General features: G+C 40.5%; 5 protein-coding genes and 1 long non-coding RNA gene across 15 annotated transcripts; 3 read left to right on the forward strand and 3 right to left on the reverse strand.

The window, feature by feature from the left end:
- The first annotated feature begins 37,462 nt into the window (after positions 1-37,462).
- LOC125326126 (complement C1q tumor necrosis factor-related protein 7) lies at positions 37,463-155,504 on the forward strand. 7 transcript variants are annotated; one of them, XM_048303980.1, is made up of 37 exons: positions 37,591-37,807; positions 87,715-87,913; positions 88,778-89,023; positions 106,438-106,526; positions 107,036-107,137; positions 108,914-109,015; positions 109,821-109,997; positions 110,171-110,321; positions 111,682-111,818; positions 113,046-113,177; positions 115,025-115,234; positions 117,291-117,391; positions 120,233-120,373; positions 120,794-120,950; positions 122,973-123,205; positions 124,123-124,300; positions 125,498-125,654; positions 126,761-126,908; positions 128,927-129,065; positions 129,905-130,108; positions 133,470-133,562; positions 135,366-135,457; positions 137,184-137,351; positions 138,710-138,815; positions 140,182-140,291; positions 140,411-140,507; positions 141,760-141,858; positions 144,423-144,599; positions 145,383-145,403; positions 146,490-146,693; positions 148,146-148,235; positions 149,028-149,141; positions 150,585-150,719; positions 152,510-152,632; positions 153,244-153,302; positions 153,754-153,931; positions 154,925-155,504. In XM_048303980.1, the coding sequence occupies exons 3-37, from the start codon at positions 88,786-88,788 to the stop codon at positions 155,111-155,113; spliced, it is 4,851 nt and encodes a 1,616-aa protein (XP_048159937.1). In that variant the 5' UTR covers positions 37,591-37,807; positions 87,715-87,913; positions 88,778-88,785; the 3' UTR covers positions 155,114-155,504. The 7 variants fall into 7 exon arrangements, with proteins under 7 accessions (XP_048159943.1, XP_048159937.1, XP_048159938.1 ...); XM_048303981.1 differs by lacking the exon at positions 145,383-145,403 and having other exon boundaries at positions 37,592-37,807; XM_048303982.1 differs by lacking the exons at positions 37,591-37,807; positions 87,715-87,913; positions 88,778-89,023 and adding exons at positions 100,813-100,973; positions 136,730-136,744.
- Positions 39,817-55,664, reverse strand: LOC125326128. The gene is made up of 3 exons (XR_007203701.1): positions 55,506-55,664; positions 45,647-45,716; positions 39,817-40,524 (listed from the first exon to the last, which is right to left on the reverse strand). It is a non-coding gene; the product is annotated as an uncharacterized LOC125326128 (long non-coding RNA).
- A 2,396-nt stretch (positions 155,505-157,900) lies between the features above and the next one.
- On the reverse strand, positions 157,901-191,857 carry FBXL5 (F-box and leucine rich repeat protein 5). 3 transcript variants are annotated; one of them, XM_048303988.1, is made up of 11 exons: positions 191,695-191,857; positions 180,203-180,418; positions 178,306-178,401; positions 177,329-177,512; positions 174,898-175,080; positions 172,394-172,519; positions 171,767-171,915; positions 171,500-171,582; positions 169,080-169,802; positions 166,149-166,297; positions 157,901-158,550 (listed from the first exon to the last, which is right to left on the reverse strand). In XM_048303988.1, the coding sequence occupies exons 1-11, from the start codon at positions 191,830-191,832 to the stop codon at positions 158,474-158,476; spliced, it is 2,124 nt and encodes a 707-aa protein (XP_048159945.1). In that variant the 5' UTR covers positions 191,833-191,857; the 3' UTR covers positions 157,901-158,473. The 3 variants fall into 3 exon arrangements, with proteins under 3 accessions (XP_048159945.1, XP_048159947.1, XP_048159946.1); XM_048303990.1 differs by lacking the exon at positions 191,695-191,857 and adding an exon at positions 191,215-191,237; XM_048303989.1 differs by lacking the exon at positions 174,898-175,080.
- A 3-nt stretch (positions 191,858-191,860) lies between these two features.
- Positions 191,861-213,817, forward strand: BST1 (bone marrow stromal cell antigen 1; the record flags this gene model as incomplete). The annotated part of the gene is made up of 11 exons (XM_048303952.1): positions 191,861-192,067; positions 192,692-192,744; positions 196,469-196,582; positions 200,206-200,335; positions 201,347-201,482; positions 201,967-202,049; positions 202,648-202,724; positions 205,206-205,298; positions 206,736-206,822; positions 207,310-207,369; positions 210,454-213,817. Coding segments are annotated over 11 exons (1,155 nt in total), but the record flags the coding sequence as incomplete, so codon positions are not given.
- A 12,995-nt stretch (positions 213,818-226,812) lies between these two features.
- LOC125326418 (ADP-ribosyl cyclase/cyclic ADP-ribose hydrolase 1-like) lies at positions 226,813-250,845 on the forward strand. Its single transcript, XM_048304637.1, has 8 exons — positions 226,813-227,112; positions 240,993-241,122; positions 241,761-241,896; positions 242,597-242,679; positions 244,280-244,356; positions 245,008-245,100; positions 247,314-247,400; positions 249,250-250,845. The coding sequence occupies exons 1-8, from the start codon at positions 226,880-226,882 to the stop codon at positions 249,329-249,331; spliced, it is 921 nt and encodes a 306-aa protein (XP_048160594.1). The 5' UTR covers positions 226,813-226,879; the 3' UTR covers positions 249,332-250,845.
- A 16,985-nt stretch (positions 250,846-267,830) lies between these two features.
- FGFBP1 (fibroblast growth factor binding protein 1) lies at positions 267,831-270,381 on the reverse strand. 2 transcript variants are annotated; one of them, XM_048304639.1, is made up of 2 exons: positions 270,275-270,381; positions 267,831-268,996 (listed from the first exon to the last, which is right to left on the reverse strand). In XM_048304639.1, exon 2 carries the CDS (start codon positions 268,969-268,971, stop codon positions 268,255-268,257), a length of 717 nt encoding a protein of 238 aa, XP_048160596.1. In that variant the 5' UTR covers positions 268,972-268,996; positions 270,275-270,381; the 3' UTR covers positions 267,831-268,254. The 2 variants fall into 2 exon arrangements, with proteins under 2 accessions (XP_048160596.1, XP_048160595.1); XM_048304638.1 differs by having other exon boundaries at positions 267,831-268,992; positions 270,275-270,353.
- Positions 270,382-276,516: the final 6,135 nt, after the last annotated feature.

Below are 276,516 nucleotides of genomic sequence, written 5' to 3' on the forward strand. Positions count from 1 at the left end.
ATATCAAAGGCACTGTGGGCAGCTTGGTGCCTGAAGCTGAGTAGCCGCTTTGCTTGCCTGTCTTTTATCCTAGGGAGGAGAATGTAAACTTTAAAACCCCAACCAACCAAACAAGCAAAACAAAACACAGTTGTGTGATATGGCTTCACATGCACATAGCAATTTAGACATTTCTGGAACTTGCCAGCTCTTGAAATTATTTCATGCACAAAATTGCTGCCCTCATATAAAATACAAGGCAGAGGAAGAAGCAAATAGGCTCTCCTAAAATCATGATTGCCTCTGGACTGTGTGAAATCCATTTCGTAGCAGAGGAACAAATGCTTGTTTGAAATCAGAGCAAAATCGTGGGAAGAAAAGCAAAGCCTGAGCCAGCAGAGCAAGTAGGTCGCTGCACGCCCAGGACTATGCAGCTCCCACAGTCCTAGGCAAGGGCAGAAAATTGTCTTTCCACCCTTCAGAGAAAACAAATCTGACCGACTTTCCTTCGGCATTCTCCTTCTGCCTCCAAAGACAGAGGCTTGTCAACAAGGCTGTGCTTCTGGTGAATAGGGTTCATTAAGCCCGCAGAAAGCCAGAGGGTGTGCATTCATTTGTTTGAATGACTCTCGGAGACTCCTTTATTTGAATGACTTTTTCCTTAGAGAGACAGAAGGCAAGTGTGTCCTTTGTCACCTCCTCTGATTGCTCTGTCCACTGAACCGCTAGCAATAGCTATCAGAAAGTCTCCAGAGACTCGAAGCGTCACAATCCATGACAAAGGACATAAATTGCTCTTTTCACAGATGACATCCCGCTTTATCTCAGTAAAACACAAATCTATGTTCAATGCCTGAAGAAGTCCTGGAGCATTACTCCACTGGAGCAAGGCTTCATGGAAATATGACTAAATCAGAGGTGATCCTTACACAATCATCCAGGGAGATTTTTTTACATTTTCTATCCTATTGACCTCCAGCATAATTCAACTATATATTGGTACCACCCCCACCCTACTTAAGCAAACTGCCATAGTCCTTTTTCAGCCCATCAATTCAGGAAGGAAGGACTTCATTTGTCACTGAATGTACTGGCACAGGTTTAACTTGGCTGTAACAAAAATGAGTTACGTATGGTCCCAAATGTAAGTAACATGCAAAAGAGACCAAGAGTAAACTTTTTAAGGCACAGTAAAACCGTAAGAAAAATGAAGGCTTTCCCTGGTGGGCACATGGGATTAGCAGTCAATGTTACCTGCTCTCTGGGGAGGGGCATGCAGAGGTCCCAGCACCAGCCCCTCTGCACGAGGAGCTGTGGGGCACTTGACAACTCTTTATTCCTTCATGTGCATTTTGTGACCGAGGCTTAGGGACTTCTTGAGGAGGCAGGCAGATCTAGAGATCATCCCATCACTTCTGGGAGAAGGACAATCACATTACCTTTGGGCAGCCACACTCACCTCCAGGCTGCCACAGATTTCCACAGCACTGGGACACAATGCTTAAAAGGTGGGAAGGAGAGGATTGAGGAGCAGAACATGGCTTTTGTTCAAGCGGACAGTGAAATCAACTTTGGAGAGTTCAAAATTAATTTTATTTGGTTTCCATTCAAACATACTATGAGTTAATTGCTTCCCAGCAATTGCTGCTGTAGAGAAATGGACAGCCAGCCAGGTGGAGGAGACAATGCCCTAAGTCACAGGAGCTGTCACTGCTGCAAGGGGCATCTCTGCCCTTAGGCATGTTAATACCCCAAGTTTCAGAGTGGCAGCTTTTAAGCTGCTGTGATTTTCTGTCACTCCGTGAATACCAAAGCACATCAATATCCACAGCCTAACAGTTTCTCCCCTTTCATTAAGCATCATTAACAGGGTTTCCTATGACAGTAAATAATGAAACACTATAAAACAGTTTAAAATATTGATTGGACATTGATGAATATTGATTGGAAATTGGTATTGATTGGATATTGATGCTTTTGTTCAGATAGGTAAATATTACAGGTCAGTCTGAGATGCTGATGCATTTCAAGGCAAAATGACCAGCCTAGGCCGACTCAGGAGGTCAAAGTCAGGCCCAGAAACAAACTCTTGTCTCCTAACTGCCAAGTCAGTGCTTTATCAACAAAGTGCATTGCTCTTTAGTATATTCATTTATAATGCAGATTAGGTAGATGAGAGGAAAATTTAATCATTTAGAATGACTAATAACTATGCTAATGTGTTCAGATAAAATAAGCATTCACATATGCTGAAAGCCTTTACGGTGTAATAAACTTCTGTTATCTTTTGAGGCGTGCAGTACTTTGATTTTCATATACCAACTCCTTTTTATTTCAAGTGCTATAAAAAAATGGTTTTTTAAAAAGATTGCAAAGCTTGAGACTCCTGAACGCCATTTCAGTAGTGCTTGTGTGAAGTGCTGACAAACTACTCCGAACAGTGGGCTCAGGGGGCTGGGGTTTCTTTGGCTGGCCGGGGCTTTTCCTCCCTGAAAATGTGTGTCAAACTAATTTGAAGACTTGCACTTCAGAGATGGCAAAGAGCTTAGAGGGTATTGATTTCAATGAGTTTGAAACTTTGTGTGTACAGAAATACTAATCCCCTTTGGAAGTTACTTTTATTTTCCTGCATATGACCAAACACATGTTTTGGTCCCCTAAGTTTCTGTTGTTCTTCCTCGTAACACAGACGCATTTATAAAACATCTTAACAGACCTGGTTGCTAATCACATGCCAGTCTCTGGCACCATGTGTGACATTCACAGTCATTCCTCTGGCTGCAGTTTCTTGGCTACATTCTTCCCACTGCACTCACAGACTCCACAGTTTCAGCTGTCAAGGTGCAGGTCAGGCTGGATGTTTTAGGAAGCAGATCACTTTTGCCTGAAAACATCTCCAGGTGATGCTGCAGCCAGTACAGGAGGTCAGCCCTGGCGCCTAGCAGGCTGCTCCACCATGGCATGGTCTTGCCAGCCTTGGGGAAAAACATGATGCTGTTCTTTACTCCTGCACTGCACCATTTTAAGTTCTCCTGTATGGAGCACTTCAAAAGCAGAAAAGTAAGTGAGAAGTCATGGGAGAAAATAGTGTCTGAGTGATACAAAACCCAAAAGAAGTGAGCATTCACTATTAATTTTAACCTGCACTGATAATAATTTAAGTCAGTTTGGAAAAAATCAACTGTCTTTCAAGAAAAAGAAAATATAGCAAACACAGTAATATTATTTGTTTAATCTTCTTCCTTTGAGAAGAATGAAATATCAAAATACCTTGTCTATCAAAGGAAATAATTACCTGGCAGAAGGCAATAAATGACCACATATTAAAAACATCATCAAGAACAATAGAAAATCTTGGGGCCTGGTTTTCCCTTACAATAGGACAACAAAGAATAAAATTAAAAAGCATAAAGCAATGGTGTCTCATTCTGGATGAAAGCACAAGCCTCACCAAATGCATTAAAACAAGGAATGTGCCCTAAAATAGGAAATGGGGCCTCTCTACCCAGCTGACTTTTGTGAATGAGTGCAGAGCGCTCTATAAAGGGATGGTTGCCAGCATGAGGAAGGCAAACGCTGTGGAGGGCATCATCAGGGAAAAATTAGCAGATGTGTCTACTGAAGCTGGGGTAGAAAATAGAAGGAAGGCTGACTAGGAAAGTGCAGATCTTAGTTTGTCAGGCAAAATTGCCTACCTGTTCCCATCTCCGTGGAGATGCACGGGTTATATTTGGTACTTGAGATTCTGTCATTCGCACTCCACTGAGTATTGCCTGTGAGAACCTGTATTTATATCACAAGGTTAATTAGTCATGTTGGAAAGCAGTGCTGCAAATGGACAGGAAGGGACAGACATGCCCAAGTCTTTCCTTAAATACTCACTGCCGGTGTTTTCTAAGCTCTAAAATTCAGCTTCCAATGGCTGTATTCTTTATGCAGAAGAACTATGGAAAACAAAGGGCGATGGGAGGATTTTCAGTATTTAACATTTCCCTGCAATCATGAAAATAGCCAGGAGGACTAACAGCACTGGCAGGCAGAGGCGAAGCTGCTGCAGGAGCTGGGTGTGCAGGAGCAGTCCCAGCACGCCATGCTGGGTGCCTCAGGTGGTGAGGAGCTTTACACAGACAACTGGGTTACATTCCTCATCCTGGCACAGGCTGAACCACTGTAGATAACAGTCCTCATCTGCTTTTTTCAGCTCCTTAGCAGAAATGTCACAGATAAGTGCAAGGTGTGAGTATTTAGGAGGAATATTTCCTTATCTTTTAATTAAGAATGTACAGAGGTGGGTTGATTTTTTTTTTTCTTTTTGCAAGGTAGGTAGAGTAGTAGATTTTTCCAGTCTAACCTTTTATAGGCCAGGCATGTGATATGTGGTAAGAGCCATGAGAGGCATTTAAATTATCTCTTTTGAGACCTTTTCATGCTTATTTTAGTTTCAATAGAATTGGGTCTGTTCCATATGTCCTGATTCACTACAGGATGCTTTTCTTGTCGGAGGAGTGGCTCTGTTTGATCAAGATGGTACTGACCTCATTTGTGAAATCAAGTATCAACTCAGTGTATGGGGAAGTGTTTCCCTAGCACAACTTTTAACAAAAAAATTTTTAAAAGAGCAGCTTAATACAGGTTCTATTAAGAGTAAGCCAAGGGGGAAAAAGAACAAACCTTACGTAATGTCCTATCACACAGACATTTGATTTTCCATTCACCTGATAAAAATCTTAATCAGAAAAAGCTCTCGTCTGAAATAAGAGCACCATGGTATTTTTAACAGTCTTAGTCTTCCATTGACGTGAGAATATAAGATGCTAAAATCATAATAGTAAGATTGGATAGCTCTTGTTTTTATTTCTGTGAGTGAGAAAAATTGTTATTATCATCTGCATGTTATTATGCCTTATTCACGGACAAGGAAGCCAAGGGAGAGTTTTTGCTTCATCACCACTGACCAGACATTATCAAGGTGTATACACTATGTGAACAACTCAGGCCTCCTTTATTTTAACAACTGGAATGTTCACAAATGACCTGAATGATTTAAAAAAAAAAAAAAAAAAAGAGTGAAAGATTTATCTGAGGTGTCCTTAATAAAGAGCTGTAAAAATATTGGCTGACTGCAGTCTATGACTATATTTAGATATACATTTCCCTAAAGAATGCAATCACCAAGGTAAAATATTAACAGTTGGTTTATGGTGTTGACATTTCGAATTTATTTCCTCATTCATGTGCATGTGGAATAGGACAAATAAGTACCTGGAAGAAGAGAGTTGGGGATAGGCTGGGGAGGGGGCTGTGTGTCCACTCAGCAAGAGGGTATAAGACACTCTGCCCACCCAGGGAAACTTTGGGAGAAGTGAGCTACCCCCTGTGGCCCAAGGTTGTCCTGCTCAGGCAGTACAGACACACAGAGATAAAGTGAATCTTTACCCTGGGCTTTTTCACCTGGAAAAATTCCAGCAGCAGTCATCCGGCACTTGCCTGAGAAAGCGCTTCTGAGGGGCACACAGACCTGTGCCCCCCACGCCCAGGCCTGCTGTTGGGGGGACAGCACACGCACCTCCCGTGCCTGAAAGGAAATGAGCCCCTGGAAAAAAGACAGCACAACTTCAGCCAGTGTGCAGCCATCAGCAAAACGTGCCAGGATGGGCACATTTGAGCAGCACAGCAGTGTTGGCAGCCGTGGGCTGGGGGCTTCTGCTGCCGCCCCTGCCAGCGCCAGGCCCCGGCGCGGCCCAGCACACACGGGCCCAGGTGGCACGGCCTCGCGGCAGCTGCCATCCAGAAAAAAGTCCCAGGGAACGGCTTTCTGGCACGGATGGGTAGACTCTGTCTAGCCTGCAGCAATGAACATGGATGGGAGTTAGCTGGTAGGAAAAAGTGAGCAGCAGCGTTTTTTGGATCAGCAGCTGGAAACAGAGAGGCCACGTGGGCTGTTTCTCAGCTTAAGCATCCTATCCGAACTCTGCTTTTAAAAAGGGAAAGTACAAAACATGCCTAAAATCTGACAAATGGTGCAGAAGACTTTCCAGAAAAAGTACCTTGAGGACATCTTTGTAGAGTCATCCACTCATGCTTTGGGAGGCTATGAGTGGGGCTAGGGTGTATTTCACATGGTGCAGCACTGCATAGACAGTAAAGATAAAGGGCATTTACATTCTTGTGCAAAGCATCCAGGTTTGACCATTGTTAGAGGCAATATAATATTCCCCACTACAGATGTATCCATGGCACACTCTGCTATGGCAATTTCTGTTGCAGTGAATTTCCAGAAATATGGGGAGTTGCATTAATACTGGAGCTATGGCAGCAATAGCCATGGCAATAGCTCCTCAGAGTTGCTTGTCCCAACTGTTAGAGGGATTCTTTCTGCCTTGTTTTCTGTTGCTGTTTATAAATTTAGGAGATGCACATGATTAAAGTGTCTAGATCTGGAAATCATATTTTAATCTCAGGGTGTGTGTCAGAAAGAGACAGGCAGAACAGATTAGTTTCTGAATTAGTGCTGGTAAGAGTTCTACAGACACAAATTTGCAGTCAAAAGGATAGTATCAACATTTAATTTAAAAGCCTCTTTAAGGAGTTTCATTGCCATATGTTGAAAATCTAATCTTTAAAAGAGACAATATCTAAAAGTTTGGCTTACTTCTCAAGAGTGTCAATTGGTATTTTCCTTAATTTGACCTATTTATCTTAAAACATTTATAATCTGTTAGGGGGACGTTCATAGCTAAATGTCCAATTTGGTTTGTTTGTTTTTTAAATCTGTCACTCTGTTGCCAAGAAATTAAAGAAACAGATGCCGCTCTTTTTTGAAGGGCTCCATTAAATACAATGTCTTACCCACCATCTGCTGGATCTGCAGCAGCAATTAACAGCTACACACTATTCCCAGAGCAGAGCTGACAGCAATTGATGGTGCTGGGATCCTGGCAATTTCTCCTTCCTGCTCCTCACCCTCTCTCTTCCAAATACCTATAATACAGTATTTCTGCATAAAGGAATGGGTCTGCCCAGAATAAAAAGGAATGAGTGATTCCTTTTTCTTCAAACTGTTGTGGATGAAAGTCCTCCCCAGGCATTACACTTTTTAAACAAAGAGCATATTCAACAATAACAACTGAGCCAATAGATGTCTGCAAAGGCTGCATGAGCAAAGTTTGTCTGACATCTTTTGGAACAAGTCTCCTCTGCAACAGTGTGCAGCTGTTCTAAGGAGCCAGGGGCTACGGCTGCACACACGCAGGCTCTTCCCATCTGCACCACTGGTTCAATCCCACCTGACTGGGAAGCTGTTGAAAATTCCTCCCTCTGTGTGATATGGGAATAGCTGGGGAGGCTCTGCCTAGTGAGCAGCCATGAATCATGAGCACTGGGTGTGATTCATGTTCATTGTATGACAGCCAGGTAACTGGCTTTGTACCATTAAACCCTCTTAGAGATTGAGTCTTTTATTGGCAAGTGGCACTCTTAGTCACACAACATGAAGTGTTTGGATGCCCTTTACTGACTGGGGTGTCAGCCTTCAGCCTACAATCCAGTCCTTTCAGCTGAGCATATTGATTAGTAGCCAAGTCCAGTTGTGCCAGGGAAAGTTTAAATTGGTCATTAGGAAAATTTTCTACACCAGAATGGTTGTCAAACACTGGAACAGGCTGCCCAGGGAAGTGATAGAGTCCACTTCCACTCCCTGGAAGTATTTAAAAGACCTGTAAATGTGGCACATAGGGACAAGGTTTAGTGGTGGACTTGGCTGTACTGGGATAAGGGTTGGACTTGATGTTAAAGGTCTTTTCCAACCTAAACAATTCTATGATTCTGTGATTACTTACCTTGGAACAGAAGAGCTTCCCTGGCCTTTTCTTCAATGTTTGCAGTGATGGCACTGTGGCTTTCCTTGGACTACTGGGCCTGGACATTAGTTTTGCCCTCCCTGGCTTCAGGGGGATTCTCAGGGCACCAGAGAATGCACTAGAACACATTTTTAAAAATCTGTGTGTTTGATGCTCCAGGTTTTTAATCGATGCAGAAGTCCACATGCAAATAGATTAGCCAGCCTACTCCCTTAGCTACTGGCACGCATTCTCATAACTCTCCAGTGTCAAGGTCTTCCTTAAAAGACAATGAACTTCCTCCAAAAGGTATATTTGTACAATCTGAGAGAAATTCTAGATGCTGCAACAGTGTATAGCTTTATTTTCAACAAGTTGTTTGCACTGCTGTAATGGCAGAAGGATTTCTGTGCCTCTGTCTGTCAGGCTCGTAGCCTGTCCTCAGCACAACTGCTTTCTTCAATGAGGCATGAAGAAAATAAAGGAACGTCAAGGTTTAACATTTCAGATGCTCAGCTTTGCCACAGTGTCAGGACAGACAGGTGTGCATTATTTTGGAAATTAAAATTTCCATCCTGATAATAAATCTGTGTAGTAATTATCCTTATTGCCCTGTATGGTGACTGTCTGTAGAGGCAATCTGAACTTAGAAAAGGCATCTCATAAATCAGGTGAGATTTAAAATCTTCCAAGAGTTTGTAAATCTTCCCAGGATTTAGGGATTAATTGAAGAACAGACAGCTTAATACATTAACCTTTCACCTCTGCAGTCCTGAGCTCAAAAGCTGACTTAGGTCAAGAAGTAAAACAATAGATTGGTGATTTTGTCCTAGTCCTTATGAGTGCTGGTTAGCACTGCCTGCAGTGCCCTGTTCAGTCAGCAAGGATTTGCTTTGGGGGGTTGCATGTGTCTTGTCTGCTGCTGGCACTCCATTATGAGATTACTAACTTAAGTGTTAAAGGCACGTGCCAGAGGAGAACTGTTAGTAGGCTATGGTGGCTGTAAAAAAGGTCAGGAAGCATCAAGGACAGCCCTAAGTAGTTTGTTTCCTAAAATTGAGCCAGGTCATTGAAGGGATTGCAGGGATGCTGCAACAGGCGAGGATGGGAGGGAAGATCCCCATCAGCCCTTCTGCGGCTCTGCCCAGGCTGGTGAACGCTCACACTCATTGTCACTCCCCACACTCCCACCCCAGTGCTGACTGTGCCCTTCTCACAGGGCTTGCCAAGAAAGCAATTTTACAGGGACACAGTAAGAGAAGCTGGGGTGAGCAGGCCTTCCTTAATTTCTTTGTCTGTGTCTGAACACAATAAAATTCAGCAGCATGCAGCAACACAGACCATCCTTCTCCCAGTTTCCTTTGTCTTGTGGAAGATGGGGACACTGCAGAGGTTCTGGATGTACCCTCAGCTATGTGATAACAGGGTGTTCCATCACTTGGCAGTGACCCTCAGCAGCCTGTCCTTGCTGCCTGGGAGCCAAAGTCTGCTTTACAGAGATGGTCCAATGCTGAAGGTGAAAGTGTAGACAGCATCCATAAAGGTGGTGGCTTCTGTGAGTGGCCAGTGGTGGTTGAACCTTGCCGATGGCCCCAGCTTGTCAGCAGTACATTCCCTGTGGCTTAGCACTGACCACTGGTGGAAGAATACAGTGTGATCTGCACCTGTGTCAAGTCTGGGGAGAGGGACTGAGCAAAGCCAGTGTCAGCAGCAGACATCTCTTCTGGGGAAGTAGCACTCTCTGAGTCCCAATCAAATAGCACCGGATTGGGAAGTCACTTGGTGTGACCATCCCTCTCTGTCGGTGTACAAGTATACCCTCAGATTTATGTTCCTCACAACCTTCAGATCACCCTTGAGAAATATCCATGCAAAAATAAAAATTGCCCAAGATCCCTGTCTTTGACTTTTTGACCTCTCCCTTTCTCCACAAATATCCTGTCTGCTTGGGATTTGCCAGCTGACTGATTAGATTGGATCTGATCTCTGCTCTGAAAGGACATTTGAAAATAACGTCATTTTCTGGAACTCACAAACACACACACATAATCTACATTTCCAGTGTGGGGTTGAGTTTTTCGGTCTGCTTGGAACAAATGTCATCCTGGGGGTTTTTAACCTTACAAAAATGCATTCATTACTGATGCAGGTCAGAGGTGAGATTAAAAACGCACTGTGAAATCCAGTGGTAGAAACCTTAACCATTTATTTTCTTCCCTGGGATCTTCTCACTTGTTCAAGCTGGTTCAAAAGCACTTGGAACATATCGACAAGGGTTACATGAATGAAAATAAACCTTTGCCAGCAGCAGAACCAGACTGGCAGAAACAGGACAATAGTTTTTTCATGCCACAAAAATGTTAAGCAGCATACAGTTTCATGTGTGTTTCCACTTTGCCCCTTTGCCCCTCCTGACTGAATTATGAAATATTATTTACTAAAAAACATTACAGTTCACTTTTTAAGAGAATTAATATGATCAAAGGGTTGGTTGAGAACTGATGATTGAAGTTCCAACTATTAAAATGCACATCAGTGTGCAGGGAAAATAAAAAGGCACTGAAATTATTTTCAAACCCAAGCACCAGGTGCATTAATTACATTTCATTGCATGTTGGTTTATTACTGTGGTCACTTGTGCCTTATGATCTGCATTCACACCTGCGTTCCATGGATATCTTGGTATTTCACTAAACAAGATGAATATTGGCCAGATGGTGACTCCAGTAGAAAGCATTTCACATAGATTTTCCTGCTCTGCACAGTTGCCTGTAAAGGAATCCTGAATGTCATGCTACACCAAAGCAAACCCATATCATATCTGTATCATTTTGAGATCAACAGCCTTGACAGCATATTTAGAAAGGATCAAATAACAGACAAATCAAGGCCTTCTAACATGGATCTTGCTAATAAATCTCGTGTGTAGCACAACGGCATTGCTTGTAGCAGCATTGCACCCTATGGGGTGACCCTGCCCTGTGTAGAAACATAATTCCACAGAAAACTGGGTCAGCTCAGGTCTGAAACACTTAGCACAGATGACTCAGTGTTTTTTTTGGTGTTTTGTTTTTTCTGCAGGTTGCACACATGACCTTTCTTCCATAGTACAGGTTAGTTAATGTACAACAGGCATCCAGCCCCCAGGAAGTGCCACAATGAGGAGTCAGGACAAGAATCCCACCACGCCTGGCACCTTGGCCTTTGACCAAAGTCAGGAGCAGTTCAGGAGAGGTGGGAGGGACAGAGACCTCACTGTGCCTCTTACTGGCACTGTCTGGCTCTTGTCCAACACATCAAAAGTTACTTGCTGACCTGCAACAGAAATAAACAACAGATCTCACATTTCATGCTGGCATAGGATCACACTGTTAAAAACTTGGACAAACCTTCTAAATTTGCAATTAACACCTACCTCAAACCCACCTCACCTAAAACACACAGCATCATTCCAGGGCATTATCCAGTACTGTCTGTGAGCTTTGCTGTTGCTGCAGGACATGTAGAAGGTTTTGTCTGTGAGAGCAAGATTTTTTATTGGGGACATCCATGTTCATGGCTTCTTTTAGTTGTCCTTCACTTGCAGATGTCAGTCAAGGACTGTGACCGTAGCAACTGAAGTGTCAATACAAATTGTCACACAATCAGAAGCATTGAGTTTTCATGGTCTCTGTGGTCTTGTAATGCAATTTTCTCCCCCCTGGGTATGCTAGGAGGAGCTCAGGGGGTACACCCCGTTTTTGCCAGCTCCCTCCTCTGCCCACTCTGCCAGGACCAAGCTGTGCCACTGGCCTGCGCCAGAAGCTTTTCTTGTGCTGGGGGTCTGGAAGAAACCTTTTCCTACCTTAGAGCAGGTAAAGGTGGGATGCTCTGAGTGTGCTCCTTGCAGAGTGTGGTCCCTTTTCTGTTTCTGACAGAGGGTGAGCAGACATGAAGGAACTAAGGGGAGAAAATGCAGCCAAATAGGTGGCAGACTGGGGCACAAAGAGGGCACATAGTGTTGGGAATGGGAGCTTGCCCTGAGAGCAGAACATAGCAATTCCCAATAGCTGGCTTTCTGAGCACTGTCCTTGATGAAGTGGGTACAGGCACAAAAAAGCCCCCCAAAATGAACACAGTCACCAAGTCAACACTGTGATGTGTACAAAGGAAGGCAGAACGTGAAGCACAGGGCTGGCCAGCTGCTGAGCTCAGCCCTGTGCTCAGCACAGGTGCAGAGCACCCACCGACCCAGATGGGAGCTGAGCCCAACCAGCCCCACAGCAGCTGCAGGCGGTCAGCTCCTCACCCTGCTGATGTGCAGGGATGACCCTAGAGGGGGCAGATACTGTCCCCTCTTACAGATGAGTTCCTTGGGCTGATGACTTTGTTGTTCCTCACAGAGGCACACAGCACTGGATCCAATCCATGAAAACAAGAAGCCAAAAAAGCGTGAATTAACACTCCCAGCTTTCCCCCAGGCATGCTTCCCCCAAGCTGCTGTTTAAAGAAGACCAATATCTCACTCTCAAGAAGTGTAGGCAAATCCTATTACAATTTGAGATTAACCATCAGTCAGATAACTCACCAGTGCAGAGATCAAATATGAAAGATGCATGTGCTATGTCACCTGTTTAGCAACCTTAAATTAGCTCACACGGGCGGATGGTGCTGGCCAAATGGCAGAACATGTGCTGCAAATGGAAATCAGAGTCAAAGCAGAATCCTGTGGGATACCCCCAGCAATTTTAGAGCAGCTATCTTATTACCCAAGCAATTTTCAGGGACAAGCAGAATTCAGACACAGCCAACAACGCTCTGTGGTCCAACCTTGGTGAAACTACTTCATTATTATTTCAGTAATGCCTGGAGAGCTCTATCTGCTGCTCCAGTTTCTCTGCAAAACCTCTTCCAACAACCCACAATAAAAGGCATCCCTGTGAGGACGGGCTTACAGTTTAATTTAAACAAGGAACAGCAAGTGAAAGTAACAAACAACCAGAGAGACTAGAAGGGAGATGGTTGATGGAAATGGTGGAAAGCACTTGTCCCTGGAGTCCCTGTATGTGTACACACACATACTAGATACAGATTAATGTGTGCACAGATATTTCAGAAGCCCCTTAACCTGAATATAAGACATCCAGAAATAATTTATAGAAGAAATTCACTCATAGGGTGGAAGGCTGGAGGATGGCAGATATCTGCCTTGCTCTTTGCTGAGGATGCAGTGTACACAGGTGGGTTTCACTTGGCTTTTTTCATCCCACAAGCAGCTTTGGAGTCCATAGGCAGCAGTGACATACCTGACTGGACTCAATAATCTTAAAGGTCTTGTCCAACCTAGACAATTCTATGATTGTATGATTGAAATCTCTCTTGTTTCTAAGTGTAAGGAGCACATACATTTGAGCCTTGGCCTGGGAAGCAGGAGAAATAAGAGTACTGTGCGAAGTGGCATTGACATAGTTTGTGGTATTGTCTTACAGCCATGAGCTCTTTGCTGCCTGGGACATGACTGCAGTCAAGCTGGGAAGCAGACAAATTCAGCAAAATTCACCTCAAAGGGATCTGTTTGATTCTATATTGTTTAAATATTTCACATTTCTTTTAAGACTTGCTGAACAACTACTGCATGGCCTTACTTCTTGTAGAGCCCCCAACCAGTTGCCAGCTTCAGCAAGCCCTACCCGTGTGTGTAGCTGAGGAGGTTCAGCCTGGCAAAGCCACAGGGAAATCAGCATGTCTTGAACTTCTCCTAGGGGGTTTGGATTTAAGCCAGTTTTTCCTTTTTCCTAGGGCAAACTAGGTGTGCTTAGTCCATCTTTCATCATCCTAGCACCTGGCATCACATTACAATAGGAAACAGATTGTTCAGGTACACATAATGCAAGAAGGATTCTCTAAAAGTGAAAAACAGTTTGCAGAGATACTGATGGCAACAGAATGCTTTGAACATTTCCAGGATTGTATTTGCTCAGGGCTCAGGGAATATCAGAGGAGGCACAGTAATACCATTGAAGTGCAAACAGTTGTGAATGTGACTGTTGTAATCAAAACCCAGTGCCTGTTTGGAAGTGGCACCTTAAGAAGCAAAACCACAGTTTTGAAGAGGCCACTTCCAGAAAGAATAATAAAAATTCCCGTGTCAGCAGCATATGCATCACTCTCATATGAGGAGATTCCTCCTTTTCCCCCAGCCCCTAGGAGCACAACGTGCAGGAGTGTCTCCTGAAACCCTGACAACGTGCAATAAAAATTCACTTTGAAAAAAGAGCATCTCTGGTGATGTCTACAGGCTTTTGACTTTGCTCTTTCCTTCAAACACCCCTCGTGATGCTGAGCACACATTCTCTTGGCCTATTTGTTCCTGGCAAACAAAGAGCAAATTCCCCTGGGTACAGCAATCCATTTTTAACATTCTGTAATTATTTAGAAAAATGTTTTGATAGGAGAAATGAAAAACTGGGGCACTTCAGGTTCAGGAGAAAATTCTTGGAGCATTATGTGAAACAGGGACTTGGAGTCTCTTTATGTATGGCACTACCTCCAAAAAAAGGTCCACCTTTTCTGCTGTGGCATTTGAATCTATTTGCAATTCATAGAACAGCCCTGTCTGCCTTTCATCACCAAGTGCAGAAGGCACAAAATTCCGAAGGGTCTGCTCCGAAATGGTGAGGGAAGGGAGAACACAAGGACTTTGCTACAGGAGCACTGCTGGCAGGACAGGTGCGAAAAACTGTCCCTTTCTGAGCTACTGTCTCATTCTGTCCTCCCGAAATCTATGGGACTTCGTATGTTAATGTATCCTTTTTGGAAGCCCTCTGATGGAAGACATTGCAGCAGAAAATATCAGAGTCCTTAGCAGGAGACTTGAGTGCTGTGAGTTATATGGCCCAAAGGCACACAGACTTGACACAGGCAAGGAACTCTGTCTCCTGCCGTCCTCTGCCCAGCTGAGAATGTCAGGGATGAAATATAGAAGCTAAGTGTCAATTCAATTTTCCTACAAGGGTATATTTTTCTTTAAAGAAAGCATGGGCAGAAAACCACTGGGATCAAGGCTGTGCATTGGGTGCACAGCAGCCTGGGCACACACTGTCTGCCAGCTTCAAAACGGGTCACCCCCTCTTCTTTTTCATCCTCCAGTATTAGTGTTCATCGTCTGTGACACTGCTTTGTTCCCGTCTGTAGGGCTGAGCCACTGGGACTGGGAAGGTGACTGGTAGGTGTGGGGGTGGGGGGCTTTGTACTGCAGAGGGAGGTGTGGGAAGGATGTAAATGCAAGGAATAAAAAAAAAAAAAAAAACCAAACCAGAAATGAAAGTGTTACAGCTCTGTTGTCCTCAAAAGACCCATTTTCTTTCAGGGAGACTGTAAAAGAGAAGTAAAGGGGAAAACATCCCAAACTCAGTATATGCACTGCCATCTCCTGGTGGACAGAGAGCCCCGTCCCGCCCTGCCCCACTGGCTGCCCTTGTGTTACAGCGTCTTCAGTCACTGCAGAACAAATAGCGTTGTCAGGAAAAGGCCCTACATGTATTTTGCTAGTGCCCTCATGCTAAAAGTGGAAGAGCATCAGGCCAGATGGGGTTTGCTGAAACCAAGGACAAAGTCCCGCATCCTGTGGTGGGAGCTGGGTCCATCCCAATGTCGGTCATCAACATCTATGACACCTCTGCTGCAGCTCCTCTGTGGCAGGAATGATGTATCAAGTAGAATTACAGAGCTTTCAGCAAGCACTTCAGCCTTTAAATATAATTTGTTACTTAGAAAAATCCTCAAGTGCAATCAAAGCCACAGAAAATATTAAAACAGAAAATTAAATCTGTTTTAAGATGGATAAATTGTGGTACCAGCAGATAGACATACTGCCATTGCCAGCCAAACAGCCAAAATTCTGTGGGTTCATGCTAACCAAAAGAAATCATTCTTTTTAACAATACTTTTCATGCAAGAGTAAAAAGATTTTATGGATACACAGAAAGCAGAAAATGCATTACAGGGCTGTAGGGCACATGACTGGGAGAAAATACAGACTGCTCCAGCTCCCCACTGCAGGGACAGCATCTCCCCCTACCTTTGCTCATGTTTCTGAGCCAACACTCCAGAAAAGCAGCTGAGATCAAAGCCATGGAGGGAAGATTTCACTTTGCCTCCAAGAAAGGGATTAAAGTATTTGAAAATAAAGTTTAGCTAAGATACCTGTGATTTGACACAGTTTTTGGAGGAGGAGTTTCAGCCCCTTTCCCTGCCCTGCAGATGCAGGTTTCAGGCAGCATTCCCTGCCTGGCTTCTAAAAACATCACTCAGCAGTTTTAAGTACATCACCACCAGGATCAGTCTCTCTTTTTAAAGTGAACCTTTCAAAAGACACCTGTCCCCAGTGACGCAGCATGGCCAAGTGAGCCTGTGGCCCATGGAGCCATTTTAAAGTTTCCATGTTTGCTTGCATCTGATGGAGCTGGTATTGCATACACCTGTCAGGAGTTGAAACCTAACACACAGTGGCACATGGAGAGGAAATATTGCGACAGCTTTTATTTCTGAAATACACTGAAGAGAGACAGAGTCCGGCAACCGGGTGCAGAACCAAAAGGGCAGGGGAAAAAAGCAGGCTTGCCCTGAGGAAAAGCTCTTGTAGCATTTTTCCAGAATTGCCATTTTTCTCTCTTGCTGTTTTCAGTGTTTTCATTCTGCCTACTTCAGCCCCTGGGTAGAAAAAAAGAGAACCTTTTAAAAGAGAAAATAAATCCTTTCTTTAGTGAGATGTAGGTTACTGATATCTGCCTGGTTATAAAACCAAACTGAGATCTCTAGCTCAGGAAAATTCCAGTGCATAGAAAAGCAGATTTCTTTTGGTTTGCTGCCATAGGTTGGGTGCATCTCCATTCCTGGACAAGACAGTAGCATTCCTCAGGATCCTCAATATTTCAGCCTCTCCTTTTTGCATCAGCACTGGCACCTCATCAGACCAACACCACCACGAAGAGGTTTGTACAGTCAAGTGTCCCACACCAAGCCCTTTCACTGAGCTGTGCTGGGGAATGGGTGGTGCCCACCTCCACCTGCGCACACACACACAATACACACACGCAATACACACACACACACACATATAACCTTACACCTGATGCTCAGCTCTTCCCTCCACACACTCTCCTGAGACAGCTGAACACCACTTATGCACCAGTCATGGCTGCAAGAGCCCTGCTAGTGAGCAGACTATTTGGGAAATTTCAATTTTTGCCTGCATTGGTTTCCCTGGAGAACAAATGCAATTTGGTGTGTTGCTGTGATTCTAGAACTCCTGATCCTCCCTGTCCACCAGATGATGTCTCCAGCCCAGACCAACGTGGGTTTGCTACCCAGCCACACCCAGCCACCTCCCAGGCATATGGCTGTGCCTGCACCAGACACGCGCACTCCCAGAGACACAGGCTGGTCCCAGCACCACTGCTTCTGAGGGACCTGTGCTAGGCCCTGCACCACGCAGAGCAGCTGAGGAGCGCCTGGGGCTCCCAAAGGCGAGGGATGGTGCCCAGGCTGGAGCCGAGGCCAGCTGCAGGTTGACTCATCATCCTCAAATCTCCCAACAAGAGGATGTGGCTGGGTGACTTTTAGCACTAAAATCATAGGTTCATAGAATGTGTTGAGTAGGAAGGAAGGCATCAGGATTGAGTCCAACTCCTGGCCCTGTGCAGGACACCACAACAATCACACCATGAGCTTTACTAATGCATGTCATTTTGAGAACTAGCTCATACATGCAGTTGTGCTGGCAGCCCTGAGAAGTTATAGAAATGAAGAAGTTATAGTTACTCTGATGAGTTATAGAAAGGAGGAAAGAGAAAAGGAGAAGAACCTCTCAGCTCTTTAAACCAAAATCTGTTGAGAGTCAAGTGATGCCATCACAGTTCAGGTCTGAATAGTATTATCCGTCCCTTTTGCTTATTTTGCACAATTACAATTGCTTTTGTAAGCACTGACAGAGATTAAGATACCACAGATCTTAGAAGAACAAATGATGTACTGCTAATTCCTGAGCATTAGAGAGAGAGGTCACATCTGAATGATTAGGTTAATTCCTGAGACCCCTGCTCATATCATACAGCTACCTCAATTAATTTAGCTATAATGGAAGTACATATACTACAAACATAATAACTGTCGTAGTTCATCATTTAATTCATCTTACAGTTATTGGATTACTTGCCCTCCCTCAGAGATCTGGTTTATCCCCAGATAAAGCTGCCTCCAGAGTGACAGGAGGGGCTCTGCAGAGCCACTGTATCCCTTGCAGTGCAGACAGTCTCAATCACTCTCCCTGCCATGACCCCCTTGCCGCACTAAGCCCAGTCCTTGGTCCCGCAGCAATGTTGACCTTCCTTACTGTTTGTCCCCTTTTCTCTCTCAAACATGCTTGTATTTTCCCCTGGCAGCTTCTTCTGATCAGGAAGAAAAGGAGGAAGAGCCCCCCCCCATCATAGCTGCATGTCTGATCCTTTGCCTGCCCCACAAAACCTTGATGCTGCTGCGATGCTCGCTGAGAAGTGCCAGCTGTCCAACCAGCCAGTTACAAGCCAACAGTCTTGCTCCATATTTTGCAGAGCCCTCATTTTAGTGCTATTCTGTGCTGTACATAGGTACCCACTTTTTTACCATAGACTTTTTTATCTACAGATTATGTATAGGCACTACAACTTGCTGGTGAGTGTGCTGTTTGTTGCCTGATCCTTCCCTAGCTCTAGAGCTGCAGATAGACCAGTATTGTTTTGGTGTAATGGGGGCTTCAGTCATACCTGCAGCTCTGCGTGGTGCCTGTTGAAGCAGGCACATGGCACATGAACTTTCCACTCCAGAGGATTTTACTCTTTATTTTTTTTGCAGGGCAGCTACCTCAAAGATAACTCAATCACTGCTCTGAACTCATAGACATTGCGACAATACCGCTGCCGAACAAAAGCAGGCTTTGATTTATGCAGTGGAAACAGAGTGGGTGGAAATGTCTCAGGATTCAACAGCCTGACAGTTTTAAAGCTTATCCTCAGTCCCCATAAATTATGTTTGAATTAAAAGACAGCTTGGAGCAGCAAAAAATAAATTGGGGTATTTAATGTGTGTGTGTGTCCCCATCCGTGTGCCACACTCTAACCTAACACTGCACTCACATCTTTCAGATGGATGCAGCATTTCCAAGCTTTCATGTGAGAACACATTGTACTCCCATTTTGGGTTTCTGAGACAATATTTTTCGTGCTCCCATTTTGGGTTTGTGAGGCAGAAACAGAAACCACTGCAGTTCCTGTTTTTGCAGAATGAATTTGCTTTAACCCAACAGTTTGTTTAATTTACCAAAGCTTTAGATGCTACACCTGCAAAGCACATCCTCATATAATTTTCCGACAAGCAGGAAAGAATCCAATAGGGAAATTAGCTTCCTTTTTCTCTCTTTCTTTTTTTGGTGTAGCAAAGCTGCTCTTCAGTAACGATGCCAAAAATTTCTCTGCCCAAACAGTGAGTTTACTGTGTTTGGCTTTGAGATGTGAATATTTTTACACAGTTTCTAATCTGCTGTTATTTAGTAACAGTTTTTATAGTGTTATTTTCCTGCACTACTTGGAGATTGCAGACAGTTCACAGAGATTTTTAGCAACTTTTTGAGTGGCCTATTCTTTACTGCGTGCATTTGTGCTTGAAAAACTGAGAACAAATTGGGCTGGAGGATAGAAAGCCTTTAGCACTCTCGGCTGTACAGAAAAGCTTGAAAATATGGGCTGATTTCATCTGAAAGATTCAAAAGCTAGAAGGAAATGAAGACTCTCACATATATTGTATTTAACATTTTATCATTTGGGGTCGGGAATAGCTGAATTCATGAATTTTGCATGTTTGGAAGTGCTCTTGTTATAATCATAGCCTAAATCAAATGTAAGTAGCAATAATCAGATCTAGTTTGGGGAGATCACAGACAAGGAAAAAAAACCTTAAACTACTTGTAAATGTGCAAATGAAAGCTTTCCAAATGACCAGATGAGTGAGAGAGACAAAAGAATGACGCAAACCACTTTTAAATTGGGTCTGCTAACAATTTGATCATATATTCCAGGCATGTCCTATCAAAGCAGTTACTATAAACCCTCAACACAAAAATGAAATGCACAGCACAGGTCTGCACATCTACTGCTGAAAATCAGACACCTCTTTTGATAAATACCTGCCTTTTTCTGGAGTAACATTCACTTCAAAGGCTAAACAAAAGAATGATTCAAAATAAAAACAACATCCTTAAATTTTCTGCAGTTCTGAGCTGTGTTTAGCTCTGAAGATGCAGGTTGTCTGCAATCATGCCACACACCTCAGGCTGTTGCTGTAAAACCTGAGCTTTCGCCTCTGCACAACACTTCTCTAGTTTTGATTTATTTATTTTGAACATAAAATAGCCTGTCAGTTGCAAAAATTAAAGATATTGGAACACTGCCTTCACTACATTAATAAAAGATCCTTCTAGGATCTATAGATGATGTGTTTAGGGTGTACTTCTTTATATGTTTTAACTGAATGGCTTTTACATGTGCTGATTAATTCCATCACTATTTTAAGCTAAATGCTAAGATAGCTCACAAATGCTACATTTTTCACCATTGTCTCAGACAAATATCATACAATAGATCCACTATTGTGGAGCTTCAGAAAACCCCATCAAGAGACCAAAACAAAGAAAGGAAGAAACTGGTATAAATCTGAACATAATCACAGTTTAGGCTGAGAGCTGTGAGACTCATGTCACCCACTTGGTGATCCTACAGATCTCCCAGCAGTGCAGGATGGCTCAACTCTAAGAAGAACTGTAGTCCTACTATTGCAAACTGTTTTCTGGATGCTCTAGGCTGTTAGATGACTGCTGTGCCCATCAGGTCTTGTGCTCAGCCCCCCTCACTTCCCTGTCCTCTTCCCAGGGGTGGTAGGACACCACACCAGCCTTCCCCCAGCAGACCAGCACCAATGTGGCCATGGTGGGAGTGATGGGGAACAGATTGACCCTACAGGTCAAACTTCTTCCCCCTGTTGCTCATTTGTAAAATAAGGATAAGCAGCTCTGTGCTCCCACAGGAGATGTCCTGAGGAAAAATAGATTAATGGCTGTTAAGTATTCAGGTACTGTGATGGGTACATTAGCACCCAACTCCCCAGCCTGCAGATGGCTGCTTTAATCTCACACACCAGTAAAAACGAGTCTTTTCTGCATCCATTTCCTGTCTTCTTCTTCTGCAGCCCAATCCCAGCTTCTCTGCCCAAGCCTTTGTGTCCCCACTCCCTGTACCTGCCCATGAGCTAGGTGTAAATGGAAATAACCTCAGCAGCACCCAATTCACCCCATTTATAGTGTGAGAAAAGTACTGTTCAGCTTTACAACAGTAGCATTTTGTAGTTTAAAAATGGCATTTCAAATGGTTATTGCAAATGGGCAGTAAACTGATAACCATATTGCTTCTTCCATCTTACTGCTTTTGTCCCAAAAGGCAGATAGCATTCTTGTTCTGCATTTAGAGATTTGATTTTTTAAATTATGTATCTTGAGGTCAAATTGTTGGGGTTTTTTTCAGTAATTAGCTATAACAGCAACCTGAAATTCCACTTACAAAAATAAGCTGATTATTGAATTTTCTATATTATGTTACTAATTGAAATTTTTGTAAGTAGAAACTGCAACAGAGTTCTGGGAGCTTGATATTGGTGAAGTAAAATGTGTATTTGATTCCACTCAGGAGATTTTTCAGGTGCTGGCAGGTGATTGAACAGGTACTGGATTCCCATAACTTTATATCCAAAAATAAATAGTGAAACATTCAAAAGCTCAAAGTGAAACATTTAAAAATAAATGTGAAACGTTAAGACCATTCTTAGAGGGAAACAACAAGCCAAATTACATCTTAGCCTTCAGCAGCAGGACAGACGTGTGCCATGCAGCTGCTATTGCAAATACCATGGGAAATTAGCATCACAGATCTCAAAAAAAAAATGGAGATGCTAACAAAATGAGAGATGAATGTATTCCTTTGAGTGCAAGGGCTTTGAAAAACAAAAACAAAATCAAAAACAAAAATGAAAATGAAAAAAAAAACCCACAAAAAACCCCCAAAACCAACAACAAAAAAAACCCCAAAGACCCTTTCTTCTTACCTTGTTTTTTTTAAAAGAGGTATCTTCTAGATGATGCTGTACAAAATTTCCCAGTTCCACATTTCAAACCTGGCCCTGTGGTTCATCAGATAAAACCACAATCAAATCCCCAGGCAGATGCCCAAATGATAAAGTTCTTGTCCTTTTACCTGCATGCAAGGTACTGTGATGTGGCCAGCCAGTGCCTGAGCATCCAAGGGCATGCTCAGAACCATCCTTCAGCCACTTCAGCAATGTTGCTAAGACTAGTTCTTTATCTTTCTTTTATTAGTCATTCTGCTGTCATATCCATTTCCATAATGAGGAATTCATTTACCAGACTAGTTTGCAATGGTAAAGACTATGGATGGATGTACTTTCATGTTTCTTATTGCATCAGGCAATTCAGTGCCTGGGTTTAGCTCTGCTGCCTTCCCTGCGCATTAAATCCCTTTTAAGATGCCTCTTTTCCTTCCTCTGCAACTTTGACTTGCTTCCTTCTCCCAGCCCAGCAGATGCCTCTTGATCCTTGCAGGCATTTGTGAGCTCCCTGGTCCTGTCTTTCGCCTTCGCACAGCCCCAGGGGCTGAAGGCTTCCCACCAGAAGGGCATGTTAGTGTACTTTTCTCACTCTGACCTGAGGCAGTCCCTGAGGCCTGTAAGTGTAGAAGATATTGCCAACAGCAGGAGACTCTGAAATGCCAGTTTGGCTTTGCTCGTCTCAGTTCTGTCCAGGCACAAAGCAGGGTTCAGATCTGAGCTCTGCTTTTCTTTTGGGTTTGTCAGTTTGTTTGTCTGTTTGTTGTTAGCTCTGAATTCTTATTCAGAGGTTGCAACAATTCTCAGCTTCTCTGAGTTTAGGAACAGCTGGGTTCAATGGTTCAGACTGGAAACCCAGGCATAAATCATCCTTTTTATGGTCTCTTATCTTGTGTTATTTACAGACCAAGTCTGCTATTCAGCCATGAAAGCAGAAGATAGTGCTGGTGCATCAAGGTAGTTTGGCTGCCAGCTGCAGAAAAGAAAGGACCCCATGCCAGCTGGTTTACACTGCTTTTCATGACCTTTAGTGCAGTTAGCACTGAAGTTTCCTCTGCTGTAGAATCGAAGTCTCATCAAAATGACTTGCTGGAGGGTCTGCACCCTCTCCAGCAGGGGCAATACCATGTGCAGAGGGAGAGAAGGCAGCACTGCAGTCAGAGTTCAGCTGGCCAAGACATGGCCTCAGGGGACAACTGGTGAGATAAATGTTTGACAGCCAAGATACCTTTTGTAACAGGAGGCAGAACAACTCATGCTCTGTGTGCCATGAAGGGGGACTACAGGATTGGGAAGCTCTGGGTCTCCTCTTTCACAGCCAGCCATCGCTGTCCCCACACAATGCAGCCTCATCCTGACATCCTGCATCCTTCCCTCCTACAGCAAACCTTCATACCAGCTGTGTGGACAGTCTGGTTTTGGAGGGGTATTTCCTATATTCAGTCAAGTTTACTAAAAAAGTGGATGCTTTCCAAAATTAGATGAACTGTAGGCGAGGAGGGTTCATTCTTTTACTTTAATATGAAAGATCTCTATGCTTTAATAAAAGACACTTGCCTCTTTTTTTGGTGGCACTGACTCCAAGTCTTGGTCCTTTCAAATGCACAAAAGTTATGCCAAGAAACTGTAATGCTAAGCTTGTTTTAGGGCAGATCAGCTGACCCATTTTCACTGATGTCCTGGAGAAAACAGTTCACTATTGTCCTGGCTTCAGAAAAAAACCCCAAACCTTTCTTGGACAGAAACATGTAATTGGAATATTGGGGGGACATTGAAGCCTGCCCACCGGGATATGATGCTCAAAGCGTGCCTTGAAGGATGTGTTAAACCAAGGAGGGCACGTTCTGACCTGATGCAATTCAGTGTCTTTGCAGGTGTGTCCACCCTGAGCAGGTTAGGTGGGTGAAACATCAGTACCAAAATCCCCGCCGATGAAGGAGAAGCTTTCAGAAGAGCTCGGTAACCAAGCAATTCTGTTTTAGCGTCACCAGTCTGAGCCTGCTCAAGCTGGCGACGCCGTGAAACACATTGGAGGTAAACTGTGAAAGGAGGACGCAAAGAACTGAAGCAATGGGGGACTGAACGGCGGTCCCAGGAACAACCAACCATGACGGCATTTTCACAAGTGCCACCAGAGGGCAATAAGAGGCAGAAAACGAGAGAACCTTGGGCTCTCTGGGGATGGGCAGCTCTCGCCTCCGGGCATGGAAGGTCCTTTGACTTGTCTTAGAGAAAAAATGTTCCCTGTGATTTGCCTTGCTCACCCTGCATGGGAATTTGGGAGGACTTTACATTTCAACCCTTCATAAAGACTTCTCTGCGCCTGGGCAGTGAACGGAGCGCACAGGTACCACAGAGCCCCTGCAGCCCCGCGCAGGGACCGGGGTTGTGCCCGCAGCTGACTTGGGAAATTCACCTTCCTTAAGGACAGAGCACAAGCATGTTCCTAAATCCTGCTCGTCTGGGGCAACACACAAGCTGCAACAAGCACAACCAGCTTTCTGCTGGGTTTGTTTGTTTGTTTGTTTTGTTCTGTTTTCTTTTCTAATGGGGTTGGGTTTAATTCATTCACAGGGAAAGTTGGTTGGATGGCTGTTGTGGGGACTGCGGCTGCAGAGGGAACCACACAACCTTAGGCACACAGGGCAGATGTGTCTGTGGACCTCTGGAGCTGTGAGGATTTTCCATGTCAGGAAGAAGGCTATCACCTCCTCACATCCGTGCATCCCCCACATCTTCCCGTCTTCGCACTCCCCTGCCCTGAGCACAGCAGCCCAGATCTTCCCTTCCCTGATGCAGCACATCTGCTGCAGAGAGGCTTTCCCCCATTGCTCAGCAGCAGACACTCCCCTCAGTGAGTGACTTGGGAGCAGTGTTTCGATCATTTCTCACCATGGATTCCAACTGTGACAATAGCAAATGTTGCTTTTACATCACCTTTTTTTCTCTTTTCCTAGAAGTTTGAAAGCAGCAAATAAAGTAAGAGATAGATTTTCTGGAGTACAGCTAAGTGGACTCTTCTATTTCCTATGCTTTTTCTTTGAGGAAGGGGAAGAGGAACAAATAATTTACTCTTGAAATAAAATAATTTAGAAGCAGCAGATGTGAATTTGTGAACTCCTACTGAGATTTTGCTTTGAATCACAAGGAGAGACGCTGGGATTTGGAGCCTCCCCCCTCACTGGGGAGTGTCCTCACCCTCTCAATGATAAAATAATCTTCTCTTTACCTAGTCTGTAAAGCTGAACTTATGTCAGCAAGACTCAGAGGATCCACCCAAGAATATTCTCACAGCTGAACATCAGGGTATTTTCCTGGAGGGAGGGACAGATTCAGATATTCTGAAGCAGAACGAGTTCTCTCCCATGCTTCATGACAGTCACATTTTTTTGTTTCATTGCCTTTTAATACCAGTATTCAAAAAATTAGTATTTTGCTCCAACTCAAAGCAGCTCTTCCAATTTCCTCCATTTAATTTTGGTTTTGCTTAAAAAAGAAAAGCAAATGAAGTATTTGAAAGCAGCTGAGCCAAATTTTTCTCCCAATTGGCAGCTAAATGAAAAAAATCCATGAGCTGCAAAACTATTATCTAGACTTTTTAACCCCATACGGAAAGGTGTCAAATAAGGATGTTTTAAAATAGCAGATTACTTGTTTGTGGGTAAAAACCATACACACACAAATTCTACCACAGAGATGGAAAGAGTAGTTTAGCTTATGTGGAAAATAGAGGGAAGTGGTCAGTAAGAGAGTTACCTCTTTTTGTGTGTGCTGGTATACAAGCAGAAAGGTCAAGCCACACTCCCTTTGTATAGAATTCCTTGGTGCACTGAGGCCTTGTGTTATGTTGGAGGGGGAAAAAATGCTAATTTTAACCAAGAAGTTATGGGAAAAAATTTGCCTCTTTCTTTCAAGTGTTGTTCAAACCCATTTGATACCTCAACCCATCTAAAAGTTACTGTTTCTCCTTGAACTCCACACTGGCATCAGGAGGGGACCTGGGGATGGGAGCAGCCTGTCCCTCTGGCTTTGGTACCACATGCTGTGGTGCTGACTCTGGATGGCTGAGCAAGTCCAGGGAAGTACACACCTGTGCACAGTGGGATTCCCTTCTCCCTCCCTCCCAGCTCACATGCCCCTGATGCCAGAGGGATTCCCCCCGCTGGCTTCATCAGCAGCTGGACATGGCCAGGGTAACATCCCGTCCAGGTGGAGGTTGCTGTTTAAAATGCCTGCTAAAAGTAGCTAAAATACCCTATAAAAGTCGTTCCAGTTTTCAGGTTTTCCATTCTCACTGAAGGACAGGCTTTTAGTGGCAGAGAGGGTATCAAAGAATGATCATTAAAGCCATGGTCGTTCTCTCCGCATTTGGGGCCATTTAGGAGCCAAAGTAATTGTGTCTCTCACAGATGAGCCTGTTATGTGTGAGTCCACTCAGGCACTTCTGGGCTAGCAGAGCAACCCTTAATGAGCCCTTTTAAATGCCACAAAGAGGCACAAAGACACATTACTGCAAAAAGAGATTGAGTCCATGATTTCTTAGCAATTCCTAATGATGTAATTCTTTTCCTTTGCAGCACTAATACTCCTGGGTTGTTTGGCTGGAGTCACTTAGGAAACTTCAACAAACTTTGGAAAACAGAACTGCAGAAATTAGAGGTTTCTCTCATATCTGTGAGGTTAATATATTCACAGCACAAGTAATTGCTGTGGAGTTAAAATGATGTCCAGAAAATATAAGGGGTGGAGAATGGGGACATTTTGGAACAAGAAAAGAAGGATATTTGGAAACTTTTAAAATAGAAACCCTATAGAAAACAGGTGACCTGAGACACAGAAAGGATATCCTCATTTTTCATCATTAGAAACAAACAAGAGCGTAATTAAAAACACATTCCAGAATACTGATCTGTTTATTCACTATAGATGGTCTGAATTAGCAATGGGTTAGGAAACATAGACACACAAGGATAAAAAAATAAGGGTACTTAAGACTGGATTTTTCCTTTTAGACTTCCATATCCAAACACAGACAAGTTTTTTAACCTAATGCTGTATGTTCTTCTCCTTGCTGGGGTGAGGTAGTTAAACAGCCCTCAGCCTTAGCTGGGAACAGTGATGATCTTTGCAGCTTTCCAGGCTTGTTACCACTCCAGCTTCTGCTGTGTTCCATGATTTTCCAAATTCCTTGCTGCTTTTCATATTATATTTGTACCTTCATTTCCAAGTGGTCAAGGCTGAGCAGCGGGGCTGGCTAAGGAGAGAGGGGAGAGGACCCAGCTTCTGGCAGTGTCCCATCCCTGGACAGTGAAGCTGCAGAGTCCCTTGTTCCTGGCAGCAGCAAGGAAAGCGTTAGCACTCCTCTCTTCCCCTTCCTGCCGCTTTTTCCATAAACACCATTTGACCACACCTATGGACTGTTGTTGCCTTGGCCTGGCTGAAACCACATCACCCCACCAGCCAGTTTTGGGTTGCTCCCCACTGCTGCTTCAGCACCTGCTCTCCATCTGCACCATGCTTTGCTTTACCCAAGCACCAAGCTTTGCTCTGAGAGCAGTGGGGTAGGAAGGAGCAGAGTTTCCAAGACCCTTCTCCCAGTTCAGTGCTCCAGCAGCCAGGCTGGGCAGCCTCCATCTCTCCCACAGAGAGGGATGCTGAGCCACAGAACCATGAGAGGTGGCTGAAGATTGAAGTATCTTCTGCTTGAGGCCAATAAAAACCTAGAATGAGGACTAGTAGATTCTAGCCTCTGTTTCTTTAATTCAATGAAATGTATCCTGCAAACCTAAATCAAACTCCACTACCTGGGAAAGTTTGTGCACTCCCTGTCTCAGCAAGTGGTTGCAGTATCACTGCCTCCAGCCACATTCCTGAAAACTGGACCTGAACTGGACTGAAACATGAACTGCAGTATCTTGTACAACCCAGCATAGGCCACTATCATTTGCTCTGGGCTAGGCAGCTTGCAGAGAAGCAGGTAGTGATGCCAGGGGGTGGCAACATATTCGGCCACCCAGGTCTAACATGCTGCCTGACATGGGTGGGCACCTCCCTACAGCATCCCGCTGCAGGCAGTCCCTCCATCCCTACTCTGTCACAGCCCTTTTCATTACCTTTGATGCATTCTGAGTCCTCCAGTGACACTTTCAGCTTGTTAACTAGGCAAATGAAAGATCTAACCTCATGCTGGGAGTGCCAGGCTAATGGGCTGAATCTGCCCAGGAAGATGTCCAGCAAGCAGGAGGACCAGCAGGAGCATGCAGCTGAGCAGGACAGGGTGCTGAGGGGCCGACACCCTATTTTAGCAGCAGGGAACTGCCAGATAAGGTCAGTCTGTCTTTTGGATTGTACCCTGTGATAGCTGGCTCCCCAATGCCTGTGTATTTGAAAACCATTTTGTGCATGGGCCATCATGACCTGATCCCCAGTCTTCTCTTAGTAACTATACTCAGCTGCACGAAGGCAGCAGTAAGTCTCCACCATAGCAGCACACCTTGAGGATTTAGGATAAGCATTAAAACCTTCAGCTGTTCCTGTTGAAGTTAATAACTTAAATTTCTGATTCTTCTGGTATATCTCTGAATGCATGACAGACAAATTTTTCTGCTAACCAAAAATAAATGTTCCAGCCTTTCAAGACAAATTGCTCATTCTGGTCACTGCTGTTATGCTTCCTCAGCAGGTTTAAGTAGTCAAACTAATTGTGACAGTACTGATTTGTTTGTTCTGAACCAAAAGTTTCATTACAGAAAGTTACCAGCTATATTTTGTTACCCTTAGTGTCAGAGAACTTGTATAGGTCAGGAAATGCATAGAGCCAGCAGCCTACTCACTTGGAAAGGTATGTGTAGACAATAAAGTTTTATGAACAGAAATTTAATGGCATGGATCTTTCCAGACTTTCCAAAGAGGCTGAGCATAAATGATTTTTTTAATGCAGAATCCTTTTAGTTAAGTATCTGCTGGTAGCACAGGCTGCATCCTGCTCCACTGCTGTACAATGGGGCCATCTGTAATTAATGAAGCTTCAACCTTTCTGCATTAGTTTTGTCTAAGCTTTGGGGGAAGGTGTCAATTAAAAATTAAAAGAATCCACTTTCCATTAAATTAAAGAGCATTTAAAAAAAGAAATGCCACCCTCTGATAGCAGTTTAGCAGACGGAAGGATAGTCTAGCAGCCAGCCAGAGAAGGAAGAGCAGAAATGAATATACATGTGTATCCATATGTATTGCTCGGTTTTCTTGAGCAATTGCCATTTTATCCTGGAGTAACCCCCACATCATTTGCAGGGGGGTGTCAGATAATGCTTTCTTCAAACTCAAGCCAGCTGTACCACAGTCAGGGAGAACCATATGGTGCCTCATGTGCAAGGCTGATATTTGCTGGGTTCTGAAGATAGTTCTAAAGTCTGTCTCATGGCATGAGCCCCAAGCTGCACTTGGCAGCTGCCCTTTCTGTCTGGGAAATTCATGGATCAAGGGACACATTGGATGGGTTGGAAGGCAGGACATTTTCTGAATTATGTAGAAAAGCTGTCCCTCTTCAGGTTAGAAACTTTTTCAGTTTTGCCACTCATACAAACCACTCTCAGCAGATAAAGTAATTGTGTATTTTTTTTAATGCTTTTGTCTTCCTGGTTATACATTTCATTAATTCAGTACAATTCCTGTCCTTCTTGGAGTTATATACTCTTTTCTTATCCAATTCTTTTTTTCTGTATTGACTAACTGCTAGAACTTCATCATGAGTTTTGAGACTGGGTAACTGTGCTGAGACTCATCCAAATGCTGTATTTCTGTCTGGACAGGTCTGCCAACATTACAGCATAAATTGTTTTGCGTGTACACTTAAAAACTCACTTTTTTGGTGTTTGAATTTCTTTTACATGAGTTTTTTCACATATACTCAAGGCCAATAGAGCTTGAAACACTTCCATAAACCTCATCTTTTAGAGGTTTGTGATGTTCTCTGCACTTCCTTTACTTTTGAAGGACTCTCTCCTTGTAAAATATGATTGGAATAGATGCACCCCTTCACATCCATGGACTTGGTGTCTTTTTTAAATAGCATTTGTCCAGGGGAGTTTTAGATGCAGATTAAGAGCTACCCTGAGCATGAGAGAGTTCAAGTCTACATCTCTTACTGCTCAGGAGGGTGCCTGACCATCAGGCTGTGCCCAAAGGACATCTTCTACCCCTCTGTGTCATGCTGCAGTGGAGAAGTTGTGGATCCAAGGGTCACAGAGTGAATACAAGACTTGTTTCCTCTTTAGCCCTGTCCTCAGTGTCCTTGTTTGGAAAGGGCATGTCTTCATTCCCACTTGTGCTTCTGGGGCTGCTTTGGTACCCATTCCTAGCACTAGCAATGTTAGTGTTAAAATAAACATAGCACTGACCCCTGCATTTGTTTAGTAGTTTGGAGCTGGAAATGTGGCAAATCTGAACATGTACATGGGCACAGCAGAGTGGGCATATTCTGGAGAACCTTGCCTGATGGCTGTGATTAAATTCCTAACTCTGTATCAGCTCGTTTATCTCTTTTTTTCCCTATTCATATTTCTGGGAAAAAAATGATAGGTTAGAGGAGATTAGACAAGGAAAATATGGAGTTTGGGTTTAGATGTGTTAAATTAAAGGAATTGGCAAGGTAGTTAGAAAGAAACTGGAGAGACCAACAGTAGAAGTTAGATCATTGTAAGAAACAGGAATATTAACTGCTTTGTACAGGGGTGATGGGATCACATAAGATTATTATTTTCCAAAAAAAGATTTATCAAAATATTGTAATATCATCATAATTTGTCAGCAATTGTGAAGCCCAGGTACCTCAGGCAACTTTTTGAATTTTACATAATCTTCAATGTCTATGGGAAATACAATGAAATATGCCCTGTTCTTAATTGCTTCCTTTTGCACCACATTTTTCACACAGACTTGGCTGTTGGCCTTTCTTTGCTAAGTGAGGGTTTCAACAAGTGGAGAAGATGGATGGCCAAACCAATCAACCCCAGAATATGAAAAGGTCAAAGCACTCAGTGAGCACACTGCGGACTGCTTCCAGATAACCCAAGCATAATGAGTCAGATAACTTGCTCTTAGAACAAACAAAATAAGGAAACTAGAAAGTAGTTCAAGATGGTAATGTTTTCTTTATGACTTGAAGACCACCATGCATATCACTGTGGAGTACAAAACAGGATAAAAGTCCTTTCCTGGTCTATCCTGTTGATACAGAAGAGAACAAAACTAAATAGTTTGAATTTGCAATGATGAATAGATTTGTGTCAACATTTAAAGTAAATTAAGACTGATGTGTGCAAGCAGAGAAATGTTGTTAACTTTTTGTATGGTTATAGCTTTCTTCATCATAAGGGTTTTAGATGAGAGGCTTGCAGAAACATGACCTCTGTATGTACCCGTAAGTCCTGGGCAATGGGCACAGCCGAGCAGAAGGAGCACAGGGTGCTGCCATGGTCTCTCTTTGTGGTTTCTAACACCAACAGATCTTCATTGCAATAACTGAGTTAAAGCCTAAGATTTAATGTTTTGGTGGGTAGTGCTGGGGAATTCCTGCCTGCAGCTTGCCAGCAGCAGCAGGGCTGTGGGAACTCCGCTGGTGCCAGGAGGGCACAGATGAGAACCCCTGTAATGGCAGAGGGGCCCAGCCACTGGTACCCCAGGGCCAGCAGAACCTGCCTTCTCACCTGGACAAACTCAGTGCATCTAGGAAGGGAAAACTGTTCAGAATGATCAGAGGAGGTATTTGGTTGCCAAATCCTCCCAAATCAGTATGTGTGCTAATTTTTAATGGGTTTCTGTTGCTTTCAGGCTTATCTTTAGTTGCTGCTCTACTGCACTTGGCAGGAGAGAAATAAATACAAGCCATTTGCTTGTATTATATATCTGCACTATCTTGAATACCAAGCATGTTTACATTCCATCTAGCTAACATGAGTAGGAGATAAACTGGCAGCTTATTCCCTCTTTATTTACCAAAATAAAGGAGAGTGATAAGTGGAGACCTCATTCAGAGGAGCCTGTGGTGGCTCTGGAGGGTACATCTGTACAATCACATATGAGATAAAGACAATAATACTGCTCTGAAAAGGACATGAACTGACAGATGTGTATTTTATTTCTCTTTCCATAATAAACAGTTTGTGGGGATTTGGGAGAAATAAAACCCTGGGTATTTAGTGAAACATCTCTAATCTTGTGAAGGAGCTTCACCTCAGTCCATGTAAGATCCTAACTCCCACTCAAGTAAAGTGGAGGTAGACCTTGTTGTAACTTTGAGGAAGAACTTGTGCCCAGTGATATTACCCTGGCACTTTCTGAGAAACACAGGTGTCCAGCTTTGGGAGAAGAAATACTTTGATCTGCATTTGATACAAAGGCCACTCTCTCTGCTTTGGGAAAACAGACTAAGGGGTAGAAAACTAACTAGAAGTTCTATACAGAGCATTGCTTTTTGCAGGTATTGTCAGCTTACAATAGCCCCCACTCCTTTCAGGAGCCTTATAAATCTCACTGGCTTTCAGTGATAGACTGAGGTGTCAAAGCACCTTTGCAAGTCTGGGCTCTGGTATTTAAGACTCCAGCTGGAAAAATGTGGTTGAAGGCAAAGGGAAGGAGAGGCGGGGTAGAAAAACTCTCATCATGTGGAGGTGTAGGCATGTGAAGTGAAACTCCAACTACAATTTTAATTGCAAATGTGTAGTGGAGGCAATGGAGCTGCAATGCTCTGCCCCATTAAGACTCCAAGCCCTAACACTGGGGTGATCTGACTCACTGGAGGGTGAGAAATTTAATGTGCTGTACTGCTTGCTACAAACAACATTTGATTTCAAAACAGCAAGTATACCAGAGTTGTTCCAAGCTGTTCCAAGAAGATAAGATTTAAACCCAGCATGCTAGCTTTACATTGGTGGCTAATGATTGAATGGAGGTGCAGAGCAGAAGTATCTTTAGGTAGGTAATCTCACTGGGTAAATGAGATTTGGACTGTGTTTTCTAACAAATTTAGACTTAGAATAAATTATATTTTTTTTTAAATTACAGGCGCTGTTGGAATTTCACTTTGCATCTCACATAGGTAAAAAATGCATGTGTAGTTAATCCACTAGTACAGAGCTGCCTCCCTGAGGTGTGCAGCCCCAGCACCTGCACAGTCATGTGGACATGAGCTGTTCCCATGGATCCGTCCCCACCCTTCAGCCATTCACTGGATAGGCATCTCAAGATGGATGCACCAACTAGGAATCATAGAATTATAGAATGGTCTGGCTTGGAAAGGACCTTAAAGGTCATCTAATTCAAATCCCCTGCCATGGGCAGGGATGCCACCCACTAGACCAGGCTGCTCAGAACTTTATCCAGTCTGATCTTGAACATCTCCAGGGATGGGGCATCCACAGCTTCTCTGGGCAACCTGTGCCAGTGCCTCACCACCCTCACAGTGAAGAATTTCTTCCTAATATCCTATCTAAACCTACTCTCTGTCAATTTAAAGCCATTCTCCCTTGTCTTATCACTACATGTCTTGTATAAAGTCCCTGCCCAGCTCTCTTGTAGGCCTCTTTAGGAACTGGAAGGTGCTATAAGGTTTCCCTGCACTCCTCTCTTCTACAGGCTGAACAACCTCAATGCTCTCAGCCTGCCTTCATAGTAAAGATGCTCCATCCCTCTGATCAGCTTTATAGCCGTCCTCTGGACTCACTCCAGCAGGTCCCTCTCCTTCATATGTTGTGGGCCCTGGAGGTGGATACAGAGCTCCAAAGAGGGGTTTCACGAGAACAGACACAATCGCCTGCCTTGACTTGCTGGTCACGCTGATTTCTGGGCTATAGAGGCACATTGCCAGCCCATATTGAGCTTCTCATCAATCCAAAAGCAACACCCCTTAAAATGGGTCCGGAGTCATCATGAAAGCAGTACCCCCTAAAAGCAGCTCTCCTATCCCTTCCTTTTCCATTGAGCTGTAAATGCCAGGAGCTAGTGATCAAAAAAACCTCAAACCAAACTGAAAGAAACAAACAATAAAAAAATCCCCCAATGCTCACCCATCACACTAAGCAAAAACTTCCATGTGTTTTGACATCTTACTTCTATGTAATAACTGATTCTTCTCATTTAGGGCCACTGGACAATTACATATTTTTGTTTACCTGGATGAAGCCAGTTTCTTGTATGAGGGGACAATTAGGCTTCTGGGTTTTAGCACTTTGTGACCTCCAAGAGTGCACCGTGCCATTTAAACCTGCTCATTCTCTCAGTATTGGGGAAAGATGAATCCTGAGCCTTTACATCCACATCTTGGCAGTCAAACGGAGCACTACATGGATGTGAATCCATTCAGCCATAGCACAGAAAGAACCCAAATCCCAGCATCAAAGGATGCTTCTCTTTTTAATGACACAACATAATAATTCCTTCCTGCCAACAAAACAGCTTCTTAGGTTCACAGATGATCGCTTTTGTTTGATTGTTCATTCAGATATTTGTGTTGGAAACATCGTTTATACTTATCAAAACCTGCTGCATCTTAAAATGTCTTGTTCAGAGAAGGGACTTAAAGAAGTAACCAGGAAAATTTATCAGCTGCTTGCCACATGAGAGGATTAAGGACCACAATTTTTCAAGGGTGTGACAACTATATTCCTTACAGCACATGCAATCTCATGCAACTCTTACAAACAGTCATGTGTTTTGTCTTCAAGATGCAACAATCTGTTATGCAACAAATGTCCACACACACAGAACCATATGAAGACTTGCACTCACAGGTGAGCCAAGATACATTTTCTTTCCCTTTGAAATTTCCCTGAGATAAATGATTCCTTTTTTCCTAACCCCTCTGTTGGCTGTTCTGTTGTACCTGTTCCTGGTTACAGTTCCTGGTTCAGCTGTTGCAGCAGGCAGCTCAATCCTACCTCAGCTGAGTCTAGACAAAGCCAAAAGCAAGAACATCAGTGTCCTGGTGAAGTGCTAAAATGTGCAATAGTTGCCTAGAATTGTAACTTTAAAGGGATTAAAAATGAGCCTATCACAGCGACCAGTGAACAACCCTATGAAAATAAAATCTTCCTTCCAAAAAAATTCAACCCGTGTTTTCTGTTAAACACTTAATCCTCCAGGGCTTGCAGAAAACTTTGCAATTTCTCCTTCACTTTCACCCTTGTTTCCTGCCTCCGGCCTGGAAAGTCTGGTAAGAAAATGAAATGGATTCAACTTCTCCCTTTTAAGATTTTTGCTGTGTTGGAGCTCACATCCCTGTCCCTGTGACAAAGCTTTAACTGCATCTTCCCCCTTAAGCCTCCTTCTGTATAACCTAAGAGTGGAAATTCCAGCTGGTTCTTTAACTTGGTGCTGTGGACCACAGAAAACTATTCAGGTGGTCTTAGTGGGCATAAAATGTTAACATCTTAGAAGAAATATTTTATTTTAATTATTGCTGCTATAAAATTAGTGTGATTAATCTTATTTACTACTTCACCAATGGCTATTTAGCTTGAGTCACACTCCTATGAGGCAATAAGTGAGGAAGCAGTGAGGAAGATTTCCAACCCAGAGCTAGGTATGAATCAGTGACAAATCCCAAGTTCATAATTACCACCAGTCTTCTCCACAGACTGTTAGAAAACACAGGGTTTTTTATGTGATGGGCAACATTCCTTACTTCCCCCAGAAAGACTCATCAGGAAGAGGAAGCACCATCTTATGATTCCCTAAACAGAATCTGAAAGAGATCAACTGAAGGAATGAGGACAGTAATCTTTGGGTAATCTTTAAAACTTCTGTTTAATTCCCACAAGGATGCAGGGGCAAGTTTCCAGAGGTGCCAGTACCTAAAAAGATATGCTTAATGCCACTAAGTGAAAACTAAGATACAAAATAGGAATATTGAAGTGACAGGATAGGACATTATTTCTACTTTCGCTGTTGCTCACCAGTAACTAAGTTCACCAGCAGATCCACAGAGCAAAACAAAAACACTCTGATAGAAATACTTCAGGGAAGAATTGAGATTTGTAAAATCATATATTGAAGTTTTCACAGTGCCATATGATTCTGTAACAGAGTTTTCTATATCCTGGTTATACCATTTAGCACTGGAATTAAACTCCATTAGAAGAAAGGGAAAAAAAGTTTGCTTTTCCTTAAACCCTTTATCCCAGAATTAGGCAGTATTTTGTCTACATTTTTGAATGCACAGGACTCTGTTTTTTAATTGTCAATTTAAAATATGAAATACTTAATATTTCAGTGTCATGGAAATTAGAATATCCAAACAAATGACCTTTCTTGGCTATGTCACAAGTGGCATTCCATCAGTGACTTGCTTTTTCACAGAAGATTCATTTCCTCTTTTAGGGGCATAAAACACCTTTGAAAATTTCAGCCTAATATTTCCATCTTCACTTTTATTAGTTTTACAAGAAAATATGGCTCAAAAAACAAAGTCACTTACTAACAACCACATGTTCCCTTAGCATCAGCAGGTCAGTTGGATGCATTTCCAAAGGTGCTGGAAGATTTGGAGCACAGCCTAGGGTAGGCTTTTCAGGACCCTCATGTCTTAAACAGAAGTTTGTTATGGTACCCATGGAGAAACTCAGAGACTGAAATTTCCCAAATCACAATATTTTATAATTTTTCTGTTTGCTTGCTTGCTTTTAGCTACTCTGCAGAGCAAAAGGGGAGTTCATAAATGTAAGTTCATAAATGCACACCATGTGTGTCAGGCATAACTGGCTGAAATAAATTCCTTGCAAAAAAGAGGAAGTCAATATGGGCATAGGCAACTCTCCTATAGGAGCAACACTACACATGCTTTACTATCTTAATTTGAGCAAAGCAGAATAGAGCCATGCCCAGTAAGTGGATGCCTTTGAAAACCATGCCTCTATTATTCATGTCTCTATTATTCAAGTCTCTGCCTCTATTATTGACCGTGTCTCAGAAGGTAGGATCATTGCCAGGAATGTATTTTGAAGCTATCCAAAGCACCAAGTTTGAAACTCTTCAAAATCAAGCAGTTTGTGGTTGTGCTTAGCCATGACCCTCAGCTTGGGTGTCCCAGCCACCCTGTGATAGGGGCACCCTGGATCACAGCATAGAGGAAGCCCTGGAGGAAGCCCCTGGACCTGTGCCCAAAGCCTCAAAACCAAGGACTGGTGACTTGTGGCCAATGCGGGGACCAGGTTCCTTTGGGAGCTGTGAGCACTTCATGTATTTGAGGCTGTCACTTCTTCCTGCATTTTGAGGCAGATGCTGCTCCTCCCAAATCCCATGCTGAGGAGACCACATGCCAAAAGCAGCATGATTTTTTCCTCTTCCCTGTGCTTTTACCAAGAAGGAGACAGCTTAGCCCATGATGTTTTCCAAAGATGATATAAACATTACCTCAGGGAGGCTATGCCCCCAGTCCTGTTAAGACTCTGTCACACCACATTAGTCTGGGGCACAGGCTTGCTCCTTGCTCCATGGTATAAAACAAGCTCCTTCCAGAAAGAGTTTTACAGCAACCTCGCAGTTGCTTCAAATTAGAAAAATTGGCAGGTGGCCAAGGAAAGGAGTGGGAGCTTGTTCAACTGAGACAGACAGTTACAAAACTCTGTGCAAGAGCATCCAGCCTCAGATAGGTTTTCACAAAGTACCTTTTTTGCCATCCCGGTATTTAAATTTGTTTTAAAGGATTTTGAATCACCAAAAATTACCTGCTGGCTTGAATCTACAACTCTTATACTACCCAAACGGAGCATGCTGCTTTCCCTGAAAAATCAGATGTCATCTACTCAGCTGTGAAGGTAAGTTGTAACTGATTCTGCTTTCCTGAACTGACTTCTCTGAAATGCATTTGGAGAAGGGAATGCAATAGAAAGTTCTTTCAGAAAAATGCATATTTTTGCTGAGATACATATGATTCTGTTAGAAGTCAACTGTTGTGGTGTCTCAGTGAAATCTGCTTATGAATCTTCTCTTGTAATAGATGAGTAATAAACTTGGACATTTATGCACACAACATCCCCATCATAAAGTTAGCAGACAGATTGTTTAGAAATCAAGGATGTAATTTTCTGGGAAAGAAAAATTAAATGTCTACCTTTCACAGAGTTCAGGGTGATTAAATTACCTAAAACATTTTAAAATTATTTCTCTATCTAGCGTTAATCTTACATTCCACCAACCCAGACCAGAGACTGTTTGGGTTTTTTTGCTCATGAATGATTCCATCATCATTCCAAATCTTCACTTTAACCATAGTTGCTATGGTTTCATTGAAACATGTTTTGCAAAAAAAAAAAAAAACCTATAAATACCAAATAAACCGTTTTGCTTCAGGCTTGTGCTTTTGCAAAGTTAAACTCCTGCATTTAACTTATTAAACTCTCACAAACATATCCATTGGTTATTTTGCTGGTGTGTTTCTTCTGCTTGGTTGGTTTCTTTTCAAGGTCATTTTACTTTTTGTGTTCCCACTGCTACCAGCAGTGTGCTTTGTGCCTATGAGTAGGCTGGCGAGAGAATGTGTGCTGTTAAATACAAATGAAATGCCGAGTGTAAGTGATTAATCACAATCTTGGTCTGGGTAGCTGAGAGTATAAGTGGATTAGCAGTTTCAAGCTCCCTTTTTTCCGCTGGGTCTCTGGTTACCATTACCCAGGAAAGGCTGAGGCAAGCATCGCCTGCTGTCCAAAACCTGATATTCACAGTGGGGGCTAATTTCTCTCACCCACTCATTTTCAAGGAAATGATGAAGGTTTTCAGGCTGGAGTTTTAGGAAAATATGGATGTGAGCACAACATTACCCATAGCCCTTGGAGCTGTACAAGCTATGGAAATTCAATAACAGGAACCTGCTTCAGAAACCACACAACTATTGTATTCTATAGCATGCTGTGTTTAAGAAGCAGAAAATCCCTTCTTCCTGTCGTGCCTGCTCCCTGTTTTCCCTGACTTGGTACAACTTCAGCTGTGCTACTGGAGCAGATTTACCCTGGTGAGAATGGAGGGTTGTCAATGCCCCTAATGCTGTCTTCCCATGGATCCCACTGTAAGAAATGTATTTAAGAGTAGAGAAACACAGAGCCGGGAGGGCAGGGAAAAGAGTGCAGAAAATCAAAACTGGAAGTGGAAGGGCTGATATGCCTGCTCACTGTCATGGAGGAAATCCTAAAATCCTGTTCACTTTGAAGCCGCTGTGTTAAGTTTGTGCCGAATGGGAAGCCCACCATCACCATCCTTGCTGAACTCTGGAAAGGTGGAGCTAGGATCACCTCCATCAGGTGGGTGAGGACTACATGGTTTAGAGATTGGAAAGTGTATTCCCTCTCTCAGTGGTTGCCTATTCCTTGTCATTCCTCTACAATACTCCGCCAGTCTCATGAGTGGGAGTAAAGGTGGTAAGGGCTGGTCCTGCTCCATGTTGCTTAATGATACAGGAGACAGGAGGGTTTCTGAAACTGAGTATCTCAGCCAAAGGGACTACTTCTGGCTCAGCAGCAATGACAGGGAATGATGCAAACAAAGAAGGTAGTGTTTTGTTATTTCATCCCCTTCATCTTCTCCACACTTCCCTGTTGCACTTATCCATGTTTCAGTCACTGTGACAAGGTGAGGAGGTGTTGTAATCGCTGGACTCTGCCTAGCAGGCTGCTGTGGCCAGAAAGCTCAGCGAGGGTTTCCTAGGGCCATGTGATCAATCGCATCCCGGAGTCCATTTCGGACAGCCCTGCGATGTGGCTCCGGCAGCCAGCAGCATTACAACGCAGTGGTGGTAAAGAAGGTAGAGAAGGGTCTCTCATGAGGGCTTGAGATGGCTTTAATCACATCTTGTCCCCTCAATGTTCAGAGGTAGAGAGAACACGTGGTCTGAGTGTGGGGTGCTTTTGTCAGGGGCCCAAGGGTGGTCCCTGGGCAGGGTTGGGGTACAGGAGCAAATAGGGAGAAACCGAGGGAGCGGTCAGGACTAGGGAAGGGAACAGGGGGATCACAGAATCGGGGTTAACAGGCTACCACAAGGAGGTAGATGGAAACCCACACTTCAGAGGGCTGGGTTTGAGTGCCTGCAGGAGAAGTTCTTCAGTCCCATTCACAGAGCTAACATATATACTTAGTTCTCTGTGACATGTCCATTCAGAAGTCTCTCCCATGCACTGGTAAGCCTGATTTTCAGAGTCCTTAAACAGATGCTGTATGAACATTACATAAACTGTCATTGCATGATCAAAGAACATCCATGTTACCAAAGGGACACACTACAAATGACAAAAATAGAATTTAGATTCACCAGCAAAAGCTCACAGGGAAGCGAAAATCCTAAGGCTGCCTTCTACCCAAATACTGGTAATTTAAAACGTGTTTCTGGTTCAGAGAGGTTGCTTGTCACAGATACAAGACAGGTCAAACTCCATTTTCACTGCTGAAGTGGATTCTCTGTTAACCAAAAGGACAGCAGAGTGATTATGTGACTGCCTTGGCAGAGAAATCTAGAGATTTTGCAGGCTCATCTTCATGGTCCTACCTGGAAAACAAAGGCTGCAAATGAGATAACCACTGGGCAGATTTACATTTTAGTTACAGACATTGGGCTTCAACTGTCAGCAAAGGGTATTTATTTCTGCTCCCAGACTCTCTAAATTAAAAGGTGCACATCAGTAGTAGTTTCTCTGTTGGGCTGAAGAAGGAGTCTAGATTACTCTGATTTCCCAATGCTGAAATAAACAGTTCATGTTCTTCATAAATTAGGATTCACCTTGCACTTCTGGAAAAGCAGTGTGAAACTGTTCTTGGTTGTCTACCCTCAAGCCTCACCTGATGTTGGATGCAGAAGGGAAAGCCCAAAGTGATGAAAGCAGAACAGCAAAGCGCCTGATTCAAGTCTTCAAAGATACTTTACAGTTTCACTAAACCTTAGAGTGGGAATAGGGCAATATGTCCAAAGAGTCTACACATTTCTGTGAGGTTTAGGTGTTGGGAAGAACAGAATTGTTTAGTATAAAACTAATCACAGAGGATAATGAGGACCACTTTTAAGGAAGAATAGGCTATGAATAATGGGAAACTTCAGACTTCAGAACTTCAACAACAACATCGACCGGATAAGTTTAACCCATTGTGGTGCCTCCTTAAGTCTTTCCCAAATTGCCTTCATTATTGCAATCCCTACCCCCTTCATCTTCCTGTTGCTTTCCCACCAGCTAATATTCCCTACCTCCACCCCTCTGCTTTGCCCTTCCCGTGGCCACACTCCCCAATACCCCTGTTGGGATGCTTTCTGTTGCATTGCATTCCCCTTTTATTTACTCCTCGTTACCCCTTCCTCAGCCACATAACCCCATACCCCTGTCATCTAACTACCACCCCCTTTTTCCCAAGCTTTTAATTAATAAAGAAAGGGAAATTCAATGAGGGAGGGAAAGGAAGGTCCCCCTCTTGAAATTTCTCAATTTTTTTTTTAACAATCTTGTTTGAAAACCTCTGCAGAAGCAGCTACCCGAGCCCATACCCACACCCAACACCATGATGCCCAGCACCTGCCTCACCACTTTCTTCTGGATGCTCTTGACAACATTGGCCGTAGATGCTTGGTTGGCAGTGCAGCCCAAAGAGAATGCATAGCGAAAGCATCCATGCCAGCATCCAAAAGATGAAAGACTTAATCATAGAATTGAAGAAAGAAAAACCACCTGAGTGGTTTGAGGACTTGCTGGGACACTGGGGATTCACAAAGTGTTTAGCTTCACTGTTGAAAGTTGTGTTATAGATTCTTTTAATTGTTTTTTGTTGTTTGTGTGTATTCAGTTGCTTAAAACCTTTGCTTTTGAGATCCCTAGGAAAAGCCCTTTTAATTAATATAGAAGGGGGAGTTGTGGAGGGCGATGGGCCTGATGGACAAGGAATGAAAGGAGTCCTACAGTGGGATAAGTCCTAGGTTCCTTTCCAGCTTATGGTGACTGAAAGGCTTCCCCCAGAATGCTTTGTTCTGTTATGTTAATGCACCACAGTTCTGCTCCCCTGGTTGGCTCCGTTGGCCGCCACAACCCTTGTTACCTGATACGTCCTCAGAGTTTCTCTATTAGCTCCCTTACCCTGGACCCCCCATTGCTCTGCCCCGGGACTTCTCTGGAACCTTGCACGAGTGCGGATGCATTAAATCTCTCCTGTAGAACCCTGTGCAAAAACTCTTCTTGCTCATTGTCAGACTGTTTTAGCTGGCTATCCGGTGTGTGTGTGCCAGCATGCTGGCTGCACCAAGAGGCTTCCTTGGAGGCGCTTTTGGGAAGGTCGCAGCATGTTACCAACTAACAGAACCGCAACAGGAAACATATCCTGGCAGTGAGAGATATACAGTTAAAAAAATAATCCAGAGGGAAAGAAGGGAAAAGTCTCACTGGCTGGGATGCTTCACTCACTCTAGGCAAAGCTAGCAGAAATCTGTGGGGAGCAATTTTTCCTAGGCTGAGAGATGTGATAGTCCATATGTTGTGCTGGCTTTAAATGTATTGGCTCATCTTCAGTCTATCTACTGGATTTGTCTTCCTCATCCATGTATCACATCTTTCAGACCCAAATGGGGTGCAGCCTACAGAAATGGAAGCCAAATCTCAAAAACTTAATGGAGATAGTTGATTATGTTTGGACACCATCAGGCCACCCATCCTATTTTCAGCTGACATTCTCCCCCTCTCTTCTGGAGAGACCTCAAACCTGAAAAAAGACATCCTGCAACAAACAGGAATATCTCCTTGGCAAGAGTTCAAGGTTAAGTTAAGGGAAGGGATAAGGAAGGTTTAAGGAAGGGAACTGTTCAGTTAAGGGGTTGGGTTTTTTGGATGTATTGTAATCCACGGACTTTGTTTTATTTCTCTCTCTTTTTTTTTTTTTTTTCTTCAATAAAGATATTTTTCTTTCAGGAAAAAATGAGAGTGGGGAGAGCATTAATAGCTGAGGTGGGACCTGAAATGTTGTTTAAAAAATGTGCAATAAAAACAGGGAGTGACATTGCTATAAAACCAAGGAGAGCTGGAAGGGCAGAGCTGAAGAGATGAGTGTCCGGCCTGCTCACCCCACCTCTCTCCATTGGTCTGATGGGCCTCGTGACTGGATTCAGGCCAGCGTAGGAGTCCCATCACTGCAGCACAGAGGAAAGTGATTTGTGAGCTGATGAGAGAGAACCTCTCTTGTGTTTTTTACCCCTTGGAAAAAACAGAGAAACTTGAACTTTTTCTGGATTTGTCCAGGAAAACTCTCCCTTTTCTTGGAGGGGGACTCTCCTGGTGCTGGAACATACATCTGCTATTCTCACTAGCAGTTACGACTCAAGAATAAAAGTCTTTTTCCTTTTCAGGAGTCTATAAAAACTTGATGTTATGCCAGCCTTGCTAGCCCTGCACTGATGTTCCTGCACAGAGCCACTCTGCTGCCTTTCAATGCACCTGGGGATTGAACCTACTTCCCCAACACATCCCAGACTGCTGTTTCCAATCCTTTTTCACTATCACTAAATAGCAGAAATACAGAGAAGCATGTAGATTGCTCTTTGCATCCGTTCCCTATTCTAGACACCATGTTAGTATTTATTTAACAGAGCAATTGGCTCCTTTGAGTCTCTGTGAGTTCCAGCTCTGCAGAGATGTGCTCTGAAAGTTATCTTCCAGAGACTGTCCTTTTTTGGCCCCTAAACCTGAGATCATAGCCCTGCATTAGCAACCCTCCCCATCCCACACATCTTTGCTTGTCTCCTCTTGTGAATTACCAACCTGGTAGCCTCCTTCTCACAGACATTCAATTTTCTCAGTGTGTCTGTGTGTGTTTACCCAGGGTAAACCACTTTACCACTTCCTCACAGGAGGTTCCTGAGGAGGGCCTGCTGGCAGCCGCTCCTCCCCAAAGTTACAGTGGCTGATGGGCCATCCTGTAGCGCCACAATGCTGGCCAGGTGGCTAGCTCAGGGGCCGGGCACCAGGCAATAGCCCTGTCTGCCGCAGTAGCAGAGGACGGGTGCCGAGGGAGAGCGGGAGGCTAAGCGAGGTCCAGGCAAGGCTCACTTTAGCCACTGATGGAGAAGGTGCGGGGAGAGATGAAGCAATGAGGGACTCTTCTCGGGGGGGACAGGAATAGGTTTATTGCAGCTGGAGAGAGACAGGCCAAGAAGAGCAAAGAAAAGTCTCAGACAGGTGGTTTTCTACCCCACTGCTCAGGGTGGAGCAATCATAGAACATCCAATAACAGAACAGACAAGGGGTGTTACATAGGCAGGGATACATACAACTTAACCCATGGGGAGAGAGGTAGGCAGAGAGGGTGAGCACGGGCCAGTGGCAGAGTGATGTGGTGACCAAGGGATGGGAGAGCGGTGGCCATCGCAGACGTGCAGGGTGTCACGTCTTTCCCGCCTTGGCCAACAAACTTTCTTGCCAGACAGCCTGAGGGTGTCTATGTTGTGGCGGGCAGCTATCTTAGCGTTCCTGGGCCTCATGAGAATTAAACCACTGCACCTTTTGTCCAACAGGGTCCAGGACACCCTGGCAAGAGCCATGGCTCACCGCAACACTGTAGCCTGCTCACATGATCTGGGAAGGCACTCTCCAGCTTCTGGACACTGATTTCCCAGTGGAAAGGCCAAGGCTGCTTTGGCCTCTCTTAAGTTACTGTTTGTGTCATTCAGTGCAGACATTCCTGCTAGAAAGTGGTGATACATATCTGCAGATGACCTCTGAGCACCAGCTTTGCAGTGAGGCAGCAAGAAACTATTCCAGGGAGAGGCAGCAATTTTGTCGGGAATAAGATGGTCTATGCTCCAGCAAAACAGCTAGCATAAAGGCCTGGTGTCTGGATCACAGCTCCTGCTCTTTTCCTGGAAGAAAGGAATTTTCGTTTCTTTCCCTATCTTGGGTAAAGGGAAAAGAAAATAAAGAAAAAATGTTCCATTTACTGACTCAACTTCATCGTCATCAACTTTACCATGTGTTCAAGTGTCCCACATGGGAATGCAAAGATCAAGTAATGTCAATAGTCAGACACATGGAAGCAGTTTAGGCAGGATGAGCAGGACCAGTGGTCCTGGCTAACTGTGAAACAGGTTTTCCTATTCCCTCTCCCCTCCTCCCTGCACCCCCAGAGAGAGTGAGTACTCTCGGTCCAGGGTTGGCCCTTGGTGTCTCAGAGGGGCTGTGCTGCATAGCCTCCATGGACCTCCATGCTGTGCAGTGAATATTATTTGATTCTCTAGAGAAGGGGCTTCATTTCTCTGTATTTTAAGCTTTACGGATGGATTGTGCTGCTTTACATTGGACCAGGGTTTTGGAAGCTGCATTGGAGACTGCCTCCAGCTTTTTAAGGAGAATTGAGAGTTTCCTCTGCAGAACTGCCTAGGATGGCTATGTTCATGCTGACAGGCCACTTACCTCAGTCCTAATTCAAAATTTCTGTTCATGGAGTTTCTCAGACAGAAATACATGACCTTGCACTGTGTCACACCTGAACAGTGCAGCCTGCACTACCAGGAGCTGCCTAACTTGTAGGACCTGATCTGTGCAGCTGGTCTGAGAGCTTGCTCTGAACCTTCCTGGAGTGTCTTTCTCTGACAGATCTAACAGAATATGCAAAAATTTTTATTAAATACAGATAATCCTTAAACTCACCTGGAGAAAAGATCCAAGAAAAAATATAAGGGCACCTTGGGAACAGGAGTTCTTAGAAACCACCAATTATCTGTAGGTACAAAAATGCTGTTAGTGAGGATTTTCTTGTTATTCTCTAAGTCCGTGAGAGACTTTTCTCTCTCACAGAAGAGGTAGCAGGGAATGTAAACAACCAAGCCACCTGCAACATTGGAAAGTCTTGTTTATGGTATAGTAGAAAATATTTTGATAATGGATGTTTTAGGATTTTGGCCAATCACCCCCAAGGGGTGGCTGGTCCTTTGTCCAATTAGACTATGAAGAAAAAAGTCTATAAAAGGTTTGTAAAATAATTAAATAAATCAATCTTGCTGCACAATTCCTGCCTGCTGGATCTTCTCCTCCTCCTCCTCCCTATGGCTGCGGGACATGGTGATATACCCTAGGGCCCAGGCCTGCGGTAATAATTATCTTGTATTCTCCCTCTCTGCAGTCATGCTCTATCCTTGAGAGTCAGGGCTTCTATCTGAGACTTTTGATTGCCAAAGGCTCAGAAAAAAATGTCTGAATGGTGTGTGTAAAACATCTGCTTCTGCAACCCAACAGGGCATATATTAAATCCCTGCAGTGAAAGTCAGGTCACAGCTGAGGTCAAATCAGTCCTCACAGTTCCTTTGGTGTGTGTGATATAAGGACATGCACAGATCGGGTCTGCTGTGGGTGCAGCTCCAGGGATGCCCAGGGCATATTTGGATTGCTGTATCTGGCAGGTTTTAGCCCCAGATTTCCCCTCCTGCAGATAAGGGCTTGAAGCCAGCAGGGTTGTTTTTATACCTCCTGAACAAGTTAAACACCCATGAGAAGTACTTTGATGTGATGTGTCTCTTGGCCATTTCTAACCTGACTCAGCAATCAGGAAGTTGTATCACCTCTGCAAGGATAGGCCAGGGTTGTAAAACATCTCTGTTCCCTTAGTTAGGACCATTTTCTTCATCAGAAGGGATGGCCAGGACACTCATTGCCATCAGTGCTCGTGCTTGAGCAGCCTCTGCATCGACTCTGGCACAAGCTTTGGATTCCTTGACATTAAGACTTGATGATCCCATAGCAGAAACAATTTCTCTTGCATGGAAGAACTGCCAAGACACCCTTAAAAGGAAGGCTCTGCCAAGAGAACACTGCTGGAGATGCTCACCACTGCTCCATCCTCCCCAGGAACCATCCTGAGCAAGCCCAGGAGCAGACGTGTGTCTCCCCTGCCCCACCGAGCCCCAGTGCAGAGGGGAGACAGCCTGATCCCTTCAGACCCCATGGCCAGAGCTGGGCAGGACCATGCCCTGGCACAGAATCCCCCCATCAGAGCAGCCCGGCCAGCCATGTTCCTGTACACGCCTCCATTCCAGGCTGTCAGCGGAAGCAGATGTTTCTAATTTATCACTAAAACCAAACAACTTAATCCACCAAATATGCAGCAGTGGGGGGTGAGGAGGGGCCCCTTCACTTAAAGCTGATTTATAAATTGGACGATTAAGCTTAATTTGTCTATGAATAAGGCAAATCTGTGTCAGATACTGTTACTAATGCTTCCTCCCCCTAATTTTTGCAAGTCCTAAACATCCAAACCCTTTCAACCTGAGGCGGTAGGACACATTCCCGTTCTGCTGGCCAAAAGCATCTGGCACTGTTTCCTTTCGTCAACAACTCCAATATTTATCTATTTAGCCCTTCAGAACATTATTTGGGTGTAACAGATGTTGCAGCCCTCTGTGGCACAGGTGCCAGAGGCAGGCCTCAGCAGCAACCCTAGTGTACCCCTTCTTGCTTTTGGGAGTGTTATTTCCCCTTGGCTCGCTGGTAGTGATGCCTGGAGGGCAGCCTGGCACCAGAGAAGCCTGTGCTGGAGGCTCCTGGCAGTGGGGACTGTGCTCAGGGCTTGCACAGAAACAGCATCTTCCTCACTCCACAACATGGCTGAAGGCCCTGATGGGAAGGGTCCTGAGTCCAAGCCCATTTCAGATTAGACTGAGAAAATTACTGGGTTTGCCTATTTTGTATCAATCCTGGAGGTCATGGCTAACCTCAGATCATCTGTATTTCAGCACATGCACAGCTATCAATCCATCCAGCTACAAACCCTTCTCCTACAACCAATACAGATGTCCTGCTTCTGCTGACAGCCCTTCGAACCACCAGTTCCTACTGCTCATAGCTTGTGTCGTTGTTCATGAAAAAGGGTTCTTCTCCAAGCAGCTGGCACTCAGCCACAGCATGTCTGCCATGCACAGCAACAGTGAAGCAATAGCAATGCAGTAGCCTTAAAAAGATCTTAACAGCATAAGCCTTGTGTGTCTGTGAAAGGTAAGGGGAAAAGGCAACCCCAACCAGCAGTAGGATTGTCAAAACACCTGGGCATCCACAAAACAGAAAACACCCGGTGCAGGAATGGGAGGGCGTCCTTGTGTATGGCCTCAGCAGCCCACAGACCCCCACCCTGTGGTGCCAGGCTGGGAACACCAGGACAGCAAATTGCCCTGCTAAACCTAGCCTGGTGACAAGGGGAAAGAACAGCTGTACTGATTTCTTCAGCTACATCTCTAAAAACAAGGATTTCATTAAGTGTCCTTGCCTGGTAGACATTGCAGTGCTCCTTATTCCTCATAAGCCACTGCCCCTGCTGCAGAGAGGGACCCAATGGCACAGACTGACTCCCGGATGTCACACACAAGAATAAGTCCCTTCAACCCAGGCATGTGGGTATCTGTACTGCAGCCATGGCATAGCACACTGCTTTTGGACATTTGAGCTTTCAGGTTTAATTGCAGAAGTGGGTTGTAAGAAAATGCAAAATAGCCTTGTATACAGCTCTCTGCTGGGGTCACTGCAATGGTGATAAGGCTGTGGGATGCTGTTGCAATGACCAGTGCCCCTCTCCTGAGCAGTCTCTTCGGCTGTAAGCAGGATCTCCTGGGGTTGTAGCAGTCAGGAAATGCTTCTCCTCCATTATTTCTATTAAATGGTAGCATTAGACAATGTACCAGAATGTCAATGAACTTCTCTTCAAGTCCAAATATCAGGTAGGCTAAAGGGAGGAGTGAAAAGGAGAACAGAAGAAAACCAGAAGGAAAGCAGCAGCAGCAGCAGCAGTGGGAGCAGGAATCAGAGCCCTTAGTGCTCTGCTACAGCTGCTACATTCCCATCCCTCCCATACACAATATGTATAGAGAAGCTGGAAAACAGCGGGTTTGAGAAGAAAACTGAGGACACCTGGAACAACACTGAGCTTGAAAAGAGCTGAAGCAATTCTAGTTTTTGTCTAACAAAAGAAAACACTTTTTGTAACACAGTCCAGACAAGCCTGTATCACTTTAACAATTTTAAGCTACATGCAATGGAAGCACCAGAAGCAATTTATTCTGCAACACTGCAGTCTGCTTTTCAGTCATGAAGCCTTTTCCCAAATGAAGAGATGTCATTCAATTAATTTTTACCAGTGATACAGCCCTTTACTTCTTGAGAACTGGGCTGGGCTTCAAATGGTGATACACCCTGTAAGTGGCTTCTCCTCTACCTAGTTATAGAGGTGCCTTCCCTCATTCTGTACCTGTAAGGGATGATCAGAGATATCCTCATGTCTGAAAGCTTTGTACTTGCAGGAAGGAAACTAGTTGCAGCTCATTGCAAGAAAAGAACATTTTACTTTGATGTTTTAGATTGCTTGGTCTGAAATAGCCTCAACCTCACTCCAGACCTGCTGAAAACTGATGCATTTGAACAAACAAAGTTGTTTCAGATTTCCAGATATACCTTGTATGTGATATTCTGAGGCCCTGGATTTTATTTCTGCTTATTTTTTCCAAGGTTATAGAGAAGAAAGGGCTATAGATTTAACTTATGGGAGATTTGATTTGTGCATAAAGGACTATTTTCTTAAACTGTCAAAAGATTAAACATAATGTTTTTCAATCATGTTCAAGGTACATGAGCAGCAGATTTTTGATGGGAAAGTGGCACAAGATTCTGATAGAAAGCCTGCTCTCTAATTCCTGGGGAGTTTATTTTGCCTTCCTACCTCTGATGAAGTAGCAGTACTTGAAATAGGTTTTGCTTTTGGCTGAAAATACATCCCACAATGGAAGAGAATGGATGTCCTTGCCTTAAAGCATCTCCCGGCTTCATCCGTGTTGTCTGACCTCTGAGACAAACAGCAATTTAATAAAAAATCCTTTCTGACCCTCAGATGGAAGATCGCACAGCTCCTCAAGTAAAGGCTCAGGACATTTATATCTGAGCATGAAACTTTCTTTTGATGGGTTTTAATGTTATGTGGTTTTGCTATTCCTAAATTATACAGCTCAGTGAAGCATTCAAAAACAAGTGTTCAGCCCCCCTGGGGTATGGTACAAGGCTTAAGGATAAGCTTTGATGTGGATATAAAGCCATGGTGGCTGTCAGACTCTGAGTCATTTTCCAGTGGCACCAATGTGACCAGAAAGGGAATATATATGCTTCCACATAGTTTTGAGCCAGAACTTCAACTTCTGCTGCTGTAAACTAACTATGCTGCCTTTGCAATCAGTGCAGCAGTACTGGTGTGTATCAGCTCAAGAATTAGCCATTCAGATTTCAAGACTGAGAAGTAATATGGGCAAGATATTACACATTACAGATTTTAAAAGATTTGCCTTTTACATTTTAATGACAAATTATAAAGTCAGAATTCTTCCTTTTTTTAATGTGCAGTTTGAAACATCAACAGGAATTTGCAGGTCCTGAGTCATTGCCCATTTTTCCCTAGTCCCTACACTAGCTGAGACAACATGAGTTAGTATCATTAGCATCTTGCCTCAAGTGCGAAATTGCTGCAATCCTAACTTGGCTGGCTTGGCAGGCCTAAGCAGGTATGCAGCAGAGTGTCTAGAATGGGGGCTGGCAATATGGGACACCCACCATAAGGGTTGCAAAGGAGCTTAATTGGATCCCTCCAGGAAAGATAACTAGTCTAGCATACATCTGTGGCCCATGCCATATTTTTTTTGGTTTTCACTGAAGTGATCCATCATTTCCTAGCTATATGCCACATATATATATATACATATATATACATATATATATAAAACACCATGGTGGGACCATGTATAAAATAGCATTACTCACCAAAAGCTAGATGTAAGATCAAAGTGTAAGGGCCATGCTTATGAGCCACTCGTTTAAATATAAACATTCTTGTCTTTCAAGAATATACTGTCTCGCCTTTCAATTCTTCCCAAGCCCTCCTTATGTATGAACTGAATTTCAAAATGAAAATTGATTGCAGGTGTCTAAAGTGTATTTTTCCAGGCCTTCAATTTAAACAAGTTACAGCAATACTCACCTTCATACAGTTTTTGATCATTATGATATGAACTCTCACTGACAGCAGTAAAGACCATGGGGACCTTTCCTCATTTCCAGAACCAGCTTTTATTAATTTGGATCCCATTTTAGACTGTCAGAAGGGCTGTTTTTTAAGGAGAATCATTAATTTGATGATCCCTAGTACAGCTGCCTACCACATGTACAGCAGCAGTGTTAGCACTTCTTCATTTTCCCCCTCTTTCAGCCTCAGCACTGGAACCTATTACATGGCTGGCATCTCATAAGTGCTGCGTTACATCAAAAAATTACCTGTAATAGCAAGGTAGCTATTAATAACTAATAGTGCAGAGAGCTGACAGCAGGTAGGATGCCAGCCCTGAGAGATGACCACTCAATTTCTTACTCTGCACAGACTGTGATCTCTGGCAAATGTCATCCTTGTGCCCTAGGTCCACATCTGTAAAATAAGATACAATGTTTTGGCTTCCATGCCAAGTAAGTATAATCAAATGATTGGGTGATCAGCTACGGCAATAACCATGAGTTTGTAATTACTTGGGATAAAAGATGCAAAAGTCCCTCTGGATCGTAATCACTGATGCATCTCCTTGCTCTTGGAGGTAATGGAGGTCAGGTGTGTTGTATGGAATGGAAACCTCTGAATAATAGTCATAATTGAAGACACAGCTGCCAGCTGATTCGACCTGCTTAGAGCAGATGCTGGATGAGATGAACTCCAAACGTCTCTTCCATCCCAAATTGCCCCTGTGACTCTGTTCTAATGCCGCACCTCTACAAATACATTCTCTCAGAGAACTGGGGACTGTGGTGCACACACCCAAAGCAGTGCTGCAGGACACAGCCTGCCTCCATCAGGGACAGATCAAGCCGTGATGGTCTGAACCGATTCAGGGCAGTTTGATGCCTCCACCAAAAGCACTTTGGTACTTGTGGCCCCAGACTCATCCAAGAAACAGTGTAGGTGTCTTCAGGTGGAACTGTGCCTCCATGGAGCCAAGCAATGGCAGGTTTATCTTCAGATTAACCACCTAAAGGTAATGAAAGTTTACCATGTTGGGGAACATGCTCTCTAGTTCACATTTACCTGCCATTTGATCTTACATCACCACTGCATCAGTATTTCAGTCCTTCTTGCCCAGCCTTTATGTGAAATAGCAAAATTAAGCCTTGTGGTTCCTATGGACTCTCTGTGTAGCATCTCTCATGAAGTAATAAAGTGTGGGCTTTGCAAAAGCCTTGTGCACTGACATTGGAAATAATAGCTTCTGGGATATGTATTTGGGGTTTTTTTAAAAGCAGTGAGTAAATTAGACAATTTCCAGACAGAGTCTGACCAAAGTAGTTTAATGGACTGTCACATCACACCTGAGGACCTACTTTCTCAGGGTCTCAGAGATAACCATAGTGCCACAGCAGCAGAGCAGCACTCCCAGCCTGCAGACAGCACAGCACAACCAATCTCTTGGGTGGAAATATAAGTAAGAAACATAAGACTTTAATTTAAGTATAAGGATCTACACTTCCTCTGGGGGGGAAAAAAAAGAAAGAAAAAATATTTTTACATTTTTGATGTGGTTGATCATGACACAGACTTCACCCTACAAGTCTAGTGTTTTTCTATCTGTGTTACAGCTCATGGGGTCCTGACCAAGCTTCCATGTTCACATTCACAATTGCAGCTGTAACTGCAACCCTTATGTTTGAAACTGTTTTCTTAGCTCTGCATAAACATCCGTGAATGTGTATACAATAACATGCAGTAAGGCAAATGACATTTGCAGTTACCAGCTGCCTTCCAGTTGTGAGGCAACATTACACATGGCTACAGCAGAGTGGAGCACCCAGAGGCTTGCAGTGCTTACACAGTTGTGGTGTGGCTGAATTGGGCTGGGGATAAATGACATCATCCATGCCTGGGGGCTGCGAGTGCACTGCCCAATGGCTTGTTGCTTCCTTAGTCAAAAGCCACATCCCTGGGGCAGAAACCGAGTCATGCCTGGGAGTAATTAATTTGCGCTCAAATTAGTACTGTGGTTTAGATGTCCCTACCAAAATCAACTCAGATCGGCCCTCAGAAGTTAGGTATATATTCTGCTTGCCTCAAAACACTTCACAGAGCAGCAGATCACAGGTCCCAGGCAGTTTTTGAAGTTTAGCCTCGTGTAGTTACGGACAGAAAGCTGGACAGCATCCCGACACGCCCCACTCGCAGGACTGCGGCCTGCAACCTGGGCGTGTGCGAGCAGTCTCTGTGCCAAGCCGTGCTCCTACACACCAGGTCACAAGGTCTCCAACATCATAAAACAAGGTTAAAAGTCAAAAATGCCAGTTATTTTCTAAAAATAGGAAAGATGAGCTGGGAGAGAGGGAGAAAACGCTTCCTTGCCGATGGTTTAGCAGCGGGGAAGAGGTCCAGCACAACAGGCCCACCTCAGCATGGCCCAGCAGGGGAGTGCTGCACCCACCTACGGAAATGAGTCCTCGGGATGAGACTTGAGCCCACTGAAGAAAAAAGGTGTTCTGGTATCTTAAGAACAACACTTGCTCTCACACTAGTTTAAAGCAATAGCTTTCAAACATGTATTTTAATTAAAAAAAGAAAAGGTAAAAAGTTTGAAATTCAAGATATATGATTTGATAGTGCCTCATACTTTGAAACTGTTAGTGGAGAAAGGAAAAGTGAAAAGAGCAGGAAGAGCTGAAGGAGCCAAAATTAATTTATTGTGGATTTAGGGTTTCAGTATTCAACAAAGGAAATGGATATAAATGGAAACTAAATTGAAACTGAGGTCTCTCTCATTCAACAAAATATATTACTGCTACTAGCCAGCTACAATATGGAAAGACAATTTAACTACTAATAAACAACTTTGAAGTTGTACTTGTGTTTTTGTGTCTTAATAAAGCTGGAAAAAAAAGAAGCAACAATAAAAGCAAAACCCAAATCTTAAGGTTCAAGAAAAACATTGATAACAAGTATATAAAATGTGTAGGGAATTTTTTCAAGTCCATTGTTCACACAAGGGAATAACGAAAGAGATCATTTGATCATTGTTCATTAAAAACCATTATTTCCTTAATCTAGAAATGCTTGCTAAAAGTTTTGAGGGCTTTTCTATTTGTTTCTTTTATGTTTACATTTCATAAAGCCAAAAAAATCACATTTACAATATTTTAAAGTTTGATTCTAGACTGTAAGCTTGTTTCTCTTTTTCCCTCTTTTGCTACTGAATACAATGGAATGAATGAGGACTTTGATTTCCCTTCTTATCTTCTGCTCCTTTAATGTGGTTTTTTTTCATCTTCTCTGTAAAACCTTCGTCCTTATCGCCTGAGAATTATATGACTATGTTTAAACTATTGTCTTTATTCTGGTAGATGTAATTTTTAAATGAAGCAGGATTTTTTTTTCCTGAAACCTTACATTTACCTATTTTAAGCTACAAAATCTTTTTGCTTTTCTTCTTTGTCTCACTAGTTGTTCTACTGAGGACTTGTTCCAAAAGCTATGCTTGTTTTTATGAAGTTTAGTAAGTTTAAGTAGCCAAAAGCAAAGAAAGAGAGGAAAAAGTAGTAAACAGATCTTTTGCGGAGAAAAAAAGTCTGAAAACCACTCATTTTGCTTACAGGGGATTCATTGCATTTATAATGTTCAAAATGCTAAACTTCAGTATGTGTTACATTTCCTGGCTGGGATACAGAGATGTTCCCAGAATATCGAGGTCTGAAATAGAAAACCAGCAGTAAGCTCATCTGGAACACAAGGAACCTCAGCAGAAGGGACAGAGCTTGAGAGCGCTGCCACTTGGGAGCCATGAACTGAAATAGAGAAGCCTGTCATCTTTGTTTTCTTTTTAAAACATGTGAACAAATTAAAAGCTAAAAGCAAGCATTGTGTTTTGATTTTGCTGTGCCTGTGCTAGCAGCATTGCTCTCGTGCCCTCTCGGTGCAGAGCACACATGCCACAGCTCCTGCGCTCCCGTCGCCTGCTCTTATGTTACTGCTCAAGTATGCATTCAGAAAAGAGCCAGCAGATATAGTAGATTTATTCTAGTTGTTGAGGTCAAGGACTCCTTTTTTTTTTTTTTTTTTGATTCTGCAGAGAGGGAACTCTTTCCTCATAGCACCAGACAGGCTTTCTGCTTTGCAGTCTACTGTCAGTGCACACCACAGATAAAAAAACATCTGAGAGCATTTTTAAAGGATTTATCAATCCAAAGCACCGGTGAGCTATGTGCTGTCTCCAGTGTCAGAGTTAGGAGGCTTTCAACAAGGGACAATACCTGCACAAAGTGCAAGCCAGAGGCTCCAGCTGCTGCAACCTTTTGCAAGCCATGTAAGTAAAGGGCTTTATTGTGCTGAAGCAAACTGTATATTCTCTTGCCTCATAAAAACTCTGAGATAATCTAAACTTGAGATGAATTTCCTAATACTAGTAACATTGCTATCCTGCTGTCCTTTTGAATAATGCATGTATGTCAGCACAATAAATAAGTATCCTACCTTGTTTTGCTTGTGAGTCTTGTAAGGAGCAGAATCTGTAGCACCTCAGGCAGGCTCTGTTTGTTTTTCTGATCACTGACTGTTTCTGTTCTCTGTTTGTGATCAGCACAGAGACCTTTCTGATTTCTCTGATTTCTTTGATTTCAAGGACAATGAGAAGCAGGCAGGGAAATGCAAAGGCTGTTCAAAGGAAAACAAAGAGCATAAAAGTAGTTTATAAAGTGTTGTCAGTGAACCCAAAAGTGGTATGTAACCCCCAGGTTGAACTTGTGGTCTTGTAGGATTTTATGTGCTTTATAGTGAGGTTTAAGGGGTCACAGATTATGTGACTAAGAGGAACGTTAAATAACAGAAGAAATATTTTGATTGCTTTATAAAGTGTAACTTTATGTTTGATAAAATGTAACTTTATGTTCATGCTCACATTTAAATCTGTCACTTTCTGTATAGTTATCTGCAGCTTATGGCAGGGGACAGATCAACTTTCTGTGAGCTTCACAATATAATTTAAAGTCATGAAATATTTCCTTGTTCTTTATGTAGTTCATATACTTATTGGCATCAATAGGCCTGGCAGAGAGAGGTTGAAATGCCAAATTTCTCTTCCTGTCTTTGAAGTGCTCCCTGCCATTTTGATTGCTGCCAATATATATGGTGATAAATAAATGGAAGCTGTATTAGGTTCACTTACCAGGTACAGGTGGTACTACCCTGAGACAGAAATTTCATGCACTCAGAATTCTCAGTGTCTTCCTGTTCAGAGAGTCTCTAGTTCCCTTGCATTCCATATTTAAAAAGCATCTGATCCCTATGACTTTGCACATTCTATTTGGCTCACACTTTTTCCCAGTTCCCAATAACTTTTAATAGGTCCTTTCCCCAGACCCACATGTCTGAAAGGTGCAAACCTGCCCTCCAACCCTCACAGTGCAACTCTCCAACCCTGACACATACCCACAGGTACCCAACCCAACTTTATTATTGCAGATACTCCACTTCAGTCACCTCTTGCATCAGGTGCTCAGAGGAACATGGATGCTGCCCTAAATATCTTACCACCTCTCCCAGCCCTCCTCTTTCCCTTCATTTCCATGGCAATGCAAGATCAGCATGCGGAGAGAGGCACTGTCCATTAAGGGAGATGCCCACGATTCTTTGAAGGCCATGGGAAGGCCGTCCTTGACGTCAGCCAGGCAGTCAGACCTAGGTGCCAAAAGAGCAAGGAAATTAATAGACCTGCAGGGCTGGGAGATGCAGTGTGCTGCTTCCAGGGATGTTGGGGAGTCACCTCCCTGAGCGAGGATGGGGAAGGGCTCTGTTGAAAGAAGTTTTCAGGGTGATAAGGATCACACCTTGAAGGTGCACTGGCAGGAGCAAGTCAGAGGTGAACAGGGCTGGTATGAAAGTCAAACTCCTCTGATGATGGAGGAAGAGGATATTGCTTTTCAAGAGTGTTTGGAGAATGAGAAAAAGTTTAATTTTCAGCACAGAGATGGGTAGGAGGTGTTTTCTTTGCAATACAAAACTGTCCCATACCTAGCTGGTGCAACCACACTCCAGGGAGAAAACAGCAGTTTATTATACTTTTTGAATTTATGTATATTTATGTGTTCTCTTGGCAAATGCATCTCTTGAGTTCTAAAGCTTTCTTCATATAGTCCTTTGCTTTGAAGCAACAGATGTCAGTGATAAGCAGACGGTTATGGCTTTGAATTTGAACATCTTTAAATACTTTGTTGCATATATTTTATGGTGAGGAATGCACTCTGTCTTACTATGCAGAACTTATGTACTAAATGAAAAGTATCCATGTCTGGACGTTTGATGTCACTTCCTAGCTCACAAACCAATAAACCACATGTTTTTCAGGATTATTTGCTATGAGATATTTTAATCTCATTATTCAGCTCGTGTTTTCAAGTTTGCAACCAACTGTGAAATGCTCTAATCTGATGTGAGCTCAAAGAGAACAAGCAACAAAAAAAGCCAAAGGAGCTGCCCCAGTTGTGAATTGCATTTTCGCTCTGATGTATCCTGTGAGCAGGCTGAAATCTTCCTCTTGCACAATTTCCCAGAGGAAATAATGCAGTGCCTATGAAAACCAGTGAACAAAATCTTTTGATCTTTCTTACTCTAAACCTTCATTTTCAGGAGGTACAGCTATGAAATTTGATGAGTGGAGTATCTAAGAACGTAAGATCTTAAGAATAAATCTGGGAACACAAATGGAAAGAAGAGATCTGAAATAAGAAAATAACTCTCATTTTCTTTCAAGGAAAAGAAATCATACAAACAGATTTCATCCAAATGTTTTGCTATTGGATATTAATTTACTGCTCTAAAAAAGTTCTTTTCTCCCTCTCTGCCTGATTTTCATTCCTGAAGAGTTTGTTTTATAAAGAAATCACTTGACATGACCTGTGATGTGTGAACTATTTAAACTTTATGTAGTTGATCTTAAGAATGGATTATTGCACATATTTTTGAAGGCTTTATTAATTATAATGACACAAGAGATGTTATTGCATGGACTCAGTGCTTATACAAGGCACCAGCTTGCCTTGAAAGAGGAGAAATGCCTCATTTCAACCAAACTTTGGAGTTTTGCCTCCGTCTTTAAGAAGGAATGGGGCTGTTGAAGGATTCATGGTGCTGAAGGGGTGCTAGAAGATCTCAATGGTGATGCAGGACCTGCTCTTTCCCTCTCTTTTTCCATCTGCGTCTGATTCTTCTTGTAACATTCTCCTTTCTCACTTCTTCAGGATACAGAATCTCCTAATGCCAGGCTTTTCCAGAACACAGGTTTTCCTCAAATCAGCCTCTCCTTACTCCACAGCACCATGATTGCTGTTCAGCCTTTCTGGAGTAGAGAAGGCTTGGGTTGGAGAAGGGGCCTAATGAGGGCAGAACGCCCCAGCACAGCTGGTGAACCAAACTGTCCACCTGTTTGGATTTCAGTTGCTAATCCCCATCCCTGCAGGTACAAATGAAGTAGCCCACATGTAAGCAAAACATGAAGGCTTATGACCCTTGAAATCTGATGCCCAAGGCTAAGGGATGTTTTCATTACTGCCTTGCACTTAATTACTGTCTATGCATTTCCTGGTGTTTTCCACACCCAGATGTCTTCTGGGACTGATCATTACCCAAAACAGCAGTAGACTGACAAATCCAGTAGTTTGAAAAAGAGACCATTTCCTCCAGTTCCACTTTGAAAGTTTTAAGATCTCTTCTGTATCCAATACTGTAGAGTTAAAAAAAAAAAAAAAAATTATTGAGGTGTTCTATTTTAGTCTATTATTTGACAATATCAGGTTTTCAGGTTTAGAAATCTACATACAAATGAGAAGGAGTTGTGAAAACTTCTGATTGATGGGCTTCTGACAATTCTAATTATTTAAGGACTGCAAACATTCAAATACTTCAAAGGCAGTATTTTGCTACCTGACAGCAGTGTAACTCAGAGAGTGGCTCTCCCTCTTGCAATATGAAGAGGTTACGATCTGATGTATGATACACTTAGACTTCTCTGGTGTCTATCTCAAGACCATTTTCTCTTTGTGAAGCCCTACTATCCATTAGTGCTCTGGTACATATGCACATATACATTTAGTTTGCCAAATATCACCTCTCAGGCTTACAGACAAGAGGACTGAGGCAAGACTCAATGACTGTAGAACTAAAAGTCTGCAAAGATGCAGAAAACTGAAGGTAGTTTTCCTGAATTCTGGAAATATGTGTCCATCTGTGGCCACTCATAGATAAACAGGTTTATTGTAAAGAGGGAAAGAAAACAGCTTTTAATCCTTTCCATGGTGCTGTGTGCCTCAGCTTTCCCATAGGGTCAGAGGCAGAAAAAACCCATCCAAACCTGCTGGAAAGCTCTCAATCTAAGTGTTGTACAAGATAATCAGCAAAACTGACCACAAAGGACCATAAGTAGCAGAACATCCCCAGATGAGCAGTGTGGAGAGCTGAGAGCAGTTACCAGTATTGTGATGCTTGTAGGGGAAAAGCTCTTGGCGGGCAAGGAAGCAGTGCAGTGACATATCAGTCTGCAGATGCTGTCTGGAAGACAGCAGAGCAAGTCTGGAAGCCGATCTAAGTGAGCTGCTGTGGTGGAGGGCTGCAATGGGAGCATGGACTTTTTGCTGGGAATCTGCTAGAACAAATACCATCATCCTTAGTTATCAACTGATGTTTGTTAATGCAGCTTATCTTTGAATGACTGCCCATTTCTGAACTTCAGTGAGGTGACTTACAAACTTGATATCTTAAATATAGCTGGAGAAAAGAGTGAAGGAGAAAGAAGGAAGGGGAGGGAAATCTGCTAGCATTCATATTCCAGAGGGAATTAATTCTGTTGAATTTTTAAGGTTTCCTCTGTGGCTTTTAAGTTATTTGCTGAAATCTGCACTTACATTCATGCAAGATCTGCATCCAGCTTTTTCTAAAATAAATGTTGAAGCAGACTATGTGGTAACTAAAACGATTTTTTTCTTTGAATGTCATCTCTGTTTTTGTTTATCAGCTGGTGCTCTAGCAAGTAGTTCCTGCCTTGAGGGGCTGTTGATAGATAGTTCCCTGAGATAGCTCAGTATCTGAGCTACCTTGTCGCTGTGAAGTCCTTTTAAAACACTGAGGAAAATTTCAGTGTTCACCACAAATTGATTTTGGAAGTTATTGGTAGTTCAGATCCTTGACAGCACTGAAGGTGCGTGGTGGAGCACGTAGGGAAAGTGACAGTGCAGAGAGTCAAAAGAAAGCATTGGGACTGAGATTTTTTGGTGACAATCAGGAACCAGATTCAGACTCACATGCTTGCAACAACAAGGGCACTTCCAGGATGCCCTGATCACTGCCTCAGTGCATGAACAATTTCCCACCCACGTGCACAGTCATCAGCATGTCCCCTGAATCTCCTCCCCGAGAGGAAAAAGGGAATCCTGGAGGATTACAAAAATTCTTCAGGGTACAAGAGAGCAACAAAATGAATGTCTGAGCATCCCAGGTGGGCAGAATAATCCCCACTTACAGAGCTGAACATTTGGACACTTATATGACTGTTGTGTTGACCATACCATGGCTGCTGCATTCTGCTCCTTAAAGAAAATGCTCTGTATTCATGGCCATTCCTTATTCAGGAAGGAAAATGTTCAGATTCTCTGGTCAGACTGGCCACCAGTGGTAATAGAACAAGAGCATATTAACTGGTAATTGAGATATTTTATCATTATAATGATGCCTTATGAGCCAGGAGCTCATGTCAATAATTATTGACATTCACCACATACACCTAGAATTTTGTGAACTTCAAATGTGGAGTCATCCTTCTTTTATTTATACCCACTTTTGAATATTAGTTAGATTTGTATAACTTAAGTGGAAATCCGAGGAAAACAAAACTACAGCTTCTGGGGATTTCTGCTTAAATGGAAATAGTTAGAAGATGAGAGAGAGATATGAACAAAATACCTGTGGGGTTTGACAGGTGACTCAAATACAATATTTTTTAAGAATACACATGAACTCAGCACATGAAGGAAAGAGTCATCCTCACAATTACCTTCCTAGTTGAAGAAAATTACAATTTCAGGTCAACAGCATGCAGAGATGCCTGGAAGGTGTTGCCAAAGACCATCCCAACAGTGCATCTATGCTGTATATATCACATTTGAAATTAGTCAGCAACAACTATGTCATCTTGATTTGCATGCTAATAAGATGGTGTAATGATGCTCTGGAGAGATGGATGAGTTAGCTGGCAATAAAATTTTTGGCTTTCCTGAAGTACTGAAATTTCAAAATTCTGAGGGCTATATTTCTCTGACTTTGCACCCTGTCTCTTAAATAAAGAAACATCCCACTGTGGCCATATCTATGATACCTCTTCAAGGAGAAAGGGACATCACACATTTCTTTCTGAAAACAGCAGGTGCAGAAACTAAGATATGGACATTTTTTCATAGATATGAGCTATGACAGAAGTTTGCACATTATCAGCCTTCTCGTTGAGAATAAGTCTACATTATGGTTGAGAACAAGCTATGTTTCAGGGCCTACTGGACTCTGAAACAGAGCACTAGACCCTATTCCAGAAAAGTATCAGTTCAGGGAGAAATATGAAATGCCTTCTCATTGATAAATGTTGTTTCCAAGACAATCTCTCTTTGAGCTACAGGGCCATTTCCAAAATATGAAAGGATCCTGGCTCCTTGCAGACAAGGGAGGGATGTGAAAGACCAGAGAGGCACCTCTGCACATGGGAAAGTGATGACTGGTGATCTGTCTCTTTATGGCAGATAAAGCAACATGTGAGTCTTTTGACATCTTTTCCCCTCAGTGTAGCCCTTCCTCACTTTTTTTTTCCCCTCACGAAAAGACTGACAGAAACCTTCAGCATCTCATCACTGAGAGAATTTTTCAGTGCAGTATTTTATAAATCGTATCTTGCTACATTTATGGAGTTCTGACCACACTTCTGCAGTCAGGGCTATGGGCATATTTGCTCATACTGATTTCACTGTAATGCTAGATGGCTGCCCCTTGTTTTAATGAGGTCTTAAACTTCTTCCCTGTTGGTCTGAGCTGGTATTTTCCAGATTATGGGAGTACTTTCCCTAAACTAACAGCGTGTTACATATTGTAGCACTGTTATGTCTTTGAGGGCTGAGTTTTCATGCAGGTGCCTAATGCCGTTCTTGAAGATGATGCTCCAATGCAGACAGGATGTTTGGCTGATTTCTGCTTCAGATGGCTTTTACCATCTTTTCTTTATTGCTGCCAGGGTTTTCTCTTGCTTCCCTGGGGACGCCAGATGCATCTAATGAGTCAGTCCAGCTTCGAAGCTGAAATAGGTCATGGACAGCAGCCATGTGTTGTTCAGATTCTTGCATGGAAGGGAATTTCCTTTTTCTCTTGCTGGACCAATTCACTCAGTAAGAACTTGTTTTAGATCAAATTGGCATTGCTTTTAGCTAACTGGAACCTTTTCTAACCTTATCCTTAATTCCAAGTTTTTATTATATGCTAAAAGAGGAGAGTTGCCTTAAAAGAAAACTGGTTCTTCAGACAGTGTACCTTGCTCCCAGCTTAAGTGATAGGAAAAGGACTGTTTAAACACAAAAGTCACAGGCTGTATCTGGTGAAAAATTAGACAACAATCAGAGGCATGCTTCTCCCCAGTGTTGCGTAAGTAGATATATAACTTATAGTGTACTGCAACATCACAGCAGGTCTCCCAAATTGAAAAAAAAAAGAAGAAGAAAAGACTGGCATACCTTGGCTCATAAATCCCTGAATGTGTTGCCTATGTTGATTAGTTACTTTGATTTGTGCTTCCCTGAACAGCTCATTTTTCCCTTTAATAAGAGTTTGGCTTGTAAATTGTCACTTGCATTTGCACCAAACAGTGCAATTAGGCTGGAGTGACAGAATATATTACATTGTTTGTTTTCCATTATGTTTATTCCAGATGGTTTTTGTCACTGACTCTTTTTCTGAGCTGGGCTGTTAATAAACATAGGATAAATCTAATGAATAAATTTGCCTGCTTAGTACAGATCTGTGGTGGTGGCTGAGATGGGGTTATGCTGCTGAGTAATGGGTTCTCAGTAGAACTACAGAAATGTCAATTCTTGCTCACTTATGAGAGGCAGACTGTGCCCATGGTTAGTGAGGGGTTAAAGAAGATGCTTATGTGTGATTTTTTTTCCTTTAAAAGACATAAATTTAAAATTTAAACTGAGGTTAGGATGAGTTCACAGTTGTGATGCTTTATTGCTTCTCTGAACAAAGGAAATGTTTTATGGTACATCTACAGAGTGAGTACCTGTTCTCAAGCTTTTCATTGCCAGGAAGCTCCTCTGTGCCCTTGAGTCAGCAGTTTCAGTTTTTGTCTTGGTTCCTGAACAAATACTTCTTTTCTTCTTCAACCATCTTGTCTCTTCAAATAGAAGTTGTTCAAAGTCCCTGACTAGGCTGGAGATGCAAAATTGATTTTAGAAAAATAACTGGAACATTTTGGAGAAAACATATGGTATAAAGAAGAAATGTGGATGTCTACAGGGCAGCAGGACTTGTCTTAATCTGGTCACTTGCCAAAGTGGTGTTGACTGGAAAAAAAAGGAAAGCTGTGACAGCAGGTCTTGAAAAAGTCATAACACTTAAGGAGTTTTCCAGTAGTGGCCTCTTAGTTTTTCCATCACAAAGGAACATAAGAAAACCCAGCATGAAATACAATATGGTCTGTCCTACCATCTTGCAAGTTTTAAAAGCTGCATGAGAAGAGGTTGCTTAGCAGTGGGATCTTGGTTAAAGTGGGTCTTAGTCAAAGAGCACATTTTTTAGAAGATCAGCTAAAAGCAGATTATAGTAAACAAATTTTGTTTCTACTAACACTTCCCACTTTCTCTGAACTCTTCCAGAGACCTTATAAGCAGGAAGCTGCCAGCAGTGCTGCCTTTTGTCAGTACAATGGCTTCTCACATGTCTGTCAGCTGCTTAGCTGCGCTCTGAGCAACAAAAACAGTGTCTCTGTCTCTGAGGGTAATGCAAGGCAATGCTTCCCCAAGTGAAAAACCAAGTGATGAACACTGGAAGAAAAAGTTGTTCATCTGGACTCACACGGACCCACTAGCAGCAGGCTGGGGGCCCAGTCAGTGCTGTGAAATGGGTGGCCGTGGGTCTCAGCCACAGTGGAGAAGGGAAAGTTTCTAGGAACAGGACTAGACAAAGAGGGGGAAGGAGAAGTAAGAGGTGTGGGAGCAATAACTCAAGAAGGCCCCAAAGGAATGGTGAGCTAAGAAAGGCTAGAAAGACATGGCTGTTTTGGTAACTGAGATATAAGGAAAATGAGGATACAGCCTGTACCCACAGCACTGGGTGCCTGGCCAGGCTGCGAGGTGTGAGTGTTAGTCCTTCTGGAATTGATTCAGGACATTCCAGTGCTTGAATTCACATAGTAAAATTAAACCTTGTGCCAGGCTAGTTTCTTATGGGGCTTAGGCTCTGCTTTTTGATTCAATCATTTAGGAATGCAAAACTCCTCTACCAGGTCTGGGCTTTAACAGCATCTTTGCTTTGCCATCACCAGACTCTTGCTGACAGTGGAGCAGATTCATGATAATGAAAGGTAATCCAAGATAGTGATAAGGTCATGAAATTCATGGCAAAAGGTCCATGTCTGCTCCACCAAGTCCTGCAGCTGCTCGGCCATGCTCTTTCTGTGGGGCCTGATTCACCTCTGGACTGTGCTTTGCTTTCTGTGTGTCTTACCCACCATACTCTTCCTAGGCACTCCTGCATGTCCACTTGCGCAGTGGGGCAATGGTGAGTCTGCTCCACAGATGCCGAATTAAGGCTGAGTGTTTACTGTGAAATAAGATAAATTAACAACTTGTATGTCAGATTCCTGAGTGTTTCACTGGTGGGGAGGAGAGTTTAGCCACCCCCCACACCCTCTTTGTATGCGGTATCACACTAAAATGCAGCAAGGTACAAGATGGAAAGGAGAACTTGGAGGCAGCAAATGGGGCTTGGCCAGGATAGGTCTTGGTTTTTGTAATTCTGAACAATAGTTCCTACTTCTGCCACTGAAATCTTCATTTACCCCAGTTCCTGGCCCTTGGAGGCCTCCAGTGAGTTTCTTCTCATTTCATGTCTTTCTCTATCACACTCCTTTCTTTCAAGCTGACCATGATCAGATACTTTCATGTCACTTCCCTCACCCCCAGGCATTCCTTTGGGTGGAAGATGCCTTCAGATTTCAGAGTTATGCTTCCTCTGCTCCCCGGACCCACCAATTTAATTTTTCTTAGGGTCCTTGAGTCTGGCAGTACTCTGTAATTCTCATACTGAGAGGTGGTCTACTAAGAAGGTACATGAGGAAAAACATTGTGGTGTTATTTTTTGTCCTATTAAAAAGTGGAGAAGATGCAGCAGACATGATGTTTTTGTTGATTTATTTATGAGTAGTTCCTATTCAAAGGAGTGTGAGAATGTCAAGGAACATGGACCAATTTCTATTTGATTACTCCCTGAAAAACTGGAAATGACCATGATGTAGTCTGATGACTTCCTCTGGATCTACAATGGACCGTTCTAGTGAGAGCATAGCTCAGTCCACTTATTATACATCATATCTCAATGGACATGGACAATATATGCAGTGTGTTAAAACCCATCTGAATGCTTATTAAGAGTTCAATAGCAATGTTTTTTACTGAGGATTATTTCAAAATGCATTTTCTTTCTTCACTACTTCCATCCGCTCTCTTTTGGTCTTCTGTGATTATTGCTGTATTATTGCTGAGCACCTTGGCCATACAAATGGGCAGCAATTGCAAAGTCTTTAGTGAAGTTTGTGAAGTATTTCACCCGTCTCATTTTATTTGTCAGAGGATTTTGCTGCCAGCTTAGACTTTCTGAGTCTTGTCTTTCTAACTCCAGAATCCATTACTGTATTTGGAAATATTTCATGCAGAGTTTTGAAAGAAAAATAATTTATTACACCCAAAAATTATGTCATGAACCCAAATTGATTTTATCCATCTCCTTTATGAAAAGGATTTTTTAGCCTGTTGTAAGAAATGTTGATAATAATTATTTGATGTCTGCATTGACCTTGTTAACACCATCCAGGATGGTATTTTAAAACTGTTAAGGAAAACTGTTTCACTTAAAGATCAGTTGCATAGCAATTTTTGTAGCAAACTCAAATAGAAAAATGTTCTAGGTCTATTATTAGGCTCTATCCAATTCTACTCATGCCATTAAAGATGATTCATAAAATACTGCACATGTGATCCAAGTCAGCTTCTGTGCTTTTAGCTTGCATAATCCTATAAACCACACCAGTGCCTATATATCACTTGATTCACATCACTACCCCCACATAGTGATGCATTGCAAAACATGCAATAATGTACTTGAAGTTGATGACCCCTTCACCTAAAAAAAAAAAGAAAAGAAAAAATATGGAAAAAGTGCCTGTGCTCTCAGTCAGAGGAGCAGAAAGCAGAAGAATGACATTACAGCATGAATCCTCCATGGAGCTGGACGTAACAGGAGCTACACCTTGCATTGAAAATTTCATGAGTCTTCTCCCATTTATTTTCATCTCTGTAATATGCTAATGTGTTAGCTTTACAGTGTAGCATGTTGCCAGAGCACTGCAACAACTGCACTCAATGCCAGATGCTAAAAAAGCTTCTTGAAATATTACTAAATAAGGTATTGTGAATGTTCTTCATGGGAAAAATAAGTCCATTCCCTGAGCAGTAAGAATAAGGGAATCTTTCAAGTCTAATAGCTGTTTTTCAAGAGCTTGTGCTTCTTTATGGTGTTTTTCTTCCCTTTCATTTAATTTCTCTAACTTTCAATCCCATCTTCATAATTTTTTTTAAACTAAAATGATCTATAATTTATTATTGCTTTATTTTTGTTTGAGATGCATCTTGATACATTCAGAGGAGTAGCAACATACCAAGATTTCATTATATGAGAAAATCCCAGTATCTGAAGGCTAGTTATTTGGAAGTAAATGGTGCTAAGGGCTAAAAGTCAGTACTGTTGCTGGGTGTGTTACTATATTTCCTACATAAAGGGTGTTTTTTCCAGGATAATAAAACACTTTCTGCAGGTTGCCATGATGGCTAACTGCCTCATGCAGTCTCTGGCCAGGAGGAGAGGACTGTACTCACTTGGTCAATGGGAGCAAGACCTGGCTATGAGGGAGGGCAAGCCATGGGTCCCAAAGGATTATGATCATAATGCTAACATTCAAAGCTGGAACGCAAGATACTTTCTTCCATGGCAGGGTATTCAGGTCTGGGGATAATTATATGGCAGCATAATTAAATACCTGCACCAGTCTGACTCAGTCCTCTCCCGAAGGGACCGTGCAATAGCCCTCGAGACAGCACCAGCCTGTTCTTGCTCCTTATCTCCCTCCTGCCACATCTCCTGTACCACAGCAGGCTCCTACAGAAGACCCAAGGGCCTTCTCAGCACTCACTTGGCGTATGGACACTGCAGAGCTGTCCTACCTTGGGCTGGCAGGTTTCACAGCACGTGCTGGGTCTGTTGACCCTGCATGTCGCTATAGGGGACAGGGGCTGCCATACAACCCCTGTTTCACAAAGGGTAATGAATCACAGCCAGGGAGACCCAGGCACAAAGGCACCACAGCAGTAGCAGAGCAAGGACACAAGCTGATGAAATATCTCTTGGTCTGCTGGTCCATGTGAAGGGCTCCTGGATCCTCCTGAGGCTGTGCAGTGCTTGCCATCACCTGGTCACAGTATTGCTTCAGAGAGAAAACAGATAAACCCCTTCCATCTGAAACATCTTCTGTCTACCACATTAGCTCTCCCACAGATTGGCCAAGATCACTTTATTTACTATTTAAAATCCTTAATGGAAATTGAGAAGTCTCCAAGATCATCACTAAAATGTGTAGGGGGGACAAGCAGAAAACCTAAATTTATCACTGGAAAAACAAAGACAATACTCTTGTGAGTAGTTGGAAACCAGTTTGGCACTGCAGTTACAGCACTTCAGTGTCTTCTTTTTTCTAAAAAAATTTTTTTTCTCAGTCTTCTTCAAGTCCAATCAGTAATCATTTGTTTTGTTGGGTTTGTATTGGTCTCACAGTTTTCATGTCTCTCTCATTCACAGCCTGACTTCTCAGTTTGCTAAAGGACAGCTGATAAAACTCAGTTTCAGATAAACCAAAAATTACATTTATGCCATAAATACCCTCTGTGATTATGGGAAGACACAGTCAGTCTCTTTTCATTGGCAGTGAAATCAGTGCATAAAGTATGCTCGAATATAATTGTTCTTTGTTTTCTCAAGGATATCATGCCAAATTCTCTTTTTTCAGTACTGTCCTTATCTGAACCTATAAACCCTTTCTTTCTAAATGATGAAAAGTAGTTCCCTGTATACCCTGTAAAATCCTCTGCCTCTCCTTAGGATATCCATATCCACTACACTCAATAAAGAGAAGAGTAAAAGGAAATATGTCATCTCATGAGCACAGCAGTCATACCAATTGCTGCAGTGAGATTTTCCCAGCTGCTAATGATTTACAATGGAATCCTTATCCTTTTAAGGACACTCAGCTTCTAAGAGTGTTCAGAAATATCTTAGTTTATGGTCTGGGCTATTGGAAGCCATTATAATCAGATTGCATATTTCACTGGTAAAATCACCAAAGATCTGGATCCTGAGGATGTACCAGAGATGTTACAGAATCACAGAATGGGTAAGGTTGGGAGGGAGGTCCTCGAGTCCAACCCCTCTGCTCAACCAGGGTTCCCTAGAGCACATTATTCAGGATTGTGTCCAGACAGCTTTGAGAAGGAGACTCCACAACCTCTCTGGGCAACCTGTTCCAGTGTTTGGTCACCTGCACAGTACGGAAATTCTTCCTCATGTTCAGGTGGAACTTTCTGTGAAGCAGTTTCTGCCCACTGCCTCTTTTCCCATTGCTTGGCAGCACTGAGCAGAGCCTGGCTCCATCCTCCTGGCACCTTCCCTTCGGATACTGACAGACATTGATGAGGTTCCCTCTCAGCCATCTCTTCTCAAGGCTGAACAGGCCCAACTCCCTCAGCCTTTACTCATAAGAGAAATGCTCCAGTCTCTTAATCACCTTTGTTTCCTTCCTCTGGACCTGCATCAGGAGCTTCATGTCTCTCTTGTACTGTGAAGTCCAGCACCAGCTCCTTTCACAGAGCTGGTTACCTTTCACAGTGGCTGCAAAGCACTCCGAGTAACTAGGAGCTTTAATTATGAATTAACGACTGAACCAGAGACTGCACCAAAGCTTCCATCCCTCAGCTGGAAGAAAGCTGGACTGCAGGTGGGGGTCAGGTCGTGCAAGTCACCATCCCCCAGTATCAGGCTGTTTCTTTGACTCTGAGAGGGTTTTGGAGAGCAGCAGCGAGGCTGTTGTCACTCAACATGAAATTTCCATTATGAATCATGTTGCAAACAGAACAAGACAACAACAAAGTCTATTTGTTTCATTATGTTTTAAATTTATCCATACTCTATCATCATATTATAACCATCACAGTGTCTCAGCAATAGCAGGATGGTGCACAATGGACAGACCAGGACATCTCTTCCTTGCAAGTAGCTTTCAAGAGTTGTAAGTGTTTTTCTTCTCTCTGTTTGTGCTTTATGAGTATTAATTAACTCCTCTGGTCCCACTGCAGGGCAGGAAATCATTGCCCTCCATATGCAAATAGAGAAATGAAGCAGATTATATGATTTGCCCAAAGCTAAAAAGAGAATTGTTATCAGCACTAGGACGAGAACTGATGATTTTTCTTAGTGCCCTGTAATGCAATTAGCAGAGCAACCTCCCTTCCCCTCATCCTCTGCTGTGTTACCCTCCACCTGCAAATGGCACTGACTCCAGCAGTGCTTGATATTTGAAGCTGCATTTTGCTGCTAAGATTAATTTCCCCTCACGATGACTCCAAACAATACATTTTTGCATCTAAGAGAAACATTAAAATGTGCATTTGAATTACAGGGACACAAGAATCCCCTTTAACCTCATCATGAGCCTGATGCTTAAGTAATTTTCCAGGAACAAGCTGATGCTACAGCAGCATTTTTTGTGCCATCTAGTGGTTGCAGAAAATCAGCTGCCAAGCTCTGTCCCAACGTGCCACCCAGCACCAGTGCCATAGCAAATCCTGCTCCTTCTCTGACAACCCCTGCCCCGCTTAGGGCTGCTTGTGCCTCTTTTTCTTTTGCTTCTCCTGTTGCCAGTGTTTCACTTGGATGGCTGTGAGCTGCTAAAACTCTGGAAAGCTGCAGTAAGAAGTGGTCTGAAAAAAGAGATAAGTAAACGGATATTCTCAGGAGCGCTCTCAGCTTACATATATGCTGTGTTTCTGTGGAACAGGGAACACTTTCTTCACTGCTTGGAGAGTGTGAAGGAAACTGTGGGGATTGAGGCAGCAATCAATATACACAGAATAGTAGTTATTATTTTCCTGAGGAGGAGGACACAACCAGGTGCCTTGGAGAAGGGAGCTGGCTGCTCCACTGGGCAGACCACCTTCAGGGAGGACAAGAAATGCTCAGAGAGGACCACAGGGATGGGGCTTAGACCTGCGGTTATTTTCAGCCATCTTTTTTATTAACTTCTCAAAAAACACAGAGAGGGACTAATTTCTGTGTACAGCCATGATCTTTAAAAGCACAATCAAAAGAAATAATTCCCTAGCAAGGGCAGTAAGGAAGGGCTGCACCTCACATATATGCTTAATTACTAAATGCCTTAGAGTTAAGGAAAGCCAGAGAGCACCATAAGCAGTAGTGACATTTTTCCTATGTTTTAGTATAAGAAGCATTTTGTAAGGGATTTAAGTTGCTTTTAATCTTAGACATTTTAACTGAGAATAGTCACGAGAATAAACATGATAGTTCCTAATGCAGATAGAGTTTAAGATACAAAAAGCATGTTTATTTGTCACAGTTGACCTTCGTGTTACATAGAAAGTCCAATACCATCTGCTGAGATAGTTTTGGCCCAGTGAAGCTAAGCAGCTCACCAGACTTCATCAACATTGCTTCATACTTTGCCTGTACACACATTAACACATTTGGTAAAAATATAACAGCTTGATGCGAAAAGCTTCCGTGTTTGGATTGGACTGCCTTTGACAATCCTTCAGCATCCCCACGGCCCTAGCTCAAGCCAATGTCAAGACCTTGGTAAATGAGCAGTCCAAAGACATTGAGTCTGTGCCATTCTCCAAAACTCCTTGCCCAGAGGCCGCACACCATGACCAGCAGTGGGACAGGTTCCTACTCCCACCCCAGCACAGGAAAGCTGCAAAGAGATGGTCTTCTCCAGATCCAGCTATGCCAACCCCAGCTTGTCTCCCATGTTCCCACACTGTCCCCTGGCTAGTTAGGGCTCCCCACTCCCTAACAGATACAATGCACCAGAGCAACAAGGGCTCTCATTCCCACTGGACTAATTTTGACTGAAAGAGGCCAGGAGATGCATTTGGAGCACTCAGCAGAGCTGACTGTGTGCCCAGGAGGCCAGAGTGGGCAGGCAGGCAGTGACCTCTCCCATCACCACCCCTAAGGTCATGTCTGCACCCTGTTTAAGCCGAAGAGGATCTGGGATGGCTGTGCCAGCAGAGCTTCAAGGGCAATAACCTCCAGCAGTGTGTCTTGTAATCTTCATCTGGCACAGCTTTCTACAAATAGAACATCTGTCCACAGCCTAAAGAGATGTTTCAAAACTGATTTAATTAGACCAGCACAAGCACCCATCTGGATACTTTTAGCTCTTTGGCTCTCATTCACCTAGCAGACAACAGCAATGGATAAAAATCATTTTCACCTGCCCCAGTTGCAAAGTGGTCAAAAGGAAAGGATGATGTATCAGCCACACCAGAATCCTAAACTTTTGACAAATACACATAGTGAATCCTGATGAGGTGCATTATGAAGTTGCCACCTGAGATCTCCTGCCCAAGGTGGCCACATCTGCAGAAGGGGCAGTGGGGGAATGTATGCCTGCAGCCATGCAAAGCCCAGAGTCTCAGCCCAAACAGCTGATTCCAGTGGGTCCAAAGAGCACAGGAAGGGCTTACATTGCACTGTGCCTTGGTCAGTCATTTACTACATGGGAAGCCTTCCCTTAACCTTCTGGCTCTTGCATTCCTCTACACAACAGTACTGGATAGCAAAGAATGCAAATGATTTAACGCAGTGTCAGATGGGTTAAACAGCCTATGGAAGTGGCTAATCTACAAAGAAAGGGAGCCCCAGCAGGACAGCAGCAACAACCTGAAGAGGGATAGTTACATTTTAAATTGGTGCACAGGTTTTTGCAGCAAGAGACTGACTATATCCTTAATTTATACAACTCCTTATTCCAGCTTGGGCCAAATTAAAATAAACCAACTGATTCTAGTCGAATTAAAATATCAACTAAGGATCTGGCATTCATCTAGTAAATTATTTGAAGACAAACAAACGCATGTTTGTGCACAAATGTTAGAAAAACATATCACAGAGTTTAAAAGAAGAAAAAAAATCACCTATGACAACTGAAAGCATCAATCCTTTTTCAGCACTCTTTGGAGGCTGCAGATAACCCAGGTCTCTACTAGATTCTTTTCTAAACTACTAATAAAAGGCTACAGTTTATATTAGTTTTAATGTACCTCATGTTTATTATCCATTGCTAAAATGCTTTTTAAGAAAAAAACATTGGAATTTTAGCTAGTTTACAGATGGTAGAGATAAAATTGGTCTTTAGAAATCTGGGTTTAAAATAGGATTTTCATGGAGAGGACTGTTTATATTTGCTAATATTATCCAGTCTGTCTATTTGTAAACAGGAGTCAAAAGTTTACAAGCTTTAGCCTGAGATAAAAGTAACTCAGAATGAGGGAAGACCATGAGCAATGGAATCGCCTGTTACATTGGAGCTGCTTTATCCAACAGGATAAAGATCAGACAAGCCACAGCAAGGGGCAAGCAGTGAGCTGAAAGGAATTGATGCCCTTCAAAATTTTTTTGTTGTTTTCATGGAGAGACTAGCATTGGTAACTCATCAAATGGTCAGGTTGGACTTCACGTGCCCTTGGCGTTTTCCTGGTATTTAGACTAGAGCAGGATGGTAAACAGGCATGTACACAGACAGAGAGACCTCAGGATTCCTGAGCTGTCTGCTGTTTCTGGGCCATGGTGCAAGTTCGTGGGCAAGAGGGATGCTGCACAAAGCCTCCATCTGGCCTCTCCCCACTGTGGTTTTAGCTGGCATTGCAGGTGAGAAGGCTGAGGAGCCCCAGCCATGTCCTTCTGCTCCTTGCATGAGTCTACTTGGAACACAGATATTCCTCCAGGCAAGAGCACAAAGTCCCCTTTTGCTTACCCCCGGGAGACTTGCACAGCCTCTTGCTACATTATCTGGCTACATTCACTTTTCCCTCTGAGATACCAAAAGCAAGCTGAGCTACTGACCATTTGTAATCAGGAAACAGCAGCAGCATTATGTCTGTGCCACCCACTATACACAGAAGCTCTTGGCTACCCCAGCGGTTTCCAGCTCTCCATGCTTTTGGGCCTCACTGCAGCACACATCAACAAAGCAGAAACATGTAAGGTTTAAAAAATTGTAGAAAAAAGAAAGTCCATGGCTTACAAATCAAACTCCAAACCAGAAAAACCTCTTTGGTTAATGGAATCCTCATTTTTGCCAAACCCACTCTTTGCTAATAGTCAAAGGTGAGTCATTGCTTCCCCTCTCCACAGCCAAGGGTCTCTGGAGAGGAGTCTATTTTGGCTGTGATTTCTTCTGTACAAGTGGTACCACCTGCACAGCAGCTCAGTTTCCAGGACTCAGAAGAGAGATCTTATCTTCAAAAGCCCACAGTTGAAGGGGAGGTAGCAACAGTGCATGAAGCTTGGGGCTATGCCCTACATCCCATGGCCTTCCCACAGGTTCTTCCTCTGTAACTGCTGGCCTACTGCATCCCTGCCAAGGTCTGAAGACAGGCTCCAAACAAGGAGAAGTGACTATGACATCTGGGCTCATCACAACTTCAACATTCTCAACAACAAACACTCTACTTCAGCCAGATTTCTGGCAGGAAAAGCAAGTTCCATGTCTGACATTTCCATTTAAGGACTTTTCCCAACCATCTTTTAACTCAGCCAGCTATAGCATCACACAGAGGAAAGAAGCCTTCACATTGCCACCTCCCTTCCACCATGCCACTTTTTGGACGGGTGGCCCTTTTTGTCCCATATGGACATGGAGAAATATAAGTTCTGGAGGAATAGAAGTGCACCAAGGTGGCCCTGGCTACTCCTGGGCTTCTTTCACATGCTGCTGTACCTCTCCTTTCCCCTCACCTTCAGCCTTGTGTCTAGCAATTAAAGCGAAAAACCCAGAGGAATCCACATCCCAATAGACCAGGAACAAAGGGGAAAAGGGTCTTTTCCCCACATGCCTGTTGGGGGAAGGACAGATCTTGACCTTTGGGCTCCTGGTGCTCGTAGGAGAGCTCAGCAGTGTCAGGAGTCCAGCAAGGAGAGGAGAGCTCTGTGCTGGTAGGCACGGTAGGAGGAGGAGAAGGAGAAGGAAAGCCACCCTGACCGGGAATGGCAGTGTCACCACACTGTAACCCAGCCAGCACTGTGGCTGTGACATGTGGTCACCAGTCACACCACTGTGTACAGCTGGCTACTCATGAGGAGCAAAACAAGAGCCTGAACAATCTGACAGTCTGAGGTTAAAACAGATAAATAAACAAACTCGGTTCTGAATAATAGTAAGACACATCTGTATTAAGAAATCATGATTGTTTTGTTAAAAGTGTGCCAATGAAAGCAGTATTTTTTACAGTATTTGAAGACTGTCCCTTGAGCTGTTCGTAGCAAGCACATAGTTTATGCAGCTTTGATGAATTTGAAAGGGTCTTCTTCTTCCTATAAGAGCCACTGATGTCACCTAGAAAAACATTCTATATACTACTTTCCTTGGCTTTTAAGTCTAGCAGAATGACAATTGCTACAGTGGGCAGAGGCCAGATAACACAATTCAGGCAACTGCATTTTTTGCAGCTGTAGTTCTGCATTTTTGTTAGAGATGATGGGTTTGCACTGACCTGAGGACATAACATGAAAGCTGTTCTTGTGTGTCCTTCAGAATCTCACTTAGTAACATTAATACACTACAGGAAAACATCTCTTACAATTTCATGGACCATATAATGACTAGAATTTTTAATTGTAAATTTATAATATTCAACAAAGAAAAACCTGTGGCTATCATAATGTTACTGCCTTTCTGAGAAAGGTAACATACTAATGAGCAGATTAATCACTGTCTCTTAAAGCAAGAAATAGAAGAAACCAAATGAAATTATCAGTCAAAAAGATTTAAGGGAGACAAAAAGGTTTAAGGGAGACAAATGCCTTCTGTGCATAATTAATTTACAAATTTACGAATTATGAGAAATGTTGTGAAAAGCCAGAGTTTAAGCTCCTTCCAAGTTTATGGATAAAGAGTCCAACAAGGCTAACAAGAAAGCAAGGACTCAGAAAGTGTCTCAGTTTGGAAGACCTCAGCTGCAGAGGAAGCAGGAAGATAACCTCCTGGGAAGCATTGCTGTGCTGCCCAAATCCCGGGGAGGACTGCAAGAGCCTGCTACAGGACACTGCCCAAGACAGAGGGTACAGGGCTAGAAGGGCTTCTGATCATATTTACCAGAGTCCTTCATAGTAACATTAATTCCGAAACAGAGACATAATGAAATGGCTGTTATGGATGATTTCACAATTGCCCCAAGAGAACAAGTTGGGACACCAATTAATTTTATTGAGAAGGAACAGCAGTGGCTGATGAACTTCTGCAAAGACCTAGTTTCCTGAATTAACAAAATAAGCAGAATAGATAAAAACCATAAAAGAGCAGCTATGCCAATAAAATTGTCTCCAAATGAAGTGTTTTGATATTCTCTCCCACGAGCTGATAAATTTATGAGACCTACTTTTTTAGCTTTACAGTGTGTGTATAAATACATATATATTTGAACAGACATACATTCAAAGTTTTCCAAAGACAGAGGAAAAACAGAAGCCTCATAAGAAATCACAGCATCTCACAGGCAGAAAAGGAGAATTCTAAGCAGGAAAGACATGACTTCTGAGCATAGGAGAGTTTTCAGTTGCAATTATCCTGTCCAAGACAGGGTAATTTAAGCAATAAACAAAATCTCAAATATCAAACTAGAACTTTCTGCAGTGCCCAATGAAGATAACTAAAACAAAGATAAAACCAACAAAACAGCTTATTACATGTCAGCTTACTGTTTATCAGCTAGAAACAAATCTAAGTACATTGTTAATTTAGGCCATCAGAGAATAGATCTGTATTAGAGAAAATTAATTCCATCAGTCAAAGTCAAGTAGAAAAAAAAATCTTTAATAATATATTTTACATAAAATGTATTCACCACACTCCAGGGCACTGAAGAAAAGCTAAGTGAAAACAGGACTCCTTTGGCTGGTAAATGTAAAGATATGTATGTGCATGCATGCATACACACATGTACACATACACTTATTTTTCTGTGATGAAAATATGCCCTGGCTGAGGGAAAAGTGACTGCCTGAACTGATCAGAAAGCTTTAAATTATAATAATTTTTTTCAGTTTTACATCTTGATCCCATGCCATAAAACTTTAATAGTTTTATCACTGAAATGAAAGGTCATTTTCACCAAGGGAAGAGAAAGCTTCTCCATGTTTTATGTATTTCAACTTTATTTGCAAGTCAATATGTTCTGAATCTCTGTAGGTTTCCATTAAAGTGGAAATTGCAAAACCCTTTACCCTGATGGAAATTTGAAGCTGATATGCTCTAAGCCCTGCATGACTCCTCTTCTTTATATATATTTTATTTGTATTAACAATTATGTAAGGAAATTTCTGGAGGACAGATCATTAGAAGTGATTCTGGCATACTGCTTGTCTCAGACTTGCCAGAATTTCTTAAGAAATAAATTAAAATGAAGGTCACTGTTTAAAATGCAAAAAGGCTCATTGCAGTCTGCTGCCATGGAGTTGCAACTGCAAAGTAACACTGAGTTTATTGTCATCGTTGTAAATTATATCTGCAGATACTTGGGAGAAGCTTGAGCAAAACTCCAGACACTACAGTAATGGAGAGTTTTATACCCTGATTATGGAATTGTAAAGAGGGTTCTCTACAATCACTTCTCTTTGTAAGAAATACGTATATTTTGGCATAACCCAGCACATACCAGTACCTTGGGGTGTGTTTGCACTGCAGGTGCACCCCAAGGCTGTGTCACCCATGGATATGACTCTGTGCTGCTACCTGTGTGTCCTGTCTTCTCCTTCCCCAAGGGAAGCCCTGTGATGCTGTGTCTGGACAAGCCAGCTGGTGCCCACCCCCTGGGCGCAGTGCATCACTCAGCTTGGGGTCACCCAAAGGGACACTTCCTGGCTGTGCGCACTAATGCTGCTCTGTGTGGTCAGACGGCTCCAGCTATGCTATTTGCTACACAGTGGCATCTCAATCAGTGTGGGGAAGGCCAGCTGAATTGGGGACATCCTAAGGTGACTCTAACACTCTGTGATTCAAGGTTAGGTGGAACTTGTTGGCAGACTAAGATCAGGGGAAATTAAAGTGAAAATGAGATTAAATTGGTTGCTAAACACTCTGTGACCTTCAGACCATCTGGGAATGCCCATTTAAGTCCCATGGAGACTGTGCTGGAATCACATCCCACCACATGCAAAGTAAAGCCCGCTCCTTACCAGACAAAGGCCAGACTTTCCTACTGAAGAGTGGCATGTTGACTGACAGCTGCAGTTTTTTTGTGCTATTCCCTGGAGGAACCCAAGGAAACAAACACTTCTCAGGCAGGATGGATTTCAAAAGAAACCAGTCCAATTATTTTTGCAAGAAGTTAAGTGAGAAAACACCTTCTGTTTTGTTTCTGTCAGAAATGATCAGTTATCAGATGCTAGACCTCATCTACACTGTAATGAAAAAATTGCAAGAATTACGCTGACTTCATCCATTCTAATCTCCCATGAGAAAATTGATTTGCAATACAAAATGGCACTTCACAATTGCTTAAGAAAAGCAAAATTTGAAAAGTGCTTTTGAAATTACCTGCTTTTACATCAACAGAGCAATATTACCCCTGATATTATTGATGTTGTTGTTTTACTGGTGAAGAAATAGAATCGTGTAAGATTAAACAATTGCCATGGAATAGACATTTCTGGTTGAGGAACAGAAATTAGATCTCCTGAAAGAAAACTCTGTGCTCTGTTTTCTTTCTTCCTCTCTGTGAATTTGATCAAATGCCACTAATAAAAGAGAGATTTGCATTTGATTTCAGTACATACAGAAGCAGACTGACAAATAATTATACGTATCAAATTGAAGTTATTATATCACAAAAAAACCTGTCATTCTTCTAAGTGAATTTGTGTCAGACAAATTTGTGTCAGACAAATTTCTGTCAAACAAGAGAAGATAAAACCCTCTCCTCTCCTCTCCTCTCCTCTCCTCTCCTCTCCTCTCCTCTCCTCTCCTCTCCTCTCCTCTCCTCTCCTCTCCTCTCCTCTCCTCTCCTCTCCTCTCCTCTCCTCTCCTCTCCTCTCCTCTCCTCTCCTCTCCTCTCCTCTCCTCTCCTCTCCTCTCCTCTCCTCTCCTCCCCTGCCGTCCCCTCCCCTCCCCTCCCCTCCCCTGAATTGTCCAAATCAGAAACACAGAGGAAAAAAGTTTGTCAGTGTTATTTCAACATGAAAGAGATCTTAAAACAGATTTTAGATTTTTATGTGTTGTAAAATTTTTTTTTACGTGTTTTAAAATATTTGTTTTCAAATAAGCAAGCTTGACACTTCACAGTACATGGCAATTCATGCATTAAACAAGCTCTAAACAAGTTGGACTGAGACTCTGCAAATACAAACAGTTTAACATAGAAATGATTCTCATCAGGAGACAGATGAAAGCAAGACAAAATTCTGAAGGACACAGGTTGTCTACATGGCTCAGTGAATGCCTCAGTGGGGAGAGGCATAAAGATCCATATGGAACTATACAAACCTTGGAATACCTTGTGCTGAAAACTCTTAATTCCATATGTGTAGAGTGAACTTATGCTGCCAGTCTGGGATCACCATGTTTTCTTGCTCTTTGAATAAGTACAACCTGCAACCTCCCAGAGGCCTGCAGGCACTGACATCCCTGAAATCGCTGCCAGCTTCTCTTGGGGTGTCCCATTACCCTGCCCATGGTCCAGGACCCCATTTCAGCCCTGCTGACCCCCATCCACAAACTGATATTCTGGTCTGGCCTCGGATGCCGGGGTTGCCTCTGGGGATGGGCTATTGTTGGTGAGATCCTGCCTTGCTACCCTGTTCCCTGTAAGTTCCATCACTCCCGGTCCTAGGGAACAGCCAGCCCTTGCCCAACACAAAAACCTCCACAAGATATGAAGTTGTAGAACATCAGCTTAATCAAGTAGAAATGCAGGTACTGAGTGAGTGCTTGCTGGGTACCAGTTGGGTGCCAGAGGTACCAAGGGTAGGCTTGGGTGGAGATAGCACTCCTGGGAAGTCTGCTGGGAGGAAGGATGCATTGTCCCTTCTGCTTTTCTATGGAAATAGCAATATTTGTTTCAGTAAGAAAATATCAAACCATACAAAATTTAAATGGAATTTTATTTTATAGCTCCTAACTGTTTAGAGCTTTCTTTCTAATGTGCATGCCCTTCTGTCTCACAAAGAGGTCAACCTCACTGAAAATAAAAGGTCTGATTTAATCAGGAAGAAGCATACTTTAAAAACCTGTTATTACCCAAAAGCAGACATTACATAAATTTTATTCTATTTTTATATCTTCCTGGCTCCAATCTCCCGAATCTGACATTAACCATAACAATCACACATGTGACTAAACTAGGCCAAATTCTCCTTTTTCTATTCCAATATAAATATGGAAGTAATACTGTTGAAGTAATAGCTTTGAGGTAGACTCCCTTCACGAGAACAGGACTTTTCTCAGAACAGCCAGAATCAGGAAAGTATGCTGATTTTGAGGCCAGGTTTTTACTGACAAGTTGGAGCACTAAACTGGAGACCACCAGGGTTGATGTGAGAGCCTGGCAGTCCCAGAGGCTGAGGACACAGGCTAATGTTGGTGGCATTTTGAAAAGCGCATGAGGTTTCAAACCTCTCATGCCATTTGAAAATGCCTTAGGCTTTCAGAATTTCAAGCCCCGCTAATTTACAGTAAAACATCAGCTTTTAAATGCATTTGTCATTTGTGCTGAGACACAGCCACTCATACCTCTGTGAGATTCAGATTCACAGTCACAACCTCTCTCGTATGTTTGACTTCCGTTTCTTGTTGAAGCTCTATCTTTGCTGCTCTTGAACATGCCAACATTACACCAAGGGTCTGAAGATGGAGACCTTGCAGCTAACTCTGGGCAGGGAATACTGCTGTGCCCCATGGATGTAGTCCTGCAAGAAAGTGGCCAGCATTGACATGGCCACAGGCTGCTCAGGCATTGAGCCCTGTCAGGTGTGCACAGCCTGGGTCTCACATTGCTGTCCTGAGCAGCTGTGTTGTCCAGGTAGGCAACACTTCCAGTTTTCCTCCTGGAAAAGCTAACAGCTTGGTGTGTTACGAGTGTACCCTCTGTACACCTAAAAGCATTGCTATCTTAACTATAACTGGTTTTGAAAAAACTTACTCATGTCAAGCCACGGACAGATTATACTCTTCCATGTGCAGCAGAACAGGGACAAGAGACTGCCACTCAGAGGAACAGGGCTGCTCCCTGACCCAGGTCACAGCCTCCACTGCTCCTCTGTCAGAGAAGTTTATGGGCACCTTCCCCAACTTGCTTCAGGAAAAATCAACCAGCTTAGTCCAATCTAAGCCTTTAAACTTCTCCTTTGGTCTTTGCCTAGTTCCGTGTAGAATGTAGTCCCTGGCTGGATGCCTACTTTTCCACACATTTCCCAGAAAGGCACAGTGCCAGGGTGATATCATTTGATGAACTTACAGAAGAAAACAATGTGCTGGGGGAGGAGTGTCGTTTTGAGGGTCTGGAAGTTTTTCTCTTCATGTTTTTCTTCTTACATGGTGAACACACTTCTTTTGTGTACCAAAGGAACAACTGGGTGAAGGAGAATCCATCTTCAGAGGTGTCCCTGATCTAATAAACAACATTTACCTTGAGGGCATGAGAATTAAGCCATGCCCAGGGACTGCAACATATTCAGCTATATATCCAGTGAAGTTCCCAAAGTAGTTCTTGTTTTGCTGGCTGTCCTCCATCAGTCCCTCCTGTGCAAAGTGATTGCTCTCATGAGGGCAGCACTCTATGGACTTCTGCTCACAAAGCCCAGGTGGGAACTCAAGCAAGCACAAGGCACAAGGCTGTCCCCATGACTTGTGGCAAGAATCTGTGACTTTTGTTCTTATTTGTCCCCATATGCCCTGCAGTTTGATATTTTATTTTTACACCCTGTTTTTCCTCTTTCCAGGCCATCCAAAATGGTTTTCCCAGCCTGTTCTCTATTTCTCCTCTATCATCACAAGGTTGGCAAGGCAGAATGATGTAAGACAGGAGATGGAAATTTTCCTGGTAAGGGCTGGAGAGGAACCAAGAGAAGGCAGCCTGCTTGAACTGAAAGGCATTCCACAGGAGATGGGCTCATTGCTCTAGGCATCTATCCACATCTTTAGATGCCTACATGCTTCCATATGCTGTATTCCAGTCCAGATTCATAACTAACCCTTCAAATTGTAGGTCATCACTGAAGACAGCTTCTAATTTATGGCTCCTGTCTCTTTATTTTATTTTTTAAAAATAGAGAAAAAATTTCAAATACCTGAGGTGTAGGGATACTCATATTCTGAGTCTTCCAGTGTTAAATCCTGGCCATTTTTCTCTACACCGCAAGCAAACATGTTATTGTCTCCCTGTTACTTGCCAGCTGTAAGCAATTGGCCTCACTTCCTGGCTTTCTGTCAAAACAAATTCTGTCATGTTATATTTATTTGTGTGTTCTGGTAGAACTGGCAGTGAAACTGCTTTGCCTGCCAGCATTCTTGTTAAAATTCCCCCCAACTGAGTCAAGCTATCTCACCAATACACACCTTGACCAAGTTCTCGGGCATTTTTCAGAAAAGCAACCTTCCAAATAATGGGAATACCTGGACAGACTGTTTCAAGTCAGACACTGAGAAATGAAATTGCTCCCACTCTTTTGGTATTTTGAAAATCGAACATATTAAACTTCTGGCCTTGATTACAAGCACTTGACTTTTCACGAAGGTTTGAGACATGGTTGAAGAAGCTGACTGCATTCAACGTAGTTATGAAGAAGATTGTTCAGATATGACTGACTACAAACTTAAGTGAGTGAAAATGTTAAATGTCAGCACTGCTAATGAGGCCTTTAAGGATTGTTTTCTCAGAAATATTTAGCTAATGGTCCTTCCCACTGGCTGATTGACTCCTTTGGGCACCATCAGCCATTCTGGTACTGAAAATCAGGAGTTCAGACTGCTCAAAAATTGTCAGGTCACTTTCCCCTTCTTACACAAGGGAAAAAGAAGAGTGTAAAGCCATGTGAAGATTGCTGGATTGTGTAGCTAACCCAAGCAGTGTGGTGATGGCCAGCTGTGGTCTTGATTCATTAGAGTAAGGCATGGTCTTACAGGTGGCACTTTGGAAGTTCAGCATAGCCCCCCTAACACAAAACAAGCTGGGAGATGCATAAAGCTGTGTCCAGCTGAAGGTGGATGATCATTGTGAAATCCATGGGAAAAAAATCCATCATTAAACTTATATTTTAAATGGCATAAAAATCATACAGAGCAAAGGAACTGCTGAGTGTGGCATGCCAAACCATATGCACCTGTTTCTGAGGCTTTGTAGAAAGGTGAGTGGTGGTGGCAGATTGAATGGCAGGTTTGAACTCTTCGGGCATGTGGACACAGCTGACTTTTCTGGATCATGTCTTGTGAGGGAAAAGACTGGCATAGCCCAGGAGATTTCAAATGAATTGTTGAGGGTGTCTCTCTCTCTGCTTCTCATCCTGACTTATTACCTCCTTATTCAACTTGTGTCTCCTCCCACAGTTCCTGGATGGGAGAGTTGGGGCAGGTCTGTGAGTCTCACGGTGAGGATTCATGGTAGCAATGTGAGGTAGTACAGGCCTTTGCTTTTGGAAAGCCAAAGGACTTACAGACTATCTTGTTCTTTACCACTAATCCATTTCCAGGGCTGCAGACAGAAAGGGCCCATAAGTATCACAACTTCTCATCTACATCTTTATGCACAAGGAAGTTAAAACACATCTTCTACTGATTAAACAGCTCTGTGTGTGTATTGGAAGTGAATTCAAAGCTAGCAAGGCAAGACAAAAGTAAGAACACAGTCAGGGTAGCTTGTGACTAATAGCTACTGGCGCTTGACCTAGCTTTTATTTTTAACAGATTCATGGGAAATCTTCTACGCTTGTTTCAAAACAATGCCAATTAGTAAATTTTAGAATTAGCCCAACATAGTTGAACAAGTGAGAAATATTAGATCATATACTGGAAAGTCTCAAAGCTGGGAATTTGTTACAATCCCTTACTTTGTAAGTTTAAAAAAATGTTAATAACATAGCCTGAGTATACCAGTAATGAAATGAGATTTCCTAATGGCTTGATGATAAAGATCCTCTGCTGAGCACCTGGCTTCAATGGGGATCTAACCCACAGAGTATGTTCTCAAGGGAGATCATAGAATCACAGAACAGTTTGTGTTGGAAGAGACCTTTAAAAGTCATCTAACCAACCCCCCTGCAATCATCAGACACATCTTCAACCAGATCACTTTGCTTAGAGCTGTGTTCAACCTGGCATTGAATGTCTTCAGGGATGGGGCATTGACCACCTCTCTGGATAATCTGTTCCAGTGTTTTGCCATCATCATAATAAAAAATTTCTTCCTTCTATCTATTTAAAATATACCCTATTTTAGTTTAAAGCCATTACCCCTTGTCCCATCGCAACGGGCCCTACTAAATAGACTGTTGCCATCTTTCTCATAATTACCACTTTTAAGTACTGACTCTCTCAGCACGTCTTCATAGGAGAGGTGCTCCAGACCTTTGATCATCTTTGTGGCCTCCTCTGAACCTGCTCCACCATGTCCATGTCTTTCCTGAGCTCAGGACCCCAAATCTAGATACAGCATTCCAGGTGGGATCTCATGAGAGTGGAGTAGAGGGGCATAAGCACCTCCCTTGAGTTGCCAGCCACGCTGCTTTGGACTCTTTAGATCTGCCACCATCACAGACTGCAACGAGGTCCAGAAAAGCTTTTTGAATGTTTTTCCAATATCAAATGAATGAGATGACTTTAAGAATAGTGATGGAACAAAGGAATCTGCCGCTCACTTGGAAAATCTGTATCAGAAACCATTCTGAGCAACCTGGTCTAGTGGAAAGCGTCTCTGCCCACAGCAGGGAGGCTGGAACTAGATGATCTTAAAGGTCTCTTCCAACACAGACTGAGCTATGATTCTATGACTAGAACTGATCAGCATGTCCATCATCTTCCAGTGAATGCCTTGATGTGCACTCTTGCTCTACCTAGTGGATTTGAAACCTATTGAAATGCCATTTGCTAAACTTGGAATAACATTATTCTAACCCTGTGTTTATACCATTTTCATTATTATTTTTGGTGATGGCTATGATGAAGATGTCTGTTATTGTTCTGAAGAAGAATACCATGTGCTTATTCTGGCTTTCAGTTTTTGGAAAAATACATTGAACTCCTCAAATGTTGTTTTTCTCTGGAGAAAAATCACTTGGCATATATAAATGACTTTGTTTCCTACCCCAGTTTATGGACAAAAGTTTTTATCTTTGAAAAGGACAACCAGAAGCCAAGAACAAAGTGTTATTTATGATTCATGTTCTGCCTCCCAGTTAACTCTCTGTGAACAAATATTTAACTGCAACGTAAGTGACTCCTGAGAAAGTGATCCGGGACGTCTATTATACCCTCTAACTTCATAACCCCTGTGGACTGAAATCTCTGATTTTGACCTCCTAAATAAACCTGAAATTTCAAAAGCCACAGTCATATGTTCTTTTTCATCTTTAACATTTCAGTGGTGCTTTTAGAGCACTCACAAACAGGGGGCATGGGTTCAACACTGTACTTCCTTCCTTGGTCTGAGGAGATTCACACTTTCCAAGAGACTGCAGTAACAGACAGCACCCTCACTCCTTTTAAAATGACTACTACTATGCACAAAGAAATGCAAGAGTCTGAATTCAAAGGGCAAGAGAAGTCCGGATTCTCTGGCTTAATGCATGGTTTCCCAAATGTCATTTTTTGGCTACCATCATTGGAAGAAGCTTTTTGTGTTCCCCCCAAGACTAAATTCAGGCCTGTAAATATCACCTGAACATTATCACCATTTTCTCCCTAGCCCAGCTCTGTTTGCCTTACTGCATTCTCATCATTCAGCTACACAGCCCCATCACTCCCTCAGACCCCCAATACATAGATGAAAGCTCCATATGTTGTCCTCTATGCCTTATCCTTCCCAAACTGGTTCTCCAAACACAACGTCCCAGCCATCTAAGGCACAACCCTATCTCAACAACCCCATTCCCTTTACCTTCCCAAATGGCATTTTTCCCATGGTCTTTTCAGAAATACATGTCCCAGACTAATTAATTTCCTGTATGCACATGAGAAAAACAGCAGGGGATGTCTAGGAGCTGGAGACGGCTTCACGCATCAATAAGTTACTGTCCAGCCATTGACAGGAGCAGCTGTGTGAAGGTTTTAACTCCAATCTGTAAAAGATCCTTGACATAGGCAAAACTAGCAATTGTTGAGATTGTTTTTGCTTGGCTTACATGCAACCCAGTGTGGGAACATCTAGCCTACTGATTCAGACTTTCATCTGGCAAAGGGCAGGATTTTTTTCCAGTCCTTGATCCTTAGGTCATGTCTCCTTCTTATCCATCAGCTTTGTGTAAAATGCAAACGCAGCCTTAAGCATGAAGTCCCTCCAAGCTGTTCCCTCCTGGCTAAATGTTTAAAGTTTTTCTTCTCTGCAGAGAGAGCTTTGTTGTGCCTGATTTAAGTCCTGTGAAAATCTGTGAGCTTTATTTGAGTACGCTCAGTAGTACATCAGAGCAAACGTCACTGTGAAGTTTGTGCTTGTAGCTAACAACTGCCTTGGAGTTATTGTTTGCTGCTCTGCTGTTCAGCATTCATATGCTAATCCATTTGTGGAGACTTCTGTGCCTGACTGTACAGCTTTATCAAATGACAGCAAAATTAATAGTTTGGTTTCTGCCAATTTGATGCAAGATGTCTAAAATGAAAAGCAGAATATATATCACCAAAGAGAACTTTGGAGTATTGTTTATTTCTCTCCAAATACAATATTTTCATGGTTTTTTCTGCATTACCACTGATACCATAGCAGTTTCTAATTTTCTACTCTGTAAAATGAAGGATTCTTCATAAAGACTGTGTATGTGTACATGCATGTGTATACACATATGCTGATCTTTTCCCTGATTAATAGATCTGACCATACCACCCATATACCATTTGAAATATCATGAACTGAAAATAAATGTAACAGCTTGGGGCTTTAAATATATCAGTTAATGCCAATCAGTATCACAGAGAGGGGAATGAAAACAACAATTTCTAGATTAAAAGGCTCTGAAGAGGGAGCTGGACAGGCTGGATCAGTGGGCTGTGGCCAGTTCTGTGAGGTTTAACAAGGTCAAATGCCAGGTCCTGCAACCCCAGGCAGCGCCACTGGCTGGGGACAGAGTGGCTGGAAAGCTGCCCAGTGGAAAAGGACCCAGTGGGGTTGCCTGTGACAGTGGCTGAATATGAGTCAGAAAGTGCTCAGGTGACCAAGAAGGCCAGTGGCATCTGGCCTGTATCAGCAATAGTGTGGCCAGCGGGACCAGGACAGTGATTGTTCCTCTGTACTGGGAACTGGTGAGGCCACACCTCAAATCCCGTGTTCAACTCTGGGCCCTACTTCAAGAAAGACATTGAGGTGCTGAAGCATGTCCAGAGAAGGGCAGGGGAGCTGATGAAGGGTCAGGAGCACAAGTCCTGTGAAGAGCAGCTGAGGGAGCTGGGGGTGTTTAGCCTGGAGGCTCAGGGGAGACCTTATCACTCTTTACAACCACCTGAAGGGAGGTGGTAGCCAGGTGGGGGTCAGTCTCTTCTCCAAGGGAACAAGTGACAGGATGAGATGAAATGATGTCAAGTTGTGTTACTGGAGGTTTAGATTGGGTAGCAGGAAATCTTTCTTCACAGAAAGGGTTGACAAGCATTGGAAGAGGCTACCCAGGAAAGCAGCAGACTCACTATGCCTGGAAGTGTTCAAGAAACGTGTGGATGTGACATGGTTTAGTGATGAACATGGTGATGCTGTTAGGTGGATGGCTGGACTTGATAACCTTACCTTAAAGGTTTTTTCCAACCTTAATGGTTCTATGAATCTATTATTCACTGTAAAAAAAAATATTGACTGCATTTCACAGATATTTTCTCAATCGCCCATTCTATTTCTTCTTTTTCTCCCCACAGAAACCAGGGGATTCTGATTTCCTTGAATGCTGTAAATTAGCTTTGAAGGAATGGACAGCTCCAACAAAAAAGCCCACACAAGTTTTCTGAGAAGACAGCAAAGGAACTAGAAAAAACAGGTTGACTTGTAGGTTCTCACCTGACCCATGACTGACTCTCTGCTAATGCAACACTAATTTAAGACACCTTTGTATATCAGGTACTGCAATTACTCAGCGTGTCACTGTTTGTACATTTACTTTTCTTAAGTATCCCAGTATGCAGCGGGAAAGAGAAATCCAATTTCCACCAATATAGTTTATGAAAACACCCAAATACTATCTTTAAAGGTTTAAACAATTTTCTTGCAAGATATTGCAACACAGTTCATTATATATGACAGCCCACGCCAGACTTAAAAAACCCAACCTGTTAGCAGCCCATTCACACTCCACCATCCCCTGCAGGGCAGGGCAGCTGCCTGGTTCCACCTGACCGATTAGGGTGAAGTGTTTATTTGTGCTGTTTCCAAGGGGCACTGAAGCTGTAGTTCTCTAACTGGCAGCCTTTCTGCAGCTTCGGCAAGTTTCTGCTGAAGTTATTTAAACTGGAGATTCATTTGCCACCATTAGGGCAAATTTCAAAATGAAATGAAGGTGTAAGCTTTATCCTCACTACAGGCACATTCCTCTAGCACAGACTAACTCCCTCCAGCAAGAGGGCTTTTATCTGTAAAGCTTATGTAGGGCCCAAAGACAAAATAATCTATGCAATCAAAGGTTTTTGCATTGAAAAAATCCAGATTATTTTTTCACGTGTCAACAAAAAGGCTGATATTCACCAGTTAGACTATGTCAGTCTACAGATCCTTACTTGAAAGACATACAGCAACATGTACAGTGCCCAGAAAAAGCTTCAACCTGACACTTTCCTCTTTCCCTCCTACATGGATTTTGGTAATGCAGAAATTCCAGGTTCAGCTCCGCACTTCTACCTATGCATAGTGCATCACAGTGTCACTTATTTGCATATTTAGAGCCATTTGCATGTGACTAGAGTGTCTTATTCATATTTCTTTTTCCAGATCTGAGAATGTTTGTGTTGCTGTACATTACAAGTTTTGCCATCTATACAAGTGAACAACCTCTTCAAAGCCAGACCAAAGGAGAAAATTACTACACCAGATATATCTGTAGCATCCCGGGTTTGCCAGGCCCTGCGGGACCCCCTGGAGCCAGTGGATCCCCGGGGCCACATGGACGCATTGGTCTTCCAGGAAGAGATGGTAGAGATGGCAGGAAGGGAGAAAAAGGTGAAAAAGGGAGTGCAGGTATTGAATATTTGTGTAACCTAACACAGTAGTACAAAAAAGCAAGACCCTTCATCATCACTGTTATATATACACATATATGATGAAAGTGTGTATGTGCCTGTGTGGGTTTAACTGCGATGCATGTGTAAACATAGTGAGAGAAAGAAAGTATGCAGATATATTTTAGATATGTCTAATATGCACATACTGATATCAGTATAAAGAAATGTAAATGCACAACCTTCCTTCACACAGATGCTAAGAAAAATCTGGGAAGAAGGAAGCATCTGTGGTGTCAAATAAATAGTCTCACCTGTGCCATTAGCCAGGCATGAAAGAATAGCAGGTACTTAGGTATGCACTAAAAATGCTCTAGTGCACAAGTATCACTGCATAGGTAGCCACGCTGCTGTCCTTCCCATCAGCAGTGCCTGTAGTTCAGGCAGCAATAGACTGATTACATATAAAATTCTTTAACGTGTAATTAAGACACATGAAGAAAAGTAGGAACATAGAAACAAAGGACCTGCATGCTGTGAAGCCTGGTAATTTGTTTCAACCTGTCATTCCTTTTGCAAACTTACTAGAAAATTTTGAAAGTTTTTCTAGAGTATTGTGAAATTCTGACCATGTTTTTCTTGTTTGTTCAGGCACACACAGTAGCCCACACAATCATTTACTGAGGTGATATGTGCAACAATTAACTAACTTAAAATGTTTTTGAAGGTTTAAGAGGAAAGACTGGGCCATTAGGACCAGCTGGAGAGAAAGGAGACCAAGGTCAGTCTGGTAAAAAAGGACCTGGAGGATTGACTGGTGCCAAAGGTGAAGTAGGTCCAGCTGGACCACCTGGACCTAAGGGAGATAAAGGAGACCGAGGAGAGCCAGGTGCACCAGGGGTCTGTAAGTGTGGAAAGATAGTGCTGAAATCTGCCTTTTCTGTTGGCATCACCACAAGCTACCCAGAGGAAAGATTACCAATTGTATTCAATAAAGTCCTCTTCAATGAGGGGGAGCATTACAATCCGTCCACAGGAAAGTTCATTTGTGCCATCCCAGGGATTTATTATTTTTCTTATGATATCACCTTAGCAAACAAGCATCTTGCGATTGGGCTGGTTCACAATGGGAAGTACCGGATCAAGACTTTTGATGCGAACACAGGCAACCATGATGTAGCATCTGGATCCACAGTGATCTACCTTCAGCCAGAAGACGAAGTATGGCTTGAGATCTTCTACACTGATCAGAATGGTCTCTTTTCTGATCCAACATGGGCAGACAGTTTGTTTTCTGGCTTTCTCTTATATGTTGATACAGATTACCTTGATGCTTTATCAGATGAAGATGAGCTCTGAAGCAGATGTCAAATGACATTCAAACTGGAGGCCCCAGCACAGGAATTTATTTATCTGTGTGGGGAACACAAAGTTGAATGAAAAAAAAATATCTGGGAGTTCATTCTCGTTTTGATTGGAACCAAATCTGAGCTCGTAAAGATGTTTCTAGAATCTAGGATGGATTTTTTAACGAACAGCAGGGATATCAAAATGAACTGTAATTAGCAAAAGACTGCATCACTCCAGGACTGACTCTTCCCTAGAATTATGTTTCTAATACTATTTAAACAAATTTAAGACACTGTACATTGGATTTTATATAAAATGTATTAAGTTGCAATTTAGAAGGGATATTTTGTATATTACATTAAAGAAAAATTGAACAATAAACTGCAATATCATCTTTGGTCATTTTAAGACAGGCTAAAACCAGATAAAATATTGAATTTTTTGAAGGAGAGGAATAAAATAGAAATGACTGCTTCAGGATGCCACTGCTCAGGTCACAAGGACAGTCCCATTTGATATTTACACCAAGAAATAGCATTCATACCTAACCAACCTCCCAATAAGTACATGAAGATTTGTACTAGCTGAGGGCAGCCATAAAAGACTAGAACAAAGCTATCAAACATATAAAGAAATTAAAAACTGGAATATCTGAAAACTTGGTGATAGTCAGCATTCAATGTGGGTATTTTCAGTGTAATTCCAAGTGTCTTTGCTATTCTTTCAAAGCCATCTACTATCTTTATGAGAAATGTGGAAAAAAAGTATAAACTTTTGCTGAAGAAAATTGTGAATGCAAAAAAATGACAGGACAGTAATCACTAATAAGAGTAAATTATATGAAACAAAGTGAGTCACATCATTAAAGCAGAAGTTATATTTCAATATGGCCAAGTGCAATGAAATAAATGTAGGTCACACACAGGATGAAAAACTGCATTCAGGAAATCAATGAACTTGGAAAAGGTACATGGGACCTCATGGATCTAAATAGGAGTAATTAAAGTAGGCTGTTGCTACGGCCCTTTGGATGTATGATAAATGGAATCAAAAGTAGACATGAATAGTAGTTACCTAGGAAGCTACTATTTCTGTCAGTGTTTCAAAAACTTACTTGAAAGTTGCAAAAAAATGTTTATACTTCTATTAATGGCGTTTACACAATAGATGTAACAAAGTCAATTTACTTTTCTTGTCAATGAGGTTAAGAGGTGATTTAATCACTGTCTGCACCCATCTGGAGATAAAATATCTGATAGTACCTCGCACTTCCCTCTAACAGATAGTAGTACAGAAAGATCCATTGGTGAGAAACTGTATCAATCCCCACTGGAAATCAGGAAACCATTTTACCAGTGGCAGCAACCAATCATTGCAAAAATATCTAGGAACATCATGAGTTCTCCAGCATTCAACACTAGCCAAGACTGGCAATATTTCATTGGGTCCTCTTACTTTCCAAGAATTTACAATCTTTTATTCATTCCAGATTTACACAGACCTGCTATTTCTAACAGTTATTCAGATATTAAATGTTAGTGGTCTGTGTTGCACAATTCTTGAACCCACTTTAGTTATGACCAAGGCAAAGGGAAATTTCTAGGTTTTTTTCTGTGTATTTGACTGAATTAAGAAAGTTACAACCAGACAAAATGACACAAAAATACTGCTGAGGTTGCAGAACCAGCATGATGGTTATGTATGGAACATTAGTCTGTGCACTCTGTATCTGTGCTCTCATTTCCTCCCACATTAGCATGCATGGCTTTGAGTACATGACTGCTGCTTTATGCAGGGAACAGGTGCAAAGCCCTGACCACAAATCAAACTGGCAATGCTTCTAGAACCATTTTTTATTTGACAGTGAGAGATGTCTGAGAGAAGACAAAAGCAGATTATTTTTCTAACTAGACATCTAATTTGTTAGTGTCATACAAGGGCTGCTTTCTGTGAAAAATATGGAAGAGAACACTTAGAGATTCAGTTTATCACCCTGATGTACAATCATTTATACATCTGCAAATTAAGGACAATATGAGTGCAAAATGCAGTCCAATCATCATTTGCAATTATGATTGATGCCAATTCTTCACAGACATCAGTGCCTATCTGAGGCACAAAGACCATCAGCATTGCTCAGTGCTGCCTGCACTGAATTCCACAGGACACAGCAGAGGATCATACCGAGCCCATGACTTCCATGAAGCATAATTCAACAGATGCAGGACTGGACCCAGAATATGTATCATGCAGGAAAAGCAACTAATAGAAGTTTTTAATTAGATTATTATGTTAGAAAATACGGAAATTATTTTATGACCTTTGAATCAGTTTAAAGTTTATGTTAGGAGTAACAAATCAGTTTTATTAGAGTTAGAAAATCTGATAAGCCCAACCTTAAGGAAAGAGTATGACTGATTTTCTTCAGACTCTAGAGAAATGTATTTGGTAGTTGTAATACATCTGGAAATTTTCAGACAAAGCTAATTTTCCTCAATGAAACAGAGAAAATTTACAGCTTTATAGTGAAATATTCCTGGTTGCAATCCTAACTATAAGCAAACTGCTCCCATGTAATAATCTGTAAAAATGAATCCAATATAGAAAAGACATTTTAACCACACCTATGTTGAAAATGACACCATGGGAATAAGTAAACCAAGAGTTATTGCTTTCCTTTTTTTTGCAATTTTAGATTTATGTTTGTACAATGATAGAGAAGTAACTTTAGCTTCCCAAAGTTTTCCCATTTGGATTCTATACTTTTTTGAGCAGTTTAATATTTTGGCATGAAGAGTTAAAAGTAAGTAATTCTGTTGAATTATTTCTATAGGTTTTGTCAAGAAGAATACTTCTACTACACATATGGACAACATATGTATACAAATACCATGTGTCCCTGCCCTCATTAAGGGTCTCAAGAGATTATCTTAAAGTAAATCATTGCTGTTGCTAGTATATTACTTGAAAATAGATCAACTTTGATGACATGATATTGCATTTGGGGTATTTATCTGTCTAAATTTGAATTTATATGGAAAATATCTTGGGCTGATGTCTTTCCACAATTCACACCAGTACATGGGGAGGTCTGGTTTGTTTCAAAACACTGTAGGATAACAAAGAGCGAAATGTCTTCAAATGATCAAATTTGAAATTAATCAATGATTTCTACACAATATATTGGTAATTCTAGACATGCCATAATGCCATATAAAATTAGGCATCCAGATCAAATTAGTCATCTAGACTTTGCCTACAGTCCACAGAGAGAAATAAGTGTCATCAGAAGAAACTCCCGGGAGGAAACATGTCTTTATGCAGCACCAACTCTTGGGCTTCCTGATCGAGGCTGCAAGAACTCATGCAAGCCTCGAACCATCCGTACACCTTCAAACAATATTAAGGACATCAGTGTTCCTGAGATTTTTAAATAAAAGTATATATATATATTTACTTGGGATATATGTATGTAAAGATAAATAAGTAAAAATAAAGTTATTTGAAACAAAACAGCTCTCCACAGTCTTCTACTCTTTCAGACTTTCTTTATACTTGGTAGAGTGACATTAAGGAAGAAATTAGTCACAGGTTCCATTGCTGAATATTTTTAACCTAGATAATTAATTAAACATTTATCTACCTTTTCAATTTTTTATGAGTGTATTACATTGAATAAATACTTTCACTTTCTTGACTACTGGTATTTGTGTTCAGATGCTTAGGCTGTTATACAAATTTTTTTTGAGCAGTAAGTCCTCTTATGTCCTTTTACAATGTTGAGGCAATAGAGAGAAAATAATTAGTAATGGACATCAGTACTGACAACATAATCTACATTCTTCAAATCTTTTTAAATTTACCTAACACCATTTATGTACTTTTAGAATAAGAAAAAACATACAAAATGGGAAGCAACTTACTTCATTTCCTACCAAGTAGGTTACATTAGTTGTTGCAGTTCATTTAATACTCTATTTACCTTCTACAGGTCACCCACTAGGTTCTGTTCATATTCATTCACTAAGATATTTACTGAATAAATTAGTTTTCACTGACTGGTTTATTTGTTGATTTATTTACCCATTGGCAGGTAATTCATACTCAGAATAATTATACTAATGCTGTGCTAAGCAGTTTGGCCAGCAGGAACTTCAGTTTTATGTGGAAACGGGGATTGCTTTGTATAAGTCTTTCAGTAGCTGATGAGTCCCATCCAAGAAATAACACATGAAAGTAAACAGGAAAAAAATAGAGTTGAGAAAGCAATATACCATTATCTTTACCAATGAGTAATGCTTTCAAGAAGAAATTTATCCCTTTTAGTATAAACTATCTAGACTCCAGCTCAGAGAGCATTTAGAGGTCATATATATTCTCCTGTAACTCATTAGGTCAACACTCCCAGCTGAGGTTACGTAAGCATTTCTGAATTTCAGAGGTATGATTCTTCCTCACATCCACAGGAAGAAATTTCAAAAATACTATCATGAAATTCTCAGTCACTGATACTTGGTTTTTTCCTAGCTGCACACGTCAGATCAGTTCATGAAAGTTGCTACCTAGTGCAAAAGAAAAATTAATTAGACATATTATATGTAGGGTATGCCCAGCCACTGCCCTGGAGGGACATCTCCTGAGATAAGGAGATTGCTCAATCTCCCAGCAGAACTCCCCTGGGAAGGCAGCTACTTTTCAGTTACAGTGAGAAGAAGACAAACCCAGAATCTTCTGGGAGACCCTATGCAGATCCTTTGTAGCCCATTGGCCTTTACCCTCTGACACCCACCCCCTGTATCCCTATAAAGCCAGGCCCCTGCCCCTGTGAGGGCAGAGAGAGGCTCGTTCCTGGCTCCCCTTTGCCGAACCAATAAAGCTGCCTCGTGCGGAACAGCTACACGAGCCTCTCGTCTCTCTCTGGTCTGGCCTGGAGGCTGCCCTGCAGAGCTGAGCTGGAATCACGAGCTGACAATCACTAAAGAGCTGACAGACTCTGCACAGGCCCTCCTGGCCAGCAGCTGAGGGAAGACACCGGGCCTCGGGAAGACGATCTCTTTTGGGACCATCTCTCCGGACTGGTCACCTCTTCCTCGGTCAGAGCTACTGACCCCACACCAGCTGCCATAATTATACACATATCTTTTAATAGCAAATATTCACAAAGAGAAAGGTGTCTTGGATTATTTGGCATTTGGATATTACTCAATTCTGAGTATAATTTTGGCATAATTTTGGCAACTACCTGCGGGAAGAGGTGTAAGCAGATTTTTCCTCTATGCAGATTGTTCTTGCAGCAGCAAGTAAAAGTATAAAATTTCTCTTACCTGACTTAAATCTCTATAAAAGTTCAAAGATCATTGTGAAGGTTAAATTAGTTGTTGGCTCTCCTGTCATCAGTGCAAAGAAATAGGTGGGGTAAATCTCTGTTTGGATGACCCTGTGTTAGAGACTTTTATTAAGAAAGAAAGAATCAGGAAGTACCCATGTCTTCATATTACCTGTATCTAAGTTACTAATTTAGGTTACCCTTTAACTTTGAGATGGCAAAAGTTAAATAAGATGACTGCTCTTCAAGAAAATCTGCTAAGTAGAAAAATTGGCATAATTTAATTTGGTAATTTATATGTCTCAAAATTAGAGATGTGGATTGATGAGAACAGAGAAGTACCCTGATAATGATGGAAGTGACCTCTCAGCAGATCTTCCATAAAGTATTGCTCAAGTTCCTCCTGGGACAACTTCAATTGAAGTAACTTGGCTAGTCTCCAGAAAATTTTGCAATGTATTAAGATGGGCTAGCCATCCTCTCATGCCTCTAAATTCAATACACTTAATTATACATAAAATATTGAAATTTTTGACGGTACTGAAATGAATCCTGGAGTAATTCTAGTTACACCAAAGTAATAAATAATAAATTTGTTTCTTTTCAACTTTAAAGCACCTGTCCTAAATACTAAATCCAATACAAAATTTGTAAAATCATCTCTCTGGTAGAATAACCTTGTTTATGCCATCTTAACAAAAGGACAAAAAATACTGAGTTCTTGAAAAATATAAATGAACCATGGTTCTCAGTGGGCTCTAAAGTGATTGTTTTGCAAGAAGGTGGGATTTCTAGAAATGAGTGAATTGCCTGAAGGAAATGTACCAGCAGTGATTTTTCTTTCACTACTTTCAATGAAGTGTTATCTCTAGGCTCAGAAGAAAGTGAAAAGGACTTAAAATTTTGAGCTAAACAACAATCTCTTTCATCATCTGAGAACTTGCCTACCACTGATGCTGATTTCCCTTCCATGCACTACCTGCATTCATGCACATTTTGTCAGATGTTCTGATGTGTAACACAGACTTCCAAACTGCATGTGACAAATTACAGGAAATGTTATTTGTGATTTCTGTCATATTGGAGTCAGATGCAAACAGTTTAAAAATAACTAGGAAGAGCTGAGTTTTTCTTTCTCGTTTGTAACCTCCCTGAAACTGGGATCACTGTAGAGTTGCACATAGTACCTAAATCCTATTCTAAGAACAGAGCAACATGTACTCTTATTCTGTAAATGCTGCATGTGGCTTATAACATTTGCTGTTTCCCTTCTGTTGATTTTACAGATTTTGACTTTGATTCTAGGCAGGCAATAAGAAGTGTATATGGCAAAGCAAGCTTAATATTATCCTCAAAGCCTGAGAAATAACTCCATTGTTCATTGTCCCCTGTTGAGTTTTAAACTGTTTTAACTCTGAACTAGGGGCCTATGATGCCACTGCCCACTCCTGGGGCATCCTACATTAAGGGCACTATAAGCTGCCATCTACTCTGCCTGTTCTTAAAGCCAGCCTTGACCATCATTGACAAAACAGTGATTAATTGCCAAGTGTGATGTCACATCTAGCAGAGCAGAGCAGCTCACACCATCTTATGTGGATCACTGAGTCTGCTGCCCTGTGTAATCAATGGCATTAGGCCGGCCTCTGTTTTTATAATGCTGACCAAGATAAATGAGTTGTTCTCCACCCCAGGAAACATATGTGGTTCAAATTCTGTGTGTCTCCTGTGAGCAGAGTCATTGTACTGACGTGTTTTTAAGCAGCTTTCCATCCTGTTAAGCAAAGGCTCCTGACTGCTCCTTTAGGTTCTCATAGTAATGTTCCTCACATAAATGCTGTTCATATTTGTCCATTATTTAAACTGTTTGTACAACTGTTTCTGATACTGGAGTATATTTTTGGGACACAGACCTATTAGCAAAACAAGATGTTAAACCTGAGCTCTTGCCAAAATTTTGTATGAAGTTTCACCCACTGGATCATTTCCACAGTCCCACATGCAATGATTCTTAGCAGATAATAGATGTGTGCTGTGCATGTTACCCTAAGAAACCTGTCCTCCTATTACATATCTTTCCCATTCCTGAAAGCTGTTGTCATGTCAGATGTTTCTAGCTACGACAGTTCCTCTTCCGCAACTAAAAATGCATACTCCTAATCTCTTTTAACTACTATGGTTACTTCTTCACTTGGTCTCCTTCTTAGGATAGTATTCAGAAAGGAGAAGTAATTTATCCATCTCTTTTCAGGTGATCCAACCACTAAAACTTTGCAATTATAGACCTTCAGCTGTTATAGGGACTGTTTATATACAGACAATTATAAATAGGTCTAATAACTCAATTTAGTATTCACAATTTTGTTTATTCTGATCATACTAGAGATATTCATACACGTTAACATAAGGATTATTTTGTTGACAATTCAGTGCAGCAGAAAAGACCCCTCTCTAGACTTGACAGGAAAGTTATAAATCCCTTTGTAGTTACAAAAGTAAGGAATAGTATATAAGACAATCCACATTTCTACAAACCATCTCACAGTGCTGACATTTCTGCCATTCCTAGTACCTGCATAAGCTGACTGTGAGCATTTAACAGGAAGATAACCTATCCCTCCTCTATTTCTCTAACAAGGGCTTCAAGAGTGTGATTCCCTTTAAGCAGGCTCTAAAACAACTATCATAGCCTTCATATCCTTATTTTTTCCTTTTTTTTTCTGCTACAGAAGTATAAAGGCATATTGATAACTCTATAAAGTTATGATTTGTCTTACTTGTTACTCTGAGCATTTACTGATACATTTTTTAAGCCTTGGGTGGCAAAAAGCCTGTTTGCCAATAACAGCTTCTGAGAGATGGTATCTTTTTTAACTCTGCTATGTTTCCTGTAATTTTTCCCCCAAATGACAAGCTAAGAAGTCTGCTGAGGCTGATGCTGATTTGTAAAGGTCACCTGTAAAGAATAATGCACCGTTGTCCCCTGATGCAGCTCCAGTAATTACTCCAAGTATTTTACTGCATTGGAACACAGCAGGCACTAGAAAAACAACTGGCTACTAACCGTCCACTTCAAGGATTTATCCCTACATGAAGTTTTCAGAGATTTTTTTCAAAGTGGAGCTAAGTGTTTCTAAACTAAACTAAAAAAAAAACTTACTGGAATGTTTCATAAGGTCTGAATTAGAGGTTTAACACCTCTCTTTAGTCAACAGAGCGAACCAGTCTCTTCTATAAATGATTGGTATTTAGGAATCACTGCTCTGTTTCATACAAGTCCCAAGAAGGTCTGTGCTGCTCCCTTACTTACTTTAGAAGAAGTACACGGAAATTAAGCCAGATAATTTAGAAATTTGGATACTCAAAGTTAGGATGAGGGACTATTTTATTGTACTTCAGCCTGAAATAACCATCCTTGACCCTGTAAAAATATACCGTGGATATTTGCTTTTTAAAATCACTGCAGTAACGGCAATGGTCTGCTGGAGCTGCATCCTCTCCATATTTTATTTATGATTTCCCTTTTAGTGTAGATGAAATTGTTTACAAAAAGAAGTTTGCCAGAAGTGTTTTAGTGGTTTAAGCAGGAAACCTGACTCTTTCTCTTTAAAAGCAGAGCCGAGGCACTGCTTTTACAGGGAGTGTGATGTTTGGCTCTTGTCTGTGATCCAAGAGTTGCTGTATAAGAAAACCCAGGTAGGAAGCAAACATTTTCCTTAAGCTCTGTTTCAGTGTCACTGCATTTTCATGAATGAGACAGATTTAAGTAACCCAAAATCCTCAAAATTATTTTCTAGGTACTATTGATGTAATAATTTTTTTTAAAGAGCAGTGAGAGAAACTTCTCTGTGTTTCTGTTGTTAGTTTTCAGTGCTTGGAAACCACCTCTGAGCTAGTGGAGAGCTTTACAGTTCTTGCATCCAGTTGTTTACTACATTTTAAAGTGTCTGTTACAGTACTTAACTTCAAGAAATGCTACCAAATTGTTAAAGAAAGCTGCCATAAAGCACTTCTTCAATGTTGTCAGTGTTCTCCATTTACATGTGCCTTTAGGAAAGACTGTTTAAATTTGATACAGGAATCTTTCATATGCACAGCTGTGAAAAGTGGAATAAGTAACCCAAGACTCTCTTTTAAGCTCTTCTCATCTGTCAGTACCATTCTAGTTAATACAGATTTGCATAATTAATTTCTGTACAAATACACTGCAACTATAAGTACCACTGCTGGAAGCAGGCACACTTAATGTGTTTTGGATTTGTATTTTTTTAAATTCTATTTCATATAATCATAATTGATTATATCTATATATATATCAATAATTATATCAATATATATAATCATAGTTGATTAAATTATCTTCAAATTATTGGTTAAATACATTTAGTCTTGCGTAGGTTGTAAAACCACGAGGTTGTCCTGTTTCCTCATCTGCAGAACAGCTTTTTATTCTCATCTGCAGAACAGAGGTAATTCTGTTTAAGCAGTAAAATGTCAGAAGGGGAAAAGAAACCCAAAACTCCTATGGTATGAGGAGATAAACAGTAAAGATAAGGCAAGATGCTTTTGGGGCATCAGTAGGCTTTAATCTAGCTACCAACCAGCAGTGTGTGTGCTAACTTTGGGTGGTGTTGGGACTGTAGCCTGGTAGTGCCATCAGTGGGACACATATGTTTATATATGTATGTGTGCATACACGGGAGATGGATGAATATACAGGAGACAGATAGATCCTGTATATTATACACACACAGAGAAGAAATATATATATCCCCTATATATATATATTCATATACACACACAGGAGATATGTAGAGATATATATATGCATGTATGTATATCTAGATAGATACATACAGGACACATATATAGATAGGTATAGCAGATATATTCAAGAGATAAATACGCGTATATATATCCTATATATATGTATGTATCTATACACAGACAAAAAAAAAATGGAGATATATATATATATATATATATATATATATATATGTATGTATGTTTGTGTAAAGCCCGTGCAGCCCGGTGTCCCCCTGTCGGTCTGTCCCCGGCCAGGTCCCTGACGCGCGCTCCCGGCCCGCGCGCACCGGCGGCACCCCGCGCACGCGCGCTGGCTCTGCCCCGCTGAGGGCCGGCTCTCGCTCCAGGCCCGGCCGCGCTGACGCTGCCATCGCCTTTCCCTTCCCGCTGCAGCCGCCGGAGGCTGCGGGTCCCGCCGGGCCGCGAGCGCAGCGCAGCACCACCATGTCGGCAGCACGGCCCAGCGACGCCCCCCTGACGGTGCGCGGTGAGTGACTCGCAGCGGCGGGGCGGGCCGGGGCGGGGCGCGGGTGCGCCGGGCTGCGGCTGCCCGCCCGGCGGTGCCGAGTCCCGGGGCCGCGGGCCGTCCGTGCCGGCGCTGCTCCTTGGGCTGTGTCTCCGCTCCGAGGTTCCCTGCGGCGCTCGAACGGCAGCGCTGCCGCGGGAGGAGCGTGAGGAGCCCCGCTCTGCTCCTGGCAGGGCTTCCTCAGGCCCTGCTGGCATCCGAGGGATGGAGGGGTGTCTGTGTTTGTCAGTACCGAGTCAGCTCGGGCTTTGAGCGGACAGGCAGCGCTGCACTCGAAAGATATGCTCCTGTCGTATTTAAATATGGTTAGATTATGAAATGCCCTTACGTTTTTCAGATATATTAGTGTAGACGTGCAGTATTTGTACAGTTGAACGTGAACTGGCCAGTTATCCTTGTCTCCATCCCTGGGAAGGTGATGGAACAGATCATTCCAGAGGTCATCACCCAAGCATGTAAAACAAGGTCACCTGGAGTGGTCAGCATGGATCTACCGTGGGGAAATCAATCTGATAGCCGCCTATCATGGCACGGCAGCGTGGGTCAATGAGGGGAGAGCAATGGGTGTTGTCTGTCTTGACTTCACAAGGGTTTTGACACTGTCTCCCACGGTATCCTTGCAGGTAAGCTCAGGAAATGTGGGATAGATGAATGGAGAGTGGGGTGGATCGAGAACTGGCTGAATGACAGAGCTCAGAGGGTTGTGATCAGCGGAGTAGGAGTCCTGTAGTCCATGGCGTTCCCTGGGGATCCATAGTGGGTCCAGTCTTAACTCAGTTTGGTTATCAACGACCTGGACAATGGGATAGAACCTTAGCAGGTTTTCTGGTGGTACAAACCTGGGGGAGTGGCTGATACACCTGAAGGCTGTGCTGCCATTCAGTGGGACCTTGATTGGCTGGAGAGTTGGGCAGAGGGAAACCTAATGAGATTCAACAGGGGCCAGTGTAGGGTCCTGCACCTGGGGAGGAATAAGTGCAAGTACCAGCACAGGCTGCAGACTGACGTACGAAAGAGCATCTCTGCTGAAAAGGACCTGGGAGTCTTGGTGGGTGACAAGCTGTCCATGAGACAGGAGTGCCCTTGTGGCCAGCAGGCTGGTGATATCCTGGGGTGCATCAGGAATAGTGTGGCCAGCAGGTCCTCCCCCACTGCTCGGCCCTAATGAGGCCACTTCTGGAGTGCTGTGTCCAGCTGTGGGCTCCTCAGTGCAAAAAAGACATGGAGCTACTGGAGAAGGTCCAGTGGAGGGCCATGAAGATGCTGAGGGGTCTGGCCTATTTCTCCTCTGAGAATAGACTGTGGGAGCTGTGCCTGTTTAGTCTGGAGAAGACTGAGAGAGGATCTCATTAATACAGGTGCCAAGAGGATAGACTTTTTAGTGGTGCCCAGCGACAGGACAAGGAGCAATGGTCATAAACTAAAACAAAAGTTTCACTTCAACACGAGAAAGAACTTTTTTATATAGAGAGTGGCAGAGCTCTGGAAAATGCTGCCCAGGGAGGTCTCCTGCTCTGGAGATATTCAAAACCCACCAGGCCACGTTCCTGTGTAAGCTGCTCTAGGTGACCCTACCTTGCCATGGGGGTTGGACTGGATGATCTCCAGGGGTGCCTTCCAACCCTAATGATACTGTGAACCTCATAATTTGTGCTTGAAGTGTTTCTCATGGGTATGAAGATGTATAGATTTATTGACGTGCTATTTTTACTGTCACACATGAAATACTCCACTTGCAAAGCAGGAGAGTGTAAGAGTGATGTGGTGGTGGGAAATTGCTAGAACTGTATGTCTAATCTTACTGAATGTGTTTATGGTTTACTTAAATAGGGTACATAAAAGATCTAATTAAGAGTAGGATATTAAAAAATCAGTGGAATGAAAATCTAGTGAAGTATAAAAGTACTTAGTTTTTCATCAGTGTCAAGTTTTACCAAAATAAAATATATGTATTGTCCTTAAACACATTTTAACAAAATATGGTACAGGCAAAATTTTTAAAGACATTTACAATTTAGGGATGTTTCTGGCTCTTCAAGGTCTATGTACTTTTCTTCTGAATGTTTTTTTGAGTCTCACTATGCCAGCTTGTGCTAGGAAGTGATATGCTGTTGACAGATGGATTCCAAATAATTTTCAGAATTGATTGCATGGGGAAATCAAGAGACACCCTCTAGTGATGGTTCTTTTCTTTTACAGAAGCTCATTTTCCAAGAATAAACAGAATAGCTCAGCAGTACTCTTGAGAAGAAAACTAGCCTCTCATTTCCCTGTGTGATAAATGTTTTGATTTCCTAAGTATTTTGCTCTGTTACATATTCCGCTTCTGAAATACCTGTAATTTTGCAAATTTTGTTTGATCAAGTGAAAAGTACAGCATGTGGTATTCTGGATAGACTGTAGCATTGGTTTACCTAATTCCAGTATAATTTATCCATCTGTTTGGTTGGGTTTTTTAAAATTGCATTTCACATTTTGAGAGAGACTATACCTTGAGCTGAAGCCTTCATGTATCTATTCAAAACTTATTTCAATTTCCCCCCCTCCAGGATTCAGTTTGACAGATTTATAAATAATTTAAATTACTATGTTCTGTATATTATAGTTTTGAATATGCTGACAGTGCTGTGAGCTACTGTGTTGCCCATTTATAAAGTAAAAGTAGATTTGAGTTTCTCACTCCTTTTTTAGAGTGATGATCTGTGTATGAATTTCTGATTATCATTTTCTTGCCAAGTGATAACTAACCATTTAAAAAATAAAAGTAATATCCCCCTGCAGTCTTCCAGGTGCCATTGAAAAGTTCTACATTGTCTGTTTGCTCCACTATCTTTATCTGTAATGCCTGTGATACCACATCGCCTCTATTCTGAGGCCTTTTTAGTTTGTCATAGTTGTCACCATATTATGTTAAATTTGTGGTGTTAAAAGTATACCCACCCCCACACTGCTTTTTTTTATGAAAAGGGAACTGTATTTTAACACAAGGGGGAAGTAGATAATGTTTTTTATCAATTTGTCACGTCCCTCAAATAGGTGGTTTATTTTCTTCTAGCATGGAATGATTATCATTCTCGGCCCACTATGGCAAGTTTTTACTGAAACATGTCCATCAACTTCTTCACTTAATATTCAGCATAATCTCCGTACTAGTCTTTCAAGCATTCAGTCTGTCTCTACTATTTTTTAATGCAATCTGTTTGCAGAAATTCAGTATTTTACTCTAATCCAATTATATGTGTGCTTAATGCCTTTTTATCTTTCTTAAATGGAACAACATGGTTATATGTCAGTCCACTAGTCAGACTAGTAAATGAGAGTTTCAAAAGAAGAATTGCTTTAAATAAGAAGCCCATGTCTGATAGTTATTACCTTGTGAAGCCAGCACAACTGCAGTGTTGCTGTATCTTTTTCTTCATTGTTGGGTTTGTGTCTTACTGTGCACTTACGCAGTTGTTGTATCCATGAAAAATACAGCAGTGTTTCTAGGATCTATGCTGGAAGTTACCATTCCTTATTTTCATTCAAGTAACTGATGCTTGGTCACAGCATTAATGTCTGTCTTGTTCCTGTTTTCTGCATGCTTTGAGATAACATGCAGAAGTTCTGAGTCTGTCAGTGCAGAGAACTTTGAAGCCACACAGAGATCTAATGGGTTTGGGCTTCTCTGAGTGCAGATGAAATCAAGGGAGAACACTTACTAGATGACATTTTCAAGTTCTCGGGTTTAATTTCAGTTTGACTGTCCAGCAAACTTGTTAGATCTGACTGACATAAAACATGGAGCCACTGTAGGATAATGACACTTCCAATGCAAAACATGGTGTGTGGTTTTTTTTTTTCATACAGGCTTGTAATGGTGATCTTGCAAAGTAATATTTTCATGGATATTAGTTTTAGTTTGTTCACTTCAAAAATATATTTTGAAGTTAGGCACAATTTAGTTGGCTGTAGAGCACATTCACATAAGCAGAGCAGAAGTTTATGTCCAGAGAAATAAAGTAACAAAACCTTTTTTTTTTTTTTAATGTGGTCATTTTTTCAAAAAACCACAGTATCTCACAGTATTTGATGCATTAAATTACTGCAACTACCAAAGCCTTAAAATGATTTTCATTATATATAGAAAAGATAATGACCCTGTTGTCTCAATGAACTGATTAATTCATAAAGAATTCTGCATACAGAGCATGAGTTCCAATACTTTATGAGGTGCTTAAAGTATCAGCAGATTGTTTCTGTCCTAATTTTGCACGTTTGCAATGTTCACCTGGCATGTCTGGAAATGTCTACAGACAATTGTGAAGGATTTTAGAAGATCATCTAATCTGTGGCTTTCTAGTTTTCATTTATCAGAATGGAATTGAAATGACACATTTGCTGCAATGAAATAGAATATGTTTTTGCATGCTAACTGCACAGGATAAAATGGTAGAAAAAATTCACAAGAGGAAAATCAAAAGGTAACTCTAGACCAGCTTCTCTGTTGAAAGATCTTTTGTAAGTCTTGATACTTGGGTTTGGTGGGTTTTTTTTTTTGGTTGATGGAGTTTCTTTGAGGATTGGGAGTTGTTGGTTTGTTTGTTTTTGTTTTTTAACTTAAAAGCTTGCACTAGTGAAGGTTCCATAACTGTTTAAGGGACTCAGTTCCAGTGCTAGAATACCCCAAAAGTTAAATTTTTTTTCCAGTGTGTACCCACCTTTCATATTGCAGTTAAAGTTCATCATTTCCATCTCCTGCAGACAGAGCCTTTCTTCTGTGTGCCACAGTCTTTCATGAGCCTGAAGTTTTAAAAGTTGAAGTTTTTTCTCGATTCCAAAAACTTTTCAAAGGCCATATTTGAGCAAATGTGACTTTCCAAGAATTCTTGCCTGTATGATCTGTACACATATAAACACTATTGCACCATTCAAATCATTAAGAAATGTTTTAGAGCTGTTAGATTGAGGCAGACCCTAAAAATTCCTGCAAAATAGGGGTTTGCACTTTGCACCTTGTTCATTCTTTTGAAAGTTTCCAAATGCAATGAATGTTTCTTCTCTACAAACACAGGTACTAAATTGTATAGTTTGGAAGTATTAGAATTCTCCCAAATCTCTTGATGATTCTGAGTAGAATCAGTAGTAGTGAGGTTTATCTTAATGTGTTTTTCTTTTCTAAATGATGGTGGACTAAAAGTGTCCTTAAGCATTTCTTACAGTTGTTCATAGTATATAACGAAAGGTAGATCTGTTGCAGTTTAAAGGCCTTTAAGTGATACTTTGTAAGGACTGGATTCTGAGAAATGTTTCATTCACTCAAATTTTCTCATGCAAGTTCTTTCTGTTGGAACATGGGACTCTGGTATAAATGGTTTCATTTTCCATAAATTTCTTTCAGAAAATACTTAATTTTAAACATATTACCATTTTTTCTCTGTTTCAGAGTTGCCACCTGTTCCTTCTACATCAAGGACAAGCTTTGCAGAGCTTTCTGTTAGGCAGCGAATGAGAGAGAAACTAAAAGCAGCAAAGGTGGGAATCCTTCAGAAGTCCTGTTTGATTGACCTCAGTCTTATAAGTAACACCCACTTCATTTTACTTGCTCTGTGCTATGTGAATTCGAGTTGGGATATCTGCTTTTTTATTTCTGAAGCCGAAAGTGTACTCAGTTCATCAGTACAGTTATGTTCTGTATTGCTATATTTTTTTCTAAACTTTATATTTAATTTGTTTGTAATAACATAAAAGGTATTGTTGTTTCATAATTCAAATGATATAATCAGTACAAGTTCCTTCTGTGCTGTTTGTCAAAAAATTTCTTACACTAGTTTGAAAGCAATGGTTTCTTTGTATGTTTACTGTACAATTTAATAAGGCCTATTAATATATGGATCTGGAAAATCACTTAAGCTGATTTTATAATTAAAAGATTCTGTCCCTAACACAAACATAAGTAAGTGTTGAGTTCCTGGGAATTACTATAGCTTTGATCTATTTCTATTTCTGTTGCAGCTAAACATTTTTTCCATTTGTTTGCTTAGACAAAAGCTGAAATTACTTTATCGCGAGAAGACCCCAGTCCACAACCAAGGCGTTTAAAAGGCATCAGAGAAAGAAAACCAGAAGTCAGACTGGATAAAACGGTAAAAAAGTGCATTGTGTCTTGCTGTTCTTATAATAAGAAAGTGAATGTGAAACATGAAGAAAATCAAAGACTGCACACTCTTGAAGATGAATTTCTTTTATCAGAATTATACTACTGTTTGGGAAGGAACTGTTCTGATTATTGTTTTTATTGTATATATTTAACAGTAATAATTTGCTTACATTGTAGTATAGACATCATGTGAAACTTCTGTCATTTAGAGGTTCATGACTTCTGTTGCTTAAGATGCCTTGAAGTATTTAAAATTTACAGTAACAGAAAGGACCACTGTAGTACAGCTTTATATAAATGTGCACAGTGCAATTGCTAAATGCTGGCTATTAACTTTATGTCATTGTGTTGTATTTCCTTGTTACTATTTTGTATTGAGGTTTTTTTGTATAAGCGTGTTCTTTGTTAGAAAATGAATTTTGTTTTAAAAAAACAACAGAGGCTCTGCCTGTGCAGAACTGGCGCTCATATTCTTCAGAATTCACAAAGAGACTGCTTGCCTGTAGAAAATACGTTCCAAAGAATTTGTTATTCCCAGGAAATAACAGCATATACCAGTAATGCCTTTATATGGAATTCCAAACAATATGGTTTAGCCTGGCTAAATTGCTTGTCTAGGGGAGAATTGCCATTTCATGTACATTGTGGGAAGATTTTTGGCAATGTTATCTTATAATAAGTAATTATTACAGCTTTCAGTTAAAGTAATACTGGTTTAATGTATTCGTAGTAGGAAAATGCAGAAGTGATACCCTTATTAGAGTTGTTTATTATTTTCATATAAAGTATATGTGAAACCTTCCACATGTTGGTTTTGTTTCTTGTACGTACACACACGGGAGGTGTTTTGTTGTTAAACAAGTGGCCATCAGATTGACAGAGTTTGAGATTTTCTTTCTGATATTGTTATTTTGAAGTATAGGTGTAATAGAGGTAAATTTGAGCAGTGTCTTCCGTCAATCTAACAATTCAGGCCACAAGAGGAAGAACAGATAGAATGGTAGATGTGTTTAGGTTGGTTGAGCCTGATGAAAATCTCTTTGAAGCACTTAAATGAACTTGCTGAAGCAGCTTCAGAGCCAGTGACCTTTACAGTGGCCTGTGTGTAGGGACAGATAAGGCTTCAGAGAACTGGGAATGGATAAACATGATACCTCCTTGCTTGAAAAGGCAGGGGAGTGTCACCCATGGAGTTAGAGGGTAGCCTAGCAATAAATGTTTGAGAGAATAAAATAAATTATCAAGTGTGTATTTCAGCACCCAAGCAATGAACACCACGTTTCTTAAACAATACCAAAGAGAGTTTTCCTGATGGCAGCAGGGGTTGTCTGAGAAGCTCCCTGATTCCCTTCCCTGGGCTGCAGCCCCTGCCAGCAGCACCCCTGACACTGCTGCCCAGCTGGGGCTGTCTGCCCGAGGGAAGGGTTTGCATTGCTGCCTCCTTTCTCTCCCTTTGGACATTAGCATGTGATTGATTGCTTTTGTTCAGGAGTGCAGAAGCAATGATCCAATCAGCAGTGAAGACAGCTACTGTCATTTAGGCAATGAACCATCTCTTCATACTCTACAGGCTATTTCTTGACCCAAAGGAATTAAATAGTAGTCAGATGTATCTTTTAAAATAAATATGTAATCAGTTTGTTACCACAGTGGCAATGTTTCTCTTTTGTTATTTTTTTTCTGTAAAAATGCAATATCTTATAACTGTAGTCAACTGTATTTTTTTATAATTCACTAAACATGTGTATATGTTTTTATGCAGTCTGATAATGATAAATTCAGGGAGATGCAAGAGGATGAGTCACACTTACCATCAAAAGTAAAGTTTGGTGATACTGTAAAAAAGCTTAAGCAAAAGTCAACAGTAAGTACCAATTCCTCCATTTCAATAACGATTATTAATTTAATTTAACCTTTATGTGGTTTCATGATTCTGTTTGAAGAAGCAGACAGAATTCATTCTTAAGCAGCGGAGGTTTTATTTAATTTACAAATTCACAAGCAGTATATGCCAATAATTGAAGTATATAAAAGGAACCTTCATCAAATATAAGAATGGCTTTGGATCATTTGATTAAAAAACCAAAAAAACTAGTAAACTATCCATCTGGACACAATTACTGGAGTTTGCAGGAAAAATATGTCTTCTGTTTAAATCCTTTTTATAGAATGCCACCAGTTGGCAGTTAAAGCATTTTACAGACTAGTATATTGATATTAGCCACAAAGTACTACTGTTAATTCTTTTCTTAGGGATTCATCCTAAAGCTAAAGGGTCCTGGGTCCTTCAGAGACAAAAGGCCATTAGAAATTTCTCTTCATATCATTTACCTGGGTATCTGCTGTATGGTCAGAATTTAAACTTTGGTGTTTCTGATTCTGGTTTATATTTAAAACAATAAGCATGTTAAAATTAGACCAGGTAACCTTTTAAATAACATTTTGCAAGAAATATTCAATGAAGTATATAGCAATAGAGAAAGTTCCATGTATCATTGACAAATTTCAGTTAGCTTCAGCATTTGAGTGAGTTCTGTTTGAGATAATTATTATCTTGTAACGAATGTTTATACATGCTGCTGGTTCATATTATTAATGGGAATATTTATTCACTTGCCCTAGTTTTCTTATAACTGCCATAATAAAGTATCTTTGTCTTCTTTTTTTAGTTCCAGAATGATTTTCCTTCTGAGGAAGAAGCATATAATTTCTTTACATTCAATTTTGATGCCGTACCAGAGAAAATCAAAGCTGGAGCCAGGAAAAGGAACGGATTAAATGAAGAAGAGGAGGTAGAAGAGGAATGTGTTGAAACTCGTGAAGATGAACAAGAGGAGGATGAAATGGTGAGAACTATAGGATAAATGTTCATATATTTTTTCAGAGTTCTGTTAATTTTATTAGTCTATACATAATGGCATCTTGAGTTTCCTAAAAAATTCTCAAAGTGTACTTTCTCAAGAGACTTTCTTAAGAAACAGATGAACTAACTAAAGAGATGTTTGCACTTAACCTACAGGATGAAGACGTGCGCCTAGTTAAAGATGATGATTTATTCATAGGGCAGACAGATGAAGATCTTCTGGTAATGAAACCTGTTGATTGTGAAAGCTACTCCGAGCAACTGAAAAGGGAAAAAGAATTTCTCTTCATTCCCAGCATGTTAGCAGGTATGAAGACTGTGCTTATCCATTTAGTTCCTGGATTTTTGTATAGCATGGCACCCTTTGATCTGCTGAATAAATCTTGCATCAACTGTCTCTGGCATCAGAGAGATGTTTAATTGCAGCTGACACTAATCATCCAGTCAAGTGCGAAAAGGTCTGACAGCATGGATTAGCTGGGAACATGCACACCTCAGCAGGTCATCACCTGCTACACTGGCAAGCATACTCAGGGCACCTCAGTTGCTCAGGGGTAACTTCCTCACTGCTGGCTGTAGAAAGTGCAAGGTGCTGGCCTCTCTTCTGCTGCTATTTAGTGTATGCAGCAGGTTACAGGTACACACATCTATCTACTAAGGATGGCTCATGCACTGTACATTGTAACTTAGACTATTTATTCACTTGGCTACATCTGCAGCTTATTCCTTGTGGCGAGTTTGTCATGAGTCATGCAACTAACGTAAGGATTTTTGGGATTCAAGGAGCCATTTTTGCAAAATCTGAGTTTGTGAATTAGTCAATATTAATCATGTCTCTGACCTTTTTTCCTTATTCCCACAGAACTACAAAGTCCTAAAAAATTGCTTTATAATATCACTTGATATTTAATATTTGAACTGGAAGAAACAGAAACAAGTCTCCCAGTGGCATATACCAGAATGGTACCAGTACAGCTTGCAGTGCAATGTCAAAATATTTGACATTGTGTGCCTCTGTTTTTTCATGTCTTGTAATTTAGTTTTGACTACTTCCTGTGTGATCCACTGTGTTCTGATTTAGGGGATAACTTTTATTGTAACCCTCAGTATAATCCCTCCATGTTTTGAGATTGCTTCTTGAAAAATACTGAGTCCATACACACCGTGAAACAGCCTTGCAGGCAGGCCTTTTAAAAGAATTCCACCTGCTGTTATTTGGCTAACATAACTCTTTATGCATGTTCTGTATTTTGTATGAGACTAGCTTAAGGAAACTGTTTATTAACAGGAGGTCTGATTAATCTGAAATTTTCACTTTCCTTTGGAAAGGCTTCAAAATGCTCAGTTGCTACTCAAGGTTTTTTACACTGTTGTGCAAGCAACCATTAATACTAAACTCCACTAAGTTACTTGAAGTATTTTTTGATGAGGAAATTTTTTAATTATCGGTTTATTAGAATTGTGACACTTCGTGACACTTTTATGAGAGATCTGTCTTGATTAAGAAAAGGACCTGTTTTAATTCTGTATTTATTTCTTTTTTTCCTATGCAGAAAAATACTGCTGACAGCATACTTAATATGCAGTGCTATTCGTTTTAAGAGTTAACAAACTAAAACTACAGTTACAAGATATTTTACATGGTTTTCTCTTTAATTTCTCATTAGTGCCTACTTCTGAGAAGATACCTGGAAATATGCAGCCCAGGTACCTTGAGGATGAAGGTCTTTACATAGGAGAAAGGCCCTTTGTATCACAGTCTAATCAAAATATTTTAGAAAACAGAATACTCAGACAGGACCAAGTAAGTCACTGCTACCGTTTTAGTTGTAACTTTTATCAGTATTTTATTTATCTTTATAAGTATCTTATTTTTGTTATAGTTAAGCAAGTGGATGGTCATTCTGATATGGGGCTTTCATCTTCAAAATGTTTGGCAGCATCAGATGTTGGGAAATACGGATTATTGTAGGAGTGCTTTTTTAGTGTAACCCCATTGTCAGAACACGAGACTGGGTCTTAAAAAACTGGTTTCCTTTCCTGGCTCTGCTTGTAGCCTGCTGGAGAACAGATCACTGATCAGTCTGTAAGGCTAATTAAATATTGGTATAGATTATCACAGAGATTTTAGAATCCTTTCAGATTTTTAAGAATGTCTTATGGAAAGACATGGGAAAGTGGCTTGGATATATTTTGTCCTACTGTATTATCTTCCTATACACGGTAAGGTGTGTATTGTTCAGTATAGACTTAAACTCCTGAGCAGCAGCTGCCCTTTATATTATATTTTTTTATGATTCTTCATGTGCTTTTGTGAATCAGATTGGGAACATTTGGATCTAAAATTTTTGAATGGCCAGTTTCAACCCCGTTAGTTTTCTTGTTGACTTCATGGTGTTACCACATCGACATATGGCTCTCGGGTCAGATTAAAACAGGTATGGAATTAACAGGGTAGGGCAGCATCCTTGGACAGCTGCACTGGTTTAAGCTATATATGAATCCAGGTAATGAGAACAAAGGGAGGAATTAGGACAATGTCAAACATGTGAAGCCATGGATAGCAATTGGTGTGTAAAATACTTACCTAATCTGCTTTCATAGATGTTGTTTAAGTAGTTCAGGTTGTGGAATAGAAGATTTGAGAGATGCTTTATTAAATTATCTGACCTGCCATTTAGCTCTTGTGTAAATCAAGTCTTATAATTCTTTCAATTTCAGTGATTTAAGAAAATAACATTTAAATAAGTGATGTGTTGATTTTTTTTTTTCTTTTAAATGTGTAACACTGCACATGGAAAGAAAAACCAGTATAATCAAAATGTGAGCAGCATCTTGGTTTTTTTAATTTCAAAACTTACTTCTGGTATATTTGAGGATTTCATTTTGTTGTATTAGGAAAGTTTTGCTTATTTCAGTCACAAAAAATTCATAGTCCCCTTTTATTCTGTATTTTTTGTAAGAATTATAATTTTGCAAGTAAATTCTTTATAAAGTAAGAAGCAATATATAATTTTGTTTTCCTTTGTAGGGGAGAGAGTGGTTTGGTGATGATGGCAAAATCTTAGCATTGCCTAATCCAATTAAACAGTCTTCTACTAGGCCTCCAATATTATCACTTGAAGAAGGCATTGCACCAGAACTTGAAACAGTGTATAGAAAGGTAGGCATATTTCATATATGTGATTCCTGAGACCCAGTATCCCAGTTCTTCTGCACCAGAAACTCCAGTAACCTGAAGGGTTTTGTGCTAAGAACCATGACTATTGTCTACTTTTTGTGATTTCATATCTGTTCTTTAAATGAGCTCTACTTTTTTAAGAATACATTTGTTTTTTCCTGTAAAAATGCATACAAAAGGATGAAGAGTTTAGCTGATGGTGCTGGTTGAAATAGTAAAGTATCAGTCCATGACAAACACCTTTAAGTCTGTTACTAGGATCCTTGTGAGGCACCCTTGGATATTCTCATGCCAAAGTAGGGTAGTTCCTATATTAGTGTATATATAAAGTTTCCTCATGTAGACAGCAACTAATTTTGAGTTATGTAGCATCAATTCAGATATTTTTGGGAGGCTGTGAGATTTTTTTGGTTGTTGTTGTTTTTCTTGTTTGTTTTGTTTTGTTTGCAGGGTTTTTTGTGGTTGTTTTTTCCTTAGTCACAGCATACCTACCCTGGCGAACAGCAGTTTCAATGTACAATCAGTACAAATCAAAATAAGTTTCAATTAAAACCATTCAGCAAGCTTGAAGCAAGCTTTAATTGTTCTGCTTGTTAGAGCTCTATTACCCTCTTGGAAAAGCTGACTTTTAAGACTTTTAATAGAGTGTTCTTTTGGGACATGGAAATGTTTCTGACTGTTGCTGTTGATACAGATTTAAATGTGGCCCTTTACTTGATGATGGTGATAAATATGAAATCCACAAGCTGCATCCAGTACCACAGATCTATCTATGCAGGGAGCTTTTGCAGGCAGGAGAAATTTACTGTTTTGATCCTGTAAAGATAGGCCAAGAGTGCTTATGTTTCAAGAACACCATGTTTACATGGACAGTGACATAGAAATATCTAAATCACTGTGGTAAAGTACTGAGCTTAAAGGGTCCTTTATAGGCAGAAGAATAAAGCATAAGGAATTCAAAGTTGTCATTTTTATGACAGATTGTATCTTACTAAACATTTTGATGAGAAACAGAATGTGGAAGGATCAGGTGGACTCAAGTGTGTTTCTTGGCCCATTATATCAGTCCTATAAAAGAGCTGTGCAACAGTTAAATTTCCCTCCAAATCCCTCTTTTTCCTTTTCTCGGGAAGAGACTGCAACAAACACTATGTAAGTAACAGCTTCATCTTCTATGGTACCAGAATATCTCTGATGAATCTCTTGTGAAGGATCCTAATAAAGGAGCAGGAGTAGTCAGGCTGGAAGCAGTGCTAATTCTCTTCTGATTTCAGTAACTTGAGGATGTAAGCCATGGATATCTTTTGGTTGCAGAGGGTTGAAGCAGACTTTTTAAGCTTTGTTGCTGAAAGCTTCTGTTGGCCTTCATTGGTCTGAATTTCCCTGGCGTTAGAATGGGGAAGCAAGTAATGTATTTCCTAATGTACACAATCTGTATGGTCTACAAGGAGAGCTGTTCTGTGAGAGCTGCACTGTTTATCCCAGAGCTCAATTCTAGGAGGAGATAAAGCAATACTAAACAAATGTGTCAAAAGAGAACTAGCAGGCTGTGATTTTTCTAATCCAGTGTCATTGCCTTCATTGCTCAGCAAAACCTTCAGTACAGGAAGATGACTTCAGCCTCATGTAGGCTATAAAAATTCTGTTGTGTAGAATATCCATGGTAGTTTTGTGCCACCCACTCATCAATAAAGCAAAAGGTTAACACAGTTTAAGACTCAGCATTTAAATGTAGGTAGTGCTAAATGGGTCATTTTCTGACAAAGAAAATCTTTGAAAGATACTGTTGTCAGCGTCTGTAAATCCAGTTTATTCTTTTTTTCTTTCAGGCAATAAAAATGACATCTTCTAATCAGTATTTTGTTGGACCTGGAGATTTTCAGGGGCTGTTTCAATTGGATATTGATATTTCTGGACTGATATTCACCCATCATCCCTGTTTTAGCCGTGAGCATGTGTTAGCAGCTAAACTGGCTCAGTTATATGATCAGTATTTAGTAAGAAAACAGAAGAATCTCACCAAACTTCTCACAGACAAGGTATTTCTGTTCTTTGTATCGTATTGAGACAATGATGTGACAGTTTTAGGTAAAAGTGGAATTTGTCAGAAGTTAAAAACCTAAATGAGGTTGCTGTGTGTTCAGTGCAGAACTGCATTTTTAAGATGAGGAATTTCTTTGAGCTTTGGTTTTGAATTAACTCTGAAGTAAAAGGAATACAGTAACATTTGCATAGTATTCCTTAGAGTATCTAAAATGTTTTCCAGTGAGTGACAGGTCAGACATTACAGGATTGTATACAGCAGCTCTGATAGGGAGACAGCAAAAGACATTATTCAGTGATGGAGGGAAGTTAGTGAAGTTTAGTTTCAGTTATCAAATCAAAGTGAAAGGAGTCAGTTTAATTTCACCAAGTTTTACAAAAGTAGAACCCATTTCCAGGCATGTATCTGTGACAGATGCTGTGTTTTAAATGCATACTGCTGTCACATTTCCTGTGCCACTCTTGTGGACTCTTCTGTTTTTGGCTCTATTGCTGGGTGAGCTTGACTGGGCTGCTCATGCTCTGTGTACCACCAGTCTTCCTCCCTCTGTACATTGGAAGTAATGGTAGTGGTCTTCTCTGGTGTAAATGTGTACATGAACATTAGGCATTGTCAGTACAATTCTGATGTCATCAGGCCACACAAGAATACTTGTCTGTTAAAAATTAGTTGGATTATAAGTACATATACATTCAGATTTCCATAAATTAAAGGTGATGATTTTCTACATTAAAGAACTATTATAAGGGAAAAATAATCATTGTATACAAGCTCATTTTTATATTAGTGTAATGAGGATCAGTAGGTGGTGTACAGATACTTCTGAATTTTTAAATAAAGCATTAGGCTGTAGTTCTAATGATGGACAGGTATTTCATACTGTGTCTCAAAATAATTCCTTGGTATACTTTGTTCTGTTCATACTTTTGAAGGATTTGCCTTAGTGCTCTGTGAAATAGGACATTAGGGCTATCCATGTCCTCATTAGAGGAACCTATAAAACCACAGAATCATTAAGGTTGCAAAAGACCTCTAAGCTCATCAAGTTTAACCATTAACCCAGCACTGCCGAGTCTGTCACTAACCCATGTCCCCATGTGCCAATCTGCACATCTTTTAAATACCTCCAGGGATGGTGGATGTCCCTGCACAGTCTGTTCCAGTGCTTGACAAACCTTTCAGTGAAGAAATTTTTTCCCAAATCCCGTCTAGCCTCCCTGGAACTTGAAGCCATTTCCTCTTGTCCTATCACTTGTTATTGACAGGAGAGACCAACATCTGTCTGCAGCCTCCTTTCAGGGGTGGTTTAACCTGGAGAAAAGGATGCTCATGATGGTCCATAATTATTGCTCTCTACAGCTGCCTGAAAGGAGGCTGTAGCCAGGTGGGGGTCAGTCTCTTCTCCCAGGCAACCAGAGACAAGTCAAGAGGACATAGCAAGAAACTGTGCCAGGGAAGGTTAAACTGTGCATCAGGAAGAATTTCTTCACTGAAATGGGGATTAGATATTGGAATGGGCTGCCCAGGGAAGCAGTGAAGTCACCATCCCAGGAAGGTCAAGAAATGACTGGACTTAGTGCTGTGGTTTAGTTGACATGGTGGCGTTCTGTCAAATTCACTTGACAATCTGGGAGGTCTTTTTCAGCCTTAATGATTCTATGATTCTGGGATTTTCTAGAATTACCTTTAGTGGCCCTTCCTAGTCCCAAAAAAGGCTTTTGTGAAAGGTGGGGGTTTTTGCTGACTTGAGGTCTTTTTTCACCTGCACCTTTGATTCCTGGCTTTCAGAATACTCCCTAGATCAGTCTTTCCCCTTGATGAGATCTGTTACAGTGATCAAAGTTAGTAAATCTCCCTCATATATCCAGGGATCCTAATTAAAATGTCATGCTGAAGAATCACCTCACAGACATGGCAAAACCCTGTAAACACAGAATCAGGACAGTTCAGGGTTTTCTGTCATTAGTAACTAGCTCTTTCCTGTCAAGGTGCATTACACTGGATGATTTGTTAAGCCATCTGTTAATTACTTTTTTGTTTGTTTGTTCAAGCTGCATGCTTTGAGGAGTGCTGTGCAATACAGTATAGAAGGTGGTGGTGATGGTGTTCCTGTCACTCAGCAAAGCATATCTGAATACAAAATGGAAATCAGGTGAGTATGAATTCATTAAATTGTTGGTTTTTAAAATTGTATTCCTTTTTTCCTTTACATGTTGCTACAGAGTATGATTCATGTCAGACTTTTAAATTCTATTATAAATAGCTCTAGAAGAATTTTGAGGATTTAAGAGTTGTCACTGATAAGTGGCATAAAACATTATGAAGAAAATACAGTTTAGGCTGAAATTTTCATTCAAAAGTGGTCTAATTTGATTACTTTTGTTAATTTCTTAGTAGCTACTTACTGGTATGTTTGTATAATTAAATTTAATTAAAATAAAGTTTCAGTAGACTTCAGCTAGATGCACAAAATTTTTACAATGCAACATAATTTTTTGAACAGACAAAACCCCTAGTTTTTTCCATCCTCTTCCTCATTACACAAGTGTTCTTGATTTGCTTCCCATTCTTAAGTATTTTGGCCATGTTTTTGCCAATGGCTTAATACAAATAAAGTGGTAGAATTTTGTTTTACAAGATTACAGTTATTGTTCTTGGACAAAAGCTGGGTGGTAAAAATACATTACAGTTTTTGGCTCAGTAGTGACAGTTTGTATTATTTTTGGCAGATGGACAGTGATGAACTGTAAGTGTTAGCAGTATGATAAACAAGAAGTTATTTTGGACATCCGTGCTGAACAGCCTTTTAACTAGTAGATAATAAAAGTCTGAAACATTTTCACAATCTAAAAGTAGGCAGTAATGTATTCATTTAAAGAAACAGAAGTATAAAGTGATGTAATGGGTCACATGATAACATAATATGAAAAAAAAAATTTTTAATAACAATTCTACTTTCAGCCTTGAAATTTACATCTGCTAAACTTATGCATCCACACACTCCTCTTACATTGGGAATTATTTCTTCAGATTTTCGTTCTTCATGTACACTGTCTTGTAATACATTGGTATCTGTACAGAACATAAAGTAGTGTATCATTCATTATTTTATACTGAAGGACACAGACTTCCTTCCATTGAAAATGGAATAGCTTTTGGCAGTATCTCACTAACATATCTGCTAGAGGACAAGGAGCAGGAGGTGTGCAGTTACCATACAGTACCTCAGAGACAGGAGCTCTCACCAGAGAAAGCATGAGAATGGTGATGGGAAGATTCGCTGTGGGAATCAGATTCTTGGATTTTGGCATCAATGTGGAGGCTTGCTTGATAGAAATTCCAATTAGAAAGAATATAACTTCTATGTATCTGACGTGTTTTTCTAGATCTTGAGTGCTTTAGTTTAGTTTCATGCTGTTACGAATCTGGAGAAACTCAGCTGAAATCAGTGAGATCAGTGTTGCCTAAGTAACATGAAATGAGTTTGGCTGGTATTAGTCTAGGGCTTTTCATATCTGTATTTCTTTCTGGCTACATCTCTGTTATTGGAAGCTGTTACACATATGAAGTTCAGATGGGCTCTGGAATTTTTTGCTGTCATGGTATTCAGTACTAACTTGGACCACTTATGTTGGTAAAATCATCTGACCTGCCTTGTCTCTCTTTCAACACTGCATTTTCCTGATGGTCAATGTAGAATACTCATGAGAAATTACAGACATGTAGCATGGACAATAATCTAATTGTTTCCTCCACCCTCCAATTACATGACAGATGTATATGCTTTGCATTCTGAAGATCAGAGCTGTAGTTTTCCATTGGCTTGAGAAAGAAATGTGGTCTCAATACAGAAAACTTTTGCACATTAGTAATTTCAGCCCTCCTGTCTTCATTTCCTGAAGTAGGAAGCCAACGTGTGCTGTGGATTCTATGATTCAGGTTCTTGTGGGTGATGTATTTTAGCAGAGATGATTCTCTACTGAAAGGTCCTGCTTCCAAATCCAATACATTAGATAAGTGTGATTACTGATCTGTATGTTCCTCCTGCCTTTTAAGTTTCATCTTCTAGCATCATCTGGTAGACGAAAAAGAAAAGGTTGCTACATGGATAAGTAATACTCGAACTGCTAGCTAATGAAGTGGAGAAGTTACTCATGTTGCTTTCTGAAAAGTCTGCATTTCTTCTTTGTTTACTGTTTTCACTGAATTGGCTTATGCTGTTAAATGATGTATGATGTCTTCTCTCAGCTCTAATCCAGCCTCTGTCTTCCACATTCTCTAAATATTACAAGTCCTAATACGTTAGTTTACGTCTTTTTTTTAATCACAGACTTGTTTTTCTACCAAGATAGTAGTGGAAACAGCCTGTGCTTGTGCTGCATGGACATGTACATTGGAAGTGTGTGATGGTCATTAAACATGCTAATGAACAGCTCTTTTACAATCAGATTAGAGGGTGGAAATGTGAAATACCTATTCTGAGACAAAAGAAAGGCTGTGTTAATTTTGTTTGTATTAAGAATCTTTTATATCTGTCAAAGGACTTACTACATTACTTCATCTCTGCATGTCCTTTTTTACTGGCGCTAGAAGCACATGAAGTTTAAAACATCTTTTGTAATGTACACGTGCACTAAGCATTACTTCATAGCAGCAGTGTAGGTTTCCTGGGCTGTTGTTTACATGAATTTACTTTAAAGTGTTTTTAATTATGTACAGCTGTAATAAGCATTTCCGAAAACTTTGAGATCTCTAAAGAACAGACTTAATTGAAGTCAGATTGTTCAAAATGAAAGAGACTGGAATATAGGAGGAAATCAAATCCTGCAATCTTCAAGTCTGGGTTTTATGCTCCTTGGATTTAAACCACTGCAGCCATCAATCAACCTGAAACCCCCATCACTTGGCTTTTGGTATTCCAGTTTTTTCAATCTGTTGTTCCACTGAGTTAGACAATTCCAGTTGATCATGTGCTATGTATGTGTATTTCTAGACAAACCAGAAGACTTCGTGATGCTGAGCAAGAAAAAGATAGAACGTTGCTTAAGACCATTATCAAAGTTTGGAAACAAATTAAATCCCTCCGGGACTTTCAGAAGTTTACTAACACACCCATGAAACTTTATTTGAGGAAGTATGTCTTGATAACACTTTTTGTACTTTATTTGCTAACAGTAGAGTTGTAACAGGATTAGTTAATTTGGAAACTTAGAATTCTGATATGCAGAAGTAAGACTTTTGAGCAGTGCTGGCACTGTTGAGCCTGCCACTATTCCTTTTGAGTCTGGGCAAGATGGAAGGTTAAAATAAGTAATTACTGTGGCAGAAAGGATTTTCTACAGACTAATGAGTAAAGAAAGTTACTATCCAGAATTAACATAATTACTCTATCTGCTATCAACTCTTAGAGTACCCATGCTAGTCTTTTTAAATAAAACACACTTCTGATATAATGAAACTATTCATGGAGAAGTAGATTTCTGTTATATATTACAGACTTAATTGTAACCCTTATGTAATTCTATGCAACATGCTGGTAATTGTTGTTTTGAAGGGAAGAGGTTGATCAGAAATCAGATGAAAAAGCATATGAAGCAGAAATTCAGGCTGAAATAAAGGAATTACTAGAAGAATGTATGGAAGAATATGAAAAGAAAATGGAAGAGCATAAAACTGAGTTACAAGACTGGAAATCTTGGAAGAAGACACAGGTTTGTTTAAATCATTCAATTTCACAGAAAAATAAAATTATTACTTAATGTGTCAAAAATTTGTCCTAATACAGAAAAAAAAAATTCAGGAAAGTTATGCATAAGTTTTATAATGTTCAGGTACATTCTGTCTACTTAGAATTTGTTGGTCAGGTAATTCTTAATTAAAAAATTAAAATGTATTAGGTTTTTGTGCAGCACTGTTTTTCTGCTATTGATTTTCAGCACTTCAATTCTTTCTTTCAGTTTGTTACTTTTGCAGGATTCCTGTTAATTTCATGCCTTTCTTGCAAAGAAAAAACATGGATGAATTTTGTGCGTGTGAGTGGGGTGTTTCTAATGAACAAGCAGTTGATGTCATCTCATGTAAATCTATGTTTGGGAATGTCTCACAATGTTCAGGAATGTCTGACTGAAAGATTTAATTAATATTCTAGCCTTTCACCTCTGAAAAGCTTTATTGCTAATAATGTATACTGTAGTTAAGGTCTCAGTTGTGCTTTAAGGGGATATTGAGAAATACAGATGCTACAGCAACACACTGCAACAGGATGATCTCTGAAACAGACTGTGGCAAAACCAGGTTTACTTTCATAGTTAGGTGGCAATGTACTGGATACCTCAAGGTAATGGTGATTATACTTGATTATAATTATTGCCCAGCTTGAACACCCTGGGTTTTTGGATACCAAAACAAAATAAAGCCTAAGGAAATGCTTCAAATACAGTTTTCAGGAATCTAGTGTGTCTGCTGATACTTTCATGGAGAGTTTTTTTATGTACATGCAACTGCTATGGAAGGCATTTAAAATATTTGAGAAGAAGCTGATATGCAGGAATTGGAAATTCCTGTGGGATTTCAAGTGGGCACATGACTCATTACCATCATGTTGGTTCACTTGTAGGATAAGGTGAATAAATGTAAACTGTGAAATGAAGGCAGGTAGTCATGAACATTGATCCTCATGCAAACTGTTCATCCACCGGTTATGCCTTCACAAATACCATTGTGGCATCTTTTTATTGTGCTAGTTACAAACTATCTTGAGACTGAGAAGACTGTGGTTCTTTCCTTTTAGAGAAATTATCTCTCTGTCATACCCAGAAGTGCTTTATTTTATTTTACTCAAAGTACTTTTTAGCTTTGTCACTGTTGTTGGTTTCTTACTAGTACAGGTCACATGAATCAAAGACACTAGAGGTACGTGAGATTAAATACATTTAAAAGCAAATACAAGAGCAAGAAAGATAACATAAAATTAGGCAAAGAAAGAATATTTCGTAAGAAAAATATATTAACAAGTTGTTTGGCTTACTACTTTAGTTAATGAGGAGAATCTGTTTGCTTTCTTTCCTATTATTTTGTTTATGATGTCTTAAGTCGTGAAGTGGCCAGTGCTTCCAGGCAAGCTGTACTTCCAAGTAATCTAGATGTCTGTGGAAGGAGGAGCTGTTTTGCAGTTGTTTAAAGCTGAACATGCACGTAAACACTGGAGTTCTACAATTTAGGAGATGCTGAAAGGCATGTTCTGTTTGTTTATCCTTGTTTGGCATAAGGAAGGGAAGGGATCATTCTGCTCATGCTAAAGATACTGCTAAGCTAAAAAACTTGTGCTCCAAAGTTTGTGCATCTCAAACAACTGTGTCTACTGGCTGAGTAACCTTCCTGTAATCCTAACAGAATGTACATGGTAACTCAGGCAAATGAGAACTCAGCATCTAGCCAGAATGTTCAAGAAACATGCTGATTTTGAAAGGTGGTAGAGAAGATTAAGTAAATGTTTTGCTTGGAGCACATGATGGTTTTGAAGCATATGAATGGAATGTATTGCTGAATACTGAATGTGATGTAGTTCTTTACAATGAGAAAAATCTTTTGGGTGTGTGTAATGCTAAAATTATACTGTCGTTTTACTGTACATACACCATCTGTGTTTTAGCATTTGTGAATCAAGAGAACAAGAGAAAAAATTGCAGAGATTGAAATGAGTTCAGAAAGAACATTACTGTTTTTATATGCAGAAGTCCAAGAAGAAAAAGAAGAAAAAAAATACTCATGTAGATGAAGAATCAGAAGAGTATGAGTTTGGTGAGGAACGTATAAAACCCATCCCACCTAAAATGGCCAATGACCTTGAAATAGAGCAGCAGGTTAGACAAAAAGCTGACAACTGCAGAAGGAAACCTGGAGAGCCTATTCTAGTTCCTGAGCTGACTCTCTCAGGAAGCGTAACTCCAACTGAGCAGTGTCCTCGGTAAGATAAATGTTGGCCAACAAATTACCTTATTTGTGATTTTCTGTTATTTTTAATTGCTTGTTTATACAACTTCAGAAGCATGAGCGCACCATTCTGTTTAGCCTAGTGATGAAACTTCTGCTTCTGAAGGTGATATAACTTAATTCATTTTCAAGTCACATATAACCTTGTACATAGTGCCCTTAAAAATTTAATGTCTGCACATTCCCGTTGAACCTTCTGATACTCCTTGGGCATCTGCACAGAACAGTGGTGTAGATACAAAGAAGCTGGTTTCAGTCTAGAGTCTAGGTCACTGCTGGCAGTACCACTCTCACTGGCTAGTCCTTTATACTAGGTCTGTGCTGTAGATAACAAAGGGAAAAGAAAGAAATTGTGTAATAAACCAGAGATTTCACTCTGGATAAAAGAAATAAATGTGTTTGTTTTGTGTTACTTTCCACATTTGCACACGCAATTTAAAATACATCTGCTGGACTTCAGTAATTTAAAAACTGCTTTGTTTTGTACTTAGTTCACAGATAGCCTCATCAGGGAATGCTGCTTGGCTGTTGTACTCCCAGTGACTAAAAACTTCAAAATTTGAACTCAATTTGATATCATTTGTTGTGCTTTGGAGGAACAGAGTGGAAGGGAATTTTTTTTTCCTGGATAACTTCTTTTCTATGGAGTTAGCTTTAGTGGATCCAAAGTTTGACTTTGGTCATTTAAAAATAATTTTATAGTCACAAGAAGATAAAACAATCGTTAAATAATAGTTCTACAGTCATTCCTGTGTAGTGATATTTTTGGAGGAATACCATCTTTATTTAGGTGGGTTCTGTCTCCCCATGAGAAGTCAGATTTTCATTAAAAAACAAAATAATAAAAATATTATTAAAAATTATATGACGGCTTGTTTGACATATTTGCAGAGCAGAAGTTTTGCGACGAGAAGACGTGAAGAAACGCTCAGCATTTATAAAAGTCCTTTTCAACTCCAAAGAAGTGTCAAGGACTGTTACCCGACCAATAAGTTCCGATTTTAGAGTTCACTTTGGACAGATTTTCAATTTACAAATAATCAATTGGCCAGAGAGTTTGAAACTACAGGTAGATGATGATTTATCGCAATAACTTTTAAAAGATGATATAAAATGTAATTACTCTTGTAATGCTTATGTTTTGCTCTGCGATAGTGTCATAAAGACTGAAAAACCTGTGAAAGACCCTTTGTAAATCATCAATCTTAAGCTCCTTCCTTGCTTCTCTAGTCACAAACTTTTAACTTTGGTGCTATGTTTTTGATGCTTATGCTTTCTAGATATATCTAGAACAAAACTATATGTTGGATGGGAGAAATTAAATAATTGGCACTTGTGATTAAATATGTTAATGGATTGGCCTCTTAACTTTGGAAAAACTGATTTAGGTTGCAGATCAAATTGCTAATGTTTTATTAAAACATTCTTTTCCACACAGTAAAACCATCATAATGTTTACTGGAGGGGAATAAGAAAAAAAAATAATTTGTAGTAATGTCCATAACTCCGCTTGACTTGATCACCAGTGCAGTTAAATCAAGCCACTACCACTCCCCATTCCAAGTATGAATTAATAAATGATTCACATGAATACTTTTCAAAGTTAATACAAAATATATTTAGGGGAAGCAGAATCAGGATCCTACTTCTCCCTTCATAAGATTCCTCTGGTTAGGTAACACTGGTAGTTCAGGGGAGGGTGTAAAAACCCCTTGTCTGCTTATTTATTTAACACACAAATTGAAAAGGAGAAGGAATACCATTTGTCTGGGTTAAAAACGTCTGAATGGAGGAATCACTCACATCACTCTGAGCCTGCAGCTGGCTAGGAAAGAGAGAAGCAACCTGCAGTGCTGCCAGAATGGGGATTGTGTGCCATACCCTGCCTTTCATGGTAAGGGAGAATAAGTGAGGCAGAATCCCTCCAGAATCTTCACCTGATCCCAGTGACTGTGTCACAAGCAGTTGCATATTATACAGTGATTCTCTTTAAAGCCTAGAGCTTGTCATACTCGTGTTAGGGGCATTAGAAAAGTGAATAGGATAGACTTTTAGGAAGAATTCAGATCAAGTAAGCCACTGATAGCTGAAATATCTGCTAATTGAATATTTTAGAAAGGGAATTAATACAATTGCCCTAAATTACTTATTTCATGCTTCAGCCATAGTAAAACCTTTTCTCTCAATACCCTGCAATATGTTTTCAACTTATCAGGAATGCACATGTAAATTTTTTCTTCTGTCTGTCATCATGTTTTTTTTCTAGATTTATGAAACTACAGGTATCAGCAGTACCACCTTGTTGGCTGAAGTGTTCTTACCTGTTCCTGAAACTGCAGTTCTGACAGGCACTGCTCCTCTGGAAGAAATAGAGTTCAGCAGTGATCAGCGTGTGATGTTGGACCATGAAGGAGTTGGCAGTGGTAGGCACTCTTGTCTTCCTCAGTTCAGCATTTCTCATTTTGCTGAAACCATGTAGCAGTAAGAGGTTGGAGGTTTCAGAGTAAATTCTGCTAAGAGCCTTTACAGGTTCTGTAACTGAGTCTTCCATAATAATAATGATTCTTATTATTGAAGTTTGCTATTGAATTTTTGTCTCTTACTACTTTGAAGCTCTGAATAATAAAAATGTGTCTATTTATTATTTGTCTTGTTGTATTAGTGGAGCTTTACGACCTATAGAAGATGTTTGGGGTTTTTTGAGCATTTGAGTTAATCAGGCCTCTGACACTGCAGAGCAAGCAGATATCAATCGTTGTAGCTCCAGTGATTTTAATGCTTTAAATCACTGAAAAACTGTTTGTAGAAGTGTATATGCAGAGTAATTTTTTGTCCTCCTATTTGCTTTGTTGACAACCTGCACACACCTTTTCCCTGGGGCTTTAGGCTAAAGATGAAACAAGGGAGAGATAGGAAAAGGGGAAACAAGAAGAATACAGAGTAGCATATGGAACTTCCAAGTTTGTATAATGAATTTGAACAGCATTGTGAGATGACTGACTTGCATAAATTTGCTTTATATAAAAATACAGATAAAGCTAGAGCAGAATAGATAAAAAACTGAGGAGGAAAAAAACAGGGTAAAAAAATCATTACAGCATGTGTAAATGTCACTGACTATGATGACCAAATTAAAACTGTGTGTCAAAAGCTTTAGGACTGACTTTTCAATCATACATAATTATTTTGACTCTGAATTTCTGTTTTGGTAATAAAAGTATGCTGAATCTGAAAACTACCAGAAATATTAAATGGTGTGCATCTGTGGAGAAAAAAAAAAGAGCCTTTGTCATAGCCTTTCCTTCCAACTCAAATGGAAAGCATTTCTGTAGGTGTAATGGAATCTTTCACTCATTGTTGTAGAACAGAGTTCTTCCCCACAGCATGCAGCAGAATCATTGTTTCACATTAACATTTTTATATAAAGGCACAGGTTATTTGACTAGTCATTTTCTGGAAGTATTTTTAGAAATGTTAAGATATGTTTGAATGCATAAATATACTACTTTGGATTTTTCCCCCTTTATAGGTGTGTCCTTTTCATTTGAAGCTGATGGTAGCAACAAAATGAGTTTAATGACCTCAGGGAAAGTATCCAACAGTGTCTCTTGGGCAGTTGGAGAAAAAGGAATCCCCTTAATTCCTCCGGTATCTCAGCAAAACACAGGCATTCCAAGGTAATAAGATAAGAATTTTCAGTGATTCATGGGAAACTGGTTATATTAGTATTTTAAAAAAATGCACTTTCATAGTCAAGAATTTTCATTATCTTTTTCCTTAAATTTAGATGCTTTACTCTCTGCTATAACCCTCTGCTGATAACTTAGGGTACATATTTGTGGTAAATATCTTTTTGTTAGAAATTTTACCTTTAACATATTATTTCTAGACATCATCAAAGTTCAATTCAAGCTGGTTAATTCAATTTTATGATTTTCTAATAGAAAGTGAATATATTGTTAAGGAACCTTCCTGTAATCATTTTGCTAAGAGCAGAAACTCCAGCTCTTTCTTATCTGGAGTGCATTTGGAGAAGCTATATAATTTGCCCTGAGGCTGAAAGTTGGTTATTGTAGATTATTTGTCCATTCTGTTGCTTTTGTATAATTCCATAAAGTCAAGGAGATGATACATAAAGGCTGCTTTTGTAATGTCCTTAGGTACCTTCACTGTAAACCATTAAGAGTTTTCCCATACTCATTAATATTGAGCAAGTATTAATACTTCTTCCAGCTGATCAGTTTGCCAGCTTTTTATTTATTTAGAGGCTAGACATTGGCTTACAAATCACTCTCTTACTATTGTTGACCAAGCTGCAGCCATTCAAGTACTTTGCTGATCAACATACCAGTATTCTGCTGACTTCAGTGAGACTAGAATAACTTGAGATTAAAATCTAAAGATGCATTCCCAATGGCTAACTTTAAACTCTGGAGACTAATCACTGTAATAAATGGAAAAATGAAGACTTTCAGAAGGAAGTTATCTGTGAAATACTCTTCTCTGAAACACCTTCTGGTTGAACAGCTCTCTGTGGTTTTCCATTGTCTGTTGGGAAGGTTGGAGACAGATTTTCGTGACTAATGTTAGCTTTTGCTACCCATGAGCTTTTTAGCACAATTGTGATTCGGTTGGCATTTGTTCAAGACTGGTGCCTAAAGATAAACTTGATGTTACTGCTTTATCTGCTGCTCCAGTAACTGCTGGATATTTGGCTGATTCTAACCAAGCACAAGACAGATCTGTAAGTTTTTAAAGGTTTCTTGAAAATACTCAAGTAAATAGAGAACAAAGACTCAAACTAGCATCCCTAACAAGAGAAGGGGCAGCATCCACTCCTGTGGTATTTGGCTAATAACTCACTTGTCCTGGTGTTTTGGGCTTACGTGTCAAGGTTTGAGTAGCAGGGGGGCTTCAGAGGTGGCTTCTGTGAGAAGCCAGAAGCCTGGTGATCAGGGCAGTGTACAAATGGCCTCCAGACTACCTACCATGCTTCCTTTCTTGAGAATACAAGAAAGTGAGCAGGAGCATCCAGAGGATAAAGATTTGGGACTTCTTACAGGAAGGACCATAAGCAGTGCTGCATCACAAGAGAGAAGGCTGCAAGGGTTTCCCAAGCACAGGCAGTGTCCTCTTCAGCCACCATGCAGTCTGGACATGACAGGCAGAGCAGAGTGCTGGCAGCGGTCCCAGACATGATGAGAGGATGATTCAGGCCCCAGGGTCTATGCAGAAACAGCAAGGAGGGGCAGAGATGAGGGCTACAATGCAGGTCTGAAAGCACCATCCAGGAGACAGGTCCAAGACAGGAGCTAAGATAAGCACTAGCAAGGACTGTATGTTTTAGAAGTTCTTTGTCAAAACTTTTATGTTACCTTTCACAGTGTGAGGCAGTTTATCTTCTTACTTGCTAGTATGCAATGTGGAATAGCGTAGGTGTATCAGAAATGTGTCAATAAGCACCTTATTACTTTGTATAAAAGTTGTCTTCCACCAGCTCCTTCATATTTCACCTTGACTTTGCAATTGATCATTCTCTCAGTTCCATAGCTACAACTAAGAACTGTGTACTGGAATTTACTATTCAGGTTGTGGGGAGCTTTTTGGGTTTTTCTAAGATTGTTTTAAATACTTTCTTTAGATTGCTAAATCAAATGTGGTTTAGGTGTAAGTTCTGTCAATTCTGTCTTTTTAGTGCTTTAAAAAATATTGATGCTATTGCATCTATCGGTACATCTGGCTTAACTGATATGAAGAAACTAGCTAAGTGGGCAGCTGAAGCAAAACTCGATCCAAATGACCCAAACAATGCAGCTCTGATGCAGCTGATCATGGTAAGTGATGTTTACAGAGGTGAAGGGCTAATGCAGCTGTTAAACTCCCGGTCACCAGGATCTCCCCAGGCAATCTGCATGCATGCCAGGGAGGTAGCAGCATTTGAATTTGTGATGGACATACTTGTGTGAATGTTAAGAAGCAAAATATCTACTAAAATATGATTTATTAATCCATATAGTAGTGGGTTGTTTACATATTAATGAATATGATTTATTAATCCATTCACTAGTGGCAAAAAATAGGTAGAAGGGAATGTGCCTACAGATCAGTAATAAATTAAAAACAAAATACAGATTTTGTGTTTGTTTTTTCCTTAAAGTGCAGGGGAATTTCTAGTGTGCTTGTGTGGTACTAAATAAAAAGCTGCTCATTAGTGAGGATTGCACAAAGAGATTGTGGGTGTTGTAGAAGCTTCAACTTTTCTAAACAACAAATTGAGGAGCTATTTACATAGCTGCTTAATTTACATGGCTGTTTATTTACATAGCTGTTTAATTTACATAGCTATTTACAAAGCTGAAGTTCTGTAAATGGATCTCCTTTACAGTACAGCTTCCTAGGTTACTCTGACATTTTACAGTTTTCATACTCTCTAATCTTTTGTTTATGATACAAGGAAATAGAATTTTATTGTATTCTGTAACATATAATCTCATATACTTTGCTCAGCAAAACCCAACTATAAAATACTTGATGTTTCAGTCTGTGTGATCCATTTTTATTGCTTTTGCTTAAAATGAACATTCTTGCAATATGCATGTACAACTTAGAAAAGCTGTTTTATAGATTTTTGTCACTCTGTATGAAAAGGTTAATATTTTTGTTACTAATTTAGATTACTACAAGCGGAGAGGCACATGTTCCTGATTTCTTCAGATTGGAACAGTTGCAGCAAGAATTTAATTTTGTTTCTGATGAGGAGTTTAATAGATCAAAAAGATTCCGACTCTTGCAGCTCAGAAACGAGGAGGTGACAGAATTCCGAAACTATAAGCAAGTCCCTTTACATGAACGAGAAATCAGTGAGAAAATCTTCCAGGTAGAATGTTTTCTGAAATACTTCTTTTCTAGTTTAAGTGCTTAGAATATTCGACTTGCAGTTACGTTAAGTGGTCCTTTAAAGAATGTAAAGCTATGGTGACATGAAAAAAATGAGAATTTCAGTCCTTCAGTCTTTTCTAGTGTTATTTTCATCTAGTTGAAATAGCTTCCTTCCAGGGCAATATTTCCACAGCTACAGTGTGTTAAGAGGTAAATAACACAGAAACACTGCTGTAGACACAAATGTTATAAAATAGTTTTCGTTAAAGTTGAGAGACTTTTTTTTTAAAACTGATTTCAGATATAGGAAGGTAATTCAGAGATAATTCAGGCTTAGGCTTATTAGCTTTTGAGCTCTTTTTGAGGGGACTGTTAGAAGCAATGACTCTAACAAGAATTAAAACCTTTTTTTGTTTCATTAGAGCCTATGTTACAGATATTTCTGTTTTAGTATGTTGCTCCAATTACCTTACTCTGTCCTTGCCTGTCTGTTAATTACCTTATTGAAATGCAATGTGTGCATTTTTTTTTATTTGGGTTATACTTCAATTATTTTTATCTCAACTCTGTTATTAGTGTAAAGTCATGCATTTTTTTGTTCTTAGCAATTCGTGTAGCTAAGGAGCATTTTAGCGTGTTCATTGCCTTAGCAGGATCAGAATCATCTCAGATTCTGGCAACTGCTGTCTCATCCCTTCTTCTTCTGACATAGATTTATTTGAAAAACTCCTTTCTTCCTTTCTATTGGATGATATGTTTTTAAAAAATATATTTATTAATGCACTCATATCTGTCTCTTTGCAATAGATATTATTAATTTTTACATTTGAGGTTAGTTTTGTATCTTTTATTTAAAGACGTACCACATCTTTAGTATACCTTTCTGATCCAGTTTATTTTATGGACTATTTTCATTCATTTCATGTTACCATTCAAAATTTGAAAACCATAGTTGAAGAATTATTTTGATGGGGGTTGTTGATTTTTTTTCCATTAAGGTTAAATTGGATAAACCCATGATTACCCATTCCAAGTTTATTTTATATGCTGTGGTCTTCAAAACTAAGTTTCAAGTGATACTGTATTTCCTAGTTGGTTTACTAGCTATTTGGCAAAAAAGTCTGTAAATTCGTAGAATCATGGAAATACTATTTGGAAAATACTGTCTGGAGATCATCTGATCCTGCTTTCTACTGAAGTGGTGGTACTGTTGCCAGCACTAGATGAGGTCAGCTGTTTATTTGTCTAGCCAAGTCTTGAAACCTCTAAATGGGAGACTCCACTGCATTTTAGGATAACCTGTTCGAGTGCTTCGCTATCCTTCCAGAGATTTTTCAAAAAAAGAAAAAAAAGTCACATCCAACCTGAGCCTTCCAAGTTGTATTTAATGGCTGCTTTCCCTTGTTGTACTGTCTGGAACTAGAGAGACAATTTTGGCACCTTGTTCTTTGTAACTGCCCCTCGAAAAGTTGTGGGCAGATACTGCATTGCTCATTAATCTCTTCTTCACCAGATTGATGAATTTGAACACCTTGCCCAGTGCAAGAAAGACTCTGAAATACTGGAATAAGTCCAGTAGAGAGCTACCAGAATATGTGCCGGGCTGAAGCACATGACCCACAAGGAGAGGCAGAAAGGACTAAGGTGGTTTTTGCCTAAGCAGGCAAGGCTGAGGGGGTTTCTTACTGCATCCTTCAGGTACCCAGCAGTGCAGAGAAAACAGAGATTCATCTTAGAGGTGAGATGATGATAGATACAAGTTGCTCTAAGAGACATTCCAGTTAAATAGAATGAAAACATTTTTCACAAAGAATGGTATTCAAGTTCTAGAATGTATTGTCCATCAAGTTTGTAGAATTGCCATCTCTAGAGATACTGAAAATAAAACTGTCCAAGGCCCTGAGCATTCTGATTGGAGTTGTTCCGACTCTGAGAGTTCGGATCAGATGACCACCAGTAGTCTCTTCAAACCGAAATTATTCTAAGATTCTAACCTCTTCTTGTAGGTCATGTTCTGTAGGCCTCTGCCTGTCTTAGTAGCACTTTAGTGGATCCCATCCAGTGTCTCCACCTGCCTCTTGAACCGGCAGCTGCAAACTGGCTGCAGTATTTCATGTATGTCCCCTCAAGTGTCAGGCTGGAGACAGGAGTCAGGCTGCTAATTTCCCTTTGTCTGTAGGACATACTGATCCTTATGTATCCTATGGTTTGCCTTTTGCCAAAAGAACATGTCTTTGGTTGTCATTAAACCCACATTTATTTCTGTATGGCTGTGCCAGTGCATGAAATTATTCCACCCTCAATACAGAATTTTGCCTTTATTGAGGCTTCAGTTGTCACAGTCTTAAGTTAGCAAGAGCCCTCTGAACTGTGGTTCAGTCACTCATATTAACCACTCTTCCTAATCATGTATCCTTGGCTAAATTGCTGGCGGTGCGTTGAGTTTCCTCATCCAGGTCATTTGTGAAGAAACTGAATAATGCTGGCCTATAATCAATTCCAGGGGCACTTTGCTATTTAGAGCACACTAACTAGACATTGAGCTGTTCATCCTTACTGTTAGAGCTCAGACCTGAAGATTAATTTTACTGAGTACTTTTACATAACTAGCTGTGGTTCTAAAGCCAGTGTGATTTGCAGTCTGCCATTAAACCTGCAGATCCTGGGAGGTCCTCTTGACTTGTAAGTTCTGGTATTTGCTTGGAAGCTGAGTGTCAGCTCTAGCCTTTTCTTAATTTATAAGCCACTTTCCTAAACTCGTGAATAAAAGTTGCATCTGTAAGTAGAGCTTTCCCTGTAGTCCATCAGAATAGTAACCACAACCCTGAGAGATATCCCATCAACATACTTCTCCCCAAGAACCAAGTGCAGTTCTACTCACCAAGTGAGTTTTACACCCTATGAAAAGTAGTTACTAATTATTTGGAAAAGTACTTACTAGTATTAAAACACAGTTCAGACCATCTTCCAAGAATACTGCGTCATTTCTGCTTATAAAATACTCTTCCTGTTGAAGCTGCAATAAGTGACTCCACTTCCAGTTCAAATGGAATTTCAGTTTATAGCAGCAGGTCAAAGTTCAGCTTTAAAAGAAGAGAGGGAAATCTTCAAGTTATTTGTTGTAATTTAAACCACATGAATCTTGTAACTGAATGGAATTCTTGTCTCTATTTCTCTATTCATGGAAGTTTAGCATATATTGTATAAACTAGCATTAAAAATAGCTTTTCAAACTTCTCGCATCTGCTGTGGTTTACTGTGGTCCATACATTATTATTAATGAAATACTTAGCATTTTTCTTATATGTGATAAAGCACTGAACATATATTGAATCACAAACTGTAATAAATATCTTTAGGACTATGAGAAGAGAGTGAAAGAGAGGGATGTGATTGACAGCAAAAATTACCTAGATGCACACAGAGCAGTTGTTGCCAACTACCTACAGAAGGTAAGATGCTAAATATATGGACCCACCATATTCCTGTAGGCCGTATGTTGCTTCTGTACTTGGGTACTTTATTTCCATGAATACTAAAACCTGATTCATCTCTAAATACGACCTACAGACATCTTTAAAATTCCAAGTTAGGCCTGAAACTGGTGTAACTGAACAAATGGAGGTCTGTGTTATATAATGCTATTGAGAAAGATGCAATATACAAAATGACCAGCCATTCTGGATATTTCTGTCAGTTCTGTAAATTCTTCTTTGCTCCGGTGTCCCAGAGATTTGTACTGTTGAGTCCCAGGAATTCAGTGATTTCTCTCTCCTCCCTGTTTTCCTTGTTGTAGGCTGTGATGCTAAGAACTTAATTATCTCCATGAAAGCAGCCTGAATCACTTCTAAAAATCATTTAATGTAATACACAGTGTCTTGTCCTGCAGCCTGAGGCAGAGGGCATATTTTCCATCACATTTACCTTCATTGTGGTATTAGAGTAACATCTTCCCCTTACATTGATTTAATTTATTCTTCTAGTTTTCATTACATTAAGATGATATTCTCTTTAATCCTTAGGGAAAAAGAAGGAAAACATTCATCATCTAACCAAGAAAAGTTTGCAATTTCAGATTGGCAGAGTAGCAAGTGCAAAACATGGCTACCAGTTTCTTACCAGTTGTGTAAATATCAAAAAATGTATCAAATTCTAGCCTGCCAGCAAAACATGAAGTATGATGATAAGGTTGAATTAAAGTAGGACAAAACAAATTGTTGGTTAGAAAGAATACTTCATGAAAGAACCATAGAGAAAAAAATGTTTAAATCTTCCAGGCAAGTGCCAAAGTCCAGATTCAGTATGATAGTATAAAAAAATTATTTTTGACAAAGCTGTCATATCTTTGTCAGCCCCGTATGTTTTGCATGGCATTGAACATATGGGTTTTGTAGCACACTGAGTAGTAGTGAAGTAGTACAGAATAGCATACATTATAGTACCTTTGTTTGCCTCTTTTCATAGATTAAATACAAGTAGCCTTTTTAAAACAGCTTTTCACTTTCATAAATTGTCAGATGGGCTAGAAAATTAGATTGCTCATATCAGAACTGAAATTCAGTTCACTCTGAAATGTGATCTTTGTATGTGTATCGCTTCTGATGTTGTACTAGCACAGAGTATAAAGGCATTACTAGCATTAGTGGTAGGAAAAAAGGACAAAGGCAATATTCTTTCAGTCTGCTTCCACACAGTTGTTGGGAGAAGAGGGAAGACTTTCATCTTTGTGCTTCACTCTACGACCTCAGCAAAGAAATGAAAGGAACTAAGAATTTTAAACATTTATTTGGAATCACAGTATTTGTAATACAGGCTTCATCAGTTCTGTAGTCCAGAGAATTTCTTTGATCCACATAACCGGTACCATATAGATTTCTCTACAACCTTTTTTGCAACTTCATTTAGATACTGAAAAGATGTCTGTTAGTGTCATTTATTGTTGTAATTGTTTCTGATGGTAGGTTGTAAGCAGATGAAGACATAATTTTTTGATTGTATGTTTTCATATATTCGTCTATGAATCTAGCCAGTATGTTTCTAGAGAAGCATTATATTGGTAAAATGAGCTGCTTTTACATTCTAAAGAAATGGCTGGTGGGAAGGAATTTTTTCTTCAACTGTGACCCTCTTAGAATTGGGAAAAATGAAGAATTTGTATGTGGATGTTCTGTTTGTGTTTAACAGACAGAATGCAAATATTGGCAGTGGTTTGGATTAGAAATGCACTTTTGTCTCTTCTCCCTCCCCATTCACAGGTTCGAGAATCAGTAATCAACCGTTTCCTCATAGCAAAACACCATTTCATTCTCTCTGACCTTGTCAATGAAGAGGAGATTCCAAGCCTGGGGTAAGAGAGCTATCCTTATTTTTTGCAAATAAAAAAATTAATGTAAAACCACCAGCTTTTTTTATTTCTCTTTTGCAGAGTGTGTTGTTGTGACAAACTGATGTGATTTTGTGTTTAGTATAATAGATAAACTTCCAATCACTGTGTATACCTGTGCCAGTACAATGTATTGATAAACAAAGTGTGTAAAAACTTTTTTAAGTAAAAGTCTGCTTTTGACAGAAATAAAGTGACAGTGTGTAAATAAGATTTAACAGGATATAATGCATTTCTGATGAGCTGATCATTGTCCAGCTGGTGCCAGATTGAATATTTCCAATTATCAGGCAAGTGTCAGAGTTAGTATCATTAGTACTGGTTCTGTAGGTGATGCCTACTTACAGCCAGTGCCTATACCCTGCAAATAATGTGCAGTAGAGTTTTAACTGTCATTTTCTTTATTTTACTTCCCATGTACTTCTGATGCTGAATGTTGTCATATGCTGTTTATGTTCAAAAAAGATACCGAGTTTGGAAATTACTGCTTTTTTCTTCTAAGATTATTGTTTCATTTATTACTTGAGCACTTTCTTTGGATTTTTGTTTCAAATCCCATACCTGTCGATTTTCACATGTATCAGTCATCACAACATAGATGACTCTGCTCACTTAAAATCTGTGTAAGTAAACAAGTTGTGCAAGTTATTTTTTTCTTTCATGTAGAAGTTGCTTCTGTTCACTATAAACAAAGCACCCTTGTAATACAGTCGAAGTGTTTTTCAGCCAGCTGTATAAATCTAAACAGTCCCATCTGCTGGAGATACAGAGACTTGCTCTCTTACAAAAGACTTCATGCTTAGTTTTAGTTGATGTTTTCAGATCACAGTAGAGAAAAATCTGAACAGGACTACAATTAGCTTTTTGTTTAAAATAAGATGCTTCATTTGTATTTTCTCATCATGAATCCTAATTCGTATTGGATTCTATTTGCAAAGTTTTATGGTTACTGAATTCCAAATAAACAGTGGTTTGTTTAATATTTACTTAGTGAGATATTTCAGTAACTCATGATTTTGTGTTATTTTAAAAGTAATTACTGAGAGGGATTTATTATATATAAGGAAGAAATGCCGTCGACTATCAGGTTTTAAATGTGATTTTTGAATGTCTGCAGTTGATATCAATGATGTAAACATTACACACATCTGCATAAACAAAACGTACATGTTCATTTTCTTGTTTTCCTATTTGTTTTCTTTTTTCCTTTGGTTCTGCTTTGCCTTGGGTTATAAGTTCTGAGGGTCCCGGGTATGTTGTGGTATATTGATTCTGCTTCTTTTCTGTAGCCTCTTGTTCAGTGTACATAGCTGTGTAGTTAGATGCTTTGCCTCTTCTGTACAGAGGTTATCATAATCTCCTAGATCCCTTGTTTACAGCACTGTAGTTTAGATCTATCTTGAAGCTGTGTAATTGTCTTGTTTGCATCTTACACAGTTTTGGGGAAAAAACACCCAAAATAGCCGAACTTTTTTGCACATTGAAGTTATAATTCCTGAAATATAAGACAGAACTGGATTGTGCAGTGCTAAACAATTGCAACATTTTGACATTTCAGAGAGTTTTGTTTGGCACTAGCAGGAGCAAATATTTCCTTTTTATGTTAGTGCATAATTTTCATGTGTCACGGTAACACTAGAATGCTGGATTCTATGCAAAACTGACTAAATATCTGGTTTATGATTATTAGTATTTTGGGACTCAGCCTCTTTAAACTGGCAGAGCCAAAACGACCGTTAAGGCCAAGAAGAAAAGAAAGGAAGAAGGTCACAGCACAGAATTTATCAGATGGAGACATCAAACTGTTAGTGAACATCATTAGAGCCTATGATATTCCAGTGAGAAAACCAGTGATGAGGTATGTTTAAATGCTTGTTTCCAGTACAGATTCATTTTCTGTCTTCTGCTGTTTTGAGGATGGATGAAGGAACGGATGTTGCAATGCAGCCATGTGTGTTGTTTTGATTCTCATAATAAAAACATACGTATATACATTTATCTTTTTATTAATGATGATAAAGAACTGATATTTTGTGAGTTTGTAGATTAATATAATAGTTTTTCAGTAGCTGTGAAATTCAAGACATGTTTTACCAGAAACTGTCTGAAAGATAAGTTACAGCTTTGACAGCATTGTAACCCTGGTAATATCAGATGAATTATACCTTCAGCTAGCCTCTTGATAAAACTCAGGGAAATTTTATTTCATAGTATCTTAATTAAATACCAAAACCAAATATTAAAAAATCCAGTTCTTCATTGTGGGATACTGTATTTTCCTCCTGAGTGTAGCATGTTGGTCTTCTTCTTGATGAACTATTTAAGTTAATAGTCCGAGCCTAATGTGGCTCTAATTTTAAAGGTGGCCTTTCCATTCAGGCACATTAAGACAATGCCTGCACTGCATGATGGTGGGTCATGTAGAGACACTGAACAGTCTGTTTCAGTTCCAGAAGCAATTATTAGTGCAGTGTTCTCTCTCTCTCCCCTCAAATGAATACACCTTGCATTTAATTCAGAGGTATTTCCAAGCTGGCCAGTTACAGAATTTAGCATCATCAGCTGTTCTATCTCTTACTGTATTACAGGTTCTGTTGCTCCTGTTAATAAGTTGATACTGAGAAAAGCAATTCACTGACAGGAAAAAGAAGATTAAAAATTCAAGCTGCTTCTACATGAATAGTTACTCTTTTATAGTCTGTAATGTGATGTTATCACAAAAAAAGTTATGTGGATGTACTATAAAAATAAATGTTTTAACATTTATTTTCTTTTACTTCACACATGGGTCGACAAAACTGTAGTATTCATATGGATTCTTTTTTGCCATAGAGGCTGTGCCTGAATACCATGAGATCTACACTGTTCACAAATTCTGCAGGGATTCAGCTACTTGAACTTAAAAACCTGTAGCTCAAAGAGATTGTGTGGGGTAGGCAAAAAAAAGTCTGCAGTTGATAAGCTCTTCAGAAAAGAGAGCCTCCGGGCACAAAGTACTCTTCTGCAACGAGGCTTGTAAGAAGTATATACTCGGTAGCCCTTTCTGGCATTTTATTTGTGTTATTTGATCAAATAAATATCTTCCAAAGCTTAAAATTGTAACAAAACCATCGGGAGTATTTCCAGAATTCTGTATGGCTATTAGAGAATGTGAGGGATTCATATTTTGTAATGAATTTTCTGTCTTCCCTGGTTGTTGTCTGTTTCCTCGTGCAGCAAACTTCAACAGCCATCGAAATCTTCAAGGTCCTTTAACGAGATGTTTGCAGCCTCTCCGTCAGCTCAAAGCCCACCTAATAGCCCAGATTGGGCATTCAACCAGGTATATTACAAAATGGACATTTTCTGTGAAGCTGTGAGCATTCCTCTTTTCCACAGACAGTAGCATTCACCCTCAGAAACATACCTTATTGGCAAGGTTGCCTTGCCCACTCCCTGATCTCCAAAAAGAGAGTAAAGCTGCAAAAGGTTCAGAGAAGGTGATGTCAGATACATGGAACAGCTACTGCCCAGTGAAAAATAGTGGGGCTTTCAGCCAGAACACCCGTAACTGCAAGTGGAGGAGAAGGAATATGGTAGAAAGTCACAAAATCACAAATCATGTAGACACTGGATAGGGATTGACTACTTCCTGGCACTACAAGTACAAATGTGAGTGATGGGCAAAGGAAGCTGGTAGGAGTTAGATTCAAAACCAAGCTTCAAAAGAAGGTTGTGGTTCTTCATTCAGCAGCTGGTTGGTGCCCAGAGAACTTGCTTACATGTATTGCGGATGAAAGAGGTTTGTTTGTGCTGAAGTGGGTATTAAACAAGTATTTGGAAGAGTGATCCATTGGGAGTTACTTAATAGAAAAATCATTACAAACTTAGAAAAGTCTTTCATCTGAAAATGTTTGAGGTCTGGGAGAGTAATAGGAGAAAATATCATCTATGCTTGCTCAGTTCTTCTGTATATGTTGGCTGCTGGCTGTTTTCACTTTGGGTCCAGTACACTCATAGTCTAAACCAGCACAGCCATTCTTATGGCTGACACTAAAACTACAATTGCTTGCTATTTAGAACTAAATTCAGCATCCTTCTGAATGAAGATGAAAGACCTTCAGGGTTTTTTCCTCGTTTTCTTATGATTTTCCTTCAAAATTACAGCTTTTTGAAATGTAGAAAAGGTTCTGGCATATGCATTTGAATGTTAATGAAGGCATTTTTAATCACATTAGGGGTTTGTTTTGTCTAAATGAAGTTGCTTATCTGGCATAGGAACCAGTTTCAGGGACAGCCAGGATTGTAGCTGTAGGCTTCTTGGATTACAGATAAGAGGATGCGAGTGCGCTTTTTTCCACTGGTGGCTGGATCACATGTTCTTTTTCAGTTACTTTCCTTGATTAGATAGCCTGTGGCTTTTTCATTCTCAGGAGAAAATGTGGTTTTGTCAGTGCATATAAATACGTCAAGTATTCTGAGTACACATAAACTTTTGGAAATGGTAGTGTATAAAATATTTTTAAAAGCTTCATAAATGCTTAGAAGCCCATGAAATGCAATATTTAAGGTGTATAAAGTTATATCTGGGCTGGACCAGCCTCATCACCAGAAATTATATTTTTCTAAATACATTAAATGTGTAATTTAATGTGCTCTTATGAATTTCCACAGAGGTCTGTTTCCTTTGTTTCGATACCTGTTTATAGGTTTTGGTCCGTCCTTTTGTAGAAGTTTCTTTTCAGCGAACAGTCTGCCGGACAACAACAGCAGAAGGTCCAAGCCCCAGCTGGAATGAGGAACTTGAGCTTCCATTTAGGTATGGCAAAATGAAACCAAATTATTTCTGATTAATAATAACTTAATTTGAGCATGCAAATTTATCCACATTTTCCTGTACTGTTCAAATCACTTTTTTGATTTCTTTAACCTCTTCAGAGCTCCTGATGGTGACTACAGCACCCACAGTTTGCAGTCGGTAAAAGACGAAGTCTTCATTAATGTTTTTGATGAAGTACTTCATGATGCTGTAGAGGTGAGTTCATAATTGAAGGACACTGTACATTACAGAATATTGTGAGCTTTTTGAAGTTGACAGAACAAGACTTTTCCATGTAATAACTTTCCCCCTCTTGTCCTTCTCTCTTCTCTCTTTTATCATTCCTTATGATTTTATATCTAGTCAATACTGCAAGGTTGTAGAGGGAGAAATTTTTACAGTGCTAACCTTTGTACAAATTCAGCTTGTACCACGTAAAATGCTGCTAGAGTTGAACACATGTATGTAGTATGCTTTACTGATATTTAATGGAATTGGCGATCCTAAAATTGAGAGGCATCATGAATTGTAATCTGAATTCTGTTCTTAACCTTAATCAGAACTTTTTACTTCATTCCATATGAGTGATCCAGTTCTTGTATTTTTTACTATTTTGTTACACTTTGTCTCATCTTGTTTTACAAGCTCTTTGGTGAAATAATAAAAAAACCCCAAACCGTCTATTGGTTGTATGCATTAATTGATTCGAATGAGACAAAAATTGCAAGTACTAGTAACAAGAAATTTTTGTAAGCTCTCAGTGTGGGCATAACTCCTTCCCCTGTTGAATCCAATCAAAGCTTTCCTAGTCAATTCAGCATATACAAAAATAGCAGCACTCAAAAATCTTGAAAACATAACCCAAAAATAAATAATGCACACACTTCACTGAGAACAGAATTCTGTCCTCAAAACTGAAATGATACTTGATGAAGCAGAAGGAAGAAAGCTACACTCTTGAAATTTGGATGTCATTCTAGAGATTTTTTTCTTAAAATAAGTTCTGGGCTGATCATACAAGATTTGGAAATCTCTGATAGGCAGTACACATGAAAACAGTTTTTCCATTTCACAGGGTTTAGTTAGATTTTCATACCATTTTAACTTCAAAAAGCTTTACTAAATACAAGTAAAATACTGCATTAGAAGACCAGAGCTTCATTTACTTTGTCTGAGAAGACTCTTGTGGACTCCTTGCCAGACTTTTTAAGTTCTCTATCACAGGTTATAGAGGACTTGAACCCTCAAGTGCAAGCACATTGTATCATGGACTGTGATGTGCTTATGTTTTCAGCATCTGGTGTGCCTGAAAGGTGTGCAGAATAATTCTGCTGCACTAATAATGGAACTGATACTTACAGAAAATTTTTAATACAGAATTTTTATTAATGCCTTGATTAAATTGTTGATTGAATTAAAGGAAGTGAAGCTGTCTTACAAAGTGTTATGTTGGGCAACTTTTTAATAGGATGATCGTGAAAGAGGAAGTGAAATCCACACTCGTATTGAGAGACACTGGCTGGGATGTGTTAAGATTCCATTTACTACCATATATTTTCAAGCAAGGGTAAGTGATTTTACTTGAAGTAAAATACAGAACTGAGAATGGAAAAGGGCTGGAAATGGAATGTCAGATTTAATTATATTCTTTGTAATTGTTAGTTTATTTTTATGGAATTGTTTGAAGATGTCTTTGAAACCACTGGGATTTTTTGGACAGATTTGGTGAGTATTTGCCAGTAAGTTCAAGGTTTTGAAGGGAGAAGGGATAAACAAAATGTACTCAACAGTGACAGTGCAGCCTGGCTTCCTTCAGTAGCAAGGTTAAAAGCACAGATTTTTAAGACGCAGTGGCTTTTGAGGTCTCTAGTACTGCACAACTCTGATAGATGAACTAGGAATAGAATCACCTAGGTAGGTGAGGAAATCTGACCAAACATTTTTTTCCACACTTCTCATGAATCACCAGATTTTCACCTTTGCCTCTCCCAATCCCTTCTTTCTTCTATTTTTAGAACTTTTAAAGGGAAGCTTTCTTCAAGAAATAGCAAGAGTTAGTCATGGGAGTAATAGTAAAACATGCACTTCTTCACAGAGGAAAGACTTTTTTTGTCCAGCCGCTCATCCTGGACTTAGTATAAGGAAACTAATTCTTTCCATTGATAGTCCTATTCCATTGTAATAGTGCTGTGGGACTTCCTCTGCGTGGCAGGTGCTTTTATGTGTAGATCAAATCATCTTCTCACAAAAGTCAGAATCTTCATGAAGTAAGAAACTGAGACATCAGTTGCATTCCTAACAACACATTCATTTGCTCTTTTCTGGCTGTATGGGGCACTTCTCAGAACCTTAAGGACTTCAAGAGCCTCCCAGATTCTTTGGGTGGAGGGTAAATCTAGAGGAGTCTCATTTAATTTAAGTGCAGTGCTTGGTGATCAAAGTGGTTTTCTTGGGCTGTCTGCAAGGCGTAACAGAAAGTAATTGTCGTGGGATTCAGGAAAGCATGGGATTCTTTTCATTGCTGAGGAATTTTGGACAGTGTATGTCTAACCAGGCTTAGTCCACTTGTTTCTGCTAGATCATTAATAATATGCTGTCTTCAGCTTGGGAGGTTAATCAGTTAATTTATCTCTTTGAGGGTTGTGGTTCCCCATATAATGAAGCTTACACTGATTTTAAAGAAGGTGTAAGTAGTAAGGTCTGACCTTCTTTTCATGAGTCCTTGGCCATCCTGTGCAGACAATGTCACGTAATGTGACCACCATTGCTATAGGTCAACAAACAAGAAACAACAAGATCCGATGCTCATTTTTAGGGAATTGTTCCATGTTGAATGAATGAAATTCACCTGAGAAGTGTGAGATTTAATGGGCAGACTTAACATTTTAACAGACTGCTTACCAATACGTATTGAAGGACACAACCACCATCCACAATCCATCTCTAAGGATTTCCCATACTGATGTCAGCCTCTGTTCTTCATACTTCTTCTTGGTCTTTCTGTTGTAGAACCAGAGTAGCTCCAGAATTCCTGTTAGATACATTTCTGACTCCTTTGAGGAGGTGTTGGAGTTTGTGATTGCCTAAGCATAGTGTGAGTGCTTGTATAGATCTTTCCAGCAGTAGAGATTCTTTGCACTTGAACAGGATTTCATATGGAATTTGAAAAAGCCTGATCAGCACAGTGGTTGTATCAAGGTGCATCTAGCAATTAAATTTCAGTAGCAAATGAAGCATTTTATCATCCTGTTCTAATTACTGCAGCAGAAATTTTGAGTGATATATTTAGTTTTCTCCTCATCAAAACTTAATTTTGTTCTTAAATGTTTGATGAGCCATGCCAGTGAGTCATCTGTTCATTTTCCACATCCACTGAAGATACCCTTTCTGGTGGCAGTTGCCTTAACTGTGTCTGAATCAGGAGCTTAATTTTTTTCTCCTAAAACTGGGTACCTTCACTGTTGAAACCTGCCCAAGCAAGTGTGCAGCCTGCCATCTCTTGTCTCACCCAGCCCTTCAGAAAGACCTTATTCTCTGTTTGTGGTGGCAGGGGGAGCTGCAAAGGGCTGGTGAGTCTGTCAGGGTACTTCCGTGGGGAAGCTTGAAAAATGGGCCCAGTTCCAGTTCCACCCAAGAAGCATCAGTAGGTTCTGCATGGAAGGGGGTTCCATCACTGAGATGCTGGAAATCATTCCCATGTCACTCATAGGCAAAGACCCCTTGGTCTGCTCCTGCCTTGAGAAGCACAGTCCTGCAACCCGTATTTTGCCAATTTTTCATTTTTCCAGGTAAATAGAGCTATGTAGAGTTTGCTGTTTGAAAGAAAAATAGTGAAAGGCTGGCACTCTTTTCTTTCTCTGTGAACTAGTGTATATGATTTCCATTTTATTGAATATTGGTGTTCATAATATGCAAGAGAGGCTGAAATCAAGTTGTGATTAATATATTTAACAATATGATATCTCGTGTTTTCCCCACAGTTAATCAACATAAATATCATATTCTCTCATTTTATTATTTTGTAGCTTAAAATAACAATCAAAAGAAGAAAATATGTGGACACAAGTAGCAAATTTATGTGAGAGGGAACTTCTGCTTTTAATGAGAAATATTTCTCTATATCTATTGTAGATTGATGGTACATTTAAGGTCAATATTCCTCCAGTCCTCCTTGGCTACAGCAAAGAAAAGAACCTGGGAATGGAGAGAGGTTATGATTCTGTGCAAAATCTGAGCGAGGGCTCATATATAACACTGTTTATTACCACTGAACCACAGCTCATCCCCGGAGAGTCTGTCAGAGAGAAGGTAACTAATCAGTAATTCATCATACTCTTGCTCATTGTTTCCAGTGGTGCAGTTCTTGAGATGCATATTAATATGTCTCCTTAGAGTACCAAAGCAGATGAATGCAAGTACAGGACCTTCATACAAATTCGGAGTGGTTTATTTCAGATTTTTTATCTCAGTTCAATTTAATTAGATGCACCATTAAGTGAGATGTGCACTTAATGCATGAGAAATAACTTTGCTCAGTATCTAATTTTAATTTTAAGAGAAAGCAAATTTGCATTCATATCTGTGAGCAGGTAGTTTTTCCCTGTACTTTTGTAAACAGCAAAGCATTCATGTGAGTATTTGTGAACAGTGAACAAAAAGGAGATGGCAGGTGCAAAGAGTATTTTCTTGCTTCTGTGTTTATACTGTTCAAATGAGCATTTATTATTTATGGCTTCACGCATGCCTCCAGATCTTGAAGATAATTTTTAAACAGCAGCTGCTATTTTTTTCAGTTTCATTAGTAAACCAGAAGTGCCACAGACTAACAACAATAGTTGTTACAATTCTTTGCTGCAGCTCTCCAGATGCAACACATGCACTTATTATAGAAAGCGTTTGCCGTAAAATGAAAATAACTAACTAAATAATTTGCCATCCTTTCTTCCTATTCCTGGCCTGCAGATAATTTGAAATGCTTGTGTAGTGTTTTAGGATGCTAAGCATAATTTTACTTTAATTTTATTATATCTTTTTTGTTTCTTTACTTATTTTTCCTCTCTTTTCTGCTGTCCTTCCTGAACCTCTATATAGATGAATGAAATGCTTAAGAAGGTACAATATTAACAAATCAGTTGAGATATTCGTGTTGTTCCCAGGTTAAGATTTAGCTTGGGGTTGTGCCATTCAGCAACCTTTTTGCAGTTTGTGTTACTTGACCGTGACATAGTAATTGTTTATTTGCCAGTAATACTTGCAGTAAATTGCTGTATTTAAATTTATAATGTGCCAGAGGCTGTACTTTTCTGCTGTTAATTGTGGTTGAGAAGAATCACCACTGTGTGCCTTCTCTGCTATCTTGGAGGTCTAGCTGCAGGCCAGTGCCCAGCTGTTCCACCTCAGGTTAGTTTGAGAAGAGTAACAAATGACAAAAGTGGCTTATTTTAAACAAAAATATTATGAAGGATGAACTTTAATTGTCTGCACCACTAGAAGTATACAAGGAATTCTAAGTAGATAATTTTGACCAATCCTAATACCTTTAAAAGATGACATCTTTTAAAGGTAACATGACAAAATAATTGTCATTGTTATATAATTAATATGTGCTTTTGAGTCCTACACTTGCTTCTGAAAAATCTCATTTAAAAAATGTGGAAATTTTAGACACTTCTGAATTAAAAGGATTCATCTGAAAATCACTTGAACCTTCTCTGCAAATATTTTGGCATTGAGCAGAGTTGTTGCAGTATTATTTATATAATAATCACTGGGATTTTATGCATGATGTCAATTGTGGTTTTAATGGAGTGCTATGGGAATAGCACATACGATTAGTACCTAACCATAATTGTTTCCTTTTGACTTAATATGTGGTGTTACATCCTTATCCCCACAGTGTTACTTGGCCATAACTTTCACTGCATTTTTCAGTGCTTTAATAAAGCCAGCTTATACATATAGATCATTATGGGCACTCATAAGTAAATGCAAATTACGTGATTTTCCATTGCCTTGACCTTTCTTACATGTCTGTAAGTAAAACTTTTTACTACAAGGCAAGTTAAAAATGCTATTAGGAAAGAATTTAACACTCTTTTTATTGTCCTCTAAGTGGTGAAATATGGCCAAATATAGTAAACGCTTAAGTCCAAACTATAAATAAAACCGCTTTTGTATAAATTCTACTGTCTTTTGAAGTTTGATACCCAAGAAGATGAGAAACTGCTCCAGGCAGCAGAAAAATATGAAGCTGAATGTACATCAAAGTTTCCAACCCGCCAGTGCCTAACAACTGTAATTGACCTTGATGGGAAAACAGTTTTTATTACCAGATATATCAAACCTCTGAATCCACCACAGGAGCTTCTTGATGCCATCCCAAATAGATCTCAAACAGCAGCAGTAAGTACTGAGAAAAGCTTGTAAAGTCTCTGGGATACAGCTTTCAAGATGTTTGTTTGTTTGCCTGTGCATGTGCACATAAGCAAATCCCAGCTTTGTGTCTCTCCTGTACAGCTACACCTTTTGCAAAGGAAAAACTACAGTACAAAATAAAGTAGAGTGACTATGTGTAATACACGGTAAATCCAACTGTAATGATACTGTAAAATATTATTTGTCTTCTCAGGGGAAAAAAGTAAATATATTAATGAGTATTGTCCTTTAAAAGACAAAGAATTATGCCAAACCTCAATGGCAGTAAATCATATCAGTCTTTGATACAAGTTCTAAAATGAGCTAATGTTACGATCCAGTTTAAACCCAGAAAAGCAAAGAAAGCTAAGTCTCTGTGCATAAACCGGAAAGAACTTAGAAGGTTCAAAATATTCCCAGAAATGAGATTAAAACCAAACGAGGTTAGATGTTGATGCCAAAAAATGGATGTATTTTATTTAATAGTATAAGAGGCAAAGAGAAGGGAAGAGAAAAGAAAGAGAGAAAGAAATGGAAGAAAGAAGTGTGCATCTGGGATGGGGGGACAGGGAGAGGTGACAGGGGTTAGGTGGAAGCACATCACCCATCCAAGGGTCCCAGCAATGTCTCGTTGCTCCCCTCCATCTGCTCTGCTGGGGTGAGGGTCCCCCGTCGCTGCCGTGGCCACACCGCCACAGGCTCCGCCACGCCGCCACACGCCAGCACACCACACGCCAAAGAGTGCAGAATCCCGTGGATTAATGTACACTTTGGGCCAGGTGGGAACACCCACGTGCCTCCTCTTGCAGGGGCTGGCTTGACACTGTCCCTTGCAACACTGAGGGTCTGTTGCATCATCTCTGGTGCTCTGGTGCAGGGTCTGGGGACCCCTTTGAGGGGGGCCCCTGTGATGGGCCATGTCACCCCCTTCTGCTGTGGATAAGCTTCCCCCCCCCCCCGGTGAGGACCCCTCAGCTGGGCTCCCCTGCACAGGGGAGGATGGGCGGTCACTGCACCAGAGGCTTTTCCCAGATACCCAAAGCCTCTCCTCCTCCCACCCTTTGGTGGAGGGTCTGTGCAAGCCTGGCAGCTGATAGCCCTGGGGCTGTGGTCTCCACCTTGGAGGTGTTAAGCCTGTGCTTTGTGAATGTCCCCAGCCCCTGTTACTTTATCTTATCTTCATCAGTGAGCAGTGTAAGGCCTCAGTCAGGGTGTGGTAGTCTTCTTTGCAGCTTTTGTAATACAGTTTTAAAAGTCCTTTAAGAAAATGTTTAAGTCATAAAATATAATATTTCAGTCTCTGACAGCTAACTGCTACTGTAATGAGGTTATTCAGTGTTTTGTTATTGAGTGGAAACAGCAATATTCTTCACATCTAGTATAATAACACCAGAATATTATGAATTAAAGGATGACTTGCTCTGTTTTGTTTTCTTGCAGGAACTGGTGGCTCGATATGTTGCTTTGATTCCTTTTTTGCCAGATAGTGTGTCATTTGCTGGAATTTGTGATTTATGGAGTACATCAGATGTAAGCAACGCATTAAACAGAAGTTCTTTATCCTCTTGTATGTGATGTAGCATCCTAGTGGCCACTGTTTTTGGGGGGAGGTTGTAGTAGATTAGCTCTTGAGGTCCCTTCAGACCTAAATTATTCTGTGATTCTGTTATTGTGAGGATTATTTTTCTTTGAGACCTTTATTTCAAAGAATAAGGACCAAAGCGTGAAAAAAGTTGCTCATTCTGATCTGAGCCAAAAATTTTATCTTTGATAGGTTGAAAGTAGCTAAGAATACCTTAGGGCTTTAAAGCATCTCCCGTTTTTTCCGTTATAAACCAGTCCCTAATGTCATAGTCATGTGCAAGTGAAGGGATGCTGACTGATGGAGACTTTACAACTAGACTTAAAATGGATCATTGTCATTCCAAGGAACTGCAAAAAAGACATTGCATGTAGTGTCAGCAATAATGGGATATTTAGCCTTCTCTGTCACATAAATCCTGTCATTTAGAGAATAACAGCAGACATTGTTGATCACAGTTGAAGTTTTTATCATCTCAGAACTTTCCTGAAAAATTGTCTTTCTAAAAAAGACAAAGACCCTGGTTCTTGTAATAAAATCTCAGGTCTCATGGGTTCTCACACCATTAACTCTTCATCCTGTGTGTTGAAGCAGTGACCAATAAACAGTAAAGATCAGTTGCAAAGATCTGAGAGGACTCCTTGCTTCAGATGTGTTAAGAAACATTATCAAATGTTGTAAGTTGGTAACTGCTTAGAAAGACCTTTTTTTTTTTTTTTTTTACTTAATACCTCAATTAGCAATTTCTTTATCTTCTGGCGGGAGATGAGGAAGAACACGCCGTGCTCTTGTGTAATTATTTTCTTGGTATGGGGAAAAAAGCCTGGCTTATCATTGGAAATGCTATTCCTGAGGTAAGAAGATTCTTTCATTTGGCCTAAGTATTAACTTTTATTCTGTGAAGTCTTTGGCCCCCAGCAATGGATAGTTGTTTATTGCTGGGATGTTTTTCCAGGATATTATCTAAACATTGGTGCTGAGAACTGATTTTTTTAGAGAAGCAAATAAAAAATTGAAAGTGTATTTTAGTATATGTCTGGGTTTTTTCCTGGACCTCTGTTTCCATGCTTAAACTCGTAGTAGTTGTCATCATAATATACCAAATATCTGTAACCCTTGATTTGATTTTGGCTTGTATAAATGGTGCATCCAGGACAAATTGATGGAGACAGTCCCTTCATAGTGGCTCAGTCATGGATACAAGGACTGTGAGAGAGTTTGTGTGGGATTTGGTACAGGTTCAGAGATTATAGGAGAGGGCTAGGGGCAGGCCAGGGATTGTTAATGGTCACACACATATGCTGATTCTCTCTCTGGCTGATGGCAGAGCTGCAGCAATAGCAAAGATAGATTGGTTCAGGCTGGACAAGTCCCTCTCCCTCTGCCCACTGTAATGCAGGCAGTGTCTGCTCTGCCTTGGGCTGCTGGGAGCCACTGTGGCAGCAGTTTGTCTCAGACTGGCCCAGAACTGAAACACTGAGGTTGTTTTGCCCCTTGGGAGATGCCTTTGTTCTCAGGGAAGCACTCAGATTTCCAAGTAACCAATACTGCTCTTTTCAAAAAGGTGGTAACTGTTTACAATGCAAATTTCTATGTACATGTGAAAGTTTTGCTGCAGAGAATTTTGGTAAAAATTTCTGTCCAAGCTGGTTTTTTAAGCACATTCTGAGATACTGCAGTGACAGGAACAGGTACTCAGATACATTCCTTCCCCTCAAAGTCTGATGGAGATGCTAGTCATTAATAAAGCATTTTGTAAGGAGGAGATTTATTCCAGGTATTTCAAGATACCTTAACAATATAGGAGTTGACAAGAACATGGAAGAGCAGTTTAGGGATTCCTGGCAGAGAATGTAGAGAGCTGGGAAATTCCTTACATGCCTGTGAGGAAGGCTGATGGCTGAGGCACAGAGTGCGCTGCCCAAGTCCTTCAGTTCGGAGATTGCCCATGGATGAGAGCTGTGGCAGTAGCCAAGTAGGATGTGTTGGTACTGAAGCAGCATCTGGTAAACATTCCTGTATGTGGAATTTCACATCTGTTTGTAGCTGAAACAAGACAACTTTCAGAATCTGTATGTTAAGAATAGCTCAGAGCTCTGTATGTCTGACATTTCTCTGCCACATTATTATGTAAGTGTTGAACTGTAATGAACCTGTAAATTCTTCCAAGCAGTTTGCCCTAAAAACCACTATCAATTTCAATTGTAAAAATTTAGTATTCCAAAGAACACAAAGCATATTGTCCTTGTAACCAGTTTTCAAACATCTTTCACATTCTTTATTTTTTTCTTTCCTAGGGACCAACTGCATATGTATTAACTTTGGAACAAAGTCAGTATGTAATTTGGAATCCCAGTACTGGATGTTTTTATGGGCAGTATGATACTTTCTGCCCCTTACAAAATGTGTACTGTCTGATCAGCTGTGATAATGTAAGTGTGCCCAGTCTTGTCACATTTCTATACATGTAAGGGTCAATAACTTGATTTTTTTTTAACCTTTGGCATCATTTGTTCATCATTGTAACTATATTTAGGCTATCATTTATTAGCATTATTCAATCTTAAGTAGGTTTTTCAGCTGCTTTAGATACTTAAAATAAAGATTTTTTAATCAGCATTTAGGTGGATCAAGAGATCTGTTAATATTTTTCATTACTGAGTTTTACTTACATACTTCCCAGAGTGGATGGCCTAAGATTAGAGCTGCTTAGTTGAGGAGTAGTCATTCCCCAAAGATAATAGTTTGTAGGTGAAATGTGACTGAAAAATAAGAAACAAAGTATAAAGGAGTCACTTAAGTTGCCCATGTGACACTGGGCACAGCCTGAATGGATCAATGTGCACAACACAGAGCTGGCACCTCAGGGCACAAAAACAATACAGGTTTTCTGCCTGGCATCAAGTCTTCCCATTTATTTGCAAATACACAGGTAATACTAGTGCATGTTCATGATATATTATTCATTGTGTGGCTGTAAACTCTCCGAGATAGTGGGGGGAGAGATTGTAAGAGCTGTGCTGCTCTGGGCAGGTGAAGGAGAGGCCACAGACTGGGAGCTGAGCCTGTGCTGGGAGGAGCAGAAACCCTGGGAACTGTCCTGCCAGCAGCATTCCCTGACTCGGTTGGAAGCCCGATCTCACATGTTCTGGGGACACAAATAGGGACATGATAATGAGGTAGAAAGATGTGTGAAAGTCTGAAAATGAGGAAACAGGGCAAACTTACAAAAAGAACCCTAGGGTTTATTTGAATGGAAGCTGGAAGTTGAGTTTAAAAGTTTGCTCCTCAGTTTTTTGGAATGCCACACATTATGAGTTTTGTTACTTAATTTTCTATGTTCTATTCAAAACACAGATCATGACTTTAGATGAGAATTTAATATTCTAAAGCACATTTATTTTAAAAGTAGTCAGTTCTTTCACTAAAAGCATTTTGAGGAGTGGCAGAGTTGTTTGGTTGGGGGTTTTTTAAGCAGTACTAAACCTACAGTTAAGAAAACTGTAACTCGATTGTTAATTGCTGGAAGAAGCAACTAAGGACTTGAGCACTGACTTGAACTGCAGAGCACAGTATCTTTCAAGGCAACTAATTCCAGTCTCAGTGAGACTGAGCAGGTGTGCTGCATGCACCACAGCCACACCACTTCACATCCAACTGGGGCAGAACCAGCTGTCCTGGAAGCATCTACGCAGAACCTCAGTTACAAAGGGTCGCACACATGATTAGCACATTTACATAGTAATTGCTGGTACATTTTGCAGCCTTAGCAATAGTCATTTAAAGGTTGTTTGAACAAGAATGCTACAGTGCTTGCACGCTCCAGACTAAGAGCAGAGGCCAAAATGAATGTCTGTAAAGAAGGAGAGTGTGAGATATGGGTTCCACCTGCTGACAAAATCTACACAGGAGCTGTGTCTTGTGTGTCTGCAATCTCTGCTTGTATTCTGCAAGATACACTTAAAAGAGCAGTGGCGCCAGGGTGCAGCAGCTACCAGGCATCACAGCCACAGCTGCACTGGGCTGGGCTTTTGGAAGAATTTAATCAGAATTCAGAAAAGACTTGTGCAGCAGTCCAGAGGGGTAGAAATGCAGCTCAGAACAGGAGAAAGAATTGCTACAGGAGGTTAACATTATATAGTATTTTATTGCTATGTAAGTGGAATGTGTTCTGTAGGTGTGATTATATGCTGACAGCTAAACCAGCTTTGCTTTCCTGTAGATTTGGTTTAATGTGCAAGAATATGATTCCCCAGGAAGGATAAATTTTGATATCAGCAAACCAAAACATTGGAAGCCTTTCTTTTCAAGAAGTTTGCCATTCCCTGGTCTCCGCAGCATTCAGGTATTGATGGATCTATTGCCAACTCAATTTGAGGGGTTGAGACATCACAGACTTGGTAGAAAGAAGCAGATACTAAGTTCCTTGGAGTTCTTAAGTATATTTATGTAATAGCACTGGTTTTTAAAAAAGATTTCCCACTTCCTCCTTTAAAAAAATGAAAGCAGGAGTACTGCAAAAAGCTGATTTTATACAGAATTAATGCTTTTGCCCTCTGTCTATGTAAGATCTCAGGACAACAGTGAAGTAAATGGGACGTATCTTTAACAAAAATGTATCTCAAGTAGGAGCTTGGTATTATAAAGAAAATGTCGACTTTTGTCTCATGGCTAAGAAGGCATTTTTTCAAGCTGTATGAACATCCTAAGTAAAAGGCCATAAATTTCTGTACAGTTATCAAAGGTGTAAGCAGTTGAAATTTACTGGGGGAAAAAACCCCCAGCATTACACACAAATATCTCGTTAAACTTTTATCATGTCTCTATTAAGGAATATATTATTTTAGCATAATTGTAAATTCCTGTGAGCATCATCAAGGCAGAAACTCCTGAAGTTACATTGTTATATGTCTAGAAGAGATTGCATGTTTTAATATTTGTTTTATTTATTGCTAGCCTGAAGAATTAACTTACGAGCATTCGGATATGGCAGCTGCACTGGAACTACAGAGCAGGTACTTCTACCTCCAAAACAAGTGCCATCAGTGCCGATACCAAAGCAATCCTAGGTAGTCATGCCTAGACCTAAAAACCTGCTCTGAATGCCAGGAGAACGGCCCAAAAAATCAGAAGCTATTGTTTCAGGGCTTTTTAAAATTGTCTTTCTTCAATAGAGATTGCGAGATAGAAAGAACTAATCAATCATTGCTCTACCATTTCCCAAAAAGCAAAATGGTGTGGGGGGGATGAGAGGAGAGAGTGTAAACTAAAAGAGGATTGTAAGCCCATGGCCTTCCATGCAGGCACTGACAATGCAGACATTACTACACAGCTTTGTTGGCTTCTCTGCACTTTTAGTGAGCAGTAAGTTTAACCGAGGTTCTCAGAATCTGTACTGTCTGCCAAGGGAGATTAGTTCAGATATCCAATACTAGAATTGTAATAACCAGTCTTATCTTATTGCAGGATTGAAAAAATATTAAAAGATAAGATTATGGAATGGAGACCAATGCGCCCAACACGTTGGAACAGATACTGCACCTCCACCCTCCGTAACTTTTTGCCGCTGCTGGAACAAAACCAAGGCAAAGATGTAGAAAATGACCATCAGGCAGAGCTGCAGAAACAGCTGGGAGATTACAGGGTACACCTGTGAACATAAATGGCTTGTGCATAGAAGCAAGAAGTGAAATCCCTAGGATTTAGTATTGCCACTCCATGGTATAGAAGAGTGTCCTAGGCTGGTTATTTCTTCTACTATCAAAATTCACAAGAGATTTTATACCAAAGATAAACCATTGTAATATTTATAGAGTGAAGCAGTGATGATCTGGTTTATTTCATTTGTAATGTTGAAGATAAAAAGTTTCTGCTGAACATAAGAATGTAAAGTTAATTGGGTGCAGTGTTGTTTTATTGCTGCACAATAGCCACTACTGCCAGTACATACACGAGTGCAGTCTCCCAGCAGCAGCTGCTATGGGGCTGATTGGTGCAGCAGCTCTCAGGGTCAGTACGAACCTGGTACTGGTGCTGAGTAGTGCTACACACAGTCTACTTCCAGGAACCCACACAATATGCTTTTCTTCAGTCTTCACTCTCTAAAGACAGAAGAGAATTGACTGATGTGTTTACTGCAGCCACTGATGTGCCTGGTGCATTCTTCCTCCAGGCTGTTGGAAGGGCCTTCTGTTTCCCACATGGAACACCTGTGGCAGTACTGGCAACTCTGGCCAGCCCCAAAATGAGTTGAGGTTTCAGTTCTGTTGGGCAGGAGACATTTGCTCAAGTCCCCAGCCAGGAGAACACAGTGACTTAAAACCACCACAAGACAAAAAAGCAATGAAGTTCTGCTGTGTGTTTATTAATGTAACTTTATTCTAGCAGATTCTAAATAACTTCACTTTGAGCTTAAACCAAATTAAAGAGGAAAAATGTCAGAAGCTTGCCTGGAGTGTGTGAAAGAGGGAGGTGTTATCAAAATACAAACATAGTTTCTTCTATTGCATCTCCTCAGGCTGGCAATAGAGAAGATAATCTGTTTTACTCAGCATGTAAACTTTTTTAAACTATGTATTTATTCAGGTGCCTTCACCTTTTCTTCTTACATATTTTTTTTCCTCTTTCTTTTTCCCAGGTCTCTGGCTTTCCTATTCATATGCCATATTCTGAAGTGAGACCTTTAATAGAAGCTGTACACAGCACGGGAGTTCACACCATTGATGTTTCCAACGTTGAATTTGCTCTAGCTGTGTATGTTCACGCTTATCCCCAAAATGTTCTCTCTATATGGATTTATGTTGCTTCACTTGTGCGAAATAGGTAGTATAGACCAGTCAGAATCCTGCAAGAATTTTGCTTATATAGTTGTAAATATAAGATTTCTCTTACTGCTGAACTATTCCAAGTGTTTAAAAATCAAATGAGAACATGATTTTTCGTAGCTTTATTTGCCCTAAAACCACTGAAGATACTAATTACTGCTAAGGAAGAGACAGACAGCTTAAATTTCCAGTACTAATAGGTGATTTTTATATAGTCTTTTATAGCTCCCTGTGGAACCTCACACTCTTAAAAGCATTACACATGCCCACATATAAGTGACAGTGCAGAGTAAAATGTTTCCTTGGCACCTCTTCAAGAGTATTTTTAGCTAGTCAGTTTATCTACAGCCCTTCTTCCTCTTCAAACACACTTGTAAATAAAAAAAATTTCCTCTACCTCAGTTTCTGAATTTTTATCTATGAATAAATTTCATGTACCAAAGAGCCATCAGTAAAGGCCATACTTCAATTTTTAAGAGGCTGCTTCATATCCTACTCTGTATTTTATATCTGTATAATGCCAGCACCATTTAGAGGTGTAAGAAATTTTCTTAAGAATTTAAAGATGAAAGATTTAATAAATATTTATACCAAACCTTAAGCAGAAGCTCATTCCTTTTATAGAAGAATTTGATTAAATTACCTAGGAGTAGGAAATACTTGTCTGCAAGTTAGCACACTTGCAAGTAAAAGATTATCAAAAGAATATTTACTAAAAATCAAATTCACTTATTAGTATGTAAGTAGTTGTGCTATTAATACTGATATAAATACATATCCTTTTCCTGCTGTTATCTTGCTAATCAAACTCTTCCAAATAAAAATGACAGTGGGTTGAGCTTAGGAAGAGCATTCATCAGGACCCTGCACTTGCTTTTGTTGAATTTCAGATGGTTCCTTTCTACTATCTCTCCAACCTGCCCAGGTCCTTCTGAAGGGCTGCACAGCACTCAGGGGGATCAGCCCAGAACTCCTCTCAGCTTTGTGTTGTCAGTGAACTTGCTGAGGAGGCATCTGGGCCTTCATCTCAGTCACTGATGAGTAAGTTAAATAATAAGTGAGCCCAATATTGAACCCTGGGGGACACCGCTAATGAGAGGCAGCCTTCTAGGATCTGCTGTTCAGCCAGTTCTCAATTCACCTCACTGTCCACTCATCCAACCCACACTTCTGAGTTTGCCCGTAAGGACGGTGTGGGATACAGTGTTGAAAGCTTTGCTGAAGTTGGGGTTGACAGTATCCACTGCTCTCCCCTCATCTGGCCAGGTAGTTGTTTCAACATAGAGGGAAAGAGGGTTGGTCAAACAGTGAATCCATCCTGACTATTCCTGATCCCTTTGTCATCCATGCAAATAGAGATGGCCTCCAGAGTGAGATACTCCATTACCTTTCAGGGATAGGGGTGATGCTGACTGGCCAGTCATTCCCTGAATTCTCCTTTGAAGACCAGGGTGGCATTTGCTTTCTTGCAGTCCTCAGCCACCTCTCCTGATCTCCATGACCTTTCGAAGATGATCATGAGTGGCCTCACTATAGTGTTGGCCAGCTCTCAGCACTCATGGACTAGTTGAGAGTCAGGGGCTGCTGCCACAGGTTCCCTCCCCTTCTACAGACCCCACTAGAAAGTACACTGTCATCACATAATGCTTGGCTGAACAGTGATGACATCTCCCAGGTTTAGTCCACAGTGTACCTGCAGCTCTTTCCATCCTCAGTTGTGTCTCTACCAGTCTGCACAGAAAATACCACCCAGCAGTCAGTAGAAGCGCCTCTGGCTGCACCTTGCCAGCCTCAGAAGGAAAGTTCTGGAAATAGATACAAGCAAGCCCACTGCGTACATTGTTACCAACAGTCTCAGCCAGCCTCACAAAAATGGCGATCCATCAACCTTTGGGCACAGTCAATGCAGCTTCCCTGAAGGTAAGTTGCTGGATCAGTGGTGTCCTTCTGTAGGCTTCAACTGAGCACTGAACATTCTGCTTCTGGCCCACAGTCAGTGTTAACCACCACCAGCTGACTCCACAGTAAGTCTAAACTCACTAGTGTTTTCTTACTTTACTCTTCAGTTTAGTGTGACCAAGATGGTGCCAAAACTTGCAGTTTATTGTAATCTCCAGCTCTGCCTGCACACCAACTTCCCAGACACCGAGAATCTTGAAAGCTACTATGTCACCATGACTGCTGTTCTAAATAAATACTACTCAAAAAAATTTATCCAATTAGGAAAACAGGTAAAAATTACTTTCTGTATTGTAAGTCCTAAAAATTAGGCAGGAGAAAAGAAAAACCTGTCTGCGTTCTAGAAAAGCAGCCACCTGCCCCTCCTCTGCTGGAGAAAAAAAACAGCCTGCAACTGTGCCACTCATGAGCAGGTGGCCATTGAACTTTACAACTTGCCCTGAGCTACGTTACTCATCCCTCACACAGTGCACACACACTACTCATATACGACTCCTCTCTTCCTAGCACACGTTTCACTCATCACATTATTCTCTGCTCCCTGCCAGTCTCTACTGTCCAGAGAGGAATCTTTTTAACTATCAAAGCAAGGGGGGAAATGCATTGCTGTCTTTCATGTAGTTCAGATGAATGAAACCTGACTTTCTTGGAAGCTGTTTCAAAAATGCAACTTAGCACAGTTATGGGAACCATAAAAACAAACCAAAAGCCCCACACATACTGGACAGTTACAGCTCTGTAACCATGACAACACCCACCCACCCCAACCTCTGCAGCCTTCTGGCATGGCACTTTATACCTTAAAAGCATAGATATTCAACTGCTGCATACACTTTTTTATTGGTGGGAATGTTTTATTTGAGTACGTCTTTCAAGCCCAAATACAAAACCAAATGCAAAAGGAAGGTGGCAATTTCCCTAATTTTGCAATATAAAGAACGACTTCAGGATGAGAAGAAAGGGGAAGAAAAAAGGATCCTAAAGATGTATAATTGTTACCCAAATGCAAACGATACAATTCAAATTCTCTGCAGAGGTTTATATTGTACTTACGGATTCAAAATTAAAAAAAGAAAGTCACCTAACACAAAATAATTCAGTAAAGTATATTTAAGTGCCAAAATTTGAATAAAGTGGCATTAAAAAAATCTGAAGATTTTCCCATCTTCCCCAAATTATGTAAAATAAAACCCAACACCCTTCAAGCCAAATGAGGTTGTGAGATTGTTACAACACTGTACAGTACACTCATAATTAAGATTTTGAAGTTGTGGGCAGGGTCAGGCTAGTATAACAAGTCTCACTCCAAGGATTGTTAACACAAGATGCGAACTGTAAGTAAAGTGCATGAGAGGAAGCCTGCTCAGCTAAATGAAGTAGACTGAAAGATCAGAAGTCAGCGGTCATTCGCCAGAGCGGCAGCAGGCCCGAAAACCACACTGCAAATTCTGGCATCCACTGGCGGTTTCAGCATGAGGACCTGCACAAAAACAAAAGAAATGTGAAAAGAAGAAAAGGCCACTTACTTAGATTCATAATTCTCATAACCTGGTGATTCAAAAATGTCTCATTTTTTACAATGCACCACACTTCATTCAGCACCGTGAAGTCCGAAACGCTGCCAGTACTATCACGGTGTAAAAACCTCACTTGGAACAGGTATTTTTCAAGAAATTTTTGCTCCATAGCTTAGTCCCATGAAGATAACACATCTAAAATGACACAGAAGTACCATGAGCAACACTAAAAGAGCAACTTTAAGCTTGTCACAGTCAGCTTTCAGAACTGAGCGTTTTTGACAATGCATTTTTAATTCCCATTTTTTAAATTCAGATGATGACATCGTGGCATAACCAAAGAAACCATAACCTCTAAAACTATGTCTATGATAATAGAAACAGTTTTTTAGTCTGGAAGGTTCTTTTTTTCTCCCTGAACACCTTCATCGTTGGCCAGACTCTCACATACTCTTGACTGGAAATTCGAAAACTAAAGAGAGAATCACCTTAGTATCGCTGCAGTCATCAGAAGCTGTAAGGCTAAAAATGAGCCATTCAGAAAGAAAGAACGAGTTGCAGGCACAGACAGTACAAACCAACACTGTAACTTGACCCACCTCCACTTACCTTCACTTACCCCTTTCATTTAAAATGTTAAAGTGACCATGAGATAAGAAATTATTGTATTTATTCAAACAGGATTTTATTTCCTGCAGCCATATGCCTGCTTTGAGAAACGTTTACACTCAGGTTGGCTGACCTCTGGCACCCAACAGAAACTGGAAGTGGGTTGCCGAGCCAACTCAAGCTGGTAAAGACCTAACCAGGACAACACAAATGTTCCCCATTTGTATAAGAAACAACAAGTATTTCAGGTGTTTTTAATGTATTTAGAAATACCAACAAAATCTTGTAATGAACTAGGGCACCATGCCCATGTCTGGCTTTTTTTTCCCCCCTTCAACAGTAAAGTCATAATTCAATTAATTTCCAAGAACCTGGTGTCTTAAAACCAGCTTCCTACTTCATGCCACATACCAGTAAGCAATACTCTACACTGTAATTAAGTTAAGATGCATAAGACTGAATAAAACAAACCTAAAACTATAATGAAGGACAACAGTTACAGTACAGTGAACTTTTCATTGGTCAATAAACTCATTTTCCTTTTCAAATCTTTTCATTCACCTGAACTAAATTTTGATCCTCCACGTCACTTACGAGCTAGAGTTTGAAAGCTTCTTCGTAAGTCCTTTAGAAAGGAGACTCGGTGCTTCTGAACAGCTGGTTTAGCAGAGCATGTTCTGTGCAGCAGCATTTTCCAAGTCGTAGCTGACCTTCCCCAGCATTGCCACAGCTACGCAGCACAGCAGCGATTCTGAAGCAACTGTCACATTTCTAGCAAACTGCTTGTTGACAAAATGTACAGAACCACAGCATCCCAAGGAACGGAATACTCAGTATAATTCAGTATTGTTTTCCATCCTTTTCTTGCTCATTTTAAGGATGCTATTCCTCATGCTCCTAACTGGAACATACAGACTTCTAGGTCCGACCAATGCTCCATCTAGCACTACCTTCACCACTGGCAACAGCAAATGTTATCTAGGGACGTGATATAAACCTATCATGCACACCTTTTGTGGTTTTCCAGCAACCCCAACTACTGCAGCAGGGACACTGAAATCCATTTCCTTCAGTATTTGTTTACGGCTCAGTTGTGCATGTGGGTTTTTTAACCTCTTTCTAAACCTCTTGACACTAACTCCTTCCACAATTCCCCACAGGACCAAGTTCCAGAAGCTCACTACACTGTGCAACTGCTTTAAATCACCTACAGCTTCATCCAATGCCCATGAACTCTAATACTGCAAAATTTGGAGAATTATCACTGCACATTCGCCTCATCTACTGCTTTCCCAGTTCTGTAAACAGTCATGCCCTTTTCAGCCATCTCATTCCCAGATTGAAACATTCCAGCCTTTTGTGTTCAGTTCCCTAACTTTTTAGTAGGCCTCTTCTGTATCTTCTGTAAGTCCGTTACATACTCTCCTCAGGATGGGGAGACCAAACCCGCATGCAGTGCTCCACAAGTGAGTGCCCCAAGGCTTCCAGGACCATGCACAGCACCCTCTATCTTGCTCTCACCACCCTGACGATGGTAACATTGGTGGCTTTTTTGGCTGCTGCTGCAAATAGGAAAGATCTCAGAATTAGCACCAACAGCTCTCTGAAATCATTATCTCCACACTGCAACTGCCAGCTCTGAATTCAGTTTCATAAAATCACAGTTTGATCATTCCCAACCACCCAGACCTTTAACCACACATAACGGCTGTAGTGAGGCTTCTTAGCAGTCCTTCTGGAAATCATCAGCATCAGTATCATTACTTGAAGACCACACAGCAGCACTCAAAAACTTGGAAATTACTGTGTGCATTTCTTACACCACAACACAAGGGAAATGCTGAGTAAGACTGATCTCACCACATAACTCTTGGGAGGGGAACAGGGAGAAAGCTGTCACCCCTCAGGTTCCTCCCCTGAACAGTGACCATTAAGCCCTTCCCTTTCTTCCTATCCTTTAGTTAGCTTTCAGTTTTTAAATTTAAACCACTCTTCCAGCAACTTAAGATCCCAAAAACTTGGATATTTCTGAGTAAATTGGATCATCTGAAAAGCTTATATGTTCATTTCCCAATTTATTAGGCACTGACTTACAAATGACATTAAGCATACGACAGTGAAATTTCACCCTTCTTCCCACACTGCATTTCTTGCCCCATGTCTAATCCTCACACCATCACTAACTTTCATTTATAGCCTGTGATAAAGAATTCTGATAAAATGAAATATTCAGGGTTCAAGCACATCTTCTGAAATCTGCCCTCCCCTGTATTCTTTCTTAGCATATACAGGTAATTCCCATAATCTGGAGGGTATTTTATGCTCTTATTATAACAAGGTAGTAAGTGTCATTAATGGTTGTTTTAACAGGAAGGCTGTCAGTTGATCTCCTCCATCACAGGTCATTTATCTCCTCTATAAAAGCCCTAGTGCTCCTTAGTTTGTTCTTTTTTACATTTGATACAGACAGCAAAATTCAAATGCTGGGTTTGTTTCCCTGACTTTATTTACTACCACTGACCTTTGGCTACACCTCTTTGGCTTCGTAACCTCTGACCTCCCCAGTCTTTGCTATTGACCTCATTTGGACTAGACTTTGGTTTTGAATTCTCTCTAAGTTCAAATGGCCTCTTTAATCTTGCCAAAAAACACTGTCTTCTGTTTCCTTTGGAATCTCTATACAAGGTCTCCAATTCCTCTCACCTCACTGATGCATTAGGTTAAGCCATCTGGTCAACTGCATAACTTTCATATTGTCCAGTGTGATGATCATTTCAACCTAACAGTGAGGATGAATCACAGAATGGTTTGGGTTGGAAAGGACCTTTAAAGGTCATCTTGTTCCAACCCCCTTGCAATAATCAGGGACATCTTCAGCTAGGTTGCTCAGCGTGCCTTTCAGCCTGAAGCCAAATGCATCCAGGGATAGGTCTTGCACAACCTTTCTGGGCAACCTGTTCCACTATCTCTCATTTGCATTTTGCCCACTACTGCTTTTGGCACAGCCCAGTTAGCAATGCACTGTGTATCTACGAGGACACTGCTCCACACAGCAATTCCACACACTGCACGTGTTTTGAGGACCAGCTGATGATTTTGACTGAACTTTGACAGTTTTGATGGGCAGGTAGAGCAAGAAACCAGTGGCTGTTTGCAGTGTCAGGTTCTGGCTCCTGTAATAAGACATCTTGACAGGGATGATGAGCCAGTTACCATCACTGCTGGACTTAACAAGGAGCCCAAAATGTAGCCTTTTAAAACAACATGTGACAGAAGTGTGGGGAAGGAACAGCACATGCAGTGGATCATCCAGAGAACTGTATTTCACAAGGGTCCCTCTGACTGTGAAGGCTTAGTAAGTGCTACCAGTGAAGTGCTAAATGAAATGTGTTTTGGGTTCACCTGGGAAAGCAAAGTTAATCAGATTCTCATCTAACCTGCCACAGTCTATGTTACTGATTTAGTTACTTCTAAACTGGATTATTGTAATGCTCTTTACATGCATATCTGATTACTCAGATGCTTAGTGGACTCAGAATAGAGGTGAGGTCTGTTTACTTGTGGTGAATGTATAAACACGTTTGGTACTGTAAGAGAGGAGCAGAGCTATTTGATTACTCCATTTTGTTACGTGTACTAGCAGAACAAAAATTAGTCAAAATTCCCTAGGAAGAAGTTTGGCATTCCACCAAGAATACATGACAACACAGACCAAGACTATGGTAAAAGAACCACTCCTGCCAGGGCAACTGGCTGCCACCATCATACCATATCCTTTCAGAGATTTGTGAGTACATTGGTAATCTGTAGAATTTAGACTGAGACCTAACTCTTAGAACACCGTGTTCCCACGTAAGTCTGCATGCAGTAGTCCACACATCTTAAAAGAACTTGCAAAGTCTTGGCTCCACTGCTGAAAGACAGATCAACTATGACCAGTGGGACTCTAAATGCCAGAAGACTGAATCATTAGAATCACAACTTTATTTCATTAATGCCCTATTTCTTTAATTACAGCACCTGAGGACTACATAATTAAAAAAAACAAACTAGAAACTGAATCATACTTAAATGCTGCAAAGAGCTACTGCTGCAGAAATTACGGAGCCCCATTTTTCTAATCCCAAAGCTGAAAGCACTCCAGGCTTTGAAACTAAGAATACAGTCAGAAGAATGGACACAGCTGGTCAAAACAGCCTTAGGAAAACAAGAACTCAGTGGCAAGATGTAACTCGAACATTAAACTCTTCTTGCTGAGTTCAGTGTGATCCACAACCAAATTTGTTCTAGACAAATTACATCAGCCATTAGAAGGGATGCATATTGACAGATTTGTTTTCAGCTGCAGTTGAAGGTTATCTAACTCCAGCATTGTGAAAAACAGAAGAGATCCTAAGTATGCAAACCCAAAACTGAAGTCGAACTAACAGTAAACAAACAGAAAATAGATCTGAAGTATGTGCAAATTCATGGTTTCTGGCCATAAAAACTGTACCATGTTACTGGTGTGCAATAGCAGTCAGATTCAGACCCAACTACCTCACCACAGCTGCTCTACACCTTTCTAGTCTTGCTCTACTAAAAAGACAGAACAGCAGCTGTTGAAAACATAAAAACTGCAACCAGCGTGCCTACCTATGTTGTGCAACACATGCATCAAGCCCTCCACAAAGAAATTCCAATGAAGCTGGCTTGTGTGTGAACAGTCCCATCAGGCTCAGTGTTTATAGAAAAAAAAAATAAATCTGAAAATAAACCACAGGTAAAAGTAAAGCCCCCTATTCCTAGCAGATGACAAAGTTGTATCTTTATTATTCATGGATGGCTAAATTCCATGCTGTTGGCTCCATTTCTTTTTCTGCAAGACCGGTAAGTTTTCCAACCTCTGATCCCAAAATACACCTACTTCCCTGAAAACAATCACTGATAAGCTGGTGGGCAAAGAGAATTATGATATTATTTTGTACATGCTAACAGATCAGTAAGCTTTGTACAGCAGTTAGTAATACAATCTAAAAATGGCTTCAGATATGGATTGGTTTAAATGAAACAGCTATTGCTTTCCCTAGTTACTTTAGAAATGCCAAATGATACAGAAACAAACAGCTGTTGTAGGAATCCTGCTGCCCACAGAATGGGATAAGGCATCAGTTTCACACTGAATAGCCCTATTACAATGAAGTTTGAAAATATAAGGAACGAAATCCAGATAAAACTGCAGGGGATTAATTTATAAAGGCTATTTTCCATAAAGCCATAACTTCTGAGATGACACTATTTCTCAACATATGTAAGAAGTCAGACCATTACAGCCTCACTGTCCTGTGCATTTCTCTCTACTGGAGTAGCTGTTGATCCAAAGGCATGCATGATGCTTTAGAGAACCAAGCAGAACCAGCAGGCAGTAGAAGGAAGGAAATAAACAGGAAGAGGATCAGACAACTTTACAGAATAATTCAAAAATATTCTGTTTAAATAATCTCTTGAGAATACTATGGAACAGCCAAGCTTTAAAGTGATGGACTCACACACAGCTTTGGGCATTGTAAACTAATACAAAGACCTTATGGTGTATTTTATAGGGACAAAATGAAAACCAGAAATGTCTGAGGACAAATTATGTCTAGTATTACAGACAGAAGTATAAGCAGAGGATCTTGCAAGCAATCAGACGTAAAAGGAAAAGGCTTCTAACTGGTCTTTGAAGACATCTTTAAAACTCAATAAAATGCAGGTAAGAGTCAGTGAAGGATTTTAAAAAGAGAACCTTAAAATTTTCAGGTGGAAATGAAAGACAACAGAAAATAGCTTTTTAAATGCTGTAGTCCAGATGGAATGGAAGGAAGTAACAAAAAGCAAATGTCTCAAAAGAAAAAAAAAAGCGTCAATAAAGTGCAAAAATTATAGAAACAAAATATGACTTAATACTTTCACTTCTAATATTATAATCCAATCCAAGCGCACCATCTTTTATCAATTTCAATGGATTGATATCCAAGTATCAGTACATATTTACTTGCAGTACCAAAGCTCTGGCAGCTGGTACCCAGGCTGGAGCTGCACCTCAATACGGATGCAAATTATTCAGCTGGACACCACAAACTTCCAGGTAATACAATTTTGTTTTACACACAATTAGCTTGCACAATCCTCTGAACTCAGTTATTATCCTTTTTTTCCCTTGCCTTCTGTTACACTTACCTGTTTTAAATTCACACATGGAATACAAGTCACACTATGGTTCCCATCTCTAATGCTAGGAATGCTTATTGGACCTAACATAACAGACTGAATTTCAGTGTGGTAAACACTGAAAAGACTCACACCATGAACAGATCTTATGCATTTATCCAGATCCTTCTCCAACTTAGATCCATCCCTAAGTTACTCACTCAAGCAAAACCAGAAAAAAAGCTGAATTATATTTTCCATAAGGACACGTGATGGTAGGATCAAAAATATCCTATACCAAAACTAGTGCAATAGGGGAGGTTTGCATGACAAAACACACATCACTTGTTTCCCAAAAATCCCTACTTTGGTACCAACCCAATGAAGCCTCTGTCTGAGGTTATGACCATACAGAAAACATACAACTGCATGGTTTACAGTGCAGATAGGAACAGGACAAGTGTGTATTAGCAGCTATACGGAGACTTACTTTCTACCCCTATTAGTTATGCTAAACTAAGTTAAGAGATACAGGCACTAAAAATGCTTTCCTATGTAATACAGAACTGTAGTAGTGTCATGCCAAAAAAAAACCCCAAAAAATGAGGAAAACCTGATTTAACAGTTATCATTTTGTAATTAATCTGTGAAACAGTGCTGCACAGACATTTAAAAAAACGTGTGGTTTTGGTGTTTTTTGTTTTTTTTTTTTTTTTCAAAAAATCCTTACACCGAACATCACTCCCCAGAAAAGCATCGCATCTTCATAAAAAGACATTACCGTTAATGTTGTCACAGTAGTAAAAGTGTTCATCTTTTAGAGAGGGGCATGCAGAAACTAACTCCTGCAGGCCTGCACCAGTTACAGTGAGACACCCCGAGAGGTTCAGGTATTCCAGATGCGGCAGTCCTCCTCCCAGAGTCAGTGCCCTGTGGACACACAGAAGAGACGCGTTAGGAGCCCGCACGGCGCGGCACTGGCAAGCGCCCCACTGCATCACCCTGTCACAGACCCACTGCACCTCATACAACAAACACAGCTCTAACGAACCACGGAGTTTTAAACCTGGCAGTTCCAGACCCTCTTTTAAAGGGGGATCACCCCTGAAGCCATCCAAGAGACCTGGAAAATCAACAGATTTCTACATAAACTAACAACTCCTGTAGACAGACTTTAAGCGGGAAACGACCTTTTTTATAGATGACACCAGAGATGACCAACTATTTCAAAGAACTACAAAGCCATTCTTCAAAATACCACTGATTTTGGCAGCTCTTCCAAGGTGACATATATTCCTCATCTCACGCTAAAACATGACACTCCCAAGTTTGGTGCATTATGCTTCCCAAAGTTTGACTCTTTTTTTTCTTAAACTTACTTTGGTCTCCAAATTTGTGTTTTCCTAGGACTGACAGCAGAGCTTCTCTCTGTCAACGCACCATCTTATTATTCAGATGGAATTCTCCAGCTTTCTTCTGAGTGCTAGACAATTTGGCTGCTGCTGCAACAGGCACACAGATGTACTGCACCTGAGCAATTACTCCATGTGACCCTGCTCGCTTCTCTGTGAGCTCAGAGAAGCCAGCCCAAGTTCAAGCAGAAACAAGCTCACTCGCCTGAAAAAAACCACCAGGCTTGAATCACCAAACTGCAGATTCAAGCCAGGACATAAAACTGAAGATGCCTTCAGAGCATCACTGTACAAGTTTCTCTTGTCAGCAGGCAGAAGTAGAACTGCTGGCCACAAAACCAGCTATTAGGTAACAACTTCTATGAAATAAATGAACTGGTATGTGTTTCTGTTAGGGGGTTTCACTCCCTTTCCTCAGGGACTCCAGGTACTCTTGTGACTACAAGAAGCACTTGTTGCAACACACTCTCAGCTCCTAAATACTTTCACCCAAAAAGCACCAATGGGAAATCAACAACACAACTAAACCCTTGCCATGGCTCAGTGACCAAATCTCCCTTTGCTCCCACATTACTGAGTCATGCAAAACCAAACCAGTACTAAAATAAAATACACACAGCACAACCTCATCAGCACCTAACAAAACTCATCAGGACAAGTCCACTGCAACAATCCAAGAGAAACAAGCACATACACAAAGCCCAGATATCTGAACCACACCCTAAGGAACAGTAACACTGGTGAGTTAAAGTGTCAGAAAAACCAAAGGAGACATCTGAACAGCTGGTACACGTGAACATCAAACGGGGACAAAACCTCAGGAGAGAAAAATCAATGCCAGCAGCACCTCACACTATTCCTCAGTTTACTACAGCAAAGAGCACAGGTATGCATGAAGTATTCCCACTCCAAGAAGCTTTAATTAGTCTTAAATGCTGCAGCACACCTGAGCAGGAGGCTGCAAGTACCTCAGCCTCATCCCATTTTCATATGAAGTAGTAACTACATTTTTCTGACAATACAAAGTATCAGTGGCAAATAGCAAACAGAAAATTCTGTAACTCATGAAGCCATCTCAGTGTTCAAGTCAAACATTTTTTTCTCCTCCTTTAACTGTTATATGGGGTCATATTTAACATGTTGTTCTGCACATACAGAATCATCATAGAATCATTTGGGCCGGAAGACTTGATATAATCACATCCAACCGTTAACCCAGCACTGCCAAATCCACCACTAAACCACATCACCAAGTGTCACATCCTTTAAATACCTCGAGGTATGCCGCTTCCCATGGCAGCCTCTTCCAATGCTTGAAAACCCTTTCAGTGAAGAAATTTTTCCTAATGGCCAATCTAAACATCCTCTGATGCAACCTGAGGCCATTTCCTCCTGTTACATGAGGGAAGAGACTGACCCCCATTGGGCTATAAAACCACCTGAAAGGGGGGCTGAAGAGTGGGAAGATCTCCCCTGAGCCTCCTTTTCTCCAGGCTGAGCCTGCCCAGCTCCCTCAGCCACTCCTTTCCAGACCTGTGTTCCAGACCCTTCCCCAGCTCTATTGCCCTTCTCTGGGTATAGTCCACTGCCTCAATGTCTTTCTTGCAGTGAGGGGCCCAAAATTGAACACAGGATTTGAGGCGTGGCCCAAGAACTGCCCTGGTGCTGCTGGGCACACTACTGCTGATACAGGCCAGGTGCCACCTGGGCACACACTGGCTCATGTTCAGTCACTGTCAAACAACACCCCCAAGTCCTTTTTCACCAGGCAGCTTTCCAACCACTCTGTCCCCAGCCTGTAGCACTGGGGTTGTTGTCACCCAAGGGCAGGACCTGGCACTTCATCTCATTGAACAGACAATTGGCCTCAGCCCATTGAGGCAGCCTGTCCATAAATTATGTCATTATCCAGACAGGTTAATCAAGATGCTACTCCAGTTTTACAAAGTTTCAAGCATATTGGCAGGCATTATGAAAAAACTGGTGAATCAACACAATTTCTTAACAAGAAATCACTAAAGCTCAAATCTAAAAGCATTAATACTGTCTGGAACAACAAATTCACAATAATACTTCAGAAGATAGATATAAAAGATTTTACTGTTATCTCTGAAAGAAAAGCTAGAAGAAGTTTTCAAGTCTAGTACTGTAACTAAGAAGCAAAGACGACTTAAAACTTACCAAAGTTTCTTCAATAAAAATGTTTCTACTGAAATGAGGCAGAGTCATTCCAGAATGGCCCAACAAATAAAACCAGAAAAAACATCCTGCAGCAAAATAGCTTGAAAATATCTCCTCACCTGAGAGCACGGTCTGTTATCTGGTAACAGCCTGACAGACTGAGAAACTGAAGAACTCGTGCAGTCTCTTCATCTGTTTTTTCACTCCCAGAGTACACAGAGTCTTTTTTCTCTGACTGCTTAGTCCTTATTGGTTTTTTACACAGTGCAGAGGACTCTGGAAGTGCTCGAATAGTTCTTAGTCCTGTCCCAGCACAACAAAACGAGTGACCGCAGTAAATCAAGTCAGTAGAAGCACAGTGCTGCTGCCACCCTCTAGTCCTTAATCCATAAATGTGTCTACTGTAGCACGATGCAGAACAATTAATATGGGATGTTGGTTCCATAAGACAAAATCCTTCAACATTTCTGTGTCTCCACTCTGCAGCATCTTCAATGTCAGCTAAATCATCTGCATCTAGCATCCACACATAAGCAGAATTGAAGTTTTCTGAGCCATCAGGTTTAGTCCAGTGCTGCTCACCATCTCCTCCTTGAATGAGGTTTTCATTGCTGACTTCATGCAAACAATTATATTTCTGGTTGGACTGCAGAGTAATCTCTCTGTTTTTCCACAAAGTCTTAGCGTTCCTGTTTCTGCAGCTTTTCAGAACACCTCTGTTATGATGGGTTGATATGATACCCAGTGCTCTGGAAATCCTCTCTATAGCCACATCTGTAATTTTTTCACATCCAGACAGATCAAGGTGGCGTAGATTTTGACAATACCCAACCGAACACCAACTGAAATCAGGGGAAAAAAAGAAGTGGTTTGGTTTGTTGGTGGTTCAGTTTTTTAAGTTTTTGCTCAGAAATAGCTGTTAAGGCTAAATATATGAAAGAACATTTCACAAGTAAATTCACAAGTATTAATTCACATAATATTCAAAGAAGCTACCCCAGACAGATTAGATTTGATACTCCAAGTGCTCTATATATGCCTAGAAAAATCATGTCTAGAGAAATGTGAAATCATTCATGAATCAGTAACAATTTGTATTTCTCCATATACTGAGACTTAAAAGAAATCCGACTTTGCTATAAACTGAACAAATGTTTTAATAATAGATCAGATTGCAAGCACCAAATACATAACATTTTCAAAAGCAACCGCATTACACTCAACAGAAGCTACCAAGAGACATCTGAGTTACTAAACGGTTAACTTCTCAAAAGGCTGAAAATACTGAACTAGCAAATTTCCCCCACACCCACCCCCCCAAAAAATGTATCTGAGATTCAATATTCAGTTCGAAGTATTGCAAGAGTTGTAATTTCTAGTATTTTGAGCTTCTCAAGCTTAGCAGTTTACACATACTGAAATGCCAGTGTACTTAGATCATATGTCCTCCTGTCCTTTCCTATTTCTCTCAGGAATTCTAGATGGAGTCCTGAAACAGCTCCTGCATACAATATTAATTATTCCATCATTAATGAGAAAACAAACTTTTTCATTTTAACAAGAGGTTACTCCCTCAGTCTTATCTTTTTCAAGTGAAATAGAAATTTTATCTACAGTAATATTTTTACATTATTACCTATAAAAGTATATAAGGGATTTAACTGATCTTTACCTATCCATAGTTAATGTTACCATCATTTACTTTCTGTAAGTAATTATCTATATTTAGAGCAAGACAAACTCATTTTCTGAGTTACAAATTGGAGTGTTGTAAATACAGATATATGAGGAGTGGTAAATAAGGTAAGTTTTACTAGATACTGACAAAATCTCACAAAGATTCATTTCTGAGCCCTGGAAATTCTATAAAGCTTTTATTTCAAATAAACTTCTTGTACAAGCTGGAGAGTGTTGCTACCAGCATCCATGCTGGCAAGATTTTCTGCGGTGTTCACACTCCCTGAGAGCACCACATGATGTAAATGCAGAACACTGAAATACCTGCTGAGTTTCAATACCACAGTAGGACCCATTGGTGCAGGCTCTGCATCCACACACCATCCCACTGACATCAAGGACATTCCTGCAGGCCTCAGTAAAACTCAGGAATCCAGTCAATATACCTAAGCCTTAGAGCTTTGCCTACTGCTTGATGTGAGTGTCTGAAATAGCAGTATTCCACACCCTACCAGCTGTAGCAGACCAAGGAACTTCCTTAACTGAGCAACTCCATAAAAATCTATGGACAAGTTGTTAATACCACAGCAAAACACAACTATTGTTATGGATAGCTACACACTGATAGGTAAAAAGCATCCAATAGTGAAGACAGAGAATTTTAAAAGGCCACTACAAAGTTACCTGTTTCATTTGGTATTTCAATGACTTGTTACTCTGGTTTAGTTCTTAGTCATAAGTCACATGGGAGTTCTCAACCTGAGTTCTCTTTCTTTCGTTATTGGCAATGGACTAAGAAATGTTTGAATGTTTCCCCCCCCACTTAAAAAGCTGGATTTAAAGGAAACAACAATTATCTAACCTTTCAAATACAGAGTCTGAAACATCAGTTTGAGTGAGATCCAAATATTCCAAGTTGGGGCAAAGCTCCAAGATCTGTCTAACCTGAAAAAAGAAAGGAAAAGAATCAGTAAAGTTACAAGTCAGTAAGGTTGCACACAGTGTCTAGAGACAACCTGCAAATTAATACTCTTTTAGATTGCAACCCACTTACACTACCCAAGCACGTCAGTTATTAATTAAAGATTGCATAGCCACAATTATTAAATGCAAGTTTCAAATTACACACCATTTTGCTGGACACTGCAGAACTGTAGGCCAATACCAGTGTCTTCACTGAGGAGCCTACAACCGGGAGGACATGATGAATTAGGCCATGAAGTAAACGTTTTTCCATTTGTGCTATATTAATGGCAAGTGAATCTTCAGCTGCTTCTTCTGCAAATAAAGCCAGAGAGAAACACTTAAAATCATTAAAGGACTTGGAAAAATATTTACTACATATTATGTAGTGCACAGGGCTGCCCCAGGCAGCTGTTTCCACCAACTTGTTTTAGGTATCAAAATACTACCTCACAGGGCATTTCATATATATATATACGTATATATAAATGTATGTATCTGTGATTTAACAGCTTAAGACAAATTTTATGTCAAGCCTAGGAGTGGATGCAAGATGATTCAAACTTTCTGAAGAGATGAAGCCTAGCCTTTACCTCCAGACACATCCCTGTAACTACTCTACCTGCCCTCATGTTTGCTCTTTCCTAGACAAATTAATTCCAGTCATTAAAATCAGATGCCTGCTTCTCTCCTGCCAGTCCCCATCCCCCTTTTTTTCCACTCAACTTGTTCCTTATAGCTATGGCATCTTCAGGAAAAAAATAACCAATACACCAAAATCAATTTTACCTACCAGATTCATCTATGTCAGCATCTTCATCCCATTCCTGGAAAGCACGACTTTCATCTTTTCTATTTTTCACCCATTCCTCATCAGGTTCAGTCTCAGTATCTGCTGCAGGACCACTATACCAATCACCTACTCACCACCACCCCCCCAAAAAAAAGAAGGAAAAAAAGTTAATAAAAATTTTTCAGCGCAGCAGAAACCAGCACTGATAACTTTTCAGTATACTGTGACCTAATTTAAGAGACATAAATGAATTCTGAATTCATCTGAACTAAGGCTGGACTAAACCTTAACACAATTCTTTGTCTGAGCTTTATCCTTAAGCTTCAAAAGATTCTTGCAATGGTTTCAGTACCATCCCAGAACTCATAGCCTATCATGCCTCTCTGAGATACACCTGCTGTCCTTATTAACTTAGTAGAGACCAATATAATCACAAAAATAAGTTAAAATCATGGAATACTTGGACTGTCTAGGTGCTCAAGTTCGTTCTGGTAAATAAATTAATCACCAGCTTTTAGTGTTAATACTTGGTTGCAGACATCTCTCTTTTCCTCTGGAATATCACAAATAAACAGTTAACCAGCCTGGTTTTAGTCCCTGCACATGACAACTCCGAGATCGCAAAAACCGAATTCCGTAGGTACCCTACTTAAGTACTACACAGTACTTGACAACATACGTATGACTCAAATCAATACACAACCATTTTTCAGAACATCTGGATGAACGAGAAGATCAGCAACAGCTCTGCTGTTTTAGCTGGTGGAGCACACCCTCCCCCTGAAGGTTACTGCACAGTCACTAATTTACTTCTAGTTTGGGTATATTGCAGTGCTGGGCTCAGGATAAGCAGCTCTGCTGCCTCCCTCGATGTAGACATGCTGAAAAACAAACCACCTTATTCTACTACCTCACAGGGGGGAACCCTACTCCTCCTAAAGCAAGAGCAACTTCTGTTGAGTAGTATCTAAAAGAACAAGGTTTCTTATATGAATAACACAATGACAATGAAATCCTAACATTGTCAACTGTGGCATAAAAGTGTTTGGTAACATTTCTCATTGTCTTTAATATCTTCATATTACATAAGAAGCCTCAGAAGCCTTCTGGGTACTAGGAGGGGAAAAAAAAGTTAAAAATTTAACTAAGCCTACATAAAACTACAGTTCTTTTCCCCTCCCTGTGGCAGTTAATCCCACCTGAGAAGCTTCCATCCAGTTTAGAGCACTTCTGCACAAACAACTGTAGTAGTACAAACAGTATGTCATGAGACCAGATTCCTGTTGTGCCAAACCAGGTTTGAAGCACTTATTTTAAGCAGTTGCTAATTATCTTTTTTTGGTGTGTGTGCAGCACTGAATTATCAAGACAATGATGTTTCAAATGAAAATTTAAGAATTTGAATTTTGAAGCCTCTCTACTCAGTCTTTGGAAGCTCTGGAACCAAACTACTGTTTTCAGGAAGATTTACCCAAACAAAAAGAAGTAATTCAGACCAGAAAGTTATTTGATTCCTCTCTACCTTGTACAAATTTTAGAAGCCATTAAGGTTTGGCCAGAAAGATGTTTTTAGTTTTTATGTATCTCTAAAGCTACGTTATATAAACACAGCTTTCTCTCTTAAAATCTTAAAGGCATACAAAAACTTATTAAACAGCACAGTTTCTCCTTTTACTGAACTACACTGACGTGGCAGCATTGTGAAGCCTGCAGTGCCATACTCCAGTGATTCTTTAATACTCACATAAATATGGACATAAAGCTACAAACAAATACACTCTGATGACTTGCAACTGGCCTCATTGGAATAGAGAGTATTTTGTCTTTTGAACAGGTACTTTTGCAAAAGTCACACTTCTCAATAGGAAATTCTAATTAACAGGAGAGTTTGAGGGGAAAAAAGTTATAAAAAAACACTTACTGCAGAAGAAGTTATTGAAGTAATATACCTAAAGAATCAATACTAAAACTAAAGATTCATTCCATTTTCTTTGAAGCTTGAATATAAAAAGACTAGATTGTGAGAGAACATTAGAACTCCACTAACTTTAAACTTCCTTCCTGCAGTTATGCATTTTATTTCTACCTAGTAACCTAAGAAAATTATTTTACTATAGGTGTAACAGCAGCATTTATAATTCAAAACTCCTTAGATTCTTAAATAATTCAGATATTGTATAAGTGAACATAGTATTAGCATTCATACAAGCAAAAAATGGGGGTTTTTACCTCAGTAAAACTAGGTAACTGTTTGGATACAAAATCTACTCATGAGTTTCAACCAAGACAACTTCTAGTTTCTAACTTCTACAAGATGGAAGTATGTTTTAGGGATTTTTAACATTTAATCAAGTTTCAGGACACTATCCTTGTCAGAAGGGTACACCTCACATGCTCAGCTGTCAGGCTCACTGTATATGACAACCTATACTAAAACACTCTTTTTTAGAGGCTCAAAAATTCTGATAATTGATGTGCTTTCAAAGGAGCTAAATGGAACTTACCTCTGGCCCAGCGAACAGGGTAAAGATGTTTCCACAGAGATCCAGTTTTAGCCAACTGTGACCATTCAGTGCTTACTTGACTACACTGACATAACTCTTGGGGGTTAAGGTAACTGAAAATGGTCACCATTACTTCAGGAGGGAGATTAGTAATATTTGTGGTGTGCCCTGTTATTTCGGTTTCTGAAATACAGAAAGTGTGTGTTAAGTGAAGCACAGCCTCACAGCTTTAGTAACAGTAGTGGAACTCCCATTTTGATGAGAACAATGAAAAGAACGTGTCTGAAAAAATTTTAACGGCTGTTAAAGATAGGTAATAGTTTGGCTTTAAAAGGCTTTCACTGTAACAACACCTTGAATAACAACAACAACAAACCAGCTCAGTTTTCTGTTTCCCACTTTCTCATCTGGCTCATTCATTCAAAAAAAAAAAGGAAATTAATGCTACTCAACTACAGAAAGATGAAAGCATTACCTGCTATAAATGAAATGCTTTAAGAAAAATGCCTTCTGTTGCAGATGGTATCTGTACCTGGTTTGCCATATTCCCAGGAAATAGTACTAGCACGTGGAACCTACCAGCTGGGACCACTCTCGCTGGAAGCGCTCAGCCTCTTGACTGGGACATGGAAAAGTTCATGCTCAACTCCTTGCAGCTGTCTTGAATTTTATTTCTAGCTTTAGCTACTAGCATTGATAATTTTAACTTCTGAATGGTGATGAGCCATTCAGGTTGTAAAGTAATACTAAGTACTAGATTAGAGACTAAAATTTGACCACTGTAATTAATACTTCAACAGACAGCAGTAGGAACTATTCCAATAGCTCTCCCTAAATGCCATACTGCAAAGAGAGCTGCCAACTATATAAAATAAGAAATTCAGAGCTTTGGTTAGTGAGGCCTTTTGCTGTTTTAAGAGATTTTTAATGTTTTGTTTCAGAACAATTTCCTTGAAAAAAAATACTTCTGAAGTAGTTTTCAGGAGTCCTTCGAAATAGCAGGTTTTACTAATAGTGGGGTTTTATTTCTAAAGTACCTAAAACTTTCACAGAGAGAGAAGCATCAGATTTTTTTTTGTCTAAGAAGCTCCAAAAGTGAGCATAATGTAAACTTAACCATGTGATACGCTATTGCTACTTCAAAAAATATAATTACAGTTTTACTTGATGAATCAATGTATTTATTTGTACCACTAGCATGTTGCTGCATAAGTTACAGAGAATTTTGCATGAAAATGCAGTTAAGCCTGCACAGGACTGCAAGCTATGTTATTTTCTTTCCTTTCTAAAAAATGAATGCAAGACACAACATATTCTCCTCTCCTGAAGTCTAAAACACAATGATTGCAGAATTACTACTGCTCCAAAACTGCTATTCCAGCTGGATTTAAGAGCAAGTAAGTAATGCCACAAAGCTACGTCTGTCACATACATCTGTTAAGACTCAGTACTATTTCACAGAATGGACCATGATCTTTTCTGAAGGCTTCACCTGGAGGGCAGAAAATGACCAGCTGAGTAGTTCAGAGAAGTCAAGTTTCATCCAAAAAATCTGATTACAGAGCAATTTGTCAAGTTTTTCTAAAAGGAGCAGCACATCTTATCAACATCACAAACTCAGGTCATGAGAGCTCGCTCTACGTATCAGACTCACACCCCAGCATTACACTTTTGGTACAATAACTCCTCTTCCTTGGGGCATCAATTTTTTTTTTTTTTAATAGTGAAAACTGTAAATACTGACAGCTTAGGCTGACTCAGCAGTGATAAAACATGCCTGAAGTGTACTTTATTAGTTATCCATTTATTCTAAGTTTCACCAGAAAAGGTAGTTAGAGATAAATGCAAAATAAATATCCACTTTCAGAACACACATTTCATCTCACCTATTCACATGCTGCACAGATTCATTCCCTTCCATTACTCCACACTCACAGTTCCTTTCTCATTCCTGAGAGGCCCAGGAAAGTTGGAGAATGGAGCTGGGAAGGTGAATGCTTTTAATTTGAAATATTGTCACTTGGCTAACTATTCTGTGCTATTAAAACATCAACAGGAAAAGATTACAAGGCTGTCCTGAAAACCAAGAATGAAATGCAGAGTCTGCAAATAGAAAATATCCTTTCAATGGAAGTGTGAAATTAGAAGTTAATTACAATTTCCATCTGTTTACTGTATCAAATATTAGCATGGGAGGGAAGGAAGCAGAAGAAGGTTGAGAATAGGTAAACAGTGAAGTACTATCTACATTACAACCTGCCAAGATGCCCATATCAAACAGTAAAGTTTCTGAAACCAGTTTCAAAACTGGTTTGCAGATATGCCCATTTTAAAAGAACTGCTCTGCCTGTACATAACTTTAGGTATGCCACTGGTGTGGCTTTTTAGATAAAAACTGCCGTTTGAAAGTTACTTTAATTAGATGCTTCACCTTGATCTGCCTTCTCATCCACAGAATACTTAAAGACCTTCTGAAGCTCTTCTGCTTGATTCCACTTACTGAGACCTCTGAATTCTGCAGCCTCTTTCTGTGAGCAGTGCTGTGCAATTACTTTCTTCTTAATATCTTTCAGCTCTTCATAAGTAAAGTATTCCATCAACATTGGCTGAAAAACCTAACAAAGGAAAAAGGGGAAAAAAAAAGAACTGGTGCTGACAGAAATAGTCAATAATGCTACATAGACCTGCCAACACAGAATTTCCCATTTCAAATTCTATCGAAGTAAAATGTGTCATACAGTAAGTGAACCTAAGGACAGGACCATGGAAGTTTTGAATTCTTACCCTCTACTTTCTAACAGATCACTGCCGGCATCAGGCAAGCTGTTTTAATTGCTTTCCCCACCAGAAAAGGGAAGGGATTCAAGTTGCTTAATCTATATAACTTATCAAGGTACTCACACGGAAGGCAAAGTAGCAAGGAACAAAAACATGAGAAAAGATTTCCCTTGGACAGACTTCAGAAGATGCTTCCCAGTTTTCGGATACCCATAAATCATCAGACTGGCAGTACTAGTCTGTGTTTCAAATATAGGTCAGAAGATGTTTGGGAGTGTCAGTTGGAGTCATGAAGCACTGGTTTACAGGACCTCTCTTTTCTCATTTAAGTTTTCCTACATATCCATTTTAACCACTTGATGCAAACAAATCCCAGCCACAGTGGACTTTTGTTATCAATTTTTTCAAGAATCAGAATTTCATCATAAACTTCCAACATATTCAGTTTCAGAACACATCACTTTCCAGTCAGAGAACTGAACAAGGACACAATAGTCCTGAATGCAAATTAGCATAGCAATAAAAACATATAATTTAAAAACCAATGAACCTCTAAGCCATTTGTCCCTATTTAGTCGTTCCAAATCCCAAGGAAGATCACCATCACATCTGAAGAAAATTTTTACCTACCTCCTCTTCCTCTTTCATATGAGGAAGGAAATCCCTGGTAAAGGCTTCCAATCTCTCCTTCAGCTGTTTCGCATAGTTTAGTTGTTCATATTCATTCTGAGAAGAAAGCAAAGACTAAATGGTTACCCGATCTCATCCAGTCCTTCAAGGATTGAACTGTCCAATAAAGCAGTGGTTCAAAGGAAAGCCCATTATGCCCTTCCCATGCATGCAGTAGGTTTGCTCTATTTCATGGTAAGAACGTGTTTACTTAATGACGCTGACATTCTGTACTGGCCTGTTAACAGGCAGAGAAAAGTATTCCCTTCCTGCCTGATTCCAACTTATTTTCTTAGCATATATGAATTCATTTATCTAATCCTATTTTTACTTTGGAGCAAAGACTGAAATCTGCCAATCTACAATCTCACACAAAGTACAAAGTAGTAACAGACTAATTTAAGTATTTGTATGGTTTGTATATGAAGTATTCTAGGATACAACAGTTCTACTTCATCTTTTAACTGAATGCATTTTACCTTAGTTATTCTAAAATTCTAAATTCCAAATTAGAAACAAAATTTATAGTCAGACATGCTGTAGAGATTTTTACTTTGGAAATTGAAAGAACTCTTAAATAATAAAGATGTAACTGACATTTAAACATTCAAGTTAAACCAACCTCATGTAACAATTTGTTAGCTTACTCTCTGAGTTAGCAATAAGAAGCTGGTTCTGAAATCTGCCCAGTAATTGCAACATACTGAAGTTCCTCCTAACTCTTACTGTAAATGTTGTTTTTCTTTTCAAACTTCTACAACATCAAGAAACCCTGACTACTACCGAGACAAGCTTAAGCCATCAGTTTAAATTAAACTAATCACTCCCTAAAAATAGGTAAACATTAACTAAAGTTAACATATCTAAAGAGAACTAAAGAAATCTGGTTTTGCACACTTAAAAAATGAAGTAACAGAATAACACTAGCATCCTATCAGAGAAGGTGTAACACAAAGCCAAGTGTTAAATTGCCCTCTTCCACTTTCCTTCATTTCTTGTTTCATTAATGGGCACAAGATAAAATTTAAAGTTTATCATGCGTAGGGAAAAAATTATTTGTAACGTTCCCAGGTCAAAACCAAGTGTAGATGGTAAAATGGAGTCAATCAACTGCACATTTGGTATTTTCCTTACTGAAAATCTGGACCACACATACTAGAAATGCAACATGGGATGTCAAATGACTACTGGAGACTCTAGTTCTTAGGGGCAGGAAGAGGGAGTTGAGCTGGGTACCCCAAGAGAAAGACATGGAAGAATTCAAGAAGACTTCTACTGGAGAAGAACTTATATCTAAGTCACTGTCAAAAAAGCCAGCTGGAGAAAAAATATTTAGAGTTCCTTGACGACTGGATCATTAACAGGACTGCTGACCTACAGATTACTGGAAGGAGTACATGACTCACAGAATAAAACAATGCTGGTTTTGCAAGTCTGGGAATCAACTCCATTTCTGACAATAGTACAAAACTGTGCACCACAAAAAAAAAAAAAACCCTCAAGGTTTCCTAACAAAGTAAAATCGCATTATTTCTATAGCCAGAAACGTCTGACCAGTTAGCAAAACAGCCTCTATATTTGAAACTTCCATGCTGTCTCTCCAAAACACTTCCAATTACACAGTGATGAGCATCTGTCAGAAAACACATCTCTGAAAAGAATTTTTACTAGAAATTTAGTAACTGTGGTGAATGGCAAAAGAATTTGTGTTTCAGACTAGAAAGTATCCAAAAAACATACATGTTTCTTCTTCCTCCTTAGTTTATTCACAGAGAATATTAAGATGAGTCAAGGCAAACTAATACGTAATCACAGCATGTTTCCCTCAGGTCACAAATCTCTCTTATAGTCTACTTACCTTTACATTCTTTAACCCTTTCTCAAAAAGGCTAAGCATCTCTGAGAGTTTGTTGTCCGAGTGCACATTGTACACTGTCCGGCTACGCTGCTGAAGCAAACCAATGATACACTCATTTTCAATCTGCTCATGCATTTTAAATTCCTTGAATGTGGCATAAAGGGATTGCAGCAGAGCCCGAAAATCATTGTTGTTGGAGAAGTTGGTCTTGGAAAGCTAGGAGAAAGAAAAGTTCATAAAAAACCAATGAAAATCATGTCAAACTCAAGTGAAATCCTTAGAACAGGTATTAGCTCCAGGGATTCATCGCTCCCCTTACTTATAAAAGCTAAACACCTTCAGCTTTTTACATAAAATGAAGCCAGTAAAATCAAGTTGTATTTAAGCAACATACACCAAATCTTGTGAAACACTGAGGTAAACAAATGTAGATAGATTTCCTGGCAGAAGTCAATGCAATCTCCCCAGCCTGGCAGATTACTGAAAGGCTCAGCCCCTTTCCCAGATCCACATTCTTGTCCATACCAAAAAGCCATTAACATAGGCCTCTGAGCCCATCTTTCGGGATGTATTATGCACAAGGAATACTGAGTCCTACCAGTGAATACAAACTGTATCAGCAGTTAGAGAAGGTTTACAATGGAGCAAAACCTAACAAGTCAAGACAGCACAAAGTTCTAGGTAATACAACAGGGCGATTTTTACATGTGTACAGTCACCGCTGGCAACAATACATGTTAAAACTGTATTTTCCTTTGGTGAATGTAGAAAAACAGGGTCTTTTCCATTCTTACGCTTTACTCCATGTGCAGCTTCAAGAACCACAATCCACAGCAGTATACAAGACCAAGCATTCTAAAAGTAGACTTCAACTCAGAAAACAAGCTACCGGAATATTCAGAAATGGCTTAGCTACGAAGACTCTGGAATCTATAGGTTTTACAAGAAATAGGAATCTGAGACATACATATTCATACATAATACTTACATCAAAAACAACTACAAATTGAGATATGCAAAACATTTTTTCATTAAAAACCCCCAAATGTACTTATTCATTGTGACATTGCATTGCCACTTCCTGGCAGCCACCAGCAAAATGCAACTGAAACACGCTGGACACCTGCCAAGTCCTTATGCAACTCCAAGTCAGCTGTACATACTGTACATTACATGCTGTACATATGAGCAACATGACTCTCATTATGAAAGACAAATTTGCTTAGCCTCAGAAGAGAGAGAAAACAGGGTGAAGTTTAAGAGGGTTTTTTGGGTTTTTTTTCCAATACACTTTAGACCAACTACTGACAGAAGTCAGAAAAAAACTGAAGTCTGTAACGCACTGCTAGGATTTGAGGCATACATTGTTATGTATCCCTAACGGGAAAAGATCTTGGCTCCAAAGGCCATTTCTACCCTACACTCTTTGTGTATGCAATTTAAGAACATCCGTTAGGAATGCATTGTTATAGAAGCCACTGTAACATGAAACACTTGTATATTCACCTCTGCTACTGAGGCTTCCAGCAGATATCCAACAGACTAGGAACTGCGGAGAGGATACTGAAGTTAAGTAACTATACTTGAATCAGAAATCACTGTATCAAAAAGGTCAGCCAAAGCTGAGAACAACTGGTTTTTGAGAGGACAGGTAGCCTAGCAACAAAGCCACTTGGTCAGATCTGTAATTTCATTACCAGGACTGATGAAGTCTCATGATGGGGGACCAAGACATTAACAACTATTAACAGACAGCAGTTACTCCATTCTGAGGTCCACTTTTCACCAGCTCTAACAAGGAAAACTAGTGCAGGAGTTTAGTAGTGCAAGAAGAAAACCACACACCCCCAAACTCAAAGAATGGCAAGGGGGAGGAAATGGACTGTATTAGAGAGTTTTGTTGACTCATCAAAAATATAAAGCACAGTGCACGTGAGACCCCTGAACAGGCTTAAAATACACCACGCTAAACCACAGCCACCAGTGCTCAAGATACTTGGGAGCTTTCTGCGCTTCTGAAGACATTACATTTAAACAGCTGTACATTACAGTACAATTGGTTCTGTGTTTGGAATGCAAACTCTAATTGAGGAGCAGTACCACAAGAGCAACAGTTTTGGTGGCTCCTGAAATTTAAGAATTATTCATAATCCAAACAGCCTGAGCAACTGTCCAAACAACAGTCAGTCCTTTGTATTGTAAAGTCTGTTTGAAACATTTCAGAGACCTATGGCTGATGCAGGCACAGTCTAGAAGTAGCCAGGAGCTTTTAAATGGAGTACTAACTTTATTTATTAAACCTTTATTAAAAGAAAATAAATGATGCAATTAAAGCATAGCCAGGCATGAAAAATCTTTGTAGGTCAGACAATCACATGCCAGTTTTAGTTGAGTCTCTAACTCACTGGACTATAACAGAGCCATTAACAAGATGAATGTACAGACTTGTAGCAAACACCCATCTTTCCTTACTGAAAGACACTGTTTAATTTTTGTGCTTTAAGAACAGTATTAACAGCAACTGCTATTTAGACAGTGTTTCACGTTCATGACACTCAACTGAAAAAACTCCACATTCAACTCTTCCATCTCCCTTGTGCCTTTAGCGCTTTCATTAAAGAAATGAAAACTTTCTGTCTGATGAAGACAGAGACATTTCTATCCACACGGTTGTGAATAAATAAGGAAGCTCAAGAATGCTAATTAAATCACCAATCAAAACACAGTATTTAATTTGGTTTCTGGAAGTGTTTTACACATGTGTCAATGTGGAAAAATATCTTCTTAGAAGAAGAAAATTAATTTTCCAGTAACATTAGTTTACGGTGAGTAAACTGAAACAGTTTTTTCCTACTAACTATGCCAAAAATACATTTAATGAGTGAAAAATGTTTGCTTCTTCCTTAAAAATATCCAAGCATACTATGAACCAACAAGGAGAAAGCAGCAAAGAGGAATAAAGAAAAAGTACACTGCCCTTATCAGACTACCACAGCAGTAAGCAAAGTTTATGCTGCTTGCTAACTTTCCCAGTTACAAGTATCTCTATTCCCAACTACAAGCTGGAAAACTACAAAATATGAGGAAGGAGAATAGGAGAGGAAAATTTGATTTTTCTACTCTCCCAACAGATTTCACAAATTTAAAATGGAGTAATTTCTCAAGGTTTAAAAGTTTAATGTGGCTACAAATTCACAAACCGCTTAATTTCAAATGAAGGTTTTCCCTATCAGCACCTGAATTCTGAACAACCACTAGCGTTAAAAATTCGGTCTGGAATCTAAAAAGAACTGAAGACATTTTTTTCTTCCTGGTCTTCTTGATTAGTTGTTGTTCTTTTTCATGTGTCATCACAAGTAACATTTTTGACAGACCATTCCTCTATATTCTGCTTTCCATGTATAACCACATTAAGACTTATACAATCAGCCGATAGCAACAGGATGTGAAATAAAAGACATAATATTCCTGATAATCAATGTCGATTTCTAACACCAGTTAACTCAGCAGATTTAAAACTAATTTAAAAAACAGTAAAATACTTTTCATTATAGAGCTGGTAGACCGTTCTGATTAAAAGAAAAAAGATACCAGGATAAATATCAGAAAAGAGTTTTTCACCCACAAAGTGGTTGGCAACTGGAACAGGCTCCACAAGGAAGTGGTCACAAAACCAAACCTGACAGAGCTCAAGAAGCTTTTGGACAATACTGTAAGGCACATGGTGTGACTCTCCGGGTTGGAATTCTTGCACAGGGACAGGAGTTAGACTCGATGATCCTGATGGGTCCCTTCTGACTCAATACAGTCTATGATGCTAGTCTATGATTCCATAAAATAAACCAAATGATTTTTAGAATAGAACAGCACCAGAAGAAAAAGCAGCAGGCATTACTAGTCAGCTATGTATTCTCCCAGTTACATTTTTATGTATTAGCACTCCGCATATGCAATAGCACTAAAATTCAAAGGACAAACCCGGACTCTGCAGAGGTATTATCTCAATTTCAGGCACAAGAAAATGGAGGAACAAAGACCATAACAAGGTGCGCCTGTGTCAACACCAAGAGCATGCAGTTTCATGTTGTACTTAATCTGCTTGGAAATTAGGGCATGGGGATGGAGGAGGAAACACACAGAAGGAGCAGCCCTGCCTCTAACTGTACATTCCTGCTGCTTCCCTGGAATATGTGGTAGCAATTATGCAGCTGCAAGATGAACCCATCTGGTGTACTAATCCAGGGAGGAGCTGTGCCTTTTACTGGGCTCATTTTTCACCTGGCTGGAGCACTACTAATGCCCAGTTACAAGCCATGTCTTATTTAGGAACCCACAAGAAGCTCAGTTTATACTGTCCCCAAGGAAGAACTCGGGTGCCAAGGTAGCCTAGCCAAGAGAATGACCGTCCTCAGTGTCACCTCTCCTTGGCTTGCTCTCATACGTAAAGGTATACGAGGTGAACATTAAGGGAACTAACTAAACTGCTTCCCACTCCCTGTTCATGTGTATGAAGCCTAAATCAGGGGAGAATCAGTTTTCTACCCTGGGCACTTTTCCTGGAAATGGGTCAACCCAAAATAATAGCAATTAGTTAGGCAGGAAGGACAGGATATGGCAGAACTCAACAAGAAATTCAAAGCTTTCAAATGCCCTTCTTTCTGTTGTCTTCCCTACGCAACCCTGTCCTGTGTAATCTTCTCAGTTGTTTTGCAGCATCACTAAAATCTTGAAATAGCTTTTCAAAAAACCCAACTAATCAAACAAAACAAACAAACAAAGCACAAACCAAAATCAATCAACAAACACTATACTAACTCAAAGATTCAGGCACACAAAATTATTTTGTTTTCAAAGAACACTAGCAACAGGGAAGGTAAAACCTCATATTCTATTTTCAAAGGCTAACATCAAGCTGATAAATGCCAAGCATAAGGGAACAATGAAAAAACCTATTGTATTTCCATTTTTACTGGTGTCTTCCATATTACTGTCTTGTACTACAGCCACAGTCAATTTTGTCTAATGAACACCTATAGATGAGGTTTTGAATCATGAAGAGCATTTCACAATGAGATATGAATAACAACATGGGACTAACTCGATCAAGATTTTCAGTGATGCAATTGCTACAAGTGTCAGATCCCCTTGGGGTTCACAGTAGAAAGCACAGCTCAGGAAGCACTGATAAAATTAGCTAAGCCTCCTCCACCATGTGACTTCCACAGGTAGAAGTCTACCAAGGATAGAAGAACAAAGGCTGTCACCAGGTCTGTAGAGAAGAAACAGAAATAATAAAAAATTTAAAACCAATTAAAAATCTACTAAATATATGAGCTATGAGGGCCTTGAATAAAAGCATGATGAACACTTGCAACTATGCTGTTACTTATCTATCTGTGTCACACTATTCTAGATGCCATGGAAGACCTCTTTCCTGTTTTATATCCTCAAGGATACAGGCTCCTACTAAGACCTGGTCTTCCAGCCTTCTGTGAGGTCGTACCTGAAGTCCCAAAAGAGAAATCTCCCACTGCAGTAACTCATTAAACAGAACCACAGCAAAAATGTCTTTGCACCTTTGTATCAGTCTCACTACAATTTCCTAACACAAAGGTAGACATTGGAAAAATTCACCACCCCCGTTTAACTCATCTTGGGCACTAACTGCAAAAGCAAAAAGCCAAGTCTCTCAAGAATTACAGCTTGCACTATTTAATCAGTTAAAGCATATTCTAGGATAGCTGCACAAAACCTCAAAACCTGTACTAACACTGATACACTCTGATTACAGTTCCTGGATTTTTAGAAGGGGTCAATTTCTTTCTTTTTTTTTTTTTTTTAACACTGAATGTGAGAGAATAAATTGTTTCTTAAAGCAGAGACGGACAAAGGTGGGTTGTTTCTGCTCTCCAGAGCAGACTGGGAGAGAGGATGAAAGATCAGAGCACTATGTGAAGGGTGAACAGAAAACTTTTTTCATACAATGCAAGGGCAAAAACAGTTAATGAGCAATTACTTGGAGAAAAAACTGCTACCATGTCTGGCACAAGAAAATACCCTCAGGTTTTTCTTATGAAGGCAAAAAAGATATAAAAGCATCTGGTAAGTAAGAAAAAATAGGTGTTTCAATAGACAAAATTAAAGAAATGGTGAGAAGATAGCAACAAGTGCTAAGAGTGTCCTGAAAAAGGGAGTGAAATTGCTATGCAGGTCTGAAGAGCCTCAATAAAACTCCAAACACATTTTATCACTGTTGTCCCCCATTTCAGACCTCCTGTGGCACTTAAAATACATTTATTTTAAAATGTAGATATTTAAAGCACATATTCAGCATCCATAACGTAAGATGGAAAGATAACTGGTACGGCCCTTGATGAAATAAGACATGGACAACAAATTGCTTGCCTATTTCAGGATGCTAATGAGGAGATTTAATTTCCTTCCACACAAGGAAGAAATTTCCTTCCATCTTTTGCCTGCAGTGACAGCATAGCCCACCATTTGCAGACTTACTAGGACTAAACATCTCAAGTAGCTCTTTCATTCTAAACATAGGTGAAGGCAGATGCTCAATGCTACAGAACATTAATTGGGAATAACCAAATACTATGAATTTCTAAATCAACACACACTTATTTGAAACAACACTGGCACTGTACTGAAATATTGAAAAGGGATTTCAAGAGAAGAATGAATGCTTTAACAGCATTTTTTTTATTAGAAACACAGATACACTTATCTTCTTGGAACAGGCATTTTCTGTTCTCAAGGGCATCAAGGGAAAAACATTTCACTTTGAAACAGTAAGTCCTAAGTTAATAATTGGTCCAGTTTCTCAGATATCAGTCCCCCTGGCTGCCACAAAAAGTGTGATCTTAACGTGGTCATATAAATGCCCTGTCCAATGCTTTACAATGCCAAAACAACTTCACTCGGGAGTGTTTTTCACTCCTAAACAGTTCATCATACTACAGATGACATAAGAAAATCACCAATTTAACACAAGAAAATTCTCTTCAGCAGAAGCCAAAGAATGCAAGGAAGAGAATCAACAAAGATTAAAGAGAAATGCATGTTATCAAAAGATACTTTCTAGGTGTACAGAAGTTTTGAAAACAATCTTACAAAAAGCCCCCAAAAAACCCACCCAAAAAACAAGAACACTTGACTGCAGGTAAGTTGAACAGAACAGCATTTAGATTTCAAACTAGGAGGACAGAGAACACAGATTATAAGAGAAGAAAAGTGATACTTTCAGCCAACTATTTAACAGGAAAGGCAGATGACAACAGCAAAACAATGTCTTCTTTGCTCAAGTCTTCATGAAATAATTAATTAGGAAAAGTATTTATGGCAATTAATTTTTAGCAAAGAGTCAGAAGTGTGGACTAGAAAAGAAAAATACTAGTTAAATATTTATGCAAGTTCAATGTGTTCAAGTAAGTAGAATATGAAAAAATTGATCCAAATTTCCAAGAAGAACCAGCCAAATTACTGAACCATGAGAAATAACTGCAGAAATCTTTTGTAGAAAGATGAGATCACAGGAGACTGGAATCAGGCAAACAAAAGAAGGACTTTAGATGTTTTTGCTCAAACATGCAAAGGTTTCACAATAAAGCTGAGTTATTAAGGCAGCTGTTCCCCCCTGCCACGGTTCATCCTGTTCCCTTCTCCCATACTGACAATCTGGTTCTGGAGCTTGTTTGACCTCTTAGTGAGCCAGTTCTACTGAATCACCTTTCGATTCAGTCCTTTAGATGAACTAGCTGCTCATCAAGGTGCCAGACAAGCACAAACGATATCATCAGCAATTAACCCTTCCAGCAGCAGCCAGTTACTACATCCACTCAGTCACAGTATGAAGTCTCACACTAGTTTTGAGACGCAGACAAAGACATGAGAACAAGTCATCAAACACAGATAACTAACTGCATTACAGCATTTAAGAGTGCAGCCATTTTTCTGGTTCCTAATGCACTCTAAACTTGCTAGGCAATTCTGTAACACAAAGATTTGAAAACATGCCTTGGCTGCAGTAACTCCACAAGAGAGCAGGAAGTTTGAAATCCCACCCTGAAAGATCAGCTGTCTTGTTTCTGGGGAAGGCCTAGCCAAAATTTAATCGCAGTCTGTACATAGCCCACAGTCTTGTTACTTGAGTAGTCCCGATCCTGAAACTCTAAGAAGTAACAATTGGCCAGCACAGATTTGTTTAGAAAAAAGAATCTGACTTCCTTTTGATAACCAAACTACTTAAAAGGAAAATGATACATGTTACAGATCATGATTTCTCTACAGTTTTTGGTACTGTTTTGGCTTACAGCAAACTAACTGAGTCTGCAGGAAATTGCAGGGTAGCTCAAGCACTTGCAAACAGTGCTCTCAAACCCAAGCTACCAGTGTCCAGCCAAACCAAAATGGGATTTTCATTATTAGCTGAAATCTGTGTTGCCTTGTTCATGACACATACAACACTTTCAGGCACAGCTAGAAAAGCTGGTAATACACAAGTGGCACATTCTCGAGTGCAGAAAACACAAGACCATAATGCGACAACAGGAACTGCCTCATTGGACATCAGCATACTGACTTGGACAGTGCGTACTGCTACATATAGGATAGGAGTCTAATGACAAAAATGAAAGGGAATTCAAGCATCAGTCCTCAGAGAAGCATGGGATTAGAGAAGCACAAAGAGAATATGCTGCTGTTAAAAAAAGACTGCAGAACAACAAATCTGCTCTACTCGGTACCAGCATTGTCCCATTCTGCACAAGATTTCAGGAAAACACAGACATAATTAGGCTGAGGTTTCACCGTAGCTTCAGTCAATCTAGCTGCTGGCTGTCACAGTCCCACTCTCTGCCTCCCACTGGCTTTAGTACTGATCTGACCAGTGGTTGCTGGCAGCACTACATCAACAGAAAACCTACCCCGCTTCAAAAAAAAATGTTTTCTGCCGGTTTAGAGCCTTTGTGAGTCACTTCAAGCGCTGATGGGAGCAAGAGAGGCAGGCAGCCGTAACAGCAGCAGTCAGATGGCTTAAACTGTAAGAGAATGGCAGCTTAGTCCTGACAAAAGCAACAAGTACGCTGAGGTACAGCAAGCGTGACCCACATAATGAAGTAAAATGAATCTGTTTGCTTAAGCCAGAGAACACATAACTAAGATGGAGGACACGGCTACAATTGCAAATCAGCACAGGATCTTTCTGAAAACGAAGAGGTTCACTAGAGATGGGAAAACAGAATCTGCTCTATTTGTAGCAAAGATGACGTCAGGCATCAGGACAAGCATTTTAGCTATAAAGACTGTCTGCTGTAGCACTCCACTACCTACAGGGGGGACATCCTCAGAGCACTTAACGAATTTTCTTATCATCAGAGTAGGAGACAGATTTGATAACAGTGTGGATTTCCTTACTAAACATAATTCTACTTACTGTTATTATCCAAGTCCAGGGCACTGTATACAACACAGGTAAAAATGCCATTTAAGAACACAGCAAAGGTACAGTGAGACCTTTGCTAGCAACAACTAAAAAAGTAAGATAACCTTCCTAAAGCAACAAACAGCTTTAATGTCCAATTTACTGTTCTGTCTCACACGAAGTCCTGGAAGAACAAACTAAACTGTGTGTCTCTGTCCTAAAGGATTATTTAAGTGTCTACATACTTTATCCATCGGAAACATCAGAATCGTTCTCCTGAGAAGCAAAGCACGGATGAGCCCATTTCACCCTCGCTAAGATGTGGCGGAATTTACTTAATTCAGACACTAGCAGCAACTACAGTGTACAGGGAACCCAATGAACACAGGTAACATGCAATTCACAAAATAAAACAACCCTCAAGGTCAAACAAAACTTATAAAGAGCATGGCTTTGGAGATTATATTTGCCATGTAAGCAGAACTACAGTCTTATCTAATTACAGCATCTCAATCATACAAGAAGAAAATTCAAAAACAATCTGGAAGTTTTTCTGGTGCAAAGCTACCATTATAAAAGTCACAGACCTCAAGTTCTGAAACAGGGTTAAAGCATGCAAAATTGAATGCTTTAAAAAAAAGTGCCATTCCTTCATTCTTGCACTTCTTCAAAGGAAAAAGAGAGCAAGCAAATTCCTGTATAAAAACTGCTAGAAAATGAAAGGTTATGAACATTACAAAGTAGGTAGTTTTAATCAAATTTTCTAATACTTAGGAAAACCAGTAATTGCTCCCTAGGTAGTTTTATCAGGCATGGTAAATTTGGTCAAAACTTTGTGGGAGGCTCAATAAAAGTGACAAAAATGCCTCTCTAGGAATAAAACCCGAATGACTACAAGATCTGGAGGTTTAAATGAAACTTGTTCAGCTGCTGTCTACAACATGCTGAAACGGCTACCAGGGGTCAGTGAGGAGCCCCAGGTGTTTGTTTCCATTCAAATAAAATCCGCTCTGTTATGAGATCACAAATTTTTCTGCCGCCACAGATTAAGTTGATGGCAAATGTATGCTCAGATGAAAGGCAAAGTGAAAGAAACTACACAAGGTCTCCCCTTCTCCTCCCCCTAGATCCTGTGCTCAGCCTGTTCAGTTAGCAAAACCCGCAAAGAACAACTCTAGGTCTTCTTTAACTATTAGCAAATGGAACAGGCTCACAAAAGGACCTGGTGAATCCCAGAACAGTGAAAAGTAGCATGTGGAAATCGGGAAGGAAGCATGAACTTTCCATGCTGCTAGCAGCAGTAAGCTATTATAACTGCCTCTCATGTAACTTCACCCCTCTTTTAAATGTCTGTAGCCAATCTGGTTCTCCAAACAGGCATTTATGCCCGAAGATGGGAGGCACAACTTCTTTCAGTAGGAGTGCTGGCTGTGAAGTATTTGCCCAAAACCCTCCCACAACACTCAAAGCTGCTGCAGAGAAGTTTGCCTTTCAGGTGACACACCAGCCTTGATTACTTAACTACCCTGATGCAAGAATAAAAACTACTTTTGCCCACGAGCAAAATAAAAGAGCATACCTAGAGTATCTTTAAGCCGCTCACCAGCTGAACGCTGTGCACAGAACCGCAAGCAGGGTCCCTGGCAGACCGTGAGTGGGCAGCACGCCCCGCGCCCGTGCCCAGCCCGGCTGATCGACAAACCCGGCCGGGCCGCGCCGCCCGCCCCGGGAGCGCCAGGCCCGCGGGCGGCTCTGCCGGGCTGCCCGGGGCGGCGGGGCGGGCGGCGCGCTCCCTGCGCGCTCCCTGCGCGGCACCGCCGCCCCTCAGCGCCGGGCGGAGCGCAACACGGCGCCCGCCGGCCGGCCCAGCACGGCAGCGCGGGCAGCCCCGGCCCGGCGCAGCCCGGGAGCGGCAGCGGCAGCCCGGGAGGGGCCCGGGAGCCCCGCGGCAGCGCAGCGCAGAAGTTACCGGCGGGGCCGGGGCGCTGACAGCTGCGCACTCCCCAAACCCTCCCGCCCGCCCCGGGGCAGCGGCGCGGGGGCCGCCCCGGCCCGCTACCTTGTCGCAGTAGAGCCCCACGAGCTGCTTCATGCGCCAGTGCGGGGCGGAGAACACGTCCACCTCCTCGGGGAAGGGAGCCATGTTCTCCCCATGGAGCCGCGCCGCGAACGGCGGCGCGAACGGCGGCGCGAGCATCCGCACCGCGCGTGCGCCCGCCCCGCGTGACCGCGCCCGCAGCCCCGCGCATGCGCGGCTGGCCCCGCCCCTTCCTGCGGGCAGCGGCGGCCCCGCGCCCGCCTTGGCTCGGGCGGCTCGTGCTGTGGAGTTCCGGGCTGTGCGACGAGTTTCCCCTCCGAGTTACAGCCTTAGGTCCGTTCAAGTGAGCTGCCGTATTGCACGACTCGAAATCCGATGCTTTGGCAACGCTAAGGTAGTAGCTTGTGGATGTAGAAAGCAATTTACAGAATCAGTTAGGTTGGAAAAGACCTCTGAGGTCATGGAGTTTAACCTGTGACTGAGCACATTGTCTGCTAGACCATGGCACCGAGTGCCACTCCCAGTCTTTCCTTAAACACTCCAGGAGTCGTGACTCCACCACCTCCCTGGGCAACCCATTCCAATGTCTAACCACCCTTCCTGTGGGGAGCTTCTTCCTAATGTGCAACCTACACCTTCCCTGGAGCAGTTAAAGACTGTGTCCTTTTGTCCTGTTGTTATTTGCCTGGGAGAAAAGACTGTCCCTCACGTGGCTACAGCCTCCTCTCGGGTGTTTGTAGAGAGCAGTAAGGTCCTCCTTGAGTCTCCTCCAAGCTCCCTCAGCTACTCCTGACAGGGCTTGAGCTCTGTTGTCTTTCTCTGGACATGCTCCAGCAGCTCAATGTCCTTCCTGAATTGAGGGGTCCAGAGCTGGGCACAGGATTTGCGGTGTGACCTTCTCAAGAAAGGCCCTAGGAAAGAAAGCTTTTTTGTGTATACGGCGATATAAAATTTACAGTACCATTTTGCTGATATTGAGACCACATTTCTAAAGGACAATTTTATTTGTATTTTGCAGCAAGAGAGACAGAGATCTCCTGCTTACCCAGCAAGGAAACCATGGGAAGCTAGGTGCTGAAAAAAGCATACTATGCTATAAAACACAATGGTTACAGAGACTGCACTGAAAATGTGCATTTACATGAAGTAAAGAAAACACTTGAAATATGCTGAGGAAGTGACAACATCAGGAATAATGCAGATGTGGGCCGATGAATTGGTGTTTGTGAGGGAAGATGAATGATGGGTCCTAAACTGGGCTGCAGCAGGGAATCTGCACCCAACCTTTTGCAGCATTTGTGCCGAACAAGTAAAGTTATGTTTGTTTAATATCCAAGGCAAATGGACCAGAAACACCTGCCTGTCATACCGATCTGCTTGTGGAACACTTCAAAGTAAACAGGAACACTGGGAAGAATTGAGGATGCTCATCAATTTGACAAAAGGTGTAACTGTCAGCCAACATGTAGTATAGTAAAACTGTTGACCAGCATCACGATGTTCAGTAAATGTCACCAAAATGCATTGTCAAACACCCAATAGATGCAACAGGCCTTTCTGACTGAAAACTATTACTGTACAAAATCTATGTTGCAGATATTAAATGTATTACAGCTAGCTAGTTCATAGGTGCAAGCAATTAATTGTAAACATGTTGAAATTCTGAGCAAAGTCACGTGAGTTTTTAGTTCTCAACATACTAACGCTTGGGAATAAAATGCTGGTAAAAGTAGTAAATAGTGAACTGAGCAGAAGAGATCATGTTACAAGTGTTATCTAGCTGACACTGTGCACAGTAATCATTTTATCTCTTTATCTAAGGAAATGAGGCTTAAGCAATTCCAGTATTTGGTGTTTCCTTTTCCATGAATCATTTCCACCTCAAAGGACTTTTGAACACACTGACCAACTTAGCTGTATTTGCAAATATGTACAAACCTTGAAAGGTTAAATTCTTACAACTTTAGGGTGGGGAAAAAAAAAGCAGTTACACATGAGGGAAGAAAGGAAGGTGAAGCAGGTGAAGCACAGGTGTTATGCAGCTGGCTAGCCAGCACATGGTTGTATTTACTGCTTGGCTAATAAGCAGAGCTCTGGGTTTGGGCTTCAGCCTGTCTTTCACAGAGAGTGTGCCCTGGCACACAAGGGAGCAGGCAAGACCTTGTGTTACTGCTGTAGGCAGACTTTTGCACTACAAACCCTTGAGAAACAATGTTTGAAGTTCATTGCTTACAGAGGAGCTTGTGAACACGAGCTGTTTCAAGGTCCTGTTTCCAGGCCTAAAGCACATAGTCATACAGAATTGAGGTTATTCTGCCAGAAATTCGTGCTTGCGTAGTAACAGAGGATTAACGTTCCCACCTGTTACACCTTCCTGCTGCTGGAACTCACCACTCCCGTCTGATAGAAATAGAGAACATGTTGGTTCCTCATCTTCTGGGGCTTCAGAATGTAAACATATGCTGAATTTCATGGTTGGTTATGTTAATATTCAGTTTGTGAACTACAGTATCTCCAGAGCAGATATGCTGCCAATTTTCTGACTCTCCTTCATGGGCGATAGCATCTTTTAGGAGAGAGAGGGACAGAGAGCAAGGAACAGTGATCTGTATCCACCATGAATTGACAGACCTTGGGAGGCAAGATGGGCAGCCAGTTCGTGGCAGTGAATTACAATACTACAAGAGAAATTACCTGATAATGGGATTAAAATACTGAATTTTCATGGACTAGTTTGAGGGTAGAATTGGTAATTTTTTCATGAATTTATATTGGGAGAAAATTCTTCATTAATGGAACAGAAAAAAATATCATGAGATTCAGTAACTGGAAGCTAAAAGTAGACAAGTTCAGGCCAGAGCTAAGGTTTTACTCTCAAGGCTGTCAAACTAGTGGAACCCTGGGGGTTGTTAGTTTAGCCATCATGTGAAGTATTTAGAAAAAACTAGGAACATGAATTAAAAATGGCTGTGCTGAGTCAGATCAGAGGCCCTTCTGGCCTGATGTTGTGTTTCTAGAAGTTGCCAGTGAGGAGAGGAAGCTCGACAAGGGTTGCAAATGGAGATCCCAGCAACTCTTGTATCCAAGTCCTCTGGGATGTTATGACAGATTGTCTATCTTCTTGGAAACCCACATCTTCTTCCCCAAGATACTGTGTCTTAACCTAGTGTGTACTTGGAGATATACTCAGTATCTGTCTTTATGACTTCTTATACTGTGTATTTTAAGCAAAAGTTTTAGCTTTGATGCAAAAATCAGTGACAATTTCTGCACATTTCTGTATAGAAGACCACAACAGTGATGCCTCTCATTTCTGTTAGACGCTGAAATTACTGAGCAAAATTTGGTTGCAGCAAAGTTGAAAATAAAAGAGAATGTTCTTCCATGGACTATTGCACTCTCTAATCCTGAATCCAAGGTAGTGGCTTGAAACCATTTGATTAATGTGCTGGTGCCCTATCAGCATGGACATAGAGAGGCTAGGAAGAGAAATAAGAAGAAAAAGCATTAGAGAAGCAAAAGGAGTAAAGTACATAATTTCCTTTGTCTCTACCGTATCAGGCACAAAATTGCATATCCATTTCTGAGTAAATCTGGCTTTCATGAAGACTCTGCTGCACGTAGCAAATCATTTGGTTATTTTTCTGTCACATTTACAGCAGAAATCAATCATCAGCAATTTACTCAATGACTAGCAAGATTTTTCCCTCAGTAAAATCCACCCACTGAGCACCAGTGTATCAATGGAAACGTGACATGAGATAAATAAATACACAAAAAATAAAGAGTTTTATATTCACTGAGGCACAGATACTTAATAGAAAGAAAGAAAAGAACCAGCATGCTCCTCAGAGGTGAGAGTCCATAAACAAAATACTTGGAGGTTGAAACATTATTTTTTATTTTTTGAAGGGAAAAAAATAATGTGGTTGTATTTGCAGCAGTGCATACCAGAGAGTATTTAGTCTGAAGATTAGATTGATTGTTGCCATTTGATGTTCTAACAGAGTACTTAGGGAAGAGAACCTGGAGGAGAATGACAGCAGAAGTTGAAGACGTTTGTTGCACAGGATGCAAGTCTTAATCCTTATGTTTCTTGTTAAGATTGATTCATGACTGCAAGGCAGTTTTTTTCACAGAGATATGATGCACATATCATCACACCAAAATGTCACTGTCACGATCCAGGGGAGAGATGGAAAAAGAGCTGGCTAATGTTACCCCATGTGTGATACAAGATAACTTGACGCCTTGGATATTTACGCTCTCACTGCTGTACCTGCATATTTTAGATTTTTTTTTTTTTTTTTTTTTTTTTTTTTTTTTTTTTTTTTTGCTCTCTAGCATTTGTTTATGGCTTAGGAAAGAGTGTAGCACAGCAATGAGTATTAAGCGAACCAAAGGCATCCGAAGTATTCAAGTGATAAGGATTTTTTTTTCCTTCAAGAAATATACTGCAGTTCTCCTCAGTTATCACCAGGTGGCCTTAAAAGTCTCTTCTTTTTCTGAAGTGGGGAATAGTTTAGACATGAGGAAGTGATGTATCCCTGTGCTGCAATCATTCCAGGAAATAGCTGGGTTATCGTTCCCAGCAAGGTTTATTTTTCCGCCTGTGTCTTTTGTGTACTGAGCTGTAGCTAGTACTGAAAATATTAAACTGCAGGTTTCCATTTAAATTGTATCATTGAACTCTACTTTTTTTTTTTCTTTCTTTTAAGAATTTGGATTGTCAAGAATTCATGATGATGAGCCCTTTTTTCCCTGTTTTATTTGTCTCTGTTCTGTTTATGAACAGCTTCTCAGGAGTGCAGGGAAGGAAATGGAAAGGTGAAGGTACTACTAAAAACCTGGAAAATATTGTCATTGGAAGATGCTATGATTATATTAGAATTGTGAACCCTGCTGTTGGGTAAGTTTTGTTTGTGTCTGGATTAGTTTTTTATGTTCTGTACAAAATGGTTATTAATCAGAAGCCTGATGTTATGCTTCTAGCCATGAAAGTGATCCTGTTGAAGCCAACATTCTTTTAGCTGTCTGGAAATAACAAAATAACTTTGGTGGATGTAATATTTTAAGTAAAGCAGTGTAACTAAGGCAAGATTTTTAATCCTTCAGGTTTTTATTTCACATTTCTTGCCCCTCCCCCCCTTACCTTTTGTAAAGAGAAGTGCCAAATCTGACAGCATTCCTGGTAAGACCAGCTTTGCTTTTCCTGCCTGTATGTGAGGGCATGTACGAAGGGGAACACCTCACTTTATAGCTGTCCTGTGGTACTGAAGGAGACTGTTCAGCTCATCCACCTGAAAAATCAAGTAGTAATCAACTGCTCAAGTAGGATTACCTGTGAGCTTTCATTGGCTGTGCTAATTACACAGAATTGGGGGTAAATGACACACTTCACTGAAGTGAGCACTTTTCTGTCTTCCTTGCGTTGTAAGGGCTTCAGTAAAAAGGAAGAAAGCAAGAAGGACAATGTCGTGGAGTTCAGCCCTTTATTCTGCTACTAAAAAGTTGTCCTAATAGTGTGAAGAGGTATTTGCAGAGGCACCCTGCCTGGTTTCCTGTAGCATTGAGTTGCTGTCTTAAACAGGATTAGCTTATGTTGCAAATATCACCTCATTTCCTCAACCTCCCATTTTCAGTTCCTGTTGCAGAAGAGGAAGATAAAGGGCTTAAAACAATTTTTTTTTGCTTTTAACAAAGGCAAAACAATATATTTCTGCACAATAACACTCTTAACTTTTCAGAAGTGTTCTCTTTCAATCTTCTTATGAAGGAAAAAGATCGTCCTAATGCAGATAACAAACACAGTGCTTGAATTTCAGTGGAACAGTTAAATCTTGACAGATTTATAAACATGTCACAATGGAAGGTGAAAGTAAACTTTTAAGTGTAGATTTCTACATTTCTACAATATAATATGTAATATAAAATACGTGAACTTAGTTAACGGTTGTGTAGGTAATCTGGTCTTGCAGTAGTCTCTAGATAGGTAGAGCTCCTGTAGGACTTAACAGATGTCACTTCATTTATATCTGAAACAGGACATGAATAATAATACAGAATATGCTAAAATGAGCAACATAAAGGACAGTTACTGTAGAAATTTTAACTCTATCCTTAACTGATTTGGACTTTTAGACATGTAAACGCAATATTCTGGAAAGCATTTACATATGGCTTGTGTTTATGATAGTTTTGTGATCTAATGAATTCTGGTGACATTTTCACAATATGATTTTAAAATTGAGACGTTTTAACACGTTCATCAGAATATTCTTGCTCAGGATAGCATGAAGCCAGGCAGGACATTAGGACCACTTTCCTGAATTTAGACCAGAAATGGCATTATTAAAAGAAGAGCTACACAATTGATTTCATATAATGTGGGCATATTTCTCTTTCCCTTAGATCTATAAACAAATAATGTAATCCAAACAAAATGGAAATTTCATATTGCACAGGTGCAAAACAGATATTCTAATTATTTATAGTCCTTTCTGTTCATTGGGTATTTCTTAGTTGCCCCCTGGCTAGCTTTTATAGAGACATGACCACCTGGATAGGTTTTGCTCCTGAATTTATGTGCAAATTTTCTAAAAATACTTTGCTAACATAAAGGAAGCTAGCAAAACTTGTCCTTACACTGCAACATAGTTAAAACATAAAGGTGTTTATAGGAACATAAGAAAAACTTTCCCATGTGTTGAAACAGAATATGCAAAATGGCAGTTAAAAGAGGCATTTTACAAAATGCTATGGTCGTGTAGAAGTGAGGAATTTGAATGAAGATTATATTTGACATTTCCTAACAGGAGTACCCTAAATAACACAAATGTTCCTGTAGTGCTTTTCCTCCGTATTTGTTTATTTGTAGGATATCATGGAAGTTTCGAAAACAATTTTTTTAACTAACTAGTATGACATTAATCTGACTTACAAGTGTCTACTAAGATTAGAAGGAGCTGTCCTGAACTGCAGTCCTTCCCCACCCTGTAGTTTCAAAAAGTGTTTTTGCCAGCTAAGAAGTTTTGATTATCAGAGCAGAATAATCCTTTTGATTTACAAGCTGTTCAATCCTGGATGAGAAGTCATGGGAAAAAAAGGCAATATGCAAATTAACCAGAAAATTACTGATGGCTTCAACTGTCAAGAAAGATGTTAAAAGTTCAGTTGATCATAACTTACGAATACTAACATAAGTGCTTCAAGTAGAAAGCTCTTTAGCAAAATGAGCCCTAAGTATACACAATTGTCAGAAGCTAAAGTATAACTGCTTGAAATCAGAAATTGCGTGCAAATCCTTTTATTAAGTATATCTATCCAAACCTTGAAAGGACTGATCAAGGATCATATTGCATCACTGAAAATTTTCAGGTCAAGATCCACATCTGCTTACAGTAGATACGGAAGCATGACCAGAGTTTACTGTAAGAAAGTCTGTGGTCTGTTTCCTGCATAGCTCATCGCAAGAGATCCTTTAAAGAGTCTGTGACATTCAGTGTCACAAAGCAGCTCCCTAAAGCACCTGTACCAGCAGAAACCGTGCTGTCTATGGATGATGCTAAATGAGCAAAACACTGTAATGGCAAAGTTTGGTTTACTTATCAGGACTACTATTGCTCAAGCTAGAGCTTTGCAATGACAGCTATTCATGTTAAGAAAGCATCTCTGTCACAATCATTATTCTACCACTGAAACTTTTTAGCAACTCATTATTAAAAAAAAATAATGCCCTAGGGTATATTACCATGTCCCACAGTCGTAGGGAGGAGAAGATCCAGCAGGCAGGAATTGTGCAGCAAGATTGATTTATTTATTTTACAAACTCCTTTATAGACTTTTTTCTTCATAGTCTAATTGGACAAAGGACCAGCCACCCCTTGGGGGTGATTGGCTAAAATCCTAAAACATCCATTGTCAAAATATTTTTCTACTGTACCATAAACAAGACTTTTCAAGGCTGCAGGTGTTTGGTTGTTTACATAACTCTGCTACCTCTTCTGTGAGAGAGAAAAGTCTCTCACGGGCTTAGAAAATAGCAAGAAAATCCTTGCTAGCAGCATTTTTGTATCCACAACTCATCCTACACTTGAATCTGACATTTTAAGAGTAATATTGCCTTCCAGCACTGTTGGATATTTAGCTATAGTTTATTTGAAATGGCTTTTTGAATCTAGAAAATTTCAAAGAAAGCTTTTTCTTCAGTATTTCTACAGTGCTGGATAGCAAACTCACTGTGTATACCATACCTACTAAGATTTTTGTTGAATCATAATGTTTTCCTAATTCCACACTGTAAATGTTAATATTTTCCTTGCTACTTCTTCCTTATCTGCTGCAGTTATGACTCAGAAGACAAGATCTCTATGCTCTTCCTGAGCTACAAGTTTTTTACCACCCTGACTTCAGTTTTCTGCCTTAATCTTGTATGGATTTTAATTTGGGTATTTGAAGGAGTTAAGAGCAAATAATTTTGTTGTTCAGCTTTGAAAAAACCATTTTGCTATTTGTTTGTTTCAATGATTACAGTGAGAAGAATTGTTCACAGATATGGGAAGCATTTAAAAATGCATTTATTAACAAGGATCCTTGCAGCATTCTGCCTAAGGATTATGAATTATTTATCAACCTGTCATTGCACACAATTCCACCTAACAAGGTAATAATTTTTTATGTTAACTGCCCTGTGATGTACAACAGATTTTACATGACACAGTTCAAAACTGACGAGTCATTCTGTGGCTGACTTGTGAGTCATTCTTTTTGACCCGTCTGTGGTTTATAAACTAGACTCAGGATTGATAGCGTGTTTCAATGTGTTTGGCTCCATTTATTTTGTGCAGTAACTTCTCAGCAATGTCTCTCTTTTCATATTACAGAGATTCCCCATTTTTCCTTCTGTGCTTGGAGCTGTGCCATAGTCCCTGAACTTCCTACTGTTCCTTAAGTTAGATGCTCTGGCTGCAAATGCTGTGCCTGCTATCATCTTTTGCTTTTATTCCTCACAGCTAAATCTCATGACAATTACATGTTAAACATCGACATACTGAACAAGCAAAAGCAGAAATGAGAGAGGACATTGTTCTATGCCAGAAGGCAGTAAGGGTTTGATGTGCTGGCAGTTACAAAGAAGTGTGTCAGTGCAAAAGGCGTGTTGTGCTTTAAAGCAGTTTTTCCTCTAGCACAATTAATCCTCATTTCTAAATGATACAAGCTAAACCAACAAATACTACTGTCAGCTTAATTCATGAGGAGCTCCACAAACACAGAAATAACATCTAGACATATGATTTTCTTCACACCATAAGCCAACAGAGCAACGTGAGAGATTTCTGGTAACGTATATCTGGCTTATAAATATCTTCCTTTTTTCTCCTTCCCCTAAATCTGTCTGCTGAGACAGACAAAGCTAGGCCTAACCATATTTAAAACAGGTCTATATCCCTTCTCATCAAACTAGTACTGTCCCTCAAGTCACTTGTGATCAGAATTTATGCCTCTCTAAAATAAACAACTTTGTTCCTTTAAAAAGATAGCTAACATTTCTGATTATTAGCTTGATTTTGAAAGAAAGACCAAAACACGTTTTAAACTGTTTTCAGTACCCCATAATCTCATTGTGTCCACACCCAGATGTTGGTACATTTCTTCTCTATGTTTTTTTTCCTAGTCTCTCTTCTGGGAAAATAATCAGCTACTAGTCAATCGCTTTGCTGACAGAGGACGTCGCTACATGTCTCTGGGTGATACTCTGTTTGGCTTCTTTGGAGATTTTCTAAACTGGTGTGGGCAGGCAGACAGCCCTGGTAAGACAATGAGTGCTATGTTAAACATTTGGCTGTAAAACCACAATGGAGACTGACTGCTGTGCTCTGGAGAAACTAAATTTCCTCTTACCCCATGAAAAATCAGGGATAGCTTCACTGTCTTGTTCTCGCTTGTGTTGTGTGAATATTTAACACTGCAGTCAGGGGAGCACACAGTGAAATCTAAATGGTGCTGCAGTGGAGATAAACCTCTTTCTCAGTTACCCGAACCTGGAGCTCTCGGCATCGCAGGAACAGAGTTAGAACCACTTCAGCCAAATTACTGAACCCACAGAATGTCACTGTGTAAACTATGAAGGATGGAAAGTTATTGAAAAAAATACAGCAGTCAGCTTTCCATGCTATGTCAAACGATCTTGTGGGTTCAGTGAGAAATGCACAAATATATTTAGTTGCTTTCTAAAGTCACTTTTTATAGTCGTTATCATCTCTTTGATACCACAAATCACATGCCTTCCTACAGGACTGGACTATGAATCCTGCCCTACCACGATGGAATGTGAAAACAATGCGGTGGAATCTTTCTGGAGGATGGCCTCAATCACTGTAAATAGTGTATTACTGCTGAGTTCATACATCTGTGAGTGTGTCTGGGGTGGTTCAGGAAAACATTGGCAGTTCAAAACAGGTTTAAACCTGTAACTCTGCTGGATTATTTCCTCTGGTACAAATACACTGTTTTAGACTGGCGGCAATGTTGTAGTAAGAAGAACATAACTTTAACCTTAGCTAGATAATGTGTTAAAATTCTGTTAGCTTTGTTAATATAAAGCATATACTAAGCACAGTAAGCACATTGTGTCTACTGATTACAGGTCCTAAGTGACATTTGACAGCCTTGCTGGAAACGCTTTACTCACAGATCAAACTCAACAGAGAATGCCAAAATGCTTTCTTCTTGTGCTGAAGAAACTACTTATAGATATGAGAATGTAGCTTGAGTAGAACCATTGACTTTAACCATGGTCTATTTAGTTCCTGTCCTTTTTACTGCAATGACCTGCTAGGGTGCTAGTCTAGTATTATTTTTGCAGTTCTTATATTCTTCGTGGCAAAATTCTTTCCTTGGTCAGTGTTGTTTGCAATAAAATACCAAGTCATATGACAAATTGTGAGATCTGAAAAGCACTGTTATCTATTGCAGTATGCACAACACAGCTCTGGGGTGATACATGTCTTGTTGAATGGTTCTGCAGACGGAGGAGCTTATCCACAGCCCGGGTAAGAAAACTGACTGATTTATCTGTACAGAGTCTGATGACTAGAAAAAAGAAAATCAGCCAGTTGTTTGGGTCTTCTGCTGCACAAAGCATGGGAAGTGTAGCTGAAAGAAACTGTTGCATCAAAGTCTGCCGAGTTGTGGGGACAACTGTTAATTGTCCCTAGCTGAAGGAATTAATGTTTAGTGGATGGAAACAATCCTTTCAACTCCTGCATTTTACAAACTGCTGTGGCAAGCAGGGTGAATGCTCTTTGAAAGCTGCCTTCAAGTCAGTCAATATACTGTGGCAAAATGTGTATGTCTTCAAAAAGCTGGGTGTTAACAAAATTTCTCTTCAGGGACATGTCCAAGTAGAGGATATTGTTACAAGGAGTGTACCTTTTGTCAGGCCTAGGAGCAAACTTGGTAAATTCTAAAGGGAAAGTATTTCTCCATGACCAAGACTGGAAGTAGTTTGAAACCTATTATGGTTTCAGGAAGCAATAAAAAAAGCTTGTTGAGGAGAACAATAGCAAACATGAGCTTCCTCTTCTCCTTAGTTCCTTTTAGATTAAGTACAGGTGTATTTTTCCTGATTCATGAGTGTACACCATGCAGAAATTCATCTAAGCTTACATTCAAAATTTATTGTAAAAGTACACCCTTTAGAACTTTTACTATGTGTCTGTAGTGACTGCCTACCTGTGGTAAAAAATACATCTTTCATTACCTCAGCAACTGTCCTGTCCAAGGCAGATCAAAAAGTTACATCTTTTAAAAACCCATAGAAGAGATCCTCCTCCTGTGTGTTCACTGAGGACTAAAAATGACCATTGAAAAGGCCATTTTATCCCTGGATAGGAGAGAAACAAGAACTGTCTTTTCCAAAACACCTACTAAGTTCTTACTCTGTCCCCCAAAACGTCCATCTCTGTACACAGCTTTCAGCTAATCGCAAAGACATACAGTCTCCTTGGGTTGATCAGGTGGTCAGCTGGGATCAAATCTTCTGCAGATGGTAATACCTGTCAGCGGGCCAATACCCAGAATCTAGTATGGATTCCTTATTTCAGAAATGGATTCCTTATTTCTGTTAATTTACAGATTCCTGTTTTCAGAAACATCTTACACACAAATTAATTCCACCAGTTCCCTGGGTTGCCAGTCTGGTGGTATTTTAACCAGTGAAATCAGCACTGAAACACAGCCTGCCAAGGAGAAAACAAAGTCAGTTACTCTGTCTGTTTTCTTTGCTGTGTGTCTTCTGGTCCATTTATGACTGAATTTGTTTAAAGAGCTCCTGTTAGAAAGAGGCTGGAAATTGAATAATTAATAGCAGAAGGTAATCTGAGAGATCTGCCTGTCTTCCTAACCATCTCTCTGGTCTATTTTCAAGTACTTCAAAGCCACTTTCAAAGTTTATCCAGTTTTAAAGTTTGTACACTTAAATCATCATTAAGTCACATGATATTATTTCGGTTAAGATTTATTTCTCATTTCATGGAAAAATAACTTTTCTCATTCACACAGTATGAATTTAGTTGGCAGATTTCTTTAATAATAGTCGCCAGTTCAAAAATGGGTTTTACTGAAGTCAGCTGTACATTGTTCCTCCATGGTTTCTGACTCCTCTAGTTAAAGATTTCTCCAAATTTGGGAGCAAGCTTCTTTTTTTCTGGCAATGACATATGCATGAATGAGTAAATGAGTTGGAATCTTTATTTTTTGTCATGTTTTCACTGTGTGTTGGACAGGCTTGGACACCTTGGACAGATGGTAAACCTGCTGTTGCTGCTACTGGTCTCTGGTCAGCCACCACTGTACCAGATTTGACCAGAGAGAGCAACTCTTGGTATCTGCATCCTCCTGTTCCACTTCTCCAGAAATTTAAAATAACTTGCTGACTTCATGAACCAACAGACACTGGCAAGCAATACATGTCCTGTGCTTCCATGTCAGAGCCCTGGTAGTTTGCCTGAAGGCACTGGGAGGACAAACCCACATTGTCACTGCTGGTCTCATCCAGGAAGTGGCAACTGACAGTCCCTTCTTCTCTGTGGAGATCTCAGAAGATTTAAAAGGGCTAAGAGACGCTGTAGTGCTGATACAGACATTTAAGAAGACACTTGATAGGCAAATAGCAAATTAGAGGAGAGACCTAGGCCCAGACTTGGGCTAGGCATTCAGTGAGGACACCGCCCTTATAAGCTTTCTGAGGAAAAAAACCTAAAAGGTTGGAAATCATTACATTTCATCTTGCTGAAAGGGTTAGAAATCTCTGGCTTTGAAATGCCAGCATCTCACCAAAAAAATCAATCTACAGACATTAAAATCAGCCTTTGGATTTCATATCTTCTTAGATTAGATCTTATGAAGAAGTATCATATGCTCTTTGTTTTGTTTTTGCATTTTTAAAAGTTCATTCTGGTTCACTTTTAGGTGAATTCATTAAATTTAATTTTCGTGTTCTTTATAGTTCTAATTTTTTTTTCTTGAATCAGTTTTTTTGCAGATTATGAAATACCTAATCTCCAGAAAGACAGAATCTCACAAGTTGTCATTTGGGTTGTGGATGATATTGAAGGACCAGATATGTAAGTTACATCTTCAAAAAAAAATTAGTTTCTCCCTTTTGGACCTGTCTTTAAAATTTCACCGTATCTTTCTGTTTGATTATATTTGCATACTACTTAAATTAAAGTGTTTTAGGTGCTTTCATGAACAAAGAAGACACAACCTGCCATAGAAATAAATTCTAATATTAGATCTGGAGCCAGCTCTTGGTTAGATGTGTGTGTGGATGTCAGACCTTGAATGAAGAGAGAGCATGAACAGTTTTACTAAGAGTCAATCTGAATTTCAGATTAAGTGCTGATGAGTGATATTTCTTTCACCTTGCCATATGCATTCTTTTCATTTTCACCCATCTTAACTGCTTAAAAATTTGTAGAAGCAGACAAATACCAGCAGGTATTTTTCTCTCAATAATTAATCCAGTAATAAATTGTAGGCTTTAAAAGTGTCTTAAATTTGCTGGTAATTTAATTAAAGCAAACAAAAAATAAGTAATAAACAAATGTAACAAAACTGATCAGTCCAAACAGAATAGTCTGTTGTGTATTTTGCCACAATGCTGTGGAGTCTACATAGCATAGTTCAGATTCGCATTTCTCAGCCTGTCTCTCTAAATCAAAGAATCATACCCTCTGGGAGGGAAAAAAGCCATACAGCTCATCTTTGCAAAAGTTGGCCTTATTACAAAAAGAAGTTAAGACAAGCACTGAATGTTAATTTATCTTTCAGTTAATGGATGCATGGGAATATTTGTGTATTTTTATTAATTTTTTTCTACAATTATTTTGTTTGTCTCCTTATGCTTCTTTAGCCATGGGTATTTACTGCCCAGCAGATAAGTAGCACTGGCCTTAATACTTTATGTTGGTACAAGTTTAGAGGTCTCAGTGGGTTCTGCAATATGCTAAACTTTCTTTGCTATTTGGACTACAAATTAAAAAATCAGTGCTAGAAACAGGAGCTGTGTTTAGGACTGTTTCTGGGTTTTTTCTCTCTCTTTGGTTTTTTTTTTTCTGTTATTCAACATTCCAGAGAGAGAACAAGCTTCTAAAAACAAGTATAATTCTCATTTTTTATAACAAACTTACTCTGTAAGGACAGGTAACATCAACTTTACCACTACCTAAATAGTTGCCAAAGAATATTACAAACAAAACACTTACAAAATTGATCTTTTTCTGTCTATTAAATATTAAATGTGGGATTATTGGTTAATAGAATCTGAAAATGCTACACTGACTGAAGCTGATCTTCCAGATTCTGTAAACTAAGGATAAGTTGTGAAACAACTGTAATGTAAGCAAATGAAGCATAAATAGCAATGTACACTCTTCTTCTGGAGGTGTTATGGAATACAGAAGAGGCAATGTAATGGGGATTTACTTTGCTGATTCCATCAAATTCAGTGAAATTATATAACAAAAGACTTGCACTAATATTGAAATCCTTCCTCACAGAGATTCCTGTGGATTTCATAGTGTAAAGATATTAGAAACCAGGCTGAAAACTCTTGGTTATGATGTCATTTGCACTGACAATAACAAGTAAGTGAAAACCTTTTATTAATATGTTGTGTTTGCAGAAGAACCTTATCTATCTTGATTCTTACTGTTCAATACTGAAGTGCCATTAGTGTTGTGTCTTCAGGAAGGACTGATATGTTGGAGGGATGATGTCACATTTTTCAGACTTGGCATTTTTTGGTTATGAATTGAGCAAAACACTACATCTTACTGTATGATTGAGTGGAACATTGTACTTAGACAATGTCAGACAGAAGATGGCCTCATATATTTGGATTCAAAATCTAAACAACAGTTAAAAACACTATTGAATGTCTGCAGAATTACCAGTTATTCACAATGGGTTTCACAGCTCTAGTCATTCCCATAGATTGTAAGATAAATTTAATGAAGTGAAGGTTTAAACATGATAATACTGTGAATTTGTTTCGTTTTTTCATGGTTTTGGTTGGGGTTTTTTTGTCAGTTGTCCGCCTGAAAGGTGCTAAATAAAATGGTATTTTCACAGGTCTGTAATGTTCTTACTCTGCCTGGATAATCCTGATAATTCTAAGTGTGCCCTTGCATCGTAAGTAAGAGGAGTTCAACCTGTCCTCAGTGTCATAACAACTGAATAAATTATGCAGAAGGCAACAGTTCAACAGATCCCACCTCTGCCACCTGTTATATATTATGCATATGCAATACACAGTGTTCTTGAATTTGTTACTTACTGTGGATTGAGTTAGCAGTTTCTAGTCACAAATTGCACAGCTGTCTGCGAGCACCTGCTGTTCAAAATTAGGTGTTAATGGGTTCTCATTGATCACACAGTAACACTGTATATCATTGATGATGTGAAGTTTGTACATATCACTGTTCTGATATAAAATCTATTACAAATTTGAGGTTGCTTTCATTAATATCATTTCTTGAATAATCAAACTATAGATCAAATGTCAACAGATCTAAAGGACATTTCTCCAGCTACTGGAATTTTCAATTCTAAATTTTGAGGAAGTTTCCTTTTAATCTTCCATTTTGTGCAAAACTTAATCTCTATATTTTAATGTATTTAGCTTGGGCCAGTGAGTTATCTACAAAGAATGCAGATGACGTCCAAGACACAACTTCTTAATTAGCAGGCATTACTCCCAAACTCCCTACTTATCCACATTTATCTTTATTATATAAGGAGCATTAAATTAATTTATTATGTATTTCAGTGAATTCACAGTAAAGATTACTGTTTTCAATTCTGACTTTGTTTCTTAATCTATATGGTGGTGCATATATAGGTACACATAAGATACTTGAACATTTGAATGAGAACTTCCTCACTGTTTGGAATTTTGTAGCATATATAGATATATAAACACTGATTCCTATTTATATTATTTTTATGGATAATGCATGCTGTATTTCTTACTGTCCTTTCTTCCCTGTTCAAGCACACACAAATTTTTGTTTGTTAATACCTATGTGATATTGCAATGATAACTTCTGCTATGAAAGTCTTGATTTGCTGTCCCTGGTAATGGCAGCAGAGAGGTGCTACACCAGCTTGCCTCCCTCTGGGGAGGGGCTGTAGTGCTTCATGCAGCACAGAAAAGGAGGTGGGTATCACCTTCAGGAACATGTGTCCAGTTTTTGGTGCACACATACAGAGAAAGTGAGTTCCCTATTCTTGCTGGTCACTGAAAACTTTTACTCACCTTGCCATGCAACATTTATTCTCACAGGCAAATTACATCCTAGCACCAGCATATAAATGTTATGAAAATGGTGGGTTTATAGATACCACTGATAGCTCCAGACTTCTAGGCGGCAGATCAGAGCACAGACTTCCTGTTAAGGCTTTGATTGGTTACAAAATGCCACTTGCACAATGGATTAAAATAGGGTTTTCTTGTTGTGCCACTGAATTCTAAGGCTTTTGTTTACATGTCAAAGGAAAATACACTTATCCCCTTCAAAATAATAGCTGTGAACATAGTGACAATATTAACAAACTGGAAGAAAAAGCACTTCACAGGACTTTGCAAAATACAATATTGTGAGCTCTTAACAGAAGATTTTTCTCCTCTCCCAGGTTTTAAATATTTTTCCTCAAAGTTTTGTGATGTGGGTATGTTACTCAGCTGAGGAAACCTGGATGAGAAGGCTTTTTGGAAACCATTAACGTGTCTTTACTTTCAGCTAAGTGATTAGCATGCAGTTCTGCAGTATTGCTACTTGGCGTTTGCAGTGTGCAAGCAGGGGAGCAGCCTTTCCATCCATGTCGGTGCTTAAAGTAACATAGTCCCTGGTGTATTTGAAACACCAGTCTCACACTCTCCTGGGGTAGCTGCTGAGCAACTCAGCTGTTCTCATCCTCCTTAGGAAAAGTTTCCTTGCTTGTTTCCTTCATGAGCATTGTATTCTATCCTATATGCATGGCACTGCAATAAGTTTGATTCATTTCATACCTATCCCAAATCACAATAGAGCTTCCCAGTCTGAATGCAAAACTATCATTGCCTCTCTCTGAAATTTAAGTAACTTAAATACTACAAGCCAATGAATACTTACATTCTTCCCAAAATCACTTGATTCTCTGCAGTAAATAACACCACTTCCATTGAAACTAGCTTCCTGTTCAGAAAGAGCCTTAAGCAGATGCATGTAAATTATTTGATGATATATCTTTTTAAGTACGTTTTCTGTGTGGATGGATCCTTGCTCTGTGATGGTCCATTAACTGACATGGGGGCAGTTTGGTCAGTAGGGGTATCACTGTTTGGAGGGTGTATCTGTTAGGAAAAGTTTCCCGTGCAGGGTAGGTGTTCCCAGTGTTCATACTTCCATAATAAACAGTGAAACAGGCATGCAGGCTCTGATGCATCCCATTTCATGAGGGCTATTTGCTATTACAAGGCTGATAGCTGCCCTCTCAGCCTCCAGAGAGTTATGTCCTGAGCCCAAAAATATCAGAGTTGGACAAGTGACTTTTTATGTCACCCCAACTCCTGTTACATTGAGAGAGCTGGGTCAAGGTAGCAGAAGGATGGCCTAGAAGGTGCTCTAATGTACTTGGGGCTTCTTGCATAGTGGTAGTGCCCCTTAACTCCTCGCCAGACTTGAACTATGTTCCTGCTAAGTCAAATTTGGACTTTGGCTTGTTAAGGTGACACCCTGATGTTAGAAAAAACTTGTGAGTGAAAAATACCCACTAGATGGCATAGATGGCTTACAAATGTAAGCAGGAAGGAAGCCAAATGCAACCTGTTAGTGGTGGTATGTATTACTTGCATTATTGCAATGTCAGGGACACTTAGAAGTGGATCTGCATACTGCTGTACCAAGTGCTGTGAAAATACAGTCCTCCAGGACCACTGCTGTCTCAAAGAGCATTTTAAAATCACAAGCATAAGGCTAGAGATGGCAAATGGATGTGGAGAGACAAGAAGGCTCTTGTGTGAAGGTAGAAAGAAGAGTTCTCAGGGTTTTGCAAAGATATTCTGTTTATAGAATCAGGACAGCCAAAGGGAATCTGTTGGCAGGCTCATATAAAGAAACTTCTAGCTTAGCACTTGGACCACAAACTTCACCCTTGGCAACAAACCCCTGATATTTAAAAGAATCCTAACTCAGCTCTGGGCTGTGAACATCCTGTTTGTTTTCTCTTCTTCAGATCTGCACCAGCAGCACAAAGAGGACCTATATCTTCAGACAGAGGATGCAGCTGGAACAAGCTCATGATTGTTTCTTTTGTAGGCTTTTTGTTCAGATTTGCTTTAGTGTACTAAGTTAATCAACTGAATCCATATCCTCTGTTTGCCTTAGCTGGCTATAAATTTGGCTTCAGCTGATTTCTAACTGCAGTTTCACCCTGCTTTTGGGACTGGCAAACCTGCATATTAAAACCTTGCTTACTAGATACTGGGTTCTTTTAGTATCAAAAATTATCCCACTGCTGCTAGAAAGCCTCACCCTTCATTTTCTTTTCTCTTTGTAGAAGTTCATTGCTATTTCCTCTTATCTTTATTCTCCAGAATTAAACTGAGAATAATACCCCCTGTTCACATATTTCAGAAAGAAAAGTGACACTATGCCTGTCATACATCACCCACAGAGATTACTTGTTTGTAAATCCATCCTAGCATTTGACCTTTGAAACTAAATAACTGATTATCATGTTTTGGGAAGGCAAATCATACATTCAGGTGAGAGAGATCTTAGATTGCTTACTTGATACAGGAGGCAATAGGTAAGACAGTGGAAAAGTAAACTCATTTTCATAAATGGTACAGTACTTGGGCCAAACTTAAAAGCTAGAGTACAGCAAGATTCTGGCTGCATACTTCCATACAGTATTTTACCACATAATATCAACTGCTTCATCATCCACACAGCTGTTCCTCAGCTGGCTGTTTCCTGGCCACTGGATAGCAAATAGTCAGAAATACCGGATCTAGAAAGTTCCACAGGTTTTTCCCCACGATGTGATTTATGGTATATCAAATTCAGATAAGAACCTGCCAAGTCAGACATTGGCCTGCTTGCAGTGAACTCAGATAGCAGGGTTCAGAATACACTGAGAAGAGAGCAGATGCCATCCTGAGGTTTCTTAAATTACTTATGTGAATTCCAGTGTTGCAGCTAGATGCTCCTCTAAATCACCAAGACATCCAGCTACCAAGCTGACACATAAATCTTCAGAAATAAATAGTTGTTCTACTAGAGAATAACTTCATGTAGATAATTTTTGGACATTCTGTGTTAGCTTCTGCATTATTTGTGTTTGTTTTGACTGGTTGCCAGGAAACTGGGAGAGGATGTTCCTTTTATCTCAGAGAATCTGATTTAGGGGTCCATAATAGATTTACATCCTTTCAATCCTTGATACAACTGTATCATGTTGTATGTTTGAAAGATAAAATAGTTAAAATATGTTGCTGTTGCTTATTTGTCTTGCTTCCCTGCCTGTAATAATCTTTAACTGGGTTTTAATGCAAATCTCTTTATATTACACGCCTCTTTGGGTTTGCCTAGGTCACAGGTGAGTTTAGGCTCCAGCTTGAAGGATTTTTTTGTCTGTTTCAGACACAAAAAATACCGAAACTACAAAAGTACTGAAATCAGAAGTTACAGACCTTTGAAAATCTGGGCTGTATTATGCCTCAAAATTGTTCCCTATCTGTGCTGTAACTTTAGTCCTTTGATTGGTTCCTTCAACATTCTCTTCATTTTTTATTGTTTTATTGTTTCATGTTTTATTATTTACAGCAGCTGCCAGAGTAGTAAGAAAGGTATCTGTAACACAGTCACATCTGAGATAGCTAAAAGCAAGCAATTTTGATCAATCTTCTATTTGCCCAGAGCAGATCACTTCATGACACATTTTGGGCCACAGGCTGAAGAGGTAGTGTGTGTGAGACTCTCAGGTGTCGAAGCCGTCATCAGGGCTGGTGTGTCCTACCTACTGCCCTGTATGTGACAGTGTGTGTGAGATCCAGAGAGCAGCTCAGTACGATTAACCAGCCATGTGCCTCTTAGGCAACTTCCATCCACAAGCCAAGCATCCCAGCTGGCCAACTTTTGCTTTCCAGCTTATGAAAGCTTTCCAGCCTCTGCGCGTAACTGACTCCAGCAGCACAGTCAGTGCTGGCAGTTACACATGGTACCAAACACACTGTAGAAAGTGCTATATAATTCTGTTTTGAAAAAAAATAAAAACAAACTAAGTAGGATAGCTACAATTCAAACAATCGAGGTTGCTTTTACTGCGTAACCTTTTGTCAAGAACAGCACACTCAGAACCTCCTGCAATGTTTTCTTATTTCTAATGTTCTTTCCTCTTTTCCCATTACTTCAACTCAGTAGCAAAGACAGCAATTTCTTTTCTAATACCTGTTCAATAAAGTGACTAAACTTGCTTAAAAATCTTGCGAAGATCTGTAAAGATTTTTAGCTAACCAACTAATATAGCTAGTAAAAAAAAGCAACAAGGCAAATTTCTAGATGCATATGTTTCCTGAGATCTTCAGAGGCAGCAAATTTCAAGCTGAGTGTGAATCATTTGTTCTGAGTTTAACATAATGGTTTTAATCTGTGCAAAAGAACAGTGTGACTGGCATCTCGGAAGCTAAGGGCAGAGGTGTCAGCAAAGCAAGAAACAATAAGGTCATTTGTTGCTCCCAGAGGGAGGGAGAGACATGAACATGTCTTCTTTTTATTTCTACATCTATAAGGATGTGAATATATTTACAGATATATGTTACACCTAAGTGTTGACAATCAGCCAGGTGAGCCTGTGCTATGTCTTGAACACTCAGGAAATGCTCTGATTAGCAATGTCTTATGTAAGAGCTGTGCCAAATGGGGAGAAATCATAGTGTCCAAAAGGCATCTGCCCTTCTCCTTAAACTCATGCAAGCCTGGGAAAGTTCACAAATATATATTCAAAATGTTTCAACCATTCCTATTTGTACTAGCAGTACTATAAAAATGGCTGTCTCTGTGTGTGATTTTAAGGGAGAAAATGTTTCAGATGAAAACAATATGTATATCACTTAATTTTGAGTCCTGTTGGATGCCAAAACACTGTGTAGATCTACTAATACCCAACTATTTATGGCAAATGAAAACATCATGTACAGGAGCATTACAAGGTGTTCTGCATTTTTGAGGACAGACCTGTGGAAGTTACCGAGACAAAGGCAGTATTTCCTGCTGTGCCCATTTTGTGAACCACTTAAAAACTCTGTTATCTCACTTTCTTCATTCCTATATAAAAGTAAATATAATCTCCCCTCCTACTAATCTGGTTGGTGGGGTTTTTTTGTTTGGTTTTGGTTTTGTTTTTTTTTTTTGCTACATGTGTTTCAGTCATTGTATCTGACAAAAGCTGAACTAATTCAGAGTAGTTCCTTTTTCCAGCATGTATGTGCATGCACACATATACATCTGCTCACACCTGCTCTGCCTATTTTTAAATGCAAACTCTTGAGTGCTCTGGAGTAAAAAGTTATGAGAATAAAGCAAGGACAACTTGATCACCTCTCTGGCCTTTTTATACTGCTGGTGTTTATTTTTGTCATATTGGTCTTGACGTGATATTCAGCTGACATAACTATGGTTTCAATCGACAATCTTAAATGTAGTGAAATGTGACCTGAAACTTGAAGAATTTGAATAATACTTTTTGTTCCATGAAATCTAGTTCTTTTGATAGTGTTCTTCTCAACTGAATTACCTAGAAATAATTCTGATGTATTTTGCTTCAACAATAATGTGAAGTGGAAGAAGAGTGCTTTTAGCAGAGCCAAGAAGTTTGGTTTAAAATAGCTCAGTATGGGGAGGCACAGTATTTTAATTTAGCCAAATGTCAGGGTGGCTCAAACACTTCACAGGTTTTTTTTGATTTTCAGGTTTTTCCTAATTCCAGCTTCTGCCCAGTTTAAATTTACTTGCCATTTTATGTAAGAGGCAAAGAATATAATCTTATCAGATTTTGTTTATAATCTGCAGGCGTCTGATTTCCTAGTTTCCTGAAAATTGTGAAGACAAGCTCAGAGATCCTCATTCCATTACAGCAGCAGCACAGTTCCAGTGCAGGCTGGCAGGGAGACTGGTGCAGGAAATTGGAGCCTGGGAGTGTGGCACGTATGTCCCCTCACACCGTGCCAGAGTGCCTGTGCTGCCTGGCCGCCCCCTTCCTCCTACTTTCTCCCTTTCTCTGCAGCCACAGCTAAGGTGAACCTGATCTCAGCTCAGATGAGTTACTCTGTATTTTTAGCAGAATGTGTGAGCAGGAAATGATGTTGTTGGAAATTCTGTAAGAGGAAAACAAAGGCGGAAATTATAGCATATATTTCCTTTCAGCAGGAGGCAGTGCAGTGAAGTAAGTGGTCTCTCACCTGTGACCATTTGACTGGGAATAGCTGTGGGCTGTGGAAGCAGTAAGTGTGGTAAATTCCCTGAGTGCAGACAGAGACAATCCTCCAGAACTCCTCCAGTATGTCCGGAGTGTCTTATGCTCTTAGTTACAATACTTAACAAAGAAATATTTTTAACCCAGTAACTGCGTTTGTCTGGGCATCTCTCAGTGATTAGACTTGATATGATTTGGCATCAGGCATGAGTGCTTTGATAAATAATTAACAAAGGATCTAAGTACTGTAGACAGAAACCAGAATTATAAATCAAGACTGTGACAAATGCTGGATTACCAAACTGCAGGAAGATATTTTTTTTCCCATTTGCAGCAGGTAAAGTCAGGAGTGCTAAAGAAATGAGGACTGTTCTATCTGCTACACTGTATCAGAGTACAGATGGGGAAAAGCTCCTAGGTCACTTCATGCCATTTTGAAGAGCAGCAAGCAAAGAAGCAAATAAGTAGAAATAAGTATTGCATGGAAATTTCAATTTTCTGATACCGAAGTCCAACTGTAGGACATACTGGCCTGTGTTAAGTTTCATTTTTACTTATCTGTTTGCTTTGATGAAAGGTACCACAAAACCAAGAGCTGGTATTTCCTCAACTTAGAATGTATGCTCTGGGCTTTCACCCAGAACTTTCTGTCACCACTGCACATCAGCATGGGGTTATATGACATGTATCACTTGACATATATCACTTGAAAAGTAATTAAGGACGGGAAGCATAACCAATAGCCTTGTAAAATGCAGTGTCAAATCCCAGACAAATATTTATACACATGTATACAAAAGCATATCTTACATAGTTGTCAACTAGAAAGGATCTTTGTCGAGTTTCTTGGTTTTTTGACCTTTGACACATCCCATGAAGCCTTTCCAAGCGGCATGCCTACCCTGTATAGTTCTTTTAGGAGTAATTGTGCTGTTTACTTACTCCTGGAGTCACAGAGCCCACTATCAACTTTGTTTCCTTGGCTGCCTCAGTGGGATGGGAGCCTTATGGGTATTTCTCTTCAGAATGTGTGAACAGCATAACAATTAGTACTGGCTAGAAAACAAGCACTCAGTTTCATGAAAGTTGGTGAGATTACTGCATGTGCTTTTCCTCTGCACTAAATTAAACCTTGAAAAATACGTTGCACAGGAAAAGTACAGCAGCCTTATCATAAGTCATGAAAAAATCCCTCATTGATAGGATGTAGCTTTGGTACAGCTCTCACTTACTTGCAAACTCGACTATCACAGCTGTTTAATTTTTTTATAAATTAATTATGTCTTTAAAAAATACTTTCTTCATATCCTGATTCAGGTAGAATGCATAAGTCATTAAACGTGGGTCTCCCACTCTGCAGAGCAGTGCTTTAAACAATACACTTTTGAATGTGTTTTTCTAGTTTGCCTTGGACATAATTTTCTGACATGTCTAAATAGAAAGGCATAACAAAAAGCAGTGAAGGTGATACAAAAAAATGAAGCAACCTGTTTCCCCAAACTGTTCTGGAGCTACTCCACCTCCCTCTGCACCAGAGCAGTGTGTTTGTATGTAGGAGATCTCTTGGCATGTTGCCTTGTTCCTTGACAAAATCAATTTGCAAACCCCAGCTATAACTTTGTTTTGTTACAAACCCACCACTTTGGCTAAAGAGAAAAGAAATTGAGAACTGCAAAATACAAGAAGTAGCACTGGGGGCAGCAGGAAATTCTTCAGGAACAGCAAAGGATGCACCTGTAGAAGCTGCAGGCTCTCCAAGAGAAGGGGAAGGAGCAGATGGGATGACACTGAAGACAGCCAGCAGGGGAAACAAGCACAGAAATGGGAGGAAGACACTTGGTCCAAAGAGAGAGAATGTTTTGGACCCTTTGGGATCTTTGTTTACAATAAACAAAGTAAAAAATCAGTAATTGGAGTCTGTCACCCTGTCTCCCAGAGAACAGACAGTGCTGTCAGGGCTCGAGCTGGCGACACGCGAACTCCCACAGCCAACACGCGGAGAAGCCAGTGCTGCTCAGACAGACAAGGGAGAGGAACTAGGTTGTGCATGTCTGCACAGAGAATGATCAAGGAATAGCTGTTCCCAAACAACCATTCCCTGGACAGGAGCTTTAAATGCACATCCAGTCATATTGTTACTTATTTGTAAGGCAGTCAAAACTGCAGTACAATTTGAAACATCTGAGCTGGACAGATGTCACCACTTCTGAGACTGCTTAGGGTATGTCTATGTTCTTGTCAGTGCATCTCACCAGTAACTTGATTCTGCTGAAATAATATGACTGTTCATAAATCACATCCTAGAAAGAAACAATTTAAAATCTGTCATTCTAGTGCCATTTCAGCAGAGCACACCACCAATGGAAAAAGCAGGGAATTAATTCAGGAATCTTAAGCTCTGTTATTGGCCTTGAAAAGTTCTTATCTCTTATGGTGTCTCCATAGCCTGGTGTGAAACAATGTCATAGAAAAGATTTGATGTAGTTTTCTATGGGATGTCTGGTAGGAGTTTCCTGATCAGGAAGGTTTTTAGAGAAATTAACATATATATATATATAAAATTTTAAAAAGCTGTTCAAAACATCCCTGAACCATTAATTAAAGAAGAACTTCACAGGTAAACAGGCAAACAGAAATAACAATCCATACGAAGACAAACATACCTTACCTATCCAGGCAATTAGAAAGATTTTGTAAGTTAATTTACTGATCAGGAAAATTTAGCACTTACTGATAAAAGATATCTCATCAATGTTAAAACACAGTGTTTGAAGAGAGGAAAAGATACTTTGCTTCCTTTCTTCCAGTTGTGATCTCCCATGTGAAAGTAAGGACATTTGGAAGGACACAAATAAGGTGAGACAGAGATTGTATTCTAGGACTCAGGGACTCAGAGTCCACAACGTCTGCTTTACCAAATCCCAAATGGAAATAATTTTTGGGGAGAAAAAACTAATTTATCCTGACACAGCCTTGCTATAACTCTTTGCCCCAGCTTCCCTTAATATCATCAATTTCTTCCAAAAATATTAATCTAAGAGGAAGCATTTCTTAAAAATCTTTACAGAATCATGTGGATGGGCATCAGAACCTTGTTGTAAAAGTCTGAACAACACAGCTCTCCATGAGACACTTCTGTATGCTAGAGCAACAAATCTCCCAAAAGAATATCAGGAAGTTATCCAGAAAGGATAATTTCTTCTACTATCTAGAGGGCATTGTCAAGAAGATAAAGCTATACTCTTTTTCGGGGATGCACAGTGAAAAAACAAAGGACAATGGTGAAAAAGTGAAGCAAGGGAAATTCTGATTAAACATTAAAAAAAATTACCATGAGATTTTGTGACTTCCCAAAAAGACTCTCAACTCCTCATCCACAGAGGTTTTCAAAACTGTACTGAAGAACACCCTGAGTAACCAAATCTAACCTTACACTTAGCCATGATTTGAGCAATTGCTGGGGCCAGATAATCTGCAGATATCCCTACATCATTCAGTGATATTTTGAGTTTTCCAAGAATGGCAATGACTAAATGTCTTCTTTCTGGAAGGGCCTGTCACAAAGACATTGTCCTCTTTTTTATTTCATAATGCTAATGCAAAACTGGAAAGACAGCTTTATTTTTATAACATCCTCAGCCACCCATAGAATTTTAGCAGTCATACTGGATGCATTTATTTTAAAACCTGATGGCTAACATGTTTTATCAAGAACACGTAAAATTCTAATTTAGGCAGCACAAATAATATTCCACAGCATGTTGCATTCACAGTCAACCTTAAGCTACCTGGAGGTTCCTCTGATACGTAATTGACTTCAGCTATTGTCTTCAAGGAAACATTAGCTAGTTTTCCCTCTGTCTTCAATTCCCTAAATCGCAGTATCTTTGGGGACCTGTCTGATAAAGTTCTTTAGTTCCACTAGTTAGTCTTTAGAAAACATTCTGTAAATCATTATCACAAAATGATAGCTTCAGAGAATCCTAGGTTGAGTCACCTCTCAGAGACAAGAGTAGCTTTGCAGTGAGCCAGCCTGTCCTTAGACTCTCAGATGTGTCTCACCTGCACACAGGGACTTGTATTCAACAAGCATGATTAAATGGTCCATAACTCAGTCTTTACTGTGGGTAGTCATTTTCTGCCCAAAACTCCTATGTGAGTGTTGTAGGCACAAAGACCCTATGAGTCATGAGACCAGACCTTGCCACTGAAGAGCATGTTAGGTTTTTGAGTCACCTCTGCTTTATCAGTGTTTTTGAGACTGAGTCACCTACCCTGTTCAGCAGTGTCCCCCTCTTTTTCTTGGTGTTTGTTTGGCTTTTCATGTGTCTGTGGAAGCCATTCCCAGTGCCCTTCTACACCTCACCAATTTTAACTTCGATTTAGGTTTGGCTTTCTTAATTCCTTCCCTGCATCTCTGTCACACACACAGGGCCAGCTAGGACTCCTCTGGTCCCATAGTTCCTGATTTTAGAGACATCCAGGTGTTGCTACATCCAGAATGGACCCTTAGAGACACATTCACCCCCTTGCTCCCAAGTCATGTCACCTGCTCACCAGCTCACACAATCACTCCCACATTCACATTCACTGCAGCCACCAGCACCAGGGACATGGACCTACTGCTGTACTCCACCCCTGCACACACCTGTGCACACACAGACTGGAAAACCATCACCCAGGGAAGACCTGGGAAGGAGCTGGAGAAGTGAGGACAGACTGCCCCAATCAGGCACAGAGCACAGCCAGGTAAACTGACCAGCCAATTATTCATATGCAGTTGCCCTTTTTAGTCCCTTACCTGTCTGTTTTACCACTCTTGTTCCTCACAATCTACCTAAATCCCTCTCTTGTCCCACCTTTGCTTCCCCTCCTAAATGTCTTATTCTAAGTCTTCTGTAATCATGATCTGCTTTTCTCCTGTATCCCACAACATATCCCAGGAAGAAAATCACTTGCTTTCCTCACCCTGCCATTGCCTCTCCAAGCTCCCTTGTGGATGTGCAGATAAAGTTTGCAACATAATTTAACAGTCTGGGAAATGCTTCTACATTCCTCCCAGAGAGTTCATTCCTGCTTCTGCTTGCTCTCCCCTTATTCTTTCTTCCAGCATTTGAGCTTGGTCAGGAATTCCATATTTGGCCAAGCTGGACTCCTGCCAGCTTTAACTTCCTGCCCTTTGGCTACTCTTGTGCTTTGAGATTGTCCTTGAATCAACTTGCTCTCTTGGCCTCCTTTGATGTTCGGTGGCTCCTGAACATCACATCCTGGCTCACACCCACCAGGTCTCTGGAGAAACCACAGTCATTCAGTGACAAATATTTCTGTCACACCAAACCGTGCATTTACAGTTCTGTATATGTTGTCCTTCATAAAGCCATTTTTCAACATTCTCTAAGCAGTAATTTTTGACCAATACTCTGTTCTGATCATAAAATTTCCCACCCTGCTGATTGAAATGGGTCACTGATTCCATGAGTTTTGAGAAAACTACTACTAGATCAATTCATCCCCAATAAAACACAGGGGGGCACCACTCCTCTGCTGTACCAGGTCACTGAAACACAACCCGCTCACTGCTGGTGCCCAGCAGTAGAGCAGTGGACTGATCTGCCCTGAGAGGTTGGTTTTGCATATACAAACTGCAGAATTGGGGCTGAGGCAGAGAGCTGCAGAAGATGGCAAAAGAAGCTGTGAGCATGGAGGGGGGATCTTCATGAGCAACCCAAGCAGGTCCACAGGGCACTGTCTAAGCTTCTTCCCATTTGCAGATCTGAGAGGTGATTGACAGATGGACCAGATCATCCAGAATTAAACAGCTTTGTGCTAGTGGCCTTATGTCATGTCCCACCCTGCCCTTCAACAGTACACAAATACTGTATTTGGGAAACAGGAGGGAAAGGGGATGGGGGAAGGATGTTGGTGTGAGCCTGTGCAAATACAGGAGGGTTTTGTCTTGAATCAAGAGTTCTCATTTTAGAGGTTGCTTTGTCATGTGCTGTTGTGCTGGCTCTTTCTGATTCTACAATTCCAAATCAGTGTATCAGCCTTGAGGTGCAGTCCAGCATCAAGCTCTTTATGTGTCTACTTTTCCACATTATTTACATGGAAAGCAGAAGCACTATAATATTTGTTAAATTTTATCTGTATTGTTATTTTTTTCTTTCCTTATACCCTCAACTTCCTGCTCAAGTCTTGAGAAGCAACCAGTATAGCCAGGCGTGCATGTAGGGTAGCAAAAAGGTCACCAACAAAAGCTACAAGGCACAGTGGTGACATTTCGTCCTCCCACACTCTCCTTGTGTGAGAACACATAGGAAAAAATAGTTGGCTCCAGTCGAGAGAGCAGAGTGCATTATTGAGAGGACACAGGCGTTGTGCTCGGCAGCATGGGCTGATCCAGCACTCTCGTTTCCCCACCCAAACCCCTCTGCAGTGCATGAAACAAAACAAATCAACTTCCACATGGAAAAACAGGCTGCTTACAAGTAATACAGATGAAAGAGATGGAAAGCCCCAGCAGCCTGTAGTGGGCAAACTACAAATAATGACTCACCAATTTCTGGGATGAATTCCTGTCCCCTAGGTCCAGCAGCTTGAGCCTGTTACTCTGTGGTCATAGAACCACAGAATCACTTAGGCTGGAAAGTCTTCTAAGATCATTGAGTGCAAACATTAACGGGTCAGCTGGGTCTGCTCTTGCCTGCAGCACTCCTTGGAGGACTTGTGCATGAAGCAGCCTGGATGACTTCCCAGTTCCAAACCCAGGAGGGTTAACCCCAAAAGGTACCCTCAGCACGGAGCAATGTGTGTGCATCCACAACTAGATGCAGCAATAACAATGAGGAGAGCTGGTGTTCTCCTGCCCAAGTGGCAGCATGTACAGCAGCAGGTAATGACAATGATCTGCCCCATACCGCTCCTCCTTCCTAGAGAAGGGTAATGCTCATCATGATGACCTTACTTGCAGTAAAACTAAGAATAAAGTGGCCATATTGAGAGCACTCGGAGTCACATTTGTGAGTAATATAGGTATCTGGACTTGGGAAAGTAGTTTCACACCACTTTCTATCCAGCAATTCTTAAATATAAGGATGCCTAAGGTCTAATAGCATTTCTGTTTGCACTGAAAAGTCCTGGGTGCTTAAACACAAATGCATTAGCAAGTCCAGAAGTGTCCACTCAGAGGCAGATAGCAATTCAGATATTACCAATTTTCTCAACAAAGTAGTTCAGGAGCACCCCCTCACAAAAATTCAGTAGCAGTGAGACAATGTGCATGCCCGCACACACACAGAAAGCATTTCTAGTTTTGAGGACTGGTGCACAACTAATTTCTCTCCAGTTTTTCAGGATACTCAGAAGAAGCATTCAGGACTGAAATCTTAGATATTTGAAAAGCTGCAAGTGTCTAATAACAGTGAAAATATAGCTATGTGTCTTTAAACTCAATGGTAAATTTTACATCTACATTACTGATTGGTTCAGTGAACTACTTAGACATAGGTCCAGTACAAATTAAATCACAAGGAGACAGGAATTCAATGTATTAGTCCAAAGTTATAAGATAAATGCAGCAAACCCTCAGCTTTAGTTGCTTGGAGGAAGCAAAGTCTATCTCTACTTTCTACACAATTTAATGCAGGGCAGCTGTGTGCTAGCAGAGCCCTGAACTTTGTATACAAACCACACAGGAAACACAGAAAGGCTATGAACTTTCAAACAGCTTCTTTATGCAGCAAGGCACAGAGAGAAAAGGAGGCAATATCCTTTCAGAGAATTGAGAAAATGCTGAAGAGACTAAAAAAGGATTATAAACCATTATGGAACATTGTAGTATCAGATTAGCAAAGGTCTGACAGCTAATTACCTCATCCATCAGATAGATTTTATGATGCATCTGCACCAAGTGGTGTCAGTTGTTTCGCACAGCACAGGGTTACTGCTGTTTGCAGCCTTGCAAGTGGGAAGATAATTTCCCCTGAGCCTTGTTTGCAAAAGAAAGGAGGCCTATGCAATCACTTGGTTTGCTTGTCTGTTCCTCTGTCAGCCTTTTTCCTCCCAAATTCTTGTGAACTAATTAGCCAATTTCAATCAGAATCTTACAGACTGGGCTGCAGAAGTCTTCTTTTTTTTGTTGTTGTTTCTGTGAATGGAAGCCACACTATCCTGTTCTGAAGAGATTAACCCTCCCTGATAACTGATACTTAAACCTGAACATATAATAAAGCATTTTGTCATCAGAAGTAATCTAAGAATTTACAGGACAAGCAAGTGTAATTAGAGTAGAAATCTGTGTGAAGTAACATAAAGTGATCAAGACAATACAACTATGAGGAAGAAGAAAACTGGGTGACATCAACCAAGTGAGCAAAAAAGATTTTGGGTTGGGAAGGCTGATGCTCAGTCCATCTCCAGGCAGCTCATCTGGTAAGCAGGAGTGTAACATGTCCCATGTTCCCAGCAGCAGATATGGCTTTGAAGACAGCACAAATGGGCTATTTTTCATGTGCTTTAGATGGCCACCAGTTGAGGTTCAGAGTTAAGGCACCATTGTCTGCCAGTCTCTTTGTCTGCCTATAGCTCTAGATTAGTTGCAGTGGGGGCTGCCACCAGGAAAATAAGAGAGCAACTTACAGGTTAAATAACTCCTGTATGCTGCAGTTCATGCACTGAGCCCAGAGGACAGCTCACCAGGAAAATTTACATTTTTGCAGTGCCTGCAGAGGAGGTGAAAGAAAGAAGAGCTGAACTGGATGCCCAGACACCGAGTTACAACAGCTTTTTTTGCAGGAGTTGGTGTGTGTGAGTAGATGGCACATATTCACAGCTGTCACTTTGTGCTAGCTGGTTTCCTTGTCCCAGCCCATTTATCACTTTGTTTTCAGTGTCCATCTCAAACCTTCTCTAAATGTTAAGACAGCATTTGCCCTGTGAATTTGGGAAGCAGTGAGAACGTTACAGTCACTGCTATTCCAACAAAATCCAGGAAATATCTATGTTCCTTAATTATTATAGCAGCTTTTACTCTTTTCAGATTAAGTTCTCTCATTTGTAAGCTCTGCTGAGAAGTGACATCCAGAAGTTACAGGTGTCCACAGTAGTGGGAGTGTTTAGTGGCACTGTGAATATTGTGGTTGTTTTGGAAAGATTCAGTCACACCTGCTGCACACCACCTTTTATCAGCAATTTCTACCATGAAGGATTCTTTCTCTTCTCAGCCATGCTTTGAGTGCCAGAACTATCTACATTTGACAGTAAAAAAAGAAAAGGATAATCAAAATTTTGAGTGATCAGGCCTTGGGAATAGCTGGAGGATGATCTTTTATCCCTAGTTGCCTCAAAACTATCATCCACAGAACTTACAGATAGAAGTGGGAGCTTGCTGCTTTTCCCATATGATACTCCTATGCTGATGGATAAATTGTACTGAATACAGGACCATTTTTATCAAATTCCCTGCTGCAATACATGGTGTCAAGGCAGAGGCTGGCAATTAGGTTCCTGAAATATTTCCGTCTTCTGATCTTTTACACCCGCTTTCTAATCACCCCACCTGAAGGTTTAGTGTAAAGGCTTTCAAAAAGGTAATACACACACCTTGAAAAGATTTGTTTAGATTTGGTGTCTTGGAAATTCACACAGCTCAAAGGACTCCAGAAGTTGGCTATCTGTTTATGAGATACAGTGCTTTCAAAAACTGTGATTTTCCTTATAGAATGCAAAAATAAGCCCCAGTAAAACAGTTCAAGAGGAATAGAGATCCATGAGCCCTTAACTGCAATCATGGGGGAAATCCTAAGTTTGGATTTCAGCAGGGTCCTGTTTACAGTACTGAATTCCTGTGGAATAAAGTCATTTAGCTTAAGGTCATTGGCACTAGGAAAACTGCTTAGGAAAAAAGTTAAATCCAGCTCACTCCACAGACCTAAGGGAATGCAAGGCCCTTGCACTGCTTTTCACCTCCCTTCAGCCTTCCTCATTTCTCTTTATCTTCTGTTCTTTCCTACCATCCCATTAAGGGAATAATGTCTCATCTCTTCTTTGCTGAGGCACTGTTATTATCTTAATCATGCCTCTTGTGGAAATACTCGAGGGCCAGAAAGTTTGCAAGGAGTGATTTCATGCTCACATTCATGGTGGGAAAGAATCTACCACCTTCTGAAACACTGGGAGTATGAGCTTTTACTGTTTTTTAGTGCTGCCTGCTCAACTCTGCTTGTCCTATTTATTCACCCTGATTAGGCTGCCAAGGCTTACTGAAAGGAAGCTTGACATTTACTCGTCTTTGACACTCCTTATGTAGTTCGAGGTCTTACAAAATCAGCAGCAAGGACACCTTCTAGAGCCTTGAGTCTGCACTCACCTTATTTGCTTATTCATTCTCGGTGAATCAATGTCATATCTGAAGAGAAGAAAAAGTTTACACAAATCAGGCTACTGAAAAATAGCGGGTTTTAAGTTTTAAACCTTTAAATTAACTATTCCATTGTTCCACTCTAAAAGTGAGTCAGATGTACTGAAGCTATGTATCTTCAATATCCAGAGCAAGCAGAGATTGCAGTGTAACTGCATAAACTGCTTAGGATAACTAGCTGGTTTTCCCAACATGGTATTTTCTTAGTTAATGAAGCTAAAATCACAAGTAGAAAATGCATGCAGAAAAAAAAAAAAAAACAAACCAAAAACATTAAAATCAAGAACTCCTCTTGTACTTGTATATAATAAAATACCACACAGTTCAGCTGTCAATACCATACGTTCACATTTACAGGATGGTGAAAATAAAGAACAATCATCAGAGCCTGTCAAGGCAAAACCCATGTGCTTGGTGAAGGGAATACGGGGAAGAACTTCCTTTATGAGCTAATTCTTACAGAACTGCCTCCTACAGATCTTCCTGCACTTTGTGCACTATCAGCAATGGGGACCACAGGAGCCACAAGCAGTGTCATAGAGAGAACACTGTTGTCTCTCTTATGAAGAGATAATACTATTAGAACTGCCTGACCACTTCGGGTCTGGCAGCCTGATGTGTCCCTTTAAGACTGAGGTTTCAGTTCTGTGAAGTTCACATGATTTCTGGGAAAATGCTTAGCATACCACCTGCCAGTACAGGCTTTGGTCAGAGCACTGCATTTCTCAGGTCTTACAAAACCACTTTGGCCTGGCTGAGATGTGTCTCAAATGTCCTTTCTCACAGTCAATCTGTTAAAGACAGGTGCTTGGTAAGCAATTATTAAAAACCTATGAATAATTTTTAGTTAACATTCTGGCATTGCATAGCTTCTTTTGTTAAGATTTTGAGATTTGAGCCTTATTCGGTGTTGACTTTTTGACTAAGGAAGTAGAATTGCCCACTTGGGAAAGTACAGTAAGGAACTAACTTCCCTCTTGCAGTGAACACTTAATGCTTCCTTAGATGATTTCATACAGCCTCAAACATCCATAATTTACATACTTGTCTTAGAAATTCATGTGACAGCTAATCGAAGCCTGTGGGCAAGGAAGAGAAGTAAAATAACCCACTGTGTGTTGATAAACTATGCTTTTATAAGTACTGCGAAGTTGATTCTGCCTTAGATAAAGTCAGAGTCAACACCTGTCTTTTGCAAACAAATTAATTTCGAGCAAACAGACTGGGGTGGTTTGAATGAATCTTTTACTCACACGTTAGACAGAGCATTTATTTGTCGCTGCAATTATTTGAACAAGGACTCCGGGAAATTTACGAGTTATTTCCTGGGGTCACTTGTGTGCGTTCCCGCCGGTAACCTCCCGAAGCTTAACTCGGGGAGGTCATGGCAAAGTAAGGCACAGAGGGCGAACAGCATCCAGGCTCTCACCTTCCCGCCCCGGTCTGGCTCTAGACCCGGCGGAACGGACGGAGCCCGCGGGGCGGGGGCGGGGGGAAGCGGCCCCGCGGTCCGGACCCTGCCCCGCCGGACCCCCGGCGGCCGCGGTCAGCCCAGGGGTGCCCGCACAGCCCCGGGGTGCCCGGAGAGCTCAGGGACCCCCGGAGAGCCCAGCGCTCCGCGGACAGCCCCGCGCTCCGCGGGCGGCCGGTGACCCGGGGCGGGCGGGGGTCAGCCCGGCCTCCCGGGCATCCGCCGGGGCGGGGGCGGCGCGGGGTGACAGAAGCCGCTGTCCCTCGGCGGAGCAGCTGCCGCCGCCCCTCAGCGCGATGCCCTTGCAGCAGGGCTCTGCCCGGACGCGGCAGCGCACCGTCCTCCTGGTGGGGATCGTGGTCCTGCTGGCCGCGCTCGTCCTCGCCGTGGTGCTGGCCTCTCTCCTGACCCACGGAAGGCACGAGGTCAAAATGCTGAAGTGGAAGGACAGGGGGACCACCAAGAACTTGCAAGAAGTCATCCTGGGAAGATGCTACAACTACATCAGGGCGCAGTACCCAGAGCTGGGGTGAGTAGAGGTCTGGGTCACGCCTCAGGTGTGAGGTGAACAGAACTGTCTCTCTCCTCCACCTGGCCGTGACCACTGGGTTTGCAGTGGCAGGGAGAAATCAGGGGCTTAAGACTCCTGCTTCGTAGAAAAATGTACAGGCAGAAACTCGGTGCCCCAGCGGTGGCTTTTTAAGGAAACTACCTGCAGAGGCAATAAAACTAACAGTAATCCTATGTCAAAACATAATAATGTTTTTCGCAACTTCCCTAATGCCTGCTGAAATAAAAGCTTGAATTCTAACAGGTTTGAGTACATGGAGGTGAAGCAATTTGCTGTACAGCTGATCTGCCAAAATCGTGTAATGTGACACTGCAGTCCTGTAACCAAAACTACACAGGAGGGAGGGAAAGGAGAAGGTTCAACACAGATTTATAGGACAGACAAAAATGTTGGAAAAACATTGAGAAGTACCTTGGGGTTATTCAAAACTGATGTTTTTAGCATGTGGGTAAGACTTCCCGATGAGCACAGACAGCTTGCATGGAGAAATAGAGGTGGATCACAATACCAGCTCAGCAGTCCCAGGCAACACCTTAGTCCGGAGGTGGTCCTTGCTCAGCACATCACAGTGGGTAGTGCAACACCCCAGGCAGCCCATCCCTCCTCTCCTGCAGAAGAGATTCCATGGGCCCAGGTCTGCAATAGTGTATTAGAGCTGAGAACTGATTTTCTGATCCCTTTCTTTGCAGAGAAAGGGAAAATATGAAATAACGGGATACTGGGGCACCCAGACCCTCAGGACAGGAGCCAGAGTAGCCAGGGTCTCTCAGCAGGGAACCATCCATCCCTTCTCTGGCACCAGCCATGCTGCTTTGTGTCTGCAGTGAGCCTCTGGCAGACTTTTCCAGCGCCCTGGCCTGGGTGCTGTGGGGCTGCCCCACACCTTGGCCAGGTGACAGAACCATCCTGGTCTTTGTTGTAAAAAAGGCAATTGCCACCACTTGTTTTCATGACATTGAGCTGATGAGAACAAAGCTGATTATAGTTTGCTTGCATTTGGGTTTCTTTTGGCTTTGGATATCCTGTGCTGTATGAAAAAGCTGATTGGCAGTATTTGAAGGGTCACATGGAAAATCATGACCTGAGGGCACAGAGACTTATTCATGCTTTACATTAAATATTTGAATGGTTTTAGTGAGGGGAAGAAAGATTCTTTTACAAATAAAATTTAAATGCTCCTGAAACTTGCAAAATCATATGCATGTTTCTAATAGGATACATTTATTTATTAAAGAAGTATACACTCAATATTTAAATCTGATATTGTCTTCAAGCCTAATAGGCTTTATTACATGGGCACATTTCATTCAAATTGGGGTGCTGAAGATGTGAAAGCCACTTTTGTGTGAATATGCTTTCAGCCACTGCCACGTATGTTTTCACTGGCAACACAGTCTGAATCTGGACCAAGAATATCACTAGGGATGATTTGTTTAGGCAATTAATTCAAGGACAACTTTAAAAGTATCACAAATCCATGATCACAAGTTTTCTAAAAAGTTTGTTACTACAAGGGGTAATATTTTGTGCTATTCATAATCCAACAATAATTAGCTTTGTGGCTGTGAGCTCACTTTCTTTCAGATGCAATGACTTCTGTATAGTAGGACCCTTTTTTGTTTTATTTTATTTAAGAGACAATTGTTTCCAAGGCATAGAGCACAGAAGAAGAAAAATATGCTTGTTTTGTACATCTGAAATGTTCAGAGGTTTCATGAATGGAGAATTAAATCTAGGTGCTTTTCTGGGAATCAAACCCAAGATTGCTCATTTCTGACCGCACTGAGCTCTGTGCAGTTTGTGATGTAACCAACCACTTCTGTCACTGACGCTTTCTGATAATGACATGGGTGCCTTTAGGACACATCAAAGAGTGGGATCTTTCATCCATCTCTCTTTCATCATTAATGTAGGCCTTGGATCCTCTGTTGTATGGGATCTGTGGTGCAATTAATCAAAGAGAATAGGAACAGGGAACTTCTGCAGGGAACTGCAGAAATATGGGCAGTCTTTTGAGCTGAGCAAGCTGTGCCCTATACTCTGCCAGAACTGTTGCTGCCGCTACTTCCCACCATGGGAACTTCACTATCTTGGTTAGAAATCTTTTCATTTTGTCAGAAATTTGCCCATACTCTGTTCTTGCCCTTTTAATCTTACACTGATACACACATTTGTTTTAAAAGATCTGCTTTTAGGAAATTAATGGGTATTTCCTTTTATTTTTACCTTTTTTTTATACCAGAGTCAGTAAGTTCCACCTTTGATGATATTTTCTGAACATAAAATCTATTCACTGTGGTAGTTAGTGAGCGTGACATTTACAACGTTTTGGAGTGCCATATTTCAAATTGGAATAGCTGGCAGGTTTTGAAAAATAGAGGGATTGTTGACATATAACTATGGATTTTATACTGTTTCTAGCTATCACAGATGGATTTATCAGAGTTCACAAGTCTACAGCCCCCATTTAGCTCTGCTGTTGCAACTGCGTGCTGTAAATCATGTGAGAAGGCCTCTGACGGGCTAGTGTACACCTTCATTATCACAACTCTTCAATCCTTGAGGATACCTCCTTGCACTCTCCCTCAGCTTACTGGAGCCCTTACACCATGCCCAGCCAGCTGGCTCTGGTCATGCTCTTCTCTTTTCCAGTACAATCTTTGGGCTGAACCCCAGCCCAATGAGACCACTGAAGGGCTGCTGCTGTCTGCAGTCGAGTTTTGTAACCACCTCATACAACCTGATTTTTTGTTGATTTGATTTGCTTATTCTTCAAATTCATCAAAACTCTGCATTGAACTTGCTCACCAAAGGACATTTCTTTGGTACTGCATTACAGCATCTCCTGGTAAAAATTTTATTCAACTGCCTGTGTGCAATACAATCCTCAGGTTTATTTCTGCTTCTGGCTGGCTGACTGTTATCATCTGTACACATTCAATTTCCTCAGTCTTCCTGCATAGAACCGTTGTCACGACAAAGTTCATGAGAAAGAGGAAGGGAATACCAAACACTTCAATAAAGCATTGTCAATATTAGCCCTCTTTTTAAGGACAAAAATGTGGATGGTATAGCAGCAGGCTTTAGAGGGTTTGTTCCCTGCACGTAGAGTCACACACCTACACGCTAACAGTAAAGAACAACATTTCTCTTTTGAATTCCCTGGAAAATACTGGCTCCAAAGCAATAGTTTGTCACAGCTTGGTAGTCTTACCTCTTTTTCAACATTAACAGAAACTAGAAGTTCTGATTTCACTGGTCTTGTAAAAATCCTGCGTGGCCATCAGTATGGGCGGCAGTTTTGGCTGAATAAAACCAAAGGCAGTTTGAGCTGAAGAAACAATTTGACCTCAAATCACTTCGTCCTCTCCTTCCCAGTAATACGGACTCCCTCTTGTGGCTAACAAGCCGCTTGCAAATCTCACCTCCGGTCTCATGCAACGCAAAGTTTCCAAGAATTTATCCCTGGTGCAGAGTGAGGAGCACAGCGGGCGCTCAGCACTGCAGGCTCACCTGCACAAGTCAGGGCACTCAGCAGATCCGTGCTGACAGAGACCAGTTGTGGTGAGACAATAACTCACCCATCACTCGGAGGATGCTGCTTATGATGTTTTGGCACCTCAGTGCCTGTTGGGGGAGGAAAAGTGGCAACACCTGTAGCCGAAGTTAACTGGTTTAGGTTTTCTCTTCACCACGTTTGAATTGGCAGGCTGAGATCAGGAACCATCAGCACTTTGTGACCTGGGGAAGGAGTGGAGAAGACACATTATCTAAAAGGTCATAGTCACTAATGCCCAAAGCATAAATGATACGTTTTTTGGATCTAGAAATAACTGATTTTACATTTGCAGCTCGAGAGAATTTTCATTCCCTGCTAATGACTGCTCCCCCCTCATATCTGCTGTTACTTCTCAGTTGTAAATTCACAGAAACACAGAATCAGAGAATGGGTCAGATTGGAAGGGACCAGAGAGGGTCAGCTGGTCCAACCTCCATGCTCAAGCAGGATCATCCTAGAGCACATTGCACAGGGTTGCATCCAGAGAACCTTGCAAGGACATACTATTTCAAAATTGTTTGAAGTCAAACCAGCTTAATTTTTGTCTTCTGACAGGAAGAGAGTACCAAGGACACAGACAGGGAGCAGTTTCAATAACACATGTAACTGCCAGGCCCAACAATGCTACTGTGCCTGAATAAGCAGTGCAAAAACCTGATGATGAAGCTGAAAGGGTAAAATTTCAATACAGTTTTAATGCAATCTTGTGTGGACACAGAATATATTTTCCCCTTAAATATAATTAGATCAACCAATGCTGTTTTTATCGTTAACAGCAAATTCTGTTGTAACAAATTTTAAGAGCCTATAATTCCATTAAATTAAGTAAGAGTTGGTGCATGTCCAGGAGAGCTGTCTTCTGACTGCACAATCATGAACACATTTTGGCTTTCTATTCCTTTGCAGCCTGTAGAGATGGAGATACATTTTGTCAAAAAGAACAAATGGACCATGATTTTGTGTGAGATACTATTGCATTCACAGCATAATTTCTTCGCGAAAGAAATCTGGGGCTTGTTGTATGCTTACTTCTGCATTTTGCCTTTATGCTTTATTAGGCATTTTTAATCTAGTTTTCTTGTGTTTGTTCACTGATTATTAATACTTTCCCATCAAGCATGGTACTAAATACCCATGATATGATTCATTGTCACAAAAATCTTAGCTTTATTTTTTGTAGACATGATATTATATTGAAACTTACCTGAGATTTGTTTTTTCATTAAGAAAATATGCCTTACATAAGAGAAACAATTACTGAACCAGTCTTCTGAAGAGTACAAATTACTACCCAATTGTAGGGCATTAGACCCTCTTAGAGTGCTCTGCAGATTTCTAAAGCTTCCTAATTTGATATCCATCAAACTGCAAAGGATTTAGTGTTTCTTTGTTTTTAAGAATACACTTTATAAAAAAATCTGTTACCATTGCTGTGCCATCTTTTTTGGTCCCAGAGCAAAGAAAAGGCTTTATATGCACTGTCTGTGGAAAGGACACGGGGGCCTGGTGACAAGCTGAACATGACCCATTCAGTGTGCCCTTGTGGCAAAGGCCAGTGGTGCCTTGGGCTGCGTGAGAAGGAGCATTGGCAGCAGGGGGACAGAGGGGATCTTTCCCCTCTGCTCAGCCCTAGTGAGATGTGTCTGGAGTGCTGGGTCCAGTTCTGGTCTTGTCACTACAAGGGAATCAGGGACATACCTGGAACACATCTGGTGAAGGACCATGAGGATGATTGAAGTGTCTGAGATACAGAGAGGGGTTGAGAGAGCTGAGATTGTCCAGCCTGGTGAAGGGAAGGCTCAAGGTGATAAATACCAGGTGAGGGGAGTAAAGAAGAGAGAGTCAAGGTTTTCTCAATGGTATTCAGTTGCAGGACAAGAGGCAATGGGCACTAACTAAAGTACAGAAAATTCTATTTAAACATAGGGGAAAAAACAGGGGTTTTTTACTATGAGGGTGATCACAGAATGGAACACGTTGACTGGAGATTTTGTGGAGGCTCCATCCTTGGAGAAAATTCAAAACCAGACTGATGCTAGTCCTGAGCAACCTTCTCTGAGCCAGAGACTGGACTAGATGATCACCAGAGGTGCCTTCCTTATCTTTCATCTCTTAGGAAATGCTTTTAGACTTGTAAGAGGTCCACTGGGAAACTAGGACAAACAGCAGTGAAAAAATGTTTTGGCTCATCTCTAATGGAAATGGTGTTGATATCTTGTTCCTACATGTTTGTCTCTCAGCGTTAAGATGGGCACTGTATCATCATAATAACACACTGCTTATTAAAATACCCAAATCCTAACATTTGTGTATGCTGTTAATGTTCCCCTCCCTATTTCATGTGCTTGTGTGCTGACTTTAATACCTTTTCTGTGTTAGCCTTTGTTATATGAAACATGCATAGCTCTGTTTTTCATTTCTTCTGTCCTTCAATGTTTATAGCAAGGTTTTCTTATACCATTGTTCCTCCTGAAATTGTATACAAGTGACTTCAACTGTTCTTGTAATTTCTTGGTAGCAAAGACATCATTACTAATATTAACAATTGTTTGAGTCTTACTTAAAAGTACACTTCTCTTGAAATATGCTGTACTGAGCTTTTATGGGGAACTGGAATATAATGTTTCGTGGGCACAAATAGACAGAGATTAGTACATGAGAATTTAGAGGCAGGGCTACTGGCTATGGAGTTTGTCCTTCAAGAGAGTCCTCATTTAGTTTAAAGCTAATTTCCATAAATACTCAGGGCTGTAAGATAGAAGTCTATTTGGGTTTTATTGTCATCTCTTTCTAAAGGAAGTTCATTAGAAAGAATTAATTTTCTTTCAGCAAGAGACAAGTTCATAGGGCAGTGGGTAGCTATCATGTATTTTTTCTTGAGATAACTAATCACCAGCATATTTATTTCTGCCCTTCTGGAGTATAAATGCCACTACTAGGCTATGAAAAGCCATCCAGTTATGTGCAGAGCTCAGGTTCAGGTCTGTGTGGGAAATCTACCCTCCCATATTATAACTCCACAGACAAACCAAGGTCTGAGAGTCCAGCAGATTTAAGGGGGAGATGTCACAAGATACATTGCCTTTTGTCCATGGCCAACATCAATGGACTGCTAAAGTACAGAAATGTTGTTGAGATCTGAATTTATCTCTCACTTTGACAGTCATATGTCAACTCACCTGTCAGTTTTCTACATTGAGTTATTATAATATAAAAATTGTCATTAAATTACTCTCTATTTCTCATATACTCAAACTTTTTATATTCATTGTGCAGTGTTTAGGTATTTAATGGTGCAAGATTCCATAGAATTTCAAATATTTTTTCACATTTGGGTTAGTCTACCCATATTGCATCACTCTATTAAAATATCCTTGCAGTCATAATCTCCTTTGGTTTTCATCCCCGATACTAGAGAGAATATTATTCTGTCTGTGCTGGCCTTCTACGCATTAATCAGAAGTATTTGCTGATGAAATACTTCTCTACTTAGTTTTCCACTGTAACTCTTTGCAGCTATTTAGTCATTCTCAGTCAGTTCTTTGCCTTCTCTCTTGTTTATTGATTTTATAGGATTGACTGTACAGGGCAATGTCTTGTGGCTGTCTAAATTATAGCACCACCCTAGGATTGAAATTATTAAATGTTTTTATGAGCTTGTTGCTGAAAAGGGGAATACTGTTCTCTCCCACTATTCCCTGCTTCAGCTCTCCTGTAACGTCTGTAGAGATGTCAGTGAAAAAAACCCATACTCAGAGGTGGTATCATTCAGCTGTCATTGCCAAGGTACGGCTAAAACTCAAGAGCTATTTAACACCTCAGAGCACCGTGAGGAAATATAACTCTGCTTATCCATAGGGATAGGAGGAATGATCCTTTTTCCCTCTAGGGTCAAATGAAAGTCTGTCTCAAGTGTCCAAGGATTGAAAACATATGCTGAAGATGCATTCTGTCATCCCAGGAGATGACAACAAAATAAGGAATTAGCAAGGAGCTCACTCACAGTTGAACTAAATCTCTGATTTGTTCCCTTGTCTGTGTCCTGCTCACACAGACCACCCTTAAAGAAGGGATTTCTCCCAAATTACTGCATTTATGCCACATCCCAGTAGCTTTAGTTCTATTAAAAACAAACAAACAAGCAAAACAAGACAAGACAAAACAAAACAAAACAATATAGTGAAAATTCACGTTATGGGGGGGAAAAAGTAAAGCTTCATTAAGCTATTGAATATTTCCCTGCTGTAACATACTTTAATTTAGATCGACATACTTTAATTTAGATCACTGTTATAGAAGTGTTTTTACAAGTTTAATATTAACATTTAAACTCTTCTAAAAATACCCTTTCTAATCAAGGGGCAAGATGCCAGCTTAAATTTATGCCCTCTATATCTGTTGATGACGGCCCTCACTTGGAAACTTAAACTATAGAGCAACTATTACCCTCTGTCAAAATGCAGTCCAGGTGAGACTTCTGCCCTTCTGGAGGCTCTGTTCCACTTACAGAGCATCTCTGAAAACACCATCTGCTTTCGCAGCTTGTTTTTCACCCAGGGAGGCTGAAATCCAGGCAGTGAAACAATCTGCTTATGTGGATGAACTCTTCACTGGTTACAGCCGCCACCTCTTGGCTCGACCCTTCCCGGAAGGGTGATAAGGCTCAGTGTTGTCCTGCAGCACCAATTCCCGACTCACATAAAATACTCTGGGAGCTATAAACCAAAGCCACAAATACTCCTGCCCTTAAAAATCTTCTTATTGCTGCCAAAGGTGAAGGACTGGTGTGATGAGGAGCTGTTACTTGCTCCAGGTCATTCCCTGTACAGGATCATACAAAGCCCTGAGGTGCACCCAGCAGCAATCTCAGTACTTTTTCCAGACCTCCAGGCTCCCCCTCTTTGCCATGCAGAATTTAATTGCTCTGCCTACAGGCAGCCTTTCCAGAAGTCACCTTTCTCTGAGGCAGGGTTCTGGGTCACCCTCTCTATCCCCAGTCAGTTCCTCCAATGCTTTGTTTACTGATTTTTGAACTATCTAACTAGCAGAAAGCAATACTTACCAAATCAAGCTGCCAAAAAAATCAAGCATGTCATTTTCATGTTGGCAAAAGTCTGTTACCTTAAGCGTTATGGTGGCAGACACTTTGCAGTAATTAAGCTAAATGGGGAACGAGAGGCTTGTGCTTATTGAAGACACAGAGATTGACAGGCCTAATTTTTTCCTTCATCTTTTTCCTTGCTGATTTTCCCCCCTTCTATTATCCTAAGGCTAAAACCAGCAGACAGTAGTGTCCTCAAACCCTCAGCAACGACAGTGTTTTGACTGACCTCTCTTAATTCACATCTGTCTGATTTTTAGGACAAAGACACCTGATGGGAGGGTTTAGGTGCTGCACTAACAAGAAGGAAGCCGATCCCTCATACCCACGGCCTCATTTTCTAACTCCTTGCCCTGGAGATGTGTCGCGCTGTCACCCGGCATGAGGAACCCGCGCCTTTGGGGCTGACCTCAGCTGCTGCTCCTGGGGAGCTCCTTCTCCCGCCTGATGGCAGTGTTCTCCTTGCTTTTAGCTCCAGCTCAGCTTCACTCCGGAGACGGCCGACCACAGCTGCCTGGGCTGTCCTTGCCAGCAGCTCCAATCAATCTGCTCCAAAGCAGCAGTGAGACACGGCAAGGCTGGAAGTAGGGACGGGAAAGCTGAAGAAATAAAACCCCAGAAATGTTTAGGGCAGAAAAGGTAGCAAAAGGGTTCTGAGTTACAGAGGGCTTCTTCTCAACACAGGCATAAATGTTACTGTTCCTTGCATAATCTCTGACATAAAGATATAGCTACACATAAGCTCGCATGAAAAACAGATTGGATATGGATGTACAGATTTCACTGCTGTCTACAGCCACCACAGCTTACCAAAATGCAGCAGATAAATTGACACAGGCAAAGAGGGGTCTGTTAGATGCATAAATGTTGCTGTGCCATTTCGTTCCTTTGATGTGCATTCTCCTTCTGAGATATCTGGGCTTTTACAGGTGAAGCCCATGCCGTAGATCCCCAGAAGAGTGACAATTGGCTTTATGTCTTTGAGGAGCTATGTTATAACCACAAACATCTTGCTGACTTTTTAAAGGGTCAGATTTCTGAGTGCTTAGGTTCATCACAGTTTTGGCTTGCGGTGGTAGCAAATGAAAAGGACTTTCTTACACAAGTTGCGGAGGTTTGATCACTGCATGGGTTAGGTACATGGGCTCAGGGAACCGTTTCCAGCTCTAACTTCAGAGCGTCACCACAGAGCCACAATTAAAATTTCAGGCTGTCCTGAAGCCATTGCAATGCTTTAGAAATAAAATTCTGGACCTTGGAAAAGCTGATATTGATTGCAGGGGAGAACAGGTCTCACCAGTGAAGTGTCTCTGCCTGGAAGGGTGATTTGAAAACATGGGCAGAGTTGGTTGAGTTCTTCAGAACAAAGTCTGGAAGTAATTCTTTACTTGTAAATTTGAAATGGGTCCCATACTTGAAGCATCTCTATCAAATTCTTGAGTAGAAAACTAGAGGCAACACAGCCCGAGGGAACACTGCCCTTCTTAAGATATTTTCAGCATTCAGTGTCAACCCAGCGCTGAACTGAGAGTAAGACATTGTTCATGGTGTAACTGAAATCAGCAGGATGAAACTTATCCTTGATATTAAACCAATTAAATCAGTTTCAATTTGGGATAAATTTGCTCCATCATGTCCAGTTGAAGAAAAGAAAATAAAACTGTAAAGCAAAGAAAAAAACCCAGTGATTTACCAGATAGCTCAATGCCATCCCATTCGTCCAGTGTAAGGCTACTCTTTCAAGGTTAGCCTGACCAGTGTATAGATATGCAAGAAATAATGATGCAGAAGCTGTCCATTTTTCTAATATGCACATTAAAATTTGGCTGCTGGGATAGATGCTAATGGAAATATTCTTGGCCCCAGCTTTCACTTGATAAGATTAATGTGATATTCATATACAAGGCAAATGGATAGAAATACTCAAATTTATTGGAAAATGCAAATTCTATCCCAATGTAGGGACAAATGGAGGATATGCTTTGCAGTATGTATAACATTTGGATTTAATATGGAAAAGTTTATTTGTATCCCAGCCCTTATTGTATGCTATACTGAGTTCAGGATAGAGTCTCTGGCTCAAAAATGTCTTACGGCAAGTTCTTCAATCCTTGTTTTCCAGAAAAAGGTTGCAGTTTTCAAGTTTATAGATTTCACAGCGTTCTTTCAGTTAGTTATTATTTCACTATTACCAGCATTGCCCAGACTCTATTCATAAAAATAAAACTTGAAAAAATTAAACACAAATTTAGAGTATATTTATGTTACATATCAATGAATTTGGATTTAATATTTCAGAGTCTATAGTAGAAAAAAAGGCCTTAAATATTTCAGCATAAACAAAGTTAGCCTCAAAGGAAGAAATCCATTATGCCAAAAGAGATGACATTATGATATTTGCAGATAGGATGCAGAATTATTTCATATACAACCCAAAATACACAAACAAAAACCAGAGAAAGAGAGCACCCAAGGCCCACAGCAGAATTATCTGAATTGGATGCATTTTATTAACTGGTAGAGTGAGGATCTCTTTTGCAGAGATGGTTTTCTTTCTTTTGTATATCCAGAAAGAAAACCAAGTCAACACATTCTATGACTTGGGAGCAGCCGTAAGAGAAAAGTTTGTTTCTCCGGCATTTTTTTGGCAAGGCATATGTTCAACCTGAAATTGTTCTTGCTGGAATTTTTAGCATACCACATGCCAGAAAACTTCTTATATTGGTTCAGAAGGCCTAGAGCTACACCAGGTCTCTGCCCTCACCTCTACTCAGTGGGAGTTAAATGCGGCGTACCAGACAAATATTTTCTTTCTGTGCTGGAAAAAGGATCAGGTGAAACCTTATTAACAGAGTCTACCTCAACAGTGAGACTGGAAAGAATGGCATGTCTTCTTGGAGCGGGATTTGCAGGTCCTCAAATCTTCTCAGTGCTTATCATATGTAAACCAAAATCACAGTTCTATGTGCCCGGTAGTCTCTTGAGGATGTGAGATAAAATTTGTGCTTCATATCAGAGAAATAGCTTTCCAGTGGCAAATCAATTACTTATTGTTATTCATTTGTAAAAAAACACATGTTGATAGTTGAAAACAGCAAAAATAAAAGTTTGTTTAGCTTTTGTATTTTTTTTTACATTGATGATCTGTGCTTTTATTTCTAAAACAATACTGAAATTGCCTAGTTTCCATAAAAGCCCATCTTTGTGACTTACCATTCTTCTGTGTGCTACAGCTAACAGTACCACACTGATTAGCAGCTGTAGAAGAGACTCCTCCGTTTGCAGGTTATGACCTACAAACTTCTGTGATATTAAAGATACAGTCTGGCTTAGCTCTGCCAGGACTGTGCATAAAGACTCTTCTCTCAGGTATTGGTGACACTGACAGACATCATCCAGTGCTGAGTTTGGTGTCTTGAAAGGACAGAACATTGATGCTTTGGATTAGTGACTCAACAAACTGTCTTGGCATGATCATGAATCTCCTGGATGGTTTTCTTTGTGCCTCTCATGGCTGTGAGTTGAGCCTAGCCGCAGAAATGCTTTATATTGTGTCTATCTCCTACTTCTCTGCTTTGGAAATAAAAAAAAGCTTTTTTTTTTATGGTTTCTTGAAAAATATTTTGTATTCTGAGACCCAGCATAAAAATTTTGCCACATGAAAGGATAGATCACCAGGTACCCAGCTGTCGCCTGTGGCTGTTAACGCTCTTATATAAAGCAGATTTCAGGAGTAGCTTAAAAAAAAAGAAAAAAATTACTGCCTGGAGGACAAATCATTTGACAAATTAGAAAGTGTGAGCCATATAAATGTCTATGAGATGTGCCTGTGCTTCCAGCCAAGCCCTACAAATTATCTTTATGATACCATTGACAGTGCAGAGCAAAGGGGACAGCTGCATTTCTATAATGTCACCCCTCAGTCAGCAGGAGCCCTCTCTTTTGGATGATTCAGTGTCTCCATGTTGTAATCCTTGGTGGCAGAGAGAGGTATTTACAACTTCCCAACCCCTAAATAAAATACCAAAGTTTGCATGTGGGTTTGCATGGTCTCTGTGGGTTATTTACACTTTGCAGCCAGAGAAAGGTTCCTCCAGGACAAAATTTAATACACCCAAGTTAAATCCTGCTAAGTAAAACATGAATTCTTGCTGACACAAGAGTGAAACAGCAATACAATGACCGTGCTCCCTGCAGCATCCACAGTTTGGCTTCTTAATTCTACAGTGATGTAACTGAAAGTGCATTTAGGCTCTTGAATGAAAGATAATAGTCCTGTTAAAAATCATCATTGTTACTCATCTTTATTTACCAAGAAGTAAATTTGGTTCATATAAAAGAGAGGTGTGGTCCCTAATGCAACTGGGGCTAGCTCTGTAATAGACTGGCATGACATGAAAGGAAATTTGGGATGCACCAGAGCTGCCTCAGTTGGCCATTTAGCTGGAGACCCTCCAGGCTGACGTGCCCTGTCCCTGCTCCCAGGCTCAGTTTCAGACAGCAATGTACAGTGGTACCTGATCTGGATCCTGGTTTTACGTGAGCAAATCCACCATGCCTCTAGCAAAGCGAATAGCTGCAAATTAGTGCATGAACAAAAATAATCTCAGCTAAAACTCTGCTTTTGGTTTGGTCCCAAACAGCTAAATCACTGCTTTTGTTTTAGATAAAATTTATATTAAATTTAGTTTTATTTTACAGATTTTTTTCTGTAGGGTCAAACTCTCTGCAGGGAGACACATGGGCATATTTTTGGCTTGCTGTATCTGAGGGGATAGCATCCTTTGGCCATACTTTTAAAATGTACAACCTATAGTCTGAGAAGCTATTTGCTTCTCATGATTTGGTATGAATAATCAAGAAATTTGATCTTTTGGTTATGTGAAATCAGCATGGATCATTTTAAGGGATAAGAACATAGATGACATTTGGATATTGCAATAAACAGTAATTTGAAATGCAGGAGAGAGAGAAAGATGATTTGGAACTGTTTATTCCTCAGTATATATTTACTCTGCTGAAGATACTCTGCTTTTGTAATGGATCATATATTTGGTGCCTGAGCATAGTTGGAATTCTTCTATCTGGTCCAGAGTGTTTGACTAGAACAGAGGGAGAACCTTTCACAGACACAAATACTCATAAATATTTATTAACTATGTTTTAATCTTTCGGCAGAGATAAGGATTGCCTAAAAATATGGGAATCATTGAAAGATGCATTCATTTACAAGAATCCCTGTAATATCACAGCAGAAGATTATCAGCCTTTGATGGAGCTAGCAAGTCATCCTATTCCCTGTAACAAGGTAACAATGCATGGTGGGCTGTGGTGGCATGGCAGGTCTGGGCAGTGTTCTGAGCGGTGGGATCTCATCCATAACAACTGTGAGGGTCTGTAGGTTGGTGAGGATGATATTTTGCTTTTGCACTTATTGCCACAGTCCTGCGGTTACACCTTTGGACCCCCGTAACCCTGTCCATGCCCTATTGCCAGGAATCATCCCTGTGTAAGGCTTGCCTCAAGCCAGTACCAAGATCATCCCAGTGAAGTGACACAAATGTCCCTGTTCCCTGAGCATATGGCTCTCTGTAAGGAGCAAGCCATCATGTCATTAGAGGGACACTGCTTCCAGAAAGCTGTTCTTCCATATGCAGCTCAAAAGCAAACAACAAATTTGGTATATATCCTATGAGAACTAGTCAAACCTTTCTTTCAAAATCCTTTAAAAGCGAAACATGTCCCGTTCCACAAAAAAACCCCACCCAAAATACTTTGCAAATGAGAGTGTTCAAATAAGAACTGACCCACCAGGGTGAACTTGCTGCATTTTAATATAAACTAAAACTCCTTCGTTATCATGAACCTTCTGGTTTTCTCCTGAAAAAACTTCTGACCAGCTCTAGTATAGTTATCACTCACCAGACATTGTACCTTATTTCACAGTCACTGTTTTGGAGCAAGACAAATGACCTTGTTCATCGTTATACAAAATCCAACCAAAATTTCCTTACCTTGGAGGACACCTTGTTGGGTTATATGGCTGATAGAATTTCATGGTGTGGAGACCCCTCTGCCCCAGGTAATCGACACCTAAACACAATCCTTTCCACATTCTTTTCTAGTGATTTAGTTTAAAACCTTAACTGTCCAATATTTTGGAAGTCTGAAAATAATACCTATTTCTCAGATTAGATTAAAAACCACAGCTGTGGATGTTATTTTAACACCAAGATGTTGCTTGAACTATGGTGACATCTAGACCTCTTTACTTAGTTTGCTTGCTTCCACCCTGTGACTCCTGTGGGACAAACTGCAAAACAGGAGTGTCATTCAAACAGGACCTGGCCACAGGCCAGTCAAAGTGCTGGGGCAGTGTGCAGGTGCCTTGGGGGTATCACTGCCCACATGACTCCTGGGTTGGTGCTTAAGGCTTTAAACTGGGCTGGAATTGCTGAAAATGTTGGGCAAAGCTTAATTTTTCCATGCAATCAGACAGCACTTGTCAAGAGCCAACCTGTTTCTCACATTTGGGACTGTGTGTTTTCCCTTCTCAGTTTTCTGAGAATTATTTTTGGTATGGGGTCTGCAACTCCCTCCCTGAAAAGACTGTGAGCAAATGGGAAGACCTTTGAAGAGATGCAAATTCCTTTTCCTCTTAGAGCCCTCTCCTCATGTAGTCTTCTTGGTAGAGGGCAAATCTTTTTGCTCACAAAGCCACATAAGCCTTGCAAAAATATTCAGTCTAACCTTAGCTATTCTATAAATGTATTTTTTCTCAGGAATCAACTATGAATCTTGTCCGAAACGAAGTGAATGTGAGAGCAACCCTGGCTCTGTGTTCTGGAAAATGGCATCCAAGATGGTGAGATCTAGAATAAATCTCCCTGAATCCAAAAGCATAGAAGTGCGCTAAGTTCCTGACATTGCCAAAAAATGATATTGCAGATTGGACTTAAAACATGGAATAGTAGAAGTTGACAAAAGCTTTGCTCCCGATGTCAAAAATCATTGTGTTGGAATCCAAGGTCCCATATTTAATGTACAGTATTTAATGTCCTTGTAGTTTGGGCATTCTTTTTGTGGACAGAGCCTGAGTGTCAGTGTCTAGAACAACCCTTGGCAGAGAGCTGGAGCTCTGCAAGTAATATTCACAATTATAGCAATCACCTTAATTAAATCACAGGACTTAAACTGATACAGTAAAATATATTTTAGCATGCTAATGTGGAAAGCAGTACCCAAATTGGCACAGAAGTTTTCCAAGAGGCCAAGAATCCCCTTGCACTTCCTGGTATAAGCCTGAAGAGCACATCCTCCCACATCAGTATCTGGCAGGGTTCCTGTGATGTCCCCACCCATAGACACATGCCAGCTCCCATCACAAGAATGAGATCCTGCTGGTCCCAGCTAAACAATTAGCCTGGCTTTGTTGAGTCAGCACTTTATGGGAACAAAGGGCCAGAGAAAAACCTGATGTCCTGTATAACTTTAATTTTACATGTCTCTCAAGGTTTCACCCTTGGTATGACTATCAGTAGGTGACTGCTCAGGTGGAAAACAAGCATTCCTGTATGCTCCAGCTCTCATGTATGTAAGAAAAAGTCTACTCACCATAAAAAAAAGAAATTGTTTTGTGGGTAAACTGGAAGTGAAAATGGGTCAGTTCCAGAGTCTGGGAGAGATAAAACCACCATACAGACTGAGCTTTTGCTCAGGTGCAGGCTTCCTTCCTTCTTGAAACTTTGCAGGTCTCAAGATCTGAGTTTGAGCCACACTATTTAAGAGGAGATGAAAGATTTGATAAGTACAGTCACCTGCATAAAGTTTTTTAAAAATTCTTTGTCTTATCAATGGATTATATATCTAGAGTAAGTACTTTATAGACCTTAGTAGACTTTAAATATTTGGACATGAGTTGTAAAGAATAAAAAAGCAGTGATTACATGATCCAGTATATCAAAAATCAAATCAAACAAAACTCAGTGATGAGTTTTAGTAAAATACCAAGAGAGAAAAATCCCAAGCCACAAAAGAACAAAGAGCATGAGTCACAAGGAAACAAGTATGTCATGGTCTGTGTGTCCTTAAACTAGTGGTACCTCTGTTTCTGGCTTGACCTTACTTCCGGAGCTAAAGCAGTCATAGGATTATTGTGAATTACTACAGACAGTTGTCACTGCTGGGCCTCTGGAAAGCCCTATAGAGACTGAAACCAGCCAAGTTGCTGTACCAATCCCATGCAACCTTAGACAGTCAATTCATAGCTGCCTAATGAGGCTTTATCACAATTTTGCCATAGACTTTGGAGGCTTTTTTTTGCACTGAAATGTTCTGCAAAAATATTGCCCAGATCCTCTGCTTGTATTAGACAGTTTTGAGGACACCAGTGAATTCTACCAGCCCCAAGTCTGACTTGGCACTGCATGTAGGGTCAGAGTATAATGTCCATTTGTTTTGTTCAGTTTGCAGAATCAGCATGTGGTGTGGTTCAGGTGATGCTGAATGGATCAATAGAAGCTGGAGCTTTCAGAAGCAGCAGGTATTCACTCAGCACACAATCATTCGTGTTTCTGTGGGGCCGCATGTGGTGTGTCTGCCTGTGAGTCCCAGTGCAGAAGGCTTTTTGGTAAATTCACCACTGGCTGATGTAAACCTGATTCTTTTAACTCCTTCTATACAGACACTGTAACTGAAATCCTTCCGAGGGTATGTAGATGGGGTATCCAGTGCCCTCTCACTGCACAAAGTAACTTGATTATTACAATTTCTTTGGTTTTACCCCACTAGATTGTGCATCCTTGGGCTGCCTGGCTGGAAGTGCAGTCTTGATTAATATCAAAAGAGGAAGAATATGCTCTCTGAAGAAAGAGCCATGGTCATTTCCCTGGCACCAAACCAAATCAATAGCCACGAAACCAAACAGGAGAAGAGGCATTAAAGATGGCAGAAGTTCAGCTTGTTTCTGTCTGCAAACAGTTTCAGAAGTCCTCCTGAAAGTGAAACAGGAATGGGGAGAAAACATTTGACCATAAGGCAATTAAATAATCTATGAAAATCCATTGGCAAGATGATGTTCTCTCCACTGAGTGTAATAGCAGCACTAATAAACACTGGTATTTGGGGAGTGTACTCTCTACATCTTTCTGAGATAACTAAGAGTGTTTTGCTGTTTTGTGCTCCATTCTTACAGCATCTTTGGAAGTATTGAGGTCTTTAACCTGAATCCAGATAAAGTCTCTGAAGTGCACATTTGGCTTATGCAAGACATTGGTGGACCCCAGAGGTAAGTCACACTGGTGCACAGTGACGAGCAGTGTGTGGAAGGCATGGGGCACAGCTCACGTCTGACAGTGACATTGTCTTAAACTCATGAAATCTGCTCTACGTTCACCCTTTAGATGCTTACTCTGCAGGAAAGAATAACGTTTGTACTGTTGTTTCCTCTACCGTTTTTTGTAGGTACTGCTAAGTTATAGCTAAGACAACTTAGTTATAGCTAAGACACAATGACATTTCCCTTGCTTTCTAGAGGTCCCATGACCTTTAAGTTCCTCTCAACCCCACTGAGCTCCTACAGATCTTTGCTATGGGTGCAGCACTGAAGTCAGAGACCAGGCTGTTTGCAAGGGTAAACAGCTGGGAAATATACTTGTCCACAGGAACAGCATAATTATCCTGAGCACAGCCATTTTTGATTGCCAGAACAGGTTGTGGAGTCTCCATCTGTGGACATACTCAAAACGTAACTGGGACCTGGGCAACCTTCTCCAGCTCATATTGGTTTGACTAGGTGATGTCAAGCAGTCCCTTCTTACCTAAATGAGTCTGTGATTTTTAAGAACAAATCTGTGGTTGAAATGCTTGCCATGGAATTACTGATACCAGAACAGTGACCTCAAATCACATCTGAGCCTTTCTGAGTGATCTTTTTCATCCCAATTAGATTCATTTGCAGATCTATCACATTTCAAGCACTAAGCATGAGGCTCTGTGCCTTTGACCCCTCCTTTCACAGCCAGTTCTGTGGCTCACATCATCATAGTGCACTGCCACAGTTTCCCCCGTTCTTAAGGATCTCCATGACAGAAACAGCAGCCTTGGCGCCGTGGATCAGGAAGCAGGCTGTGATGATGCAGTGCTGCTTAGGAAGGAGTGTGGACCTTGGTCAGACAGCCTCACTCTCTGACACAATTCCAGCTCCAGTGTTGCAGCCCCTCCCTTTAGCCCAGACACCCAGAAATGTCCCCGTTCCACATGAGCTGACATACCTTCCATGGTTCACAGGTGTGCATCTATGCTGGGGTCAGCATACCAGACTTACTCTTGTCGTCCTTTGCATAAAGGTTTGGTGAAGAAAAGGACATCGACTAATCTTTACATCCATTTCCCCAGACATTGCACTGGATCCTTTGTCCCATGATTTCCCAACATCAGAAAAGCCATCATGCTCCCCCTCAACAGCTTCAAAAAGACAGTGCCCTGCCAGCCCGCTTGCTGGACGCATCCTTCTCCTATGACAAGTTCATAGCAATTCCCTTTTTATTTTCTTCTTGCTTCCAAGGAGAGAGAGGAAGGGTAGCCCCAATAGTATGTATTCCTTATATCTTCTGGTTTGTATTCCATGTTGAATCACTGATAGCTTGTCAAGTCTAGTGAACAAAAAAGAGCTTGCTTTGCTTTCCACTAATGTCATATGTTAGGAACTGGATTTGCTCCCAGCAGTAGAAATGTGTCCTATGCTCTGGATGAGGAGATGATTTTTACCCTGAGGTAGCAAGTATTTTGCTGTGTCTCTGTCTGTGCCTATGACACTTGTCAAACCTCTCACTACAGCTTTGGGGCCCTTGGGCTATTAAATTAAATTAAGCATAGAGATAAAGATTTTTTAGGTATGAGAGTGCTACATGTTTCATTAAACCTTTACCTGGATGGGAAAGAAATATACAAGTTAGGGCTCCTACCAAAGCAATAGTGGTTGAAACAGCCCCTTGTCAAAATAGGGCAGCAGCAGCAGCCATAAACTGAGTCAGACAGGAGGTAGCTGCTTCCTCCCATGCTTTCTATCAGTGTCCTCCTATCTTACTTCCTATCTGAGACTTGGCTGCTGGCTTTCATGATTGGCCTTTTCTTATCACACAGAGGACTTGATCCTTTTGCCCTTTCACAGATTTCAATGAGCCTTATATTGTGCTGCTGTGGATGGAAGCCACCAGCAGCAAAGGAGCAGTTCTAGAGCACCCTAACTGGGAATGGGACCGGGTCATTTCCCACAGATGTCCTCCTGCATGAAGCTCTCATGCAAGATGCACAGCTGAACATCCCATAGTTTCTACCAGCAAAGGCCCAATGGTAGCAAAGTTCCACAAACCCAATGGACTTTATAGCACATTAGCAAACAAGCTTTTAAAGAATCTTACCTATAATAAAGCATGTGGAATTTAGGTGAGCATTTTGTACACACAAGGAACACAAGTAACCGAAGTCTTCTCTCTACAGTGAATCCTGCTCAGGTCATTCCATTCAGAGGTTAATAAGCATCTTAGAAGAGCGAAACTTTAAGATCATTTGTGAAGACAACTACAGGTAATTATCCACTCATAATGGTGACAACTTTGCTAACATAAAACTAATATTGCAGGTTAACAGCAAGCTAGAGAAGACTTCCTCCTTCCTGCCGTGACATCCCTCCAGTGTGGCTGGGTCTTTCTCAGGGACTTCCAGCCAGGCTGCAGCCCTGGTGTTGGCTGGGTCTGGGGCTTGCTCTCTGCCCTATGCTTCCCATTGAGCATGTTCAGTTGTTTTCAGGGAGGGAGAAATCCAGCTGCCAGATTTTCTTCTGACTGGGCTTTTACCTAAAATAATCTGAACCAAACAGGCAGCTTTCCTCCCTGCTGCATACAGATAACACAGGGTTCCAAGGGTGGTCCTTACTTCCTTCGCCATGGTTTGAGTGTGCTCTCTGTCCTGCTGCTTTGTCAGAGAGTGAGGCATGAGACACGATAAGCATTACTAATTACTATAATTTACTATTGTCAGCAGCTAAAAACAGGAGTCTGGGAAACAGCAGCCCAAGTCCTGACTTGTCTGAAATCTCCATCTTCCTGCTGAGGAAATACAAAAGCCAGAGACCCTTTATCTCTCTGTGTGGGTTCAGAGACCTTCACACAGAGCAAAATTGTTCTTTAGACACATTAGAAAAGCAGCAAACATTCAATATTGCTCATATCTTATCTGTCAGGAACAGCTTTTCAGTGTCAAGGACTCATACTGGGATAAGAACATTTACAAAGTAAACATACATTTCTATGAACTTCTGAGTTTGTGACAATAGTTTAAGTGAGGAAAAATTGGTCTGCAAAGGAGACAAATGATAGGTCTTTAAATCTGAAGGCAGAGCAAAATGTTCCTGTCTGGGTATTGCTGAACCTGATTAATGGGTGCTCTGCACTTCGTGAAAAAATTAGCCCTGGTGTAGTGCATAAATCTGCCAAATCGTGTGCTTACTTTCTCTTTGGGTAAATGGAACCTTTTACCAATACTCCCAGGACTTTTAAGTAGGTTCAGATTATTTCAGCCTATGATGAAATGGCCCACGGGGCAAGGCAGAAAGGGGAAATATATCATAGCTTAGACCCCCTGTGTCTTAGCACAGGAAGGTACCTGGCACACCCATTGCTGTATCTCACAACTCACTTCTGAAGGTAAAGTAACCAGTATGGCTTTTTGTCAAAGCTCAGCTAACACAGATATAAACAACTGGATTGAACAACATGGACAATTAATTTTATTATGGGCAGAATAATAAAACAAGAAATTTACAGGTAAAGCCAAACTTCAGACTGTGTAAGTTGGCTTCACACCCCTACACTCATTGCAAACAGAAACATGTGGGTCTGTACCAGCTGGGCATCTGGCTTTTCATGCCATTTAGCAACTGAAGCTGATCATTTTCTCTTGCTCTTGTCCATGTCAATAGTGTCTTCCAGAAGTTTCTTTAAAACTGGATTCACTGGATGCATTAGAAAAAAATCTCATCATATGTGACATTCATAGCAACAGCTTTCTGTTGTAGCATTAGGGGTTACCAGTGAGTAAGCCAGATTGTGAACTTCCAGCATGGCAGGAATTCCACAGTCTGTGCAAGACATGCTGCTCTTTTTTGCAATTATTTTTTATATTGCAGCATAGCTGACATGCTGTGAGGTCAGATCCTACTTTGTTTTCTACTGACTTGCCCTTGTCCCTAAAAACACCTAAATTACCTTTCTGCAGCAAGATCAAAAAGAATTACCCTAAGAAAAGCCATCTGCTTGATAAGCACAGGTGTAACACACACTTTGACTTTCACATTGCATTCAGTAACTGTGAAGTTACTCTGTTGTACTTGCAAAGTGGTTATTAAATATTTGTTTGGTTTCATTTCTTATTTCAGGCCTGTTCAGCTCCTTCAGTGTGTGCATAACCCTGACCACACAGACTGCAGGCTTTGCACCAACGGCACAGCAATTCCATGAAACAGAGTCCCCCGCACTACTGAAAAATTTCATTCTTTGTGTGTAAAGCTGGGAAAGATGTGGCTACATAGCTAAGAGTGATAACAGTAGCATGGTGTGTACTGAGTCCATAACCAGAAATCCTTGCTGTGGTACTAACACCCAAGTAGTGGGAGACAATACCTGAGGTGTGATACTGTACACACACACACACAAACACACTCTTTCAGATGGGCTGGGCCTGTGGGCAGTGACTGAGGGCAAGTGCTTTGCCCTGGTTTGCCCCCTCCTATACAGCTCCCCACTGGTACAGAGCAGGGACTCCCTGGGGCATGCACAGAGAAGAAAGAGACTTTCTAGGAGAAGCAGAACTTGCCCAGATCAGCACTCATCTTCCTTCCTGCTGAAAGGTTAGGTAGGAAATGACCAGGACATGCGACGCTTTCCCTGCATCCCAGTGCAACCTTCCCCAGAGGGGAACATTGCCCACTGGCACATAGTATAAATCATGGCTTTCCCAGGTACTGTGACACTTCTGAGCAGGTAAAGCAAGCAATGGAATAGGCAGAGTGGTTCTTGCCTTTTAATGGGTATCACAGTAAACAGCTGGTGGGAAGACAGCTGAGCTGAGCCAAGAAAAGAACAGAAACTCCTCAGAGGGTTGCCTGCACCTGTAAGAACTGCTGAGTGTGCAGCCGGGAGAGAAAATTGTGAGACTGACTCAGATAGCTCCATTAAAATCCTACTGAATATACCACTGCTGGTCAGATTACATTTTGTTCTTAATATAGAAGTAAACACTAGCCTCCCAACTTTCATAAAAGGTCCCTCAGGCCACAGCTTGAATACTGTGGAATCCACTGGAATAGAAACAGACATCAAACGGTTGCCACAGTAAGGAGTCTCTCTTGACCTCAGTTTCTGCAGTGAAAGGTGGTGCCTTGAGGTGTATAATTCACAAGCACCAACACGCCATAGTGCACTGAAACAGCAGGTTTCACTGATTTCCTTTGATTTCTATTTTACCAGTCTCAAGTGCAGTGCTTATAGCAAAGCAAGTATCTGAGGCCAGCTTGTGGCCATGGCTGTAGTGCCTCTGTGCAGTGCCATTGACACTAAGTGAGCAGAGCAGCCTTTGCTATAGATACACTCCTGGGTGCTGAGGTGAAAATGTAACCAGCAGTTGCCAAGCACATCCTTATGGAACTACACAAGCTGGTGTAACTTTGAAAATCTCTAGATAAAGCTCATCTCTGTAATAGCAATAGAAGGCCTGCACTGAGCCTGGCTGGACCAACCCAAGACCTCACCCGCAATGTTTACAGTAAGTGAAATGTATTTTTATTTGCAAGCTGTTATGTAACCACTTAGATGCATCAACATAGACACATACCAATACTTTGAAATAGGTTTTTTCTGACTATCAGTTAAAAGTTTGTATTCATGCTCATTTTTGTACTTCTTCTGTTGCAATATAAAATATTGACTGTAAAATCAAGATCTATAATAAAATTGCTGATGACAAATGTTGTTAATTCAGTTTCACATTGTATGTAACCTCAGAAAGTTAAGAAAGAAAGATTCCTAGAAGGCCAAAATCGGCCACTTCCTAAAAACAACTCAGAAATCTGCTCAAAGTATGAAACACTATATGCAACCACCCAGGAAAGCAGAGAAACAGAGCCCATCCTCCCCAGGCTGTGTTCTCCATCTGATACAGAGAAGTCACCGTTTTTGTAGGTGGCTGGAAGTGAAGCATCCTGAGTCTTTATCTTGAACATAGACATACATATATGTATTGTTCTTGGCCATAGTAGTTAAGAAAGATGATTGTTCTTATCAGTGGTTGTGTACTAAGATACTAAGAAGCAAACTGTGCTTTTGGAGGCTGAGGTGTGCAATTAATATGGGCAACTGCGTGGAGTAAATGATGGCTTTGTAATGCAGGTGGCTGGCAAGTCTGGGCTGCTTGGCTCACATACATGGCAGAACATGAACAAGCTCATTTCCAACAAACATTTTTATTATGCGTGATCACACATCTGAAATGCTGTGCAGACATGCCCTACCAGACAAGTATACTTGCAAATCCTATTGCTCTGCTGAAGATTTATCAACCAAAAAAACCTCTCAAACCAATACAAAATGTTCCAAATTCACAGAAAATAAATAAAAGGAAAAATAATTACCCATTTTTCCCACTATGTGGAATAAATGTTTCTTAATATGGTTTGGAAAATGCTTGGTTTTGAAAATATGCTTTTAGTCTGACAAAGCAAACTCTCATAATTCATTCAAGGTAAATAGGCTGGCTTGTGCCTCAGGCCCACATCAAACACTGCTAAAGAGTGCTGCCCAGAAACACGAGAGGAATGTGAGTTACTGTGTGACAGGGTGATATCGATGTTATCACTCCCAGAACCACACAGAGCTGGAAGAGGTACTTCTATGACCCTATCATGAGAGCATTGCTGCTCCCCCAGTCTTCGAGGCACTTAACCTGACCAGAGCCTGCAATCATTAAACTTATTAGGAAACAAATGAAATATAGAAAGGTTTGTTTTCCCTGACAGCCAGCACTTGGTGTTATGTTTGATTACATATAATTATAGAATGGTTTGGGTTGGGAGGAGGCTTAAACATAGTACCAACCCCCCTGCTATGGGCAGGATCACCTTCCACTGGACCAGGTTGCTCAAAGCCCTGTTCAGCCTGACCACGAGCATTGAAATATGGGGAAAAGTCTTGGAGAGGGGTTTTGATTTTGTTTATATGTGTATTGGCAGCATATTGTGCGATGGCTCTGAGTTGCCCTGGACTCTGGCAACAGGGAAGTGGTTTTGGATGGAATCAGATGCAGTGGCAGCACTGCAGTGTTTATCAGTCTGAGGCAGAAATTTCCCCTTGCTTTTTTTGGGCTACCCTTCTTGCAGGTCCCTGGGAAGACTCCCTGATATTCAAAACAGTGACCCTCAGACATTGTCTTGTGTAAAAGAGCTCAGTAGAAAGAACAGAAAAAGGAGATCAGCAAGCATTCAGGTAGGAAACCCTGTGAACAGGCTGAATTTCAGAAGCTTTCTCTTAACAGCAGTATCATTTACAGGCTTAAAATGACAATTAAATGGACTAAGAGGCTGATCCTTCCTTTTAAAGAGCTTGAGAGGTGTAACGGCTAATCCAAAGAAAATTCTTTGCATGTAAAATATGAAGGTTGGTGAAAAGATTAAAAACAAATAGTATGGCTGAATGGTTATCCCTCTGCTTTGCCAACAGAAATGTTTCATTAAATTCCTGATGAACCAAGAAAGGCAAACGGTCTGGGATAATATTTTTTTTCCTTGCTTGTAAAAAGGTCTTATATCTAACAGAAAAAACCCCAGTTTTTTAATTTGAAGAGCATGTTTATTTTCAGCACTGCACTATGGAGCAGGAGAGGGCAGCTGCCTGCTTGCTGGTCCTCCTCTCTTGTGTGGCAGTGATTGCCCAATTCAGAAGACCCAAGAAACACACGGAGCAGCATGAGCTGCACACCAGCATATTTCACAGCAACACAGCTACTTTGGCCCTGATTCACTTTGATGCTGGGATTTGGGTGTGCATGGAGGGAGAGCAGAGCAGAGAGAGTTAAAATCCATGCTAAATACTTTATATAGGATTGCTATCATTTAAGGTTAGTCACCTGAAAGTACAGACTTTCTCTATAAGCAAAAGAACAAACCAGACACCTCCTGAAAGCACTTATCCTGCTCTGCAGCAGTGAGGGCAGCACAGTAGGGATGATGTGCTCTCCAACACAAGATCCTTATCTCTCTCCACTCCCTATGAAAGTTGCCCAGATTATCAACTCAAATTTATAAAATTAGCTTCCAGGTGGTTAAAGTTGCATAAAACTCATCTCAAATATATTTCCCTGTGAGAAATATTGTAAAGCAGGAAAGGACATCTAAGCATCCTCTCACATGCAGCAGATAAAAGGTTTTTGGAAAATATTTAAATTTCATAATTTCACAATCTATTTTGTGAGTTTCTAAAGCCACGGTTCTAAAATTTGCTGACCATTTTAGGAACTGACTGTGTGATAATGAAGTCTTCTGAGCATATCAAATGCAGTCAATTAGAAAAGCTGCTTTCTGCTAGAGAAAAATAAATTGTTATCAATCTGCTGACTCTATTTCATATCTTGTTTTCTGTTGACTGCTGAATATCCAAGACTGAGATCACATTTGCTTGATTTAGATTTTTCTTTTTCTGCACATGCCATACTTGCTTAGATTTTTTGGCCTTTTTTTTCCAATTTAGTTACAGAAGCACAGCCAAAATTGCCTGATGGAAATGCCATGGGAAAAATCTTACAATTTCTTTCCTATTGCCTAATGGAGTGAAAATGCAACAGGTGTAAATTATATTTACACCTTAAATAGCTTAAAGGGTAGCTTAAATATGAGGAGGCGGGGTTTTCTCAATGAATTTAGAAATTAGTCAATGCAAGAGTGTGACAGTAATGTTTTGTAGAGGACTGGGAAAACTGGGGAAAAACATTTTTCCATTTGTACTCTTCTTGGAATACCAATCAAATCAATAGCTCTCCATTGCAATTAGACCTGGGACCTCTGCAGCTGAGTTCTGAACCTTCAGGGAATGAACAAAAGGCCTCTCGTCTGAAAACATCAGCAAAATTCTGGTCTCTGTGGGTCAGACACAGAGGGGGTGTGTAACTCACCAAACAGTCATTTGGAGCCACGTAGGGATGGATGATGAACTTCTTGATGATGAGGCCTTACACAGAGCCATAACTTTGTGCTATAAGAGGCTACATCCAGTGTTAGGTGACCAGAAGGAGCCAGCTTTGCTTCCCTAGGTCAGATTTTCAACAACATCAGTTTGTGGTTATGTGCTTGGTTTACAGTAGGGAAACAGTAAGACTAAGAAAAAAGGATAAAAGAAGTAAACAAATACAGATAACTCATTCCTTATGCTAAAAATGCTACTAGAAACAGGAAACAGGAAGACAGAGTTTCAAAAAATTTTTATCAGATGTTCCTAACTTTCATGAGTATTATCAGACGCTGTTGATACGTGATATGTGGGGCTGCTTCATGTGAAGAAGAAAAATAATTATACATGGCTTGATACGTTTAAGCAGGTCCTGGGATTTTAAAATCCTTTTTTCATTAATCAACTACATTTTTTGTTTGAGCTCTAGCTGTATTGAATGTACTGTGTAGACAGGGATGAATTTCTGTGGCTACTAGGGACTTTCTGTGGGACACTGGGCAAACAATTAATCTTCAGATTTGATATTTCCTGACTGAATGAGTGGCAAGATAAGGTGGTATTTTACAATTTTAAGATCATATGGGTTATCATAGTGTCTAAACTGTTCTTATGCCTCTATTGTGTCCTCAAATTGTGCTTGAGACTAACCCAACCTTTGCAGAGCAGCATTGGTCTTGTGCTCTCTGATAACATGAGGCAGTGAAGCACTCACTTTTCATTACAGGCTGTTCCAGTAATTACCTACCACCATTATGGGACATTAATTTATAGTTTGCCTATATTGGCCTGGATGGATAGAGCTCTGAGCAATCTGGCCTAGTGAAAGGTGTCCCTGCCCACGGCATGGGAGTTGGAATTAGATGGTCATTAAGGTCCCTTCCAATTCAGGCCATTCTATGATTCATTCTATGATTACACTTAGGTGTTAACAACTTCCTCTTGTATCCTGTGCTAAAGACAACTTCTTCTGTGGGGAAGGGCAGCTCCTGATAGGAGTTCTTAATCCAGGCACTTTTCATTCTCTTTTCCTGGTGAACTAGAGATCAACCTTTGTAAACATTTCAGGATGATACATTTGCTAGAATCTGTGTCTTTTTACTTCACCCTCTCCAATTCTTTATTATCCTTTTAGTGCAAAGATTCATCTTGTATTCCCTGTGGCCTGTTGACTGACCCAGCTAGACTGAAATTCAGTCCTTACTTTTCCTCTGTTTATCACTAATGAGTTGTAATAAAACGATTGCAGAAGTATTCCCAAGTTTGCTGGGGCAAAGTTGAGAGGCCGATTCTCTGCTATATAAAACCAACCCAGTTGTTGTAATAACCAGCAGAAGTGGGTGGGCATTGAAGTCAAAATACTTGGCTGCAGGGATGTTTCAAGGAACCTCTCTTTCCAGTATGTTTTTCATTTGATCTATTTCACACATTATTTTTCATAATGTAACACCTTGGCATCAATTAACACATTATAGTAGTCAAGTTTTTTTTTTCAAATTTACACTAGAATACTTTCTTATCATTGGACCATGATTAATCGATAACCAAATAACCTTTCCCTTTAATTATTAGCCCAAACATTCTAGTTTAACACAACTATAACAAGTTGATTTTTTTTTTCTAATCCAGACCTTTTGTCACTCCAACCTCCTTGAGGAAAAGAATTCTACACAGTAATATACATTCAAGTACAAATTATATGTATCAAGCTTTACTTATCAGCCTTCCTTAAGGCCTAAAAGATCTCACCAGCATCAACATTTCTCTATCTCAATTTACCCAGAGAAAAACAGTAATCCTGGGAAATTAAAGACTCTTTACCGATGTCTGAGTTATTTCCTGATCTGAATACTAAGTTGAAGCACAGAAAATCATGGAAATATAGCTGTAGACCTGATGATGCTCTGCAGTCACCTTTAACTTCCCAACTCTGCTCAAGTGCCACAAGTGTGTTCTGTTCCACAAGTGTTCAATTTGGCCATAATTCTACAATTTTTTCCTGTTTATGCCATTTTATTCAGTCCTCCAGTAAAACAGAGATGTCCATAACTAAGCTAAATGGAAGGCACAGCACATGGACTGTGAGATATAACTGGACACTGAAGCCAAAAAGAGATGATCTACATTTCAAAGAAAAGGAGCAAAATCACTTAATATTTGATGTCCTTTTGGTTTGGACTGTTTGTGTTCACATCTCACAATATTGTCTCAAAGGAGCAGAGATAATTTATTGGGAGATGACTGATTTTGATCTCAGGAAGTACAGCATGACAAATCGTGCCAGTTTAAAAGTAATTGCTTTTTAATTGCAATGTCAAAAATTATACAGTCCCACAGTAGAAACATACCAGTCTGTCTCTCTCAAATTGCCTTTCACTCTTTTCACTGACATAATCTTCAATTAGCTCAGGAAAGGTTACTGTGGTCATGACTTGATGTGATAAAACTTGATGTAGTAAATTAGAAATGAATAGGAAATTATTCATATATCACTCCATGTATTATTTTCAGCAGCGGGTGGGTTGTACTGAATACTAATGCCTGGGCTGTCCTGTGAGCTGACAGGCACCTGGGGGTCAATGAACTCCAGGCAGAGTCTGTTGCAAAACATCCCTATCAGAGATAAGAATGTTGTTACTACCTGAATTCAGTTAAAGCTCCAGGTAGTACTGACAGGGATATTCCAGTTAATCAGACAGAACCCAGCCCTTTGTGCTGCTTTGTCCCCAGTTCCGAGTCCAACCAGGAAACAGCCCAGCCCCACACACAAGGATAGAGCAGAACCTTTAATGTCCTGACTGTCCTACAGTGGCCCAATCCATGGCATGCCAGAATTCCTGATGAATACCATGGCAAAGAGCAGTGATGACAGTGGAAGACTACAGAGAAGGAGAGCATCAGCCATTCCCTGGGCCTGCTCAAGCAGCTCATACCTGAGGAAGAGGAAACAACAACTGCAGGGAAAAGAGCCCCCAGCAGCTGGATAGGAGCCCTGTCATTAGAGACCCAGCATTTCCCAGAAATAAGAGCTGTAGGAGGAGTGAAGAAATATGGTGCATCATTGGCAGTGGTGAATTTTTATTCCCTGTGTGATTGCCAGGATTTTTGATTGCCATAGAAAAGTCAGTGCTTGGTAAAAATGATGTAATCACTGAGAGGTTTCACCATGCACCCTGCAGCTGAAGTGCAGCCAGAGGAGAGGGGGATTAGCCAGCTTCTCTGACCACTTTCACACTTAACAGTCAGCAAAGCCCTCCAAACACCCACATTTTTTTGATGCTCAGCAAACGCAGCAAATTTAAATAAAAATTCATTGCCTGAATGAAATAATATATATTTATTGGTAATAGACACGCATTACTAATTATGATGATGGACTAGCATAATAAAGAACTTTTAATTTTGTAATTCTGTATTTCCCTGTCATGTCTATAGTATCTTAATACAGGTCTCAACAAAACCACAGCACTTGTTAACAACTGAAACAGAACAAACTGTTCCCTACAGAAACATTTTTTCATGGGATGTTCCTGCCTGCAAAATTCGCAAGATAACCTCAGGTAAAGGCTGTTTTCCTGGCTGTAGTACTGAGCAAAAAAAAAGCTGATTAATATTAGATTTTTACCTGACTGCTTCAGTTTTAATTTTTTAAATTTTCTGCAATCAGCAGCTTCTGTGAAAAGTATGCTCCTTGCAAGCCATAGGGTTATTTTGGGTAAGTCTTTCAATGAATATAACACAGCAGTAACAGAAACCTAATCTGTGACCTATAGGACCTTGGACAATGGCACACATCAAAGGCACCTGTCTAAACTGCAAGAAGCACAGATAAGATTAGCATTGGTGTCACACACTCCTAGAGCTGCTGCAAGTTTTTCTCTGCTCTCTCTGTTTCCTCTAAGAAAGGTAACATCCTTTACTGTGGCTGCAGGCAGCATGTGAAATGACACAAGCCTGTCCAAAATATGTTAATATACTATGCATGTGTGGTTTTCTCTCAGCTATGTTTAAACTACGAGGTGCCCAGAATCCTGGGTGAATGCTGAAGTCCTCAGAGAAATCCAGAACTACATTTCTTGTATGAAAAATAGGTGAAGTTCAGGCAAGGCCATGCACATTGGTCTTACAGTTTATTTCCCCAAAGGAAAATCATGGTCCAACACATTTCTCTTTCCCCCTATCTCCATAGTTTTTATTGTAACAGGTTTCTGCTGTTACTAGCATCAAGATATTGAACATCCTCAGACAGGATGAGAGTGCCTGTGCAGGGTTGCTGGTGAGCTGAGCCTGTGCAACCTGCCCGTTGCCTTCGGCAATGCTGCTCGGCATGACCATGGCTGTTGCTCTGCTGCTGCTCATTATTTCCCACCTTATTCCTGTCCCAGGTCTTGCTGCTGCTGATCCAAAACACCAACACCTTGTCCCATTAGGGTACTCTGTACTGCTGCTTGTAACCAAGCACAGCAAATATTTGGTTACATGCAGTCAAACACGTCCCTCGCGTCCTGAGGCACTTCATCTTTCTTCATTAACAGATGATATAGAATGAAAGAGTAGTGAATAACTGCAGGCTTTTGACTGAACTGAAGTCTTAGGCATGACTGTTTGAATATTTAATTCCATGTTTGATCCACCTCTTCATATGAGGGCCATTGAACAAAATGTCTAGCACCAGGTGCCATTACTTGATTCTATTGTTATATTATTACTGCTCGTTGATTTTTCCAAAAATTTGGGTGAAAACTAATATTTTATAGGTACAGCTTTGTGATAACTGTGGTGTATTCCAACAGCATTTAACTTGAATTCATGTCTTCCCTGCAGTGGAAGCACAAGCAAAGTTCAGCTGTAAAATGTATGAAAGAGATTAACCTCCATCTCTGGGATCTTCTTGGGATGTGGTGCTTTGCCTCCAAGGCAGGATGAATACTGCAGAGCTATCAGTGTAGTCTAGAAATCTAAAGTAACAGTGAGGCCAAGGAAGTTATTTCTTGCAAGATACAGATTTCAGTGATTTAAATGTGGATGTAGAAGACATGAAACTTTTCAAATTGTGCCAAAAATTGAAGGTTTTGCCTGTGTGTTTCAAAAATCTGCACACAGTGGTGGCTGGGATTGCTGGCTTGTTTCATTTGTTGCATCCTTTGGTCATGAATTCTGAGATGCTGACCACAAAAGAGGCACATGAATTTCCCCGTGGTTGAGAAAAGGTATTTTTGAACTCTTTTTCCAAATTGAAATTTACCTAGCAGCTCACCAGTAACGATATCTTCGTCAGACAGGCTTCACTGCCTATTAGCCTCCTAGTGAGACATCTCCTTAAATCTCAGTGAAGCAAGCTGGATTCTGGAAAGGGCAAAGAAAGCATTGCTCATATGTCCTACTTGTTGCCAGACAGATGCATATCCAATCTGCAATAAATCCACTGGGAAGAAAAAGAGCATTGGTAATTATTTTCCTACAATGATTTTCAAAAGAAATTTCTTTTATAACTCCTGTCTGGAGTCCCTGAGGCTCCTGAATGGTCTGCACTGCGATGCGCTGCCCAGATTGTGCCTGTTATTTGTTGTTTCCTGTGCACCAGCAGTACGTCTGTTTGGTGATTTAGTACCATATGACTAAATGGAACACAGTAGAAAGAGCACTAAACATCCTCCATCAGAGCTCTGAAGCATAATTCAGTTCCCTCCATCTTGTCAACTGATGGATCGAACCCAGAAACTCCCAGATTCCATGCAAATATCTTTTCTTATGGCATTAAGATTTCAGAGGCCAAGTTTTAGAGCACGTTGATTGACTTCTGAGGACCAGGGGCATTTGGAAACAGCATCACCCCGAATAAAGGAGAGCAAATAGGACCATGAAGTTGTCTAGTCTCAAAGATGTTTCTTACGAACATCAGATATCCTGTCATCTCTTGCACACCTGCAATTGGTGGATGAAAGCTGAGGTGACTGTGATGAGAAGTAAGTCATCATAGTTGGTTGCAGTAACAGGAACATTTAAACTAGTGAGAACATGCCTAAAGAATGCAAACATTTTAAGTGTTGCTGCAAACAGTGAAGTTTGTTTCCTTCTGTATATAAATTAGGAGGGATACTGTGACAGCAGCTGCTGGGTTAGACTACTGCTCACTACCAATGATCAGTTGAACTGATCATTAACACCCTTAAGAATGTCCCATCATCAGCAAAAATCAGGATCCATCAGCCTAAGAGGAGGAATAACACTCCATGATAACTGGATGTCCCAGTCACAACGCCAGCCAGAATGAGTATGTTTGGATCTTTTTAAGCAGACAACTGTTCCCTATCCATCAGGTCAGGTACATTATCTCTAGGTACCAGTGGGGTCATGCTGACTGGAGTGTGTGCTGAAATCCTGCAGCAGCTGTGTCTTGTATTCATGAAGAAACCTAAAAGACATAGCCTAAAATACATGGGATAAGAGAGTGTGGAAAGAGAGCTGTTGAGAGATAGGCATTGATTGTGCCTCTGCTACTTTCTCCTTTGATCCTGTTTTCAGTCCTTCAATTAATTCTGTTAGCAAGCACCTAATTATTTGGCCACCTCTGACTTACTCATCAATAGTAAATTACAGTAGCTGTTTCAAAGGATAAAATTAATCCTAATGATAGCCAAAGTTACTTTTGAACTGTACTTAGGCAAGTCCAGGGCAGCTTCACTAGCATTGAATAGATATATGTCGTTGAAAACAGTACTCTTGTAAATGGGTGGAGCTCAGCAGGAAAACACAAGGCCACTCAAGGAATACGAATGCAAAGAGAAGTCAAATTCAGCATTCAAGAGATAGGAAGGATGATATGTAGAGTGGTGCTATGAGGAAAGTAAGAGAGCTTTGATCTCTAAATATCTTTCTATGCTTCTAAAGGCTGAAGCCAATAAGCTAATGGAAATGTCAGCTGTACTCTTGCCAGACCTGTCTACAGGAGCAAGTGCGGGGCAAATTCAGATGAGCCATGCAGGTATGATCACAAGTTCCTACATTACCAGTCTCAATTTTCTGTGAATTATACTTTTATTCACAACTAAGCATCACTCCTACAGAATCTCATGTGATCGATCGTTTCTTAACATTTCTGTTGCAGGTACATTTTTGCTCCTTTTAGTTTGAAAAAGTCAACTTTACAAATGTAATTTCTACTAATACTGCTCACATTTGACTGCCTGGTATCTGTTCCCTCACAGTTTAAAGCACTCAACTGTTGTGTATCACCCTTATAAAATTAGGTTAGAAAGCAATTCTTAAGGTAATAATAAATAGGGGGCTCTTTGTGTTTGGAATTTGGCTTTTGAACTGCTGGCGTGGACTTAATTTATGTTTTTAAGCCTTACTCACTCTGGGAGGGCAAAGACACTCCCATTTACATAGGCTTCTGTGGATTGTAGTATAAAAGAAACATCCAGCACAAGGATGTTCAAGATAAAACCACTGGATACCAAGATTATGTTTCTAATTGTTAATATGAAATCTGCCTCTCTGAAAACAACTTTTCTGCTTTTGTTTTTAAAATATAACTTTTAACCTATTTTTTTTAATGTCTTCTCTCTAAATATCACTCGGAAATTGCCTTCATAACTGGTCCTCCTTCAGACTTGGGGGACTTCAATAAATATTTTCCCAGTCCCTTGCCTATGTGAGATCACCCACACCAGAGTATTAACAGTCAGAGCACAAAGCAGTTTAAGACAGTGAAGACAGCTGCATCTGATTGAAATTCTGAGAAGAGCTTGTGCAGCACAATGTAATTACCTCTCTGGACATTGGCCAGGACATCATCAGCTGATGTCCTCACTTGTAGTGATAGTGGCCTGGGAGCTCTAGAGACCCTGTACAGCAACCAACCTGATCACTAACCCAGATGAGGGGTTGTGCACCCCAACACCCCATCTACAGCAGCAAGTGCAGCCCATAGTGTTGCTGCCTGTTTTGAGCTTCCCCTCCCCCCTCCCAAAGTACTTCATGTGATGGGTTTTTTTGAGACAATATTTCCTTTGGAATTGCACATAACCCAGCATCCCTGGTGTTCCAACTGTTCTCTGTCTCCAAACTTGCCTCTTTAGCTTGCTTCTGTGTCATCTGCCCATGTGAGTGAGGAATAGAGCGTCTCTGAGTTTAATGCTCACCTGGAGGCCTCCCTGTCGGACACTGAGGACTGCAGGCTTTGTAAAAGCACTGGGAACTGAGCTGCCATGGCACCGACATCTGTGGGGATTCAGCTGCTGTGGAGTAGCCCAAAAGCAGTGCAAGATTTTTCAGGGAACCACACCACCTCTAGAGTGACTCTAGAAACCACAGCACCTTCAGGCAAAAGATGTAAAGGTAACTCGTATTATTTAAATAATATTCTATTATCTGAGCACACTTATTACGTATAATTAGTGCACATATTATGGATGTATAGAATGCATTCCTGTTACAGATAATATTGTAATTCCTGCATTTTAAGATTAATTTTAGCATCAAACGGTCTGGCTGGCTGGAACAACTCTCTTCCTTGGCATACACAAAAAACCACAGAGTACTTAAATGCACACACTGGTGGACGGCTTTGAACATGTCACAGGCTCTCATTATATAACAAAGTCCCTTTGATGTGTGTGGTTGTTGCCTGGAGATCAGTGTGAGACTTGCATGTTCCACTGGGAGCTTCGGGTTAATTAAGTTTATCATTTCCATGTGGGGCCTGGTATGATCTGTGGCCAAGGCAGACAAGTAACATTGGCTTGATGGGAACTTTTCACTGTTCTTCCACCTACTCACTATCACTTCTTTAAAAACCAGATATTTCCAGTGAGGTTTGGAAGCAAGTTTGGAAGAGGTTCTTGTAGCTAAATAAAATACATAATTTACATGGATAGCAGCATCTTTCTGAAGAAATCCCTTACGTATCAATCTGTGTTAAAGAGATAAGCTGGGCCCTAATGCATCCTTTCCTGCTGCTGATGCCTTTTCCTGGTCTTAAAATCAAGAGTCATACATGGTTAGAACGGGAAAAGGGGTTTTACCTTGGTATTTATTTTAAGGATCCTTAAGTGCACACGTCCAGGTCAAATGCACCGAAATCCGCCCCACCAAAAAAAAAGCCCACCCCGAAAGATCGGGTATAACATTATAGGTTTTACTAATTAGCATATCTATCAAAGATTCCCCAATGAGAGGCTCAAGTGAGCCCCCCTCCCCAAGGAACCTTCCCCTAGATGGTTCTATCTTAGTTTACAAAATGTGTTCTGGAGAGGACCTTGGGGTCTGGGGCACACTGATCCCTAGCTACGAAGCTTCTAGAATGTTTAGACTCCAAGCTTGACAAACAAGTCCAAGAATGTAGGCAAAAAGCACTGAGAATACAGAAGTTGTAAAAAGGTATAACAGGGGTATAAAAGAAAAGGCAAAAAATCTTCATGGCATCACTACAAAGCTCTGCAAACACATAAAAAGCTTTATGATATGGCCAGTTCCCTCTCTTTATCTGTCACCATGTATTGTCTCACTGTAGTAATAGCAATGGAAGGAGCAGGAGAGACACAGAGATATCCCTCCAAGCCCTCCAGGTGTTCAGTGTCTGATAATCCTCACCTTACTAGGAGGCTTGCACTCTGCCTTCTCCTCTCTGGCTCTTTGAAGGGAGGTCGTGACTGCAGCCAAGGTTCAGAGTTCCCCTGCTTGGTCACGGAGGGAGCAGAAAGAAGTTTCAGGATGCTAGAACACAGAAATGCCCTAGGATTTGCAGCATTTATGGTGATAACAGGCAGAGGACATGCATGCTCTCATCAGGAGCACCATCCAAGTGACAAGATTGCAAGGAATCCCTGCAGGCTGGAACTTGCTGAATTTCCCATCCTTGAAGCTGGATTTTTCCTTTTGAACAATTCCTGGTGTGGTATCACTCTTGGAATAACCTGGAGGAACAAACTATGTAATATACTGAATTGGAATGCAAACCTGGCAAAGGTACGAGTGAGGTGCAGCAGCAACCAACAAGTGTTGAGCTGCATTGCTCGGGGCAGCATCAGAAAAAAATAAGGGAAAAGTGAAAAAGGGAGTGGAATTCATTATCTAGGTTCAGCTCTGTCCACACAGAGTGAGCACAGCTGTGCAAAATATGTCTTGTCTGAACACAGTCTATACTATGGTTGGTCAAATCCAGGTGAGGTGATATCAGGTGGTAGATACCTATTGGCCCCCTCAGGGGAAGAGGAGGGTGGGGAACTACTGGAAGCAGGAAGGTTGAGTTACTCAGTTCTATTCTCCTTCAAGCAGTCCAGCAATACATGAGATTAGATATGTAATCTGTCCCGTTGCCAAAGTGGTAAATGAATAAAGGAGGTTACAAAAGGAGCGGAAACTCATTCAAATGAAATTGTGTATGAAAGTGGGCATAAAATATACTGCAGTAAATAGTAATGAATAAAACTTTGAAGGAGCTGACATTCTACAGGTTCTTAGGTAGTGCTGTACTGCCAAAGCTATTTCCTAGGCATTAACATTATCTTCCTATTTCCTAGTGAATACAAAGAAACATGTAACTTTGTCCAGATAAAACCATCATATGTTAGGAGACAACTGTTGAAAAACTCTCTAATTTCAAATTTGCCTCTTCTCTTTTTAAAATAAACTAATTTTTGACTCTCCTAAGTTTGAGGAGAGTTTAAGAATTTGTGGGAGTACGCGGGGGTTGGATCTATCTAAAAAGATCATGCATCATCTAAAGCATTTACGAAATGTATAAGTATTCCATATTGCAGGGGAAGAGAAATTCCCTGAAGCTTCATGTCTGAAGCGAAAATGAATTTACTATCTTCAAAATCCTATCTTTCTTCCCAAGCAAACATTCAAATTATAATACCCAGGGTTGTCTGGAAAACAAACTATATTGCTAATGAGTAAGCTAATTTTTCACACAGATACTCCAAATAATTTTAAAGTATCTAGAAGTTAGCTGGATATCTTCAAGAGCAAATCCATGCAGTTCTTGTGCAGAATGGTCTAATCATGAGGCGTGGGAGAAGGGAACCACTGGAACTCTAGACCTCTGCCTGGTTGCTGATCCAGCCACTGATTTTCTTCCCATGATTGTCAAGGTCATCCAGCCTTCCCGTACCTTGTTTCCCCGTGTGTAAAATAGGACTGATTTTTCCATAACTCACATTAACACTAAGACGGCTGAGGTTGTTATCTTTTCAATATGGCAGGACAGAGGACTTGAACCACACAGTCAAAATTTAAACCCGTTCATTGCTTTCCTTCACTGCGGTCCTGCCTGCCCTGCTAGAAACGGTGTTAGAAAAGTCACTACCATCAAGTTCTTCGAACATGAAGTTCTGACACAATGACAACTGGTCCACTGGGACAAAGAGTCAGAGAATAGAACTCAGCTGTGAACTTCTTCATGATGAGCAGAGGTCCTCAGATGAACAACACCAGGAAATGTTTTATTGATGTTAAGTAACTTGACTCCAGAATCACCAAAGTTATACCGACTCCAGTGACTCTGTAAATGCCCCAAAGAAAGACTCATACGTGATTGCTGTCAAGTGATTGTGGATGTTGGCTGAAACACAAGGCTTGGTAGGTGCAATGAGACCTTAGATCCTCTTAGCCATAGAGTTGTGATCAGTGCAATTATAGAAAAGGCTGTAATGAAGTTAGACTCCAGATATATTTGCCCCAGACCCTGCTATTCTGAAATGCACCCTTCTGAAGAACAATCAAAACTATACACCCATGGAAGTAAAAAATTCCTTACTTTGGCTGAGACAATTTTGACATCTTCACTCTCACATTAAGCCACCTTTTGAGGAAAAAGGCTGCACAGAGACCCCCTTTTTCTCCTGATGCTCCACAGTCCTTGCACAACTGCTTGCATTGCAGGAGAAATGCACCTGTGAACTGCTGAGAATGAGCATGTCTTCCTCCAGCAAAGAGCCGCACGTGAAGATAAAAGCCAGCCCTGAATGGAAACAAGAAGATGAGGCAGAAGAAATACAGTGCATCTGTGGAGAGGAACATGCAACTCCAGCACATGGGTCCAGGTGCTGCAGTCCTGCACTCCGAGATGTAACTCACATCTCTGGAATCCCGGGCTGGAATTTGCTCTGGGATATGTCAGTGGCCCGATGTGCCTGCCTGGCTGGCAGCCACGGGAGAGCAGTGCCTTCTGGCAACTCAGAGCAGAGTGATCGTGCTTCAGGCAACAAAGTCCTCACCAGAGTGCTCCCAAGAGTAACAGCAGCTAAGGGTAGATAGGATTGGACACTTTCCAAAATATCTGAAGCAAGTAAACCTCTTAAGTCAGGCCAGCCCAGTGCTCTGGTTATAATCTGGAACTAATAGAAATATGTCTGTATACCAGAGTAGACATTAATAACTAACTACTGCAGTGTATGATTGCTTGGACCAAATAAAGCTCCTAATACTTCCTCTGCATTTTTGACTTTCTCATCTCAATTATCTCCTAATGGAAAGGGGTGTAGAACAACACACAAAGTGTCTAGCAGCTGCAACTTAGCTGCCCTTTCTGTACTTATGAATCTACCTTAATAATAAACAGCTGGTAGCTGTTTTCCCACCCTACTTGGCACCACAATGGCTGTGTCTTCCAGCCTCACAGCTATTAGTGTTGATGGCCCTTTTTACTGGAATTTTACTTTGCTGTGGGCACCAGTCCAACCAAATTTATCTTGCATGGCCTGGTAACAGCCAGTGTTTCCAGAGGGCATGCAGAGACTGGAACTTCAGTAGGAAGAACCTGCTTCTTTATTTGCCATTTGTACTTGGTAAAATACATTTGAATCCTTCTCAAACACAGTTTGCCTGACTAATAGCAGCATCCCACATTCAACTCATAACTACCCCTCTTAAAAATATTCTAGCAATGGCATATTTACAGAAGGAAACAGGCTGTATTTTCTCAAGAGACAGAAATGCTAGTTTAATTTGCTAGAAATGATCAGGGAAATTGTTTTTCGTGGAGTTTCAAGTTTCTTCAAGTGGACCACTAGCAGAAGACCATACTTCTGTGTTCAGATCCACAAGAAAAGTGTAAGTTGTATTTTACATTTCCTCCAGCTGAAGTTTCAAAAATTAGCTAAGATCAATTGTCATTATTTAACTCTACATTTTCTAAAATCTCTGTTCTTGGAGTTTTGGCTGGGGTTTTTTGTTGTGGGTTTTTGTTTGTTTGGATTTTTTAATACAGATGTAGTTTAATGAACAGAAAAATATTAGTGTCGTCCATACAGGAAGATAAAAGAATATAAAATTTCAAAATACCATGCAGGCAGTGTTGAATATGAGTTCTTTAGCTGTTGAATAAGGGATCCAGACTTGGGCTCATGTACCAACTTGTATAACTCATTCTATCCCTGCATCTCTGTTTACCTACCAGAAAATTAGTACAATGTGCTTCAGACTGCAGGAGAAAAGAGGGAGTTTATATTTTTAAAGTGTTCTGACATCCTTTGGTGAGATTAAAAAACTGAAGATTTGCACACTTATTGACAAATCAGAAAATCTTATTGCCCTTCATTACTATGATGATGAAAATCTAACCACAATGTAGCTCGCTATCAAAACCTGAATCTGCAAATCTGCAGAAGTATCTTTAAAGCTACTTTATAAACAGCACTTCACCTAGATACTGTGAAAGATCGTTCTTTGACAAAGGTGTAGCACTTTCAGAGAAATCTAGTAAAAACAGAGAGATAGAGTAGGAGCACTTTTAATGTATTTTGAAGTTTATTATTTTTATTATTTTGCAGTTTTGAATGTATTTTGAAGTTTATTTTTCTTAATAACTTTTAGGTCAAAGGCATTGTACATAACCAAGAAGTGCATAAGTGCATGGCACTGAATTCATCACTTTGGCTAGCACACCTCAAAGAGGGCCAAGGAGATTACTGATACACTTCTGCACAGAGTATGTAACATCCACTGGTAACACATCCATTGGGTAGCAATCTGTGGGCACATAACATCTATAACATCTTCAGCTATGTTAAGTGTAGTCTGTTGTGTATATACAAAATCAGAAAAATATATTCCTTCTTGCTTATATACACTGATAATAACATAAGAATAAAATCTGGAATGGTTTGCAGTAACTCAGATGAGACCAGACCTTCATGATTCAGAGCTTTGGAAACACCTCCTCAGCATCGTTTGTCTTGGACCATTGTAATAAAAAAGTTGCAGAAGGAAAGCAAGCTTTCTGGACAGTATTCCTCAGCCACCTTTTTCTGGTCAATGTAATCTACATCTTCAACACAGTCTTGAGGACTGTGTTCTAGCTTATTTTCAGTCACAGAGGCATCTGCTGGAGTCTGAGCAACTTCTTTTGTGTGATGCATTTTGTTCTCTTTGGCAGGACCCACTGCTGTTAGTAAGCTTGAGTGAGTCAACCTGAGGTGAGCACTTTGTGGGCCTTTCCTACATAATTTAGATTTTAGTACACTTTTGGGGTCTTGACAGATCTGCTTCTGCTTCTTTAGGGATCGGGAGACTTGTTTCCAGTAGGATTTCTGGTTTGCTGCGTACTGTGCACAGCTAGAAGGTTCACCAGAGAATTCACACCAGAACTCACTGTCACCGTGCTTGCACTGTACGTGCACAGTAACAGCATTTGTGTCCGTCACTGACCAGGTGCACTCAGCATTTTCTTTGGTTTCAAACTTGCCTTTAGGAGATGATTTTCCTCCTTTTGACTTCTGCCCTTTTTCATTTCCTTGGTTAGATTCTTTCTGGTTTTTTCTACCATGTTCTATGCCTTGTCTTCCCTTTTTTCTTTCCTTCTGTCTTTCACAGTTGGCTAGTAGCAGCTGGGAGACCAGCATCAACACACAAAGGAGTCCAAAGCTTTTGATCCTCATGGTCTCTGTTCTGCTTGTTATCTGCCTTCGAAACAAACAAACAAACAAAAAGATAAAAACATTTTCACTTAATGCTGGATTACATTTGACAGTTGAAGATTTTCAGATATGGCATCGCACTGCTCTTTGATACCTATTAAAGTAATGTTATCAGCAAAATGATCTGTCCTTTGTGTAAATAATACCCGGTTTAAATACCATTATGAATTATCCTTGTAAGTAGGTGTGGAGTAACTTCCAGTTACTTAGTTATTTGTGCAATGGGGAACAGAAAAATCACTCCCAGGACACGCTGCTGCCCAGTGACTGAGGTGCCTTAATTAAAATCTCTTCTGGAGTCAGAGAAGGAATTTGAACCTGGGATTTGTCAATTTCAGATGGATATCTTAAGTTATAACAATAAAGCAGTTGTTCCCACAATCTCCCATTTGGCAAAATGACTCATAAGCATTTTTGACTCCAACCTCTGGTTATTCTTCGAAAATATGCCAGACAGAAAAGAAACCATTTGGTTCAAGTTGAGGAAAACTGTTTTGAAGGCATCCTGAAAATCATTGTAATTCACTGGTTATGCCAGTATTTCAAATTTGCTGTGAAAAAAAGTTCCAGACATCAAAAAGTAACTACTGATGTATTCTTTTCCACCTTGACTGCTAAACAAACAGAACTACCCTTTTGCTTTTGAAGATAACCTGAGGTATACTGGGCTCTGTTTAAAGCCACCAAATCCAGGGATAAATGTGAAACTTCAGTTTTGAAATGTAGCTAGTTAGCAAATTATTATCAAGCTGATCCCTGCATCTGCAAATTATTATCTGCTGATCCCTGCTTATTTCTGTAGGTGTTTGTCTTTATAAAGCAGCTTTGAGAATCAAAGAGGGGTTTAAATCTGGCATTATGATGATTAAATCCCTAGATATATTTTTAGATGTTTCCATCATAGTAATTTCTGTAACCAAGTTCTTGTGTTCGAAAGCAGCAATTCATGTGCAGCCACGCTAATAAGGAATCTATTTCAACATTCAGTTACCTGCAAATATCTTTAGTTAAATAAGTTTAGAATGTAGAATACACTGGTAACAGCTTGTGTGAGCAGGCCCTACTTAGTTCTTACTTGACTTGCTTCATGCCTTATCCTATACACAAATTCTCACTTCATAAACCCCTCTTTAGGGAACCTCATATGGTATTTACACTTCTGTTGCAAACACAGAAAATAATAACATGAAAATGAATAAAGATTTGACAGTAACCTTCTGCTGCAAGTGGAACAGTGCAAAAGTAAGATAACTAAGATACATACCTTGCACAGGGCTCGGAGACACCCAAACACAGCTCCTGATGCAATTCCCCTTTTTCAAAAGAGCCGGAGCTTGTTGGAAGAGCAGTGCGGTATTTATAAAGGCAGGGACACACCTTCAGGTCTCCAGTAAGACTGTTACAACACAATAGGATACTTCAGTGCCATGTTCACTTACCTCTGACACACCTCCTTGGAAAAGTGCCAGTTCTCATTCTCAGAACAAAAAAAAGTGCGGCTATGGGGGTGACAAGGTGTGCTTGCATAATTTAGGTGTTTCTTTAGCCAAGTCCTTCCCTCCTCATGAACAACAGTAAGAACTTTATCAGATCATGAGCTTCTCTAAAACGTTTTTTACCAGCTATTGAGGGATGTATCCTGCAACGCCCTTAACACGTTGCGCTATCATCGTGTTCAGCAGAAATTGATAATGATAATGACAACAATTCCACAAAGCATTTCAAAGTTACCTTTTGAACCTTTTGTTACTCTGTGTCACAAAAAAGGTATTGAAGAACTTTAAAAATCCAGAATAAGTAACTATTTAAGTAGCCAGTAATACCAACCCAGAGGAGGGCCACTAAGTTGATCAGAAGGCAGGAGCACCTCTTCTGTGAATACAGGCTGAGGCTGGAGATTCAGCCTGGAGAATAAAAGGCTCCAGTGGGATTTTACAGCAGCATTTCAGTACCAAAAGGGGGACTACAAGAGAGCCAGAGTGGGACTTTGTACAAGGCATGTAATGATAGGACAAGGGGCGATGGCTTTAAACTGAAAGAGGTTAGGATTAGATTAAATATGAGGAAGAAATTTTTTATGATGAGGGTGGCGAGATACTGGATAGGTTACCCTGAGAGGCTGTGGACTTCCCATCCCTGGAAATGTTCAAGGTCAGGCTGAACGGGGCTCTGAGCAAACTGGTCTAGTGGAAGGTTCCCTGTCCATGGCAGTGGGTTGGAGCTAGATGGTATTTAAGGTCCCTTACAACCCAAATCATTCTAGGATTCTCTGATTCTATGGCTGCATTTAGGACAGTGTTCATTATGGTGAGATGGTCATAAGCATGACACTCAGAAACACATTCAAGCTCCTGCAGAATTAGTGACAGAGAGGTCTAAGGTTCAGCTGCACAGCAATGATCTATGCTCCTCCCTCTCTGCCAGCTTTTGTGTATGTGAAGAAGTGTGTTACATCATGAGCGCTCATTATGGGACCAGAGTGAAAGAACAAGAATTAGATAAATATAAAAACACATTCAGAGCTGGGGATTGGCATCCCTCTTTGTAGCTTGGTTGCTTCTGAAGAAGCTTCTTGGTTTTACTGAAGAAATGTGAGGTATTAGTTGTATATGCTTGGGAAGTACCAGAATAAAAGAGGGATGCAAGAGAGAAAAGCAGAAACCAGTCTAAGATACAGGCAGGTACTCCTCTTTGACTCTTTCCCATTTGTATTTGGAATAATACAAAGGGACAGAGCTATAGGCAAGGCATTGCCTGGACTGGTTTGGCAATGAGGAGATGCCAGATGTTCTTCATCTGGAAAGGGAATTTTCTTGCAGATGATGTTGCGATGATTTTTTTTGTTGGTGTTTACAAAATGCAATGAGGAGACTGTTAACTCTGTAAAAAAATCAAACAAAAACTAGGAAGAAAAAGTGCAATTCTGCAATATGTGCGGGACAGAAATGCGGAGAATGGGATGCATTTACTTGAAATCCAAAGGGTTTGATCCGTGTATCAGGACTATCTCCTAATCTATGTATGTGCAACTACCTTTGATGCGTTTTGATCGAGTTCAGCCATCAGATCTGCCTTGTGCACTTTTGATTGGCATGAGGATGTATGAAACTCTTCGCAGCAGTCCACTAAATGTGAAAGATTTGTAGTTCACACTGGCAAGGGATAATGAATTAGGGGCAGGGATGACTCAGGGATCAGAAAATATATGATAACGTGTCAGGTTGGAAGGGAATCAGAGGAGTAGGACAATGTAAGAGGTAAGTAAGGGAGGCACTGTCATGCTTGGGAATCCTAAACTAATACCACACAGTGGCACAGTACCATCTGAAGTATTTAGTATTTAGCTAGCAGGGATCCTCAAAATTGTGCAGCTGCATTAGTGGGGCTATGTGCTGTAGCTAATGAGCCTCTCATCAGGGCTAATTACTCTGGAGACAGCATAAAGCCAATGGGCTATGCTAACCTCATGTTCTGCTACTAATTTAGGTACAGTTTTAACATGCCCAATTGCTTGGGTAAACATACTATAAATTGATTCTTTTTGACAGATGAGGGTATAGGTTCATCTGTAGGAGCTTTGAGCAAGCTGCTCCCTTGTCAAGGAGCTGCCAAAGCCAAAAACCTCACCAAACCATCAAGACATTCTTCCTACTGTGGCTGAACAATGTCTCCAGATAGGTAAGAGAGGAAGGTTACAAGTATGTAAGGAACCATGGGAAATCAGACAAGGCTTACAGAAAGGAGCTGTGTGTTCCTGTCCCAGCTTTGTCACAGACTTTCTCAGAGATATTCACTAGGAGATGCCAGATGTTCTTCATCTGGAAAGGGAATTTTCTTGCAGATGATGTTGCGATGATTTTTTTTGTTGGTGTTTACAAAATGCCATTTATTGTTGAAACCAGCCACAAGGTATTGAAAATATTTAAGCACTCCACCATTCATCCCCTCCAAAATTGCCTGTTTTGATGGCTTTGACAAGCAAAATAAGTTTCAATGTCAATCTCAGTTCAGCTGCCCCATCATTGATAGGACATAGCAGCCTAGTCCTACTACTTCATAAAAATGGGAGAGGACAGGCAGAGAAAAGGCTGCACAAGTAAAGATCTGCTTTCTGCTTCTTTGCTGCTCCCTCCCCAAGGCTGTGGCAAGCTGGACATGTCAGCTCTTCCTGTCTTTAGCATGCAGAAGCTTCTGTAGAGAATTCTGCAGTCAAGTGTTTGTTGATACGGGCACTATCATCTTTGACATAATCTGTCTTGAGCCAGCTGGAGTTCTTGCCTGACATGCCTAGATGATTTCAAAATCCCAGTAAACCAAGATTTACTTATTTAGGTGCATAAAAGACAGCCTTATTCTATGGAGGTTGGTCTGGACATCAGGCAGCTTCATTGCTATGCCTTCAGAATATCTTTTTGGTTTGTTTTTTCATTAGATATGAACTGATGTTTTGTGGATGTCTTCTACTGACCTGGGCATATAGTACATATTGATCCTGTACCCCAGAAATCCTTCTGGGAGCTGTCCTATCAGGTGATAAGAACAGTCACTTTCTTCAACTATCAACTTGACAAGAAAGTACACAAAATTAAAGTATGAGCTCAATTTCTTAGGTGCTTAATTAGCACCTAATTGCCAAGAAAATGCTGCTGCAAAAATCTGTTTATTATATGATTTCCAAGAAAGCATTTTTTTCTTTCTGTCATGCACATTTTAAAATACACCTTAGTTGTGCCCTTTGCTGAGATGAAATGCTGTTTGCTTGTAAACTGCAGGCACAGTTTTGCCACAGAACAAACAATGCAGACAATTCATCAAAAGACAATTTGATCCATGTAACAAAAGGCAAACCTGAACAGCTAATTTGGCAAGGTAGAATTTATGAAGACCTGTTTAGTTATTAAAACAGAAAGACATAGGAAAAAATTGGCAATACTAGCAAATAGAGGTAATCATTGAGAATTACAAGCATGGATACCCAAATCCCAGTGTAAATTTTGTGTGAAAAATCTCAGTCCAGAGATTCTCCTGTGCCTTTTGACTGAAACTTCAGACAGGTAATTAGCATCTTTAAGTTCTCATCAGAACTGTTACAATTAAATGTAGACAGTGTCTTTCTGCTGTTTAAGCAAAGAGAAGAAGTTTTATCCTTATTCCTAGCTATGATTCATTGGTGTGGAAGAAGTATAGTATTTCTCAGTTCTTATTGCTGCTTAAATATTATCCACACATACGTATTTTTTATATAGGAAATTATTATCCTTTATACTACTAGTTGCATTGGTGCATTATTTGCAAACTGCAGTTTCTTGTGGTGTCATCTCTGTGACATCGTGAGGCTCCTGTTCATTCGTAGTTTTTTCTTAATGGAATAAAAACTAAATTTTATATAACAACAGTAAATTTTTAATTTGATTTATGAATAGTAAATGGTTGACTGAACTCCTTTGACCACCTACAAATATGGCACCATAGAATATCAGCTATTTGTCAGTCATATGTGTGGACAACAGGATGTTGTTCCCTGTGCAAATGCACAGGCAAACTGAATTAAAATGGATCCAGCATCAGTGATGTGAAGAGCTACTTACATTTCAAATTAAAGTCCATGAGTACTGCCCTGCAGCATTCAAGCAATTTTTGGTGTATAAGTACACACATCACTAATATGGAATTGTTACTGTAATTAAAACAAAGTAGCCTGCTCCTGTGCTGTTCACTAACAAAATATAATCAGGCACAGGCTGTGGGTGTGCATCATTTTGGTGGGAATACCTGCTGAAAGACTAAGCCTGTTAAATAACAGATGTGGCAGTCACACCTCTACCTCCCAGGGCAATAACCTTTTTATTGTGACTGTGGGCTGAGCTCTGGCACGGCATTCCTATCCCTAGGTAAACAAGCTTCAGGCAAGGAACTCGTAACTTGATTTCCTTCTTGATTGTGTGAGTCGAAGATTTACAGAAGACAGTAAGCCAACAGCCCTTTTACACAGCAACAAAATACTTGTCACACAGGCAGTGACACCATTGCCAGTGTTCTGCATCTCACTGCCTGTGCCCAACACTTCAGAAGAATATTCCATAGACTACTGGCCTTTCTCTGGAAGAGTCTGGTTAATTTAAAATGTGGTGATGGTTTCAGTGCACCGAGATCTGCTAATTAATTATTCTACGTGGAGGCACAATTATTTGAAAGAAGTAGAAGCAAGCTCATCAGTTAACAATTTTCAGTTACTTCTGACCTGGGGTAAAATTCGTATCAGTTAAATAAATATGAAAAAAAGGCACCAGATTCTCTCTTCATCGAGTCCTTAACACTGTCCGATTATTTCACAAGCTGGCCAAAACTGACAACTGAATTTGGCAAAACAGCATCCAAATGAAAGCTAGTATCACAAAACCCAAACAAAAAGAAACAAACGCTAGTTAATTCAAACAAGTGTTAACTGTAAGTTAATCACAGAACAACAGAAACCATATGACTGCTTTATATTTTAAGCTAATAAAAAAAGAGCACTTTACAAGATTAAATAGTAAGGGTATTTTATAGCAAACTCCAGTTCATGCAGAGGTTCACATTTGCATTTAAGAACTAAAATCCTGAAACATTAGCAAATTGACTGAACACTGCTTCTTGATGCAGTGGTTATCTCTAAGTAATACTAACAGCTTAATTATTTTATCCATCATGTCCATGTCTGGTATTACTGTTTACCTTCTTCATCTATGAAGTCAGTAGTTTTTACTTGCAGTGTTTGTTTGTTTACTTGATGCATTATGTTGGCAACATTATGATAAAATTCATTACTGCCAAGGTTCTGTTCAGCAGAAGTTCAGCCCTCTTGGCTCCCAGCTCGTGCCTGGCAGTCAGCAGTTGTTAATCTGTTACTGACCTGCTCACTGAACACTGTCACATGCAGCTGGAAAAGGCAGAGTTTGCTTTCAGACCTGCAGAGCGTTGCTTTAACCCTGTAGGCAAGGATAGCAGTGTTTTCACAAAAAGATAAGTGCTTTTAATTAACTCAAGCAGATCCAAGCCCATGATGGAGCATGACCATTAGGAATGTTTCTGAAATAATGAGGAAATCCCTCTTGTTAATGAGATAATACAGACCAAAAAACCACATATTATACAGAAGACCCAAAATTTTGATGCTAAATGGAGTTTACATTTTGATGCTAAATGGAGAATGTTTCATCTTGGCAGGAGGAGGCCTTCTGAATTCAAACAAGGGAAATTTGAGATGTCTTCTCTCCCTTAATTTTATTGTGAAAGAGTGTCAGACCAACCTTAAAGAAGGTTTTTCTTGACTTTGAAACAATTCAAAGAAGTATAAATATTTGCCATTAGATAAACATGATTACCCTATTTTATACAGGATGTTAAATGCTGATGCCATGATAGAAATGATTGTTAGCATATGAAACACAAGAGTTTGTGGTAAACATATCCAAATCTAAGCAGGCCCTAAGAATTTGATTGCTTCTGATAATGCTACAGGATCAC

Source organism: Corvus hawaiiensis, chromosome 5, assembly GCF_020740725.1.
Source record: "Corvus hawaiiensis isolate bCorHaw1 chromosome 5, bCorHaw1.pri.cur, whole genome shotgun sequence".
Classification (NCBI taxonomy): Eukaryota; Metazoa; Chordata; class Aves; order Passeriformes; family Corvidae; genus Corvus; species Corvus hawaiiensis.

Coding starts and splice junctions, on each gene's coding strand:
- LOC125326126 (XM_048303980.1), top strand. CDS start 88,786: ATGTTTGTGTTGCTGTACATTACAAGTTTTGCCATCTATACAAGTGAA. Junction 124,301..125,497: donor CAGAGAGTTTGAAACTACAG/GTAGATGATGAT, acceptor TTTTTTTTCTAG/ATTTATGAAACTACAGGTAT. Junction 145,404..146,489: donor TGAATGAAATGCTTAAGAAG/GTACAATATTAA, acceptor TGTCTTTTGAAG/TTTGATACCCAAGAAGATGA.
- FBXL5 (XM_048303988.1), bottom strand. CDS start 191,832: ATGCTCGCGCCGCCGTTCGCGCCGCCGTTCGCGGCGCGGCTCCATGGG. Junction 180,419..191,694: donor TGGGGCTCTACTGCGACAAG/GTAGCGGGCCGG, acceptor TCTTTCTCCTAG/CTTTCCAAGACCAACTTCTC. Junction 172,520..174,897: donor CCCTGTTCGCTGGGCCAGAG/GTAAGTTCCATT, acceptor GGTGGTGAGTAG/GTGATTGGTATAGTGGTCCT.
- LOC125326418 (XM_048304637.1), top strand. CDS start 226,880: ATGCCCTTGCAGCAGGGCTCTGCCCGGACGCGGCAGCGCACCGTCCTC. Junction 241,897..242,596: donor TGGAGACCCCTCTGCCCCAG/GTAATCGACACC, acceptor ATTTTTTCTCAG/GAATCAACTATGAATCTTGT. Junction 245,101..247,313: donor GACATTGGTGGACCCCAGAG/GTAAGTCACACT, acceptor TTCTCTCTACAG/TGAATCCTGCTCAGGTCATT.
- FGFBP1 (XM_048304639.1), bottom strand. CDS start 268,971: ATGAGGATCAAAAGCTTTGGACTCCTTTGTGTGTTGATGCTGGTCTCC.